The sequence below is a fragment of the Setaria viridis genome, chromosome 1, assembly GCF_005286985.2.
Source record: "Setaria viridis chromosome 1, Setaria_viridis_v4.0, whole genome shotgun sequence".
Taxonomy (NCBI): domain Eukaryota; kingdom Viridiplantae; phylum Streptophyta; class Magnoliopsida; order Poales; family Poaceae; genus Setaria; species Setaria viridis.
The window spans coordinates 33,917-259,771 of record NC_048263.2 but is presented as its reverse complement, the minus strand read 5'-3'; the positions used below and the strand labels follow the sequence as shown (position 1 = coordinate 259,771).

Below are 225,855 nucleotides of genomic sequence, written 5' to 3'. Positions count from 1 at the left end.
TTCTCGATGGGCCATAGACAGCAGTTAGTAGAAAGCTTATGGCAGAGTGTCATACAGTGACTATGGCAATGAGCAAGTATCTCCCAATGTGAACATCGCTAAGTTAAACTGTTCTATTGTTCCATAGCATTAAAATACCTCCCCTTGTGCCCTGTGAGGGTTTGTATGCAAAGCTATTCAGGCGATAACCCCCCAGGAAATTTGCAAGAGCACCGTCAATGTTCTTCAACTTTGTTTCTTGCAAGCAACCAATGTGGCATGTTGTTGATTTGAGTGTTTCGTGCACCGTCAGGCAACGTGCTGCTGCGTTAAGGCCTCGTACATTCCAGCTTAAGGTGTTGAAGTTGTCATGAATCAATTAATAGTTGTTGCGCTCGCATCGTGGTTGTGTTGTTTTTGTTGCCGCATTTGTGCGTATCGAAGGAATGAGAACCCCCGTAGCCGAGGTCGGGAGCGTGAACGTAACAGTAATCGCAATCGGCGCTCGTACAGTAGTCCGTTATGGCGCGAAAGAGCCCGAAGGTCAGTGCCAGCAGGGCTCATTGAAGATCAATCTCATCCCAAAGCAACCGACGTGCCACGCTCACATGCAAGTAAAAATAGGACTTCAAAGGACCAGAGAAGACTTGGAGACGAAGCAGGACGCGAGGGGCCAAAAGGAAGGCCCAGGATGATCGGCCTGAGGTTTCCTTCGTCCTCTTGCCTTCCAATTTTTTCCACGCACTCTGTGAACTATAAATACCCCAAAAAATCCACCGAGTCCCATATCCAAGACGACGTACTCGACGTGAAGCAGCAAAGAAGCAGAAGGATCTTGAGGGACACCTCTCCAAAGAGTCGAGGGCCGTGCAGTTGTCAGGGGTTAGCATAGGCAAATCTTTGCCGGCATGATCACCCTACGAGGAAGATCATGCTCGAATTCTGGAGCTAGAAGTCATCAAGATCAAGGTAGGATCCCAGTGGAGATCTTGTAATGTACAATCATTAATGGTGAATTAATAGATGTGTTTATGTTCTTAGCAATTTAAGTATCTCCTTTGATGGTTTTACGCTTTATTAGGTTTGTTTGCTTTTTAATCTATGAATCGATGATAGATTGCCTAGGGTGTTCTTGTGGTCGTGGTGACTGTTGGGATAGATCCTCAGTACCCGCAAGGAAGGAAGAATATGGACTCCTACTAGGATTCCCGTCTAATCCTACTAGGATTCATACCTTGTAATCCTACTAGGACTCCTCCTTGTAACTCACCAATAATCCCACACCCTGGAGTATATAAAGGAGGGTAGGGGTCCCTAAATTGGTAGGCCAAAACCTCATAGAACCACAATAGAGGACCAAATCCTCAACACCAAACAACACTCGAGCGCAGGTGAAGCGTCCCCACATAAGTAGAGACTAAATGTGATCCAATTATCAATCCCAGGAGGCTGATAACATATTTATTCAACAGATAGTTCAGAAACCGTACAACTCCTGAAGGAGCGGGCGGGCAAGCCACACCCAAAGCAAGACTAAAGCGATAACAATACAAATCCAAGTTGCAGTCCAGTCGGACTCCGGGCTGCAATCGGAACTAAGCGTCAGCGGAAGCATCCTGCAAAAGGGCTAACACCGCAGGCAGCGTTGGGTGCAGACGCAACCTCCTACTCGAAGTCCTCGGCGACGAAGTCTGGATCCTCCTCTGAAGCAACAACACAAGGGTGAGTACAAAAGTACTCAACAAGTCCAACCCCATCCGCAGAGGGGGATACGACAAGAATATGCATAAGATTCAACAAGGATATGGTTAAGGTTTTTTTGCAATAAAGCTAGATTTTTAACATATCCAGGGTTTCATTTCAAAGGATTTTCATAAAGCATTTTCCTTAATAAACGATATATCAAGTGGGGTTGATCCTACACAAAGGATCCAAGTTTTATCGCTACCGGACTCCTCGTCCGCCGTAGCGCACGGCACAACTGCCGGACACTTCCAAAATCCCACACACACACACCGTAAATACCAGTCATCTCCCAAAAGGTAGTTCTGTGCCCGAGCCGTAACTCGTCCAATGCCGTGGACACGGCTACCCGGATAGGTTTTTAACTCTGCAGAGGTTGTACACCTTTCCCACAAGTAGGGTACCGTATCACGATCACCTTAGTGATGGTACGGATCCTAACAAAGCCATTACCCACCTTAGCCAACACTGACTAGTCAACACGGAAGCACCCAAGGGATTAGCAACCCATCCATGGGGCCGAAACCGGGACCTAAGTCACCAAGAGCTTAGTCCTTGTCCAAGGGCTCCCGTTGCTCACCAGCACACCTGAAGCATAGCAGTTTAGCTAGTGGGGTTTATGCTAAGCCGTTGCCCATACAACGGTCGAGTGGTTGCACGATGATGGAATTAGGCAAGATGACACATCAACTCGGTCCTTAGCCATGACAAGATGGATATCTCCCAACTCTGCTCAACCACTAAGGTACGAGCTTAACAATCCGGCATTCCACACAAGAAACGCCCATCCATCTCATCCACCACCTCCCTTTGCACCCGAAAACCCAATTCCTCAGTTGAACACACTCACACATTTATTTTCCGAATAAACAGATGTAGTCATGATTGGATTTGGATAATGAGTCCCTAAGCATTCTAGCAGTATTTATCATCTAAACAGAGCAACTCATATTTAGAGATAAATATGGGACAACAAGGAATAATCATAACAATCAAGGGGTGGCTATCCAACCATGTCTTGCGATAAAACAACATGCATTTTATAAAACAGGCCAATAGGTTGTGTCTGAAAAACTGGGTATTAAATATGCATCAAGGGTGAGATTGGACTTGCCGTTCTCAAAGCCTTCCGGGAGCTCCTGCTCGCGGTACTGGTCCTCGGGCTCGGGCTCGCGGTCGAACTCCTCCTCGTGCTCCTCCTCGGGTACTCCGTGATCTACGTCACACACAAACGAGCACACAATAAATAAAAAGGAAAAAGATTTTACCCGTTGAGCCCCGAACATAAAATATGAACGAAAAATAGGTGGGAAGGGTATTTTCATGAAATTTGGATGTGCCTCGGCGGAAATATATGAGAGGAGGCCGTGGTCAAATTTGGGTTCGATTGGAGGAAATTTGGCGCATGAAATGACGGGTTAAAGGGAGGTTAGGGGCTTTAAAACAAGGTTTAGGACTGAATTGTGAAAACCGAGGACCTATTTGTAAATACTCTAAAAAGTGGAAGGGCTTATTTGTGGAATTCCCTGGAGAGAGGTGGAGGGATCGGGTTGCAAATAGGAGGAAACCGAGGGGCAGATCGAAAATCGATCCCCTTCTTCTTCCTTCTTTCCTGGGCTTCAGAACAGAGGAGGGGGGGGCGCACAGCCGGCGGTGGTCCGGCCGGCTTGGCTCGCCGGCGACGAGGCCGAGTGGTGCGGGAGGGAGAGGATGGTGTGGGGGCCCGTTTTGGCTCTCACCTTGGCCGGCAAATGGTGGGGGAAGGGGCGCCGGCGCCGGGCAAGGAGGTGGCGGCGGCGGTTACCGGCGGCGGCGGGCGGCGGTAGGGAGGAGGGAGCGAGCAGGGAGGCAGTGCCGGGGTGTGAGGGAGGCGGCGGGGGTTCGGGCCCCCTTTTATAGGCGGTGCAAGGGTGGGTAGAGACCGGAGGCAATAATGGTGACCGGACCTCCGGCCGGTGGCGTGCCGGGGAGGGCGTGCTCGTGGATGGCGTGGTGGCGCGGTCGTCGAGGAGGCACAGGGGCGGCGACCTTGTGGGGAGGCACGCTGGGATGGGACGGCGGAGGCTTGGATGGCGGGCGGACCGGCGCGGCCTGCGGCGCCGACGCGGCACGTGCAGCCCAGGCGCACGGGCGGGCAGGCGGCGAGCGGAACAGGGCGGCCGGGCGCGGCCGTGCGCGCGGCGCGCGGAGCGAGGCGGCCGGGCGCGTGCGGTGAGCGTCGGCCAGGCGCGGGCGGCTGGGCGCGGGCAGGCGCGTGCGGTCGGCCGGGAGCGCGCGGGCGCGAGCGGGCGGCCGAGCTCGCGCGGGTCAGCGCGGCGCTCGTGCCGGTGGGGCCGAACCGGCCGGCGCGGCCTGGGAGGTCAGGCGCCAGGCGCCAGAAGCCAGGCGCTAAGCGCCAGGGGGAAAAAGAAAGAGAGCGGCAGAAGAGAAAGGAAGGAGAGAGAGGAAGGAGGAGGAAGGAAGAAGAAGAGGAGGGAGAAAAAGAAAATGGGAAAAAAAGGAGAGGAAAAAGGAGAGGGGCAACTCGGCCAAAGTTGCGGTATTTAGACGGCTCGCGTGATGGATTGGAGGGCACGCGGCAAAAATTACGGGGAGCGGAAAAAGAGGGTTGACGAGTCGGGGCCGGGACGACGAGTCCGACGGAAGGGAAAGGATTTGCCGGGGCTCAGCAGTCGGAAAATTTTGGAATGCATTTTAACGGGTGATTTAATTTGGTAGATTTTTACGAGCGTTACAGCAGGGCATAATATACAATACCCCAAACAGGATGTAGGGTATTATGTTACTCTAGTAGCCTAAACTTGTATAAATCTGTGTCTTGTGTTCTTAATTTTACCTTCGAGTTCCAAGTCCGACAATACCCCACCAACCAATCTACAACCTTGAGATACCCCTCGGTAGGTTGCTGGGTATAAAACACTGACATTTGGTGCGTCAGGTTGGGAGTGATCGTCGAGATCATCGGGCGAGCTCGAAGGACCTCATCATCAAGATCAATCTACTCAACAAGAAGCAAGTCACCGAGTCGGACTTACAAGCAGACAAATCTACACCATGATAGAATCGATGCGCTTCGCGTTCCAGTCGAAGACTTAGTCGGTTTCCACTGCAGGCTGCTGCATGCGGCTCGTCGATATTCGAGTTGGGAGATCAGGCAGACCGAGGGATCCACACCATAATTCGCATGATAATAAAGATATGTTATACTCACGCACGGATTGAGGCAAATAATCATCTCCAGTTACTCACCATGAAAAGCAATTTTGAGGGATTTCTGCTACACGCACATGGAAGGCTACCACAAGACTTCAAAATCATAGCCTAACGTACATAGAAGATGTACGTGAGCACTACTACGCCGATGTCCAGCCACATCAAGTCAGTGACGACTACTCATCTCGAGAAAACTAGTCAACGATGGTCTACTTCGACTACTCTTCTCGACTAGAAAACTAGTCAAGGACAGTCTAATTTGACTACTTGTCTCCACTAAAAAACTAGTTGAGGGCGGGTTCCATGTGATCAACAACTAGTTGGAATCAACTCCGACTAGTTGGCTTCATCAACAATCGACACAGCTTTGTCGACAATCGTCCATGAATCAAGCTAAGACACTTTTTTAATTATTTTATATAATTTTTCCAACTTATTTTCTGCATGCAGGGCAACGTGTCAAGTACTTTTTTGTGTACGCTTCTCGACGGAAATTACCCTCCAGAGCTACACTTTGCCAATTATTCCTGAAGCATGTTAACCGAGAGCTATGGACTTGGTACACTAAATTACAGAGGCTATAGCCACAATTTGTTTGTGCACTAAGTTCCAGAAGCTCCGCCAACAGGCTTGGTACATCGAATTTCGGAGGCTATGGCCACGGGTTTGGTGCACTGAGTGCTGGAGGCTCGCACTGGCTACACCATAAGGAGGCACAAATCCTATGCGCAGCAATATGCGCTCTCCTCACCAAAAATGCAGAAAAGTCTTAATGACTACTTTACGCGCAATCGCGCAGTCTTTTTGCCGCAATGGCAACTACTTATTTTAAATATCTTCTCTTAGTGATTGTTAATCTACTCGAGTAGAATATGCCTCAATTCATGAAAGTCTCGAATCTTCTATCATGCCTAAACGCTAGGACGCTACACAAAGATCTCCGTAGCAGCAGTACCAGTACACATACACGAGACAAAGATCTTACATGCAGTGGCAATGGCTAAATAGAGACTGAGAGCCTAAACGTAATAGGCTAACTACTCGGAAAAAATATGACCAAAATAAGAGAATGACACACAACATTTACATTACATTCATCACTAATAAAATTTAGTAGTTTCAAAATTCTACAAATAGTCTACATAATGTATGCATCTCTTTTTGCAGGTTGAGCTTCAATGATGACTTTCTAGGACGCTCCAGTGGCTCCGATAGCTCCCAGGCTCGGCAATTAAGCACCAATTACTACTCAAAATATTTTCAATGGCTAAGCTAGCTTCCAAGCTTGAGGGCTAAGCGCCAAATAACTACTCGGCGTGGCTCCTACAGCTCACCTAGCACATAAGCTCGGGGGCTGGACACCGTAAAACTACTCAGATGTGGCGTGAAGACTAAAGTTTGCTAGACCCTTGAATTGATTATTCAATCATACCAAGGCTCGAGGGATGATAAGCTACACCGAACAGTTGATTTTTTCAAGTGAAGAAAGAAGATTCAAGATTTTATTGACCCTCAACCTGATACTTCGATTCAACCTAAGGCTCTGGGGCTACTCCATATGGAGTGCGACTTTCGCTACCCTCTATATCACATTCCAAAGATGAAGATTACAAAATCAAGATTATTAAGGACTTGAGCACACCATAGCCTCATGGCAGTTTTGAGGAACTTTGAAGATTCAGCTAGACAAAGTACTTGAGGAGCACTAAAACTACTCGACGAGGATCTAAAAAGTATTCGAAGACTGCTACATTCGACTATGAAGCACTCAGGGGCTTGTCAGGGATAGATCCCCAATACCCGCAAGGAAGGAAGAAGATGGACTTCTACTAGGATTACCCTATAATCCTACTATGATCCATACCTTTTAATCCTATTAGGACTCCTCCTTGTAACCGACTAGTAATTCTGCCCCCTGGAGTATATAAAGGAGGGCAGGGGTCCCAAGATCGGTACGCTAAGACCTCATAGAACCACAACAGAGGATCAAATCCTCAACACCAAATAACACCCAAGCACAGGGCGCAATATACAATACCCCAAAAAGGATGTAGGGTATTACGCTACTCTAGCGGCCCGAACCTGTATAAATCCGTGTCTTGTGTCCTCGCTTTTACCTTCGAGTTCCAAGTCTGACGATCCCCCACCAACCAATCTACTATCTCGGGATACCCCTCAGTAGGTTGCCGGGTATAAAATACCGACAGTGACCAGATTTGAATGCCTGATCTACTGACGAGTATGACATGTTCTTATGATCATGCCCTTAACCTTCTTGTGCTGATAGAGGTGATCGTGATAGGATCTTTTTTGTGTAAGGTGGGAGGTTTCGGGATCCGGACCAGATGTGTAGATTTATAGATACTTTTTACTAAGATTATATCTATGTTGCTTTGCTATCCATGCTCAGAATTACAACATATGCATAGTCTAGGTTGCTCTAGATAGGTTACCTTTGCTCTATCTATTATCTATTTATACATGCTTAGTAGATTGGATCTGCATCTTTCATAATCACCAAGTTAATACTAACAATGCTAGTTGAAATAGATCTTGTGCTATAAGTTCCACGGGTTCATAAACCTTGGGAGAATACTCTAAGGGAATAGCTACAATTGATCCGTATGCTTGCGGTTCACAAATTAGCGTGCTAACAGACGTCGGCAGAGGCCAGAGCGGAAGGGTCCTCTTGGACCGCGTTCGCCTGCTAGGCGCCGTCGGCTATAGGCTCCATCGCCGCCACCTGCGTTGCCGCGAGCTACAAGCGATTCAGCGCCCGGTTGACCTCCGCCACCGGGGAAGCTGCCGTCATTCCGGTAGTGTGGTCGTTCAGCGTCATGGTGATGTTGTCGAAGACATGCCTCACCGGTATCAGTCCGGCATTGTCAGGTGCTGGCGCCTTCTTGAGCGACTAGGATCCATTCCTAGCCCCAGTGCAGAAGGGGCTCACACCATCATCGATGCCGATGGACGCTGCCAGTGCATGCGCCTTCTGGACGCAGTCTACCGCTCCGTTCACCCAGAAGCTATGCTACGTCGTGGGAGTTGTTGGGGTGGCCTGCTTGCACATTGCTGATTCCAGTGCAGCCTGAAAACCGTGCTTGAGCGCATCTGCTTGGGCATTGAACAAGGTTTGCAGTGCCACTAGCGCTTTGCTCTTCAGTTCTTCAGTTCATCCCCTATCGGGAGCGCCAACGTGAACATGCTAAAGCAGGATCTGATGCAATTTCTTGTTGCGTTCAGGCCTGGCTGGCATGCTGAAGTAGGAGCTGATGTAGTGTCTTGTTGCGTTCAGGCCTGGCTGGTTGGCCGTCGTCACCGACGGGATCTCCTCGGAGCGTCGCTGGCCTCCTCGGAACTCCGCGGCGCGGCAGTGCGGGTAGCGGGTGTGCTCACGGTGCACGGGGTCTTAGTCGCATCGAGGCTGGCGTGCGCGCGGGTCCACGCCGTGCTCGGGGTGGTCATAGTCATAGTCGTCCCCGTCCTCGTTACACTGGTTAGGCCAGGTGAAGTTGCCCTCCTTGCAGGAACTTCTGCCCGTGTGGGCCTTGTCCTTGCTCCGTCTGTCACCGTGCTCGCGATTGTCATTGTACCCGCTGCGCTCCCGTCTTGGCTACCGCTCGCCACGGTCATCCCTGACGCGTGGCGATAGGGGAAGCCTGGAGGGTATCTGGCACGCGCGTCAGCTGGGGCGCCGTTGACGACGCCATAGTGCCACACATAGGGGTGACGAATTGGGGTGAAGGCCGCTGGATCCACCACCGCCCATTGCAGGTCACAAGTCACCGTTGAGTAGTCCTCAAGGAGTCCCATGTGGATGAAGACCTCATATTGCACTCTCTGTTGCCACCTCTCTGGCGGCATCTCCGAGACGAAGACCGTCGACGACTTGTCCGACGACTTGTGCATGAAGACGAGCCACACCTGCTTAGGGATGTCACTTAGGTTTGCCGTCCACGCCCACAAGTCGATGTACCTCGTGTTAGTTGGTTGCACAAGGTCCGAGTTGTTGCACTGCAGCGCACACTTGTTGCTGATGACGCGCTCCACGATCTTCGGCGTCCACGCGTGCCCCGTAATGCCACCAAGTAGAGGCACACCCTGAAGAAGATGCGCATGCCCAAGGCACTGCCAAGGCTGCGCCATGTCCTCATGCAGATGTCCAGACCATGGCCTTGGAAACAACCACAGCGGCGCGCTTCCACGTGCTATGCTCAAACTGGATCAGGAAGGGCTCCGGCTGGTGGACGGTGACGGAGAGGACGCCACGCTTCAGCTGGAGGTCCTCAAGCAGCAGCTCATCGATGTCCCAGGCTCCGGCGCTGCGCTGCAAGTGGATGGCCCATGGGACAAGGGTGGTGCTCTCCTAGTCACGCGCGTCCCGTTCTAGATCGAACGAGGTCGGAACAAACACCGTGGCCACGTCTGGGCGGGTGTCCGGGTCTTCAATCGCCATCAGTGACGCACCGGCGCGGCGTTCTGGCAGCGGCGGTGGAGGTGGTGGTGGTAGCGGTGGCGGTGGGGGTGGCGGAGGCGGGGGAGGTTGGGGGCAATGGTGCTGCGCGGTGTGGTGCAGAGTGGCGTTGTTGGGTGGGGCAGTAGTGTTCCCAGTGCCCCGAGCGGTGGCAACGGAAACAACGCACTGGATCTTTGTAGGCTGCAGCGCGATGGTCACGCGCCAGGCAATTGAACCACCTCCTAGCCATAGCACAGTTGAATGCCAGTAGTGCGGCGGTGGTTGGCTACCTTGAAGAGCTCCTGCGCGGCCATGAGGTCCAGTCATGTCGACCGTCGCATCGAGGGATGTTGGGCGGTGTGTGGTGTGTTGAATGCCGCTTTCGGATCTTGGTAGGGATCCACTCTTGCTGAGTTGTGGCCGCTGGCCTGCGTTGTGGCTCCCTGACAAGCTCTGACCGTGCCGTATGCCCGGAGTAAATGCGGCTCCTTCGCGGGGGGCGTTGTGGAGTTACCCTCGGTGGTGTGCCGTTGGGGGTAGGCCGCTGCGGCGCATTGAATCTGCCGGATCTGGCGACGTCCGCATAGGTAGGCAGCAGATCCGGTGTTGCAGATGGTGGATCTGGTGAAGCTGGGACCCAATCGACCTCGTCAGCTTGGGGGGCGTCGTGGCACGATGGGGCCGGCGACGAGTCGAGGAAGAACCGATCTCAAGAACTTTGGGCCGGCGGGGAGCGAGACCGGGTGTAGTTGGTTTGGGGATGGGTGCGAAGGTCTGCGGGTGCAGGTTGCGGCGGAGGATGCGGGGTGGGACGGCGGGATCTGGCCTCGCCAACTGGTGGTGTCGCTGCGGCGGCGGCCGGGGAGGGGGGAGGGTCGGGGGGCTGACCCCACCCGCAAAAGTAGATTGCTTACTTTAATGTTGAGCCAGTCAAGCTGACACAACAATTTGGGCTGCGCTTGGGCCATTTCTGACGCGTAAACCTTCCTGGACATCGAAAAATATATACATAAATGCCTTTTTTTTTTGCTTTTGTGTTGTAATATGGTGTGTTACAAAAATAACACACGGTAGGATGCCCACCAACTCGCCTTAGGGTTTTGTTGCGTGCAACCATTATCCGACTAAGCACAGGTACTCGTATTTTTTGTTAGTTATTCTTTTAGTGTTAAGAGACGCGTCTGTCGATAGCAAATTAAGTATGCAAAAACGTATATGAGTGTATGCATTTATACTGTCTTTATTAAAAAATCCCACAAAAAGAGTGGGGTTATATATATACATATTTTCATGCTTGGGAGCAGCACATACGGAGTACTCTTTTATATATATAGCTAATAGTCAATGTAAGATATATTTGGATGTCAAACTTTAGAAAATTTGAGCCATGGACGTTGCTCTGAAGCTGTTGAATAATCACCCAGCCATACATATGTGCGACTTGTGTCGATCTACTTACTTGTACATTGATGGATGGATGGGTTGGGTGGTTTCTTGTCCATTGGACTGTAGCTTATTATTTTGCGTACGTACTATTGTATGCATCGGTCGTTCCCTAGCCTAGCTACTAGCTTCCTTGCTTTTGGACTGCAGCTTTTCACAGAGATGCATGGATGTTATGATCATAAGCCCTGAGGCATGGCATGGCATTGCATTGCAACGGGGATGCATGGAGAGATGACACATGCATGACACCAGAGAGGAGGATCGGAGGAGGAAGAAGAAGATGCATGGGAAGAAAAGAGAAGCACTGGTGCATGCAGTGCTGTCACGGCGGTCTGGTCCGGCGCATGCACTGATGCACATGCAGACGCACGCCGGTCTTGTCGAGTGGACGTGATGAGCGAGCGATCGAGGTGACCCACGTAGGCAGGCATCCCGCCTTTCTCTATTCTTTTCTTTCTTTTCGAGTCCTTTTCTTTTCTTTTCTTTTCTTTTCTGCTCTCTCTCTCTCTCCCTCTGGACTCTGGAGTCTTTGGGCGAGTGACCGAGGCAGGACATGGCACTCAGAGCAAGAACAAGAACCAAGAAGCGTACTGGCTCAGCATCAGGTACCCTGGTCAACCTCTTTGTCCAATCAATGCAGGACACGTCACGCAACGGGCCCAATAGCAACGGGTCCGGCCCGTTTCCCATCCCTTCCCCGGACCGCTCGTAGTATACGAGTACTACTACAGTGCAGCACCCACCGGCTATTGCCTGCGACTCTTCTCTCTCTCTCTCTCTCCGTGTCGTCGATAAACGATAATGGATGGATGGACAGGGCTACTAGCTACACTACTACGTACGTACTAGCTAATAGGTAGATAGGGTAGGCCTATTTTTTACAGTTACAACCCCAGAGGACCCAAATATCCCACCGTTTTCTTTCCGACCTTTAGAAGCGCTACCTCTCTGCACTTCCACGTATATAAGCAAGCAGGTGAGCCACCAAATTGAAATGGCAATGTCATGCCATCACGACACCTCGGCCCACTGCTGGGGAATGCGACTTTAGTACCGGATTCAAACCACCTTTAGTATTACCGGTTATGCAACCTTTAGTACCAGGTCAAACAACTGCTACTAAAGGGGGACTTTAGTACCGGATGTTTATACCAACCGGTACTAATTTGGAGGTCCTCACCCGACCGCCCTTCCTCCTCGTCATCACCAGGCGGCCACCCTTCCTCCTCGTCGGTCGAGCCCGGTCCCAGCCCTCATCCCCGCCGCCTCGCCTCCCCAGCGACCCCCTTCCGGCACCCTCGCGCTTGGCCCCCTCACCCGGCCGGCCGCCCTCATGACGCAGTCCGCTGGCCCTCTCGCGCCGCTAGCCGCCCTCACCCAGAGAGAGAGGTGAGGCCACGCACCTCGTCCTGCCGCGTCGCCACCCCTCAGATCCCGCCACCCTGCCGCGCCTCTGCGCTCTCCAACCGCGCCGCCCTACAGATCCGCGTCGCACTGTGGATCTCGTTGCTCCACACGCCATCGCCCGCTGCAACTCCCCGCGCCGTCGCCCGCCACTCCACCTCTACGCTCCCCCACCGTTGTCCTGTCGCCTCACCTTGCCCCGCCGCCGCTCCTCACCGGTGTCGCAGTGAGGGGCGTACGGAGGGGAGGGGAGGGGCGCCTGGAATGGGATTCGGTGAGGAGCGGACCGGGGAAAGAGAAGGGATCGGGCCAGGGTAAGAGAAGGACCGGGGGATAAGGGAGAGAGAAGGAGGTCGTTTGGGAGAGGAGCGGATAAGACGGAGAGAGGAGCAGATGCGTGCGGACTTCAATCCAGTGAAGTCCAAATTTCGAGTCCCCACCCACCAATTAGTACCGGGTGGAGCCTCCACTCGGTACTAAAGGCCCTCAAGCACATTAGTACCGGTTATCGGGAGGGGGGGTCACGGGAGGCTCCTTGGTGACTAGCTGTTAGGCCTGATACTAATACTCATATTAGTTCCAAACCAATACACAACCGGTACTGAGCCTCAGGATGAATGATCAGTTTTCCCATAGTGACATGATGAGCGCGTCATGGCACACCACACACCTATCATTCGCTCGGTCAGATCACGGCGCATACACATTGATCATCTGCACCAGACCGGACCACCAATTGCATGCTAGTTCCATCATCCCTTGTTACTGCTAACAAAAACTTATTCAAACGCATAGATCGAGTCCATGGATGGGCATCATGTTCAAAAGTTATTGTTATAAAGGCCTAATTTCCCACTTACTTAGCACTCTCTGCTGAGTTAATTTCTTAGAGAAGTAAGATAAAAGTTAAAACATCCTACATTATTTTAAAATGGAGGGAGTTCCAAATTATAGGTCGTTTTGACTTTTCTAGCTAGATAGGGTATATCTAAATGCATAATAGAGTCTATGAATCTAATAAAATCAAAACGACCTATATAATTTGAGACGGGTTAAACCGCTGCTTAGCTTACACTAGCAGGGAACAATGCCGATGATAGTATGTATGACAGTGATGATGAGTCCTCCTCATTCTCTATGACAATGCTACATACCGCCTCTGCTTGGGTGTCAAGCAAGATTCAAGGATGGATATGATGTTCCTAAAAGACTGGTAAGTTGTCCTCATCTTGGTATTTTTAAGAATAGAGAGGGGAATACCACCTGGTATATACTATAAGCTAGGATCCAAACGAAGAGGAGACAAGGGATCAGCGATTATATTCTTCTCCAAGAACCAAAACTAATCCGGCCTCTTCCTCAGCAAACAATCAGTCACTAGTAATTTACTACTGATTAGCTGCACTTCCCGATGCACGATTTTGCTTCTCTCCACACGTGCAGGGCACGTGTGTGGCGACGGTGGCGGTGCCATGCCGGCCGGTAGCCCCACAGGCGAGCTGACGTCAGCGTCCCCTTTCCTTTTTCTATTTTCTTTTGCTCTTTTGCCTTTTCTGGACAGGTCCTTTTCACTTGCAATACCCCTTTGTTTACATCAACGAAGGATGCAATATATTCTTTGGGCCTTGTTTGGCCGGGCTGATGGTACTCCAGCTCGGCCATTGTAGTGCGCAGTGGTGTCAGAGGAGCTGGAGCTGGAGCCGAAGGAGACACAATTGTGACTCCTCCGGCTCCTCCGTCGGATGTGAGAGGGAGGGAGAAGAGAGAGAAAAGAGACTTCGTGCTACAGTACTGTTATAATGATGCAATACTGAAATGCCAGGGAGCCGAAGCCCCATGAAGCTGCACCAAAATGGAGTTTTTAGGTTTGTGTTGCTCTATTCAACTGCTTGAATCGTGCTATACTTTCTCTTTTCCTTTTGTAGCACAAGCTCTCTTATCCTTTTTCATGGGCAACAGAAACCTAGATTGTGATTATCCCTTGAAAGCATCGATTATGTCGAAACTTATGGCAATTGGATGATCGAATTCAAACAAGCCACGGGCAGTATGTATAGGAGTATCTTGCTGGACATATAGAAGCCAAAGATAAAGCCTCCAAACCTCACCATGTAAAGAGGACAAGGAGGAAGCACAAGTGAAGTTGAGGCCTTTATTTGTATTTGCCGGAAAGAGAAAGAGTCCATTCAATTCAAACCGGGACAATAAGGGCAGGGGCAGGGGTATCTAAATAAGGGCATGCCCGAGGGCTGCTTTCCAAAACTGCCAGAAGATAAAGCTGAGGCACCCAGAAGCAAAATGGAAACCAAACAGACCGAGCCCTCTACCCTCCCTCCATTAAGACAAGGCCATCCCCATCCTCCCCTTGTTCCTCCAATCCCCATCCCCATCTCCCCCCTCCCCCTCCTGCTGTGACTGTGCTGTGCATTCGCATTTCCAAATTGCAATTCAGGTTAATTTGCTACGCCACCAGCAACATGTAACCAAGCCAAGCCAAGCAAAGCAAAAGCTTCACCATCACCGCCGAGGTCGAGCAATGGTAGCAGTAATTCATCCCCACTGCCACTGGAGGTGAGTGGTAGCAGCTACCTAGGAATAGGATAGTAGTAGGGAGCTCCCCCCCCGCCGGCCGGAGGACTTCGCCATGCAGTCCGGCTATGGCGGCGTCTCCGAGTTCCAGCAGTTCATCATGGACGGCGGCTTCGCCATGTCCGCGCCGCCGCCGCCGCAGCAGCCGCCCCAGCCTGCCGCCGCCCCGGAGCTGGGCGGGCCCTTCAGGTACCAGCCGCTGCACCACCACGCCCTGCCGCCGCAGCACCACCACCACCACCACGCGCCCCACATGCCGCCGCACTTCGCCCACTTCGGCGCCGCCCCGCCGGCGCAGGCGCAGGCCGGGATACCCTTCACGCAGCAGCTGCTGCACCAGGCGGCCGCCGCGGGGCACCACCTCCAGCTCTTCCACGAGCAGCAGCAGCACCACCACAAGCCCCCGCCGCAGCAGCCGGCGCCCGCGAGATGGGCTCCGCAGCACCACCACCAGCAGCAGCACCACCACCAGCAGCACCACCTGGGATTCGACGTCGAGGCCGTGCCGGAGAGCTCAGGGGCGGGCGCCGGGAGCGCGGCATCCGGCGGCGCAGCCCCTCCGGGAGTCCCCCCGTTCCTGGCAGCTGCCATGAACTTCAAGCTGGCGGTCGACGCCGGCGGCGGCAGCGGCGCCACGGGGGGCACCGACGACGCCCTCAACGACGGGGGCGGCGGCGCGGGCGGCGGCATGATGCTCCATGTCGGTGGCGGCGACGACGAGGCGGCCACCGAGAGCCGGCTCCGGCGGTGGACCGGCGACGAGGAGACCTCCATCAAGGAACCCACCTGGTAGGACATCTGGATCTTCTTCAAATCTTCTCCCAATCGAAATGGATTCCTCGCCGATTTGCTTCCTCCACTGCTAGCCTAGTGGTTCTTGGCGCAAATTGAATGAATTGAAAAAAAAGACAAGAGGTTGCATTGCATCTTGTTTGGTTGCTCTGCTTGGGATGCTCGTGGGGAGGGAGCAGAGGACGACCAATAATAGTGGCATGATTGAGAGAGAGGCGCCGCTGGTGATGCTGATGGGCATGGCGATTCCTCCCGTCCTGCTCAGTGCTCAGCCTCCAGCGGACATTGTCACTCGAGCACCTACTTTTCAGCTCCTCCCCTTTTCTCCCATGGATGATTACCTCACCCAAAAGGTTCCGGCCGGTGACATGCAACGAGAAAGCAAAGGCCGCCGCCCGCATGCATCTTGCTCTTGCATGCAGCATTTCAATTCTTGTTCTCACTCTGCATTGTTCGTCTTGTTGGATGTGCAGGCGGCCGCTGGACATCGACTACTTGCACAGCACGAGCAGCAGCAAGAGGGCGCCGGGGAAGGAGAAGGTAGCCACTCCAGAGTCCCCCGCGCCGCCTGCTGCCGCTGCGGCCAACTACTTCAAGAAAGGCGACGACAATGCCGCTGCCGCCGCTGCGTCTGCCGCGTCCGCGGGTGGCGGCAACTACAAGCTGTTCAGCGAGCTGGAGGCCATCTACAAGCCGGGGAGCAGCGGCGCCCAGACGGGCTCCGGCTCCGGCCTCACCGGCGACGACAATGCCATCCTGGAGCCGGCCATGGCCGACCTCCCGGGCGTGGCGGCCGCGGACGCGCCGCATCTCAACGCATCGGAGACGTCGGCCGGGGAGGACGCGGCGGCGGTGGTGCAGCCCCCGCAGCCGCCGGCGGACGCGTCGCGGCGCAAGCGGAAGCGGCGGCGGCAGGAGCAGCTGAGCGCGTCGGCGTCCTTCTTCGAGCGGCTGGTGCAGCGGCTGATGGAGCACCAGGAGAGCCTCCACCGCCAGTTCCTGGACGCCATGGAGCGCCGCGAGCGGGAGCGCGCCGCCCGCGACGAGGCGTGGCGCCGGCAGGAGGCCGACAAGTTCGCCCGCGAGGCCACCGCGCGCGCGCAGGACCGCGCCAGCGCCGCCGCGCGCGAGGCCGCCATCATCAACTACCTCGAGAAGATCTCCGGCGAGACCATCGCCCTCCCGCCGGCGTCCGGGGACGACACGAGCATGAGCCAGGACGCGGCGGCCGGCAAGGAGCTGGTGCCCTACGAGGGTGGCGGCGGCGGTGGCGACACGCTGCATCTGATGAGCACGTCGCGGTGGCCGAAGCACGAGGTGGAGGCGCTGATCCGGGTGCGGACGGGGCTGGAGGGGCGGTTCCAGGAGCCGGGGCTCAAGGGCCCGCTGTGGGAGGAGGTGAGCTCGCGCATGGCTGCGGCGGGCTACGGCCGGAGCGCCAAGCGGTGCAAGGAGAAGTGGGAGAACATCAACAAGTACTTCCGCAAGGCCAAGGAGAGCGGCAAGAAGCGCCCGGCGCACGCCAAGACATGCCCCTACTTCGACGAGCTGGACCGCCTCTACTCGCGCACCGCCGGAGCCACCGGAGCCGGCGGCAGCAACAACAATGCCGGAGACGAGGCGGCCAAGGCGAGCTCGGAGCTGCTGGACGCCGTGGTCAAGTACCCCGACGCGCACGGCGGCCCGCCGGGGTTCATGTTCGACAGGGAGCGTCAGAACGAGGGCAATGGCAATGGCGGCGCTGAGGATGGGAACGACGACGACGACGATGGCATTGCCAAGCGAAGAGCCGGCGGCGACGATCAGGAGCAGGAGCAGGACGACGAGGTGGAGAGCCATGGGCATGAGGATGAGGATGAGTAGAGCTAGCTAGCTGAGGTGGATCGATGGATCTCTCTAACCCCGGCCGAGCAGCCGCATGCACGGCCATGGCAATGGCATTGTTAATTTGCTTATTAATCCGTTTCTTTGTTTCTACTTGTTATTAGCTCCTCTCCGGCCTGTTACTACTTATATGTTAGCAGCACTACTGTTACTACTACTACTACGGTACTTGTTATATAAGATGGTGATGATGATGCTGGCCATCTAGCTTATTAGCTACAAGTAAGAGAGATGGTTGCTTACTTAGTTTAAGGAATCATTTGCATGCATTATCAGTTTGTTTACTGGTCTGATAGTATGAGTCGTCGATTATCGTATACTACTATTATATATATAGCTGATATTGTATATACATATAGGTCCTAGATCATATCCTGGTTTTCAAATAGGCCTTGGAGTCAATGTCAGAAGATGTGTCGGCTGCGTCCCTGGCAATAGTTTATTTCTCCTCAAGTCTCACGAATGCGAATGCAAATGCTAGTGTTTTCAGCGAAACAGGAAGGAGAAATTTGCGCATTGCAGCAGCAGCAGCAGCAAATCGTGATATCCTCGATCATCACAAGTAATTAATAAGCAATTGAGTCACCATCATATATCTGTGTCGGTAGCGCGGCAGCAACAAACAAATTCATACAAGTATCAGCCGATGGAGCTACTAGGTTGAGGTGTATGCATGGATGGAATTGCAAATGGAGCATCTCTTTATATCCGGAGAAAGAGATACTGCGAATCTATACAAAATTATCTTTCAAAAATCTAGTAAATCCAAATACATCTTGTAATGTAATCTCAGCGCAATACTATTATAATGCTCAGCGGGGAAGTGCATTAATTGCTGGAGACAAGATGAGACCTAGCACAAGAAGCTAGTAAGTATATTATGGCCTACTACGTACGAATGCAGTATGATTTTCTTTTTTCCATCGAGGATGCACACATATGTATATATATAAAAAAGGCATTGCTATATTATAAGCTGGTCCTAACAAATTACTTACAAATTTAGGCATGCATGGGTAGTCTTGCCTGCTTGTCGACCGATGGTCAAATTTGGGTGCTCCTCCTCCTTTGACCATGCACATTATTTTTCCTGCAGAATGAAATCCTATTTTTCCTTTGCGTGGAAACTTGTGAACACGCACGTAGCTGTCAACCTTGTAGTAATTGTAATTGTAATTGTACTGCTAATCACACAGACAGAGGGAGAGGGAGATTAATGGATTAGAATTTCGTTCCTGCAGAGTCCGTATCAATCTGGCCTCATTATCTTATTCCTTCCCTGAAACACCGAATCTCGATGCATGCATGGATGTACTTGGAGTAGCGAGAATTCTAGAGGGCCGGCCGAGACTCTCTGATCCTGCGTCTTCAACTGTTCTACTTGGTGTTTAGACCAAACCAGCTGACTATTAGCTTAACGAGAAGGGGGAGAGAGAGAGAGACGCGTCGACAGAGGTCTGTACAGTACTAGCAGTACAGTCCAAAAGTGTGACGTCAGCGAAGGACGTTGTGGGCCCCCCATCACAAGGACCACCAGCAACCAGCAGGCAGGCGCAGCATCCCGTCGTTTTCCGTCCGGACCCCTCGTTTTCTTCCTTTCTTGCTCCTCTCCCTCCCATCTTTTTGTCAACCAAACGCCACTCCTTCCTCTTCTCTTTTCTCCTCCTTGCTCTCTCCTTTGCCCCTCCTAGGTCTCCGTCGGGCCGGGAAATTAACATATCTCTTTTCAACACAAAATTCATTAAAATCGCCCAACATTTGCATTAGGCTCCGTTTACTAAGTACTCCCTCCCTCCATCTTAAATTACTATTCGTTTTGGTTTTTCTAGATACATAGTTTTTGCTATGTATCTGCACATAATATATCTCTAGTTACATAAGCTACGTATCTAGAAAATCCAAAATGAATAGTAATTTGTGACAGAGGGAGAAGAACAAGGACAAGGTAGTAAAGGGAGATCGAGAAGCAACATGTTCTATTATAAATGCACAAATTCAATTTACTATGCTGAATTTTGGAAAGAGAAGAAGGCAGGTTCGCCTTAGCTCCTCGACCCATATCAACACGTACAAAAAGTTGAGTTCGTTCTCCGCATTTACATAAAGCGAAAATGTGGATGTTTCAGTGTTCTTGCCCTACCTCGATCGCCTTCGACGCTCGATCGATCCCTAGCTACGTGTCTATCGCTATCGCCCTATTCTCTCTCAATTGCCTATCCTTTTCAAACGAGGGGGATTGCAAGTCTTGCAGCGGTACCCATGGCCTCAGATCCTGTCATGTGTGATGCATGAGTATATAGAAGATGGATGGGTGAGGCACTTGAATTTTGGATGGGCCCACCGTACCCAATGTACGTATATGATACATGCCATCGGTGTTTCGTTGGTACGTACGTGTGAGTGAGTCCCATATGTTGTTGGAATGAATTGAAGGACCATTGCATGCATGCATCCTGCTATACACACACAATATGCTATATATCTTTTTGTGCAAATTTTGTGCATATTTTGCTGGATCTGTGTGGTTGGTCGGGAATGCATGCAGATCCAGCAGAACCTACCTCTAAGGAATTGAAATAATACGAGATAAAAGATTGATGAGATGGCGGGTCACGCACAAATTGCCAACGCATTCATGGACACCGTACCAAAGCAGATTTAAACATTCACTACAAGTCGCCACGCATTGGTCCACCACGCCCCCCGTGGGCCCCCTCTTAGCTAGCCTGGCCCATCTCTCATATATATGTATATATGCATATGTGGGCCCACCACATGTATCTGTAATCTGAGTGTGTGATCGATATGGTTTAATTTGTTCGCGTGTTTAGAGTGGATGTCATATGGATGATATATAGCATGCACGCATTACATATGCATGATCATTTGCATCAAAACGTACCGTCTAAACATTCTGATTTGCATCAAAACCGTCCATCATGCATGCTCACCTCCGATCCTTAATTATAATGCAAGGGCAAGGCCATGGAATCCATGGAATTGAATTGGGAGGGGTAGGTTTGGTTTGGCAGTGATGGTGGGCAGGCATGCATGCATGATGACACATGCTCAATATCTCTCGATAGATCCATCGGTGTCTCACTCTCCATCTATGGGGCCTGCTAGTCTCCCGACACGTGGGACCACACAAACGCAGAGTGAGAGACGAGAGGCCAAACTTGCATTGTCCGCACACGTACATGCCTGCCCATTCTCCTCTTGTCGCGCGCCTCCATCACCCATTCACCCTAGCTCATGCAATGGCCCCATCACCACCTAGCAATGCAATGCAATGCAACGCAAGCTTCTTGTCCTTTTGCTTGCTCGTTGCAGCCAGATTATTTTATATTGTATATGTCGTCGTTGGTATATACTATGTATACACACACACGCTCTCTTAATAATATCAAGTTGATGCATGCATATATCATCGCTTATAGGATATTCGTCGTGCTTTATATGCATGTATGGTCCTTGTTTATTGTTACGACGAATCGGAATCCATAACGACCGTCTACGTATATACGTAATGCATCAACTACTATACATACATATATAATTCATCGATACATCACAATAATTGACAAGGAGATGAGCAGCCACGACACGATACGACACACAGCACTGCACGCGTTGGCTTCACAGCACAATAGATCGGGGGAGTACGTAACTGCCGCGGATATTTCAGGACTGAGTTGCAGCTTTTTATAGTTTTTCCGAAAAACCGATGCTAGTTTTACAGTTTTATGTCAGGAAGCTCAAGCAAACGGACCCATAGATATAGATAGATCGATCAGTTTCAATCTCTATCCAGAAGATTATTTGATGTACTTTGTATAAACAGGCATACATTTCATATTCTCGCAAAGACTAGTAAGTCGATTACAAGTTAAGGGATCGAGCAAGAACAATTAAATTATTACTTCAACACTGCAAAAATGTGATTTAATTTTCAAGAGCATGTAGTACCGTTGTCTGTGCATGCAGCCGTGCAGGGTAGGGGACACACATTTCGATCCGGCCGGCCTGTCAGCACTCAGCCACTCAGCAGGTGTCGTCGGTGCAAACAGCAGCAGCCAGCACCTTTGCGCGTGCGTGTTTGGATACTTACTGAGAAAGTTTAGCTCTTATTACATCGAATATTTGATGCTAATTAAAAAGATTAAATATAAACTAATTATAAAATTAATTGTAGAAGTCCTGGACTAATTCACGAAGCGCATCTATTAATATCATATTTGGATACGGGGTGCTAAACTCACCCCACTTTTAGCACCTTTTAGCACTTGGGTATCCAAACATGTGTGCTAATTAAAAGGATTAAACATAAGCTAATTATAAAACTAATTGCAGAAATTCTAGACTAATTCACGAGGCGAATCTATTAAAGTCCTGTTTGGATACGGGGTGCTAAACTTTAGCACCCTTTTAGCACTTGGGTATCCAAACAGGTGTGCTAAAAGTGGTGTGCTAAAGTTTAGCACACTCTTTTTCATTGGCACACTTAAGGGGTGCTAAAGGGTGCTAATAGTGCTAAAAGTGGTCCCCCCCTCCACTTTTTCCCACCATTGCTCCCCTCTCTCTCTTCCGCTGCAATTTAAGAGGAGTAAATGAGGGGTAATGTTGTCATTTTCCACCAAATGTGCTAAACTTTAGCACAGTATCTAAACAGCTCAATGTGCTAAAGTTTAGCACTGCTATCCAAACAGGTCCTAAGCCTAATTAATCCATCATTAGTAAACGGTTACTGTAGCACCACATTGTCAAATCATGGACTAATTAGGCTTAATAGATTCATCTCGCAAATTAGCCTCCATCTGTATAATTAGTTTTGTAATTAGTTTATACTTAATACTCCTAATTAATCTCCTAATTAGTATCAAATATCCGATGTGACAGGGTTAAAGTTCAGCCCCAGCTATCCAAAAGGGTCCAATAAATATGCGATGGATGATATGCAATGATGTAATAATTAATTAACCATACATGTATATATGCATGGATCGCTGTTCCATGCATTATTGGCCTGGGGGAAAGGCTGGCCATCGATACGGCCGGATCCAACGGAGGAACCTCACTCATCTCTGACTGCTCATCGAGCTGACGGCAAGCATACAGCTAGCTAGCCTACTACAACAGTATAGTGGTGATGCGGGGCATGCCCTCCAGTAGTCATGCATGCAGTCCTGTCCTAGGAAGGAATACTGCTATTATTAAACAATCGAATACTTGTACTGATATTAACAATTATAAGCTTATTTAATAACGCATATAAATTATACAGTTAGTTTAATATTTCAAATTGCCTTACACACCACAATAAAATGTGCCATGTTTTTTCTTTGCAAGGGGGGATTCAGCAGTAGAGATGGCTTAGCTTACAATTACCCTATTGTTGTCGTTATTATGGATGTGTGTGTGTTTTCCTCTCTCTTTCAACCAACTCCATTGCATGTACAAAACGGGAGGGAGCATGCATGGATTGCTGAATGCTGCTAATGGGAAAAGAAAACCAATAATGCACCAGTCACTGTTCACAGGAGGGCCAATAATGCAGGAGCCTGCCCCATACATATATAGGCCAGGACCCTAGCTAGGCACTAGTCAGTTAGTCATAGCATGCAATTCTGACTTTGAGTCGAGAGAGATCACCGATGCATCCTCTGCAGTCAGCTGTCACCAACGTTTGCGAGCGGCCTCATCACACTCAATACTTGACAGGAAGAGGACAGGTAAATGCAGCATGCTACTCTGCAGCAGGTAGAAATAAGGAAACCGCAGCAAGAATGGCACAAGGGAAGAAGGATCATCATCATTCAAGGTCAAAATAGCAGAAGAGAAGGAGCTCAGGGGGACATCACCATTTCAACATCCACCTAGTACATGTACAAGGCTACAAGATAAAAGCTGACATGAGCTTGCTTCATTGCAAGCTCCCGGTACAGATGTAGAATGTGCAACTGCACTCGGGAAAACTTGCTATGCTTGGCAAGGAAATTCTTCAATCTGGACCAGAGCTTGGGTTTCCTGTTTGTCGCTCGCTGGACCGCCATCTCATCTCAGGGAGCAACTTCCTCTTCTCCTCCAAAAGTTGATCTGGTACTCCGATTCTCACAAATAAGCCACGATACAGCGATAGATAATTGGTACACAGGAATTTTTCACATATAGTAATAATTATCAGGCCCACAAATCTGCAGGCAATCTTTTGACAAGCCTGAAGCAATGTAACACCTAAATCTGCCTGCTCATATAACATACCCAAGATAAGCAATCAGCGAGAGTACTGAAGGATACAGCATACCAGAGAGAAAATATACAGCAGCAATCCAAGTCTCAACACTTTTTGCAAGATAAGCAACGGGAATCAAAACCATATACGTTCATTACAATACCAATGTTAACTGATACAAATTATCCTTTTAGACTCACAAAACAGCAAACAAGATGTTCTATCCATTCCTTTGGAAACCAGAAGACTATATATTGCAGGCAACGTAGTCAACACTTTCTGTTTGGTGACTATATACAATCCTATGACAAAGTGTATTTTTATATCTCTCTGTAAAGGTTGAGCCTGTTGGTGCCACCAAGCATCCTGTTAACTACAGTTGCAGCCGCTGCTCCTTGGCTTGGAGAGGTGATTTCTGACGAGTCTTCTCTGATCTTCAACGACGACACTGCTTGGGCTGCTATGAAACCAGGGCAGTTAACTGACTGATGGAATGTTCCTTGATAGTACGGACCTTGGAGGTCCCTCACTTCTCCCCAAGATGGCATTGGCTGGCCAATCCCCCAATCAGCCCACCTCCCTTTGGGAGCAAATGTGGCATGGCTGGCGCATATCAGTCCATCTGAAGGATAAATATCAGTGGCTTGTGCATCGACAGTGAATTCAAAGCCAGCCGAGGGATCCCAATGGTTGCACCTTCTGTGCTTGTTTAGCATCAAGTGGCAGGGTTCATCGGAGTCTTCACCTATGAGAACATGAAGAGCGACTGCTTCAGCTATCGCAGCACCTTCCTCGTCCAGCCTTTGCTGTTCTTCTTTCTTCTTCTGCTTCTTCTTTTCGAGCTCTGAGATAATGGCAGCCGAGTTTGCCAGCGCTTTCTCTAGCCTACGCCTCTTCTTCTCGGCCTGCTTCTGGCGATCCAGTTCATCCTTGGCCTGTTTCTTTTTTCCTTTCTTCAAGACTTTGCCTGCCTGATTGCTCATGATAGCCTTGTCCATGTCAACTGTGCCTGCTATTTACTATTCCCAGCTAAACTCCTCTACCAGCTACTATATATAATTAGGGAAAGACAAAACCTTCAAAGTTCATTGTTTTGGACTCCTTGCTAGGTGGTTTCCTAAGAGCCCCCACCCGTCTATTTATTTGCAAACCAGCTACTGCTAAAAGAGAGGGGGGTTGAGCGCGGGCAGGATGCTACACCCACTCAGGTCTGAATGAGTATCTTATCTTGCGGAAGATGCAATCCCAGAAGGAAACAACAGGGGAGAGCAGGAGCGAGAAATGGTAGGCGCCTGCTATTTCATCTACGGTTAGTCTTGTCCCAACTTTGTTGCTGAGCAGGTCCTGACCCATCTTAGTAGCACCAGAATTGGAGTAGAGCCCCAGCCAACCAGCTCATAAGGATCCTTCACTGTGGCAAGAGAGGAGAAATAAGCTTAATTTGGTTGAGATCATGAATTGTAAATTTTATTTACAGCAGAGACCCAATTGTTTGTAAAAAACGGTAGTATTGCGAATGAAGGAAATTGCTAAATCTAGTGAAATGCTAAAATTAGACCTTGCATCTGTGTGGTCGGTCTTGTGAGAATATTATTAAGAAGGTAATCGGGAATTTGCAAGTACCTGGACTAGAAATCACGGACCAGTGCAGCATATTAATCGAGTGGTCCTAAACTAAATTAAGGCAGTCAACATGAGATGAATTTTGTCCTGCAAAGGAAGCGATCTGAGACTGGTAACAGATTCAGCAGGGGGGATGTTTTCTAGGGCAAAGAGAGGTGAATTGCTAATCGTTCCTAGGGGCCAATTTGTCCTGATGACGGAATTGAGGCACAGGCCGCCTGCCTGCCGGATCAAATCAAGCAATTGGGCAGCAATTGACCAAAGCAATTGCACCGCAGAATTAAATTAAAGGAAACACGATTCGGGTAAGTAAAACTGTGGCACACGAGGCAACCCCCGCAGGGTGGAATTGCAGAGCTAGCCTCCGATCCGAATGGAGGTAGAAGCAGATCCGGGCGAAATTGAAAGAGGAAACGAGGCGGAATCAGTTAGGAGACGGTACCTGCTTGGAGGCCGGCGAGGGATGTGGATCGAGCAGCGACCGGTGGCTCCTTGGTGCAGGGAGCTGGGGATCTGGGCGGGCGATCCGTCGTCTCGGGGAGCACCAGACTCGGAGGGAGAGGAGATAGGAGAGATGGGGAAGAAGGAGACGGGGGTTGCTTGGCGTCGAGGAAATCGAGGCGGATTTTCCCTTTCCCTTGTGCCGCTGTCCCTGGCCAGTGGGCCATCCAAGGCACGTGGGGGGCGCGTGAGGGATGGCGGGATCGGGAAGCCACCGCAGCACGTGGCCAAACCAAATGGATGGCACACTCGCTGTTCCGTGGGCCCCGTATGCCTTGTGGGCCGCACTATCTTTGAGAGAGGGCCTTTCCCCGGCAGGCAGGCAGGCTGCCGCCACCACCGCACTGGGCCTTCATGTAATTCCATTCCACTTGAAAAATATGCTCTACTGGGTGGGAAACACCACCAAAGCTGCACATTAATATATAATTATCTATGCCCAGATAGAAATATAACTTAGCAGTAAAAGTTAATTAGCAAAAAGTTTCCTCTTGATGTTGGAGGCATGAACAAACAGCCAGCGTACGTAGGAGGTGATACCAAATAATTATTTGTAGGAGGTGTTTATAAACAAATGACTGCAACCAGAATATGTATGCATCCCCAGCATGCAAAATATGTTATTCATCGACCAGAGACCGTGTCCTCTTCTTTATCAACACGTATGTATATCTTAATCCAAGAGCACGGGGGCATACATGCATATATAAATACATCATCATCGATCATGCTAGTCATCATCATGCGCTAGCTCTCATGCATCGTCGCCAACACTAGTATTACTCGGCCGTCTCCTTCCGATTCCGATGGCCAACTCCGTCTCCACGTCCTCCATGCGCACATCATCCTCTTCTTCTTCGCCGCCACCAGCAGCAGCATCCACACGGCCCTTATCATTCAGCTCCAGCAGAGGCAGGGCTTTACACTGCTGGTACAACCACACGACGTATACGCAGTACATGGATCAGTCAATGACCTACTACTTTAATTTGCCACAAATTAATTACCTTCCTTTTTTCCCAATAAAGCACTTACAACATTCTGCACGCACATATAGTCGATGAATTAAACATCGATTATTTCATATTACTCTCGTTATATACGTACCTGATCGCGGAGCATCGCATTCTCCTTCGAGAGTTTCTGCTCCTGCGTATACAGAAACACTTTCTTATTAATTAGTTTTGTATATATCTCAAGGATTTGGTGCATGCACATGCTCAATAGCATACATACATACCTTCTCCCTCAACTCCAAAATCTGATCCATCAGCTTCTTTTGCTGCTCAGCATCCATAGATAAAGCAAATTTCAATAGACATCAGTAATGACTGTATGTATCATTAACTTAGATCATGCAATATGCAGCAACAAGCACTAGCTAGGAACAGCTAGCTAGCAAAATAACTTTGCTTTTCCTTGCCTTCCTTTGCCTGATGCTGCTTAGGCTCTTCTCCAACTGCAACTCCAGTTCTTGTAGCTCCTGAATTGAACAAGATCCAAGGCTCTCCCCAAGCAGCTTCCTGCACACATACAATGAATTGTATTGCTTACAATGATATTCCTAACATCAGCTTGATATGATTTTCCTTCTCATTTCTAAAAGCAAGAGCTGCCAGCTGTCATCACCTCCTGTATGCCTCAATTGCGTCTATCTTCTGTCCCAACGTTGTAACCTCATATTTCCACTTCTGTGTACATATAAACATCACACGCGAACAAATCAATTCAGGACTGAGAATTATGTGTGTGTGTGTGTGTATTGTCACGGAGAAGACAATGTGCATGCAGATTGCAATGACATGATACTACATGTTGTGCATACTTCTTACTCAGTCATCTATCTATACTTGCATTTTTGGATATTTATGCATTAGATGAAAAAAGTTTATTTATTTGATGCAACTGATAAAAGTAACCTAACAAACATATATATGAGATGTGACATGTGAACATAATTTAACGAGGGAGGGAAAGGATTGGATTGGGTGTACCTCTACACCTGGTTCATGAACTTTTTCATTTGTAGGTGTGCCTTTGGTGTGGTTCAGGTAGCGATCAATTGTATTCTGCAAGCTGAGAATTGTTCCAAGTGTTACTAGATATTCTCATTGGTTGGATCAATAAGAGAACTGCTCCATATACCACCACTTGCCTACAACTCAGTAACCATGCGCATTTAAATAAGAATAATCTAAGAGACACCATCCCAACGGTTTTAACCTTCCCGTCTTTGAGTTATACTTGAGTTGTAAGAAAATGTCTGTACGTATATATGACAGTGCTACAACTTCAGTAGATATGTTGACAGTAAACTAACACCATCTTCAAAGGGACCCAATCATATTTTCAGGTGAAAATGATCTTGTCATGTGCATGGATAAACATTTCAGCCGTGTAGGTATATATATGTTTCTGGTAAACCAAATAAATAAATAAAAACTTGACCAAACTAGAGGAACTAGGTGATTTGAAAAAATAGACTCAAGTTGAAGGTGAAATACGCTAGGTAGGGGTGTATGCCCATGCCTCACACCAAATAAATGTTTCGGATTTAAGATTCAAGATCCCACTGATTTTCTTGCTTTTTTATAATAACACAAAAAAGTTTTCAAACACAATTTGAGAGAATACATTATATGCACCTTTCATTCAGTCTCTTAAAATAATTATGTCAAATTTAGTCAACAGATGATATGAGATGTTGTTTCTAACTTCTGAGTTCATTCAAGAATGGTACACTCTTATCTATAGATATTGCACTCTATCCATACTACATGATAGAACCTCAATATAAAAATGCACAACACATATATTTATGGGGCAATATCAATATAATTCAGCTAAGTATCGTCCAACACTCTTATTGTGCAAAAGATATAATATAGCCAAGAGAGAATCAAATACATGATATATCACAAGGGTCAACAAAGTCATAATGACGCATGTGATTTTATAGAGATCCGTCTTGCCTAACATTAGTATCAGGTATCAATCTATGTACGGATTCTAAAAGTTCTATTTTAATAAAGAGATAATTAAACTTAGGAGTTAATTAAAATGGTATATAAAAGAAACCACTTGAGTATGTACATAATTTCACAAATGACCTCTGCATATGTTGGCCTAAGTTACTGGCTACTAAGCTAATCCTAACTGTAGCAGTTTTTTTATGAACACAGACAGACAATATGAGAGAACAATGCAAGTCACGCATAATGATCCTTAAGGATAGCTATTTTTATTTTTTTAGGTGTAAAACATATAGGTCATCTATATATATAGGTGAGTAGGATGGCCACAGCAAACAATTGTATACCAAAATCTCAACACAGTATGATTAACATTTTTCTTGTTCACCCGGTGCCGTGGAAGTATTTGATTTTATCTTTCTAAGATTATTAACTCGTATGTCTTAATATCCCCTAATCGAACAAAAATATATATATTTTTCCTGCTGGATCAAAACCCTTAATTAGAAGAGCTCTTTTAATTTCAAAACAAAGAACTGGGAAATAATTCTGATTGTGCATATTTTTGTAGAGGCTAAAACGCATGCATTATCATGCTTTTGTGCCTATATACAGTAGTCGGGTTACTAATGACTTGTGCACCATAGATAGTTAGATACGTTGGTCTCTGGCAGATCAACTCCTCGTGTACTTTCTGTCTTTCATGCATACATTGGCTGCCATGTGTAAACCAAAAAGAAAAATTAATCATGGATAAAGATCCACCTAGAGCTCCCCTTTTTCTCAAATAATCCACATTAGCACATTAATAGTGTTTGAAATATATAGTGAGTTCACCATAACATGATTGAAGGAAATCACCGTGTTCTCAAAAAATCCTGGAAAATATAATAAAAATATACTAATTGCTTATTTTTCTTTTTTTTTGCAAGAATACGTACATTAGCTAACTAGATTCCCTTAGCCCTTAGAATCTTTTTATTGAACTTGACTGAGATTCAGTTTTATTGCTGCTAATGGTCGTGCATATTGTCCATTATTGTTTTCATTGGTTTGGCTTTCATAAGACCACATATATGGTCACCGTTAGTCAATTACCATTGATCCTTCGTACCTTACATTTATCTAATTTGATACATTTGTGAACAGCATGTGGTTTGAAGAAATAGAACAAAATAGCATACGGTAAACCTTCATTATCTAATTAAGGGAAATGATACATTTACACATATTGATGAATTCTGCACTATTAGGGGAAAAAAATGCCAAAGTGCATATTATGGGAGTGAATAATTGATGGACACCGTCCTTGGCTATTCCTTTTGTTTTACATACATTCTTTTCCTCTTGAGAGGTGGAATTATTATGTGCTGCAGTTAAAGGATCTTTGCACAATGATGCAAAAGAGAGCAAGGACAGGAGAGAGAGAGAGAGACAGTGTTTCTTCACTGTATTTCATGTACTACTAGTGACCAGAAAAATAAGTTTTTCCATGCTTATATATGCATAGCAGTATATACAGTTAGATACATGCATGGATTGCCACTAATTAACGAAATGGAGGTTAACTAATCCAATTCATAAGGTTTTTCAGAGAATATATATATGTTGTACAGTTAACACAGGAAGAGGCCGGTGTGTTTCTTGGGACTGTATTGAGAGGCTTATATACCTTTTAAGCCTGCTTGAAAAATGGGGGAAATGAAAAATCAAGCGAGAAAATGAAAACAAATCTACAACTAGGTATTTTGGAGCTAGCATCATATTGTTCAAAGTCAGGATTCTCTTTTCCCGGTAGTCTGTGCAGTGCGTATGTATCTATATATCAGTGCTGTAATATATAATATCTAAAGTCCAAGAAATAATATGTATGTGGATCTACCGTACCGGAATGTAATAATATCTAAAGTACTTGGGAAAAGAAAAAGGAGAGAGAATATCCATGATAATTGATCAGTTCACAGTGTGTGCAGATGCATTTTATTTCATGTACTGTGCTTGGTCGATTAATCTTGGAATCAACCCAAGCTCATGTTAGCAATCTATATATTTATGGGGAAGCGGACGTACGGAACGGGTGATGATGCCATTAGGGCTAGGGCAGGCGAATAATGGAGCGAGCGAGGGAGGGAGGGCGTACTCGGTGGCGGAGGCGAACTGGTAGAGGCGGCCGCGCGGGGAGAAGACGATGAGCGCGACCTCGGCGTCGCACAGGACGGAGAGCTCGTACGCCTTCTTGAGGAGGCCGCTCCGGCGCTTGGAAAAGGTGACCTGGCGGCTGGTGGTGTCCTCGATCCGGCGCATCTCGCGTCGGCCGCGGCGGCCCTTCTTTTTGCTGGCTTCCGCCGGCAGGATCTGCTGCCGCTGGTCGACGTCTCCGTCGGGCGCCGCCGCCGTGGTCACCATCGGGTGGGATGGAAGGGTGATGGATCTGCCGTACGACGCAGGTAGCGGCGAATCGAGGGGAGTGCCAGCCGGCCGGGCTTAATCTGGTAGCGTTGGGGATTTTATTTGCAAGGAAGGGATGCGATTTGGAGAAAAAACTGGAGAAAGAAGGAAAGGGGCAGTTTTTATTACTTAGAAAGGAAAGGGTCGGAGGAACCACAAATGGCAACACCTGGCTGGCCAGCTCCGCACTACCACCACCACCAACCCATTTACAGTAGTATCTGCCTACCTGGCTAGAGTACTTGCCCAGCATCATTATATTCATTTGTTAATTTGATTCTCCTTCAATTCCTTGTTGCCCAGCCACACTTAATTCTTTTCAAGAAGCTCTTAATTCTTTTCAAGAAGCTCTTAATTTCAAGAAGCTAAGTGTGCATGCATATTGTACCCAAGGGATATCGAGTCAAGTAATTTGTAGATCGTTGTATAGCGTGGAGCTCTCCATTACTAGGCCACAAGCTATGCTTGCTAAGAAATAAAACCTTCTGTTTTTGTCGTTTAGACAAGTGAGCACCTAATGAGTAGTTCTCGATGAATAATCCCTAAACTCATTCTCATTCCTTTTTTTCTTTTTATTTTGAGATCTGAATTATTTGTGTGGATGAGTTCTCTGTCGACTCAGACGTCTACCTCGAGGAAATAAACTTGCATCCCAAACGGGAAAAAGGAAGAGCATGTGTGCTTGTAGCAAATTAAAAGATTCAGAGTACAGTGGGTATAAAAATAAGGGAACATCTGACGTATCCAATAACAGGCAGCTAATTAAACGAATCTGAAATAAAAAATTATAGAAACGGCTAGCTTCGGTCAAGAAAAACAAGGAAAACATCCGAGACATTAGGCTATTAGTCATTAGGCCATTGGTTGACGTGATGATAAGGATGGGACAGACGGGAGCGGCACTTGAGAACTGGGCTGCTGACGGGATTCCCTAACTAAAGTTGGCCTCGATCTCGAAATAGAAAAGGAAAGGAAAAAAAAACCGAACCCTGGCCATTGGCAGCATCCAAAAGGTGGGAGAGAGACTCCGTGGTAGGAGACCAACAGGGGAAAGCGTGCCCATGCCAGTATGCCACCAGGGCGCGCCGACGTGGCAGGAGGCTATTGCTTGCGTGCGGGACCCACAGGAGTACGGTGCGACGGGACCACCCAGCCAGATACCGACACGTGGATCGGCGGGCTCCCCGACGACCACGACAGCAGCGGAAACGAGGTGGGGACCGCCACGCGGCCGGGCCTGCAGTGCACGGCCCACAAGGAGGACCACCGACGGAACGGAAGCGTTTTATTTTTACAGGAGATGAATAAAGGTTGGAAATAGCATAAAACCCAAATAAAACTAGAAGTTGCATGCCGTCATCTCATTTTGGGATGAACACTGCTGCGCTTATAAAGCTAGCAACACATGAATACAATACAAGAGTACACAGCAAATTAAACTGAATAATGAGCAACAATAATGCACTACATTATTGGTTATAGCAGTATACAAAACAACATGCATGGCTTAATACAATAAAGATTCCCAACGAGAATGTGTGTCTGTATATATAAATCTATATGTATCATCATCAATAATATGATCCAATGGATGGGTAAGCTAGCTAGACGCATTCGTCGGCGGCGTTGTTAGCACAAGCAGTAGGGCCGGCCCGCAGGAGGGGGTTAGGGTGTAGTAACGGTAAGAGATAAGTCCAAATAGTATTAAGGGCCTGTTTGGTTTGAGTTGCTTATGCATAAGCAACTTAAAATAAGCAAATAAGTTGCTTATGAAACCAATCACTCTTGCTTATGGGGTTGCTTATTATAAGCAAATAAGCAACTCTTGGGTTGCTTATGGTTGCTTATGGGGACTAAAAGGTGTACTTTACACCTCCTACCCTCATTCAACGCACTCTACTCCTCTCTCTCTCTCTCTCTCCCCTCCCCCATCGCCGGATCCCCCGCTCCCATCGCCCGATCCCCCGCTCTCGCCACCGGCGGCCTCCGCCCGCCACTCCAGCCCCGTCCCGACGCGCCGCTCACGCCCCGGCCCGCCGCTCCCGTCCCGCCGCCGTCGGCGGCCTTCGCCCACCGCTCCCACCCCATCGCCGTCGCCGGCCACCTGCTACTGCTCCCTGCCCACCGCCGGCCCTGCGGATTTGGTCGTGTGCAGGAAAGAAGAAGGGTGGGAGACACTGACGATTTGGTCGTGTGCAGGAAAGAAGAAGGGTGGGAGGCAAAGAGGGGTAGCAACACAAGGGGCAAATATGACAATGTCCACCTCATTCAATGCTCATAAGCAAGGGTATCCAAACAGCTAGACTAAAAATAAGCAACTCCAAATAAGCAACTCAAACCAAACATGCCCTAAGGTGGGGGTCTAGAAAAAGATAGCCTTTGTTACTGATCCGCGCACAATGGTTCATAGTAAAAGGTGACATTAAGGTGGGCCCACTTCATGGTTAAAAAAAGAACCCAATTCATCTACCGCACCCCCTCATCCCTAATTCCCTATCGCCTCATCCTGCCTCTGGTCCTCTCTCCCGCTCGCATCGCACGCCCGCTGCCCCTCGGTGGAACGGCGGACGGGCGGAGATCAAATAGGAGATCGTCAATTCGCTTCTGTGATCAGGTGATTCGATTGCCAATTCCCCAATTCTCCATACCATTAATTATTAATTCACTGTCACAAGTTATTTAATCTCAACTGATTTACAACTATTGTGTATATATAATAATTTCAGCAATGTGGGATATCATGTTGTCTAGAAAATATGAATCAGGTAACGAGAAAAGGAAAAGGAAAAGACGTGTGGACTAGTTGATAGAATCACATAGAGGAGCTATGGATAAATTTTGCAAGAGTAATCAAGTTCCTGAGAGTAATACAGGCACTTTGACGAAACCAAATGAGTTGGCAGTAGTTGTTGTGGATGAACCAACTAATGGGAATCAGGAAGAAAATGTTAACATCAACGTCGATGCTAACATTGTTGGATGAGATTGACATCAACCCTATGGTAAGTGACTTTGCATCGAGAAATATTAGAAGAAACTTTTAAGATAATATGTATAAATAATTTGATATGAATATTACTTTTAGATACATTTAAATATTTCTTGATAACATTTCATATTTGTTATAATTTTCACCCTGGACCTTCCAAATCTAACTGGCCCCGAGTGGTGGTGGCGGGGCCATGGTCGTCGCCGGCGGCCGGCGGTTGCTGCTGCTGCTGCTGGTGTACCTCGGTGGCCTTTCCCCGGAGGAACACGTAGAGGCCGACGACGATAAGGAGTGTACCCAGCAGGCTGCCGACGGAGACGAGGGTGCCCAGCAGCAGCGAGTCCAGCACCGTGGTGGCCACCAGCGACAGCGAGTTAAACATGGACGGGTAGATGGGCCCCCGGCGCGCGATGGCCCAGGACATGAGGCAGAAGGTGGCGCCCGTGTTGAAGGCCCCCATGTACACGACGGCCGCGAGCTGCAGGTTCCAGCCCAACCGCCACGACGCCGCCGAGCCGCCGCCGGCCTGGAAGAAGGTGACGGCGGCGCCGATGAGCAGCGCCTGCAGGGTGCCGGAGACGCAGGCGAGCACGGTGGAGAGGTACTTGCAGGGGAACTCCCTGCCCACCCGGGCCTGCACGATGAACCACAGCGCGTAGGCCACGCAGCTGCCGCAGAGGTAGACGGTGCCCAGGCCCATGTTGTGGTGGGCCGCGGGCACGGTGGCGGCGGGGTGGTGCCGGAGCATGTGCGTGGGCCACGGCGGGCGCAGCAGGGGGCCCTTGTAGAGGCTGGCAACCATGGTGCCGCCCACGCAGATGGCCGTGCCCGCCATCTTCATCCGCCCCGCCAGCTTCTCCTGCCGGAGCACCACCGCCATGGTGAAGGTCACCATCGGGATGAGGTTGAGGAAGTTGACGGAGTAGGCGGCGGTGGTGGCGCGCAGGCCGTAGTAGTAAAGACCTATCCCCAGCACGATCCCCAGCAGCGCGCTGATCGACAGCCAGCCAAACACCCGCAGGTTCACCTTGCGCAACATCCCCCTGCATATGCAATATTGCTTTGTGTTATGTATTGATTTTTATTTATTACAATATAAAGCCAAGTTGTTTGTTAGAGGCAGGCAGGCAAGCAAGATTAGCATCTGGAACAGCATGCATCCTTGTCTGCCTGTAACAGCTATGGATTCAATTGTATTCTGTCTCCATCATATCGTCCGAATGAAGGAAGCAAATGCCACAACTGCCGCTACACCACAGCACCATGGCAGCACGGCACATCGGTCTGTCCCATGCCTTGTTGCCTTCAGATCGATATGAGCAGGCACATGCTGAAAGCCTGAAACTAGCTAGCTTCTTGCATTATATTGCATTGCTCACGTTCACGTAACGTAACCAAATCAGTTATTCTCCTCCCTCCGAAAATAGCTAAAAGTCATGGTAGCGTCTGGCATATTTTAGGCATTTGCACGTGAACCTATATGTGTATAGAGGATGTGTACGTGTTTCAGTTTCCATTTTGCTTCTCAAGACAAGGCATGCAGTGCGCTATGCATTTTCATAACAAAGCAGGCAGCAGACGCAAACGCAACTGCGCCGGCATAGCACAACGGTGATGCAACCCCTGGTCGGTTGGCCGATGCAATGCATCATGCATGTTATCATATATAGTATGCACACACATACTGTACTGGGAGTACAATACAAGGGTCCTCATAATCTTTTTTTTAGTGGCCGATAGTTTTCAAGTATTCATTTCTTGTTTTTACAACCAGTTTTAACAAATTGGCAGCAACATATATAGTATTATTACCAACAGTGATGGTAGTAGATAACTAACATAAGACTACAAACTACTGTCCATTTCAAAATAGAAACTTCTGTGCGTGGAAGATTGTAATTGCTCTTGCAGTGGTATGTTTGAAAAAACTATTAACATGAACTAGAGCAAACTTACACACATATATAAGCATAGGATCCAAAGCATAGTACTATGAGCATGCATGAATTGAAGTTAGTAATAATAAGTTGCACACAGTTGGAGCTAGCGTACCTGTCGAAGTAGAAGGCGAAGGGAGCGACGATGATGGCGCCGATGAGGTTGCGGTAGGCGAGGAGGACGAAGGGCTCCATGCCGACGTTGAGCGCGAGCTTGGAGAGGAGGAGGGCGCCCATGGTGAAGGCCTGCACCAGCACCATGCTCGCCGGCAGCATCACCGCCTCCATGGACCACGACGACGAAGCCATCGTCGGCGTCGGCGTCTTCTTCTCACCCTCCTCCACGGTGGCCATGCTGATCACCACCGCCTCCTCCTCCACCTCTGAAGAAGAAGAAGGTATGTATCCCTGCAGCCCAGGCGGCAGATGATCGATGCCCATATATATATAGCTAGCTCAACTGCCTATCGCGCATGGTGGATACATACGATGGACGCAATATAATGCAATGGCTACTAGTCCAATTCGATCAGTGACAGCTTGCCTAGCTAGTATACCTGAATAGCACTTGCGTAAGTGCAGGGCAGTCTTATTAAGCCATGTCTGTATACCCTATACTAGTAGGAGGAGGAGGAGGGAAAACTCTCTATCTGCTTTCCTCGTTGATAGCAAATCCGTCTATTATATATACGTATTATGAAACAGTTGGATTGTTGCCTGGCCAATCCGTGCCTATTATCATTCAAGCAGCAACAGGAGGAGGAGGAGGAGGAGGAGGGAAAACTCTCTATCTGCTTTCCTTTCTTGTCCGTTGTATCTTGAATCAATTTATATAAGTCGTTGCATCATATCATCTATGCAATGGGCAGGATGGGAGTGAGTTAGTGAGCACCGGCAGAGTTTGGTTAGGGTGGACAACATATACAGCAAGCAAAGCATGTCAAAAAGAGCTAGTATATAAGTCACCAGCTAGTCATTCAAAAAGCTATCCCTCCCAATAGCTGTTCCAGTATGGTGGACGCAAGTTAATTTCACAACAGATCGATTGATCGATCAAGACAACCGATGCATGTTAATAATTAGTATATATATATTTAGATAGGCAAGTACTTGTTGCATGATTTAATATATGATGAGAATACGCATGAAGGACCAAAGATTATATTATATCACGCACCTAGCTAGCTAGCTTGCATTGGTACTTTATTTACTACCTAGTGAGCTAGTTAGACAGTTCAAACACTACCAACGGAGAATGAACAACAACTAAGCGCATCCAGGCCTTAAATTTCAAACTTCAGTTAGGCTGCGCATCTTTTGTTAGCTAGGTCATATATGCACGCGGTCAAGAGCAAGAATTAAGTGGCGTATACATTGCTCAACCATCACCTAGATATTAACATGTACAAATCATGCATATAATGATGTTGACAAATCTTGCCTATGAGTGAACACACTCCACACAACATTATTTTATTTCAACTGCTAGTATGAATATTATTAACAGCACTTGCCTATTATTATCAGCCTTCTCACTGGATCCTGCATCCCAAGATCATTTTGTTATATATACTTACATGCATGCAATGCAAATGGGGAAAAGAGCGATTACATATGCACTTATGAATTGGATGCTTTTAGTATTTGATCCCCATGAATCTATTACCATGGATGTTGATGCTGCTGGCATTGTCCGCCTCAGATCGATGATCAACCACAACCAGTATAATCCAATACCTCACCACTCATCACCGCCTTGCCCAGTTCCTAGCTATCTCTATTGATTTACCTATATATGAATTAAATCCAGAAGCAATAAGTCCAGAAGCAGCTGGGAATGAATTAAATCAATCAAAAAATTTGACCAAACAATCTGAGGGAATTTACCTTACTGATGTTTAATTATCCCTCTGTGTTGGATCGAAGGCTGGTGTGGACTTGGAATTAACAATATGAAAACGGTTTGATGTAATTATTCATATCCATTTGCCACATGCATGTTTTAGGTAGCTGGGGAATCAACCAGGGGAAGAAGGAAAACCTTTTGCTTTTCGTAGTAAACATGATGACAAGCATAACACTATAACTAAGACGACGGAAGGGATTAATGAAACGCTACCAAGACGAAGAAGAAATGTATGTGTGGTTGACCATGCGCATGGATGCTAGTTGTTGGTTTGTTGGAGACGGAGAAACATGGTCGTCAGATATGGAGCAAATGGAAAATAATCTTATATGACTAGGTCTTGTGCATGTGGGGTTTGCATTTCGATCGTCAGAGTTCAGATTATATAGGATCTGAGTGGAACGTATGAATTTCAGCCTCTGCCTTTTTTTTTTTCAGTCGGAGTTCAGATTATATAGGATCTGAGTGGAACGTATGAATTTCAGCCTCTGCCTTTTTTTTTCAGTTATAAACTGGAGGAGACACGGAAAAGGTGGAGCTTAGCAAACATGTGACATGCATGTGAGACTGCCAAGAGCTATGTATTTTTTTAGGTGAGAGGTGCTATGTATTTTAGCTGTATGGAAAAATTTTCTTATTTTTATGTATTTGTTTTTTAAAAATGATTAAAAAATTCGGTGGCACAGATTCATTTGAAATCTTACCTCTAGGAGGTAACTTAAGTACCATGGGTCATAATAGAGAAGTCGTTTGCTCACCGTGAAAGCGCTTGCATTAGGAGTCATTCTTTACATACTACCGCTTGGTAGGGAGCAAATCTTTCGAAAATCTATCCGGAATAAAGCAATCGAGATAAAAAGGGGGTCTTTAATCCCGGGTCACTCAACCGGGACTAAAGATCCTCTTTAATCCCGGTTGGTAAAACTAATCGGGACTAAATGATTTTGCGCCAAAAAAATATTAGAAATTCCTGGGAGGCGTGGGATTCAAACCCACGACCTCATGCGTCGCGCGTAACTTTCTTGCCATCCCACCTACACAGCACATCTAACTATATAGTGGATGCAATCCTTTTGTATTAACTCGTGGGGAACCCTTTTATCCTGGTTGGAAATACCAACCGGGATTAAAGACCCCCTTTTATCCTAGTCGGGGATAAAAGGGGGATCTTTAATCCCAGTTAGTGTTATCAACCGGGATAAAAGGGTTAAGAGCTTTAGTCTCGGGTGGTAACAACAACCAAGATTAAAGGGGGGTCTTTAGTCCCGGTTGGTGTTTCCAACTGGGATAAAAGGTTGAGGGTATTTTTTTTTCCACTAGCGTTTACAATCGGGACTAAAGGAGGGGCTCTTTAGTCCCGGTTGGTGAGCCCCCCTGTGTTTGAGCTTTAGTTCTGATTGGTGAACCTTTAGTCACAGGCTAAATATTAACCGGGATAAAAAGGGCGCATGGAAGGTGTACAACAGATCCAATGGTTGTATGTTGTTCCGGACTACAGACCCAATGGATACTCAGGTCTTTTGGATTTTACTTGACAACAGACCTGTTTGTAGCACATACAAGCAGACCTTGACTTGTCTCTCTTCTCGAGAATAAAAGTAAACTGATTTCTCTTGTTTCCGGAAACGGAGTAAATCGAACAAAATAGTACTTTTTCTGAGATCTCTTGTATCCATTTCCATTATGCACGATTATCTATCATACATCCTCTGGTTGTTGTGTTGCTTGCTTGGATTTTTGTTCCGGCATCGGTACATTGCTGGATGGAGCAGCATCTGAATCTGATGCCTCTTTGGTCTTTGCCCAGAGGACGAAGTACAACCCGGCAATTACAAGAGCAGAGCCCAGGGCGCTGGAGAATCAAAGCACACCATATTATTTACTCTTTTTTTTTTAGCTTCAGAGGAATGAACAATCCAGCTGTGATGTTGAAATTGAAACAGATTTTAATTTGCAGATGGAGTAGATGAGGGTGATGTCTACCTTCCAACATGGAGCTGCTCATGCAGAGCGACGATGTTGATAGCACCTGCTATAAGTTGTATCAGAGGTGTGAATGCAGTCGTGAACACTGGACCTCTCTGCTCAATGCACCAAGACATGGCCAGAAAGCCAATTCCAGAGCCCATTATTCCCTAAGAGAACGCAATGGCAAATTTTTAACCAAGAAATGTAATTTCCCCCTTATATACTAAATAATAAAACCAATTATTACCACAAAGAGCACAGTGATGATCTGAAGCTTGGTTCTGAGGATCCAGACTGACAGGTCCCTCTCTGTAGCCAGCCCCACAGCAGCCATCTGAAGGAAGCTGAGCAAGAACATCAAGGCATTTCCAGAGTAGAGTGCTGGGTACTTCTTCCCCAGCCTTGACTGGAGGATGAACCAAAAGGACCAACATGCTGCGCCAGCAAGTAGGGCCACAGACCCAGTCACCCATGTATGTGCACCATGACCATGGCCCACACCCATAGTGGAGAGCTCCATTGGTTGCTGGGGTTTGGTGAGTGATGGGCCTTGGTACAGTGCAAGGATGATTGCCCCTGTGAACCCTACTGTTGTGCCAATCACCTTTGCTATGCCGGCTCCAGTCTTGAGGTCTAGTTTTTCCATCCTGCACTAGTCGTTAACTAGTTACAGCAACTAACATGCATGGTGTATAGTAGGAAGTAAAAAAAAAACTACTGTAGTAGTGAAGGATTACCCAAAAGGAAGTGCCACAAGGAAAGTGAACATGGGAGTCATGTTGATGAAGGCACATGCAAATGTTGCTGTAGTGTACCGTAGCCCCACGAAGAATAGCCATTGGGTAAGTGAGGCGCTATACATGCATAGAACAAGGAAGGCCGATCGATTAGCACAACACAGGAAGCATATATGAGCAGTGATGGGCCGGGAACTTTTACTTACCCAAGCACTGCACTGAAGAAGAGATACACAAAGACCTCCAGTGTCAGCTTAGGCCTTGTCTTCCTATCATCATCGATCATAATTCATAAATTGAAACAGCTAGCCAGCGATTAGTAATCAGATGCACAGAGGCATACCTCTCTCGGAAGTAGGCGATGGGGGCGAGGAAGAGGAAGGCAGTGAGCTGGCGAAGTGTGATGAGCACAGTGGTGTGCATCCCTTGGTTGAAGGCCATCTTTGTGAGCGTGTTGAGCACGGCGAAGACGACGACAACCGCCAGCATTGTTGCCGTGGGCTTACAATCACCCCAAGCATAACGGCCCATCTCGATCGATCTCTGCAGGGCCATGCGCAGGCAGGAGGCTATTTATATATTCAGCAAGTAAGCAGGCCGGCCAAATGGCTACTTTGCTTTATGCGCACTCAAGTCAAGAACAATACCATCGATTAAGATAATATATGTTTGCAGCTGACCTGACCCAGGGAGGGATATTTTTGTAGACCATTGAAACGGAAGGCAAAAGAATCAAATCGGAGAATTTTGTGCGTGTAACTTTATGCTAAAATTTAAGAGGACAAAGGGGATGCTTTGGAAAAGCTAAGCTTATTGCAATTTTCTTCTTTATATATACAATTTTCTTAATTAATAATCTTGCATTGTACTATTAAGTGTAATTTGGAACGGAGAGAGTAATAATACACACACACAAGAAACGACGTAGGAATCTATATCGGTATGAGATGAGATCTATCGGCATGGAGTCGTGTCGAGGCATCAGATGTTAAAGAAGAACATCACACAGCACCTCTCAGAACTAAAAGCGTGATCCAACAACAAAGTTAAAAAGCAAATCTGATGGAGGATATATTGTCAATGTAATGCAACGGTCGTTAGCGATAGCTTTTCGCGGGTGCCCTGCAAATCTGATGCTCTCCTCCATACACGCAACGCAACGACGCAAGCAGATACTATAATTCTATTATATTGTATTACTCGATCATGCATTTGGATATCCATCGGAAATTGGCTTTAGTTTTTCACGTTTGGTGCAAAGCCAAAAAGGGCAACAGGCCAAGAAGCTACACGCTGGAGCGTTCTTTGCTGACGTGGCTTCCTTTGCCCCCAGGTAACAGAGTACAGTTGACTGGCTTGACTGGAGGCAGAGAAGGCGAGAGGCGACGGGCACCACTTGCTCCTCACCTCGTGTCCTCGTCTCTCTTCCACTCATCTGCTTACCCGCAAAGCAAGCAATACAAACCCAATCCACTCCCCTCCTCTCGTCTTCCTCCATCCCATCCTATCTCTGCGGCCACGCCATGGCCGCCATGACCGCCGCGGCCGTCTCTCTGTCGTCCTCCCCTGCCAAGGCCAATGCCGCCGCCGCGCTGTCCCCGTCGTCATGCAGCCACTTCCTGGCGTACCCGCGGCGCAGCGCCGCCGGCCGGGCGATGCGGGTGCAGGTGTCGACGACGGAGACCGCGGAGGCGGCGGCGGCGCCGGTGAAGAAGGCCAAGATCTCCAAGAAGCAGGACGAGGGGGTGGTGACCAACAAGTACAAGCCCGTGGAGCCCTACGTGGGGAGGTGCCTGCTCAACACCAGGATCACCGGCGACAACGCGCCGGGGGAGACGTGGCACATGGTCTTCAGCACTGAAGGTGAGTTACCCTACAGGGAGGGGCAGTCCATCGGCGTCATCGCCGACGGCGTCGACAAGAACGGCAAGCCGCACAAGGTCAGGCTCTACTCCATCGCCAGCAGCGCTATCGGGGACTTTGGCGACTCCAAGACCGTGAGTTGTTTCAATTCCTTGTTGTTTCTTCTTCATTGCCAAAGGATCGGATCGGATCGGAGTTACAATATCAATATCTGCTATGTACTGTACGCAGGTGTCGCTGTGCGTCAAGAGGCTGGTGTACACCAACGATCAAGGGGAGATCGTCAAAGGAGTCTGCTCAAACTTCCTATGCGACCTGAAGCCCGGCTCTGAGGTGAAGATCACAGGGCCAGTCGGCAAGGAGATGCTCATGCCCAAAGACCCCAACGCAACGATCATCATGGTGATCGAAATTGCATTGGATCGGAAGAGAACTGATTTAATTAAACATGTCCTGATACTGATGCATATTGTCATTATAATTTGCAGCTCGCGACGGGTACCGGTATCGCTCCCTTCCGCTCCTTCTTGTGGAAGATGTTCTTCGAGGAGCACGACGACTACAAGGTTAGTTGGTGCTCCAACCATATGAACCAACCATATGTTCCAATGAATGAACATACTGATATCCGTATATGCAGTACACCGGGCTTGCTTGGCTGTTCTTGGGAGTTCCGACAAGCGACACCCTGCTGTACAAGGAGGAGCTGGAGAAGATGAAGGAGATTGCTCCGCACAACTTCCGGCTGGACTTTGCGGTGAGCCGGGAGCAGACGAACGCGGCCGGGGAGAAGATGTACATCCAGACGCGGATGGCGGAGTACAAGGAGGAGCTGTGGGAGCTTCTCAAGAAGGACAACACCTACGTCTACATGTGCGGGCTCAAGGGCATGGAGAAGGGCATCGACGAAATCATGACCGACCTCGCAGCGAAGGACGGGATCGACTGGTTTGAGTACAAGAAGAAGCTCAAGAAGGGCGAGCAATGGAACGTCGAAGTCTACTGATGATGGATCCATGCATCGAACGAATCCCATTCATACTAGCTACATACAGGCGTCATCATGTCAATACTACATCCATCATTTTGTTGTGCAAGCTAATTAATTAAGCTCCATGATCAATTTGCCTGCTGGCTTGTTGCATTGCATGCGTCTTGTATGTCTTGTATGTATGTATGTATGTATGCATGTATGTATGTATCCAGTAGCCGGTCAGTCTATTGATTGAGATGCACCCTGATGAGCTCAGGTGAACTCAACTTGCTGTACAGTGCCATTTCATTTTTTTTTCGAGAACGTGCTCAGGAGAGCATGGTTATCTTTTTTTGGACGAAAAACAAATGCATGCCTACTCTTTTGCCTTCCCCTGTTGCTCTGAATGTTGGGCCCGCTTAATAGTGGAAGGGCAGCAGATACATGAGAGCAGGAACAGCAATATATATGACTATTATATGAAAAAAACTACTATTCGTTATCCCCTCCTCTTCTCTTCTTCCCTTTCTTTGCTCTCAGCAGCAGGAGTTTACTCAGATGCTTTAGCTCTCCAATTTTTCATTTGTTTGTTTATTTATTATTGGTCACAAGATCATCCCGACTTGCTGCTAGCATTAGCATTAGCTTTTTTTGGGGATTAGCATTAGCATTAGCATTAGCTTGACCTGATTTTTGGATTTGGAGTTGATTTCCGTTCCTTTTTCTCCCTCCCCATGGCTTGCAACGACAGCCCATTTGGAGTTAAAAATGGGCTGTATCGCACGCATGTGAAACGATGGCCCACTTAAAATTAACATCAGCCCAGCCCAGCCCAGGATCCCATCCGATCAGCCCACCCCACCACCCTACTAGGGCACGCTGCCGCCCTCGGCCCTCCCATAAAAAACCGCGCTCGTCTCCCTCGCGACCTCCCCGCCGCCGCCGCCGAAGCCTCCATAGTCGCCGCCGCCGAAGCCTCCCGCGCAGCCGCAGCCACAGACCAAGATGAAGACCATCCTAGCCTCCGAGACGATGGACATCCCCGAGGAGGTCACCGTCAAGGTGGCGGCCAAGGTGGTCACGGTGGAGGGGCCGCGGGGCAAGCTCACCCGCAACTTCAAGCACCTCAACCTCGACTTCCAGCTGCAGGAGGGCGGCCGCAAGCTCAAGGTCGACGCCTGGTTCGGCACCCGACGCACCATGGCCGCCATCCGCACCGCCATCTCCCACGTCCAGAACCTCATCACCGGGGTCACCAAGGGATACCGCTACAAGATGAGGTTCGTCTACGCTCACTTCCCCATCAACGCATCCATCACCAACGCCAACACCGCCATCGAGATCAGGAACTTCCTCGGAGAGAAGAAGGTATGCCACCCATTTTTCTTTCATTTCACTGCTTATATTATTAAGACTTTACCTTTACAATCATACCTACCCATGAGTGAATTGACGATCTCAGTTTTGAGATGTGGATGGTTCCTTATGTAGTAATAATGCTATAGCTATAGCCTGTAATTCTCAAGGGTCTCGATTTACCCATGTCCAAATTAGGCTCAATCGAGTGGGGGATGGATCACTTGTATGATGCTGCTGTTATTTTAACATGATGTGAATCCTGCTCACTGCAGGTGAGGAAGGTTGACATGCTTGAAGGTGTGACCATCCTGCGTTCTGAGAAGGTCAAGGATGAGCTCATTCTTGATGGCAATGATATCGAGCTTGTCTCTCGCTCTGCTGCTCTGATAAATCAGGTTGGAGTCCTTGCATCTCTGATTTTACAGCATTGAATTGTGTAAATGTACACTAATTTAGCCCTTTGACCTGTTAACTTCAGCCACTCACTCTTTATCATATTGTTAACACCTTAAAATTATAGGATATTACTCAGTGATAGGTTCCAATGTTCTATGTTCGTTAATAAATCAAGCATGGTGCTGTCCCACTGAATATTGGTATTTCAGTCCAATATGATAACAAAGTGTATATTCAATCTAGTAGCTTGGCCTGATTCTCGGGACATTGCAATCTCGTTGCATTACAAACTGCAAGTGTGACCATGATCTTGTTAGTGAACCTGCATCCTACCAGTTCTCCTGATCTACCATCCTAAACTGAGTTGTTGTTTTGGTTGTAAACAGAAATGCCACGTGAAGAACAAGGATATCAGGAAGTTCTTGGATGGTATCTATGTGAGTGACAAGGGTCCCATCGCTGAGGAGTAAGGAGCTCTTTGTAGCTGCTAGGGAAAGCTGTGTTAGAGAGAGTTGGGGTCATCCTTTTTGTGCTGTGTTATTGGATCAGTCAGTTGCGAACTTCACAAGTTTTGGATCACTCAGTTGCAAACTTCACAAGTTCATCAGTTTGTACTGTTTTAGGATGCTATGTAATTGGAGGGGTGCTTCTATGCTATCGACATTGTTTGTGAGAGTATTTTTGTGTTCATTCATGTTCCCTGCATATCTCCTCCGTTCCTGGTTGATAAAGAGTTTGATGTTGGACCCTATTACCTGCCCATCTGATTTTCTTGTCCTCGTCCAATCTGTGTATGTGTCGCCCATCTTGTTGGATGCAAGCCTTTTATTTATGTTTAATATAATCTACCACGGTTAAGGTTGACAGCGATGCATGCATTCTGCTGGCTGGCTGTAGTGCTGAATAGAATTTGTACCTGATGGCTGGTAGATGGATGGACTGAATGTTTGTGAAGGAAACAGAAACAAAGATAATTCGAATCCAAGAAAAGAAAAGTGTGGGTGAGGAAACGGAGTTGACCAGACAATTCACTACCAGCTGATGGTGCAAAGAGCTTTCTTGGGAATTTTATATGCTGAGTGCATCCAGCTTTTCTGCACTTTATTGGCATCTTATTTGGGTCACTAAAAAAAGGGAAACGTCAGTGCTGAGGCTGAATCATGATTTTATAATCCACATTTGTGTTGCAATTTGATCTTGCGATTTGCAGATGAATATATGCATTTTCACTGTTAACTTTCAGCTGGAGAGCAGCAAGGAAGGTAGTATGCTCGCAGCACTTGCCCCTTTCTTTTGTCCCCCTCGTAATGAATGAGAGCCGTCGCATTTCCGGGACATCGGCTAGTGGAAGGGCAGCCCTATATATGGTCCCTGACTAGATCTTTGGCATATGAACCTAGCTAGAGCATCTTGGTACACATTCATTGACAGGGTCACAACAATGTGGGGAATGGCACACCTGGATGAGTGGAGGCCGGTGATGGCAATGCTGGTCTTCAACCTCATCTCTGCTGTGATGACAGCGTTGGTGAAGGAGGCGCTCCAACAAGGGCTCAACAGCCTGGTCCTCATCACTCTTCGGCAGTTGGTGGCAACCGTCTTCCTAGCTCCCATAGCCTACTTCAAAGAACGGTACCTGAAGATTCTGCATGGTGGATTGCAATGCATTGATTCAGGTACTAACTAACTGATCATGCTATATCTGCTAGTAATCTGCTTCGTCTTCTTTTTCATTCCAGGAACACAAGGCCGAAGCTCACGGCAGAGATCTTTGTGTACCACTTCTTCAGTGCAGCGCTTGGGTACGACACATGAACACACATCGGCTTTTTTCTTTTTCTTTCAACACATAAAACATACATTGACCTCACCTGGCACGTGTGTGCTTGATGTGCAGCGCTGCGCTCTCACAGTACACCTTCTTCTACGGGCTCAAGTTCACGACTGCGACGTTCGCCATAACATTCGCCAACTTGGCTCCAGTCCTCACCTTCTTGATCGCCATAGCTCTGCGGGTGGAATCACTCAACATGAAGAGCAAAGCAGGATCTGCAAAGATCATCGGGACGCTCATGTCGTTCGGAGGGGTGCTTCTACTAAGTCTCTACAAGGGTGTTGCCGTGACACAACAGAGCACCGCTGCTGCACTGAGCTCATCTCACCATGCAGCTTCCTCTCAAGTAGGTATTGACAAGAAGAGCTGGATGCTGGGAACTGTATCATTGCTGGCAAACTGCCTGTTCTTCTCCTTTTGGCTGCTGCTGCAAAGCCGGCTGACAAAGAAGTACCCGGCGCTCTACTCCAGCACCGCCATCATGTTCTTCATCAGCACACTGCAGGCCGGAGCACTGACGGTGACGATGGAGAGGCACTCATCAGTGTGGATTGTGACAAGGAGGCTGGAGATCCTCACAATCTTGTATTCAGTAAGATACCATTACCATCTCAACTTTACAGTTTACACTGCTTGCTTAGGCATGAAAAGGCTCCAGTTATTATCCCTAACTATTCATGGATGACACGATGGCCATGCAAGGAAAAAGTCCATACTAGCAACGCGTGTCAAAGTAGCTTTCGGAAAGCGGCAATTGCAGCAACGAAGAAATGATAGCATATTTAGTCTGAGCGCAGTTTGCCCAAAAGGAGAAAACACTAGTGAAACCTTTTGTCCTTAGTAACTTCCACTGACCATTTTTTTAAAAAAACAAAACTCGATATTGCAACCCAATAAGCTCAAAACTGTCCACCACTCGCTCCATATCCGCGCTTGTGTTAGGCATTATCCAATTTTCTGGCACAAATCTTCCATGCATGGCCAGATCGACTGTCAGATTATATTTCAAGGATAGATATATTGTAGAGAAATATACCTGGTACCTGGTATGGATTATGCAGGATGTTCACCAAAGAAATCAACCTCTCTTCGAAACACTACAGGTATATAATACTTGGTTGCATTTGGTGTTAGGGCATCGTGGCATCCGCAGCAGGCTTCCTGATAATGACCTGGTGTGTCCACAAGAGGGGTCCAGTTTTCACTGCAGCCTTCATCCCCATCATTCAGATCATGGTAGCCATCATCGATTTCTTCTTCCTCCACGAGCAGATCTATCTTGGCAGGTGACTAAGATACTCTTTTCCTGTTCAATAATCATTATATCTCAGTTGTATGTACCGATTATTCATATGGATATGTGACTGACATATAATTTGTGTTTTGGGTTCAAAAAACAGCATTCTAGGTTCGGTGCTGATGATATTTGGGCTTTACCTTTTGCTGTGGGGAAAGAAGAAGGATGCGTTGGCATGTTGTACAGATAACAAACAAGTGGATGAAGAAGAGGCCGACAAGGAGGAGCAACAAGCAGAGAAATCATAATTGGGAGGGATATCTATAGATATGTGTATACAGTATGCACCACTGTATCTCAGAATATTCATAGCTTTTCTCCTCATTTTTCCTAGTAGTATATGGATATACATAGAACACCATGTGCAGACTACTGCTCATTCCTATATATGAAGAAATAAGCCAAAATTTGGAGATTTCAAATCAAAATTGAACATAGCAATAACTTACAGTATCTTTCTTGGACTCTTGGTCCTTAATTAGGTTTATTATTATCAAATGAAATTCTATATATATATATAGCATTCTGGTCTTATTATTAGTATGTTCTTAAATGATCAAAATTGTCAAAGCAATAACTTACAGAGGATGCTGGTTCTCTTGGCACCTGTTAGCGGTGCTGATGAGCTCTCTTTAATCTGAGCATGGTCTGATATGATGGGTCCTGACAAGAAAAGGGAAATTCGATGAGCATATGCTGTTTTCCCAATTAATCGAGCACTAGCTAGGCTGCTAGCATCTAGCCGCTCGATCTACAGTACCTGCAGCTGCATACATGCTTAAAAAATGGTGGACTTGTAGATAGTGCAGGGAGGATCTATAGTTCTGTGGACTTTATTCCATGCCATAGTCCTTGCAATTCGATCTCTATTATTATGACTCATGAAAAAGTGATATTCTTTCCTACTGTGGCACCTGGTGGTTAATTATTTTTAGATTAAGGAAAAGGTCCGGCCTCAAGGTGGTTAATTATTTGATGATCATTTATCGAATTCGGCTGATTGATCATGCATGACGTACAGATATGCAATTCATCAGTGCATCTGACGGATGCCATGTGTTAATGGAAACCCAAAGAAAGAAAGGAAAAAGGAAGCACTCTTACTCTAGAAGACGACCTTGCACTGTACTAAAATAGCAGTGTCGTCTTAGGCGGCTAGCAGAGTAGCAGTGGTGGCGGTGGATCCATGGATAGATGCATGCGTGCATGCATGCTGAAGCATTCAACGATGGAGCTGAGGCCTCTCGATCGGCCTACCTGCTGCATGCTAATAGAGGCATCGATCCATGAGGCGGCGGGAGAAGAAGAAGAGGTCTCCGATCCATCTCCTCCGAGCGTCTTTCTTGGATAAATAGCGACCCTTCCTCCTCCCTTGCCTGCCGCCGATCCATCCATCCTTCCTTCCTTCCTCTGCGACGTACGTGTATATATAGTACAAGAAGAAGATCGAGACATCATTTAGTTGTTACTGATTAGCAGCGACAAGGATCGACAAGGCAAAAGGATACATAGCAATGGCGGAGATGATGAGTGGGTTCACATCGCCGCTCTGCCTGCTCCTCCTCCTCTTGGTGGTAAGCATTGCACCGGTGGCGCGGGCGGCGGAGATGGAGATGGAGTTGGTGCCAGCAGAGGAGGAGTCGTCGTCGTCGTCGTGCGCTGAGCCGGTGAGCGTGGAGGCGGCGTGCCGCGGTGCGTCGGAGACCCACGCCGGCGTGGCCTACGACCACTGCGTGGCGTCGCTGGGGGCGGACCCCCGGAGCAAGGAGGCGGAGGCCGGCAGCATGCACGGGCTGGCGGTGCTGGCGACGAGGATGGCCGTGGACCACGCCGCCAGCACGGAGTCGAAGATCGAGGACCTGTCGGAGCTGGAGGAGTCGCCGCACGCGCGCGCCCGCTACAACCACTGCCTGGAGCTGTACGGCGCCGCCGCCGACCTCCTCCGCGACGCGCTGGACAACCTCAAGGCGCAGATCTACGGCAAGGCCATGGAGCAGCTGTCCGCGGCGCTGGGCGCCTCCGAGAGCTGCGAGGACGCGTGGAAGGGCCAGGAGAACGCTGCAGGCATCCCCGTCGCGGAGCACGACAGGGAGTACGGGCGGATGGCGCACATCGCCCTCGGATTCACGCACGCCGCCGCATGATCGACCGACCATATTCAAATCTGCATCTGCTGTTTGTATTTCCATGTTTTGATTTGATTTCAGATGGCCTTGATCGGATGGATTTTTCTTTTACTATTTTCCGTGTGCGTGCGTGTGTTGATTAAATATGTGTTGTAGTTCATCTCATAGATGAGGGGAAAGGAGGAGGAGGAGGAGGAGGAATAAAAGGCTTTTTCATTAATTTCTTTTCTTCTTCTTCACAACAATATAATACAGCAAACTTGGCATTCAGTTGCCATCCGACTGATGATCGACTTGCTTACACGCTTGAGCCACCTGGGCTCGGACAAAAGAAAGCACCAGGCGCGTGAGCCATCCACCACTATATATGGACGTGGGTCTGCGCACTAAACAAGAGTAACAAGAGCAGCAGCAGCAATCAATATGGCAGCTTCATACATCACATACCATCCCTGCTGTATCATCTTGGTGTTGCTGCTGATCCTGATGCCCATGCCCTGCGAGTCGTTGGATATCGTAACCGATACCTGCGAGAGATGCAGCAAGAGCGACCCAAAGGTGAACTACACCCTCTGCGTCTCGTCTCTTTCAGAGAGCAGCAGCCAGGAAGACCTCCACGGGCTCGCCATGGTTTCAGCCAGGCTGGTGAGGTCGGGTGCGGTGACCATGGAGACCAGGATGGCCGAGCTGAGCAGGAAGGAGAGGCCATGGTCCCCAAGGAGGTCCTGCCTGGAGGCATGCGCTGGAGTGTACCATAACTCGCTCTACGACCTCGACACCTCCATCGCAGCCATAGACGAGAGAAGGTACGGCGATGCCAAGACATCCATGAGCGCCGCCACCGATGCGCCTGTCACCTGTGAGGATGAATTCAAGGAGCAGGGCTTAGAGCCACCCTTCAAGGCAGAGAGCAAACTCCTGTTCCAGCAGGCGGTCATCTCCCTAGCCATCATCTCCCTACTATGATGTGTTTCAGATCCAGTATCAGCATACTTGCAATTATTAATATGGAACTAAGATACTACTAGTACATGACATGATATACATGCGCTTGTTCCAACAGGCGGTCATCTCACTTTATATATATGGATAGTTAATAAACCAGACAAGCAGTCCCAGGGCCTTGCATGCTCTTGATAATAAGAGCACAAGGATGCATTGTGCAGCCTTCCTTGTTGCTGCGAAACCTTCCTTGTACACCGCAGCAATCCACTCCGCCAAGAAAATGGACATCAACCAAGCCTTTAACTATCCAGCTTGGCAACCAGCTCCATAAACCATCATCGATTCACAATCTCAAGCTATCCTTCGGTTAGCTTCAATCGTGGAACAACATTCATTGATTGCAATTCCTGGAACCAAATAAGAGGAGCACATGAGATCAACTGTAAATGGCATGTGGACCAATTATAATATAGCCTGTACTATTAACACAAAGCTTCGCTAGGATCCTGAGAAAGTTGGGTTCTACCTGGAATAAAAGCTTGCAGGCATATGGCAGCCTCATCTTGGCCATATTTTCCCCGTTCTTGCACATTGAACAGTACGAAGTCTTAAGTTTATAGTTGTAGTACCCCAGCAAGCCACATTTTCTGCAAACCTGCCCCAACATTCAAATCCATAAACAAGGTAAGCCCAAAGACATTTAAGTGCTTGATGTTGGCGCTGAAACTAAACTAAATATTGTACTATGTTGCCAAGGGATATGTTAACTCTTTTGAAATACTCAACCATTAACAGAAGAACACTTGATTTATCAGTTCATTTTCCTGAAGAGAGAAGCTTAAATGCTTAGCCACCCGATATAACATTTACTCTTTTTTACTGTATATGATTAAAAGCTATATAAAATACTACCAGCCTTAAGACCTGTTTACCCACTGAACAATGATTATCTACTGAGTAGCAAGAACAGGAAGGTTCCGTAATCTTACTGATCCTAATACAACAGCATGAGCAGTTATGCTCCTTGCACAATTCCAGTCTCTGCCAAAAAGAAATTCAGAAACTACTTGGAAATCACCTGGACTTGATATGGATCACTGGATAGAAGTAGACGTTCAAAGATCAGCATGCTTGCACCATATGCAATCAAACAGTCACGTTCCATTTCACCAAGACGCAGACCTATAGGAAAGGAATATATTAAACAAGGGAACCAACATAATAATAATAAAACTGCAGAGTATATAGTGTTGAAAAACCTCCATCGCGACTTCGCCCTTCAGTAGGCTGCCTGGTTAACAACACTCGTGGTCCACTAGCTCGAGCATGCATCTTATCAAGAACCTGGAGAATCATCAAGTTAGCAAAATTGTTTACAGATTCAACAAGTTCAACTGGAATCCAAAACAAGACGAAAATGCTGCAATAGGCACCCAATAGCTTGAGATATCCAGAAAACAAAAAATAAGAACGCAATATCAAATTCTAAAAATCTTATCTCAAGTTTTTCAACAATCTTTAGGCACTGCTAAAGTGCTAATGCCTTAAAAACTAATAAAATTACTTACATCATGCAAAATGGCATCAATAGGGTAGGTCATGAGTTAAGCTAAGCCTGCCCCTACATTACTTTTTATAAGCTAATTATAAACTACCTTTTCTGTATCTATAACCACTTCTCTCTACTGAACTACAAACCAGCTTAGTACATATCCATAAATAACGATTTTGTTACAACCAGTTGCACACGAAAGAAGGTTGTGCTCTCCCTTTCATATCCGCCTTTGACACCTCTATCAAGACCAACTCATTCCCCATTTACTCCCTAAGGTCACAAAAATTGTTGTTTTTGAAATCACCAGTTAACAGTCTCCAAAATGCAGCTCCGGCCACCAATTTCTCTTGTACTTTATCTGCAAACCTAGTAAACTATATTGTTACGGGAGTTCTCTCAGTGGGAATGTAAATTGACGTTTTCATATGTTAGGCCCTATTACTCAAGGACATATTGATAGCCAATGTTTAAAGAGTTAGACCAGACAAGTCCCAGAACAACACTATTGTGTGTACACTAAACAAGAGTACAGCGTGACACATGGCAGAATTAGAAAACACAGCCTCAATCCAGGTCAACCAAGAAGGAACAATATAGCTAAACTAACCGTACCATGTGCTTCAGTTTCTGATAGTAGATTGGTCCCATGAAGATGTATGCCTCCAGAGGATGACCTAGAATGCCTAAAATGGGGGCCAAAAATCAGCTCTGAGGATCCATGGCAGGCCCAAGCAGCAAAGATGAACACCATAAATAGAAAAAAAATCATTTGGTGCTTAAGAAATAGGAAATATAATGTTGTACCAAAGAAACTAGCATGATTAGAATAATGGAAAACAGCTATGAAGCTCCAGTTCCACCATATCTAGGTTTGCTAAGTCTCCCTCCCATATCTTCTTTTTTCTTGAACACGCAGAAGCGCTGCTTATCTTTATATTAAGAAGATGAAAAGATATGGGACTCTAAGTCCCATATCTTTTATAGCTTTATATATCGTGCATGTTTACAAAATATTCCCGGTAATTTCAAATTCTGCAGATCAATTTTTTTTAACTTTGATAATCAATATATGAAGAAATAAATAGTTTGGCAATATAAAATAGATGTTACTAGATTCATCATGAAAAGTGTTTTCAAAATATTTAATTATCTTCATTTGAAATGTCATATTTTCTAGAAATTGTTAGTGAAAGATTCCCCTTGTAGACTATCAATATCCTATAAGACATTGCAGGGAGTAACAATTAGCATTTGTAATTTTGTTCATTAAGTGATTGTACATTGGTCTAGCTTCAATCCGCATACTAGCCCAAGCAATACGGGGCACAACATGAAATTTCAAAGTGTGCTTACAGAAAGTAATTTTATAATTTAATATTAGAACACACCTGAGTACAAGAAATCTTTTCCATTATAGCTGAAGCCATGCTTGATTAGAGTATTGCTAAAATGAAAGAAAAAACAGTGTTAAAACAATCAATTAGACAAACTTGAGATGCTAGTAGGACAGAAGTATACCTTATGTCTTCCACTTTATCAGCATTACCACTTGGTTCACCAAATGCACTGCCATAATGGAATCGACCACAAGATACACCAGCCTTTCCACCAATAAGTTCAATCATTTTACCTATAGTCATACGACTGATGAGACAAAAAGAACAAGAAAAATGAGTCAAATGGGATGGAACGAAAATTTGTACACAAAAAAATAGACCAATTTAGGTAGATAACAAAAATTTAAATTCAAATTTCTGGGCACAAGTTTACTGAATTCAGATTCGATCTCTTTATTTTAGGTCAAGACTCAAGAGTTTCAAATTGTAAAAAACAGATACGATAGATGGTGGAATGAACTAGATACTAAAATGTATGAAATATAGACAAAACATGGAGTCTTTGAGAACCAAATTTTTGAATGTGAGCTAGATTAACTTAAAATCAAAGATTTATTTCCAGCTAAAGTTTACAGGACCAAATTCATTGTGCCAAAGTTATTTTATCCATTTCATAAAATATATAAAGGGCAACGTTCAGAGCATACCCAAAGCTTAAGTCAATGTACAGAGCATGCCAAACTGAGTATGATCTTAAGATGCCAGCAGTCCACTAAACATATCGTGTCAATATCTACAACTCTTACTACTTACTAAAATATCCAAAGTGGAACAAAAAAAAAAGAAATAACGCATGTTCAATTTCTAAACCATTTTCAAGCAAACAATCAACCACAGAGCTGACTAAGGGGGTGTTTGGATCCCATGGGCTGAACTTTAGCCCTCATATTTGGATGCCAAATAGAAGGATTAAATATGAGCTAATTGCTAATCTAATTGTACAGATAAGGGCTAATTGGTGGTTAGAGCCTATTGCACCTAATTAGCCCTTGATTAGTCCATGTTTAGCTCATCAACACATATAAGGGCTAAACTTTAGCCCTCCTGTTTTAGCCAATCCAAATACCCCCTAAGACATGGAAAAACATGTCCATAAATAAATGGTTGCACAAAATACGGACATTGTATTCAAAGACACATTAGCGTTCATGGGAGGAGGAACTTAGCCAGATTAAGAAAATGAATGAAGACAATTTTTTTCTCGAATAATGAAGAGATAAAACATGTACAAATATAACAAAGCCAATGTCAAACCTAGGGAATCCATGTGGATTCATAATTAAATCAGGGCATATTCCCCTCTCAGAGAAGGGGAAGTCCTCCTGCTGAACAATGGTGCCACAAACACCTTTCTGCCCATGTCTGCTACTAAATTTATCACCAACCTGGCTCACAAACAGGACAGACAAATTTAAACCCATCTTTCTACAGTTGAAACCAAGTGAATGCAGCAAATTAGCCATACCTCTGGCCTCCTTGTATGGCGGATAATGCATTTAATAGATAGCTTCTCATTTGTATCTGAACAAAGCATTACACGATCTACAACAGTAGTCTCACCATCAACACCTTTGTAAATGGCCGGTGAGTCCTTGTAGTCCCTAGGTGGTAAATTTTAAGACCATAAAGCACATATAACATACACATCATTCAACATGATCAGAACTTCTGAGCTATAAAATAGAAGATACAAATATAGAACAAAATAATGAAAGAAAACACAATAGAGGCGAATGTTCACCTGTCCATTAACGGTGCACCAGCACCTCTTCTATCTATAACTTTGGGAGATTGCTTGTTCACATAGACATCATGATTGCGAATTATTTGACCAGGTGCAGCAATGCCATCTTCATCCAGTGCCTGTAAATAAGTTATGTCGGACAATAGAAAGAGACGGAGACAGAGTAAACACCAAACATGCACACACAATAAGAAAATGGAAAAGGCTGTTGCCAGCAGTCTGTTAATTCCTTGGACACTTTCATCATTCATTATGTATAGTACTAAAAGTTGGAGCTCAAGATGCATGCTAATTTGAATTTACACTCAAGTTTATAGCAGAACAAGAATATTCTAGGATGACAATACATATAATATCATAGGAGAATACAGCTAAGGCCAAATTTACGTGGCTTCCAGAACAAAAGTCAAGAAAACAATGCAAAGGTTCTACGAAATTGAGCACATAACTACCAAGGAATAGGTTCCCTTTAAATTCAACTTCCTTTATGTACTTCTACAGAAGTCAATGAATTGGATTTTGTTCTATGAACCTTATGATCAATATAGTTAAAAAAAGGTTGAGAGCAATTACTTGGACCTTCACAATGTACAGAAGTTTCACAATCCCCCCCCCCCCCCCCCCCCCCCCCCCCCCCGCCTCCCCAAAAAAATAAATCATTTCATGTTAAATTATCAGTCCTATTCTTACCCGCATATTCTGCTTTACCAAAGCACCATCTTTATCTCTTTGTGGTTTAGCGATCCTATCAGACACACCTTCTCCATAGTACTCCTTTATAACTGTGTACCTGCAAGATGAGAACAAAATAGTCACTATGGAAACCAGTACAGTGGAATTTCAGACATGATCCCAAGCACTCCAAGTAAATGAAAGAGAAGTGTCGATTGAAGTATATAGAATTACTTTTTCATTGCTATGCAACGACCGAAACCTCGATCAAGCGATGATTTATTCATTACAATTGCATCTTCAATATCATATCCACTATAACCCATGACAGCAACAGTGGCATTCTGCCCAGCACCAAGCTTGTCGTATCCCACCTGAAAAGGAGTTCTAGTAAAATATCTGGTACATTAAGCTAAGACAGTCTGCGGGTCAGAGACAAACCAATTCAATTGTTTTGGTTGTTAGCAGTGGGCGTTGTGCATACACTAGTAAGTAGAGTAGTGAATCTGCTCTGAACAACTGCAGCACATTATAGAGAAACATTACTTTCACCTCATAAAGGAAAGAAGCTAAAATCAACATAGAACCAGAATATCACAAAGTCCAACACATCAGAAAGGAATTAATTACAGAGTAAATTGCACAAAACACCACCTTCAGGAACTGCATTGTCACAATTTTTCCATGAAAGGGACCATGCCAAAATTGCATTGCTCCAGGAAAGTAACAAAATTACAGTGACTCAAGTCCGTTAAATGTGTACTACACACCAACCATTTGTAAACGACAAGCGGCTAGGCATAGTCCTGGATAAACAAGGAGCACACAGGGCTCTCAGACCTGTGTACAGTATTTGCAGAAGCATCTCCGAGGGGGACACTAACCAAAAAACTCTCAAACTTCCCAACTATTGGAAGAGGAAAAAAGATAGCTAAGAACTCTGCTCCAAACAGCTTTGTTGGGGGTGGCACACTTTTTTCTCGAGCATTCCACATCCTAATTGTATTGTCACGGTTCATTGGAGGGAACTATATAAACAGGGGGCTGGGGGTTGGAGGCCATAGTGGTCATCAAGCATGACCAATCAACTCAAGCCAACACAAATATCTTATCCAAGGCTTGTATTGGGCAATTAGGAGTGCTCACAAGGATTAGGCTTAGATAATTCTGTAGTAGTAGATCTTGTATAGGGCAAAATCGAAGGGTCGAGTAGGGTTGTGCGAGTGACAATCACTTGTACTTTTTTGGAGTAACGTTTAAATAATTTGTGCTTAGCCAAAACCTTATCCTCCTGTCATAGTTGCTTCCACACTATCATCTAGGGTTCCTACGTATTTAACAAATCAAAAGAGAAACGAAGTGGTTCCTTGCCTGATTATATGCAATATTTCCCATCGCTTGCTTACCCATCGCACACTGAAAAGGAGAAATATCAATAGAAAGTAACCAAAGAATCAACAGGATATATCAGCAATAATTGGTATCCTTGCCTGATAAGTATTACGTGGAGATTGGTTATGGTGTGGATAAGGAATAAGTCCGGATACAACTCCTAAGATAGACAATGGCTCTATTTCAATGTGTGTGATGCTGCTTCTTTCAACATCATCTTGATCCACATGCTCATACAATGCAATCTGTTCAAATCAAATTAGAACACATTACATTACAAATAAACCAATAAATCACACAAGAAAAGGCAAACAGATCAGGATATACCAATGCATTGTTCTCTTCATTGACGTCAAGATATTCGATCAATCCATCACGCAGAAAATCATCGAAAGAACGAACACCATCCTAGAAGGTAATTTCTCATTTTTGTGAGACAGCTAATAAACCAATGAAATGGGTCAAGATATTATGAAACGCATATTGCTAACCCTCAGTTCTTTCATATGATGCTCTTTGACCCTTGATATCCCCTTATCAGCAATTATAAGTGGGCGACATACACGACCACCATCAGAGGCAATGTGAATGCAATGCTAGAAAATATAGTTACAAGGTTAGTACCTTCATCATATCTTGTAAAACAAAAACAGAGCAAGGAAATATATTATCTCAGAAAAATTGTAAAACAAAAACAGATGCAGATCACAAATAGTCAGTAAACAGAACTAAACTTTCTTAACTTGGAGAGCAAACCACACTCAAGGTATATCCTTTGAATTACTGTGGTACATTCATAGTACTGACTCGTGAGACTTAAATAACGAGAGCAAGAGAATATGGCCACTGCAAGCTTATGGAAGCAAACTCTGCCTATTTTGTTCCCAACACATGTAAAGAGGGTTGTGGTAGGTCTGGCTATCCAAAGCATAACCCTATCTGAACCTGGTATCAAACGAGCAAAGCTTGTGGAAGAACCAAATACAAGATTCATGGAAACCACCTCAATATCAGCTAGTAGTAGTTTTTTTCCCCTTTCCCTTTTGGAGACACGATTAACTCGGCAAGATGTGCCATTATGATATCAAAGAATTATCGGACTCAGAAGTATTATGATAACGAGGACATTGCTACGGATCTTGCAGGATTATTTGCATGACCGTAGTGGCACACGCCTGTAAGCAGTATGACTGGTTGGGCCCTCTGCTCCTTCGGGAGTGTTCTTTTTTTCTTTTTGCTCATGGGTGCATCATGTGGCCATCCATGTACTTTGGTTCACAAATTATTTCTTCTTAATATAATGGCAGGCAGCTCTCCTGCCGGTTTGAGAAAGAAATAATAAGGACATCAATTTTCAGATCTAAATTCAACTTCCCTTCCTAGAAAGTTCAACTTAGCCCTCTATCTTTCACTGTCATGAATTCAAATGGAGAGTAACCACAAGCGGACTTGCAATTATATGCCTCAAGGATTTAAACTATTCGTTGGCTTCAAATCATTACCGTCGATTATTGAAATTAAGCTTTCAATAGCAGTTCTTTCCAAGGTTGTATAAGTTAGCAGTAATAAGCTTTAACTATGGAACTTTATTAACTCCATTACCACCAAAGAGTTGAGTTTAGAGTTGTTAGGAGTCAAGGCACACATTTATTCATTATCAGTTATCAAGGACACAATCATCATTGCATGATGCTAAAATTATTTTTGCTAATAGCAATCAAGGGATGAAACGATACCTGTTTCTCATTTACAAAAATGCTTACAAACTCTCCAATTTTGCCTGATCGACGCAAGTTTCTCATAGCGTTAGCAAATGTCTGAAAACAACATGTTCAACTTGATGAAAATAATGAAAGACAAATAAGTTAAACACCAATTTACCAATTCAAATTCTATCAGACCTGAGGCTGCCTGTGTTTCCCCAGTATTAATCCATTGAACATCACCAAAAAAGAACCTGGTGCATGTATTTCTTCTCCAGACAGAAGCGATAAATCTTCCACACCAAGACTTTTACACTATCGTAAAAAAATGAAAATATTGCATGTAAATTAACTGGTACAAAGTGTTATAGTCGAAAGGCAAACAAAAAAAAACAAACCAGATTCATCAGCGGGCCTTCCTCTTGATCTGTTGTAACGTGAGTCAATAGAGCCAAATTTTTCGTCAATCCACAAGCTTCTCCTTCAGGAGTATCACATGGGCAAAGCATACCCCACTGTTACCAATAAAACAGTATATCAGCAAGCATTTTTTATATATGATGTAGAAATACTGCTACCATGTCTAACTCACCTGACTAGGTTGCAAAGCACGTGGCCCACTTGTTTTCCGTGTCTTCTCAAACTGTGGTGTTATCCGTGTCATGTAGCCTAATGATGCCATGTACGATAGCCTAGAAAGAACCTGCATAAAAGCAGAAGTTTGAAGAACCTAAAAAAAGGTAATAGTATAGAGGGGGGGACAAATATTAGTTTTCAAGAATTGGTACCTGTGACACACCTTTCCTATGCATCCTAAACCGTTTAATATCCCAATTTCCTGTAGAAATAGCCCTCTCCAAACCAGAGGTTATGGATTCATGCTTTATCAACTGCAAAAGGCGGAGGACTTTTTTAAGAAATAAGGTATCTGCACATCTCAAAGTGATTAACAATTACAATTAAAGATGTTGCATCATATTGAGGAGATGTTACAGTGTTTGGAAGGTCCCTCTAAAATATATGGACCATTGATCTTATAATGCCAATTTAAGAACATGAATTTGGTAAATGTGGGCAGTTTTATAATTGTTCTTTGAGTTAACTGTCCTCCTATCGTGTAAGAAACGGCCATCTCAGATTCCATCCCTCCAATGATGCCTCTCAAAATACCAACTAGCGAATGGCAATTGCGTCCTACACCGCCTCCCTTCACCGACAACCCTCCTCCTAACTCCCACTGCAGCCTTTGTTGCTGACTCCCTGTCCCTAGTACACTCAAAACTAAGTTCCCTGTTTGCATACTAAGGCCACACTAGTGGTGAGTCAAGAGAAATCTGATGGTTCCAAGTATTGAACTCAAAAAAGGATAAAGTTTGATTACAGATCTGCTAGTAGTAATTACCCTCCTCTCTAATTTGATGATAGAATAAAACTATCTTTCTACCGTTCGATTTAATATTCAAATTGGCACTTAATCCATTTTACAGTAACAGTTCACAGCCACAGCTTTAAGTACCTTTTAGTAGGTGTCTTCTACTTTCTGACCATTGGATTTGAACAACCAACATATATTGGAACTCTCAAGCATGGTAACATCTCTCAACAGTATTATATGCAGAGCAAGATGGATAAATGTGCAGCCAAAAAATTGTAGCCACCCTCAGTACCTCCCTTATCAAGTTCCCATAACTAACCGAATGAAGACTGCATTTCACGAACAGCCAAGTTGTTGTTTTTAAACGGTCAAGAAGATTATTTAGGTTCTAAGATTTGGGAAAGGAGCACTAAGTGATGAAGCTGATTAAGCTCTGTTCCATGCTGCGGAGTAGATGCAGCAAAGATACTTCTTTTTTTCATGCAAGTCTGCTCACCTAGGTAACATAAGCGAACAACAACTATCATATAAAACTGAATATAACACAGAAAAGGCACTCAAAAGCGCTATTAAGGTGAGCCTTCAATTGTGGGTTATCAAATGAATATCGAGATTACCTGGCTGAAATCTGAAGGACTAGAACGAGTCTTGTCGCTATTTTTGTTCATGAGCTCTACAGCTTGGGAATTCATTGTTTTGAACAAATCCTTCAAACAATAAACAGAATAAGAGGTACTAATATGATGTTTACTAAAATAATATGAGAGAAAAAAATACCTCAAAAAGCAGGGATATTAGTTGACCAGACAGCTCCAGCCTCTTATTCCCTACATAATCCTGAAATATGTTCAATAGAAGATGTCAATAGGGTGGTAAACATGTGATCCTAATAAATTTGTAAGTAGAAAACATTTCATCTTTGTTCAAGCAAAACTCTAGGAGAATTTCTTGCTGTTAAAAACTCTTGTTCAAGAAGAGAAGTTTCATATAAACAGCAATCCCACTACTAACTTCTAATGTATTTCATTCCATGAACATCTAATCGCTTGGACTACATATATCATAAAATAGACCCCATCACATTACATTACCCAAATTGAGGAATATTATTATTTTCTTCATTCTAGTACTGACAAGGAATTCTAATTGACTACAACCAAATGGAATATACAAATATTTTACAAAAATTATCTGAGACATCAAAGGAAAGAAAAAAAACAAAAAAAAGGAGTGGGTTTTGCATAAGCTGGCAAAGGATCAAGACACAAAGGTCAAAACAGAGTAGACATGAACTGTGTTGTCCTAGTCGCCATGCAGGGTCATGACTCATGATGACCAGAGCTGTGCTAGACTCTGCACAGCTTGGCAGACACTACATGCAGCCAATTATATTTCAGTACAGATGGAACATGTTTGGTTCTCCAAATTAAAAGGAGCATGTTAGATTTCTTGATTATCAGTAGATTGTCATCCTTGCCCCAGGTTGTGGATGATAGAGACACAGCATGTAGCTATAGTTGCGGATAACTTGCCTTATCATCAAAGGTGTTAGCATTCAAGATTGCGTCCATCATGCGCCTTAACATTACGCCAGTGTATATACATTTTTGTCGGAAGTTCCCGTTCTTGACCTATAGGAGATATTGACATGAATATAAGAACAGTAGATTGCAAGCAAAAGTTAGGTAAAAACAATTCTCTCACCGGCACATGTGCAATAAACACATCACGTAGGATTGATTTCGATCGACCCTCCTGAAAGTGACAAAAAAAAAGCATGTCAGACGCCAGAAGATTGCGCCGTTCTGAACGCATATTTTGGAACATGTGCGCCGTAGAAACTTAATATATAATGAGAAACAAGTTCACAGCTTGCCATTTGTTCCTACTCTGATAAATTTTTAGAATATACATACATGGAATTTTGTAGTTCGCACATATTTGATAGCCAAAAGTTCTTAAATGAAATGAAAATGATTGAGCTACAATTAGTTACCTTCTGGTTTCCTGCACCAGGATATGTGACCTGAAAAAAAAAACAGGATCATGACTAGCAAAGATGCCACACTTGATACATAGACGTGATTACAACAGAAAATTTAGAGTTGGGTTACATCATGTCAGTGAAAAAGTAAGAGGGCATGACTGCAAATCTCTAAAAGATAACTCTTTTGGGCTAATTGTTGCAAGCCGCTATGTAGAAATTTGAGAATCTACTACTCTAGTTTCTAAAATGGTGTCAACACTGAAGTACTTAAATTCTGGCCGTATGGAAAAATTTTCTTTGCACGACTTTTACCTAAAAATTTCTCATCGCATCCTTGAATACAAGAAAATCTCAAGTTCACTAGTTAAAAGGTTCCTCTCCTGGTTCAGTATTTTACTGGTTTTGATATTTCATATTACTTTCAACCACTATTGTTAATGCTTCCACAAGCACTTCAACCTTCAGTTGCAGCCTACCATCTTCGCCTAGTTTTGTATTTGAAAGATTCATAAAACATATACGGAAAAGTATGACAAGTAAACTTAATCAAAAGAACATTTCCCTCAGCTACGACGAAAACAAAATAATCAATAATGTAGATCCTAGTAACCCTGGAGTGAAAATGAAGCCTAAGAATGCACACCCTGGATCCCCCACCTTATCCAACCCACAGGGCGGGGGTAGAGAGAGATTGAGAGAAGGGGTAAGGAAGGGAGGGGCAGAAGCTGATATAATCGGTGTGACCTCCATAGAACATAAAGCCCCTCCAGAGTAGTAGAACCAGAGGCTGCCATTGCAAATGTAGTAAAAGAATCTACAAGCGAATGCTTCTGAAGACAGAATACATAACTCGGTAACAAAGGGATCTACTCTAGCAAAACTTAGAATGCTCATTGTGCAACATTTAGTGCATTGTGATCCATTCGGCATAATTAAAAACACAATATATGGTTTAATTGAGTGATGGTATTAAATTTTTTTTTAGTTTGAAAATCTTACCTTCTCATCCATGTACTGCAGGGCTTGCTGTTGCGTATATATTCTCTCTGAGGCACATTCCTGAGAAAGCAGAAAAACATGTAAATAGTATAAAATACAAAATATATGGAGAATGACAAGAAAAAAGGGTGCGAAACAAATATTTGAAACATAGCACAAATTCAAGATCCAATTATAAAGTTACCAAGAGGATGTCCATTTTATCGTTAAGAAAAAGTACCTGAATAGATGGGAATAGGAGGTCTCCATATCTTGGATCTCTTCCAACCATCTGTACAACCTCTTGATCACTTTCCATTCCCATAGCTTTCATGACCACTATTATTGGAATCTGTAAATTTTAAAGCTCAGGAGTCGGAAACAAAGGTATGAATTGCCAACTTACTCCTTCCATGTCATAATATAGGACCCAACAATCTAGTGAGCGTTCAATGTGCCAGGTGTGGAATTAAGGAAAAGGAAGGAAATTTAGATCATGGTGCTCCTGTTAAACAAGAAAACTATTAATTTAAATGTTGCAAGATTACCTCAGTGCATTACGAACCTGAGTAAGTTGGGAAAATAAAATCCACTTGAGACTAAAAACTGACAACTGTGATCACTTGGCAGTGACACATTGATGTTACTTTCCAACTTAAATTTCTCTCAGTAGGTATAAGCATGTAATTAGAGTTAGCATAGTTAGCTGTTACAAAATTCAAAAGTAAGGCTCTCAGAAACACTTCTAAGTAGATAGGATTTGCTAGTTTGATCTTAGAAGATAATTAGGTTCAATCATGCCAGAGTAAAGTAACTAGGCAAACAAAGAAGATGCCAGGCTATTTCAATGAATCAGGAGCTTTTACTTCTTAAAAAATTATTTCCTTCGGTACTTCCAAAAGAACAATGACATACACAAAACATCCTGAATCTACTGTACTAATGAACTACACCAACAATCACACCCAGTACCACGAAATTAATTTATTACACAAAGTAATAGAAAAGGAATGATATACAAGTGCAGAAAACCTCATTAAGTAAACATTTGGTTTTGATGTGTTCCCTGTCTCAAGATTTTTTAAAAAAAATGGTAGGGTCCCAAATGTACTGAAATGGAAGGAGTACTTAACAAGCTAACTGGATTTGTAATGCATACCGGTTTCGTGAATTGATTCAGCTGTAGATAGATCTTCTCCTTATCCAAAGTAATCACCGTCTTGCTTTTAATTTCATGTGTGCTGCTGGTAACAGATGCAATCACCCTAATTGACAGAAAATACAGGTGCTACCGTAAGATGTTGAATATTATCCCACTTCACAAGGGGTGCTAAAGCTATAGGACCAAAGGAGCTAGGAATGAAATGCCATGTGCAAGATCACACAGGAAGAAGTTATTTCAGCAATGAGTGACCAATGGAGCTCAATGCCCCATGTTGACCATGATGGTTGGAATTTGAGTTTCCTAGCAACTTCTAAACTAATCTGAATCGAACTGCGGTTAAGAGTTGGAAAGCTGCTTAGAAAGACGCTGACACATTACATGACAATAAGTTTATGAATAAATAGGTCCGTAATGAGTATGACCTTCCTTTACTATCGGTGTCTATAATAATACGATTCTTCGATAGCTGTTCTTGTATTAGAATGACCTGAAAATGAACAAATATTGCAAGATTGTTAACGCACAAAGCAAGCATTAGAAACTTGCACGACAAAACCAGAAGAAGTTACAGTTAGCCATGTAACTAAATTAGTGCTGTTACCTTCTCAGTTCCTTTGACTATGAAGTAGCCACCAGGATCAAGAGGGCATTCACCTAGGATCATGGTGGTGAAACCATGAGAACAATCAGTAAGATATGAAGATGCTTTGTATGATGAAGAATTCGAGAAATAGACCAACCGAGTCTTGCTAGTTCAGCTTCATCCTTTCCATGCAGAATACATGCATAACTTCTAAGCATAATGGGCATGTAGCCAATGAGAACGTTCCTCTGATGAGTAAGTAAGTAGATAAGGTGAGTAGTAGTTGTTGGTTTTCTTTTGTTTTTCCCATCAAGTGTGCAAAAAGGTACTTGGATCAGAGTAATGGGATTACCTTAAACTGCAGCTCATGCTGCTTCCCGACGGTATATTCGATATCAACTTTTATAGGAGCAGAATAACTGAATGAAGAGATGAAAAATGTTAAAATCTATCTGTAGAAAGTGCAAGAGATGGATGGATGGAGATGGGGGAGGCTTACGTGCGGTCAGTAAGGCGGCAAAAGTGCGGCGTGATTTCTTCGACTTTGTAATCAACTTGAACTGAGGGCGTGCCAACATGGACGTTTGTGTACCTAAGGTAGATGTTTGGGTCATTGCGGGCCTCAATCCGATTGTTTGCCTGGATGATGTTCCTGATTCCCCTGGTGATGAAGTAGTTGAAGGAGTCGATGTGCTCCTTGACGAGCCCTCGGACCTTGAGGAATGCGGGGAGGAGCGCGAACTTGTCGACGGGGTTGGCGACCGGCGCGGCCAGCGAGCGGTAGGACGGTGGAGGCACATCCTTGTCCTTTTTGGCCGCATCGTCGCCTGGGGGGGGAACCGTCATGGCGGCGGCGGCGGCGGCCGGGCGGTTTAAGAGGGGTTTAGGAGCTGAGCGAGGCGGCGGCGGGGGAGAGGAGCGCCGCCGGGGCCGGGATGGGAGGGAGCTCTTCCTGATTTCTACTATAAATAATAATAATAATAATAATAATAATAAAGGAAATAGCAAAAATAAAAAAAGGAAGTAAAATGAGGAAGAGGTCGGTTTCGCTTGGACCTTGGGCCGCTGGGTGTCAGCCCAAGCGGACGGACGCCCAGGCCCAGCGAGGACGTGGACCATGACCGGCCCATGTACATAAAAAAAATTCGCCGTTGCCGGGGATCGAACCCGGGTCGCCCGCGTGACAGGCGGGAATACTCACCACTATACTACAACGACCTTCTTGGTAAGCAAATCTAAACAGACACTGATCTTCGTTTAATCTCGGCCCAGTTAGGCCCGATGGTTAGGATGACACCGGAAGATAAACCAATTCCTGTGTGACATTCGAAATTTCAATCTTCTTTACATGACACCGGCTCTAAGTTTCGTACCTTCTATGATCTACTGGTGAATCAGATTCACCAGTGACACCGTTAAATTTGACGAGGAAAAGACCAAAATATCTATGTGTGCATTAACACAAGGTATAATTCCCTCCTATGACATTCTGTACGCAACCAACATTGAGTTGCATTATATAAGACACCCAAACATGTTTACGATGGATTAAAGGCAATATTAACCACATATATTAAATATTCACAAGGTGACATGTTGAAGCACACTCCACAGGTTCACAGGTTGTAAAATCAACATTGAGCATAAATAGTTGACAGCATACTTCACAAGTTCAAGTTCACAAATTCTAGCATAAGTTCTGGCACATCTAAGCCAACATAAAATCACCAACCCTTACAGAGGTTCTCATATGTTACCACAAGTTCACGTGAGAGCATCCATCACACATCATATTGTTACAAAAGCAACAGATCACTTGATCAAAGTGAGATCACATCAACTTCAAAGACTAAGTCTCCTCTTCCTGCAAGTGCCCATTGCAGGGCTTGCAGGATTGTTCTTCTTGCTTCTTGTGCCTATTGCAGGGCTATCAATTGGAAGCACAAGCTTCTTTGCATTATCTTTTGCTACCCTTCCCTTCATCCCAACCTGTTTCTTGCCTCTCACCTTTTTTCAACAGATGGAGCAACAATTATTTGCTCACTTGACACATGAGAACCATTTGAAATGGGATTTGGTTAGAGCCAGTTGCTGACCTGCATGTATGAATGTAGTTGGCACTAAGAATCAGATATAGTAATTGAGGAAAAAAAAGGCAGCACTAAGAATCAGATACAGTAATCTAGATGAAAATAGAGACCTTACTGATGTTTCAAAACCAGATGCACTTTCTCCTTTTTGTTTTTCTTAGTTGGAGGTTCCAAGCTGGTTGACTGAGGTGCGGGTTGGCGAATCTCCAATTGATGAAGTTTTGATCTTGGAGCAGATGGCCACAAGTGTCTTGATCTCCTCTTCTTTCAAAGATGACTGCTTCCAAGCGCAGGCAGGAGTTGGCGGCGTAGTCTGGTCCGTCTTCCCATACTTAGGCGCCGGCAACCGCGGCTCCTTCTTCTTATCAGACCTTTTCTTCTCTCCCTCCATGGCAGGCTTGACAACAACAGCTTTCCTCCCCATCCTAAATGTCACGAGCTTCTTTATCGCACACGCTCGGGGGCTGAGTGGTGGGGGACGACGGCACTAGCGCTCGGAGATCGGGCAGCAGCGACGCTAGGGCTACCTTATAGAAGTTGGAAAAGCAGATGGCAAAGGTAAAATGGAAGGGATTATTTCTTCCGTTATTTATAACCGCGGCGTGGTAACAGCAGCGTGAATACAAGGATTTTGGTTTAACGGATCCTCCAGATTTCGAGTACCTGATTAGCAGTTACCTCTATTTTTTTAAGAGATAAAATTTTCATTTAGAGATGGTCACGTTAACAAGAGATTGACCCTTATACCCACCAAATTAGTCGGATAAAGGCTCAGGGACTATGTGCCATGTGCCCATCGATAAAAAGTTTTTTCTCTAGATTTTTAAGGGAAAAGTGATGCAATTCTTCGATTCAACCTAAGGCTTGGAGACTACTCCATATGGAGTGCGACTTTCGTCACACTTTCATATAAAATTCAAGGTTGAAGATACCAGAATGAGTTAAATGAGGATTGAGCATGTTCTAGCCGCATGGCAGTTTTTGGATCCCTTTGAAGATTCAACCTGATGAAGAGTACCAAGAATTAGTGAGTGAAGTCTGCAAAAGTACTCGGAACTGCTACATTTAACTAAAAAGTACTCGAGGGCTTGTTGTAAGGTTTGGACAGTCCTAAATATAGGGCTGTACATCGAGTCGTATCTGACATAGAGATTATGGTGTAGGACGACGTAGTCTACGTGGCAAGACATGAACTAGTCGATGATTAGGAAAACTACTTGTAGCAATAAGAGTAGAACTCGTCTAGTCGAATCCGACTAGTATTCTTGTAACCAACCGACCTGTAGCTCTGCCCCCGACAATATAAGGAGAGGCAGGGACCCCTCTAAAACAATTCAATCCAACCAACACACAGGACGTAGGGTATTACCGGTCTGAACCTGTCTAAATCATGTGTCTGCGTTTATCTTCGAGTTTCTGATCTCAATGAGCCCTACTAACCAAAACACTACCTCGGACACCTCCTTCGATAGCTTGTCGGATCTTAACACCGACACTTAGTGCATAGTTTTATTGCACTGTTACCAGAACCTGGTAACCGAATCTAATGATTTCATGAGATGAAACTCCTCTCTCATAAAACTCCACATTCTCTCTCCTTATAATGACTGTGTCAGATCAATAAAATTATTGATGTGTTACAGAATTTAATGCTTATGAAACTCCCACGAAATCAACTATTGAGATTGGCTTTATTAACATCCAACAAAATACTTAATTGTTATGAGTACTACTGGTGATTGAGTGAAAATAATTACTAGATCTAATAAGAACCACGCTCCTCATGAATAGAGTGAATAGAGTGAGGTAATAATGAGTCGAACAAAATGGAAAGGAGGCAAAAAGTGAGAAAATAGCCATTCGGATTGAGCACTCTTAATACTGGCTGGGTGTTATCGGCTGGATGGATCGTCTTCCTCGTTTGGTTTCCTGCCGTCGCTTTCCTTCTCAGTCCAAAAAAGCAGCACAGGTCAGCCCCTCCCCTCCCTCGCCGTGCGGCTGCGGCGCCCTTGCAGCACTTTTTTTTTTCTTTTCTTTCGGCTTTCCTTCCTCCGCTCTGCAACCACATCCTAGTGCTACCTGCCTGTCCAGGATTCGATTCGTTCTCTCTTCCTGACCAGTCTGATCCAATTTCCAGAAGAGGTGGCCGAGATCTCCTTCCTTCGAGAAAGCTCAGTTTGGTGGTGGTGAAAAGATTGGACTTTGATTCCATCTCGTGCGGATTGGAGCGAGCCACGGTTCCTCGCGGTAAAAGATCTCTGCTTTCAGCGCTCGGTTCGGGGCGGAATTCGATCCAAGCACCCGCCGCTACTGCCTGCCTAGTGTAGTTGGTTGTTGACAGGATTCCCTTCAATTGGAGTTGGTTCGTTCCATTTCGGTGCTACAGAATAAGGAAGGAGTCAACTTCGTGGGTGGAGTTGAAAAGGGCAGGCTTCATCTCCACCAGTCAGCTCTGTGGGCGATGGCGACGTAGAAGGAAGGTGGTTGACAAGCAGCCAGGGCAGGTAGAGGAAGGCAAGCACGGAGATGGCGGAGGCCATGGATGGAAGCACCTGGGAGGACATGATGAGGAGGATCCTCCCCCCGGGCACTCCCATCCCTGAGGCGCCGCCCAACCTCGACTACTCCATCGCCCTCGAGTACGACGGCCCGCCGGTGCCATACGACCTTCCCAGGGTAGACCCCGTCGAGATCCCTGCAATCCCCACGGCGGAGCCAGTGTCCGGCCCCCAGGTGCCTGGAGGGCTCCCCGTGGCGCCCGTCGTTGAGCCCATCCGCCTCCCTGTCTCCAGGATCGCCCGCTGTGCAGATCCGGTGTCCATGCAGGTTGGTGGCAGCTCTGAGTCAGTCCTGCACAATGAGGAGTTCGACGACGACGACGACGACTCCCGCACACAGTCGCACGGTTCAGCGCAGAGCTCACCGGGGCCGCAGAATAGGCCTGAGATGCAGGAGGGCAGGAGAGCGCCCGTGGTCACCTTTGGCTTCTCGCCCAACAGCAAATACGAGAGCAAGGAGTTTGAGGAGATGTCTGAGCAGTACGTGGCCGTCACAAAGAAGGAGAAGAGGAGAAGGGCATGCTATCGCTGTGGGAAGAGGAAATGGGAGAGCAAGGAGTCGTGCATTGTTTGCGACGCAAGGTACTGCAGCTATTGTGTGCTTAGGATGATGGGATCGATGCCAGAAGGCCGCAAGTGCGTCACCTGCATCGGCCAGCCAATCGATGAGTCCAAGAGGGCGAAGCTAGGGAAGAACTCCAGGACACTTTCGCGGTTGCTCAGCCCGTTGGAAGTAAGGCAAATCTTGAAAGCTGAGAAGGAGTGCCAAGCAAATCAGCTGCGGCCTGAGCAGCTTATTGTGAACGGTTGCCCATTGAGGCCAGAAGAGCTGACAGACCTGCTAAGTTGCTCTCGGCCTCCTCAGAAGCTAAAGCCCGGAAAGTATTGGTATGACAAGGAGTCAGGCTTATGGGGAAAGGTAAATCTATTAAGAACAAAGCTTGTGTATTCCTGTTTCCTAAAAAAAAACTTGTGGATAAATTTATCTTGGTTTCTGCTAATGAAACTGCCTTTTTCTGATAGGAAGGAGAAAAACCAGACAGGATTATTAGCTCTAACCTCAATTTTACTGGGAAGCTTCAAGCCAATGCTAGTAATGGCAACACCCAGGTTTTTATTAATGGGAGGGAGATAACAAAGATTGAGCTGAAAATTCTGAAGGTAACCGTCTTGCCAATTATTTTGCTTTTACAAAATAGAATCCTATATTGCTTTTGGCCAAGCAGGCTTTACTCTTCTAGAGCTGCTTTTCTATGGTTCCTGGTGGTTATCGTGAGGGAGGCTAGCTGTTGAGTCCCTTTGGCCTAACCTCATTCATAAGGGGTATTCTTTTTTTTAGCAATTGGACAATACCTGGCAACTACATTTACTTTCTATTTTTGGTCCGAAGTTATCAATTTATCATTGCATTTGCATGTAGTCTGTTTGAATTTCACCAACTATAAGTGTTCCTTTGTCCTACTAAGTTCTCATTATTGTTTTAACTGCCCATCTATTAATGACTGTTAATAATAGGTCATCCTAAACCATTTAAGCCAAATAATGATATCTTATCCAATATATAATCAATGTTAGTTTTATACTTTAGTGAATTATAGCACCGTGTGATGTGAGCCATGTTGTCGTTTCTAGCAAAAACTTTCTCACCTATTCATCCTGTTAATTTGAGTTCCAGTACATTAGTTGACTTGAAATATGTTTTTTCTGCCTTTTTTAAATACTCAAATTATGTGCTCCACTCTTTGAATAGTGACCACTGCGAATTAAAAAGAATCAGATTCGTCCAATTTTATATGTTGATCGTTAAGACTTCTGGTGTAAGCGGATCATTATGGAATTTGATATATGCATAATAATGACTTAAAACTGTTGTCCTTTTTTTTTTGGGTTTTCCAGTTTCCTGCACATTAGGAAACTTTCCTAAATGCAACAGTTTTGCCGTTCTGGGTATCAAGATATTAATTCATCAAACAGAAGTTCCCTTTTGCATTCAGGATTAGCATATTGTAGCCAGCAGCCTAGTACGTCATGTTTCTGTCTTTTAGCTTGAAACTGAGACCTTCAGTTCACAGACAAGATCCAAGAGTCCTTATACCTACAAAGACACAAGGGTGCACTGTAAAAGAGATTATTCATTTGTCTCATCACTTGCACTGTGCTTGCAGGTTGCAAATGTTCAGTGTCCCCGTGATACTCATTTTTGGGTCTATGATGATGGTCGTTATGAGGAGGAAGGACAAAACAATATCAAAGGGAAAATATGGGAGTCTGTATGTATCTTGGTTAAAAGGAATGTGTAACACTGTTATTGCTTAGAAAGCTTAAGTCGGGTATGCTTATTGCTGATGATCTTTCTTTTCCTACCATGGCCAGGCTCTGACGCGTTTTGCATGTGCATTGTTTTCACTGCCGGTGCCTCCTGGGAATTCAAATGGAACCAGAGATGAAGTTCCCTATTCAGCAAGAACTGTCCCTGATTATTTGGACCAAAAAAGGATCCAAAAACTTCTTCTTCTTGGACCGCCTGGTGCTGGTACAAGCACTATTTTTAAGCAGGTATGATCTGATTCCATTTCTTGATGCCTTTGGCTCTATCACAATTGTTGCCATGTAACTCTCTGTAACTGGCCCTGCATGAGAGATTGCGCTAGCACTTTCACATAATCATAAGTATAAATCCTTTAAGCAGAAAACTTCACATCCGTGGTCTTCAAACTTTTTTTTTTTTTGCGGAGTCGTGGTCTTCAAACTTTGTATCCTGCATTTGTTCTTGTTTGTTTCATGCTGATCTTCTTTTAATGTGTCTTAGGCTAAGTACTTGTACGGGACTAGGTTCACCCAAGAAGAGCTTGAAGGTATCAAACTAATGATCCAAAGCAATATGTTCAAGTATCTTGGGATTTTGCTAGAGGGCCGCGAGCGCTTCGAGGAAGAGGCTTTGTCTAGATTGAATTGCACAACTTCAGAGGGTGATGAGACTCAGCATGGTAATATGGTCAAGTCATTTGATCTTTGCTTTTTTTAACCAGATGTGGACACAATATTACTGAGTTTTTTTTTTCTGGATGCAGATGACAGCAAAGCCAACGGTTCAAATTCTTGTGTATACTCCATAAATGCAAGGCTGAAGAAATTCTCAGATTGGCTTTTGGATATCATAGCAATGGGTGATCTAGATGCATTCTTCCCTGCCGCAACACGTGAATATGCTCCGTTTGTTGACGAGATGTGGAAGGATCCCGCCATACAAGCAACATTCAAAAGAAAGGAAGAGCTGCATTTTCTCCCTGATGTGGCTGAGCACTTCTTGAGCAGGGTATAAACCTTGATTTTTTTAAATTAATATATCTCTAGCCTTGATCAACCTAGTTTTTATTGTGCAGAGCTGAATCCCTTTTTTTTCAAAATTTTGAATGACTTTTTGGACTATTCTTGGCATACTGTTGCAGGCCATTGAGGTATCAAGCAATGAGTATGAACCTTCCGAGAAAGATGTTATCTTTGCTGAAGGAGTAACACAAGGAAATGGACTGGCCTTCATTGAGTTCACGCTTGATGATCGCAGCCCTATGTCTGAACCTTATATTGACAACCCTGAGGCACATTCCCAGCCTCTGACTAAGTAATCTCTTAACTTCATTCTTGCTGGTGTGAAGAAGAGCATTTGAATCATGTGCCAAATGCCTAAATCATGTATTCTTTTTCTTCATCAGATATCAGCTAATCAGAGTTAGTGCAAAGGGCATGAATGATGGCTGCAAATGGGTGGAAATGTTTGAAGATGTCCGCATGGTGATATTCTGCATAGCACTCAGTGATTATGACCAATTGGGTCCCCCTGTAAATGGCAGCGGTCGGCCTCTTGTGAACAAGATGATGCAAAGCAAAGAGTTATTCGAGGCTACAATTCGGTATGCTAGTCTTTTCCATCTGAATTTTTTTTTTGCCCTTTTCTAGGACAGAATAAACAAATATGGATAGAAATAGTAATTGCCCACTATCCTGTGGGAAGCAGATGTTTGATATCTTGTCAGGTCAGCAGAGTTATGAATTGTAATATTTGAATTTCTGTTTGAGCAGGCAACCGTGCTTTTGTGACACCCCATTTGTTCTGGTTCTGAACAAGTATGACCTTTTCGAGGAGAAGATCAACCGTGCCCCCCTCTCAAGCTGTGAGTGGTTCAATGACTTCTGCCCAGTTCGGACGCACCACAACAACCAGTCGCTGGCTCACCAGGCATACTACTACATCGCTATGAAGTTCAAGGACATGTACTTTGCGCACACGAACAGGAAGCTTTTCGTGTGGCAGGCTCGGGCGCGTGATCGTCAAACAGTGGACGAAGCGTTCAAGTACATACGGGAGGTTCTCAAGTGGGAAGAGGAGAAGGACGAGAACTACTACCAGGAGGAATCATTCTACAGCACCACTGAGATGAGCTCATCTCCGTTCATCAGAGCGGAATGAGACGATTTGAGCTGGTACATACAGGGATCATCATTAACGGTGTATACTAATTAATTGAATTGAATTGATTCTGCTACAGCTTATTCCGATCATAGTTGCTTGTGTATGTTGTTGGTATTGCTGCATTGTATTTATTATTATTTACTTACTAATTTTCCCCAGCCAGAAGAAAAATGTGTTTCCATACAAACTGCATATGCTTCCATCAGTAGTCAGATGATAGTTTATCAGCTTGGCGAATGAATTCTGCATTCGTCACCACCACATACCGAGGTCCTCAAAAAGACTCTAGAGCCACCATCTGTTCTGGCAACAATTACATCAAGTCCCCTTTTTTCAACATAGTATCATTAACGCGACGCATACCAACTACCAACTGCACGCAAGATTCATTGTTCAAACATCGATAGATCACCCGTAGCAGATCTGCTGCCGCTTTAACGCTATAATAACACCAAAATGAAATTCCTTCTCCAAAGTAACGTGCCATGCCGCAGGAAGGGTAGTGGAAGCTCATCTCCAGAATTTTTCTAGAACCCAAAACCTGAACACAAAACCGACGCAAATTATCAAGTCGATTCAGACTACTTAATAGGTAACCAACCGTTAGCACCACAATGTCCTCTTGTCCCCCATATTTACCTGAACCACCACCCATTGGATTTGCAGCAGGTGCTTGTTCGGGCACCTGGATGTCAACCACAACAGCATCGGAAGTGATGAAAGTTTTTGCAACCGAGGCAGCATGCTCCAAGCAACACCTCACAACCTGATTATGCAAAACCAATTTCCCATATGAGCTAACAGGAAAATAGGAATTTGTGGCTGCAACGAAAGCAATAGGAAATTACCTTGGTGGGATCAATAATACCAGCAGCCATCAAATCCTCGTAGTTCCCTGTAGCTGCATTATAACCATACCTAAAGTTCTTATTGGCAAGTACCTGAACGCCAGACATGTTAAACTTGCTTTACACACAAGCTGCAAACTGTTAAGTCATACAGGACAAAATTTTGAGTGCAAACCTTCTCGATAACCACACTGCCATTAACACCCGCATTCTTCGCAATCAATTTAAGTGGATAGCTCAAGGACTTCCTTACAATTTCAGCTCCAACCTTGGAAAGAAAAAAAGAAAGAAAGAAAAAGGACAAAAGGTTCATCATAGATGGTATGGTATACAAAAGAGCACCTTAACGGAAAGTAACATGAATAACAATTAAATTTTGGGACCTACCTTCTGTTCATCATTGTCAAGGGTTTCAATAATAGCATCAACTTTCGATGCAAGCCTTATAAGGGTGCAGCCACCACCAACAACAATACCTTCCTCAACTGCTGCCTGCCATAAAAAAAATTGTCAACTAACAAGTACTGATTACAAATAGGATTTCATGTAAAGGTGTGATCAACACGGAGAAGGAAACAAAATTGATTTAAGCAACAAGAATTAGCATTTACCTTTGTAGCATTAAGGGCATCTTCAACCCTCAGTTTCTTTTCCTTGAGCTCAGTTTCTGTCTGCGCTCCCACCTACAAAGCAAGACATATCATTTGGTAAAGGTTCTCTTACGATAGTTAATAAGCATCCTAATACACTAAGCACCCTAGTGCCATTGCTGCTCCAACTGCTACCTACAGTTCATTATCAGGGTTACCTGAATAACAGCAACACCACCGGACAGTTTAGCAATCCTCTCGTTGAGCTTTTCTTTCTCATATTCCTGATCAGTAGCCTGAAAATATTGGTTTTGGAAAAACTTAAGAATTTCCACCCAATCAAAAGTGACTACCGTAGAAATGCAAGGCAAGTGAATGCAACTATGTCTGGGAGAATCAGGGCTGCCAACAGCAACTTGAAAAACAGAACAGAACCACAACAAAAGAGAAAATAAAGATGCTTGACAAATAGCAGATCAACACATAATTTAAATTTTCCAGAATGCAAACCTCAATCTGGTTCTTGATTTGCATCACCCTTTTGTTGACTTCCTCCTGTGTAGTACCATCTCCAACTATTGTAGTTGAATCCTTAGTTACTACAACCTTGGCGGCCGTTCCTAAGACCTCTTTGTCTGCCTTGTCTAAGGACAAACCCACTTCATCTCTGATGACAGTACCTGTAAGGAGGATGGCCAATGTAAATGATAAGCAGGCACAAAAAGACATCAGATCATAACTGAAGATAAAATATACCTCCAGTGAGAGTAGCAATGTCATCCAGGTATTGACTCTTGCGCTCTCCAAAACCAGGGGCCTTGATAGCAGCAATCTTCAATGCACCTCTAAGCCTATTAACCACAAGGGTTGCAAGAGCTTCCTGCTCAATATCCTCTGCGACTATTAGAATTGGATATCCACCTCTAATAGCGTCCTCCAGAATAGTGATAAGATCTCTTGCATTGTTAATTTTCTTGTCCACAAGGAGCAGCTGGTAATAGAATTAAAATCAGCGTAAGACTAACAAAGTCATGAAGACTGCTATTACTAGATAATAGTTACTACACAATTTTCATCAGTTGAGTTCATGGGCATCAAACCTTGCAATTCTCGTACTCCACTGTCATTTTTTCACTGTCAGTCACAAAGTAGGGAGAAATATAACCACGGTCAAACTGCATTCCCTCAACAACATAGAGGTTATTTTCAGCACTCTTCCCTTCTTCAAGGGTGACCACCCCCTGCCGTCCAACCTTGGCCATAGCCTCAGCTATAATATTCCCAATTTCGTAGTTATTTCCAGCACTTACTGCAGCAACATCAGCAAGCTCACTATCCTCAACCTGCAGCCTCAAACGCGAATCCGGCATGTTCAGATTCCAAACAGGTAATGTTCTTGACAGTTGAAATGAGTAAGACATGGACGGGAATTTACACTCCCAACTATAACTGACTGTAGAAAGTATCAAAACAATAAGTTTGTAGCACTTGTGCGCATACACCATGCAATAACTACTCCGAGAGAAGGTTTTTTTTTTGTGTGTGCTGTGGGTGGGTTTGGGGGGGGGGGGGGGGCTATACAATGCATACAACATGTAGCTGAAAGGAAACCAAACTAGATGTGCTGGCGCAGCATATTTTACTGTGAATCATGGTCGCCTCGCACCAAAGTCCATTGATATGGCTTATGCACATATTCGACCAATGCATAAATTTACAATGGGCAAGCCATGTTTGACTTGAAGTCCACATTGAAAAAGGTTTATATAACAATAGATATTGTATGTATGGTAATCACAGTCAGCCAACCATCCGGTCTGTAGCTTGTAGCTGGTACAGTGTGCAAGGTCATTAGGTATCTAGATGCAAGATGTGATTCAATTGTAGTAACGTGATTGATCAGGGGTAAATAAAAAAAGAACAGCACTAAGTTCCAGAACATAATACAATGATAATAGGAAATTACCTCCTTGGACATCTTTTGGAGTTCATTGACTAGTGCTTTGGCTGTTTTCTCAATACCACGGGTGATCTGCACTGGATTAGCACCAGCAGCTACAATCTGGGAAAGTAGCGACATTTTTCACTATAGCTTTCATGAGTGTGCAAAACAGCTAGTATGACATAAGCACCGAGACATGAGGTTTTGAGTTGATGTACCTTTACACCCTCAGTAATCATCCCTTGAGCAAGGACGACTGAAGTGGTTGTCCCATCACCGGCCAAATCATTTGTTTTAGCAGCAGCTTGGCGGACCAATTTAGCTCCAATATTTTCAACAGGGTCTTCCAGCTCAACCTGGCCGAAAAAGTTGGTGGGCATGATAAGTTGAAGAGTGAACAAACGATGGTAATAAATCTGTAATGTGAGAGAGGCACACCTCCTTTGCGACAGTGACACCATCATTGACGATTTTAGGTGAGCCATACTTGCTCTCCAGGACTACATTTCGTCCTTTTGGTCCAAGAGTAACCCCGACGAGATCTGCAAGCTTATTGACGCCATTCTGAGAAAGAAAACCGTGTCAGCTGAAAAGAAGAAGAAAAAAAGTGATGAGATGAATAGCAGCAGCAGAGGTGTGATTATGTTAGTCAACTGAGTGACCTGAAGTTTCCTGATGGCGGAGCCGTCCTTGTTGAAGTGGATCTCCTTTGCTGCATTCACCGTGAAACGGCACTTCCTCTGGTGCCTCATTTTCATTTTCCGTGGGATGGAAACAACTGGTGGCGAAGGGAGGGGGGAAAGGTGCTTGTTGGTGGCAAAGGCAGCAGGTGCTGGCTTGTTGAGGCCACATGTCCCGAATGGCGAAGCCATTTTGAGTACCTGTAGCAGGGATGAAATTTGGATGAGCAGTAACAGAGCAGAGTAGGTTAAAAAGATTTGAAATTTTTAATATCTGTTGTGAGTTGAAATTTTTTTAGATTAAGACTAGCACAAGTCAGTCTCTGGTAGAAAGACCCAATGTCCTAGTAGAGTATATAAATAAATAAAATCACAAGCGATGCGCAGAATAGGAGGGTTGGGAGATTGGGATTGAAAACCACAAACAGAATTCACTAGTTAGAAGAACAAGGTTGGTGGATGCATCTGATTATTATCTTTCCCTAAAGAAAAACTATGGCTATTGAGCGATGAATCGACAACACAACAAGAGTGGAGATGGGTCGATTCATCATACGCACGTACCTGGCTGCTGCAAACGCGATTGATTGCTTGCTGGAGTCGTTGAATCACGCACAAGGGCAGAGCAGGGCAGGGGATCGCTTGATTTGGTGTCCGCCGGCTATCTATCTACTATGTATCTAGGGTTTCAGGATGGCGGCGGACGGATCGGGCTACCTGTTTTGTAGCAATTGAAAGAAAGTAATTAGCAGTAAAGAAGATGCAACCACCTAGACCCAACCAGCAAAGAGAGAGAAAGAGACACAGGCACGTGGGGCCGACCGGGCCCACCCCTTTGATCGGCGTTGACTGACTGGTGGAACTGGAATGGAAGCATCCAGAAGGAGGAGGAGGAAATGCCTTCCTTGAAGAGGCGGCAAAGCAAAACCAATTAAAGGAGGGAAAGGTGTTTGTTGTCTTTGCTTGTCGACAAATCAGCTAGAATCAATCCATTATCGCTCACAAATCATCCAAAACTAAGTAATAAAGCAGCGGATTAGATCGAAGAAAAGCAAGACGCCTCCTAAGGAAGAAGAGCAAGACGCCTCCTAAAGACATACAGAAACTACCAGTAGTCAGCAGGCACATCTTGAAAGAAGAATCACATATCTGACACGAAAGAAAAGAAAACACCCAGCTATCGACAAATCTATATCTATATAGCTACAAAAATAAATTCGAGTAAAAACGTCGTACGTCGTTTGCCGACCCCCCTCCCCCGTTTTTCTACCGCTCCGTTTTTTTTCTTCCCTTGTCTACCTCCCACGTCCCCGTTCCAAACCCTACGCCATATCGCGCCGCCGCCCTATCTCGCCGCCACCCCTCTTCCCTCCCCTGCGCCAAGCCGCCGCCGTGCGCTGCCCCTTCCCTGCGGCAAGCACGCCTCCCACCCCCGGCCTCCCCTCCACGCTGGCGTGCTGGTAGACGGACGCCTCTGGCTACTTCTGTGCCGGCCGGGCTGCCGCCAAGCTCGCCCCTACGACGTCGTCGAGCTTACCGAAAACGGTAACCTCTTCCGCCCATCTGCACATCTCCATGACAATCCGTTTTTATGCATCCTTATTGAGGCGGATCTGGTGGTTCGATTGCATAGAGGAGGATAATGATTAGTGGATTTGCTTGATTGGCAACATAGTCCATCATTTATTCTCCTGTTCTCCATTATCGGTATTGTGGAATTGCTTGACAGATGGCTGGTCACTTGTTTTTTTGAGTGATTCCAATGGTAATTATATCAAACCAGACCTAGATAGAATATAGTATGAGATGATGTTGCAGTCTGAGTCATCTGATTCTTGCAGTCCAATTCTAGGAGTTTTAGGTAGTGGCATGTGAATATTATCAATACTTCTGCTTCAGTTAACATATGCAACTTATGGGCACTCACATAGCAGGTTATTTTTCTGTTGTTTTAACTAACATGGCATGAGGTGATGTTTTTGGCTGTTTAATTTATATAATCTTTAAGCTTTGATTGGTACACTCAAACTTCATTATTGAGATTGGTCGACTGTTAGTATTGTGAAATTGCTCGACAGATGGGATATTGCTTGCATTAAAAGATTAGCTTCAGGATATTGCTTCGATTGTAGGGGATGATAAAGGTATGACTTTTCTCCTTGTTTTTTAGTCATTCATGCTTATTCTCTAGCAATGGTTAATTACAACACTGCAGGACTACTAGCTAGTGTATTTATCTAGGTTCTGATATAAAGCATATAACATTGGATCTTGGATAATATGCTGGCTATTTTGTGACTGGCCGGAAGCCCAGTGGTTGCTTTGCTATGCTACCTGCTTCTGCAACTCTCTTCTTTTCTGAGCTCATTCTTACACTTTAGCCTGCAGTCGAGTATATATGTTAGCTATTGAGCTGTTTGCTTTGCTTAATCAAATGCTATATTGCACCATGTTTTCAAATTTGTTCCCATAGTTATTTAGCTTAACCTCTATCTCTGAAATCAGGTACCTGATAGGATGAGTTTGACTGTGCATTCAGGGTCAACACTACCCACTATCCAGGGAGCAGTCCTCACCTGGAGGGTCCAGGGGTGAGGCCGATAGGGGGTATATTTGCAACCTTTCATGGAGTGTGAACAATTTAGCGCTTGCTAACCTGTTCAACAAGCAAGGGGAGGTCCTGGAAGCTAGGTTCATCTATGACAGGGAGAGTGGGAGGTCAAGGGGATTTAATCCTGTCACATATTCCTCTGATGAGGTGCTTGAGGATGCGATATCAAATCTTGATGGCTCTATGAGTTCTCAATCTCATTTGTTCTAACTGTTTTTTTCACACTCGTGTCTTTTAAGATTGATTTCTCACATTGCCAGAAATCCATTCATCTACTTGTATGCATTTTTTTTTGTGAGGTGCAAAGCTCCTGCTGGTTAGAGTTCTACGCATGTGTTTTCTTTGATGAAGCCGTACTGTATTCACGAAATAACTGAAGGGCTGCATGCTATGCTGTTGGCAGTATATCATGTTACGCCGGTAAGTGCACTCTGACCACTAAACTCCAGTGTCCAATTCCTTCCACTTGTCTCAGAACTGCAGCGTGAATTTTTTGCGCAATCACTGATATGATTCGATTGGTCCCACACCTTTGGATTTTCAAGGATAGAAAGAAGGAACAATCTGAATCTGTTATCCGAAAAATTCTCATTTTGACGTCTGAATCATCTTATGGTGGAAAAGGTATTGCAAGATGGTCATTTCTCTGCTTATCTTGTTCCAGTCAATGCTCGTAGCTGAAGTAAGAAATTGGACTGAATTTAACTTGCTTCATATTGTACTGGCTCTAAGTAAAAAAGGTTTGGTTGTTTAACTCAGTCTATCAGATAGGTTATCCTTGGCATATTGGGTGGTAAACATTTGTCCTGGTGGAGGTAATGCCAGGGAAGCTAATCCCAGTGCTCTGCTCAAATAGCTCAAGGAAAGCTGATCCCACTGCTTATGATCCTCTATTTCCATTTGGGTGTTATAAAACCTGTTTTGTGTCATTATGTCTTAATATAGTGCCCATCCAATACAAGTTGCTCTGGGTTACCCACATCTTGGTTATTTCATTTATTGGCATAGCAGTCATTTGATAAATTGGATCAATAATTTTTAGAACTCATCTGGAAATAGTTGTGATCCACACGGTGGCAGAGGTGATGGAGAGGGTCACTGGCGAGGTTGCCGACGCATTCCCTATCAATGAAAATCTCAAGGAGGCTGCCGAAGCCTCGAAGATTAAGGCGGTCACCGATGTGATGGAGGAAGATGCTGAGAAAGCCAAGGCTCTGATCCAGAAGGTTAGTTTAATTTCGCAGTACGTTAGGCTTCGATTGCGTACAGCAGCCTGCTGATGTTGCTATTACTTAAAGCTCATGGTACAGCCTTGCAAGTTATTACCACCTGCTGTTCTTTGCCGTCAGTAGTTGGAGATACGTGCTGATCTGTAGGTTGTAGTCTGCCTAGCAACTTGTGATAGTGACTTGCACCTTGCACAGTTTAAGCACCGGGTTTTTACAGTTCAAAATAGAAAAAAGGAAATGAGGCGTTGGGTTATGACTCGTGAAGGAAGTGGAAGATACAATAAGCTCATTTTGTTATTGCATTTTACTATTGCCCTGAAAAATCAGTCCTTTCTTAGGTAGAGATAGCATCACATTTAGGTTGAAACATAGCGTCATATTTAATTAGTCACTCTGAAATATAAATTAGCATGATAAGTAGCTAGGTGTGAGATCATAATTTTATTGAAACCATTGATATTATTTGATCATTGATATTATTTGATCATGTAGGTAAGAAAATGAATTGCCATTTCCTTTTATAAATAAAAAAGTTCTAGGTCTTGTATGAAAACTAAAATAAGTATATAATCTGTTTTGTGCCGTCCAATTACCAATATCGGTAGCATATTGTACTTGTTCATTGATAGGTTTTAATGAAGGTCTATAGTAATATGATGAGACCTTGTATCCTAACCTGTGATTTTATATTGACATCATTTTCTTTTCCTTGAACTGTTGCATTATTGACTAGTTGGATGGATGGTCAGTTGCCAGTGTGAGGGATGGTGGTCGTGCTGATGGAGACGATGACGGGAAGTGGCAGCAAAGGAGGTTGCCGCTAGCTGCTAGCAGCACGCCAGCATGGAGCTTGCTCTGCCAGCATCTGGGTGGTGGAAGTAGGATGATAGTTGTGCGACAGAAAGATTACGTGAAACTGGCAATGGAAAGAATCTGTTACCAAGTGTTCAAATAGCTAGGTAGGCATTCTATTTTTTGACAATTATTTGTACTTCTGTTTAAAACAAAGTGAATGCTTCTATTATACATGTTACAAAAAATTATACAATGAAAATTAACGTTTATGGAAAGGATTTGTTTCGCCCGTAGCAACGCACGGACATTATCCTAGTTACCATTGTCAAAACCAAAACTCTGGGCTTCATCTTCTCTTCTGCACAATAATTTCAGTAACTACAGGTCAACCACACTATCACCATCACTAGTAATCTGCTATCTTGATAACCAGATTTGATACGAAGGCAATAAATTTGAACATCAATTCGTTTTCTTGGACAAATCCTCCTCCGAGGAAGCATTGTTGTTGTTGCCGCTGTCGTCATTCTCAGCTGCTGTGCTGTCCAGGTCAGGAACCACTGCCGTGGCCGGTTCCACGTGTGCCAGCCGAGCTGCACCGATCACCTGCTCCGGGAGCTCCTCGTACGTGTTGGCCTAAATATACAATAGATCATCACTCCTTTGCTCAGCAGGTAAGAAATTAAAGAGGTAAGTAATTAAAGAGTTTCTAACTAGTACCTGTATTAGGAAGGCCATGTCAACTACTAATGTTGTGACCACACCAAAGACAAGGCCCAGAACTCCATTTGCTACCGCCGAAGATCCAATGTCAACGTCCACCTGATAAAAAAAACACCATCAATATAGAGTAGATGAAAATGAGACAAGAAAAGGTTCCAATTACTACCTCCAGGTATCCAGGACCGCGAACATAGCTACAATCTACAGCTTTTCCCAACAAACAAGGGGTGCTTCCGACACTCTGCCGCACTATCCAAGAGCCCTGAACAACTTATTTTCATTATTATCCTGTTATCAAATATGAATCACCGGGAATAAATATTCTCTGGGACCGAGAGTTACTACCAGACCTTGGGAACGGAAGGTATAAGCTTCAGTCTGCTATTGCGGAACTCATCATCGCCGTCAAAGAAACGCTGGAGCAACGATCCCTTCTTCAAGGAACTCGCTACAAAATACATGACCAAGCTGTACTGGGTCGATCCAGGAATCTACAGTGCAACATGACAGTATCAAACTTCACACCAAATTTGCTTCAAATACATCAATAATAAATGAGATATATATTCCCTACAATTTACCTGTATGTTTACAACAAATGTATGCATCCCTTTCTCAGCAGCAACCTAATTAACAAAGTGCCAAAAGTAAAGTACTCCACATTGTATATATTGGACCTATTTCGATGAGGCCGTGTAACTAATAGTGGACAAGAAACCACAAATTTCTTTCACATTCAAAAGGATTGCTTACCTGAGCAACACAACCTTTCTGCCTGGCAACGTTATCCATACGCTTTGTGTCCTTAAACCAATCGATGGCTGCGAGCTCCATCAAATAACTCGCTGCAGGTATCTGTGACTTGGATGATACCAGAGTGTTAATGTTCTTTATGCTATCTCTCCTTTTTTTTAGAAAAAGAAACCCGGTTCTGGACACCATCTAGAATGCATGCTTCAATCAAAAGCAATAAAGCAAAAGCTGGAAGATTTAGACCTTTGATTTGTCCTGTGGGAAGTTCTTGCTACGAACTTTAAAGATCTTGCTATCGGGTACTGTCCAACAGTTGCGGCTTTTCTCATCAGCATCACGGTGAAGAATCCCGGAAAAGCAAGATAAATCAATTTTTTCTGGAGGATCATCTGCAGTAATGATTACACTGTCACAGTTATGGCAATTAACAATAACGAAACCTGTCCTGGGAACTTCATAGCAGATATGACAATACAAGCATGTAGAGCAACATGGGGAACCATACCTGTGCGCTTAGCATCACTGTCAGATTTGTTCGGATCTTCCTGTACATTGGTTTTGATCAAGGTTTAGTATGATGATAGAAAACATTTGTAAGCTTGTAGGGTTTGCTTCAGGGTGAATTGCCACTCTATTGAGTGTTACATACTGAATTATCCCAACTTGTACTAAGTAAAGCAATCATAGAAGTTTGCTTGTAGTGGGGTCTAGTAGAGTAAACACCTCTAGATCAGCTTCAGGAACTTGATACTCATCATCCTCATCCGACTCTTCGTCAATCATTCCCATGCTTCTATTACCAGCTTGCCCTTGGTCTACTGGTTTAGTCTTGGAGTCTGCATCTTGAAACTTGTGAGTTTTTGGCCCTGAATCCGCATCAACCATGGTTTCCATTACAGGAATCCTTGGGGTTATATGGATTTCATCTGTTTGGGAAAAATATTCGCGCAATCCTGGAAGTTGGTGAAGAACATAAGAGACAAATGAATCGGTGGTAAAACAGCATTATGTTGTTAATTTGACAAATTAAGTTTCTAATTTTCCTTTTAAGATGGATTGGTCACTGTTGTTGGTATTAAAAAATAGCAGTATTTTCAATACCTGCAACACAGTTTAGTATCTGCAGCAAGGAATGATACTGAAAGGAGAGAGAATAGTTCAGGAACCATCCCTTCAGGTCAATCTGCATAAGGTGTTGAACCTGAGTACGGGGTCTTCCGTTGCGACACTTGAGGGGAGAAATCTTGAAACCCCCACCTGTACTAGCAGAAATTCAGGAAAAAGAAACGGAGGACCAGAAGTTGACATTTTTGTTCTTCTTATATTTGGAGTGCCTCATACTCTAAGGTAGATGAAGGTTTAATATGTGCCAATGGAAAATTACTTTCAATGAAAGCCCTCACGAATCCTCGCTGCCGACCACAGTTCGGATGTTCTATGGATCGGAACAGCACAACTGCATCGTACACACACTATCAAACAGAAGGGATTGCAGACATTAAAGGCAATAGGAAAAATGAAGAATCAAAAAATTACCGTAGCTTCCGTCATCATTACGGCGCCAATACCGAGCATAACAAAGATCCCGAGGCCAAACTAACCTGCATAGTTAATGTGGATCGAAGATCCATTGGCAACAATCAGAAGAAAAGGCAAATGGTAAGGACTTGTCGATCTGTGAGAACTTACATTGGGCACCAGTGCAGCTGCAACCTATGATATAGTATGGCGGTGTGACCATCAACCTCTTCAACTAAACTACCATGACGAAAGCTACAGTCCCACCTGTAATGGAAAATAAACATTAAGAGATCAATGCTACTAGGAGGGAAAACAGGAAGTTAGAAAGCCATATGCTTACTCATATCTTGTTACATCCATGCTCATCACCAGACCAAAAATGGCTTCACATGTAGCATCCACTACACCAACAGCCCTCATAGCTCGGCTGCAGCTTCGTGCCTATATAGCACATCAAAGTATTATGTTGTCATATGTTTCAGGTCTTTAGACACTTGTACAGACCAACAAAAAAAAAAACAACATAGCAGTTGGAACCTACAAGATAATCAACTTCCAGAAGTTCTTCAAAGATGCGCAGCCCTGCCAATACCAAAACAGTGAGCAAATTCAAATTTAATCCTATGAGGAAGGAGAGGAATGCAGACTTGCCATTTTGGCATCTAAGTAGTCGCCAATTCTTCTTGGAGTGAACTTGATTGGGATCGTTCTGATTGGACGCACCAATATCAGGCTCTTTGGTCCAGTCATGTATTGAATCAGGGGGACCTAGCAGCAGAAATGGCATGGTGAATTTGTGGCTAAAACGTGCAAAAGTGGAAATAAATGTTGCTTAAGATCAGTAATCCACTTCACTTGTGATAGTTAATGCAACTGTTTACCGTTCCCTATAGTTGTCCTACGAGTCAAAGTAGGCCGTTCCTCGTCATCTTCAGCTCTACAATTGCAATAAAGATTCTCTAGCTAATTCAGCAAAAGATCTAGCAGAGGATAACCTGACAGATGGAATGCTACTTACGCGCTGTCATGATCTGAAAACGAAAACTGCCCTCCAAATTCCATGTCAAAGTCCATTGAAGCGAAGGCCTTACGGTTTTTAGCTGTCATAGAGTCCTGCTGCTGCAAGAATGAAGAAAAATGGTAAGACTACATTCCAACTCTCTTGTATCTTGACATGTTTGGAGCGATTGTGGTGTGGCGTATTTGTAAAAACTGGCTGAAGCACGGACTTAATTACCACACCTGATCAATGATGAGTTCTATCTTCTTTTTCCATGCCATTGCATCCTCGATATCATACGCGCCCATCTGTGAATCAAATATATTGGTGATGTGAGGCCAGAACAGATAGGGAGAAATGCAGCAAAGTTCGTTGAATGGTTGCTCTACATATACTGGATTCTATGACGAACCGTTATTTGGTGCTCCTTTTCTTTCTTGTTATAAATGCACAGGACATAAATCATCTGAAATTAAAGGGGGGGAAATATGAAAGAGGGATGAGAATTTTCAGATTGTGATCAAGCAAAGAAAGAAAGAAATTAAAGGAGCAAATAAACTCACTCACTTGGCCATGATGTGTTTTGAGCCCTCTATCTTCCACCCTACAATTCCCGTCTATTAGCAGCGACTTGAGCGGAACCTGGATGCACATATACACGCACACCATATGTTGCATCATTCGTTAATTAATGTTGTCGATCTATCAGACACCAGCCATTAATTAATAATAATAGGAAGATTCGAAATCGAAAATGATTGTGTAGAGGTCCAGTGAGTGTATACATACCATGTTGTCCTTTGGTTTCTTCTTGTAGTAGGCGAGGAGCTTGCTGTCGAGCACGAAGTAGCGCGTGTGGAAGAAGGACCTGCCTATCTTCCTGCGGCCGTAGCGCACCATCCAGCCCTCGTGGCGCACGGCGGCGGCGGCGGCCTCCCTGACGACGGCGGCCATGCTGTTGGACGCCGCCTGCTTGTTGGGATTGGGCGCCTCGATGATCTTGGTGGCGGCCTCCCGGAGGGAGACGGTGGCGGCGGCCTTGGGGAGCTCGCCGCTTCTGGCCTCCCGCCTCGACGCCGACGAGCCGAGCATGTTGGGCATGCGCGATCTACTGTGTTGCGATTGGGACTGCGACTGCGATGGATCAAGTGATCTTCAACAACAGGAACGATTAATCTGATCTCTAGCTAATCCATCGAGGAGGAGGAATGCGAATGCATGATTGGATGGATGGTACGGGGTGGCGATAGATACGGGAGGGGAGGATTGGAGGAGGAGAAGCAACCCGGCATGCATGGGCATGGCTACGGCGGGCGAAGGAGGAGGGGTGGCGGGGCGAGAGGCGCGCGCGCATGCTCCGCCGCCATGCTCTCCTCCCCCATCCTATTTTCTTCATCTCTCTAGCGCTGCTCCCCGCCCGACCACCTATACTTTGCTGATAAAAAGGAAGTAATATTTTCGTATGCTTGTGCACGTACTGCGAGTCTGCGATGCCATGCATGCTGGCTGTCACATAGGCTAGTGGTATCTCATACTACCGAGCGTGTTATCGAAATATGAACGACCATGCATGCATGACAGTATTTGCTTGCCATATGCATATAATTAAGTACACGGAACTTAACTTGCTAGCTTGTCCCCTTTTTTTCTTCTTACTAGCTTCTTTTCCTTTTTCTTGGACAACACATATGTATACTACTGAGTATACTATCGGCACAGCCACAGGCGAGCCTCGCGCCAACAGAACTGGAGCAGCAGCAAGAGAGGTTAGAGAGAAGAGAAAGAGGAACCGGCACAGTGGAAGAGGATCGGAGGAAAAGGATGTCACGTCCGGTTTTAATAGCAAAACTAGATAAATAAAGTACATGTACATCAGGATCAAGTTTCACACATGCAACGACTTAATGTAAAGAGAATATTAAATTTATTACGTGACTGAAAGTCTTTAATTCGAATAGCAAAACGAGCCTTTATTCTAGCAGTGGAACTCCAATGATGACGATAACTCCACAGGCAGTTGGCTGGTGGGACACGTACGCCTAGAACTCCTCAAAGTCTTCAGGAACCTCCTCAAAGTAGACTTGGTTTGAGCAATAATTTTAGCAAAGATGACTACACTTATGGTTGGTACTCAGCAAGCATGAGGAATGTGTAGTGTAAGGCTATGCAAGGATAGGCTAAGGTTTAACAGCATTTCAGCAATTTTAATTGGTTGGTCAAATTTTATTAGTAATTACTAAGCATAAGTTTATACCACCCACGTTAAGCATGAATATAAATAAATAGAACAGAAATAAATAACAACAATTTAATTCAACTTCCGACAGATTAATCATGTGAGGGTCCAGGCCGTTCTTGACCGTGAGCTTATACTCCACATATGTTGTACACTTTCACCACAAGTCGCGTAAAAGTTCAAAATAACTTTAGATCCAACCATGCTATGCCGACCAAGCACTTATCACACTATCGAGGTGTGACTGCATAGGGACGCTACGAGGCCTTTACAAAAATTCCCTAGTAAGAAGTAGCCCGCTAAGGCTTCCGGATCAGTAGCAAAGCATAAACCTCTCTCAAGACTACGAAGCTACCATAGAGTAGATCAGTCTAAGGGTTGGGTTATACCCTATCTGCCGCCGCCCCTCTTGCCCTTTCGGTAAGACCGCTTCAAACTAGAGTCTCTAGTTAATTAGCCAAGACCAGAGCCATGTAGTTCTTGTGGTTGTACTGTTTCCTGGGTGGTCGCTCCATGTTCCAATTAAGCATGATGATTTTGTATTAATGGAAGTTATAGTATAAATAAAATAAGTTTAATCATTGGTTCACCATACCCAATTAGAACAACTAACAAAAACTACCCAACATGATATAAACTCAGGTTGATCGAGGTATAGGGGTAAAACTAGGCAAACCTTAAATAGAACCCATCATGTTTATAAATATAAAGTGCATAGCATATGTGTATTGAACATAAAAATAAAGGTTGCATAGGATCAAATTGTGATCAAGGATGTAACTTGCCTTCCTGAACTTGCTCTTGCTGCTCAAAGTCTTCAAAGCCTTGCTCTTCGAATCCCTCGAACTGTGATCCTTCTATGCGCATCAAATAAGTACATACAAGCAAATAAAGGACTAAAATAATAAAATAATACACCAAATAGTAGCAACAAAGAAAACAGAATCATGAAACTAATCTATGCGTTAACACGAACTCGTAGGCGCAAGAATCACTTAAACGGATTTAAAACACTAAAGATATGAGCTAAACAAGGTTCAGGAGCTTAACTGCGAGAAAACTAAGCTTCTAGGGGGCTAAACTTAAAGAAACCAAGGGCTAAGATCTAATTAAACATATAAATAGAAGGTCTAATGCGTAAAAGAACCGATCTAGGATGGGGGGTGGGATTTTATAAAAGAGCAGGGGTCTAAACAGAATAAAAAGACCTAATTACTTTTGAACTGCAGCAGGACTAGACGCAGAAACTAGCAAAGGCAGGGGCTCTTAAGCAAAGGCGGCGCGGCTGGCCAGGATTGACCCGGGTTGACCATATCTGACTTCGGTCAGATTAGATCGGAGTCGCTAGGCTCAGATCGGACAGCTGCGGCAGGCCGGGGAGAAAGCGGGTGGTGCGGGGGCGGTGGAGATGGCGGTGGAGCAGGGTTGGTTCGCCAGAAGCAGCCCATATTCGAGCGTACGGCCACCAGAAGCGATGTGATCTAGGCCCTAGAGGTTGCTAAGGAGCTAAGGAGCCTGCAAATGCATCTAGGGTGTCGAGGATCTCGATTGTGCGGCGAGGGTGAGGTGTGGCTCGGCGGTGAAACAGCGACTCCGGCGAGCTTGTGCACACGAAAGAAGGCATGGGAGTGCACGGGATCCTCACGGGTGGCTTCCTTACCACGACGCGAAGCTCCGAGCGATGATCTTGTCGACAGAAAGGCGGCGGCGGAAGAGATCGAGAGTGGCGGGCGTGAGCTAGGGTTGTGGGCGTGCAGTGGCGGCGCTGAAGCTTGGGTGCGAGGTTTAGGGTTTGGTGATGGGGCTTTGGAGGCGGCAGGTTTTATTGGGCTAGGGGTCGGCCTTGGCGTGTGGGCCAAGCCTCGCAGGTAGATGCGGGAGCGGCAGGGACTCGAGCTCAAGTTCGGCTCGGGTGTGGCGCGGCGGAAGGGATGACGGGTGGGGACTACCCACCAGCGAGCAGCGGCGGAGGCTGGCGCTAGAGCGGGCTGGCGCGGAGGAAGCAGGCCGCTGCTGAGTAGGCCTGCTAGAGCGAGCCGAGTCGACAGCCCAACGCTGCTGCTAGGCGCTGGCTTGCTGTTGCTGCTGCGGGTCAAGGTGAAAGAAGGAGCGGGCCAAAAGGAGGATAAAAGAGAAAGAAAGAAGAAAGGGTTTTCTATTATTTTAAAAGGGATTCAAACGATAATTCAAACATGAGTTAAAACACAAATTCGAACTCAACACTCAAAGAGAAATGCACCAGCATGAATGCAACAATGAAAGCCTATAATTCATTAAGTTATTTTAGAAAAGATTTAAATACCAAATAAATTAGATGTACCCTTAGAAAATCCTTGTCTTTAAACACAAGCAATTAAATTCTAGAAAAGTCTAACAAATTTTATTAAGTTGCAAAAGTTTGAAAATTAGGGTGGAGAGGAAGGAGAAGATGACAGGTGGGTCTAAGGGTAAAGTGGTCCTTTTACCCCTTCTCCAAACAGAAAATGGTTAGTTTATTCAGCGCTGTGTGTTGCAGACTAAAATGCGCACGATGCGGTGGAGACTAAATCAACTTTCACGACGTGTGCCGCACAAAACCACGTTTTTCAGACAAATTTCCCTTCTAAACATGGTACCACCGTACCATACATAGTGTAAGAGGCCGAAAATTGAATTTGGGCTTCACTAAATCAAATCAAGAAGACATTTCCGGTGGGCTGTGCAAGATAGATAGATAGATAGATGAGCCCAATGAGCCCAGCCCAAGAAAAGCAAGCTGAGTTGGAGGCGGAGCGGAAGGCAAACCCTCCCCGCTGCCGCGCCGCCCCGCCGCCTCCTTTCCTCTTCTACCTCCGTTCCGTCCGGCTTCTCCCGCTCGCTGCTCCCCCAGACACCGCCGCGTACGAGCCCCAGCACCTCCCCTTCGAGGATGAGCCGCAGCCTCGGGATCCCGGTGAAGCTGCTTCACGAGGCGGCGGGCCACGTCGTCACGGTCGAGCTCAAGACCGGCGAGGTCTACCGCGGCGCCATGGTCGAGTGCGAGGACAACTGGAACTGCCAGCTCGACAACATCACCTTCACGGCAAAGGTTCCTTCCTTAGCTATCAACTTCACTAAGCTCTCCCTTCCCCATGCCTGATCTAACCCTGAATAATTGATGGATTCCAGGACGGCAAGGTGTCGCAGCTGGAGCACGTCTTCATCAGGGGGAGCAGGGTCAGGTTCATGATCATACCCGACATGCTCAAGAACGCCCCCATGTTCAAGCGCCTCGAGGCCAGGATTAGGGTCAGCTTTTACTCTCCTTTTTTCCTCATCTTGCCGTATTACAGTAAAAAATAGCAAGTGATTGATTGATTGCTAACCAACGCTCATCTTCCTGCAGGGTAAAGGCTCAGCTGTTGGTGTTGGCCGTGGCCGCGCGGTCGCCATGCGTGCTCGGGTAATCACCTCTTGCTTTCCAACCACAAGCTTCACTTGTTAATCTGGAAGATTTTGATTCCTTCAGTAGCTGAATAAATTTCAAATGCACGAGGTTCATAGCTACTGCGAATAATCCTCAGCTGCTATAGCTTAATCCAGTCCAAAATACATGCTGCAATATCGATAGATCCTAGTCCCTGTTGGGACTGAGGGGATTGGGATCCAAATTCTTAAGATTTAGTACGAATTTTAACTAGAATGCAGAAAATCCTACTGCAGTCTTTCCTATCTAGACAGGTCTTTGATGGCTTTCCTCAAGCCCCATTCCGTTGTAATGCCACAATGTTCACATGTCAGAACTCACAACATTGGGCGGCCTATAATTTTTTTAATTTTTTATTTGACTCTTTGCATTAGCATTACACCAAAGCCTGCAGCTTGAGATATGTTTTTGCTAGAAAGTCAATTGCGCCTGCACACAAGAATTTCCACATCCTGTTATCGCAGCCATGTTAATTTCAGGATGTTTCTACATTTCATCTCCAATTACTGTCCAATGCCCTCCTTGCTAGTTACATATCCGTTTGTCTCAAGATGGGCAGTAGTCTTCAATTTGTACTTTCTCCGAGCTTTTGGATTTATACTAGAAAAGAATAAATTCCATTCAAAGTCACCCTTTTATTTGCATCATTTGATCTCAAAATCTTCCTCTCCAGAAGTAAAATGCGAGAGTATATAATGATGCACTGTGAAATTTAGAACTACTCTTTTTTTAGAACAATTCTGCTACATCACAATGTTATACCTACCTAAGTTTGCACAAGAGAGAATATAAACTGTTCCAACTTACATCTTACACTCCCAAGTCATACACCACATTTCCTATGTTTCTCCGTACCAGTTGACACCCAATTATATGGGAATTTGAAGTATCTTGAGAGTGTAGTGTAGGCTTTAGAATGTTGGAACTGGAACATTAAAACGTGCAAACCATCTGCAGTGAAATTATGTGTGTACCTTTGATATATGCATGCACACATTTCGATCTATGTGTTGTGTTATTATTTGTACTTTGTAACCTTTTGCCTATCACTTGGTGTAGGCTGCTGCTGGTCGTGGTGGTGGTCCTGTAGGACGGGGTGGCGCACCCCCTGTGAGGAGGTAGATTTGTCTGAAAGTTGATGGTGCACACTGTTGTGTTTGCACCTTAGTTATGAAATTGCTTGTAAGGTAGCTTATGTGTAATCTCTACAGGACGATGGTTTGTGTTTACTGAGAGAATGGGTGAATGACTCTGGTACCTTTGACCCGTGGTGTATTGCTCTATTCTCTTGACTTGGGTGATGAGAAGACTTTAAATAGTAGGGATGCAGGTTTTGTTTTCACTGCGTCATTCCCAGCTGCCCCCTGCTGACTGTCCGGGAATGCCGTGGGTGCGTGAGAATGGCCCAGACGTTGGTATGAACTCACGAGGGCTTGTTTGGATGCAGCCCTGAGAAAGCTGCCTGAGCTAGGCAACAGCATCTGACCCAGTTGCTCAGAATCGGACTCCTGAGATTGCTGCCTTCGCCAGACAGCAGCTCTCTCAGGGTCTGAACCAAACAAACCCTGTTCTCAGGCAGCAGCAGCAGCCTAGCTCCCCTTTTAAGCTAGGGAACACTACTATTCCCTAAGCTGTGAGGGAGGCATAGCGGTCGACTGAGATCAATTGAAATTACAATGGAGCCAAGAACAATGTGTGTTAAACTACTGGATTGAATTACTAAGAATCACATGAACAGGTTTGTCTCGAAAGCATAATCTTTGCTTTATGGTTTATTAGTTAAAAGATTTCTAACATGGTACTGTACTATAGTAGAAAACTAGCCATCTTTTACATTCTATTGCTGAGGCACGCCGGCGAGTGCAAAAGTGGGCCCACATGTCAGTGCTTCCAACGCACGCTGCTGCTGCAGCTTCATCAGCTTTGCTGTTCCCAGATGAAAAAAAAAATTATGATTACCCAGATGGCCAAATCAGATGTTAAAACACGTATCCCAAGATATGATACCGGTACAAATGCACAAGAATACAGTGCAATAACAAAGTACCCAGGACACTTGCAGCAGAGTACGTATCCGACACCAATCACTCAAAACACCAGACTACATGCATAGTACGTGCCAACTCCTGGACACCAAGCAGCGCAATGATGATGCGCATACAATTCTAGAATAACCACACAACCTGATGTAACTTGTCCGTCTTTGTTTTCTGAAAGTAACTTGTCCGCCTTCTCAAACTGCATCCTCTTCGCAGTGCACCTGCTTGCTTTCCCTCTAGCTGTCTGAGCTCAAGGAAGTCTCGCCAGGTGAGTCGCTCTCGTCTTGCATGCGCTTCATCTCATACGCCCATTCTAATCCAGAGCAGTAGTGGAGGGGAGGATTGAACCTGTGGTCATTCATCTCAGGAGGCAGGAATGCGCCATTCTCAATCAGGAATCTCACCGCTTTCTTGTTCCTTTCCTTGGCAGCAATGTGTAGAGGGGTCCCTGGGTTCAACCAAGAAAAGAGAAGTAAGCATATTGTTATTCAGTAAGCATGTTACAATAAATTTTCACACACTACCACAAGAGAAGTAGGAGCATAGAATTCAATGAAGAAATGGTGTCTTCCATACAAGACTCTTGCCACGGTATCTTTTTTTACTTTTAAGGTTTAGTTCAGGTTTCTAAGCAGATGCATTACAGCAGCAAGCCAGACAATATGTACTGGGAAGTATGTGCATGAAATTGCATCAACTCCAGCAAAAACACGATGAGTGACAGCAGAAAATAGCATACTAAAAACTCTACTCCCTAACAGAGCAGGCAGTGAGTCAATTGGGAGCGCGAACTTACAGCCGCAGGCTCCTTTTGTTCGAGCATCAATATTTGCACCACGCTCCAGCAGTTCATCCATGATTTTAACATGCCCGCCCTGAGCAGCCAGATGGAGTGCTGTAGCACCAGGAGATTTAGGTCCCCATGCAGGTGCATTGACATCCATCCCCTCATCCAGGAGACGTCGGACCTAGGCATCATTTTACAAAAACAGTTAGCACTAGGTAACAACAGGAAATGAGAGGAATACAAAGAGAACATCAAAAGTTAACAGATAGCCTAGGATAAAGGTTGGCAAAACACTTAGGACCTAAGTCTGAGAATCAGACCGATCAGCAGGTGACACAGGAAGGCATGCATTGTGCAAAATTTTGACACAAATAATTGCCAACAAAACCCAACTCTAGAAGTTGTTTGTCTGCATTCATGGATTGAGACTAACTTGTTAGCTTGAGGGCAACAAAAGAAATCCTTGTTACCTTGACTGGCACACAATTTTATCCTTTTTGGTGTTTCTGTGCGATGTGCAAGCATGATTTACGTTAGCCAATGCATGCTGAATCTGTATGTGCTAGGCTGCCCACATGTGTAACTGATTACAGCCTATTTGTCATGTATCACGCTTCGAGTCAGACACTTGCTTTCCTTTTGGAATGATAAAGCAATACAACAGCAGGAGAATCCCAATGTTTTTTTGGCAGAAAGCAAGAAGTAGCAACAGCCATGGGCATTCTAGTTTGGTATTATATAGCATTGCATGTAACGAATGACAAGGGGAGATTGGATCCGTACCTCCTTGAGGTCTCCCTTGCGAGCGGCAACATGGAGCTGATTCCAGCCACGGTCATCAGCGGCGGGGCAGCTCCGGGGGCGGCTCATGCTGAGCGACCTGCGCACCTGCAGCACCATGCTAGTCTTGTAGGGCTGGCTCTCAGATCCAAACCGATGGAGCAAGGAAGCGGACGGGAGGAAGGATGGTTGCGGCTTCGCGAGCGAGGAAGCAGCCGGGATCGAATTTACCAGCAGCAGCAGCAGCAGCAATCGGGAGAGAGATCGGAAGCGGAGGAGAGGATTCGAGGAGAGGATTAGCGGGAGGAGGAAGCGAGGGAGTAGTTGCCCATGCCGAAAGGAGCGAAGGGATTCAAGCCGGGGCCGAGCGCGCGGAGGTTCTTGTGGAGCATCGGCGAGGAGGACGACGGCGGTGGCGATGGGCGGCGGCGGGCGTGAACCATAGTATGTCGGCGCGCGGCGGGTGTGGTAGATTGGCTCCCCCAATCGAATCCAAATTCGATCGCGAAGCAGATTCAGAGGACGACGAGGATGGGAGGTTTGGGGATCATAGCTTAGCAAAACCTAGCCGGCCGATGGGGAGGAGGCGATGTCGAGGAGCAAGCAAACCCTAGAAATCGGAATCGAATTCTCCTCCCCCCTCTCTCTCTCTTCTTCCTCCTGCTTCGACACGGAACCAATCCACTTCCACTGCTAATACTTATGGACGGAATTGCCCCAGACTGACACGACCAGGCAGGCAGGATAGTGGGATAGCTGTTGGGCCCATGAAACGCACGAGAGCTAGCTAGCCCATGGGCTCAATTCAGTAGTAAAGGCCCATCTAGACCTCATTCCGCCCACGGTAGCAGGGGGGGCCGGGCGATCACTCAAAAACCCTCTCTCCTCCACCTTCTTTCTGCTCGCCTCTCCCCCCGCCGCCATGGCCGCCGCCGCAGCACGCTCCCGCGCCGCCGCGGCGTGGGCCCGACTCCTCTCCCTGCGGTCGCACCACCACGCGGGCTCCACCACACTTCCCCGCCACCACCACCTAGGCTCGCGGATAGCGCCCCCGCGCCGCCACCTGGCCTTCTCCGCCTCCGCGGGGGGCGCCAGGCCTCAGATCCAGAGCGAGCGGGCCGTCCACGAGCTGCTCGCCGAGGTCGAGCGCGAGCGCCAGCGGGAGCGCCAGGACCGCCGCGCCAGGGACGGCGACCAGGAGGGAAAGCCAGAGGAGGAGGAGGAAGAGGAGGACTACCTGGGCGTCAAGCCGCTCATCGAGAAGCTCGAGCGCCGCAAGGCCAAGGAGGCCGCCGCCGCCGACGAAGGCTACTGGGAGCCCACCGACTCCGACAGCGACGAGGACGACGAGCGCTACACGCCCGACGCCATCAAGCGCCGCGTCGACGAGTTCGAGCGCAAGTGCAAGCGACACGGGGAGCTCCTGCGATCATTCGCGGAGGCCGGTAATCATCCTATCCCTACCATTTCCACCATGCCAGCTTTTGTCACATTCCGATCTTCTACCCCTTGCCATCATGCAACCTGACAGAGACCCTCGACGAGGCTCACAAATGGATGACCAAAATCGACAAGTTCGAGGAGCGCCACCTCAAGCTGCCACTCGAGTACAGGGTCATCGGCGACATGATGAACCGCCTCAAGGACGCCACCGGCAAAGAGCGCTTCGTTCTCCTCCAGAAGCTCAACAGAGCGGTTAGGATCATGGAGTGCAAGGAGGCCTTCGACCCCAGTAACCCTGCAAACTTTGGGCTCATTCAGCACCAGCAGGTTGGCTCTCCAGAGGATCTGGTGCTCAATGCAGGCTTTGACAAGGAGAAGCAGATGATCCAGGGGGAGCAACTTGAGGATGACGACGACGAGGAATTCAATGAAGCAAAGGAGAGGGATGACATGCTCATAGAGAAACTCAATGCTATCGAGAAGAAGATTGAGGACAAGTTGGCAGAGTTGGATCACACCTTCGGTAAGAAAGGCAGAGTTTTGGAGGAGGAAATCAAGGATTTGGTGGAGGAGCGCAATTCCCTCTCCGAGAAAAAGAGGAGGCCTATGTACAGAAAAGTAAGTGAAAGCATCAGTTGGAAATGGTTCAATTGGCCTAGCAATCTTTTGCCCCTGGGTGTGTCTTCCACCGTTAGTCTTTCATGTTGCCTTATGTATACTAACTGACAGATATGACCATGATACACTTGACAGGGTTTTGACATCAAAGTTATCGATGTTAACAGGACATGCAAGGTCACAAAGGTCCGTTTTCTTTGCTTCAGTGGTTTCAACTGCTACTTATAGCCTTTTCACCAATGCCGCTGGCTAATTTTACATTTTGTGTACCAGGGAGGCCAAATAGCAAAATTCACAGCATTATTGGCCACTGGAAACTACCATGGTGTTGTAGGCTTCGCAAAAGCTAAAGGGCCAACAGCCAAGATTGCAATACAGAGGGTATGCACGATTTGCCTTTCCAAACAAATTACTGAACTTATCTATGGCCCTATGGCTAATTTGAATGCTGCATCTTCATTTTGTCTGCTTTATTTCTTATTGTATTCTGCTTGATGCGTGATGAGGTTATTGTGTATACAGGATTCTGTTCCTGTTAAGACAAATTTGGTTAGCCAGTATTGACTTCTAAAATATAATCATAAATAAAGAATCCTTGGCCTTGGAAATAACTGATTAATTATAATTTCTCTCATATGCTTTAGTTCACAGACTGCTTTCATGCTTCATTTGGAGTTAGATGAGTCAACTGAGGCATCTAGGTCTTACCTTACAGGAGTTCTCTTTTGTTTTCATCAGGCATATGAGAAATGCTTCCAGAATCTCCACTACATGGAGCGATATGAGGATCACACAATTGCTCATGCTATCCAGGCCAAATATGAGAAAACAAAGGTGAACACACGGAAATAATAAGCCACTCTTGTATTTACCAATCGTGTTGTGGTAACTTTGATGAACCTGATGGCTGCTTGTGTATCTTAAGATATACCTCTGGCCCGGACCAATGAGGAGTGGAATGTCTGCTGCTGGTAGGACTGTTGAAACTGTGCTGTACTTGGCTGGTTTCAGCAATGTCAAGTCAAAGGTGCGTTTCTTCTATCAAAAAGCGTATCATTCCATTTGCATTTGGAAGAACTGACTTTTATTGTTTATAAAACTTTCAGATTATTGGATCAAGGAACCCGCTTAATGTGATTAAAGCTCTCTTCATAGCTTTGAATGCTGTATGTGCCCATTTGTTTCTCAAAATTTACCTACCCATTCCAATATTCTCATTCTCGACACCTTATCTGATTTTGCCATCAACTTGTTTGCAGATTGAGACTCCAAAGGATGTCCAGCAGAAGTTTGGGCGGACTGTGGTTGAGTCTTACTTATTGTAACCTTGTTATTTGTTTGGAGGAGGTGAGGCCAAGCAGAGCCGCCTCTGTTGGCTTTGGCGTGGGAAGACCAAGGAGGCAATGCCAGGTCCGGCCATGAGAGACCTCCTTTATTTGTTTTGGCGATTCTGTGAGCAAGCAGTAAGGCCCAGCACACGTGTGATGGGAGGGAGGGAGCTTGTTGATTGAAGTGGTAAAAGATCAGTGGCAACAGTAAGCAGATAAACAGACGGTATTTCCCTGGTCCTATCTGTGTTTAGAACTGAATGAAGTTGGGGACACATTTGAGGGTTGTTGTATAAATGAAGATCAAAATTGCCTCCTGCCGTCGTCTTGTTTTTGTTAGCATATAGTTTGTTGTCACTGCATACTGTTGCGGGTGGATGACAAATCAGTCAATTGAAGACTAATTTCAAATTTTAGTGTAGGATAATAAGTCATCTTTCTCATATGTGGAACATTCATTAGCTTGGTGTTGGCCTCCCTGCAGCATGCTGCATTTTCTTGTTTGGTGTCAGATAGGGGAGGGAAACCTACAGTAACTGGTTGGTTGTGTGATTTAATCACCGTACGTTTTATTAGCACTGCATGGAAACATACAGTTGGGGAATCATATCCCGTGACAATGATAATACAAGTACAGAATAGCAAGAGCAATAAGGCAGTACTAGCTTATTTCATTTTATTTTGGTAGCGAGGACAACAAGTGGAGCCTTGGATGCTTGAGCTGCTGGTTGGTGAGGCTAGGCTAGGCTAGGCCGTGCGTGGTGGGTGGTGGACGGGGAAGCCATGGTCGATCCAGGCGAGGTAGCCGCCGCCCATGTTCTTGACGTTCTTGAATCCCTGCATATATTGTTTGCAGGCACGGTGGTCAGCATATGTTTATATTTTATATATGTATATATAAACATATATAGGTATAATATGGTAATAATACGTACTGCTGCTTGGAGATCAAGGCATGCTAGCTCCGATCTCTTGCCGCTTTGGCACCCCTGCAGTGCAGTGCAGTGCAGATTGCTTATTTGGATAACATTTTAGTTGTTGTTGCAGGAAATGAATGAAATAGATAGCACGAATCTTCTTGGCCAAAAAACAAAAACAAAAAACAGCGCACCACTAGGACGTGCTCGTCTTTGGTGAAGAGCGAGGCCACCTGCTCCAGAAAGTGAGCATTCTTCTCGCGGCCTCCCTGCGGGGTGGTGAACATGTAGGGCACGTTCAGGGACCTGTCCAGCTCCACCAGATGCCCCAGCCTGCTGAGCTCCTCCTCCGTCCTCACGTCCAGGTAGCGGTGGCCGCCGGCCGGCGCCATCAGCTCCCTCGCCGCCGTCACGTCCACCGTCACCACCGACGGCTCAGCAGACCTGCAACCAACCATGAAGAATTCAATCCATCCATCCGCAGCTCTGGGTATGGAAACAGCATCCATCCTTGCTGCTGGGTGTTTACATATGCACATACCTGCCGCAGGTCTCCGGCGCCATGATCGATCAACAAGCTGAGCTTCCTCTGCCTCTGGCCTGCGGCTCTCCGCTGCCCCTGCCCCTGCTCACTACTAGTCAGTGTAGTACTCCACCGTCCGGACAGGAGGATGCTTTGGCTAGTTATAGCTTGTCCCATCCAATCCATCCACCAATATGATACATGGTGCCCACCGCACCACTTTGGTTAGGTTTCCGATTGTTGGCACAACATTTAATAATAATGATCCGGCAAACTTCTTTGCGTGCTCCAATAAATGAATTACAAGTAGTAAAATTATGTGACAAGACAACTCTTTATATCATGTAGGAGCGACCAGTTGCATCGTGGGACCATTCTTAGTGAAGGAATTAGGATTCGACCTGTACCTGTTCCAATTGCCTTACAATTACGCAAACCTTTTTTTTAGATAGAGAGAGAAATAAAGGGGAGGGCCCCATTTCTTCATCTCTATATCAAGCACCCGCCGCGTGGCTTATTATATGCTTCACTAATGGCTCCAATTTCATCTTTCGTTGTTCGTTTTCATGTTTCAAAATTGATATATGGACATGCTTTCCAAACTAATTAAACTTGCTTAACGGTACCGAAATGGTTCCATGCATGGCTCGAGGGTTGCCAAACATGAAAGAAACTCTAGGTTTAATTTTCACGGTCTTAAAAGATGTGAGACAAGGAATAAAAGAGTTTTTGTAGTAGCTAGGGATGGAACAATAATCAAGTGATATATACAGTTATAACTGCTCGTTGTAAGATGGATCATATCGGAGAAGCTTGAAATTCATTGTATTTCCTTCAATGTTCACCTAAACGCTAAACGGTAGTCTTTAGGTCACCCCTCGAGTAGCGAGTAGGACGTGCCTACAGCGTGTACACACGGACTACACATTTGAAAGATTGCAATAAAATTCATACTTATGCAAATGAAAAATTAGAAATTTTGATATTTCATCATCCAAATATAAAAAGTTAGAAAGCTTAAAAGTCAATTTGACTAAAGATCTAATCATAGGTTGGGTGTTACTAGTTGAAGGTTCTCAAATAAAATAATAAAGAGAGAATTTCCTATTTGACACTCATATAATGAGTGGTTCCTTTCTTGACCCTCAAAATTTTTTCCTTCCTTATTTGACACTGACTTAAACTTTGGTTCCTCATTTGACACTCCCGTTCGTTCTGTCAGCTAACTTGGGTGAACAGTAACCCTATTTTACTAAACAAAACGACGTTCAAATCACCTATAAAATTCATGAAATTTTTTATAGTTATATAAAAGATAGAGATGAACTCATTTTATAGTTATAAATTATAAATTACTTCATCATGTTGTAGTGATATTGGGTATTTTTACATCATTTTTTGAAAGTATTTTTATGCACTAAAAATTCACATATTCTTTAAAAGTAGTGTATTTTGATGAATTTTAGTTTTAAGATTTAAAATGATATATGTGTGTGTTTTTGAGTAAAATAAGTTCATCTCTATCTTTTATATCACTAAAAAAATTTCATGAATTTTAGAAGTGATTTGAATGTCGTTTTGTTTAGTAAAATAGGGTGGAAGTATCAACGGGTTACTGTTCACCCGAGTTAACTGACGGAATGACCGGGAGTGTCAAATGAGGAACCCAAGTTAGTGTCAAATAAGGAAGGAAAAAAATTTGAAGGCCAAGAAAGGAACCACTCATTATATGAGTGTCAAATAGGGAATTCTCTCGATAACAAATGCCATATTGATTCACAATTAGTTGTAGTTCATACTTTCCTATCGCCTAAACGTTGTTTTAAAACGGTCTACTCGCCGTGTAAAACTGTGTAATCACCATTTCATGTACACCGTTTAAGTCGTGTAGGACTTTTTTTACCGTGTAAACGGTTGAACTGTGTGATCACTATTTAGGCCCTAAACTGCACGGTAGGCCATCAAGTAACATTTACACGGCGTGTAGGCGAACACTGATTTCATTATTGCATTCCTCTTTAATTTAGTGCATATACATACCGATCGATGATGGTCTATGGTGGTAGCTAGCAATCAAGAGGAAATAATTAGATAGAATATATGGTCGACCATCATATAGCAGTAGCCAATTGCAGTAATTAAGCAGGTGATGGGCGGTTGTGGTGATGCTGATTTGTGGTGGTTCGGAGCAAGGAGAGGTATCCGCCGTCAAGGTTCCTCACATTCTTGAAGCCCGCGGCGAGGAGGTCTGCAGTGGCGAGCTTGGACCGGATGCCGGAGCGGCAGCCCTGCATGCATGCGGGAGTGTGTTTTTTTTTTCATTAGATCATCTATAACTTGATCATCAGAAACATCATCTATCTATCACTTGATCATCAGAAACATAAGATAAGATCGATAAGATGCATGCTTACCACAATCAAGTGCTGGTCATTGGGATAGAGCGCAGAGACCTGCTCTACAAAGTGGGGATTCTTCTCCTTCCCTGCTTGGAATTATTAATTACAGACTGATTAATCATAGGAATTATTGATTGATTGATTGATTGATGTGGAGCACTACTGTACCATGTGGAGTGACGGAGAGGTAGTAGGGAACATTTCGAGCACCGGCGACATGGCCCTTGTCAAAGTCCTCCCACATCCTGCAGGCAGCTAGCTAGCCCATTAGCTACATGCATGCTACAAGGAAGGCCAGACAATTCATTCAACAGATGAGCAGGCAGAACGAAGCCGAATACCTGACATCGAGGTACTGGTGCGTGGCCGCGCTGAGGAGGGCGCATGCCTCGTCCGCGTCCACCATCGGGATCGCTGCTGCTTCCTCCATGCCTCCTCCTCCTCCTCTCAGGGAGCCCATGTACGTGTGGATCTCTCTGTCTCTCTGTCTTGTGTTTTTGGATACCCTAGCTAATTGGATTGGATGAGCGGATAGATGCTAGATAGCTCTCAAATGAGATGAGATGAGATCAGAGGTGAGCAGAGCCTTTGATTTTTCTTCGGCTTATCAGGTCGCCCAGCATCTAGCGTTATTTATAGCAGGGCAGCAAGCAGGTGCAGAGGAGGAAGAAGAGGAACGTACTCATCCATCCCTCCATCAACTGGCAGCTGGACCGAATGGATAACAATACTAGAATATTATTAGGTATTGGCATCCATGCGATGGGGACGAGTGCCATCGCCGGCCGGCCAGTGGGAACGCGCGTCACCCTCTTTTCTTTTCTTTTCTTTCCCCCTACATATGCACGATTAGCCGCGTCCTTGTTCCAGTTTCCTTTCCTTTGTCATCTATAGGCAGGTACATATGTGTAAATATTTAACAGTCATCATCCCCTACTTTTCATCTTCCTCTTATAAAAATAATATTTGACCTCTCTTTTTTCGTTTTTCTCTATCCCAAATTATAAGTCTATTTTGACTTTTCCAAATTCATAGTTTTTTTTATAAATCTAGATATAGTGTATATTTAAGTAAATAACAAACTATAGAATCTAGAAAAGTTAAAACAATGTATAATTTGGAATGTGTGGAGTAGTATATAAACGAACATATCTCACACACGCAGACTCGCACTACCCATGTCATGGATCTTCAAATATTAATGTGCTAGGCACATTGCTTGCCACCGGAAAAAATGAGCCGTGTTAGTACGTAGGGATGACTATATCTGTTGCTATTATTTTATAAAATCTAGGAACCATTAATTTTTCAAGATAAATTAACGATATGCGCATATGAATTCTTTTAGTGCTTCCAAGAACAATATATAATTTTGAAAGAGAGGCATATCGATTTCAAACACTCCAACATATATAGAAACCTTTTTTGTACGAAAACATTAGGCAATCATGACTGAAGGAGAGTTAATTATATAAATCAAATCAATTAGGAGATTTAATTTTAATTTTAGCCATCAATACATATTTGAACGCTTGAAATTAACTTTTGAAAATGGATTATGGCTAAATCATTCTTCAATATAATAGTACTCCCTCTGTCCTGAAAAGGATGCAACTATGGTATGTGTGCCAGTTAAAATGCTTCACGTTTGACCAGGTTTGTAGTAAATAGTATTCACATTTATAGCTCCAAATTAATTTATTATGAAAATACATTTCGTAATTAATCTAATGATGTTTATTTGATATTATATATATTTATACTTTTTCATCTATAATAGGTCAAACTTGATACAGTAAATCATGACACTGTTCCAGAATTGCATTCTTTTTTGGACGGAGGGAGTAGTTCCTAAATATCACATATAGCTTAAATGTGTTTACTACTACTACTCTAATCAAAGGTTAAAGTAGTGGTCCGGTGACTCCGTCCCTCAAAAGTGCTCGTATGTTTCTGTACATGCGTGTTGGGGAGCGCATGCATTTGTACTATATTTGAAAAAAAAAAGTAGCCATGTAGAGCCTGATCGGAGGAAGACAATAATGCAGATGGATATACAGTAAGTAGGTAGAGGATGTGGATAGTGGATGGGATGGAATAATTTTGGTTGAAGTGGGTGGTGGATAGCCATGCTGATGTGGCGACACATGGATGGACGATTAGATTCGTCGCCGTCCTACGAGGCAGACAGCTTCTCAAATGTAAACAAATATCATCATGCAAGCATAGCATGCATGAGTCATTGCACACTGACATTATAATGGTTTAATTTTTTTAATCAAAGGCATCCGCCCGGCTTAACGAGGATACAAATGATCGAGATACTGGTTACCGGCTTACAATTTGAGCACTCTCTCTCTCTCCTGAGCTAACTCTACTAAACAAACTAACTCTACTAATTGATTCTCACAAACCTCTACTAACGAGCTTAGCTAACTCTACTAAACAAACTAACTCTACTGATTGATTCTCACCTTGTGACGGGTTCAGGAAAGGAGTTTAATGCAACTAGGCACCAAAGGGCCAAAGGACCAACAGCTAGAAGCATGCTGGAAACGACCCAGAAGATGTAGCGGCTACCGCCCGACCTTTCTTGATCGGAAGCCAAGAGCCATGACTCGCCAGCTCAACAAGCTTGGGTGGGGCCGCCTCATCCACTCCTTGACTCAGGAAGGCCTACACTGTACGAGAGACAATAAATGCACGGCATGACCCCCTTGACCGCCCCACGCTGGAGACATGATCGGGCGAGAGGAGCCGACCTTTAACTGGAAGGGGAGGCAAGGGTGAGGCTACTCCCTTCGGACCGCTAGGACGGCTTGCAGAATGAGGCCACACGCGACCGTACGCGCCCCGGCGTCATCATCGCCTTCACCGTCAAGGAGACCCGTCAGATCAAGGCCATGTCACCGTGCTAGGCCCGGTACGGTCCCGCAGGCGAGGTAGGACCCAGCGATAGAAGTTTTGGCGAGGAGCAACCGTGAGCGTACTAAAGAGGTCGGGGAAAGCCGGGACGAGCGGCACGCCCTGTCCAGGCCACTAATCGCAGCCCGCCCATTCATCACCAGAACAGACGACAGTAACATCACCCATCCCGTTCACTGCCACGGAGTTGGCAGACGGGATGGGAGCACGCCATGGAGCAGGCTGGGCCGTGAGTAAGCAGCCCATGCCGCACAGGCCGTACAAGACGTGCGAGGCCCACGACTAGCCAAGGGGATAGGATAAGGAAGCCTCTTGGTGCAAGGAAGACCCAACCACGCCGCAACCCCCGAATTTCTCAACGTTGTTGCCCGATCCCTGACCTATATAAAGGGAACCGGACCTCCATTCACTCTCTCCCGCATTCAACACATACACCCACATATTGCACGAACGCTTGCTTGCAAGCACCCCATTGTAAGCCCAGTGCACTTGATCCAAGGAACACGACTCCTGCCGAAACGGCAGGATGTAGGGATCTTCCTGAACCAGTATAACTCCTTGTCTCTTGTATGTTAGCCATTTGAAGTAAGGAAAGCGCGGCGTATAAGCACTAGTCGGCGATACAAAGCACCGACACATTGCTAACAAGCTTGAGCTAAATCTACTAAAACAAACTAACTCTACTAATTGATTTTCATAAAACTCTACTAACCAGTTTGCCATGGCTGCGACCCCCGCCGGTGCCTACCGAACCGCCACACTGCGTAGGTGCATCTCGGGTGAAGTAGATGGAAGCTCGATGATCGAAGCCTGCAGCTCCCACTCCGCGAGCCGCCTTACCCGTGCGGTCGCTGCATTAGGCTACCGCTCTCATGCGGCCATTGCCAACACCGTCGCAGGCCACCTTGCCCCCCTGCTGCCGCTGCCGGCCACACACCCACGCGCGGCCTCCGTTGATGCCGCCGCGGGCAACTCGCCCTCACCCAACTCAACCCAGATTTGGGCTAGAGCAGCCTGAATCGGAGGATTCCGCCGTCACCGCACCCTCCTAGCTGTCGCACGAGCATCCGGCGGGCCAGCTCCGGCAACATCGAGATGGGAGGGGAAGGGAGAAGGGGTGGTGGTGCTAGGGTTTCCAATGGGGAATGATGGTTCGGGAGGGAGGGAAGATGCGCGGGAGGAGGCCTTGCTGCCGCTTTACAGTGGGTTGAATCGATTCATGAGTTAGTTATATCCTAGCTTGGAGCACGCTTTATGCCTAGTTTGGTTACTCTTGCTTATTTTTAGCACATGTCACATCGAATGTTTAGATACTAATTAGGAGTATTAAATGTGGACTATTTACAAAACTCATTACATAAGTGGAGGCTAAATGGCATAATTAGTCCATGATTTGACAATGTGTTGCTACAGTAAACATTTATTAATGATGGATTAATTAGGCTTAATAGATTCATCTTGTCGTTTAGCCTCCACTTATATAATGAGTTTTGTAAATAGTCTACGTTTAATACTCCTAATTAGTATCTAAATATTCGATGTGACACGTGCTAAAAATAAACAAAGAACAAAACGCCTCCTTAGTCAATTTTCAGGAAGGGGCTATGGATGGATGGATAACGTGGAGTGCTGTTATAGCGACGACTCAGCATGTCTCTCTCAGCGACCGTCTCCTTGTCATGGTACGGGACGGCCAATCATGGCAGGCCGTATATATGATGATGAAAAGGATCGGTGATCTATCCCTCCTGCACCAGCTGCATCAATCATGCATCCGCAGATCTCTTCTTGGGTCTCGCGCGCTGGCTTATCCGATCATCTCTTCTTGCTCTTCCCCTCGGTTAAGGATTCCTAGGGCATGTTTGGATACCTCTTGCTAAACTTTCACCTGCTACAACGGATATTTGATACTAATTAGGAGTATTAAGCATAATCTAATTACAAACTAATTGCACAGATAGTGTCTACTTCGCAAGACGAATCTATTAAGCCTAATTAGTCCATGATTTGACAATGTGGTGCTACAGTAACCATTGCTAATGATGGATTAATTAGTCTTAATAGATTCGTCTTGCGAATCAGACTCCATCTATGCAATTAGTTTTATAATTAGCTCATATTTAGTCCTCCTAATTAGCATTCGAACATCCGATGTGATCCTGCTAAAATTTAGCACTCGTATCCAAACACCCCCTGGTCACTTGTTTCAGCTCAGCTCAGCTAACGCCCCGCATCGCCTGGAGCGATATATTCAACTAATGAGTAAGCCGTTATTAAAACTTAATATTTTGTTCAAAAAATAATATCCCAAGAATATTGTGCTATTGTCATGACAAAACTTCAATCGAAATTCGCAAGAGTTAATTGCACCATGTATACAAACATATCAACTAGCTTAGCGATCAAAATTGAATATTTTAAGTTTTTATTTCTATTTTGCTGCCATCTATAACATTTTCCAGGCCCTTTTACTTCATAGAGGCCCCTTCATATATTTTAAAATATTTTGCTAGACTTTGTTCTTTCTTTGCTTACAGAATGATTAATATTATTGTTCTCGTACTGCTTCATGAAGATATGTTGCATGCTTCTTATGCAAATGAATTGTTTTTTCCCACCCGTAGCAATGCACGATCATAGACCTAATATTTGATTAAGCATTATTTTTTAAATTTTTTTATTCCATTCAAACTGAAATTAAAAACTAATAATAAATACACACAGGTCGATAGCCAAGGGTACATTGACATTAAACCTCTTCCATCCATTCATGAAAATAGGGAGGAGTTGTTCTGCCAAATATTTTTTAAAACAACTTCAGCTCCATTGAAAGACGGAGCTATTTTTTAAGGAGTCTGAGTCCTGACAAAGAGAGCCTTAATTTTCTCAAGATGAAACAAACTTTGTTTTGGACTCTATAACTAGCGGTAATATTGAAGGAAAATGAGGCTGCACACGACTACTGTTCGTTTCATGGTTTGTGCCTTAATTTGTGAAGGCTGGTTGTGTCAAGTGTGCCTTAATTCTGCTGGATGGTGAAGAAGAGGAAGAAAGCCCATATATGGAAGCCCAGCTAGTCCAGTCCACCACCTCCACCTGACTGACGACGCTGCTGGACTGGTGGGGGCCGGGCCATTCAATTGACTTTGACTCGTTCCAATCGAGGCTGCCGGCTTCCCTTTTTCGAAACAGAAGAGAGGAGGATTGAAATGCCCAGGATACCCCTCTCCTTCCTTAGAGCGTTTCGAGCCAGCAGCATTTGAAATTTTGAATCCCCATTTCTTCCTCCCCCCTCCGTCCCCTTGTTCCATCCACCATTATATTCATTCCCTTCCCTTCCCTTCCATAGAAGGGGGAGGATGGGGTGCGTGTCCTCGGCGTTGCTGGAGGAAGGCGGCGAGGACGACCGCCGCCGCATCATCTCCCACCACCACATCGTCTCCCTCACATCCTCCACCTACGGCATCCTCACCTACAACTCCTCCTCCTCCTCCTCCTCTCCCACCTCCGCTGCTGCTGCGCCTCCGCCGCCTCCTCCTCCTCCTCCCCCTCCTCCCCAAACGAAGCCGGATGAGGTCATCAACTCCTGGGAGCTCATGGCCGGCCTCCACGACCCCTCCACCCCGGCAAGGCCTCCCTTGCCTCCCAGTCCATCTAGTTCCTCGTGCAAGCCCGACCGCCGCCGCCGCATCCGCTTCCCCCTCCGCCCAATCGACGGCAACGCTCCCAGCGGAAAGCCTCCATCCGCGTCCGTGCTGCTCTACACCACCTCCCTCCGCGGGGTCCGCGCCACCTTCGAGGCCTGCAACGCCGTCCGCGCCGCGCTCCAGGCCCACGGCGTCGCCTTCCGGGAGCGCGACGTCTCCATGGACCGCGGCTTCAGGGAGGAGCTCAGGGACCACCTCTGCGCTGGCGGTGGCGAAGCGGCGCCGTCGCTCCCCAGGCTCTTCGTGCGGGGCCGCCACGTGGGCGGCGCGGAGGAGGTGCTGCGCCTGGACGAGCAGGGCCTCCTGGCGCCGCTGCTGGAGGGCCTGCCCAGGGCGCGCGGGGGCGCCTACTGCTGCGACGGCTGCGGCGGCATGCGGTTCCTCCCCTGCTTCGACTGCTCGGGGAGCCGCAAGGTCGCTGTGGCCGTGCCCACTGTTCCCCAACCAACAACCAAGGGGAGCAACTGCAGGCGCCGGACGACCACCGTGGTGGTGCGCTGCGGGGAGTGCAACGAGAACGGCCTCGTGCTCTGCCCAATCTGCTCCTGATCTCATCTTCAGGTTTCCAGCCACCCACCCAGCTTGAATTCTTGTCCAGTACTAGTGTAGTAGTAGTGCAAGTTTCTCCCGACTTGGTGGGAGATGAGTGTGCTTGTAATCAATCAAGCCAATCCTGGTGCATTCAAATTAAATGCTATATGCTCCCTGCTACTAATAATCCTGTTTTTTCTTTTGTTTACTGGGGGCTAAAGTCACTTTAGCCCATGTCACATTGGATGTTTGTATACTAATTAGAAGTATTAAATATAGACTAATTACAAAGCTAATTGCACAGATGAAGGCTAATTCGCGAAACGAATCTATTAAACCTAATTAATCCATGATTTGATAATGTGTTGCTGCAGTAACCATTTGCTAATGATGGATTAATTAGACCTAATAGATTCATCTTGCGAATTAGCCCAGGGTTTCTACAATTAGTTTTATAATTAGCTCATGTTTAGTCCTCCTAATTAGCATCCGAAATATTCAATGTGACAACGGCTAAACTTTAAATTAAGGACCCAAACACGCTCTAAACTGAAAATTGAAATTAGAATTGGACCTATCTGGGAGTATTAATCGATAGCCTCACTAATATAAATCGGTGCTTCCTTTTCATGCTACTAAGAGGGTGTTTGGATCCCCGGGCTAAACTTTAATTCCGGTCACATCGAATGTTTAGGTACTAATTAGGATATTAAACATAGACTATTTACAAAACCCATTGCATAGATGGAGGCTAAATAGCGAGACGAATCTATTAAGCCTAATTAGGTCATGATTTGACAATGTGCTGCTACGGTAACCATTTGTTGATGGATTAATTAGGCTTAATAGATTCGTCTCGCCATTTAGCCTCCATCTGTGTAATTAGTTTTATAATTAACTCATATTTAGTCCTTCTAATTAGCCTCTGAATATTCGATGCGACACGGATTAAACTTTAGCTTCGGGATGATCTAGTATGTGATATATGACGTTCTTGGGTCGGCAAACATACTAGGGGGGTGTTTGGATACACCCCACTAAAATTTAGCACCTGTCACATCGGATGTTTGGATGCTAATTAGGAGTATTAAATATAGGCTAATTATAAAACTAATTGCACAGATGGAGTCTAATTCGCGAGACGAATCTATTAAGCCTAATTAGTCCATAATTTGACAATGTGGTGCTATAGGAACCATTTGCTAATGACGGAATAATTAGACTTAATAGATTCATCTCGCGAATTAGCACAGGGTTCTGCAATTAGTTTTATAATTAGCTCATGTTTAGTCCTCCTAATTAGCATCCGAATATTTGATGTGACACTGCTAAAGTTTAGCACCTAGTATCCAAACACTCCTGGATCATCCGAACATCTGATGTGATACTGTTAGAGTGTAGCACCTAGTATCAAACATCCCTGGATCAAAAGTAAGGATCTGCTGTAACCTTTTCAAATATATTAATGATCCGACAAGAGCAACAAGTCAGTCAGTGCATACAATACAAGTAGTAATTGTATCGCTTTGGTTGGTTGGTCCTATGCATGCATTGCATTGGTGGTGGTACGGTAATGAATGAGTATGTATGTGTGGATCTTGGATACCATCAACTGGTAGCAAGGAGATAGCTAGCGGGGAGGCTGCGCTGCGCAGGGCGCCAAGTCGCACGGCAGCCTTGTCCGTCCGGCCGGTCCTCCGCCGCCGGCGTTGGCCCTGCGGAAGCGCGCGCCCTCGATGAGGACCCTCTGCGCGGAGCTGAGCAGCGCGCCGTTCATGTGGTCGATGACGCTGGCGGTGGTCGGGTACAGGAAGGGCCCGCCGGGTGCGTTGTAGTAGGCGTTGAGCAGCGCCGCCGTGGCCTCCCGGAGCAGCGTCCGGTACATGTCACCGCGGCCCTCCAGCGCGTCCCGCAGCGTCAGCTCCGACCCGTAGCGCTGCGCCGCCAGGGGGCCGAACGCCATGGCCACCGTCGTGTTGGGGGTCACCACCTTCCAGTAGCACCGGTGATCCGGCGAGGCCCACTGGCTGCACGCATGGATCGATCGCTTATTATACAATCTCGTGTGCATACATACGTTTCCATGGATCTATATATGGGATCGGATCATCAAGATATACAAGGACGTACTCGTAGGTGCATGCCGAGCCCTGCGCTGGCGCCGGAGGAGACGGAGGCGGAGGCGGAGGCGGCGGCAGCACCTGCGGTGGCGGCTGCGGCTGGTCCTGTGGCATCGTTGGCGGCTTGCGCCAGATAGGCGGCAGGCGGCGACGCCAGAAGGGAGAAGCTGGTGCCGGCGGTGACTGCGGTTGCGATGAGGGCGCCGGGGCAACAACAGGCCAGCGCGGTGACCTGCGCCGGGTGTCGTAGCCGGGGCAGAAGTCCATGGCCTCCTCCGGCTGCGAGAGCAGCGGCGGCACGGTGTAGAGCGCGAGGCCGAGCATGCGGAAGGCGAGGGTGAGCTCGCGCGGGGGGGCGCCGGATGCACCGCAGTGGCCGGTGCCCTGGACGACGCGGGCGGTGCAGCGGTTCATGTCCGGCGAGCCCTCCATGCGGATGGAGAAGCCGCCGAACCAGTTGGTGTTGCTCTCGCGCACCGTCAGCGGGGTGTCGCCGCCGCCGCACTGGATGGCCACGCGGGCGCCTGCTTTCGATCGTGTGATGGTGTGGGTTAGGTGGGCAGAGGCAACAGCGTGGGTGCAGATGATCCATCCAGCACCAAGAGTAGTTGACCGATAGTACCGTAGAGCGGGTAGTCGAAGAGCCCGCGCACGCCGTCCTTGCACTGGTCGCAGAAGACCATGCCGGCGACCACCGTGCTGGCCGGCCCGGTCGCCACCGCCGACGCCGCCGACGTAGCGAACGCGCTGAAGATGATGATGGCCTGCAGCAGCTGCTTCATGATCATATCCAACAACTACCGATGTGTGGCTGACTAGCTGTGTTACTTATGCTGCTGGGGTGGTGTTGGTGATCTGCATCATCCTTGGCCTTCCCAACCAGGCCAATGCTAGCTGGTATATATACAAGTAGAAACCAATACCACACCTGCTGCTGCTGCTGCTTTGTGTGACGCGGACGGCACGCCCCCATGTATATATATGTATTCGTTTAAGCCCACACCCATCCTCTTCATGCCAAGGGACACACAGTTACATATTCTATCTCACAAAACAATGCATGGATATAACTGGAAAAAAAGAGTCGAAGATTCCATTCCATGCCTTGCGGCCAAGAACCACTCATGTTTGAGCTCTCATTTCCACGCCTTCCGGCGGCATCCTCTTCTTGTGTTGCAGCCGCAAAACAATAATGAATGAGCCAACGAGTTCAATCTAGCTTGTATGTCATTTTAGGCCATGTTTAGTTCACTCCAAAATCTTAACTTTGGCACTATGCAAAAAGAAGATTCCTCATCACATCAAACTTGCGGTACATGCATGAAGTACTGAATGTAGACGAAATCAAAAACTAATTGCACAGATTTGTTGTACTTTGCGAGACGAATCTTTTGAGCCTAATTACTCAATATTTGGACAATAATTCACAAATAAAAACGAAACGCTACAGTATTGCTACAGTAATTTTGGCACCCCAAAGTTGGGCAACTAAACAAGTCCTATCTACATCGTTACGGTGTGCCACATGTATTTCGCTGAACCCATCAAAACCAAACATCATATATCTACCTCTCATTTTATTGGGCCTGCGTTTCGTCTAACTTGACCCTCAGGTGAAAGTTGAGGGGCGAAATCATCTATTTTATCGTGTGCTAAATCATAAGGCGGCGTTTGGCTTTGGCCCGTGCGATACAAAGGTGGGAGCGGATTGGATTTGCGATATGATGGCCTCACATCCGGCCTCACATCCCACCAAACGTCCAAATTAGGAGGGTGGATTATATGTTTTTAAAAATTTAAAATATAAAGGATAAAAAAAATTTAGTATAAAAGTCGAAAAACTCAAACGGTATGTTTGAAAAGAAAAGCACTTCCCGAAATTGGAAGGATGAGCCGTGGGACTTGGGATCTGGCATTTGGGTCCGTTGGCGGCCCCGCGCCTTCCGCCCTTCCCGTTTTCAAGTTCCGTAATACAGAGGAAGAGGAGGGAGGGAGGGGAAGGGAATTGCCGCCGCCGCCCTGCCGGCCATCGGTCGATCGATCAGTGATGGAGCCAGCCACCGCGCCGTCGGAGCAGGCCTCTCCGCCTCCTCCCACCACCGTCCGCCGGAACCCACCCCGCCGCGCGAGGCCTCCCCCCACACCGCTCGCCTCCGCCAAACCCAATCCCTCCTCCCTCTCCCGCCTGCTCGAAGACGAAGCAGCAGCCTCCATTCCCCCTCCGCCCGCTTCTTCCTCCTCTCCCCGACAGGAGGAGCGCCTCAAGGTGTACCTCCGCATCCGCCCCGTCCCGGACCGGGACCACTGCAAGGCCGTGCCCCGCCCGATGCTCGGCAAGGACCCGCGCCGGAAGCCCAAGCAGGCCGGGAGCGGGGAGCTTTGCCTCGTGCCCACCGGACCCAACTCCGTCGCGCTCACCGTCCCGCAGTCCAAGCTAGTCGACCCCAGGCGAGGCCGCACCGAGGTCTTCGACGGCTTCTCCGCCGTTTTCTCGCCCGACTCCACCCAGGTGCCTGCCACCCCCGTTACTTTCCCAATTTATCCGTTTTCTCCCCGATGCATTTTCATAACCCATCAACTGTCAATAGCCTCCACACTGCATCTGCATTTGTGATACAAAGGCACATTCCTGTGTAAGTTCTACTCCTTGTCTGGTAGACTGGTACCTCTGCACGATTAACCCCTTTCCTCCTCCTCACAGCTTGATATCTTCGCACAAGTGATGAACCCACTGGTGGATGACTTTTTGGGAGGAAAGAGCGGCCTTCTGGTTGCTATGGGTCCCACAGGCTCTGGAAAGACGCATACCATCTTCGGTTCTCCGAGGAATCCTGGTATACTACCGCTCATGCTACGGCAAATCTTCAATGCACAAGATGAAAACAAGGTTGCTAGCCAACCGTCAAGGTAAAATGTGCTTCTTCGCATGGAATCCCTAGACAGATTTGTGACCTAAAACCCAGCTCATATCTTGTCATTTTTCACTCTATGATTACAGATCATTTTCCTTGTCAATGTTCGAGATACTTTCTGAGGGAAAAGGAGAACGCATTCTTGACCTACTGTCCGATGCTGCAGAGTGTGTTCTTCAGCAGTCAGTGATTAAAGGTCTTCAAGAGGTAGCTCCGAACCAAACACCCTTTAATACTCTTGAATCTTGATAGTTGATAGGAATGGTTATTCGTTGACTGTCTGATTACAGTTCAAATGGCATGGTTGTGTCTTGTTGAGAATTCCAATTGGATAGTCAGGATGGACATGGGTGGGATGGTCCTGTACCAGCCTTGATTTCTGATCACAATGGATGCCTTGGAAGTTGGAAACGCACATGCTATTTGAATCGCATTGAGGATGAAAGTGAAACTAATATGCTTGGGAGCACGCACTAAGTTGTTATCTTTAATTTGATCTGCAGGTGCCACTTTCAAATTTCGCAGATGCTGAGAGCTTAGTTTCACGTGGTATGCTGAAGCGCAGCACTGCTGCAACAAGTGCCAACAGCAAGTCAAGGCATGCTTTCTTACAATTATCTTCCCATGGTCTTTAGTAAACGAAATTTTATCCAGAATATATCTGCGTACCTTGAACGAATGCCCTGAATCATAATAGATGTAGTGTTTCTCTTCTGAGCACCACTATTTTCTTGCTTCGATTCTAGGTTTTTTTAAAGAACCTTTTTAATCATGGTTATCATGTGATGTTAAAAGTGAACTTCACTTTGTATTACAGCCGATCACAGTGCATCATAACGATACGTGGTCATAAAAGCAGTGATGTGGACAGTGGAAATTCACTTAGCAGTGCTGTTCTGACCATAGCAGACCTTGCTGGGGCAGAGCGGGAAAGGAAAACTGGAAACCAAGTCTGTTTTTCAATCAATGTTACTTTGTAATATATTACAACTAGTTTCTCAAAACTGATTAACTATTCATCTGCAGGGTTCCAGGCTGTTAGAAAGTAATTTCATCAACAATACATCCATGGTTTTCGGTCTCTGTTTGAGGGTACTGCCAAGTAGCTTTTCTCTTGTAGATCTTCTTCTACAGCAGTCTACTTGCAAAAAATATGTCATCATTTGCGCCTGTGAATCAATGGAAGATATGCCTGCTTGCTTATGCTCTCTTTCATTTTGTTTTGGAATTGCAGTCTTTGCTAGAACATCAGAAAAATCAGAAGAAACCCTTGGAAAAGCATTTCAAGAACTCAATGGTGAGTTTCAGATGTCATCTCGTTTTTTCTTTTGTGGTGGCTGTGGCCTGTGGGCAACTCCAAAGTCCGAATCATGTCCAACATTTGTTCCCTAACCATAGTCGTTAATGCATGTTCGACGCAGTCTCCCTTTGCGGTGATGATATGTAGATCAATAAGCATTGAAGTATATAGTAATTGAAAAGTCTAGCAGCCCAATATTCTGATGGATACCCCCCTCTCCAACTAATCTACTCCCTCTGATTCCAAGTGTAGGTCATTTTAGACTTGTGCATGGGAATTAAGAAAGTAGATCAAATGACCTTTGTGCCTTCATTTATACTGCAATTGGAAAGATGACTCATTCATCTGTGAGAGTGGTAGCATTTTTAACCAGGGGCAAGGAGGGGAAAAGGGTGAAAGCTGCATAAAAGTTCTAGGATGACCTACATTTAAAGAAAAGTTGAGAAGGCTAAAATGGCCTACATCTAGAATTGGAGGGAGTACTGATTTTCTATGTTTTCTATGTTAACTTGTGAAACTTGGATATAAGAATTGAAATATCTTATTGTTAGCTCCCTAATCTTTTGTCATTTTGATAGTTAACAAGGTACTTAAGGGATTACCTAGAAGGAAGGAAGAAAATGACTCTGGTATGCTACTCTGACCTCAAATGATCATTTTTTCTATCAATAGTCCCTGAAATGAATTGTTTATCTCTGAATGCGCCGATGTGGTTAATGCTATTTTGAGGGAAATGGTAAATATTACTTAGAAGTTAGCAGTACAGGGGAAACCCAAAAGGTGTAACATAACATTGATGTAAACACTTTGCGTGATTAGTCTTGATGACCTGGGCAGGAATGATGGCTACATTGCTGATGGCATGTAGGCACATTCTCGAATGAGTTGCCCAAGCAAGTAATGCTTTTCTTTAAGATGTCCCTATGTGCTAACCGCTAGACCTCACATTGTAGTTAGATTGTTGCCAGTGCCCAATGCCACTAGTGTCACAGGAGCAAGAGGCACTATAAACATTGGGTGCCTTCGACTGTTAGGCTATTGGATTCGAGCAAGTGTATTAAACTATTGATTTTTGTAGATCTAAGAATTTTCTTCTCGAAGTTTCAATTAGTGCTCCGAGAGCCAGAGCTATCAATTCCTATTATTGCTAATCAATGAGAAGTCTTCCTTTTCTTTCTTTTGAAACTTGAGTTATTCAAAATGTCGAAATTCCTTAATGATTTAAGGACTTTTCCTATTGGCTTTGTGAATAATTTTCAATCTGATATTTTTTTAATGCTGCATGACACTGGTGCTATTATTATGGTCACTGATTACTGCACAAATTAATCTTTATTTTAATTATTTCCCCTTAATTTTCAGATTCTGACTGTGAAGCCAGCAGTTGATGATTATAATGATACATCATTTTTGCTCAGACAAGCATCTCCTTACATGAAAATAAAGTACTATTACTCTCCTTTCTATTTCACTGACAAATTTTGTTTGCTTTCCTCTCTTTTGCTATTATTGGGAAGAACATAATGTAACTAATGATTACGCTGACAATATCACTATTTAGATGGTTGATAGTTGGTAATCACTATTTAGACGGTTGATAGTTGGTATCTATATTAATAGATGTAGCTAATATGGAAAGATCATAGGATGTAGCTCCAGAAAAAGAAATGCGGTGAGGAAAGCAGCAACAGTGATCTTATGGCTCACATGTCCATGTTTACCTTTTTTTATTCATTTCGTTTCATGTTATTATCTTTTCAGGTACACCAGCCTTGAGGATTCTTCTGACTTGGTTTCACTTTCACAGAAGAGAAGCAATGCTTCCTTGATTTGCCAAGAGAACAAGAAAAAGAGGAAGGTTCAGAAGCCTGGAGTCCTTCTGGTACAAATTGCTGTTTAGCTTGCAATGTTTCTAGTCCGTTTAGCTTTAAGACTGTAGACAGCTTTCATGTACTGCCATCTTTTTTTTGAAAACTCATGTACTGCCATCTTCTGAGTTGAAAGGTGCTGGAGCATGTTGATCTCACAGTTTCATTTCACACGCATATCATAATTCATATGTCTTGGACTGTTGCACCTATGGACTTAATGGCTATATCTTGCTGTCTTAAATCATATGGTTGACTAGTAAATTCTCCCATCTTATTATAAGCACAACCCTTGTTTGGAATCTAGGATTCTGCTGTTTGGTACACCTTTGTCGTCCTTGTATCTATTGAATGATCAGTGTAGTGTTTTGTCATTTGTGCTCACCAATACAATCCAATATGTTGCAGGTGCTAAGCTTGACACATTTTCTTGTCTGCTCCCATATCATGTGTTCCATTATTTTGCAGTGTACAACAAACATATCTTATAAGATGTTTGTTAGGAAATTTATTTTGTTTCTTAGTGGGGATGTGTAGTCATATGTTTTATGTTTATGCAGGTTGACCGAAAGGAAAAAATAGATACAGATAATATTACCAAAGTTTCCGAAGAAGGTTCTACTTACTTGCACTAATATTTGATTTATTTCAATTCACATGCTTTATTTTTGTCACAAGTTATCTGTGGTACTGATGAATATTCGATTAACTTTCAATATTGCAATAATATTTGAAATGTGTATAGATGAGGCGCAGCACAAGTTTCTGAACTCAGAGTTGCGAAGGGTATCGAGAAGTGAAGCAATAATGACGAACTTTGCCAGGGCTTTATGGACTGTATTAAAGCAGTATAAACACAAAGTTTTGGTAATTCTCAGTGCATGTTTTTTTCTTCTGAGTATGATTCTATGATTTGTGGGACATCTCTTTAATTGGACAACTTTTCTGGATGGCTAATATTGTGAAAGACTAAATTATGCAATAAAACGTTCCTCTAACTTTTCATGGTGAATGTAGTGACTTCGAATGCTTTTATATGTTACTTGTTGTTAAAGAAAGTACCCCTATTTCCTCTTTAATTATTTTCCTTTTATGCTGCCGTAATCAACGTGTTTGCTTATAGGAGTCCGAGAATGCTGCTGAGAGCATGAAAAAATTGATTAGAGATCAAGATATCCAAATTATGGAGTTGAAAAAGGAGCTGGATGTTCAAAACTCTCGTTGTTCATGCAAGAACGTTCCAATCACTGAAGACACCTCTGTTGACCAAGATGATTCTGTATTGTCTGGTCCAGCTGGTCGAAGCTTTGTTTCTCAATCAAATAAACCTGACCTGGGATCTTATGATGCTCCAGTAGATAATTTCCATGTAAGCAAAAGAAACTTTAATACACAAAACCTGCTTTATCTATCACTCCCTTTATCTTGGTTCTTCTTTTGGGAGAATCAGGATGGGAATACATGCTAAAGCTCACCCTGCTTTCTACAGTCAATGAAACTTTGAAAGGATAGTTATCGTTATTTTGGAACTTGGTGGGCATCATCAGTTCATGTTTTGTTGTTCCTCTCTTTCCCTTTTTCAGTGTCTTCTACTTTCCGCTATCTACTGTTTACTACTTGTGTCCAAGTGAGAAGCAGCATGCGTCCTTTGTTACTCCTATGTTGGCATCTTAATATTGTATAAAATCTGTCAGTTGTATTTTTTAAGCCATATCATGGCAGAAGTATATACACATGATATTGGAGCTTCCTATGATATGATTTAGTTTGTTATACACAAAAATCACTAATAACTTCGTTCCCCCCCTGCAGTTAGTAGAAGATATCTCAAAAGAACTCAGATGCCATGGTCCTGAAAATTCTTCCACTGCTTGTAGCCTGAAAGGTTAAATATGTCCAAAATAGATATATCAGATGCGGCATCTTTAAAATGTTGTTTTTCAGTGCTGAATCCTTTTTTTTTTTTATAACAGGGGAATCTGTCAGCTGTGATACTTCGTCTATATCTTTGCTAGATGAACAAGAACTGAGTTCCAGAGGTCTTAAGGTTTGATGCTTACCCTGCGTATTTTGTGCACCCTCATGAGAAAAATCTTGGGAATTTCACATATTAACTTATAGTGATACCACCTAATATTGAGGAATGTTGCTGCATTTTACACTGATATACAGCATCATCCTTTTTTAGCCAGAGAAATCATGTTGTCCTTATGCTTTTGGTCCCAAATCTCACACAGGAAAAGGAAATAACAATGTGAATATTCCATTCTCTAGTTGCACGTTTACAGGTGTTTTCTTTTTCTTTTTTTATTTTTAAAAACCTGTAGTACTTGTAGCCTACCCCAACTTGCTTGGAACTAATAGTCTTCGTCGTTGTTGTTAGTAGCACTTCTGGCAAGATTTTCAAGTAGTGTTCACTTGACCAAATAGGCAAAAGAACTAAATATTTTGACCAGAAGAAAAGAACTAAATATTATCCTGGAAGTAGGAGTAACAAATCTTTTTTACTCTTGTGTTCTTTTAGGTACAGGTACAAGCGATTCATAAGAAATTGGATTCATCTGAAAGTTTTACTCAGCAAACATCTCCACACACTGGTGGTGTAACGCCTTCGTCCAGTCATTCAGATAATCAATCAGATCAGAACACTGAAAGGGTCAGCCTGTCCCCACAGTTCACTAGCTGTAGCAAGAAAGCTACCATAGAGCATGTTCGAGAAAAAAAAGCTACCATAGAGCAAAGTGAAGAAGAAACAGGAGAGTTAAACAAGATAACAGTAGAGGATATTCAACATGATATCAATACAAGAGGTCAGTTTTCTATTTGTATCAATTGTTTCCTTGCTATGATACAGATCTTTCACAGTGTTATTGGATCTTTGAACAGAAGTGGAGCATCTTGATTGTCTGAGCTCTTCTCAGAAAGTGAACTCTGACACAGAAGATGTCAGCTCCAGCCAATCTTCCTTAGAGTTGCCGGTAATGGTCCGTACTGAATTATTCATTTCATTACCAAATTTACTTAAGAGTAATTCACATCGATATTTCTGTTATTCTTAGCTGAATTTTGTGGTTGCACCAATCAAATTTTCAGTTGTGGTTTAGATTTTTCCTTCATTCTTTTTTTTTTATAAAAAAAAATACCTGCCCTGCCATCCTGCCTACTTGACTGGGAGCACATATTGGTGGTAGAGTTTTGCAACTTTGATTTGCCCTTTTGGGGTTTGGCAGCATGGAAGCTGTTTGAGAGTGGTGAGGAGTGCCATTTGGTGCCCAGTTTTGTTTCTTTAGCCACATCAGCTGTGTCCTGGGTGTTGTTCTAAGGAAACATGACAAAACTGGTTGCGCTTGTGTCTTGTTTAGGTTGCTACTCAAAAGAAACTTGAGGAACTGGACCCGGAACCTGAAAGACGTGAACCTGGAGTAGGAAAGGTGACTGTGGAATATGGTATAGGTAATATCTTTTGCTTGCTATTGAAGTAGGCAAGTTGTTTCTGCAGGACTGTCCGGATCCTAGATATTTGTTACCTAATGCTTGCATAGCATTTGTATAGGCTACAGCGAAGCTCCGGAGCAAATGATTGATTGTGGAGGTGTGGTTCCATGTTTGCTGAAGGAAATAACTTCCCCAGCGAAGGCTTCAAAGGTAAGATGTTTGTTTTGGCTGCAGTATTGATTGCTAAAACTAGACGCAGCTCAGAAGCCGTGCTGAGTAATTTCTCTTGCAGTGTTGCCTTGTTTTCTGATACTGTGGTGTGTTCCCCCCTAGGCTCCAAGTAAGGTCAGTCAGGCAGAGGGAGCTGCTGATAAAAAGAAAGAAGGTTCTGCATCTAGGCCTGGTGATGCAAAGAAAACTAAGAGGTGAGTGCAGGATTATGTTGCTGTGCGTGTAGACTGTAGAAGTGGAGGTATATTGACAGTGATTTTGCAACAACTGATTGGGCTCTGGTTTTGTTGAGCAGGAGGCTGCAGCCAGCTGCTGGTATGATGCTCAAGGAATTCACTGGTGCCGCGGACCTTGATGTGGATACGAAAAGGGTGTGTATGATGGAGACGCTACCAGTAGTTTTGTTGGAATGCAGTGATACGGTAGCTGACTTGCGGGCTGTTGGTTGTTGCAGGAAGGAAGAGGCAAATCATCATCCAGCGTGGCATCCGGGAGATCAGATGAGCTGATTCGACTTCTGAAAACCCGTCCAGTCCGTAGAGCATAATCCGGGATGCTTCATTTGTCGCAGCAGCTCGTTGCGTTGACAGTTGAAGAAACGCCATGAATCTGTTTAGTTTACTACTACTAGTAGTAGTAGTAGCATGACGTGAATGGAGTAATGGACATGGCAGTTCGGTTCTCATTGTATCTATCGATCAATCTACCTGCTTTGCTTTGCGTGTCGATTTCTATCATCATTGATTCGTGCAGTATTTTTTTTTTGAGGAGCAGTATTGATTCGTGCAGTATTGCCATGGCGAGCCCGTCGAGCAAATGATTTCGTTGGGTTGGGGGTTGGAAGCAAACCAAGCTAGGTGGGCTTAGAGACGGCCTAGTAGGTCGGCCCATGAAGCGTCCCGACCGCGCGGCGGTGACACGTTGTCTGGGTGGCTGGCTGTGTGTCACTCGAGGTCGCGGGCGTCTTCTTCCTCCTCTCTCTCTCTCTCTCCTCTCTCTCTCTCGCCCCCTCTTCTCCCCAAATCGGCAAGGCAACGGCAACCGGCATCGAATCCAGCAGCAGTCGACTCGATTCGCCTGGTTGCCTCCGTCTATCACCCAGTCTCCACACCAAGGAAGGAAGGGTAGGGTTGGGGAACCAGCCAAATCCTGAAATCCTCAAGGAATCCCTTCCATTCCCCTCCGATCCCCAATTTCCTCCTCTTGAGAAGAGAGGAGAAGAGGAGGCTCCAATTTAAGGAATCCCGCATCCAGTTGGGTCGAATCGAACCATCGCACCCGCAGATCGATTCGACCCCGCTGCCGCCGCCGCTGGCCGCCGCCTAGTCACGGCCGGCCGGCCGGCCGCCGCCCCCATCTCCTCGCGCGCCTTGCCTTGTATGGAAACACGCAGCAGCAGCCGCAAGCGCGCAGCCGCAGCAGCAGCAGCCGCCGCCGCCTCCTCCTCCTCATCAGCCTCCAAGCGCTCCCGCCCCAACACCCGCCGCAACTCCTCCACCTCCTCCCCCGCCGCCGCCCCTGTCCCCGCGATGGAACCCTCGCCGTCCTCCCGCCGCCGCTCCCGCGCCGCCGCCGACAAGGGCAAGGACCCCGACCCCTCCTCCTCCTCCGACCCCCCTCCCCCCGCCCCCGACGATGACTCCGACGCCCCCTTCCCCCAGTCCTTCACCTCCGCCAGCACCGCCCTCCAGGGCCTCCTCCGCAGGCTCGGCGCCGGCCTCGACGACCTCCTCCCCTCCTCCTCCTCCGCCCCCTCCTCCGCCACCTCCGCGCACCTCAAGAGGATCCTCGCCGGCCTCCAGGCCCACGGCGACGAGTCGCGCCAGCTCCAGTCCCTCATGCAGCTCTGCGAGATGCTCTCCATCGGCACCGAGGACTCCCTCGCCGCCTTCCCAGTCGACGCCTTCGTCCCCATCCTCGTCGGCATGCTCGGCCGCGAGGACGAGCCTGCCACCGCCGGCGCCAGCCCTGACGTCATGCTGCTCGCCGCGCGGGCCCTTGCCAACCTCGTCGACGTGCTCCCCTCCTCCTGCTCCGCGGTCGTGCACTACGGGGCCATACAGTGTTTCTGTGCTCGCCTGCTAACCATCGAGTACATGGACCTCGCCGAGCAGGTACCTTTCTTGTCTCCCATTTTTTTTCCTAACCAGTACATGCTGCTAACCACTAACTAACGATCAACCATCGAGTATATGCTGCTAACACTTAATCCACCCACCTTCTTAGTCTCTACAAGCTCTTAAGAAGATCTCTCTGGAGCACCCAACCGCGTGTCTGCGTGCTGGGGCGCTAATGGCTGTCCTATCGTATCTCGACTTCTTCTCCACTGGTGTTCAGGTACTCGGACATTCCATTTCTCTCGAGCCCTCTCATATTCCGACCGCCCTTTATGTGTTGTGCACTGTTTGCTTCCACTTACACCTGTTCCCATGGTGGGCATGTTTGTGCTGTAGAGAGTAGCATTGTCTACCGCTGCAAATATCTGCAGGAAGCTGCCGTCCGATGCTTCCGAGTTTGTCATGGAAGCTGTCCCTCTGCTCACGAATCTCCTGAACCACCATGATTCCAAGGTGATTTTCAGATTACGACCTCTGACTTATGATTTTACCTATCCATCCTGTTCAGGTATAGCAAGCAATTCCAACTCTTTATTATGGCATTCCAGGTACTGGAGCATGCTTCTGTTTGTTTGACACGCATTGCTGAAGCTTTCGCCCATTACCCGGAAAAGCTTGATGAGCTCTGCAATCACGGATTGGTTGCTCAAGCTGCTAGCTTGATATCTGTTGGCAACTCCTCAGGCCAGGCATCACTGAGTACATCCACATACACAGTATGCACCATTTTTTTTCTGACATCCTTTCTTAGGGTTTGCCATGCTCCCTCTCTCACACTTGTGCTAAGATTAGGCTGTACTTTTTTTCAGGGCTTAATCCGTCTTCTCTCAATATGTGCAAGTGGATCACTGCTGGCAGTTAAAACACTACTTCTTCTTGGGATCAGCGGCACTCTTAAAGACATCCTTTCTGGCTCTGGTTTGATTTCTGGAACGTCAGTGGCCCCTGCTCTAACAAGGCCCGCTGATCAGGTGAATATTTGTATCGCTGACTTATGAGTTATGACTGTGCCACTAGTGCTAGCCTTTTGACCAATTTAGCCATCTTTTCTGTCTATGTAGCGCACGGCACAACCATATCCAGTCAGATTCTGATTTATCACTGAAAATTTATTAGTCTTAGGCATTTCATGTTTCCTAAAATTACATCTATCACATCCACCTGGACAACTTTTGAGGACTTTAAAGGTCACATCAAATGTTCATATGAATGCATCACCGAGCAATTACTTGGTTAACCTTCTTGAGCATTGAACATAGTTGTTGAATGTAGCGAGCAAGTCTGCGCATGTCTTCATAAACTATGCAAACGATCATTCAAAAGAGAACTGTCTGTTGAAAGACTTGCATCCTTTTTATTGTGCTGTTTTGAGCAACTAAGATTTCTTCCTTGTCCAGAACCAAGTATCAAAGCCATGCTTTCTTGATTAATATGGTTCTCATCCCTGAGTGAATCTTTTGAGATGCTTTCGTAAACTATACAAACGATCATTCAAAAGATGAGTGTCTGTTGAAAGGCTTGCATCCTTTTTATCGTGTTGTTTTGAGCAACTAAGATTTCTTCCTTGTCCAGAACCAAGTATCAAAACCATGCGTTCCTGATTAATATGGTTGTCATCCCTGAGTTAGTCTTTTGAGATGTTTTAATGAGGCAGGAGGTGTTGATTTAAGGCACATGGTAACACAAATCTTGTTTGTAACACGCTGATCATGAATGTATAATGTCATTTGCAGCTGCTTCTTGCTGCTCTCTTAGCAGCTGAAATCATATGTTGTACATATACAAAATAGTCTGGCATTTGATGGGTATGAACATGCAGTGTTGTCTGCAGTTGCTGCTTGCTGTTTTCCCATTTAACTGCTGAAACATTAATTATTGAAAACCGCACTGTTTGACCCGTGGGTTTCACAAACTTGTATGCTTCTTTGCCCAAATGATTTTCATTGGTTTACTTCTAATTCTGCAGATGTTTGAGATAGTGAGCCTTGCTGATGATTTGCTTCCACATATGCCTGCGAGAATCATCAATTTACCAACATACTACCATGCTTATAAAAGCTCTTCAACAAAGAAATCTGCTTCCATCAAACAAGATGGGGCTGGTTCAAGTTCAACAGAAAACGAGAGGTCTGGCCGTGAGAGGCTATTGCGTGAGCACCCTGAACTTCTACAGCAGTTTGGTATGGATTTGTTACCGACGATGACACAGGTTAGTGCCGAAATTCTTCTCCTGATGAGCAACTTCAATTGCTGTTAGTGTTTTCTCTTGGGTACTTAATAGCCTGTGTGTTCATTCAGGTGTATGGTTCTAGTGTAAATGCACCGATACGTCACAAGTGCTTATCGATTATTGGGAAGTTAATGTACTACAGCTCCGCTGAAACAATCCAATCTCTCCTTGGCACAACAAACATATCCAGGTTTCATACAAGTTCTTTCAAAGCCTAATTCCTTTGCCTAAGTAATAGTTTCGGAACATTGGATGCTAAAACTTGTTGCACTCTCTCAATGGACGTACTTATTTGCTGATCCTTCTAAGGTATGTCATTTCCATCTGCAGCTTCCTCGCAGGCATTCTTGCATGGAAAGATCCCCAAGTGTTGATTCCTGCTCTTCAGATAGCAGAAATAATGATGGAAAAGCTTCCAGAGACATTTTCTAAGCTGTTTGTGAGGGAAGGTGTTGTTCATGCTGTGGAGTCACTTATATGTGCAGAATCCTCCAATGCACTGCCTTCTCAGGTACCACCGCAGGATAAAGATAATGATTCTCCCATGCCGTCACGTTCTAGGCGTCAACGCAGGCGTGGGGGTGCTGTGCCAGCAGAAAACAGTTCATTAGATGAATCAAACAGTTCCAATCTTGGGGTTACCTGCTCAACAACAAGCACTTCCGAAGTTCCAAACACCAGCCTGCGATTTGCAGTTAGCGATCATGCAAAGTCTTTCAAAGATAAATACTTCCCGACGGACACTGATTCAAGTGATATTGGAGTTACTGATGACCTTCTTAAACTGAGAGCACTCTGCACAAAGTTCAATACTGCAATTGAGAATGCCAAAACAAAAGCCAAAGGGAAATCAAAAGCTGTAAGTGCCGATTGTTTTGACATCTCATTTGATGTGGAAGAACAATTAGACGAAGTGATATCTGAAATGCTCGGTGAGCTTAGCAAAGTTAATGGTGTCTCCACATTTGAGTTCATTAGAAGTGGAGTTGTCACATCATTGCTTGACTATTTGTCCTGTGGGACGTTTGGGAAGGAAAAGGTATCTGAAGGAAACCTACCACAGCTTCGTCAGCAGGCCCTTAGGCGATACAAGTCCTTCATATCTGTTGCCCTTTCTATTGATCATGAAAGGGATGGAACTCCCATGGCACTGTTGGTTCAAAAACTACAAAGTGCATTGTCTTCGTTGGAACGTTTCCCCGTTGTGCTTAGCCAGTCTAGCAGGATTGGTATTGGAGGCTCCCGTCTGACCTCAGGTCTTAGTGCTCTGGCTCAGCCCTTCAAGTTGCGTCTGTCACGAGCTCAAGGTGAAAAATCACTTCGGGATTATTCATCAAATATTGTGCTTATTGACCCATTTGCCAGTCTAGCAGCTGTTGAAGACTTCCTTTGGCCCAGAGTTCAGCGCAGTGAGGTTGCTTCGAAGCCTATAGTTCCATCTGGAAATAATTCTGAATCAGGGGTTCCTGGCACCACAGCTGGTGCATCATTAACAGCTGCAACAGCTCATTCTGGTCGGCGTCCAACAACAAGATCAAAATCATCTGCTGCAAGTAGTGGTACATCTAAAAAGGATGCTCATGATGAAAGCACTAGTACTGCCAAAGGAAAAGGCAAAGCTATAGTAAAACCGAACTCAGATGAATCAAAGGGACCTAATACCAGGAACGCTGCCCGCCAAAAATCTGCTTCAGAGAAGGATTCAGAAATGAAGCGAGCGCATGGTCACAGTAGCTCTGAGGTATTATTCTTTTACATGCCTGGTTTGTTTGATTTGCAGTTAGACAATCTTTGTTCCCAATTCTAGCTGTCTAGCAGATTTACTCAATGATTCTTCTACTTCTCTGGGATCATTAGTGTAACCTATAGCTCATGGCTCGGGCACCAAATATACATGAGAATTTCGGACGCGGAGTTAGGTCTTAAATTTAGACTACTCTTACAAGATGCATGCATGGATTTTGAATGGTCAAACTGACCGTATGACATTTTAAAAAATCTTAAGATAATATTCCAGAAATCATGTTCTTGTGTTCTCATTTTTTAGTTGGGAGTGGAAGTATGGTAACTGATAAGTAATACATTCTACGATGGTATATGCAGGATGAAGAGCTTGACACATCTCTCGTTGAGATTGATGATGCTTTAATGATCGATGATGATGACATTTCAGAGGATGACGATGATGATCATGAGGTAACTGTTTGTAAATGGAAAATGCCCCTTTAATTTTACTTTGTTGCAATCACTGGTTGTTGGTTAGTCATATTTGTTTGTGATTAGGATAAATGAGCCTTTTGTGGGTCCAGAATGAAGATCATTTGTTTTATTTCTGACTAATTAAACCTCTTCAAATTCTTAGGTTCTCCAAGAAGGGTCTCTTCCTATCTGTTCTCAAGATGGTGTGCATGACGTGAAATTGGGTGATGCTGATGAGAACATTGGGTCAGCCAGTTTTAGCCAGGCGCAGCCGTCATCTGGCTCCATTGCTAGAAACACATCTAGCAGGGGACCAGATTCTTCTGAATTTCGAAGTGCAAGCACATTTGGTTCACGAGGTGCAATGTCATTTGTTGCTGCAACGATGGCTGGGCTGGCTTCTGTCGGTGGTCGCAGTGTTAGAGGTAGCCGAGATCGGCGTGGTCTGTCACTTGGAGGTAGCATGAGTGATCACAATAAACTCGTATTCACTGCTGGTGGGAAGCAGCTCAGCAAACATTTGACAGTGTATCAAGCTATCCAACGTCAATTGATGCTTGATGAGGATGATGAAGAAAGGTTCAATGGATCTGATCTATCCAATGATGGAAACCGCTTCTGGGGTGATGTGTTCACAATAACGTACCAGAAGGCTGATAACCAAGCTGAGAAGGGATCCCAGGGGGGTTCCACCTCATTAAACTCAAAATCAGATTCTTGCAGATCTATCTCGGAAATGCAGGGTGTTTCTCTTCTTGATAGCATCTTACAAGGAGAACTCCCTTGTGATCTTGAGAGAACAAACTCAACATACAACATTTTAGCACTGTTACGTGTACTGGATGGGCTTAATCAGTTATCCTCTCGTTTAAGAGCACAAGGAGCATCTGATGATTTTGCTGAGGGAAAAATCAGGACCCTTGATGAGCTATATAGAACTGGAGCCAAGGTACCTTCCGAGGAGTTTGTCAATAGTAAGTTGACGCCAAAGCTTGCTCGGCAAATGCAGGATGTTCTTGCACTCTGTAGTGGCAGTTTACCTTCTTGGTGCTATCAAATGACCAAGGCCTGCCCATTTCTGTTTCCTTTTGAGACAAGGAGGCAGTACTTCTACTCCACAGCCTTTGGGTTGTCACGAGCATTGAATCGACTCCAGCAACAGCAGAGTGACAATCACAGCTCTGGTGGTGAAAGAGAGGTCCGGTTTGGCAGGTTACAACGCCAGAAAGTTCGTGTTTCCCGTAACCGTATTCTGGATTCTGCTGCTAAAGTTATGGAGATGTTCTCCAGTCAGAGGGCTGTTCTTGAGGTGGAATACTTTGGTGAAGTTGGGACCGGGCTGGGGCCTACTTTGGAGTTTTATACTCTTTTAAGCCATGAACTACAAAGTTCTCAGCTGGGGTTATGGAGATCTACTTCTCCATATGATTCAGGATTGCAAATTGATAGGAGCGATGCAATTAATTTAGACCCTGAAGATGGCTTATCAGGAAAAGAACTCAACTCAGACTTAACTGGTGATGGCAGGCATTTGATACAAGCTCCTCTCGGATTGTTTCCTCGGCCTTGGCCACCTAAAGCGGATGCTTCAGAAGGTACCAGATTCTTCAAAGTTTTGGAGTATTTCCGCTTAATCGGTCAAGTGATGGCAAAAGTCTTGCAAGATGGCAGACTTTTAGATTTGCCTTTATCAACTGCGTTTTATAAGCTGATCCTTGGACAGGTATGTACAGAGAAGCTATATTCCCAGATACCGTGTATTTGTTTTCATTTTGATTTGCATTGGTTAATTTGTTAATGCTGTGTTGTATTCTATTTCATGCCTTAACGTATTTCCATTGGACAGGAGCTTGATTTGTTTGACATAGTCTCATTTGATTCTGAGTTTGGGAAGACATTGCAAGAACTGCGAGTTCTTGTTGAACGAAAGAAGTTCCTTGAGTCCACTCCTGGCGAGAATCAGCTTGAAGTTGCAGACTTGCGTTTCCGTGGTGCTGCTATTGAAGATTTGTGTTTAGATTTTACTCTTCCGGGTTATCCTGATTATGTTCTTAAAGAGGGTGAAGGAAGCACAATTGTAAGAGATGAAGTCTATCTTTGTTTTTTACTTGTTTTGGTGATTACGTTTTGTATTTCTTTCATGTATTAATAAGTGCAATTGCCATTCGCAGGTCAACATTTACAACTTAGAAGAGTATATTAGTTTGCTAGTGGATGCTACAGTTAAGTCAGGGATAAAGCGACAGATTGAGGCATTTAGATCAGGGTTTAATCAGGTACAGCCTCATTGGCATTGCTTTAAGATTTTATAATCGTTTCATTAGTCATTCTGATATTGATTTAGCTTAATCCAATGGTTCTTGTTTATTTTGATATTTTAGGTTTTTGACATCTCATCCCTCCAAATATTTTCACCTCAAGAACTTGACTATCTAATATGTGGCCGACAAGAAATTTGGGAGGTAATGTTCTGTTCTCTTTATCCAAGTTATAATATGTTAAGTATTCCACTGAAGAAATCTCGGTTTCTGCAGCCGGAATCCCTGGTGGATAACATAAAATTTGATCATGGGTATACTGCTAAAAGTCCTGCGATCGTGAATGTAAGTGCATCCGTTCTTACGTGTTACATCTCTTGCATCCAATTGTTGTGTTGAAGAAGTGCGGCTCCTTGATTCTTTGCTCCTGTTTGTAGCTGCTTGAGATTATGGTGGAATTCACCCCTGAGCAGCAGCATGCGTTCTGCCAGTTTGTAACTGGTGCTCCTCGCCTTCCACCTGGTGGTTTGGCGGCCCTTAGTCCCAAGCTTACAATTGTTAGGAAGGTACTTTCCATGATCTATCATGACATTTGCTATTGGAACATGTGTATAGTTATTCTGTCCAATGCTGTTCTTTGGGGGTAACTTGGTGTCACTTTTGATTATCACCAGCATCCTTCAAGTGTGGTAAATACTTCAAATTCAACTGGGGTGACAGAGCCTGCGGATGATGATTTGCCTAGTGTGATGACGTGCGCTAATTATCTGAAGCTGCCTCCGTACTCCACAAAAGTATGTGGTGTCTGGTCCTTGCTGTTCTTTTCTCTAAGAAAAGATTGGACATTCTGTATGTTTCAAAAAAAAAAAGATTGGACATTCTGATGGTTCCTGCTGACTGGTGCTGCTGCTGTTTGGACAGGAAATCATGCGCAAGAAGCTGCTTTATGCAATCCTGGAAGGCCGAGGATCATTTGATCTTTCATAAATGATATTATGTCCGAACTAACATACAGGGGTCAATTTATGTAGCAGAATTAGTTTCTTGGTTGGTCCCTCTAACATAGGTTGAGGTTACTAGCCGCCCAGCAGACTGCTTCAAGGGTGAGAACCAGGTCCTCAATCTGATGCAGGTGCTGCTTTTTTTATATGTATTGTTGTTTCATCTATATATTCCCCATGGATTCCTTGGTATCATTGAAGAAGTTTAATGTGTTTCGGTTTCTGTTTGATTTGTTTCCAGAGGGCAGGCTAGGCTGTAGCCGCTTGAGGAGTGCACCAACAAGAACAGAAATCTCTCTCGTTTTCGGTACATGTAAATAAAAAAGGAATTTTTGTTCCAGAATTTGTACCTGGTTGTGTCGATCCAGAATTTCAATCTTTGTAAACAAAAAGCAACCTGTACATGTGTGATAACTGACTGATAATAAATGTGGTGCGGACGTGCCCTTCTGTGAGAGTTGTCAGGTTAGCAGATGGAGGAACACAAGCACAGCAGATAGTATCATTACCGCGAACACAATGTTCGGATTGGAAGGGATTAAGCGAATAAGGGCTAAATGATTCTCAATCCCCCTTCTGCATGTACATACACAAGAAAAAGGTCCCAAAGCACGCCAATAAATTGGTGGATGATATAACGCAAGATATAAATTTCACTTTGCAGCAATATAAAGAAATGACTGGTGCAGCAAATACGAACTTATATTTCACTTTGCAGCAATATAAAGAAATGACTGGTGCAACAAATACGAAATTATTGCATTGGTAATACGCCAAGGTCACTGCATCCAGAGCTTATGATGGATGGCTGCACGGCGTAGGTTCCCTGTCCTTGCGTATACAAATATGTATGTATTTTATTTAAGGAAAAAAAACCCGGAAGATGACTCTTTTTCTTCCATACCTTGCAAACATATAGGAGTACAAATAGAATACAGTATTAAAAAAGCATATACTATAGAATTATTATTATTGTAGATACAGTATGTAGTCGTAGTACATTAGGAGAGGAGAATCTCATGTTATGATTGGATAGAGTTTTTTTTTTCTTTTGATAAAGATGATTAGATAGTATCGGACGGGTGGGTCCGGTCTAAGGTTAAGGGGACGGTTTGGGTGCCTTTATAAAGAAGCCGAGGGGTCAGGTCACGGGAAAGCAACAACAAGCCAAGCCAAGCCACGGCCGCCCCCCAAATCCCCATATCCATCCCCTTGGATCCGATCCGCAGCCGCATCTAGGGTTTCGATTTGATGGCGTCCGCCGAGGCCGAGAAGAAGATGATCACGCTCAGGAGCTCCGACGGCGAGGAGTTCGAGGTCGAGGAGGCGGTCGCGATGGAGTCGCAGACCATCCGCCACATGATCGAGGACGATTGCGCCGACAACGGCATCCCTCTCCCCAACGTCAACGCCAAGATCCTCTCCAAGGTCATCGAGTACTGCAACAAGCACGTCCACGCCGCCAAGCCCGCAGATGACGCCGCACCCGCTGCCGCCGACGCCTCCGCCGGCGCAGAGGACCTCAAGAACTGGGACGCCGAGTTCGTCAAGGTCGACCAGGCCACGCTCTTCGACCTCATCCTGGTACACCTACCCCGTTCTCATCCCCCAACTTAAGTCCCCTCTACGAATCATGTACCCTTGCCTACTAATTAGATCTATCTGTCATAGGTTGCGCTCAGATTAATTGATTGATTATGCCCTAGATTATACCCTAGATTGATTGATAAGTATGCCCCCATGCTTTTCTGGATTATACCCTAGATTGGTTGATTATGCGGTGTAAGATTGATTGATTGATTATGAGGTTCAATTCTGTCGATCTATCTATGCCCGTGCTCATGCTTCTCTGGATTATACCCTAGATTGATTGATTATGCGGTATTGATTGATTGTAAGTTGCAATTCTATCTATCTTTCTAGCCCTTGTACTAGCGCCCGTTTCTATTTTTTTTAATCTATTGAGTACTAATAGATTAGTGCAGTAACAACTCTTTTACACCTGTATCAAGTTGCTTCTTTGGCTGTCTGTTAGCTACATGATAGTGCTCACGCTGAGATTATGTCTGTTATCCACATAGCCCTTGTGCTTCAGACTTGTACGCACATCCCTGTGACCATGTAGCTGTTTGTTAGTGCTTATTATTTTGGTTACCACAACACATTGGATTAGCCATGATGTGACTGCATGGTACTGGCTAGCAAATCAGCAATGAAGTATGTGCACAACACCAGATCACTCTTATTCTGCCGTATGCAATGAACTGTAGCTAGCAGACAGATAATTTGAATGCAGCATTGCACAGTTATTTATTGCCTATGTCATCTGAATATAGTCTTAACATATAATAGTTGACATATTGTCTGAGATGTGGCTAACATTTATGTACTTTACTGACATATATATGGTGATTGTGTTTCAGGCTGCCAACTACCTGAACATCAAGGGATTGCTGGACCTGACCTGCCAGACGGTTGCTGACATGATCAAGGGCAAGACTCCGGAGGAGATCCGCAAGACATTCAACATCAAGAACGACTTCACCCCTGAGGAGGAGGAGGAGATCCGCAGGGAGAACCAGTGGGCTTTCGAGTGATTGAAATCTTTGGTGGTGGCCGTGTTGCTTGGAAGAAACAAGTGTGCACTGCAATGCTACTTACTAGTGCTAGTTGTACTATTATCGGGTCATAATGGTTGTAATTACTTTTGGTGAACCTACTAGGTGGTTATTATGGTTTAGATGGAGGTTAAACTGAGTGGTACGTACGTTTGAAGCTGTTATCTGCAGCTAGTTAGTTAATATAATACTATGTGTCGAGTGGATTATGAATTGCCTCCTGTATATGCTCTGCTCGTTTTATTTTGGTGCTCTGCTCTCTTTGATGGTCGTACCTGTTGATGAGGAGTTTGCTCGCTTCTTGTTATGTGGTTGTGAAAAAGATAAGGAGGCGGCCAGCCAGTGTTGATGCTGATGGCCTGCAGCCTTGGATGGCCTCTGCTTGCTTATCCATCCATTAGGCGAGGCAGAGGCCCAAGCAAGCAAGCAGCCTCGGCCTTCCGTCCATCCATCCGATAACGCAAGAGGCTACCGAGACCAAAGAAGGAACGGAAGAAAGAGCAGCCATGGCGACGAAGCCCATCTCCATCGAGGTGTGGAACCCTAGCGGCAAGTACCGCGTGGTGAGCACCAAGTCCATGCCGGGCACGCGATGGATCCGCCTGCTCACCGACAACGACTGCCGCCTCGAGGTACTTCTTCCTTTTCTTGCTCTGCTCTTCTCTTGCTGTCGTGCTCACTGTCTGTCAAAACATAACACAACTAGATATGCACCGAGGCCAAGACCATCCTCTCCGTCGACGACATCCTGGCGCTCATCGGCGACCGCTGCGACGGCGTCATCGGCCAGCTCACCGAGGACTGGGGGGAGGTGCTCTTCTCGGCCCTCAAGCGCGCCGGAGGGACTGCCTTCAGCAACATGGCTGTCGGCTACAACAACGTCGACGTCGCGGCGGCCAACAAGAATGGCATCGCCGTCGGCAACACGCCGGTAAGATCGATCGATAGCTATTTGTGTTCCCCTGTTTCAATCAATCAATCAATCAACGTCCCCTGTTTCAATTCAATCAATCAATCAACTAACTAACAACATATTCAGGGTGTTCTGACCGAGACGACGGCTGAGCTCGCCGCCTCCCTCACGCTGGCGGCAGCCAGGAGGATCGTCGAGGCGGACCAGTTCATGAGGGCTGGCCTCTACGACGGATGGCTCCCGCACCTGTCAGTAGATATCTGCTTGCTCTTGTACTTATTCAGACATAATACGCAACTGCTTAGCCCTCGATCAACGCGCGTTAACAATGCTTGCCTGCAGCTTCGTTGGCAACCTGCTCAAGGGGCAGACTGTTGGAGTCATCGGAGCTGGTCGCATTGGCTCTGCTTATGCACGCATGATGATCGAGGGCTTCAAGATGAACCTCATCTACTACGACCTCTATCAGGCCACACGCCTTGAGAAGTTCGTCACAGGCAAGGATACCACCACCTATAGCTGCTAGCTAGTCACACTGAAACCTGCCATTGCATTGCACTGCATGTTTATTTAGTCTGCTTATATGTATCAATTGCCTTGTGCATTCCAGCATATGGGCAGTTCCTCAAAGCAAACGGTGAGCAGCCTGTCACCTGGAAGAGGGCCGCCACCATGGAGGATGTCCTCAGGGAGGCTGATGTGGTCAGATTCATTATCCCTTGCAATTTACACACAAGAAGAGGTGATCGAATTGTAGCTACCATACATGACATTATATTCTTCGTTTGCATTTGCTGTGTGTTTGTGGCAGATAAGCCTGCATCCGGTGCTGGACAAGACCACTTACCATCTCATAAACCCTGAAAGGCTGGCCATCATGAAGAAGGAGGCGATTCTTGTGAACGCGAGCCGAGGGCCCGTGATCGATGAAGCTGCCCTGGTGGAGCACCTCAAGGCCAATCCCATGTTCCGCGTTGGGCTCGACGTCTTTGAGGTATGACCAATGCTTAATTGATTAATTAAAATGTTGCTGATTAGTATCTATCAGTTGGTTCGATGGGGTCATCCATCAGCATGCCACAATGCTATATATGTACTATTCAACAGGATGAGCCTTACATGAAACCTGGACTGGCTGACATGAAGAACGCGGTCCTTGTACCACACATTGCATCAGCCTCCAAGGTATGATACAAGGATGTCAACCAATCAAATTGTAGCGCCTTTGTTTGAGTCTTTTTTATTTGCGACAGACACAATTACACAACTGAAAGAATATAATATTCTTTGTTTCTTGGTTCAGTGGACACGTGAAGGAATGTCAACGCTGGCTGCTCTCAACGTTCTTGTAAGTCTGCCCGCTGCACTCTGCAGTGTCCATTTATATAGACATTTGCTGCTAATTTACTGATGGAAACAAATTAAACAGGGTGGGATCAAGGGTTACCCTGTGTGGGGAAACCCCAATCAGGTGGAGCCCTTCCTGAACGAGAAGATGACACCACCGCCTGCTTGCCCAAGCATCGTTAATGCGAAACAACTTGGTTGGTGACCCTCCATCTACTTTACATGGCAAATCAATACCAGTCTATCTCTATCACGCATTCTGCATTCATGTGGTGTGCTGTCATCCATCTTGTCGATCCTGCTGCTTGGACAAGTACATAGGATGCACATGGATCTTAATTATATTGTTGCCTCTTCAATTATACGCATATATTTCCCATATATATATGCAAATTTTAATTGTTTGAATGTGTATTTCAGGTCTGCCATCTTCAAAGCTTTAGGGGCTAACAACAAGGGCGCTGCTAGCTAGCTACAAGTGAAGATGCTGTATACATGGAGGGATGGCACGGCAATAATATAGCATCAGATCGATCGAGCAGCTGCACTGTAGATGTCTTCTGTCAGAGCTTCTTCCATATATCATCACCCTCGAGTTTATCAATTAATTAGCATTTGTATATATATATAGATGCAGCTGCTTGCATGAATTGGGTTCCCGTAACAATAAGCAGCAGCTATATGTAGCATGTTACGTATATACATACATGCAACTTAATTAGTTTTTGATCCATCTATCAGCTGGAGCCACACTCTACGTTGCATATCATCATGTATTCATCTACATGTATGTATGTATGTATGTATATGGCATGCATATGTATTTTTCTGCGCTGAACGTACAATAACTTATTTGTTACACCATATATGTACCGTGTACACCGACAAGAGTATTGGTTGTGTTGCGAGCATTGTGATGAGTAGAAATTGTATGCGGTAGGTTACTTTCCATTCTATAGATGGTTGCTATTACAGTAGTGACACAAGAAAACAGTTGAATGAGCAAACAAAGTTCAGAGGTGGTGGAATAAAGGAGATAGCGGCTATATAATATGACAGTATGTAGCAAATAAACACGAAGCTAAGAGGCAGGGAAGCTCCCTATATATAAGTAGTAAGTAAATAAAGAAAAAGAAAAAAAAAGAAATGCATGATCAATAATGCAATCACCAGAGAGAAGCTATCTAAGGGGAAATACATACAGAATAATAATAATAATAATAAATCATGCATCATCAGATGAGATGAGATCAGATGATGAGCTTGACGTAGTTTTCGTAGACGAAGTCTGCGAGGATCTTGTATGCCTTCTCCGTGGGGTGGTAGCTGTCCCAGAAGAGGTAGTCGCCGACGGGGTCGCAGACGGCGGAGGTGACGCGGTTGCAGAGCACGGAGACCTCTAGGAGGCCGGTGCCGCAGCAGCCCTTGGTGGACTGCTTGAAGCCGTAGCTGCGAGGGTGCATCATCATGTCGTACAGGAAGCCGTAGATGTCCATGAACACCAGCAGCGTGCCGGGGTACTTGGCCCGGAGCGCCGCCAGCTCCCTCACCATGCCGGCGTTGTAGGCGACGGCCACCTCGTTGTGGCCCTGGGAGCAGCCGCGCTCCAGGCCGCCGGACATGGTGCGCTGCGACGGCACGCAGCCGATGGGCGGGATGCCGATGAAGGCCACCCGCCGGGCGCCGGCGCGGATGAGGTCCTCGACGAAGGAGGATGCGTGCTGCACCAGGAGGCGCGCGTACGAGGCGTGGTCGTACTCGCTGCGCGCGCGCATGGTGAAGTAGGTGTTGGCTATGTCGTCGCTGCCGGCGCAGATGGCGAAGACGCCCCGGGACAGGATCTCGGAGGCCTTGGCGTCCCCGGCGGCGGCGCGCACCTTGCCCAGGTACTCGTGGAACATGGTCAGCTGGTCGGGCAGCGAGATCACGGAGGCCAGCTTGGGTGTCAGCGGGTCGAAGCCGGTGCCGCCGGAGGCGAAGCTGACGCCGGTGATGAGGTCGTGCGTGTCCAGCGGCTGAGGGGAGAGGTACGGAGGCAGGTAATCCTTGAGCCCCAGACGGGACGCTGCATGCAAATGATTGAGGTCATGTTTCCCTTGTTTACTTGGGAAGTTGGGAGGTGCCAAATTGGCATTTTACCATAAATGTGACACTGTAGCGTTTCGTTTGTATTTGTGAATTATTGTCTAAATATTGACTAATTAGGCTCAAAAGATTCGTCTCGCAAAGTACAACAAAACTGTGCAATTAGTTTTTGATTTCGTCTACATTTAGTACTCCATGCATGTACCGCAAGTTTGATGTGATGGGGAATCTTCTTTTTGCATAGTGTCAAAGTTGGGAGTTTTGTGGGAAGTAAACAAGGGAGTTCACTTCAAGATCCCAACTTTGACACTATGCAAAAAGAAGATTCCCCATCACATCAAACTTGCGATACATGCATGGAGTACCGAATGTAGACGAAATCAAAAACTAATTGTACAGTTTTGTTGTACTTTGCGCGACGAATCTTTTGAGCATAATTAGTCAATATTTGGACAATAATTCACAAATACAAACGAAACACTACAGTATTGCTACAGTAATTTTGACACCTCAAAGTTGAGCAACTAAACAAGGCCTGAATTAACATGTTTGTTTCCTTCCTTCCTGATATGTCTGTATGTATATACGTGTGTGAGTGTGTACACACACACAAACATATGGAGTACAAGTTATTACCGATGAAGTCTGTGGGTATCCTTCCGTTGCAGAACCTCCCGGTGGGTCGGTGGTTGAGGAAGTCGTCGCCGTAGGGCGGGAAGTCTGCCTTGATGATGGTGTTGATGCCGTTGTTGTTGCCGGGGTCCACGATGGAGTCGCCGAAGACGATGAGGGCAGCCGCCTGATGAGGCTTGTCGTCGGCGTTGGGCCTGTGCTGCTGCTGCTGCTGCTTGGCTGATGTCGTGGCGTTGGCAGCTGCAGCACAAGTGCTAGCAGGGGCCAACAAGATGAGCAGGAGCAACAAGAGCAGCTGGGAGCTGCGACTGATGATCATTTTGTACTTAGCTACTATATATTGTAGTATATATGTATAGTATATATGCAGATATGTGGAAGGGAATAATGGGAAGAAAAGGAGGATGCAGCAGCTATAGCAGTGGACTCCAGATTGGTGGTGGTGCTGCCTGATCGAGCAGAGCTGCATCTGCATAGCATAGCCCATATATATATATCGAGTGGAGTAGGTAGGGTCGGGAGCTTAGCCTTGCTGGTGGAGACGGTGGATTTGATTTATGGTCGTAAATGCCCTGCTTCAATTCATTCGGCTGGCTGGGCTGACTGCCTGGGCCTGGGGACCCCGGCTGTGCCGCCGCCGGACTTGCATCCGCCGATCTCCCAGCAAGCGCGGTAACACACAAGAGACTAGCTAGATGCACTGATGGTCATGTCATCACACATGGCCGAGTAAATGCAATGCCGGCCACCCATGGATTGGATGGACGCTGGCTAGATCATCAGACCCTCTCCAACGGTATAAACCAGCAGCGGGTAGCATTGGCAGACATGTCGTAAGAGAGAAATGTATTGAAAATTGTGCGAGATCATCTCTTATTGTAGCGCTAGCGCTAGCTCTTCACTTTAATTTTGTCACCGTGTTCATCGAATAAAAATCTCTATGAGCTGCCCGTTGGAGAGGCCTTCATATCATAGATGAGATGGATCATGGATGGTCGCTAGATTTCCTGGATCCTCTCTGCCTCTGCCTGCAATGCGCATAGTAGTAGTAGATACTAGTACGATCCACGCACGCGCCTGCCTTCAATGCAGAGCCATGCCATGTTGATGCAGATATATAGTAAATGCATGGGCAGGCAGGCAGAGGTAGCTGTGTACTGGACTGGACTACACTCCACTGCCACTGGGAAGAAGACTAGCAAGCAGCAGCATGTCCATCCAGGCCATGCATCTTGTAGAACGCAGCTGAGCTGCACTGCACGCATCTTCTACTGCTGCTGGATACTCCTGCTACTGGCAAGGCATACAACAGGGCTGTTTGGGTGTTAAAATTTAATAATTAGGCTTCATAGATTCGTCTCGCGAATTAGCACAGGGTTCTGCAATTAGTTTTATAATTAGTTCATGTTTAGTTCTCATAATTAGTATCCGAACATCCGATGTGACACTGTTAAAGGTTAGCACCTCATATCCAAACACCCCGATTTCATTCTGCTCGGATCCAACGAATTCTATACCTGTATACTATCGCAGTATGTAGATATACAATATCCACTTGATTCAGTTTACTCAACTCCAAGCAATAATTAAAGGATGCATATATGTGAGGGCACAGGCCACAGGCTAGGCAAGCCCTTGTTTACTTCCCAATTTGGGAGGTGCCAAATTGGCATTTTGCCATAAATGCGACACTGTAGCGTTTCGTTTGTATTTATGAATTATTGTCCAAATATTGACTAATTATGCTCAAAAGATTCGTCTCGCAAAGTACAACAAAACTGTGCAATTAGTTTTTAATTTCGTCTCATTTAGTACTCCATGCATGTACCGCAAGTTTGATGTGATGGGGAATCTTCTTTTTTATAGTGTCAAAGTTGGGAGTTTGGAGGGAAGTAAACAAGGGGTTAATATATAGTATGCATTCGAGAAACAGTAACTAGATTTTTGCAGGGCCAGACCAGATCATCAGCAGCAGTGGACTGAGTACATTTTCTCCAATTGAAATGGCATGCAGTACCAATGCAAAAATACCTAGCTAGGGCAGTAACTGCGGCAGCCGTATCATTGTGCACTGCACTGCACTGCACGTTAATTCATTACTGGAGGGGATGTACCAATGACCGCTGCTCGATCTGCTCGTTACGACGTTGCCAGTGTCCAATGCAATAATCCACACACTTTGCAAAGGCAGCTAGCCTAGTCAGATAAGTAGCCAGCGGCTGCCCGGCCGGGAGTAAATGCAATGCAATGCATTACTGTATATATAATAATGCGACCAATGGCACATCTGTACTACCAGCTAGCTTGGTTGGCCACGCTATAGCCTCTCGCTCAAACTGACGGGGTGCACCCTCCTACATGTCGCATCGAATATTTAGATAGTATTAAATATAGTGTAATTGCAAAACTAATTGTACAGATGGAGTCTAATTCGCGAGACGAATCTATTAAGCCTAATTAGTCCATAATTTGATAATGTGGTGCTACAGTAACCATTTGCTAATGATGAGTTAATTAATTAGGCTTAATAGATTCGTCTCGCGAATTAGCATAGGGGTTCTGCAGTTAGTTTTATAATTAGCTCATATTTAGTTCTCCTAATTAGCGTCCGAACATCTGATGTGACACTCCTAAAGTTTAGCACCTTGTATCCAAACACCCCGAATAAGACCACGAGGTTTCGTACGAGTGCCATGAGCATTAAATTTGTTATCACATCAGCAAAATTATTGACTTGGCAAAGTCATTATGAGGGGAGTTTCATCAGAAGAGAGAGAATTTTCACCCAATGACACTAAGGGGATGTTTGGTTCTTTAGACCCTCCTAAAATTCCTGTCACATCGAAGTTTAGATACTAATTAGGAGTATTAAATATAGATTAATTACAAAACCAATTGCACAGATGAAGGCTAATTTGCGAGACAAATCTATTAAGCCTAATTACTTCATGATTTGATAATGTGATGCTACAGTGAACATGCGCTAATGATGGATTAATTAGGCTTAATAGATTCGTCTCGCGAATTAGCTCCCGTATGTGTAATTAGTTTTATAATTAGCTCATATATAATTTTCCTAATTAGTCTCCGAATATTCGATGTGAGATGAATTTTAATCCGGACTAGAGATCCATCCACCCCTAAGGCTGGCCTAATTGATCCATCCATATCCATCTGTCTATTCTCTTCCTTCTCAAGCCAAAGCATGCATCGTATGCCGACTACTGTGCCAATAATTAGTATTTCCATTAAAGCCCAGGGAGGTTAGCTAGCTGGATTTCACTATTCTTTGTCCCTACATTTGTGCAAAGACTGTATATAAATTAAACATTCATCTACCCCAGCTATATACAAATATTTTTTCTTCAAAAATACAACTCAGGTATTTTTTTCATATTATTTTAAAGAAAATAAAAGGAGAAATAAATAAAAAGCAATTGAATTTTTTAAGTGTGGTCTGCAATTTTCATTAATTTTTTATTTCGATCAATTGTTTAGAAAAGTAGCACCCCCCACAATGAAAAGAAGGACGAATTCGTAGCTTCGCCCTGCTTTTCCCCGACCCCCTCAATCATCTTCTCTGGGAGCTATATTCTCAGCTGACTCTGCGCTTCTCTCTCCTCTGCTTTCCCCCATTCTCATCCGAGCTCGGCACCACGATGTTCACACACCTGATGCTCACGCACCAATCTCTCCGTCACTGGAGGCACCACCTCCCCATCACGAGAGCCAGCATGGGCTAGCACTGCATCGTCCTTCTTCTTCTTCCCTGGCGGCCGGCAATGCATCTCCAGCCAAGCTAAACGCAAGCCTAGCTGGCTCATGGAGACTCACTTGTGCTTCGAATCCTCAAGGAGAATTCCCAATGCAAGGAAATAAAATGATTTGGGCTGCGGTCTAGTTGGGAAAAATCCGGCCCAATACTTAGAGTTGGGCCCAGGCCCAACGCATGCACCGTATGTATGATGGATTTGTTTGTTGCTGCTGAATGCCGCCATGTGCAGCAGCATATTGCCAAGCCAAGGGGGAAAAAATAGCCAGGGGAAGCAAGAAAGACAAATTTCTACTCCTTCTTCCTTGCCACTAATTTTATAATCTACTACGGCTGGCTACAAGAAGAAGCAGCAAATCTGAATCTGACATGCGTGCCAACCTTTCAGATCCAGCCCAGCCGGATCCAAATTTTGTGCAGCGATGGATGGGTTGGAATCAGATCAGGATACTATTACTAGCAGATGCATGATGGGATGAGATATTATTTGAGATCAGATCGCAATGGCCAAGTGGGGTGGTGAGGTGGCCTCTTATTTTAACCTCCGGAGCTGGAGCTGGAGCTGGAGTGGAGTGGAGTGGTGCCCACGCAGACGCAGACGCAGACGCAGACGCAGCAGAGCCCGGAAGAGAAGGAGGGAGGAGTAAGATGAGGAGCTCGGTGTCGGAGCGCAGCCTCATCATCGAGAGCGACGACGACGACGACCATCCCCAATCCCAACCGCCATCCGCAGCCGCCGCCAGGAGAAGACGCCACCACGACCAGGGCTCCGGCTCCGACTCCGACTCCGGCTCGGGCTCCGACTCGTCCTCCCCCTGCGCCACCCCGCGCGCCGAGCCCACCGCCTCCTCCTACACCCAGCAATGGCCGCAGAGCTACAGGTCCTCCTCAATCTTTCCTCCCTTCTTTACATCACATACAGCAATCAACTAACCAACCTGTCTCTGTCTGCAAATAATATTAATTCTCCTTTTTAACTGCGCGCAGGCAATCCATCGACATCCTTAGTAGCGTGCAGTCACCAAATCTCAGCTTCTTAGGGACCCCAACTCTAAGCAGGCTCTCCAACTCCTTCACCAACTCTTTCCGTGGTAAAACCCCTGAAATCATCTCTAATCTCGTCAAGCCACTCCTGCGCCCCACCACAAGTGATGAGCAGCAACGTGAAGAAGCGCGAAAGAGCTCCCAGTACCTTCTGCCCTCGAGAAAACCCTCTTTGCAACAAATCCCTGAGGATCAGAAGCCACTGCTAGTTGCTCATGAGGTGTCTCCTCATCAGAAATGCTCTTACACCCAGGCAGTGGTCAATGGTAACTAACCACCTACACCTCGTTCTTATTTATCCTCCTGAATGCTGTGATACATAAGGCCTCCATTATGCTTTTATGCAGGAATAAATGTTCTATGTGGTGTGGGAATCCTATCAACACCTTATGCCATCAAACAAGGTGGTTGGCTTGGACTGGCCATACTCTGTTTATTTGCTATTCTTGCATGGTATACTGGTGTGCTCCTGCGCCGTTGCCTAGACAGCAAGGAGGGCCTTGAGACATACCCAGATATTGGCCATGCCGCCTTTGGCACCACCGGTCGTATAGCCATCTCGGTATAATATCATTCAGATTATAAACAATGGCTGTGATTCAGTTTCTGCGCATTTTCAATATGATGTGTAGTTGAGGAATACCTTTGTGCTAACTTGAGTTTTTTCTTGTTTGTGGCTTCCCTGTTGCAGATAATCCTGTATGTGGAACTGTATGTAAGTGCTTATTGCCAACCATCTATCTCAATCAGAATTAGCCTATGCAAGTAGTGCAGTGAAACAACTTGCACCAACAACTTGCATATCCTGTACCAAAAAAAAAAAGACAAAAAAAATCAAAGCTATGAACACTATTAAGTCTACCACAAAACGAGCACAACTATAATGCTATCTTTCAAAGAAAAAAAAAGGAATTTCCCTCACAAGAAAAAAAAAAGATCAACCCTGGTTCAACATGAGGATGAGGTCATATGCATACTAGTTCATATGCTGTGATAATTAAATTTGAAATTGCTAGGGTTAGACAAGAATCAAAATAATGCCAACCTCTTAGGCATTTGTTTAGAGTTCCAGGGACATACCTCACACTTGTAAGACCATGGAATGTGGAAGTGACATGAGTTGGGGCCAGTGTCTGGAAGGCACAACGGACTTGACACACCTGAAACTTTTCATTCTTTCAGTAAAATAGAAAATAGAATACAGAGAGCAGGTTTAAGGTTTTATGGAGGTTGCAATTAAACCACAGTATTTCTTGCTTTCTGAAGAGTAACAGTCTCTAATATGTTGTGCAGGCCTGTTGCATCGAGTATCTGATACTGGAGAGCGACAATTTATCAAAATTATTCCCCAATGCACACCTAACCATTGGGAGCTTGACATTGAACTCCCATGTATTTTTCGCAATCTTGACTACCATCATTGTCATGCCCACCACTTGGCTCCGTGACCTTAGCTGCCTGAGCTACCTTTCAGGTATCCATTTGCATGTTGCTTTGCATTTTGTTTGACTATTGTGTGCCACAGAGTCTGTGTGCATGCGCTGCATTTAGTTCATATATATGCACTCTGCCCTCTCTATGTATCACATATTGCTTCTCATAACGTTGATGTGTCTGTAGCTGGAGGTGTCATTGCATCTATCCTTGGAGTCATCTGCCTGTTCTGGGCAGGTGCCGTTGACAATGTTGGCTTTGAGAACGAAGGAACTGTGCTGAACCTCCCTGGAATCCCTATTGCGATTGGATTGTATGGTTATTGCTACTCAGGGCATGGGGTGTTTCCGAACATCTATTCTTCTCTGAAGAATCGCAACCAGTTCCCTTCAATTCTCTTTACTTGGTAATTAGCTTATCTATATTCCCTATCTTTTTTCTGGAATCTAGCACTCATATTTTGATTTATTTTCTTGTCAGTATTGCGCTGTCTACCATTTTGTATGCTGGTGCCGCGGTGATGGGATACAAAATGTTTGGTGAAGCCACAAAGTCTCAGTTCACACTCAACTTACCAGAGAATTTAGTAGTTTCAAAGGTTGCAGTTTGGACCACGGTAATTAGTACTGCCCAAACCATTTAAGTTTCCTTTATAAAAAGTCAAAAGGCCTTAACCCTTTGGTGTATGGGATAATCTGTTTCCATGGTAAATGGAGTGTGCTTCTATGTGTTTCCAAGTAAAGCACAAGTTTTCATCTTCTGCAACCTACAGTTATGCAATGATAAAACTTTGCCTAAACCGGTCTTATTAGGACCTTTTACCTCTTTTTCTGGCGAGGATATTGTCCTTGATTTGAGCCGTTTCATCTACAATTACTTTTGATGCCATCATGCTGAACCCTAACAATAATATCACCTCTTATATTGCAGGTGGCAAATCCAATAACCAAATATCCTTGGTGTGTCAATTATTTTGTCGAAAGTGGTGTAGTCTCAAAGTGGAGCAGAGAAAGTCTGTTTCTATAACTGTTTGCTCAGTAGATTTCAGAGCATTCTTTTATGCAGCTATATTTAGCTAATTTAAAACATGGATTCTCCAAAATACGTGCTGGTTCTTTATATTTTTGGGATTTTATTACATTCTCAAACTATATAGATGTCCTTAACGAATAATCACATATGCATTAACCATAATCCCACTGTCTATGAGTTTGGAGGAGTTGCTGCCGCCAAATCAACAGAAGTACTCAAACATAATGATGCTTAGATCAGCCCTTGTGGTGTCAACCCTCCTCATTGCTCTATCTGTACCCTTCTTTGGTAAGTTGTAGACATATTTGGTAAGGCTCAATCGTTACACCATCCACAATCTAACCTCTATTTTTGAGCTTTGACAGGACTTGTGATGGCCTTGGTTGGTTCTTTGCTCACGATGCTTGTGGTAAGGGATCTGTATACGCGCGTTCACCTCAAGAGATGTTTTCTTGTTCATCAGTTGGTGAGGCTAAAATACGTGCGTTTTCACTGTAGACCTATATTCTACCTTGCGCGTGCTTTCTGGCAATCCTTAAGACAAAGGTGACTTGGCACCAGGTACGATCATATGCGAATACTACCCACAATTATATGAGCAGAATTGTTGGCCTCCTTAGTGAAATAGCATAAAAACAAGAAGAAGACATGAATATGATTTGCTTTGAAACAGGGGTAGAACTGTAATCCAGGCCCCTCAGTTATTAGGTATATGTATAATCATCGGATCTGTTTTGATTGACAGGTCGCAGCTTGCTCATTCATCATGGTGGTCGGGGTTTGCTGCGCGTGTGTGGGGACATACTCGTCCCTGTCCAGGATAATCCAGAGCTACACCTGATCAGTGTACATGTTGCAGTTATTCCAGTCACCCACCGTATACACGAAAAGCATATACAAGACAAATTTTTACCCAGTAATTTAGCGAGTCTGATGCATAATAAATTTACGACATGTATGTGAAATGCTTGCATGTTAGTGTACCAAGAAATATGTAGCAAGGCTTTTAGTAGGTTGTATCATGCATAAATAACAAGCTAGAAATATGATTTGTATTCTGTTGATCTGTTTTCGGTGGAATATGATTTGTATTCGGTTGATTTGTATCATGTATTCTGTTGCATAAATAACAAGCTAGAAATAACAAGAGAGAGAGAGAGAGAGAGAGAGAGAGAGAGAGAGAGAGAGAGAGAGAGAGAGAGAGAGAGAGAGAGAGAGAGAGTAGCCATTCTCGCAACAGGACATATGTACAGTATATGAGGTTGTGCATGCAGTTGAAGGATAGATGACGATCCCTGCTCGATCGATCGCACATCACGCCTATATATCGATCAGATGTTTTGCGGTCTCGGGATGTACTTGCGGAGCCAGATCTGGCGTTGGGCAATGGTGATCTTGACGAGGGGCTCGCCGTTGAGCACCAGGCTCACGAACGCCTCGCTCTTGAAGATGATCCTGCCGTACATGGGCGGCGCGCCCCCCGTCGTCTTCTCCATCAGAACGCGGACGATGCAGTCGCCCCACTTCCTGCCCAATAAGTTTACTAAGTAAGTAAGTAAGTAAGTATGTATGTATGTATGTATGTATGTATGTATGTATGTATGTACGTACGTACGTACGTACGTACTTACTGATCGAGAATCAATGAATAGTGAACAAACTTACTGCCTGAAGTAGTCGAATATCTCTTGGCGCTCGATGGGTTGCCCCTTGGAGAAGGTGACGAACATGGAGCGGCAGTCCTCCGGCACGGTGACCGGGCGCCACGTGTAGGGCACCTCCAGCTCCGGCAGGCGGCCGACGAGGCCCGTCTGGTAGCGGCGCAGCAGGCGGTAGAGGCGGTCGTCGAAGATGAGGGCGCCGGCGCCGTCGAGGATGTCAGCGACGCCGCGCACGACGAGGTCCTGGTTGAAGGCCAAGAAGGCGGCGTCGATCTCGCCGATGCCGCCCTCCTGGCAGAGCGCGGAGATGAAGGGGATGGGCGGGAGCATTTGCGTCTGCTGCTGGCGCAGGCAGTCGAGGATGATGTTGGCCTCGCCGGCGACGATGCCGATGGCGGCGGGGTTGAGGCTCAGCAAGTGGCGGATGGCCTGGTGATCGGCCGGGTCCAGCCAGAGCAGGAGGGCAACGGCGTTGCGGGCCTGCTCCGGGTGGCTGCCGATGGCCACGAAGCGCTCGTACACGTTGCGAGCGTCGCAGTAAAAGTAGAGCATGTTGCGGACGGTCGCCATTGGTGATGGAATAATGACGATCGATGAAGCAAATCTAGCAAGCAAGCAAGATGGAATGGCGAATTGCCGATGGATGGAGGGGGAGGGCGGGCGGGGTATTTGTAGGCCGCCGCCGCTGCCGACGGCGACGACGCGGCTCTCGAACTGGAGCTATATATTTGGTTATTCTGTTGCATCGACCGGTTTCTCACTCTCGCAACGCATTGGTTATTTGGTTTCCGTCCGTTACTGATGATCGACAGCGCGGCGCAGCCAAGCAAAATAAGGAAAGGAGAGGCGCGCGCGGGAAGAAACAGGTTTCAAACGGACCGGACGCCATGGCTGGGCCAATCGCGCCGCGCCACGTCCTACAACCCGGCCCTTTCATACCAAGCTGCCTCCTGATTACTGGTAGTTTTGCGTCCGCATACCCATATTATACACCATATTAATTAAACATCATCTTTACAACAAATTCAAATCTCAAATTGGATGGCGCCTTACTACAACTAGATCGGACCGTGCAATGGTCATACATACATACATACATACTTTTGAATGATCATAGGCCATCCCGCTATTGAAGGGGAGCAGGTTTTTTTTGCCAGGCAAGCTCGAGCTCTGAGAATATTGGTGGTGGGGGGGGGGGGGGGGGGGGGGGGGGGAGAGGGCCGGTCGTGAGATTTTGGGAGGCCCGAGGCGAAAGTAAAACTTGGGACCCTTTAATATAGACATTATAACAAATATATATGAAAAATTACCAATAAATACAATAAATACTTAAATGTATCTAAAAGCAATATTCATATCAAATTATTTATACATATTATCTTAAAAGTTTATTCTAACATTCCTCGATGCAAAGTCACTTATGATAGGGTTGATGTCAATCTCATCCAACAATTTCTTCTTGATGCATAATGTTGCCAAATCATTTAACCTCTCCTGAGTCATTGTTGACCTCAAATAGTTCTTCAATAACTTCAACTTTGAAAAGCTTCTTTCAACCGATGCGATAGTCACAAGCACAGTAAATAAGGTCATGTTTGTTTGAGCTTTTGCTTTTCGAAAGCTGGCTTTTGGCTTCTTGTCCTGGAATGCTGGCTTTTTGAAAGCTAGCTTTCTGAAAGCTGGGGTCCGTTTGGCAACCCAGCTTCTCTGAGGATGAGAGTGTTTGGAAGAGATGTACAATGTCTCTATTACCCCTATGTGTACATACTGATTGGTTTCGTGTACAATTATTCATAGACTTTGTTGGCAATATAATTATGTTGACGCCAGATTTTGACACGTGTAAAATCGGCATTGGAAGTGGAAGGAATTAGGAGATGCGGCGAGATACAAGGGCGACGATTGGAAATCGGCCGATTAGTGCTACAGTCAAGGATCGACCAATTAATGCTACAGTCAAGGATCGGCCGATTGATCCTTGGAGTTTCGCCTCGCCCGACCCCTGAGGCTTGGGATCGGACGCGCCCGACCCTCCAAGGGAGGATCTCCGCCTCGCTCGACCCCTGAGGCTTGGGATCGGACGCGCCTGATCCTCCAAGGGAGGATCTCCGCCTCGCCCGACCCCTGAGGTTTGGGATCGGACGCGCCCGACCCTCCAAGGGAGGATCTCCGCCTCATCCGACCTTAGTCTCCAGGGTCGAAATGAGTCTGAGCCCTCGACATGTGGGTCCTGATCGGTTACCCCTTGCCGATGAGGTGATTGGCCGATTAGAAGGTTGGAATAGTTGGGCCGGTGTGGGCTTAAAAAGGATTATGAAGATGAAGAAGGAATCAGCCCATGAAGCGTGTGATAATCAACCTAGTACGAATCGTACTTGTAAATATTCGTTTTCTGTTTAAATTTAGGGATAGAGTTCTAGTCGGATAAGAAGTCGTTTGTACGGGGCTATAAATAGCCACCCTTATAGATCTGTAAACATCATCAACTCAATACAACAAACTACTATTTCCTCATACTTACTTTCAAGCAGGCCACTTCGCCAATACTTTTTCTCCTTTTCCACGAGTTCGTACGGGTTGGCGGGGCTGCATCAACTTGACCTCCGGCCGATCTTGTAAGTTCCGCTTATCGAGTAAATTCTAAGCTTTAACTTCGGGCGTATCGCTGTCGTTTCGTTTAGATTTATTCATCAGTTATCGATATTTACTAGAACTCTAGGTTTTACTTGTTGTTCTAGTTTTATCACCAGTTATCCAGCTAGGAATCAGTAATTTCGGCTTTTCTTGTACTTCGCTGTTTAATCTGCTTATTTCATGCATAGCCGATCAGATCTGTTCCTAGTGTTGCTACTGTAGCGTTGTTTAGATTACTGTAGCAGTTTTCTTTATAAACGTTGCCTGGTAGTCGGCTGCATTATAGCCGATTTCCTTATTACTGCAAATCGGCCGATTCGCTGATAAGCTTTCTCAAGATCGGAACCTTAGCCGATCGCAACCTCTGGGAACTGACACGTTTCTTTCCTTGCCAATCAACAGGTCAGATTGGCTGGCACGCCGCACGAACCGCACCAGGGCAATCACCCGAACAGGAGCTAAGCAGATTCTCCCGGGTCGTGTGTCCGATGTTGGGAATTCGATCAGCTGATTTCTAGCGCCAACACACTTTTGGCACGCCCGGTGGGACCAATACAACCGCCACCATGTCGAAAGCTGCTGAAGTCTCCGAAGATAACGTCATCGAAGTGACAGAGGCAGATCTCAGGGACGACCAGAAGGAAGAACTAGAGAGGCAGATGGCATACTACCGGAAGACATGTCTGCAGTCCTTCAGTCGCACCAGGAGCGGGGAGACTATCAAAAAGGCTCCGTTTCCAACTCCCCGCCAGATCACAATCACCGAGGACTCGGACAAGATGTCCGAGATGGTCCAGCAATCCGTCTATCAAGCTTTCATTGATCAATCCCCGGTGCTTTCTAATACGGTATACAATGCCGTCATTAGCTCCTTGGCTAGCGGTGTATCTCAAGGGTACCAGGGGTCGGCATATGCTCCACCGATTACGGCTCCAAGCAAGAATATACCTTATTCGGCTTCTCAGCCGATCCAATTTCCAGTTGGGGGTTCTGGCGCTTCCTCATCATCGATCCCTATGGGGTTTAATGGCACGCAACACCTCCAGCCACGTCCCATTCAGTTGTCCTCTGCGCAGTTTCCTCCGGTTAATCCAGCACCTTGGGGGGCATCATCAGTGACGGCCGTCCAGGATCAGCCGGCCAACCATGGAAGTCCCCAATTCCAGGCGTCTTTCCAGGCGGCCGCTCGACCAACCATGCCGCAGTACCAGTCTGTCGCACCGGAGATGAGCAGAGCAGCAGAATCAACGGAAGTATTCCAGGCGGCTACTAGACCACTCATACTATATGACGAAGCGGTGGGCTCATTCAAACAGCCGGTCCTGACTACGCAGCCGGCTGTGACACATCAAACGCCACACGCTTTCACTCAACATCAAGTCATCCCGCCGGCAATATACCAGCACGTACCAGTTCCTCAGCCGACGGTTTACCAGCAACAGCCGGACTGGTCGGCACGTATAGCAGAGGTGATTCAGGAACAATTCGGCTTGAAGCCGAAGGTGCAGACCTACACATACAGGACACCATACCCGCCTACATACGATTTACTGCCGTTTCCTCATCGGTATAAAGTTCCTGATTTCACCAAGTTTTCGGGGCTGGACGACACCTCAACCGTAGAACACGTGAACAGATTCATCATCCAATGCGGAGAAGCAGCGGCGCAGGATGCTCTACGGGTGCGACTTTTCTCGTCATCCCTGTCTGGGTCGGCCTTCCAATGGTTCACAACCTTACCGCCCAACTCGATAATTACATGGGCCGATCTGGAAAGGCAATTTCATAAATACTTCTACGTCGGGGTACATGAGATGAAGCTGTCCGATCTGACCAGCCTTAGGCAGAGAAGCGACGAGCCGATATCCTCATATATACAGAGGTTCAGGGAAATCAGAAATAAGTGCTACTCCCTGGCCCTGACTAATGCACAGTTGGCCGATATAGCTTTCCAAGGTCTCCTACCTCACATCAAAGAAAAATACGCCTCACAGGAGTTTGAGAGCTTGAGTCAAATCGTCCACCGATTGTCCGGTCAAGAAGTGCGTTCTTTCGATCCACGGAGGAACTTCCAGAAGAAGGTGGCATACTTAGAAGAGGTTGAAACCGAAGAAGACACTGAAATCGGCCTTGCGGAATGGGTTAAAGGGAAGAAGCCGATATCATGTCCGTTCGGCAAAAAGGAGCCGGAAACGTTCGGATTTGACATATCAAAGGCCGATAAAATCTTCGACCTCCTCCTCCAGGAAGGACAGATCAAGCTCTCACCATACTATACGATCCCTTCTGCCGAACAGCTGAAGAAGATGAAATATTGCAAGTGGCACAACGCTACCTCCCATGACACTAATGAGTGCAAAATCTTCCGGCAGCAGATACAGACGGCCATTGAGCAGGGCAGGCTCAAATTTGAAGTGCCAACAAAACCAGCCAAGCCAATGAAGATCGACCAGCACCCCTTCCCCACTAACATGGTTGACACAGGAAAGAATGCGCTCCAAACCAAGGTGCTGACATCCGAATCGGCTAAAAAGAGCGGCGCAGTAGACCCCAGAAATCAAGCGGCGCCTGAAGACGTTAAAGGGAAACGGCGGATGGAAGACGATGTCGGCGGATCTGGAGAACCACGCCGACCCATTACTTCCCAATTCCTGCTCGACAAATATCAACGGCAACATGAACGATCAAGGTCCTGGGAAGACGCGATGCGGCGACATGAAGATCATTGGCGATGCCCGTTCTTCTTCCACTGCTGGGAAAGCAACCTCAGGTTGCCATCGGTCGATAATTGCCCTGAGTGCAACAGTCCGTATCGTCACAATCGGCCCTTCAGAAGGTCTCGCTCCAGAGATGGGAGATCAGAGCCGATCAGCAGGAACTGGCGCGACCAAGAAGACCGGCGCCCTCCAGTACGTGATCGGCTGGGGGGCAGAAGTGACCGGTATGACCGGTCGGAAGGCAGGCGCAATGATGGGCCGGGGGGCAGATTTGATCGACATGACCGGCCAGAAAATGGGGTCAGCGTCCACAGTCGACTCGAAGAGATGGCCGATGCTCGGGTGTCAGACGAGAACCCTTTAGGACGCGAACCAGAATGGGAATGCGCCAGGCCACGAACCAAACCGGTGAACCCTAGGTGGTGCCCCGATGGATTGACCAAGTCTCAAAAACGAAGAATCCAACGTCTCCGCCAGTGGGAACAGCAGAAGGAAGAGCAACAGTACACGACAGACGAGAAGAAAAGCAGGTCTCAGGTATGGCGCCCCAAAAGAAACGACAGAAGAGGCGACGAATCGGCAGGCGACGAATCGGCAGCCGACATCGACATGGTCTTCATACTGCCGATGGAATTCATGACTCCTGCCGACCGATAGGACATGTCGGCAATGGAAGAGCAGATGGCGCAATTGGCTTTAGAGCCAATGACAGCCACATTCGAGAAGCCCGAAGAAGACAAACGGCAACACCTGAAAGCGTTGTTTCTTAAAGGACATGTCAACGGCCGACCCATCACCAGATTACTGGTAGACGGAGGGGCTGCAGTCAACATCATGCCGTACGCCATGTTCCGGAAGCTAGGGAAGAGCGATGATGACCTGACCAAGACAGACATGATGCTTAAGGACTTCGAGGGCAACGTATCCCCCGCTCGCGGCGCTCTCTGCGTCGACCTCACCATCGGCAGTAAGACCCTTCCTACTACTTTCTTTATTATTAATGGCAAGGGGTCCTACAACATGCTACTCGGCCGAGACTGGATACATGCAAATTGCTGTATCCCATCTACAATGCATCAATACCTCGTACAGTGGGTCGGCGACAACATCGAAGTGGTCACCGCCGATTCCGCATACAACATCGCGGCAGCCGACACGCAGCAGTGGAGCTGCGAAACTGTCAAGTGCATATCCGGGAGAGTATGGGATACTGACTTCTTGAAGGTGTCCGATTTTGGCCTACAGCCGATCCGAGCAGTCGGCTCCGAGGACTTAGATTAAATGGATCAGTTCGCCCGAGAAGATGGGAAGCTGGGACATGGGTTCACGTCGGCCGATTCATTAGAAATGATAGACTTAGGCGATGGCACCATACCAAGGCCGACATATATTAGTGCAAATTTAGATCCGGAATACAAATGTAAACTGACAAGTTTGTTAAGAGAATTTAAGGATTGCTTTGCTTGGGAATATCATGAGATGCCCGGATTAGACCGATCTATCATTGAACATCGGTTACCCATAAAGCTAGGGTATCGGCCGTATCAACAGCCTGCACGGCGGTGCAATCCTAAAATCCTACTGGACATAAAGGCCGAAATAACGCGGCTAATCGAAGCAAAATTTATTCGGCAATGCCGTTATGCCGAATGGATCTCCAACATTGTACCAGTATATAAGAAGAACGGAAAGTTACGCGTATGCGTCAATTTCAGGAACCTCAATCAGGCCACACCAATGGACGGATACCCCATGCCGACGGCCGATGTGCTGATAGATGCCGCCGCGGGACACAAGGTTATTAGTTTCATGGATGGAAACGCTGGGTACAATCAGATACTTATGGCCGAAGAAGACATATCTAAAACGGCCTTCAGATGCCCGGGTCACCTTGGTTTATTCGAGTGGGTGGTAATGACTTTCGGCTTGAAAAACGCCGGCGCCACATATCAGAGAGCCATGAACTACATATTTCACAACCTCATCGGCATACTAGTAGAAATGTACATCGACGACGTCGTAGTCAAGTCAAAAGGACACCTGGAGCATCTGGCCGATTTACGACAAGTATTGGAATGCACTAAGAAACACGGGCTGAAGATGAACCCGAATAAGTACGCCTTCGGCGTATCCGCCGGACAATTCTTAGGATTCATGGTGCACGAGCGGGGAATAGAGATCAATCGGAAGACCATAGCGGCCATCAACAAAGTCATGGCCCCGCAGAATAAAACTGAGCTGCAATCTCTAATCGGCAAGGTGAATTTCATCAGAAGATTCATATCTAATCTGTCTAGGCGAATTCAAGCCTTCACACCATTATTAAAGTTGAAGCCCGACCAGGAGTTCATATGGGGGGAAGAGCAACGCAAGCCATTGGAAGATATCAAGCAGTACTTGGTCTCACCACCGGTATTGGTCCCTCCTCAAACTGGTAAGCCGTTTAAACTATATTTATCAGCCGATGAACGAGCTATTGGGTCGGCTCTGGTCCAGGAGTTTGAGGGAAAGGAACGGGTAATTTATTATGTCAGTAGAAGACTTCTGGAAGTTGAAACAAGGTATCCTCCAGTGGAGCGGTTGTGCCTATGCCTTTACTTCTCATGTACCAAACTCAGGCACTATTTGCTATCGGCGGAATGTGTGGTCGTATGCTAGGACGATGTGGTAAAATACATGCTGTCACTGCCGATTTTGAAAGGATGAATCGGCAAGTGGATCTTGGCTTTGTCAGAGTTTGACCTTCGATATGAATCGGCAAAAGCCGTTAAGGGTCAGGTTATGGACGATTTCGTTGCCCAACACTGCGGGCCAGAGGCTACCTTCGTAGAACCAGTACCTTGGACCTTATACTTTGATGGATCGTCATGTGGAGCAGGATTAGGAATCGGCATCGTCCTCATATCGCCTCGGGGGGCAAGCTATGATTTCTCTCTGCCGATAGAAGCATCCGCCACTAACAATCAAGCGGAGTACCGAACTGTACTGAAGGGATTACAATTGCTAAGGGAAGTCAAAGCTGATTCCGTCGAAATTTTTGGGGATTCCATGCTTATCGTGGATCAGTTAACAGGGAAGTCAGAGTGCAAGGATGATGTGTTGAGGATTTATTACGAAGATTGCCTGCTGCTTCTGAAAGAATTCAAGTCGGCAGTTATCGAGCACATCCCAAGGAATCACAACGAGGATGCCAACAAGCTCGCCCAACACGCATCTGGGTATCGGCCGATTCAAGGCGCCTTGGCTCTAGAGCTCGCGGCCAATGACTGGCGAAAGGAGATTGCCGATTACCTGAAAGATCCGTCTAAGAAAGTGGATCGGCGTGTACGGTTTCATGCTACCAAATACGTGTTACTGGAAGACGACTTGTTCTACCGAACAATTGATGGTGTCCTACTCAAGTGTCTGGGAACGGAGGAGGCTAAGACTCTGATGGGAGAAATCCATGAAGGAGTGTGTGGAGCCCACCAGTCGGCACATAAGATGAAATGGATGATCAGGAATAATGGGTATTACTGGCCGACGATCCTCGAAGATTGTTTCAAATATTATAAAGGATGCCAGGATTGTCAGAAATTCGGGAATGTCCAACGTGCGCCCGCATCGGTCATGAATCCCATTATCAAATCATGGCCGTTCAGAGGTTGGGGAATAGACCTCATCGGCCAAATTTATCCTCCGTCAAGCAAAGGGCACAAGTTCATTCTGGTGGCCACTGATTATTTCACCAAATGGGTAGAGGCAATTCCGTTAAGGGTCGTAACATCGGCTGCTATGGTTGACTTCGTAAGAGACCACATCGTCTACCGTTTCGGCATCCCCCAGACTATCACAACCGATCAAGGGATGATGTTTACATCAGGAGAGTTCGAGGAGTTCACAGCCGACATGGGGATCAAATTGTTAAACTCCTCTCCGTATTATGCCCAAGCTAATGGCCAAGCCGAATCTTCCAACAAGGGGATAATTAAGATAATCAAGAGGAAGATAGAGGAGCAGCTGAAAAAATGGCATTTATGTCTGACCGAAGCTCTATGGGCATACAGGATGGCTTGTCATGGGGCCACCAAGATGTCCCCTTATCAGTTGGTGTACGGTCACAAGGCTGTACTACCATGGGAACTGAGAGCAGGGTCGAGACGCACTTCGCTCCAGGACCGGTTAGCGGCCGACGACTACTCCTCACTCATGAAAAGGAAACTTGATGACTTGGCTGGCCAACGATTGAGAGTTTTGATAAGCATCGAAGAAAACAAGAAGAAAGTAGCCAGGTGGTATGATAAGAAGGTCAAAGTCAAACAATTCTCTTCGGGGGACCTGGTATGGAAGTTAGTGTTGCCGATCGGGTCGAAAGATCCTAAATTCGGTAAGTGGTCCCCTACGTGGGAAGGGTCGTATAAAATCGGCAGATGTGCTCCAGGAAATGCTTATATTCTGGAAACAATCGAAGGAGAAGAGTTTACTAGGGCTCTGAACGGAAGATACTTGAAAAGGTACCACCCTAGTATATGGGTCGGAGCATAAGGATCGACCACAACGAACAACACACAACTGATACAAAAGGATTCGTCTAGAGAAAAAACATAATCATCCAAACCGGCCGATATATTTCATTCGGTACGGACGGTGGGTTACACGGCCGACAAGGTACAAGTCGCCCTTAGAACAAAAAATAATTAATCACGCTTTTTCTTAAGCGCTCTCTCAGTCCGACCTAGTTCTATTAGAAGACGGATGTACTGTTCTTCTATCTCTTTCACCGCAGCCTCCGCTTCGACTTGACGGGGGAGAGGGTGGCTCCGGTCCATTGCCGGGCGTGATGTTCCTGCTGCTGCATCTTCAAGGACGATTTGTTGAGGAAGCAGATGACTTCTGTCGGCTTGAGGTCGCTGGTGGTCGTTGCCGTCCAGAAAATCCCAGATCCATCGGATGTCAGCAGGGATGTGCTCTTGGAGTTCGTCACGATGAGCCCTGATTAAGTCCTTGTCTTCTTGCGACAACGGTTCGTCGGAGTGCATGAGTTCGATGGGTCGTTCGAGTTTAGGGCTAAGGCGGCGTGACTGTGGAAAGCAACGATATACATATAACCATCAAAAAGATGATTCCCTTCAGAAGATCTAAACTAAGAAAAAGGATGAAGGCAAAACTTTCACCTGATTAACAGTGGAAGAGGAAGAGGATGAAGAAGACATGACTGAAAGGCGCACCGATGAAAACAGGGCCGAGCTAAGCAGGTACTCTCGGAAAGGGGACCTAAGCCGGCGTTTATAAGAAAGGAAGGCGTGGATGTTTGGTAAGACGCGTCCCATTGGAAGTGAAAAAGGTAATAAATAAAGGGGGCGCCGCGAAGGACGGTCAAAGGGGTCATTAAATGTTCGTACAAGAACGGCCAGTACTTTTACAGGTCACCCAGAAGGGCATCGATAGCTGCGACCGCTCGGCGCCTGATCTGATCGGCAGAGTCAAGGACCCGTTGGTCATCCTCTGCCGATCCGGGGACTTCTGACATATGGCGGTGGAGTTTGAGGGCTTCGTGAGCCAGATGTTGCCTCTCCCATTTCAGATCAGCGATGACAGAAGGGAGTTCCTGAAGCCTCTTCTCTTCGGCGTCTATTGCTTTGGTCACCTGTTCCATCTCCTTGGCAAACTCTGCCCTTCGACGTTTGAGGCGATCTATCGTGCCGACGATCCCCGGGCAAGAGTCCTCCAGAAAGTGAATCCGTTGATGCACCTCTTGAGCTTGACGCTTGTACGTGTCTTCTTCTTCGCGAGTCTTGGTCAACTTGGCGCGATCGGCCATGTGGCGCAGGGCCCTAAAGACCGGAATCCTCATTGACTCGATATATGCGGCCGGCGCCAAGGCCTCTTCCGCTTCTTCTGGTACTCGCCCGCTGACGTCACCAAAAAGTTGCCGAATTGGCGAGGCTTCTTCTACCAATCGGTCGATGTCCTCTTGAAGAAGGGATCGGATGCTTGCGAGTTTGGCACGGACGTCATCAGGAATGGAGCTCAAAGTGACCTGGCGAGAGGCGACTTCCTCGTCATCGGAGAGTGCGACCGCAAACGAGAAAAGGCTGTTGTTGGGGGTGTCCTGTTCCTGAAAAATAGTGAGTCAAGAAGAAGAGCAAATCAGCCAATGATGATAGCAAATCGGCCGAGTAAGGGTGAGAAATCTCTTACCTTCTTGAAACGGATTTCTTCAAGCTGCGTTTGGGAGGCCGTTATCCTCGATTCAGGGGCTGGTACCATTGGTTCGTCAGAAGTAGAAGACTCCACCGTGACTGGTGCTTTGCTCGGGCCAGCTTCCCGAAAGATGACCATTGGTTGGTTAGGTGGGGCGCTAAGCGTACCGGTGACCTATGTCAAAAGATTGAATAAGAATATTATCCAAATACTAGGAAAATCGGTTGAAGAGTAGTATACCTCGGCAGATGGAGGCGTGGGCATGTTGATGACCGATTGGGTTGCTGCCAATTGTTGTGAGTCCATAGAAGTGATTTGTGCGGTCTAAAATAAGATAAGTCAGTATAGGGATGGCAATCGGTAAGGATCAGACAACAAGTTTACCTGCATAGCCTCCACCAGTAATGATGCAGCGACCGCCCCAGCTTGCGTGACGACTTGAGTATCCACTTCTCTAGCAGCTGGAAGGGGTAATGCGGCCAAAGTTTCTGCCGATGTGATCAAAGGAGGGTCGGCCGGTTCTATACGAGTCCGTACTCGGCGACTGGTCTTCTTGATAACCTTTTTCCGCGCCTGCTTCGATCGGCCGGCAATCACATCCACGGAAGGAGCATCATAGCCGATAAGGGGGAAGATGGTGTATGGGTGATGACCCTCTATCGGCCGGCCACTCCGACTGTGTGTTGGGGGAACGCGGTTTTCAGATTGAAGTAACAGCAAGATGTTAGTGTACATATTTAACCGCATTAATAAAGGAATGAAGATCGGCTAAGGGAAAAATACCTCGGTGTTCGGATCGATGTTGGCTGGATCCAAGAGATTGCAGTATGTCGATACGGAGGCGCAGAACAGGAACTGTTTCCATTCGGCCCGCCATAGCTTGAATTGTTGGACAGCAAAGGGGGCTACTATCCAGTCATTCAAGTCTATGGTACTGGAGTCTGGTATCCGATCTCGCAGCCGACTATAGTCAAGACCCTTGGTGAGCTCGTCTCTGAACTTTGCTCGGCCGACGAAGTATGCCTGAATCGGCAGTTGACCCATGCCGAATTGCCGTGCTGCAACAGAGGGGTTGTAGAATTCATATGTAGGGGCATCCTTTCCTGAGAAGAAGTTGGCTGGTAAGATCCCCGGTTTAATTAGTTCATCTGTGAGATCTTCGTCGAATCGGCCGGTGGTTGAGTCGAAGCAAGAAGGGAGTTCAAAAATTGGGTCATCTCTCCGATAAGGGAACCAGACGGTTGCATCTTCATTGAAGCCGTTATAAAAACACCGGAAGTATTCGGCCACCTTGGTCGCAGAGTACGAGCAACCAGAGAAGGGCGATGCCGCTTCACCGAAAGACGTACACCGGCGTCGGACAGTGAGGTTCTCTTCCGATTCGACGCTAGGGAATGTCATATTTTCCACTCGCTGCTGAGAGATCTCGCCCATATACAAGTTCAGCCATAAGTTAATGAACCACCAAGGTCGACCTGGGTTTCCAATCGGCTCCCCTTGGGATAGCTTGATGCCGATTTGGTGAAGCATCTGGTAGACTGCTCCCAGTAAGTGCTTTCCAAGAGGAACAGAAGTCCCTATTGATAGTGCTTCGGCCAGAGCTTGGGTATTGGTAGATGGACCAGCTGCTCTCCCACAGAAGAAGTGCTTCTCTAGCCACATCATCAGGAAGGCCGTATGCTCTCTGTTCTCGACAGATCCGGCCCTTTTGTTGCATCTGATGAAGCCTTTCCACCCGCCGATTCCCCTTGTGTCCAGCCGATGTGATGTTGCGGCTATAAGGCGGAAAGGGGTGTCCGGGGAAGAAATGTCCAGGCCGGTCAGCAAGACTACATCGGCCAATGTGGGGGTCATGGGTTCATGTCCAAACAGGAATGCGTTGAGAGCATTGGACCAGAAGTAAGAAGCTGCCACCACTAACGGCTCATTCCGTTCCATTTGGGACAAAGATAGATCGATGCATTGGCCAATTTTGAGCTCGTCCCATTGGACCTTCTTGGAGGCAGCTATCCGCTGGTACCATTCCCTCCAACCGGGAGTTTCGTTCGGCCAAGACCTAAAGGTACCCGACTAGTGATCTAGGTCCATAGTTGATTGTTTGAAGGGGATCCTATGGTTTTCCAAATTGATTAAGTTGGTTGGGTCTGGGTTTCCCATGGGCCCAAGACAGATAAGGCCGAGGTTTTCTGTAAGGCGAATGGTGATGCGATGCCTAACCGCCTAAGAAGGAAAAGGGGGTGCGAGGGTAAGAAATAGATCTAAAGTAAATGCATTACTGATAAGGGAAAGTTTCGGTAATGACCTCCGGGATGAAGCTCCTCGTAATCGGCGGAGTCGCCGGTGCAACTGCAGATGATGAAGCTGCCAATGGGATCTCGGATGAAGCTTCAGCTTTCGCCGATGGAGCTCCTTCTTCCATCGATGGAGCCGCCGCTGTCGCTACTGGAATCTCCGCCGAAGGCGCCATTTCTGGAGCTTCGCGCATTGGTGAGGAGCCTGAAGGTGCCGCCATTGGAAAAGTAGGAGGGAATGCAAAAGGAAGGGGGCGCTGGAGAATTGGAGGACTGAGGAAAGTGTTGGAGGGAGAAGAAAGCCTGTGTGCTGAAGAAGAAGGACGTGAGCTCGTAAGGAGTACGGGATGTGCTGATATTTAAAGAAGGTCTGAGAAGGGGTAAAAGCGGAATTTTTACCGCGCCGGCGTTTCGAGTTTTTCGGGAGTAGTGGTTGTCGTGGGCGCCCGTTTCGAAAAGATTGCAATCATCAGGTTGGAGACCGCGAAACGGAAGGATGTTTTCGTTGCGCATGTTTCGGATGAGAAGTTGAAAAGAATTTTGAAGTAAAGTCTATGTTTTACTCCGAAACTGGGGGGCATGTGTTGACGCCAGATTTTGACACGTGTAAAATCGGCGTTGGAAGTGGAAGGAATTAGGAGATGCGGCGAGATACAAGGGCGATGATTGGAAATCGGCCGATTAGTGCTACAGTCAAGGATCGGCCAATTAATGCTACAGTCGAGGATCGGCCGATTGATCCTTGGAGTTCCGCCTCGCCCGACCCCTGAGGCTTGGGATCGGACGCGCCCGACCCTCCAAGGGAGGATCTCCGCCTCGCCCGACCCCTGAGGTTTGGGATCGGACGCGCCCGACCCTCCAAGGGAGGTTCTCCGCCTCGCCCGACCCCTGAGGTTTGGGATCGGACGCGCCCGACCCTCCAAGGGAGGATCTCCGCCTCGTCCGGCCTTAGTCTCCAGGGTCGAAATGAGTCTGAGCCCTCGACATGTGGGTCCTGATCGGTTACCCCTTGCCGATGAGGTGATTGGCCGATTAGAAGGTTGGAATAGTTGGGCCGGTGTGGGCTTAAAAAGGATTCTGAAGATGAAGAAGGAATCAGCCCATGAAGCGCGTGATAATCAACCTAGTACGAATCGTACTTGTAAATATTCGTTTTCTGTTTAAATTTAGGGATAGAGTTCTAGTTGGATAAGAAGTCGTTTGTACGGGGCTATAAATAGCCACCCTTATAGATCTGTAAACATCATCAACTCAATACAACAAACTACTATTTCCTCGTACTTACTTTCAAGCAGGCGACTTCGCCAATACTTTTTCTCCTTTTCCTCGAGTTCGTACGGGTTGGCGGGGTTGCATCAACTTGACCTCCGGCCGATCTTGTAAGTTCCGCTTATCGAGTAAATTCTAAGCTTTAACTTCAGGCGTATCGCTGTCGTTTCGTTTAGATTTATTCATCAGTTATCGATATTTACTAGAACTCTAGGTTTTACCTGTTGTTCTAGTTTTATCACCAGTTATCCAGCTAGGAATCAGTAATTTCGGCTTTTCTTGTACTTCGCTGTTTAATCTGCTTATTTCATGCATAGCCGATCAGATCTGTTCCTAGTGTTGCTATTGTAGCGTTGTTTAGATTACTCTAGCAGTTTTCTTTATAAACGTTGCCTGGTAGTCGGCTGCATTATAGCCGATTTCCTTATTACTGCAAATCAGCCGATTCGCTGATAAGCTTTCTCAAGATCAGAACCTTAGCCGATCGCAACCTCTGGGAACTGACACGTTTCTTTCCTTGCCAATCAACAGGTCAGATTGGCTGGCACGCCGCACGAACCGCACCAGGGCAATCACCCGAACAGGAGCTAAGCAGATTCTCCCGGGTCGTGTGTCCGACGTTGGGAATTCGGTTAGCTGATTTCTAGCGCCAACAAATTATAATAAATTGCATGCATTTATAAGTCTGAGTTCTAGCGACATTACAGTACTCTCTCATGGCCATCAAAGCATCGGCAATACTATCACGGAAAGCATTCATGTCACTCTCTTCATGTCCATGTGCTTGCGACTGAGATGATGTTGTTTGACCAACACTTGGAACTTCATTTTGATCACATATGTCATGAATTGGATCATCATCCCCCTCTTTTTCATTGGGAATGCTGTCCCCACCACCTTCTTCACTAGGAATGCATGTAGAGTGGCTTGAGACATGACTCTTCTCAAACATAATTTTCCATTGTTTCAAACATGGTGGAGGAGCATAACAGAATGCCTTCTTCTCCCTCTTGAGGTGTCACTGTATAAAAAAACAGAGAAAATACAAAGTGATTAGTCAATTGCATATAGTACAAAAAATTCCAATGAACATACACATGACAGATTGCTAACCTTTGTGTTTGTCTCCCACCATTGATCACTTGTTGTAGGTATCTCCAAAAAAGGATGCCTTCCAAGGCCAGAATTGCTCCAAAGTGATTTCCAAAACCCATACAAGGTTTTCAAGTTATCCCAACAGTTTTTCAGCTGCTTCTGGGTATAATTTTTTCCTGTTTGAGTAAAAAACTTGTCCCGTAAGTTTTTATAGCTTCTTGCATTCAGTGTACCTAGAGGTCTATTCCTAGCTTGAATCTCCTCAACAACAATGTTACAAAAAATTGTAGTTATTTCAAGATTTTCCCAATCTTCTTGGCATACAATCTTTTCAGTTTCGTTGCTCTTTCCCTTGCCCTTTCCTTTGTTCTCCATCTAGACAGAGAGTTATTTGTTCATGATTGCATACAAATATTTCATTTAACAAATTGGTGATTCCAAATCCTAATCCATGATTCAAAGCTCCTAAACCATGATTCTAGGCTACAATAGTTCATTTAACCATGACTGCATAATCTAGATTCTAGGCTACCATGATTCTAGGGGATGTGGTGCTCACCTTGCTGGAGATCTTGCGTAGGGAAGAGGATAGGAGCCGGGCGACGAGGACGAGCAGGGGTCGAGCGACGAGGATGAGGTGGGGCCGGGTGATGAGCTGGGGCTGGGCAATGATGATGTGCAGGGGTGAAGGGAGGAGGGTGTGGCAGAACCACCTCGGATTAACTCAACTAAAGCACGGTTAAGTCGCTTAAGATGCGATACTCATGCCTTAATCGTGCTAACTCGAGGTGCCGTCGGATTTTATACGATTTAACCACTTGACAGGACCGAATTTAGCATAACCCGCACGAAGGTGAGTGGTTCCAGAGAATACAACAGGCCCAACAGTAGATTACAAGTTGTTACACACTTGGTTGAAAATCAGGGTTTTACAAGTTCCGAAGAAAACGACAGAAGGTAAACACAAGCGGAAACTAGCGCCGGGGTCGGATGTCCTTGATGAGGCCGATCAGGACATCAGTGATCCCTTTCCTCGCCGTCCGAGGAGGGATCCCACTCGACCGTCCAACCCGGAGGGAGTTGGGGCGGCCAAGTGCCAACAGGAGCAGACTCGGGAGCTGCGACATCACCTGAAAGGAAAGCCACAAACAAGGCTGAGCTACTAAGCTCAACAAGACTTAACCGACCCGGAGTAAAACTACTCCACCACTTCTAGACATGCGAGGCTCTTTGGCTGAGGGGTTTGTTTGCCAAAAGCACTAAGTAGATCCTTATTTTCAAAGTTTTAGCTCAGATTCTAGGTTCATTAACCGGTCTAAGTCGGCAACTTACTCTAAGCAACATAGATCCAACCAAAAGGGTATATAAACATCATGAAGACCATGTCATCATCAGATTCCTTTATTACTCAGTGTAGCATAGCGATCAAGCAGTCTCAAACTGTGAGAGGCAGACGAATCGATTCGAGTTCCTTAACCATGCATGGTGAACCTAACCTCACGACATCCGCGCACCACCGAGGGTCGCTTCCTGTGTCGGCCTTCCCCATCAATTCCCTAACCCGTGTTGAGCCCATTTCCTTTGGAGCAAGGTTCCACAGACCCAGCCTCTGCTGTTCTGTGACCACACTTGCCACCATGTGCGGCCGCAGGGGAACTCCGTTCCAAGGACAATGGGGTGACCGCTCACGTCTAGGTTCAATCAGGTACTAGGCTTCCCCATCCCATACTGAGTATGAGGTTAGTACTTTCAAACACTTGATCACGAACACCACCACTGTCGGGCCTTAACAGATTTCATAGACAGACGGGGCGATCAGCCGACCACCAAAAGTTAACCAGAACCCTGCCCCGTCCATCGTCCTTATAGTTGTAACAGAAGGAGAAACAACCAACTCCTACAACTCGCTCGAGTGACAGGAAATCACTCGACTTTTACCGATCCCTATTTAAGCATAGCAACTACTCGGTCCAGCAACTAGTGTTCAGATCAAAGGAACTACGCCAGGCCTCTACGGTTGCAAACAACTCCTATACGTAAATGCACAAACATGAAGAAGAAGGCATGAGCAAGTTTAGGAATTTGGGGTTCATGCTCCGGGGCTTGCCTTCAAGCGAGGAGGAAGGGAACTGGTCTTCTGCTGGGGCGGCTTCGGCTTCTGGAAGCGGTAGCTCAGCTACAGCTCCGTCTTCGGGCGCCGGGTACAGCTCGTAGACGCCGTCAGCGAGATGCAACTCTACACGAATGCAATGCAGGAGTTAGTGTTTTAGACGGTCAATTCAACAACACTTACAGTTAAAGCTCGGACACTGGTAGCAAAGCTACAGAATACGTGAGGAAGTTTGCTTGAGTTGGTGGAGAGCAAGATAAAAGGGTCGGATGGGAAGAAACTTATGATCTGACCCTTAGACTAGAGGAATAGCTGTGCTGGGGGTCCTCAGACTTAGCGCAAAGAAGTCCCTGATTTTTACACATATACCCTCGGGTCAAGGAAAAGGATACAGCCAAGTCCTCGGGCAAGGCGGAAAAAGGGGTCCGACGAACAGACAGGGTCGGGCGAGGCGAAAAAGGGGTCGGGCGGACAAACAGGGTCGGGCGAGGCGGAAAAGGGGTCGGGCGGACAGACAGGGTCGGGCGAGGCGGAAAAGGGGTCAGCAGCTTACCTTCGGTTTATAGGTGAAGCTTTGGGATCGGGAAGGAGCATACTGGGGCGGAAGGACTGAAGCACTAAGACTTGGGCAGCGGCGATGTCCGGCAGTGCTCCGGCGGCGGCGGTGCTTCTTGTGTACAACAAGCAAGCTCTAGCACAGCGCGGAGGAGCAAGCGGCTGGGTGGAGTGGGAAAGGTGGGTGTTGAGCGGAGAGGAGAGTTCCTCAGGAACTTAGGTGGCAGCGCTCGAGCATGAAACAGAGGAACGGCGGTAAGGCAGCGATGGCGAAGGGAACTCCGGTAGGACTCTGGCATTCCCTTTTATAGCTGCGCGGAAGAGAGAGGGTTGGAGCAGCACGAAGACCGGGAAGAAAAGAGATGAAGTGCGCTGCCATGGCGGCGATTGAGCAGCGATGGGCGGTGGAACAGGACTTCGGGGATGACACCTTCGGCCATTGGGCACTGGAGACAGGGCGGCGCAGGCGCGGTTTTGCTGGTGGTTGCGGTTTGGCGGAGGCGGGCGTCGTCGTGCGGCGGATCTGATGGGTGTGACAGGGGGAACGGCGCTATAAGCGAGGTTGCACAGGTGATAAGACAGGCGGGTTGCGGCTGCGCGGACGAGCGCGAAGCAGCGGTTTGCCGGGGCGCAGCTCTAGCAAGGCGGAAAAGGAGCTATCGCGGCCAGGGTCGGGGTTGGCGAAGGAGGAATCGTCGCGTAGCGCATTCGGGGCGGCGCGACTGTGGAGGGGCGGCGGAAAAGCCGGGAGGCATCGGGCCTTGCAGCCGGGGGGTCCGGTGAAGTGATGATGGGCGCGAGCTGCGAGGCAGCTTGGATGCAGCAGGCGGTAAAGCTCTACCATAGCGGCGTCGGGGCACCAAGGCGCGGCCAGCGAGGGCGCGAGCGAGACGAGGCGCTGCAGAAAGGTTTGCAGAGGGGCTTCCGCTGCGATTGGGGAAGAGGGCGCGGGAATCCATCCGATCGCGGCCGGCGACGGAGCGGAGTGACGGAGGTCGGAGGAATTGAGCCACGCGGCGGAGAATCTGGAGCGGGCATGCTACTCGAGTGCGTCTGCCTCGGGAGATCCAGGGAAAAGATTGCGGGTCCACCGATCAGTTTCGGTTTGTCCTCTACTCAAGATTGAGAAGGGCACTGCCTTGTGGAACTCAGAAGGGACCAACGGAAAGGGGTCGGGTTCTCAGGGGTCGGGACCGGAACTGGAGGGTGAGCACTTAGGCTTAGGGGGAGCTGAGATAGGGGGATCAGGGACTCGGATTAAGATTAACTCGAAAGATTTGGGTTTGGTCATCACAGAGGGCGGTGGCTCGATGCAGATGGAGGAGAGTGGCGGCTCGAGTCGGGGGTGGACGACAAGCACAAGCAAGGGCGGAGGGAGGAGGGCGCCGGCCCGAGGCGTGGCTGGGCGATAAGGACGAGCAGGGGTGGAGGAAGGGGGGGGCGGCCTGATATGGAGGGAGGACGGCAGTGGCCCGACGTGGGATGCGGAGGGAGGTGGAAGAGGATAGGGTTTAACGGGGAAGAAGGGTATCGAGAGGAAAAAGAAACGTACCGATTCGTAACACTACTGATGGCAGACAGGTAAATAACGCCAGAAGCTCATTTTTCTCTCCTTTCGAGCTTTCCATTGGACCGTGGCTTTCCAGAGATTTTGGCCTACGAAAAGCTAGGCTCGAAAGCTTGCCGTTTGTTTGGGCTTTCGGCTTCTGGGGGGTGAGAAGCTGGCTAAAAGTCCAAACTAACAGGGCCTAAGAGTCGGTAAGCAATGGAGACATTAGGATAACAATCCACATCTCTGACATGCTCGAAAATCTCCATAGCAGACATTACGCCATCCGGCAAAGTGAATTTCATAATCTTTAATTCATAAATAAGGTCATATACCTCAACATCAGATGAACCATCAAAAGAAAAAGTTTCTACAAATTTAGTGCAACATTCTTCAAGTTCATTATCATTTAATGACTTCAAAGTGCGTGATCCGAGCGGGAGAGAGGACCAGCGGCAGGATAAGGCGATGTGGATGAGGGGGTGCAGTAGATGAATTGGGCCCTTTTTTAACCATGAAGTGGGCCCACCTTAATGTCACCTTTTACTGTGAACCATTGTGGGCGAGGCAGTAACAAAGGCTACCTTTTTTTTGAGCCCCCACCTTAATGCTATTTGGAACATAAGCATTGCCTTTGCCTTAAGAATTTTGTTACCGTTACTATGCCCCTGGGATTTGGGGGCCCGGGGTGGCCGCACACCCTGCCCCCCTCCCCCCGGGGCCATCCCTGGATGCGGATACGACGGTGGCCCTATTCTCCTATTGCAGTCACGAGCCTCATTGATGTGTTGTCAGCCCTATTGCAATCACGCGCCTGTGACTGCAATAGGGCTGGCAACACATCAACGAGCACCCCGCGGCCACTGGAGAGCATCAATGCTAATTGAGCCCACCATCGCCAATGAGGCCTACAGCTGTCACTAGTAGAGAAGAGACTTTCCATCCAGTGTTTTTAGTTCCGGTCGTTTTTTGACCTGGGACTAAAGGGCCTTTTGTCCCGGATCAAACGACCACCAACGATGGGAGGTTTAGTCCTGGTTGATAGTATCAATCGGGACTAAAGAGACCCTTTAGTCCCGGTTGTAACCACTAGTGGGATGAGAAAATCTGGTGAGGCGTTTAGTTCAGGTTGAAAACATCAACCGGGACTAAAGGCGTTTAATGGGAATTACCAACCGGGACTACGGGACTAGTTAGTTCTGGTTGGTAATTCCAACCGGGACTAAAGTGGGGGGAAGGGGAGGGGGGCTTTAGTCCCGGTTGGTGTTTTGAACCGAGACTAAATGCCTCACCTCACCAACCGGGGGCCTTTAGTCCCCCCCTCTCTCCACCTTATCCTCTCCCCTCCCTTATCTCGCGCAGGCAGTTTTTCTCTTCTTCCTTATTTCTCTCCTCCTTCTCTCCCTCTCTTCCAAGCGGAGTGGGCGGCACGCGAGCGGGCCCATTTTATTTTTTGGAAACTTTTTAGTCCAGGTTGGTAACACCAACCGGGACTAAAGACCTCCTTTAGTCCCGGGTGAAATACCTGGGACTAAAGAGAGGGCCTTTAGTCTCGACAGATTAATCCCGGTTGGATTTTTGAGACCTGTGCGTCTTTGACCAGGACTAATGCTCACTTTTCCACCAGTGTGTAATGGGCGGACAGGGCCAACAACACATCAACGAGCACCCCATCAAAGTGCTATGTGTCATGCCAGAGCCCACAAGGAGGTGGTGGCACTGTCATGAGCACCATAGTGGTGATGTCATGGTAATCCGGCATGAGTCGCTGCAAGGAGCCATTGGTCAGTAGTTTGTGGAGGTTGAGCATGAGGCACTTCTTGTGTGTGGTGAGATAATCTTGATGCTAAGAGCCCGAGACCACTGTCATCGCGCAGGACTAGCAGGCAACCACCCATGCAACTTGGTAGTCCCGTGCCCGTGCATTTCGGGGCGCCCTTCCAAAACATCCTTTTGTGGGAATAGACCAATCTACCATAGATGGGGGGCTGTCTTTGTCCCACTCAAGCATAATAATCCCCTCCCACACTCGAATTTACTAATCATTCGATCTAAAGCGAACGATCCAGATCCAACCATCCTCCAACCTTATCTTCTCTACCTCGAACAGCCACAACCTTTCCCTATCCACTCACCCGTCGCTTCATCCTCAAGAGGCTGAGACCCTGACGCCGCCTCTACCCTGTTGCCTCGCCGGCATCGTCACCGACACCGGTAAGGCTTGACCTCCCCCACCGCCCCTCCCTCCTCCCACCTCCCTCCACCCTCCGTTGTCGCTTCGGTTGTCCAAGCTCGCCTCCACCATTCGCCCTCACCTCCACCACCTCTCACCGACAGATCCGCAACTGCTGTCTCGACTGCTCCCCTCGTCAGCGGTGCTCACCCTCACCTCCACCGCCTCTCACCGGCAAATCTGCAACTGTCATCTCGACTGCTCCCCTCATTGGCGGTGCTCACCCCCGCCACCATCACCGCCCAACCAGGGGTCCACTGCCGCCTAGCTCCAGTGGCGCCTCGTCGCTTTCGCTAGGTGCCACTCTGCTCCCTTGCTGTCTCAGCCACCACCATCGTCGGCTAATGACCACCCCGAAGCTCCCTCTACATCCAGAGGCCACATGTAACCCCCACTTTGAACCCAACCTCAAAACCTAACTTGGCCGGAGCTCAAGAAGAAGGTGTTACAAGAGCTCAAGAAGAAGCTGTTGTGGCATTGAAGGATCGGGCAGCTAAATTCGAGTGCAGGGAGCAGTAAAAATGCTCGAGTGTAGTATAGCTTTCTCCTAGATGGGCATAGCCTGTAAAAAATATTGCCCAAACAAAGGGGAAAAAAAGGGTTTGACTTGATCACATTTGGGCAGAGAAAGATGTACCCTTCTTTCAGGAGGCCTCATAAAATATGATGGAGTCACTGAGGAAATCCTGGAAGCTTAAAACCCTAATTGGACGCTACATTGAGAACCGCCAAAGACCGCTGATGTTACCATCTAAAGAGATTGAGGGGTGACAGGTGTGGGAACCCGAGTTGTCTGTTAGAGCCTTCAAGGGAGGGAACAAAATGAGGATACTTCAGGTCTTTATAACTGCAATAGCATTTTTATATAGTCTTATTTGTATATCTAGTTAAAACCAATACATGTTACATGCCATCCTTATTAACCTAGAGAAAAATCTAGGAGGAGAAAACACCGCGACAAAAATACAGTTAAATCCTGCAAGCTGCTAGTTGTTTGTACACTTATTTATATCGGATTTCCCTCGAAGTGAATTATTACTTTTCTTCAAAACCCTAATCGAATGCCAGTAACAGATAATTAATTTTCATCAGACAACTCGAAATCTCCAAAATAATAGCTAGCTACATGGAGCTAGAAGCCCATGACCGAGAGCTGGTCATGATCGATTTTAAGTCCAGCAACCACTACATGTGAGCACTGACTGACACTTATTTGAACCAGCAATATAATCTATGTATCGGATACACACATATATTTTGGGTGCAAGGTTGTCCCATACCCCCAGAGCCAGGATTGTGTTGCAGTGGCTTTGGCTCCCGGACGTCACGTCGGCCGGCGACCTAGAGGAAAGAAAAAGCCTGCCTCTGCACGCGTTGCTCCGTCCTATACGTCTATCAGGAATTGCCGACAATGGGTGATCCTGCCCTCATAGAATCTTGGCTGTGCCATCAATATATTGATGCATATATGTATCTTTTTATTCTGATCGTTCTGATCGACCACAAGACGTACTACTGGGCATCATATAGCAGTGCATGCATGGTTTGACTGGATCCTCAGTTCCATGCATTCGGGAATTGCATTGGGATGAGTCATTGCATTGCATGGCATGCTGGTCGGTCTCTCTAGCATGCTGCACGCCCTGCAGTTTCCTATCCAGCAGGGAAAGTTTTTCACTGCTCACCTTTGACAAACGAGACACGAGCTATTTCAGTATGTAGCCTCATCACATGCATGAGAGTCCAGCACATACAAAACAGTGAAATGCAACTGCTACATGAATGAATGCATGATCTACAGTGCCGTCGTCTGCTCGATCCCGGCCCGAGAGAGAGAGAGAGAGAGAGAGAGAGAGAGAGAGAGAGAGAGAGAGAGAGAGAGAGAGAGAGAGAGTCCAGTCAATGCAAGTCGAACGCCATGATAGCACTGCTGCTTGATCAGTACGTGTAGTCATGAAACCACCAACAGATATAAGCAGATCGATCACCTAGCAGCTAGCTAGCTTGAGTGCATGCAGTACAAATAGGTACCACTACCACTTGGCTCTTCTCACTCTGTCACTCACCACACTACACCGGCCAAGCTCAAGCTGCATGCCTAGGTACCATGGAGAGGGAGAGCAAGCAGCAGCAGCAGCCATGGAGGACCTGCGGCTTCACTTGGCCGCCGAGATCCTACCCCTGCAGCTTCTGCAAGAGGGAGTTCAGGTCGGCGCAGGCCCTCGGCGGCCACATGAACGTCCACAGGAGGGACAGGGCCAGGCTCAGGCACGGCTTGTCTCCTCCTCCGGCCGCCCCTAGCAGGGCGGCGGCGGCGGTGATTCCCAACCTCAACTATCCGCCACCGCAGTCCCATCGTCATCGCCCCACCACCACCTCATCGTCAATAATGGCGGCGGTGAGCTTGGAGTTGGGGGTTGGAGTGGTGTGCAGCTGCGGCAGCACTAGTGCTGCAGCCACCACTAGTGCTACTCCAGTAGCTCCAGCCGGCCCCGAGGAGGATGACGGCGGTCTCGACCTTGAGCTTAGGCTCGGCGTCTCTTCTTCTTGATCGATCTTTCCTATATACTATTCCATCATCGGCTGCGTATATGCATTGTTAGTTCATCCTAGTTTAATTAGCTAGTAGTTTCCTTCCTTCATTCTCCTAGCTCCTTAATCACTTAATTAGCACCTCTCTAGCTAGTCCTGCATGCTATATATATAGGAGTGCAATAATGCAAGCCTAATAAGGTTATTAATTATTAGTCCAAGGAGCTAGTAGAACGTCTCTGCTGCTGCAGCCATGCCATGTGTACTGAACTACTGTATGTCTGTATGCATCTCTCTCTCTCTCTCTGTTGATGTACAAAACTTTATATATATATATATATATATATATATATATATATATTATATCAGGGATGCTATTAATTGCAGATTTTGGCTTGCTATGTTTGTCTACAGACCTGATTCTATCTACAATAATAAATAGTCACCACGCATCCGGACTAAATTTGCCATCCATATGTATGAACAATTGTGCCAAAATTAACTTGCTCGACTAGGAGAATCATGCGTGTAGGATAACGATAGCAGCGCAACAAAACTAGAACAGGTTCGGTCTCCATGGCAAATAACGCACCAAATTCTTGAAAAAGGAAAACTCTTAATTTGGCTATATCACTTACTCCCCTTCTCCAAATTGTAGGTCGTTTTGGCTTTTCTAGGTGCATAGTTTTTGCTATTGCACTTAGATATATATAGTGTATGTCCAGATGCATAATAATATCTATAAGCTTAGAAAAGATAAAATAACCTATAATTTGGAATGGAGGGAGTATTAGTTAAGGTGTACAGGAAAGCTGAACTCTCTGGTATAAGATTGCCCCTGTGTCAGCCGTTGTTTTCAAGTCCACAGAAATAGACACACACACAAGCTTGCCATGCAGCTCAAGTACGTAAAACCGGTCGCAAATAATGAGCTGCTAGAGGTTGAGATAATTCATTGTACATGTTAGGGATCAAAATATGGAAGCACATTGTTTAGCTAGTGCTTCGTGTTCCGAGTTGTCATCCACAGTTTGGGTCGGACATGCATGCACCATCCTCTTTAATGCTCAGCCTTCCTCCCCACAAGAAAAAGGCCCATCTATATAAAACCTACCAGTGGCAAGAAAGTGGTTTGTATGTGATTATTTAAAAACAACCTAGTTTGCACATGGGTTTTTGCAATTTGTATTTATAACAAAATTTAAAAAATCTCGAATAAATGGCAATCATCATGCAACAACATGTATGATTGTATCAACATATATATTTGCCACATGGACGATAGTATTAGATCTATAGGAGTCAGAGCGAAAAAAAAAGGAAGCAGCAGACTTGCATTCTTTTTGTCGATGGTTGTTCGCATTAGACTAGCGTGCAATCGTTGTTTTGTATTTGCCTAGCAATATGAAGTGTGACTATCAACTGAAAAAAAAAATACAAAATGTATGCTATATGAAATTTGGTACAGAATGTCAATGTCGAATCCAAACTAAAATTGATCTCTGCTATCACTACCGGAAAACTGATCATTCGTCCAACGCGTTAGTACCGGTCGTCACGCACAGTACCACCGAAGCCCCTATAGTACCAGTTTGGAACCTCAACCGGTACTAAATGGCAGCACGTGGACCGCGTGGCTGACAGCTAGATTCCTCAGGAAGCTATTTAGTACCGGCTGGTGGCTTCAGCCAGTACTAAATTGTGAGAATGCAATTTAGTACCGGCTCGTAGCTTCAACTAGTACTAAATGAAACCATTTAGTACCGGTACTAATGACAACCATTTGCTCTATATATAAATGAGCTGCTTCCTTAGCTTCCTTCCTGAGCAAGCTCAACCATTGGCTCAGCTTCGTTTTTCTTCGCTAGACCGGTTAGCAACTTTATTCTTCCTCCTCTGGTCATGTATTCTAGTCTTTTTTTTCGAATGAGCTAGTTTTATGTTACAAATGGAGTACTTGTTGCTTTGTTAAAGTGAGGAGAATGGAGAGTTTTTTAAATAAATTTTATGTTACAAATGGAGTACTTGTTGCTTTATTAGAGTGAGGAGAATGGAGAGTTTTTTAAATAAATTTTACATTACAAATGAAGTACTTGTTGATCTTTTAGAAAGAGGAGAATGGAGAGTTTTTTAGAGTGAGGTGAATGGAGAGTTTTTTAGAATAAGTTTTATGTTACAAATGGAGTACTAGCTTATGGATCTTTTAGAACAAGGAGAATGGAGAGTTTTTAGAATGAGTTTTATGTTACAAATGGAGACTTGTTGATCTTTTAGAACAAGGATAATTGAGAGTTTTTTTAGAGTGAGGACTACTATAAACACATATACTCTATCTTTCCCCTACCTAATATTGATCAAGTTCTTTATCTAATATGAAGCTCTATGTCCAATTTTCACGTAATACGATGCAGATGGACCGGCAATTGATGTAACACCTCCTCTCCTCCAATACCAGAGAATAGAAGAACTTCGAGTCCACAAACTCTGGTTAAACATCGTAAAAGAATCTTGAAATAGTTTTCCAAACACCTTTTGGAGCCAGATTTTCATAATAGAAGTATGGTGACCAATAGCCAATTCAGGCAGAGATTTGTTCACTTACCTTGACCCATCGACTTATGGTTAGTTTTGGATTGCCAAAATGGGCTCAGCGAGCAGGTCTTTTGCATGGACAGGCTATTGGGCCACCATACTTCTATTATGAAAATGTGGCACTTGCTTCAAAAGATGTTTGGAAAAATTATTTCAAGATTCCTTTATGATATTCAGCCAGAGTAGGTGGACTCGTAGATCTCATGCTGTACCATTATTTTAGAATTGGTGTATCTTTTTGTTTTCCAAATTAATGGTCATGATGTGGACGATCCTATGTTCTAAATATCTCATTTATGTAAGACTTAATATATGCGCTAGATTACGTCGATAGGTTCTTAGGAATCGACATTATCAATATAAATTATAGTTTGTATGTTGTGATGATTAACAGTCATGATGTGGACAATCCTAGGTTCTAAGTATCTCATTTATGTAAGATTTAATATGTACGGTGAATTTCATATGTAATCTCATTTATGTAAGATTTAATATGTACAATGAATTTCATATGTAATGTACTCTAGTTAATATTTGCGATGAATTTTTATCTCTACTATTTCATATATATACATATATACATGTGACAAGTAATGATTGAAATATTTTATTAAAATTAAGACAGTGTGTGTGGGAAAGAAAACTGCCGAAGGCGGACAGTTTCAGCTCCCGCCAATTTGGCAACTTTAGTACTGGTTGTAAGCATGTCCGGTACTAAATGGACGAATTTAGTACCAGGCAAAGGCTGGAACCAGTACTAAACATCTTTAATTTCAGATGCTACCATTTAGCAACTTTAATACCAGTTGGGAGTCTGCCTAGTACTAAATAGAGGAATTTAGTACTGGGCAAAGGCTAGCACCGGTTCTAAAGTATCCACCTACAAATACTTCGTCTTCTCCAAACACTTAGCAGTTTCCAAAAATTAGCAGTTCCTCCCTCTACGCCACGTCGGCCCCGTCCCCGTCGCTCTCGCCCACAGCTGCCACCCGATCCCCGTCACTGTCGCCATCGCCATCACCATCGCTTGTTGCCGCGCCGGTCCTGTCCCTGTCCCCGTCTCCATCGCCGTCGCCGCCACCCCGTCCTTTCCCCGTCCCCATCTCCGTCACCATCGCCCGTCGCCCCGTCCCCATCGCCGTCGCCCCATCCCCGACCACCGCCAGCCCATCCGCAGCCGCCGTCCCCACCGCCGCACCACTCCCTTCCCCGCCTCCCCCGCGGGCCACCGCCGCGCCTCTCCCTCCCCACTTCCCCCGTAGTCCCTCCCCAGTTAGGTTTTATTTTTTCAATAATTTTGATTTTGATGCATTAAAATGATTTTGCTACATGTATTGGATTAAAATGGCTATGATTTTTCTTCAATTGGATACCAGTTTGTATTGGATGCTAAGTAATTATTTTTTGTGATACAATTACGGCATAAGGCTATATCTCTTAGAGGATATGTTCATATTCACATGTAGCATTGTGATAGAATTGTGGATGGCTATGAAAATGATGGTCTAGATTTATTTTTTCAATGTATATGATGTGCGTATATGACAATGTACCTTATCATAATTTTATTTGGACAGTTTGGGCTAACTATGGCAAGTGGAAGTTCTTCTCGCCATGGTGGCGGCGGCTGTGGACACTACATTTTCGAGGAGCCACCGTTGGCTCGTCCTCCCGGAATCCACTTCCCTAATCTTTTCATTGACTTGCCAAAAGGCGATCAAAGCAGAGGAACAATTCCCAACATAGTAATATTCTTTCCTTCTTGTAATTGGTTTTTTACTACACATGAATAATTCCTAAATTTACTTACATACAATGTAGCTTATCGGCAATATAGATGGCTGAAAGATGTTGTTGAAGCTCTAGGTGGTACTTCTCCTTTAGTGCAATCCGAGATAGTTGGTCCACGAAATTTTAGAAGAGTAAAAATATCTTTTCAGGTACCTGTTCGAGAAACAGAGACCAACCGGATGAGAGTACCAGGACAGCTCATCTTGATGGTTTCAATTGCTGCATGGGGTCAATTAGCACCAAGTAGGGTAACTTTTGAAAGGACCGTCGTGGAGGCATGCTCATAACAGCTTAAGGATCATAGGTACTTTGTGCCAGACTTCTCATATTTTTGAATAAAGGAGCGCGAGGAGAGAGAAAGCAATGTGACTAGGACTACTGCGAGGCTATGTCAACTGAATCAACATGACATGGTATGAAACATATCTCATCATTTTATCTTTAATTATGTTACATCTTTCAAATTTCATCATGTTATTCTCTTCTTTTAGGATATCTTTGGTCAAACCTTGGCAGCAATGAGCTTTCATGCGATTCTGACTCAAGTCTTGGATGTGTTGAATTATAGTTACGCCAATGGAAACCCGATACGCACTAGAGATTTCAAGCTCTAGGCTGATCCCACTTTCTACAGGCTATTTTAGTTGACGTCGTCTCCATTGTTCGAGATTTATGGTAGTGGATGTGACCATCCTTGTGAAGCGCTAGAGAGTGCACTAATTCATGCTCTAGCTTATATTGATGAAGTTCTAGGCTTTACGATTGGAGGCTTAAGCTAGGTGGTATATCTACGTAAGCGAAGAGAATTATTAAATATGTAGCATGCATGGATGTACTCCTACCGTACCCTTTTCTTATGGATCTAAAGTTGTTGTCTCTAAGACCTTAAGTATTGATGTACGAACTATTGAGTGTTAATGATTTGAATGGGTTGATACTTGTGATACTTGGATTTGAATGGGTTGATATATTAACATAACATTATTAGTAAAAGCTCTGTTGAATACGAATACGAATTAAAACGAAAGGGTAAATAAAAAAAGAGGAATAAACTTTTGTATCGGTTACTGCCGTTCGCAACAGCGCGAAGTGGCTCGTAGTTTAGTACCGGTTGGTGTTACCGACCGGTACTAAATGACGCATTTAGTGCCGGTTGGGCTAGCTAGTACTAAATGGTGTAGCATTTAGTATCGACCAAACGATACCGATCGAGCGCCCGGTATTAAGGGGGTTACTGACCGGTATCAGAAGTTGATCCTCCAGTAGTGTATGTATAATGGCATTACATGATCCTACCAACACGCATCATCTTCTATTGATCCTTGCTCGCCATCATCTGTTGCTCTATTTATGCTCTAGAAACACGACTCCAGAACTCTCATGGTGCTAGGGGTCGGTTCTTTGATCGGCGACCTATGCCTTGTGGCTGGATGGATAGCACATAGCAGGATCCTGCACTTCATCCATTGTAAGGAATCAGTGCTCGTAACCTAAGAGAGGGAGAGGGTGAATTAGGAAACTTAAAACCTTAACCTATGACTTTCACTACTTTCCATGTAAACATAAACTAGATAGCATGTGCATTCTATGGTTGATCTAGTGTGAAACCCTCATTCCAAAATAAGTTTTGCAACCTATAACCAATTCTATCAAGATACTACTCTAAGAAAGTAAATGCACACAAGTTGCAAGTATGAAATGCGAAAACATAAGAAGGGGATGAGGGGAAGCAAACTCTTGACACAGAGATTTATCCTGTGGTATCGGTAGACACTAAGCCACCACTAGTCCACGTTGTTGAAACACTCACACAAGAGTAATGCTTCCCGATCACCAAGTCTCTCCTAAGATGTTCTTTGACTTGCCACAAAGGCTCGGCCACAAAGGCTCACACCAAGTCTCTTGATCACCTTGATGCTGTCTTCACTAAGGAGCTTCTCCATGAAGGAAAGGGGTATCCACGTCCCCCGCACAAGGTCATAGACGCCGCTCCACACCAAGCTGGAGGGTCGAACACTTGCCGGCGAGCCACCAAGGCTCCAAGGTGCCGGCACACCTCTTATACAGTTGTGGTTCACTCTAGAACTTGATCACAAGGTAGGCACACCTTCCACTCACTTCTCTCTAGGCCTATCCTAGCACTAATGACTCTCCTAAGCTTGTGCTAAGCCTTTGATGGATCACTTAAGCACTTTTGGTGGCATGGATGTGTTCTTGATGAGTCTTGGTCGTCAATGCATCCCTAGATACTCCAGCAACCCTAAATGGACAAGTGGTGGAGGTATAAATAGTCCCAAGGGCTCAAAGTGTTGTTGCTCCAACGGCTAGTGAAAAAGTATACCATCGGATACTGTGAAATGGAAGAAGTTTTTGCCTGCATTGGAACATCCGGTGCAACTAACCGTTGGACTCCAAGAAAGTTATGAAGAGAGAGATGGAAGAAGTTTTATCAGGATGAAACTGTGTATGTACTGTTTTCAAAACTATGAAACCTGTTGAAACTTACATTAGACTATAAAATTTCATTTCATCATATTGTGTTCAATCATATGTCTTACAAATTAATTGCTATATTGTTAGCCTATGAAATTGTGAAATGAAATTTTGTATTGAGAGATTTTGTTTCGTTATAAACTCAAATATACATAGACGACGTGGCATTTTTAGAAACCGCGAAACCAAATAGCTTATCGGCTGACAGTAAAGTGCGGCAAACCATGAGAGCAAATGGTTTTTCTGCGAATTCCAAACATGCTTTGTGGGTCCACATGGCAGCGTGACATCCATCCATGTATCGAGATCCAACGGAGGAGCGGAGCAAACCCAGCCCAACGGCTACCTCTTCGTCTTCTTCCTCGTGCCGCGGCCGTTCGTTCCCCCACACCCCACCTCTGGCCTCTCCCGACCAGATCGGCGGTCAAAACCCTAGGCTTCCCCGGTCAAACCCCGCCGCTTGGTCCCCGGGCAGCTTGGGATCTCCGAATCGAGCCTCCAATTCACATTCGAGCTACTCCAGGAACCCAATCCGTTCCCCATCCGGATGGGCGATGGCGATGCTGCGTCCGGGAGGAGGTGCCCCAAGCACCCGTCGGAGCCTCCCTTCACCGGCTTCTGCTCCGCCTGCCTCCTCGACAGGCTCCACGCTACCAATCTGATTGGTGTGGCCTCCCCATCCCAGCCTCCCGCTCCTCCTCCTCCTCCCCTTCCCCTCCACCAGGACCCGGAGGAGCCGCCGCCTCCCTGCTCCACGGACGCAGCGGGGAGGAGGGAAGGGGCGGAGCGGACCACGCTCCTCCACCTCTTCCAGCTAGAGGACCAAGGGGAGGACACCAACGCCGCCGCGCCCTCCACCTCCACCAGTGGCGGCGGCGACGGCCAAGATCCGCCGCCTCTCCTGCAGCGCAAGCGATCCCTTACTCACTCCTGCAGCGAATGGATGGCCTGCTGCGACGCCAACCACTCCTCCTGCCTACCCTCCCGGCAGTCCCTCGACGCCTCCTCCTCCACCACATCCGCTGCAGCTGCTGCTGCCAATCCCCACCACCCAAACGACGCCGCTGCTTCTGCAAGGAGCAATGGCGTCGCCATGGTCGAGAGGAGGACGGGGAGCCTCAGGTGGAACCAATTGTGGGCAATCAAGGGCCTCCTCGGCAAGCCTGCGGGCCATCTGCTCAGCAGGTCCTTCTCCGAGTCCTCCAGGTCAAGGTACGCCCTCCACCCCGGCGGTGGCGCCATTGCGAGGTCGTCCTCGTCACAGTCCCAAGGCAATCGCCTCAATGGCAGCCGCTCCGTGTCCTCAGCTGGGAATGGCTTGGACTCTTCTGAGATATCACTGCCCGGTGATTCTGTTGGACGTGCTCATGTCCACCATTGCCGGCCTCGGCTCAAGGACAGGCTCCACTGGCTTCGCCGCAGCCGCAGCGTTCACTATTCTTCACCTACCAGCATTGCAGATGCCGGTTTCACTCCTTTCAGAAGCAGAAGCAGCAGCACCAGGAGCGTGACACACAAGAACCAGCGCAGGTTTACTGCTGGTTTCTTTGCTGCTCAAAGACATCGACACTAGCATCTTACAGCTTGGCTACGCAGTTTGTAGTTGAATCAGTAACTAATAATTATAAAGGACCTCAAGATTGTAAACTAGTAGCATGGTAAGCTGATACGTACTCCCTCCATCCCAAATTACTATTCGTTTTGGCTTTTCTAGATACATAACTTTTGATATGCATCTAGATATATACCATGTTTAGATACATAGAAAAAGTTATGTATCTAAAGAAGTTAAAACGAATTGTAATTTGGAACGGAGGAGTAGTATTTCCCCATTCTTTTTGTACTGTGTATGTTGAAGGCAGAATAAATTGCTCGACTCAGGTAGTACCACTACCATGTTCATCCCTTGCTGCGTGTCAATCTGGCATGGCTAATGAGGTACTCCCTCTGTCCCAAATTACTATTCATTTTGAGCTTTTATAGATACATAAATTTTGCTATGTATCTGGACATAATATATATCTAGAGTAAAAACGAATAGTAATTTGGGACGGAGGGAGTAGCTCTGTGCTGTAGTTGAACAATTAATAGCAACTGATTCCATACTTGCATTGGCTGCTTGCAACTGACTGTCGATGGAGTCTTCAAGCTGAGATTCATGCTGTGAACTTGACATGTTATACAGGTAAAGACCATACGAATCTGTATGGATTCTAGTAACTGCTGGCTATCTTCTTGCGAATTGCAACCTGTCGCTGTTTGTTGGCTGCTGCTTCTGTTTTGTGCCTGCGACTTGCTCTTTTTGATTGGCCGGTCCTGAATTTATGGGGTTATATATGTGTGCTCACCACCAATCTACTGTGCTTCAGTTTTGTGGGTTGGATCATTGTATTTCAGTATTCAGGAAAGTTTGGTTTCCTTATTTGAATATATATATTATATGAAGTTTAACCACATCATTTTGCATTTTCACTGTATGAGCTGCTTAAATGTTCTAGCTCATTGCATTGACCAGTACAGCAGGACTTACCAAGCTTCCTGATTCCACGGGGGCATGGCCCAGTCTTTAGTACTACTTTGTTTTGTATGTGTTCTTCAACAAGCTCTGAAATTTCGACATTTTGGTTCTGTCAGCGTAAGAATGTGAGCACAGATTGTGGATAAGTAAGTTCATAAAAATGAGGTTTTTTTTTTTGAGGAAAGGTTGGTTTGTCATATGCAAATATGAAGTTTGTGCGTCTGGAGTGGAGTCAGTCCTCTGCTTTCTTGCAGCATCTCTTTATTCAGGTTCGTTTATCAGAGAAAAGCTACCAAACAAGTGTAGTGCGAGTGCCGGCCATGAACGCACTACATTACAACGTGACCGATCATCGTATTCATGCACACAAAATATATGATTTTTTTTATTTGCGAGAACTAAATATATGTGCGTGGGCGGATGATGCAGTAGTAGTACAACATGCATATACTGATATACTACTATATATGATCAATAATTTATTTGGAGATCAACTTTGTTCAGTTGGTCTGCTCATCATCATCAGTAACTGGAAGCTGCTGGTGCTTCTTGAAGAGCTTGCTGTCGATGTGCTGCTTGAAGGTTCGCGGCGTGAACCTGGCGGGGTTGTCCGGCGTGACGAGCTCCGGCATCGGGCGCAGCAGCACGAGGTCCGGTGGCGGCTCGCAGAAGACGACCCAGGAGACGCGCACGGCGTCGCGGTTGACGAGGCCGCGGTGCAGCACGCTGGTGTAGCGGCCGTTGCTGAGGATCTCGAGGGCGTCGCCGACGTGCACGATGATGGTGCCCGGCTCGTCGCGCGCCGTCACCCAGCGGCCGCCGTGGCGCACCTGCAGCCCTGGCACGCCGTTGTGGATGATGAAGGACAGCGCGCTCACGTCCGTGTGGGCCTCCACGCCCACGGCCAGCTCCGGCTGCGGGCACCGCGGGTAGTAGTTGATCTTCAGCTGCAGCCGGAGGTCGTCGTCGTGTTCGTGCTCGCCGGCGCGGGTGATGAGTGCCTTCTCGAGGGCCTCCCGGCGGCCTGGGCCGAGGAGCCCCACGGAGAGGACGGCGAGCAGCGCGGAGGCCAGGTCGCGGATGCGGCGGCCGAAGTCGCGCGTGGCGGCGACGTAGTCGGGCGGGTGCGCGGGCCAGAGGGCGTGTTCGGCGAGGCCGTCGGGGTGGAGGAGGTGGAAGAGGTAGTCCTCCCACTCGCGCTGCCCGCTGGCGTTGGTGGCCAGCCGGCTGCCGTACCCCTGCAGCCGCCCGGCGGCGGGGTCGTTGGCGTAGGCCTCCTTGGCCTCGATGGGGAGCGCGAAGAAGGCGGCGCCGGCGGCGCGCAGGCGGTCCATGACCTCGCCGGGGATGCCGTGGCCGGAGATGTGCATCACGCCCCACTCGGCGGCGGCGGCGCAAACGGCCTCCACGCACTCCGACAGCTGCTCATTCTGCTGCTTGGCATCGTCGTCCTTGCTGCAGGCGAGCAGGAACGGGGAGATGTCGACGACGGGGATCCGCGGCGCCGTGTGGTCGCCGGCGTGGGTGCGCGCCAGCTCCAAGGCGTCTCCGAGGTCGGCTCGCTCGTCGGCGGGGCGTACGTACTCGGCCGGGATGGCGGACAGGCCGCTGAGAGCCTCCACGCGCGCGGGCAGCTGCTTCTGCTGCGGCGGCGCCGGCACCGGCACCGGGGATGAACAAGGCTCCATCTCCATCGATCAGCAGACGCACGGACTGATATATAGGTTTGTTTCAGATTATTGCTGCTTGCTGGTATTGCTGAGATCGATCGATGGATGGCCACCACCACTAGGAGCGAATTTATATTGAATTCACAGAGACAGAGACCGGAGTTGCTGCAGCTAACTGGAGCGCATGCTTTGCTCACTTGCTCGTCTGACAGTCTTGACCGTGACTGGTGGTTGCAACGGTGGATTCCGGTTGCACGTTGCAGCACCAACCAACCATTTCGAAAAGTGGAGAGGCAGTGTCAGCCTCACCCGATGGGTTGGGCCCTGCTTCATTCTGTTGGGACGGCCCGGCCCAGAAATGCACCCACGAATGATGATGTGCCCTTGGATGGAGCTGGGCCGACCGACCATCACGCAGAGATGGGATTGATTAGTTACTTGAAGGTGTACATACATACGGTAGCCGGAGATGATGGATTGAGTGCATTATACTCCCACCCGTGTAGTTCGAGGCTCTCCGTCATCTGATTTTGTGCGCGTAGGATGTGTGTTGGTGGCTGATCTGCTCTGTCCGTTCGACCCTCAGGCATCTCTCCCTATAGTAAAAGGAGGACTGTTTCTGTAGTAAAGTTAACTTTGGTGCGTTTTGTCTCAATGACAGGTGGGCCAAACGTTCAATGACAGGAGCGAAATATTGTAACACCTAAATTTTGAAAGAAAGTAACACTTGGAATTAGAAGTTTAGAACTACAATTTAGCATGCTTTAAGTAAATAACTAATAAGCAATGGATTGAGCCATTGAGGGACTCAATGTGTGAAGGCACGCCTGGTGAGCTAATCATTTCCTAGTGACTAGCGACATAAATTGTGCATCAATTACTGAACAAGTCCTAAGAACCAATGTTTAAATCATTAGACTTCACTTTAGCCTGCTAGTCACCTACTTCATTTGTGTATAAACTCCTGGGCCCCCTCCTGGCTTGGGCCCCCGGCCGTCGCCCCTCTGGCCTAGCCCCAGAACCGGCCCTGGCCAGGCCATCTACACCGGCCTCGAGGCGACGATGTGCCACTGCACGCCTCGGTGCAGACTACGGGTGTGCCGACGACAGCAGCACGCCTCCGCTCTGCTGCACGAGGCGCTCAACTGCCGGGCTGCCATGCTTCTGTTGCCTACTACCAGGCCGACGAGGCGACGAGCACTGGAGCACAACGCAGCGGCGAGTAGTTGCTGATTTGGTTGCTGGATGCCGAGGGATTTGATGGTGCTTGTGTGCTGCCGCGACCTGAAGAAGAGGAGAAAGGTGCTGACTTTGCTGTCGCCGTGAAATCGAGCACTGTCGATGTGAATCAAGCTGCAGCCACCGCCGAATCGACGCCACCACGACAAAGCTCCAGCAGCCGCCACGGACCTGCAGCTTGTGCCACCGCCCCTAAACAACTCCGCCTCCCTGCCTTCTACGCTCCATCCGGACCTTTGCTAAATCTTGAAAAAGATCCTAGCTTTCTCGGTATTTCTATGTGTTATGTGCAACACATAATATTTATATATCATTGTTTTGTCAGATCAATTAAAATCTAGCGCTAGATAAACGGTATAGAGTTATACAATAACAATATTTATACAAATATATAGTTACTAGCAAAATGCCCGTGCGTTGCTACAGTAAAAAGATCAATTGTGTTTTTCAAACTAATGATATTTTTATTTTTATCACTAAATTTTTATTTTCATCACTAACTTACCGTGCTCCAAAGTTGTCAAGACCCTCATTTGTTCGAAAGAACTGTGTAATGGATGAATAAATTTCTTGGAATTTCTAGCAGTGTAGAAAATGGCCAATAACCCCAACAAAAAGTATAGTAGCAGACATACCACAGTTTTACAACCATCCCACGTTCCCACCTTTACAAACCCACTAATCTTTAACATAGGTAGTATCATAATATCCTTCACATTTTCATATTACCAGCAGGACCATTACAAGTCCTAAAAATTGACAAATCATAATTCAAGCAAAGCTGTACCTGGAGTGTGGAAGCTCATAAAGGGAACAACGCCACGGATGCCATTGAAATAGCATGCCGCCTCACATACATTCCTCACCTGGCCAGACTTTAAATTAAAACTGAATAGCCCATCACCTGTACCCACGGGTACAAAAATGACGCTGACACCATGTGCAAAGCCAAGAAAATCAGAACAAATGGAGTTTGCATCGACAGAGAGTAACTTCGGGAGGTCAATGACTGATTTGTGCCCATCCCATGCCTTCATCAGGACTTGCCTCCATTGACCACAGGGAGAGTCTGGGCCCTTCCATTCTTGCGACTCCCAGACCGCCATCTTCCACTGTCATGATTGTGGTACAGGTCCTATAGGACCCAGGAGGTTGGTGATGCACATTGATTTCCCGTGTGGCCAAATCATACTTGAGAATTCTCCTGCTTGAGTCAATCACGAAGTAGAGTGCATTCCCAACAATAGCAGAGGGCGGTTCATCAACATGGTACTTGGGGAACTGAACAACAGAGGTCGGCTCACTCCAGGTTCCAGCCTCTGACGAGTAGACCCGCAATGTCATGAGTGTCCGCGGTGGCAGTCGATGTGGTCACAGGCGCCGCCAGTGCCACAGGCCGCGCAGAGCACAGCCGCGTTCCAGTAGTCGGCAAGCAGTGGCCCTGTGGGCAGCTGGCTCCACTCGTCAGTCACAGGGTCCCAGATGACGAGGTGGCGAGGCCCCCAGCTCCTGACACGGAGGAGGACGCGGCCGTGGCGGGCATCGAGCGCGCGCCACTCGCGGCGGTTGGCGTGGGGTGGACGGAAGGAGTAGGTGGGGACGAAGCGGGCCAGGTAGATGTTGTAGAAATTCTCGTTGACACAGTTGCAGATGAGGTCGAGCATGGGGGGCGCGTGGTGGAACTCATGGAATCGGCGGCGGAAGCCGCGACCGGACATGAGGCGGCACCAGGGCGGCGCGGACGAGGCTATCGGGCTCGGCCGGAGGGAGGCGGAGGAGGATCTCCTCGACGAGCTCTTCCAACAGAGTCGGGACCGGCGCCGCTGCAGCCCTGCTGACTTGGTTGGATTCGGCCGTTGGCGGCGGCGGCCGCAGGTCGCGGAATCTCCCTCCTTCGTTATTTGAATAGTTTATTTTAAATTTTATATTTTTCTCCCGCAATAAGGTATGGGTATAGTTAAAACGACCTAAAAAAATTGGACACCTACAATTTGGAAGGGAGAGAGTATTATTGGTAATAATAATGATGTGATGTACGTCCACTATAATAATAAAGGCAATTAAGTTACTCGATCAGCGTATCATAGGACGTGGGTGGCGCACTGGGACGAGGGTGATGATGACGACCCCTGCTGCTGCAGCTGACCTGCGGACGACGGCACCATGGCGGCGACGCAGTCGACGGTGAGCCCATGCCTGGCGGACACCCAGGCCGCCACCTTCCAGCGGAGCCGCCCCTCGACGCGCATCCTCAGCAGCGCCCGACCACCGCCACCGCCAGGCAGGCGACCTCCAGCTCCAGACGTGAGCAGGGCCGACAGCACCGCGTCGCCCTGGTCCGGCTGCTCCAGCGGCGGCAGCGGCGCGCCGGCGCCGAGGGCCACGCCGCCGTAGGACGCACTCGCCTGCAGCTGGTCGTAGAGGGCGGTGGCGTGGGCGTTGGGGTTGTGGGCGCTCAGGGCGGCGTCCACCACCACGACCACCGTGGTGGCGTTGCCGGCTACCGTGGCCGTGGCGGCGAGCAGGGAAAAGCGTGGCCCCGAAGGCCGGAGGGTGAGCCACAGGATCAGGGCCAGCGACACAAGGGATGCGACGGTCGACGACACGGCGATGAGCGCCGCCCGTCGTCGTCGATGGCGGTGCTTCCCGGGCGAGGATGACCTGAACCTGGAGCAGTCCCTGGGGGAGTGCTCAGGATCTTCCGTGATCAGGGACATGGATTCCCTTTGCTATATTGCAGTTATGCTGCAGATGAGTGAACCAAGGCAGCTAAATGAACTGGCACTAGCAGGCAGTGAGATACTGAGATGGATGTGTATATATATATCAGTCATGATGATGATGGATAGTTCGATAATCAAGAAAGATTACATTGTTAGAAGCTAACAATTAACACATACGGAAAGAGATCGAATCTTGCTTTCAAAAAGGAAAGGAAAGCAGCTGGGGATAATATGCATGGGATGCACGCCACAAGACAAAGATAAAAGAAAAAGGGCAAAGCACAGAGACATTCCAACCACAAAAGGCTTGTGGAATCCATACGGAACATTCACCCGCTTTACTCCGTTTCGCATCTATCCCCTGTATTATTGATACCCCTACCCTTTGGATCATCCATCCATCAACTAAATTTCTGTCCAACTAATTAAATTTTCTTTCTACTGTGTAGTACTTCTTTGCTGCTTTCTTCTTCAATGGGGACGGGAAACTGCTACTTGCTACTCCCTCCATTCAAATTGCAGATCATTTCTAGATTCATATTTTTTTACTATAAATCTATCTTTATGAACCTAAAAATGACTTACAATTCGGATAGGAACAGAGGAAGTGGCTAGGCAGTTCAGTTGAAACTATGCTCAACGATTCATAATTTTTTTTACTATAAATCTACCTAGATGCATAACAAAATTATGAACCTAAAAATGCTAAAACTACTTACGACTCGGAACAAAGCCTAAAAATGCTAAAACTACCTTACAATTCAGAACAAAGCCTAAAATACTAAAACTACTTATAATTCGGAACAAAGGAAGTATAACAAAGCCTAAAAATGCTCAAACTACTTGCAATTCGGAACAAAGGAAATAGCTAGGCAGTTCAGTTGAAGCTATGCTCCATCGCATTCAGAGTCCTCATCTGTGCCAAAGGAAAAAGGATGGCAACAGCTTTCTGGATCCATCATTAGTGAGGGTAGGCACTTTTCGCCAGCCGACTTTGCATCATGCATCTCTCACTATCCAATGCCTAAAGAAACCCTAATAAATGGCTTAATACCAACTCTCAAAGAGTTCCAAGCATCAGACTCACGCACCATGCGCACACAAACACAAACAACCAGCCGCCTTCTTAACCACCAGGCACCAGCACATAATAAGCATTTCGTAATTCAGGACAACGAGACAGGTTGAAGAACAAAACCAAACTGTCTTGCCACCGGTGAATCATTTACTCCAAGTTTGCTAGTCGTAGGCACCAACACAAGTGAATGAGTATTCCTACCCAACCCATTAGTGTTTTTCATCACAAGCGAGTACCCCCACCAAGCCTATTACTCTTTTTCATCACAAGCTCAGCGCACCTCCAGATGCACAAAAAAAAGAAAATTCACTCATGTTCTTCATCACAAGCTAAGCGCACCCTGGATGCACAAAAAGAGAACACCTGTTGACTGTCCAACGAGCCTTTGCTTGCTGCCCACAAAACCTTCACTGGGACCCACTGAACTTGGCCATCATCTTTGCTATGATAGGGCCCACCTTTGGATTCGCTTGGTGCCTGGCGAAGTTGGCAGGATTGTTCATCACTGCAACCGAGGATTAAAGCATCCAGTCAAATCACTGAACATGCCTAAACAGGTGCCTGCGAATTCTATAACCAAGGTAAACAGGTGCCTGCGAATTCTATAACCAAGGTAAACAGGTGCCTCGTCACAGCTTATGTCTTAGGGCGTGTTTGGATCCTTGGGCTAAAGTTTAGCCCTTGTCACATCGAATGTTCGGATGCTAATTAGGAGGACTAAACATGAGCTAATTATAAAACTAATTGTAGAAGCCCTAGGCTAATTCGCAAGATGAATCTATTAAGCCTAATTAATCCATCATTAGCAAATGGTTACTGTAGCACATTGTCAAACCATGGATTAATTAGGCTTAATAGATTCGTCTCGCGAATTAGCCTCCATCTGTGCAATTAGTTTTGTAATTAGCCTATATTTAATACTCCTAATTAGTATCCAAACATCCAATGTGACAGGGGCTAAAGTTTAGCCCCTAGGAAACAAACACCCCCTTAACACACTACCGCTAGCTTGATGTCATCCGGACATGCTTCGCTAGCTACATCTACTTGCACTGGAATGGGAGCCATTATCCTAATGTTCAGATTGTGCAAACCACCGTAGACCATCAAGAATTACTATTGATTGAACAAGTCGCTGAACCTAACTAGCACTGTTTACAAATAGAGGAAGACCATCGGTAACAAATTCTTCTCAAGTCACAACCAAACCCATCATTGGATTGCACTACCAATAACCCTAACAAACACTATCTATTCTGATGCCATATAGCTAAAAATCAGTATAGATAACATTAGGCTGAACTCTGTAGCACCAGAATTGACCAAGACAACTAATCCTATTTGCACACCACAGCAATTAGGAAGCCAAACTTGAACAGCAAACTAGCATCACAAGATTTGTGTGGGAAACCAGAAACGTACCATCTTGCAGAGCTGCCATGACCTCTGGGTCACTGAATGCCGCCATCAGGTCAGGGTCCTGGTATAAAAAGAAATCAGATCATTGTACAAAGAAGGTTCATGTGCGACCAAAACTGGAACAACAATGAACATAAGAGAGGAAGTCAGCAAGCTGTTAAGCACTTACATTCAGGATTTTACTCATATCGACATTACCAGGACCACCCCCAGGGAAACCCCCCGGCATGGCACCTCCAGGGAAACCCCCCGGCATCCCTCCAGGGAAACCTCCCCCGGGCATCCCTCCAGGAAAACCTCCACCAGGCATCCCTCCAGGAAAACCTCCACCAGGCATCCCTCCAGGAAAGCCTCTGGGAGATGCACCTCCTGATGAGCGGCTTGACGATTGCTCCTGCCTCTTGGCCTTTTCATAAGCAGCCTGGTTAAGGAATATACAAGGCATTAGTTCAGATGCAGGTAGTATCCTTCAGAAGTAAATGCATGAAGGCCTGCCTTAGTGTGAATTACCTGTGCCTCTGCGCGTCGACGAAGCCGATCACGCTCAGCTCTCTTTTCCTCCCTCTCTTTTTTCAGCCTGTCATACTTCCTGCGATGCTCCACTATCTTGTGTGCATTGGGTTCCACCTTCAAAATTACAAAGAACAAGACACTGAGCTTGCCATGTAAATAAAGAACCTAGTTACCAAAAGAAGTCAATTTTTGGCAACCCAACTAACAATACTGTCAGGCTCATGCCACGTCAAGGACTAGGCGACAAAAAATGCCAATTTGGAGGGAAACATGATTAGGGGTCAAAATTGAGTGGTATTGGTACCTACCATACTAAACAGTTTCGAAAGTTGGGGTTAACATTACACAAACTGAAGAGTTGAGGGCCCAAGCATGGACTATATTCCAAAAAGAGAAACAATCACCTTCTTGAGCACAGCATTGATCTCCTCATCATAATCCATGTTAGATGCTGTGTGCAGGTCACGAGCAGCTTCCTCCCATTTGCCAAGCATGGCGTAAGCCATTCCACGAGTTTTATAGCCTTTTGCGGAGTCTGGGTTAATCTGAGGGGCACAAATAAAATGGCATGTTAGGTGCATCATGTCCAGTATCTTTAACAGCATTAATTCTGCCTCTTGAAATAAGCATGTGTTACATAGCATTTGCTTGAGATAAAAAATTGAAATACACAGATGAGATAAGGTCATCACCTCTAGAGCAGCATTTGCATCACGGATGGCAGCAGCTGGTTTCTTCATTTTTATAAACACAGATGCTGGATAAACATAAGAATTCCGCAAACAGGATTAGTACTTGTTACATGAGTAAGTCATCAGCATAGGCGCTAACATTTGATAGGTATGGAGCATAAATGTCTGCCGCTTACCTCTAGTACCATACATGATTGCTGAGAGCGGATTCAGCACTATTGCATTGGTAAGATGTTCAATAGCATCGTCGAGTTTTCCTGTGATGGCAAAGCCCAGCAATGATACAGATTGGAGAATCAAGAATGATTCAGGCGGTAAGACAAGACAAGAGTACCTTCTGACATAGCTTCCATAGCCTTGCCTTTTGCTTCTTGAGAGGCATCACGATTTTCCTCAGTCACCTCAATTGAAGGATCTCCCATCTGCCACAGCACACACGGAATGAACACATCTCGTTTGTGGCCGAGGATCCAGCAAAGGTAAAGAGAAGGTGTTGGTGGCAAGAGAATGGCTACCTTCTGTGGTGGGTCATCATGGTCAGATTGTACAATGTCTCCTTCAAGCTCAAGATCAGACTCAACAATCTCTTCATCGAGCTCATCTGGCTCAGGTGTGGCATCCCTCATATCCAGATCTTCTTCTTCGTCGTCGTCATCATCATCATCAATGTCATCCATGGAAGATTTCTGCAGTGCATGATTGCATATTAATAACCAACAAACTCTAAAGATGGGACCTTGGGCCAGGAGCACAAGACAATCAAGGGCATGAACGAGCCATATGGCATGGAGAGGGAAAAGCAACTCGTACGTCACTAAGCGCCCTAATAATAATTTCACTTGAAGTGCCATCCAGAAAAAAAACCACTTGCTTTGCAAAGAAGAAAATTCTTTACTTTTACCTTGATTGAAAAACTCAACCAAGAGGAGAGGCTGCAGATTTTATCTATATTTCCTTTTCGAAGGAAAAAAAAACAAGGATCGGAATGGAAATAGGAAGGGGATGATAGAGGTCGCAGAGATGGATGGATCCCATAATATTATTACCTTGGGCTTGTCGAAGGAGGTGGCCTTGGCGGTGGCGGCGGTGGGGATCTTGGCACCCAAACTGCAGAAAAGGGGGCCTCAGCCTCAGATGAGAAGGACGCGGGGGCATACAAGAGATGGAAGGAAACGGAGGTGACCTCTCGAGGTAATCCCTGAAGAAGGCGAGGTTGGGGTCGGCGAGGAGGGAAGGGTCCTTCTTGCACGCCTCGACGAACTCCCGGAGCTCGCGGGCCTTGGAGGCATCCATCGTCTTCCTCCTCCTACCTTGTTGGATTGGATTGGGTTTTCGCTCGCTCGCTAGGGTTTGGAGGGAGGGGAGGGGAGGGGTGGCCCAGCTCTGCTCGACTGCTCGTCTTCTCGTGCTCGTCTGCCCCACCTCCTCTTCTTCTAGTGCCTTCTTCACCCGCCCACCAGTCAGTTCAGTGACTGACTGACTCGGCAGTCCGTGGGCCGGCCATGGGCTTCCTTGGGCCGGCAGCTCTCTTGGGCCGTCGAGCGAGGGAGGGGGAAGGTCGGGCACGTGACAGGCATGGGTAGTTGACTGATGACGCGCCGGCGACGGAGACGGAGCAGAGCAGTGGTGGATCCAGTTCGAATCGAATCCATCTGCCTGGCGAGATCTCTCCTCTCCTCCCCTCCTCTGTAGCTGCTGCTGGAGAGGGAGAGGAAGAGGAAGAGCCAGGCAGCCATGTCCCCTCGATCTCTCGCCGCCGTCCTCCTGCTCCTCCTCTTCGCCGCCGCCGCCGCCTCCCCCTCCGCCCCTGCCACCACCACCACCACCACCACCACCGGTGGCAAGGATGAGGAGGAGGACCTCCAGTACCTCATCGACAACGCCGGCGACACCCCCGCCAGCGACCCCGACGGATGGCTCCCGGACCCTGAGGGCGAAGACGACTACGGCGACGACCTCTTCCAGGACCAAGACCAGGACCTCGACCTCCCAGCCCACCACCAGCAGATCGACGAGACCCACGTCGTCGTCCTCACCGCCGCCAACTTCTCCTCCTTCCTCGCCGCCACCCGCCACGTCATGGTCGAGTTCTACGCCCCCTGGTGCGGCCACTGCCAGGCGCTCGCCCCGGACTACGCCGCAGCCGCGTCCCACCTCGCCGCCCAACACGCCCAGGCCGACGTCGCCCTCGCCAAGGTCGACGCCACCGAGGACACCGACCTCGCCCAGAAGTACGACGTCCAGGGATTCCCCACCATCCTCTTCTTCATCGACGGCGTCCCCAAGGACTACAACGGCGCAAGGACCAAGGACGCCATCGTCGAATGGATCAACAAGAAGCTCGGCCCGGGGGTGCAAAACATCACCACCGTCGACGACGCCCAGAGGATACTCACAGGGGATGACAAGGCCGTCCTGGCCTTCCTCGACTCGCTATCTGTACGGAAATCAAGCAGCCTGTTCAGTTCATTTCTAGACTAATTTCTGCCCAATCCAACCTGGCCAACCTTTGGCCCTGTTTTAACTCTCCTGTCAAATTCTATAGGGTGCTGACAGCGATGAGCTTGCTGCTGCATCAAGGCTGGAAGATACGGTCAACTTTTATCAGACTTCAAGTCCTGATGTTGCTAAGCTTTTCCACATCGACCCAGCAGCAAAGCGCCCATCCGTAGTATTGCTCAAGAAAGAGGAGGAGAAGTTGACCTTCTTTGGTAGGTGTCTTCATCATCTCTAAGTTGTTCTAGGTTTCAGTCCCAGCCTTCTCTTCCATTTTTTTTTTGTACAGGTGTTAACAGTTATAATCCAATGCTTTCATGCAGATGGGGAGTTTAAAGCATCAGCTATTGCCGATTTTGTATCTGCAAACAAGCTTCCTTTGGTTACTACACTAACTCAAGAAACTTCCGCTTCTATTTTTGGCAATCCAATCAAGAAGCAGGCATGTCATGTTGACTACAACCTGATCTCTTTTCTGCATTCTAACATATATATTTTTTTAATCCATGTGCTATTCCTTTGCTGAGGCTCTGTATTATTTTGCAAATCAGATTTTACTATTTGCTGTTGCAAATAAGTCTTCGAAATTTCTGCCCATCTTTAAGGAAGCAGCAAAGTCATTCAAGGGAAAGGTAATTCCTTCTGTTGACCCATCCAATTTGTTTGAACTTCCTATCCTTTACTTTGTTCCATGTTCTATGCTCAAATTGGTATCCTACTCATCAGTTGTTTTCCTTGTGCTTGTTCTTTTTGGCTCTTGTTACTTCTTGGTGTTTGTGTGTTTCACTAAACTGATGAGGTGTGTTCACTTGTTTGCAGCTATTATTTGTCTTTGTGGAGCGAGACAATGAGGAAGTTGGTGAACCAGTTGCCAACTACTTTGGTATTACTGGACTAGAGACCACTGTAATGCCTTGTGATTTTTGGCACCATTGACTTTGTTTTCATGAGTTTGTGTTATTATTTTGTAAATTCCGAGTGCATGTCTCTGCAGGTTCTTGCTTACACTGGGAATGAAGATGCTAGGAAATTTTTCCTTGATGGTGAGTTGTCACTGGATGCCATTAAGGTAAATGCTGAAATATGCCCATAAATTCTGCACCGTATGAGAAATAAGAATTCATGGTAGTATCGCTAATGGTTAACAGAGAATGTTCGTCATGTTACTAATGTTTTTCTTTCCACATGTTTTTCCATTGATTAAAATGCATCAACGATCCTTAAGTTGGTCCCATGTTGTCATCCAGAGGGAGGGAGTAGTGAGTAGGTAGTCTATAGTGCACTTTAAGAAGCACATGTCATTTAATACCCCTATTACATGTGGATCCACATTAATTTTGAAGAGTGCGGCAGTCCATTGAAGAGTGAAGGGTGTGGCGGTGTGCTTACCGACTGAGCTAGTAACATGGACAAGGCTACAGCTAGTAACTATCTAAGCATGTATTTGCCTGTGTCCCCCCCTCCTTCCCCCTCTCTCTGATAGGCTGCTACATATTTAAGAGTGCTGCATTTTTGTACACTTTTCTTTTAGTGTTGTATTATACATAATGCTTTAATTAACATATGAATACTCATAAACAGATTGCAATATGCATCTTTTGTCAAAATTAGCACTCCACTGTATTTTTCAGTCATGGTGACATTTCAGTACCTTGCGATTGCTGATGTGGAATTCTGCTAGTGCTAGGGAGAAGGGACTAGGGAGTTGGCAATATTTCTTTGAGAAATCTCATCTATTTAGTACCTCCAATATTATTTTTTTTGGGTTCTTGCACAGGACTTTGCTGAAAGTTTCTTGGAAGACAAGCTCACACCATTCTACAAGTCTGAACCAGTACCTGAATCTGTGAGTCTTGAGAATTTTCTGATATCCCCTTTCTACACTCAGTTTACTTCACTTAGACATTGTACATTGTGCTCCCATACAGAATGATGGGGATGTCAAAATTGTTGTTGGGAAGAATCTTGATCTAATAGTTTTGGATGAATCGAAAGATGTCCTTCTGGAGGTATGTTCTTGGCAGACATTTAAGAAAAGGCATTTGCATGGTTGCTGCCCCCAGTTTAAGGGCTAATTATGAAATTTTCCCTCCTTTTTTTTCACTTTGCACCATTCCCCCATACTTTGGTTATGAATCAGGGGCAATGGTGCTACATGGAAAAAAGAAGGGCAAACTCATAGTCAGGCCTCGAGGGGGAACACCATGCAATTATCTCTTTAAGAAAGTAGACTTATTTGTTGTCCATATTGATGTGCCGTTCCGGATGCAGATATATGCACCTTGGTGTGGGCACTGTCAATCACTGGAGCCTATTTACAACAAACTAGCTAAGCATCTACGTGGCATTGGCTCCCTTGTGATAGCCAAAATGGATGGCACTACCAATGAGCATCCACGTGCAAAGGTCTGTATTACTGCCTTTGATGGTTGATTTTGGCTGACCATCAATTTTCTTAAAATGGCTATTGCCTCCTTTATATTCAGCGTTTTTAAAACCGTATATGTGGCTTTGACCTGTACATTTTTGTAGCTTATGTTACTAGGATTGGTTTTGTTGTAATACTGGGAACATTTTTAATGAAAATATCCATAGCCAACTTAAACATTCTGAACATATTGATTCACAGGTTGTAATGTTGTACTGTGTAAATTCATTTTCATGCAATAAAAAAGAACAGGGGAAGCATTGAGTTTGGGAGGTGCTGCAGTATACAAACTTTATCAGCTATGCCATCAGTAGTCATGAAAACTGTGCCTGTACAATGGAGCTGTCAGACACATGAAAGTTATATTTGCTATTCTTTTTTGCTCAAAGTTGCTCTCTCTTATGATCCACAAAAAGAATATGCATCTGAACTTGGTCTGCTGCTGTATGCATGTCAGAGTGTATTTACTGTTTACTTCCCACATATGCGAATTCTTGCTTCAGTATTTTTGTTAACATCCAAGCAACGACTGGGGAAGCTCATGCACTTTGATTTCTGATTCAGTGCTTGTGAGAGAAACTTGTTGCCATGTTGGTACTAAGCATTAAGACCTGTGATGCAACATATTTGCTTCACTGGCCACTCCATACATGGTGAAGCTTTTAAGAAAGGCTCTTATTGTAGGCATAATTTGCTATAGTTTCATTAGGTTGTGTTCTTGAATCTCAGCGCATGGCAATGTGATTAACTGTTTGCCCATATGCATTATTTTGCATGATACAGTATTGACACGTGCTTCCTGTTACAGCCTGACGGATACCCCACGATTCTCTTCTATCCAGCTGGGAAGAAAAGCTTTGAGCCTGTAAGTGCTTAGCTCTATTGCTTCACTTGTTTCTATGTGGTATCTGTTAGTGTTAGGCATTAACCACATTATTCCCAGCAGTGCTAAATGCTTTGTTGGGACTGTGCCAAACTGCTTATACTCTGCTAGAACTGAAACACCTGTCTTTGGTGGAGTTAAAGATGGCTCCTTGCTAACATGATTCCTGCATTTACAATCCTGCATACTGTAAACATTTCATGATTTGTTGTAGAGATTATTGTGATTTATGCCCTACAGGACTCACTGTGAGGTCCAAAATTAAGTTCACTGTTAGTAGTTTGACTTTTTGTTTGAGGGCATGTTAGTAGTTTGACTTGAGGAATGGCAGATGCACTAGATTGCCGGTTAAGATCAAAGGAGGAGCTGGAAATGGCCCATAGTCAGTAAAAGAGATCATTGTTTGTCTCGGTAGTCCTGAGCTTCTCAGATATTGTGGTTTCTGGAGAAGCTTAGGTCTCTTGAACTGCGTATTAATTGACCAGGCAACATGAAAATGTGCGGTGTCGTGTCTCCTAAGATATGATCATTGACTGATTCCATGTGTTGGTTTGTTTTTGTTATACCTTTCAGATCACCTTTGAGGGGGACCGAACCGTCGTAGAGATGTACAAATTCATCAAGAAACATGCTAGCATCCCTTTCAAGTTGAAGCGCCAAGACTCATCAACAGCGAGAACTGGGAGCACTCAGACAGAGGGTGTGAAGAGCTCTGGTACAAATATGAAGGACGAATTGTAGGGCATTGAACTACCGCATAGCTTAGTGCTGGCTGTTAGTTTTGGGGTGGTTCCTCTTCTGCAACCTTCCCTTTCTGGAGAAGGGAGGAGGAGAAATCAATACTACTAGTTGTCGATCGAGTAGAAGAGTGGTCAGGTTGAGGACTTGACCAGTCAGATGGGAACTGATCGGGATATAATCGAATAAAAAGCTAATCCTTTCCTTTATATGTTTGTTTTCCTGCCAGCACTTTTCTTTTCAGTTTTGGAGAAAGTGGGATGTGGTGGTCACTGTCTCGGATTAAGCACGGTTCATTTCATACAACAAGATCTCAGAAAACAAAAGGATGGAGCTATATACAAACACAGGAAGCTCTAGCTGGAGGGGGAGCTGGAGTTGGAATGAGCTGAACTGAACTGAACTAAAGAGGATTGGATGGTAGTGAAGTGAGCTACGGAGGAGGCAAAGCAGTCTCAAGGTCCGCTGCTGGTGGCTCCCTGGAACCATGACCGTCTTCACCAGTTGTGGTTGTGGTCGATGATGCCACATGCCTGGCCCTCCATTTGAGAATCTGGAGGAGGACGGAGTTGGTGCAGATGGCCACGCTGAATCCGGCGAAGGTGGACAGGATGATGGCGATCACAGCTTGCATCCGCACCTGGAGAAGAATTGAAGGTCAGGGTGCAGATGGCCATCACAGATTGCTACAGAGAGGATCTTACATATCTGTAGAAGAGGTGGGTGAAGAGCACAATGAAGAGGAACTGCACGGCAGAGTAGATCCATACATATCTCCTGGACACCATCTTTGTTGTGGTTAGAGAGGAGAATAGGCCGAGGACGCAGGCGAAGGGCAAGGAGATGGCCAGAGCTGCGGTGCCATGGTCGCCGACCTGCATGCAGTTGGGAGTTTCATGAGTTGGATCGATCTGGTAAGCAGCATATCAGCTGTTCCAGGTAAACGGAGAGAAGGGCAACCAGCAGTTGTTCCAGGAAGCAGAAGTAGGCGAGCATGCTGATGATCACGAGGATCGGCGTGCCGTGCCACACTCTGTATCTGCTGGCGGTGGTGGCGGCCGTACGATCGGCATTGGCTTGCTGCTGAGCACCCTGAGCCTGATGAATAATGGATGGAGGATGGTCATGGAGGCGGCGCAGGGTGACGGGAAGGTTGAGCACCTCCTTGCTGCAGACGTCGCAGGTGCCGTTGCCCTTGATGCTGAACCACTTGATGGCGCAGCCCCTGTGTGCCAGGGCCAGCTCCCCCTTGCAGCAGCACTCCAGCTTCAGCACCGCCTCCTCCGACAGCGCCACCATGCAGATGCGGCACACCGCCTCCTCCGCCGCAATGTCTTCGGCCGCGGCTGCTTCCTCTCTGGCAGCGGTGACGCTCGCCTCCGGAGGAACAAGTGGAACCACTCTGAGCCGGAACACTCGGATGTTTTCTTCCGCCGCCACTCTCCTCAACCCCTTTGTGAGCTTGAACCGGCTGACGCTTGCAGGCACAGACTGCGAGCGGCATACCTGCTTCAGCTTCTCCTCCTCCCTCTCCTGTTTGGTGCTGTTACCCTTTGCGGCGGTGACATGATGATCAAGTTGATCAATATAGTTGTCTGAGTTGGTGGACAGCGATGAGGGCGCCCTGGCCATTCTGAAGCTCAAGATCTTTGAGAAGGACAGCGACCGGATGCCGAGATCGCCGTCGGCCTGGCTTTGAGCTTGAGCAGCAGGGGCAACGGCTGCTGTTGATCTCAGGCTGCGTGCTGGCAGCAGGCAGCTCGTCACCGTCAGTGGCTTCTTTTGGTCCTCTGCACATAATGTGCCGCCATGCGCGTGTTCCATGGGCAAAGTAGAGCTGCTTCTGCTAATGCCCGCCCCCTGCACAGGCAGAGGAGAAGGAAGTTGATGTTGCAGAGAAGGAAGGAAGGAGTTGATGTTGCAGAGAAACAAGGAAGTTGTGTTGGATTGCTGCTGCTTGCTTTCTGCAGCTTCCATGGTTGGTTAACTGTGAGGTGTCGCGCACGCGTTGCTGTTTGGTAGCGACGGATCAGACGCTAATAATTACTGAAGCTGATTGGAAGGTGAGGGGCTGAATGGTGAGGTGGGAACGGGAGAAACAACTAGCCACTACTGCTCATCAGTTCAGAGGCAGTGTTTATTTTGACAGCGAGTTGGCACGCGACTGATGCGATGATTGACCTGCTAACTGCAACTACCACCTCACAGTTCGAATTGCTGCCTGCCTTGGGAAATTCATTTGCAATACAAGTCTTGATCGAGATACAACCATTCATAAGAGTAACAGCGAAAGAAACCAAGTTTCCTGGAAGCATTAATTTTCCTTGGTATTTTTTTTCCGCGCTACTGCTGGTCATTTGGAGTCACGTTGCTGTTGCTTCGTGTCTATCTATCTGACTTCCGCTCCACACAGCAGATCTATATGATATTCATTTTTTTTTCCTGTCGGTCGGATTTCACTTGTCACAAATTAAAGAGCGTGCTTCATCAGCCAGAGATGATGCCGATATCCAACAAAGGCAACTCCTGTCTTTGCAAATTTCTCCGGTACGTAAACAAAGCACGCCCCGGCCACGTGGAGAATGATCAGCCGTTAGCATACAGTTAGATAAAATAACGGAGCTAATAAGGCCTAACTTTAGAGGCCTCCCTCATCCTTGCGAGCCAAACCAAAATTTGGCAGTGACAAAATCAGGACAATCCTAAAAATTGTTGTGAAACACGATTAATAACCCTCTACTTATAAAACCCAGTGAAAACAACTCCATACGATTTAAAAATTGTCCTAGTATTTATACAAATGCATATGCCGTCAAAAACTCCATATGAAAACCCAGTGGAAAAAAAAGGTCACGTAGAAAAGAGTACATACCAACCTCTATTGTATTGCATATTTTCCTCAGCCAAAATCTTATTATGTGAAATTTTTTTAGGTAAAATCTCATAAAGGAAAAAAGAACAATATTGACCCTTCTTGATTATATAGTATTCTATATTTGATAGTCTTCATGGTCAATATTCAAGATTTATGCATGAACTTCTTGCAACAAAAGTCTATATGATTTTAAATAATCAAGTGGCACACCTTCATAATAAATTATTAATCATAAAGAGTCTAGGTAACACAACATAAGATTTCTAATCTAAACATGATGAAAGATGTGTACCCGACATCCTTTGAACTCCCGGTGTTTAAAATGCTTTCATCACATTCTTCATAAATATGTAAAATGCTTTCGTCACATTCTTCATAAATATGCATACGTAATGATATTTAATTATCATAATATTTAGTCATTCAATGACTTAATTTATAATTTTTCTAGATTATGATTAGGAGCAATGTTCCAAGAACTAAGTAACCACTTATTATTTAACTGTACAACACAAATGAAATTTTATCCTTTCTAAATTCCAAATAGCAGCCCTGTCCGTATAAAAGCCATAACTTTGGTCTCGGAATCCAAAATCGGGCGTTCTTAGTCTTGTTGGAAAGGGGAGATAGAATCCTACACCCCAGGAACAAAATCTCAAGTACATGACCCCCTATTTATTTTTCCACATAAACAAAAAGCACTGCTACAGCCAAAAATGAAGTAGTAGCTCGTTCACGGTATCTAGGTACCCTTTCACCCGCCCCGTCAAACTAACCATAACATCCCCAAATTTAAAACCATTTAAAAATGAGGACCTTTTAATATTTTTCCTAAATAATCATAAAAGATAACCCTCTCTTCTTTTTAAAATTAAAAATCATCTTGAATAATGATGCTCAAACAAAATGAACATAAAAACTTTGGGTGATCTTGGAAAATTAGAAATAATAATACTCCAAACCAAAATCCAAATTTGAAATACATTCAAATTTGAACTCAAAAACCAAACCAAAACCCATCCAAACCAACTATAAAAGCCCCCATTTTTACTTTTAATATTAAGTCATTTCAATGCCCACAAGAATGCATTTGAGTGCCTTAGAATTCTAGAAGCAATTCAAAACCCCAAATTTGAATTCTATTCAAATTTGATTCAAATCAAACTAAAACCTGTTGATGGTCCTTAAATGACAAATCCGGCCGTCAATATACTCAATGAATAAAGTTAAACTAATATTTCTAACTCGCATACCTAGTTATAATAACTTAATTCCACATGTATTAGCCAATCAGTGTTTTCAGGAACACAAGTCTACATAAGGAGAGAAACGTGCTCAAACGCCAGAGAAACACACCGAAGAACACTCTACACGAAGCATGAAGATCAAAGGGCCCACATGCCAGGGCAAATTAGCCTAGTCCAGCAGGAATCCACAAGGATAAGCACCTAGGCCCACCAGGCAGCCCATCCACACAAAGGCGGTGGAGAGGGGGCCTAGCCTGGATAGGCCCCTCTCGTCCTCATACTCCAAGTGGCGGTCCTTGGCTGACTCCCTATGGCGGTGGAGGAAGATTCCCCGAAGACGCCTCCTGGGAACCGCCCCTACACACCCATTCACCCTTCCCGCCAACCTAACCGCTGTGAAACCTCATGCTCCCTGATCAAACGCGTTACAGATGACCGTGAGCACCATTCCGCGATGAACCGGCCGTGTGCTCTTTGCTTGGGGCGGAATAAAACATCCTAAAACCCCATATAGCAGCCCTGTCTCGTATTAAAGTCATAACTTTGGCCTCGGGATCCAGAATTGGGCGTTCTCGGTCTTGTTGGAAAGGGGAGACAGAATCCTGCACCCAGGAACAAAATCTCAAGTATATGACCCCAATTTATTTTCCCACATAAATAAAAAGTATTGCCACGGCCAAAAAACCCCACACTGCAGGACAAAATTTGCAAATATATGATCCGAGTTTATTTTCCCACATAAACAAAAGCCCTTGGAAACCTAAGGCACATCGATCAAACTCGTTTTGCTATGGCCCCGTTTTATTTTCCCACCTGTATCGGGGTGCCCATTCACCCTTCCCACCAACCTACCTGCCAAGAAACCTCATGCTCCCTGATCAAACGCGTTATGGATGACCGTGAGCATCATTCCACGATGAACCGGCCGCGTGCTCTGTGATTGGGGCAGAATAAAACATCCTGGAACCCCACACCCGCATTAAAGCCATAATTTTGACCGCGGCATTACAATGACGTTGCTACCCTCGTTGGTTTCTCTACCCTTTTACGTGACTTGGAAAAGATGGTGCCACATGTCGCAACAGGATACGCTTAGCCAACCTTTACGGGACTTTATGCCGATCGCACTAAAGAAAGCCTCATGAGCTACAGGTCATGGTTGGGTCTATGTATCTTCTGGAGAAAAAAAATATTCTAGAACTACTCCGGCTACCACAAAGTGATGAGGATGGCCGACCATCATGAGCTACAGGTCATGGTGGGGTTTGTATATCCTATGGAAAGTGAAAAAAAATCCTGAACAACTTTGGTAACCCAGAACCGACAAGGAAGGCCAACAATCATGAGCTACAGATCATGGTTGGGTCCATGTAGCTTTTGGAGAAACAAAAAATCCCGGAACTACTCTGGAAATCACACAACAACTAGGAGGGCTGACCATTGTGAGCTATAGGGTATAGTGGGATCTATATATCCTTTGGAAACACAAAAGAATCTTTGAAGTACTCCACTAACTCGGAGCGACTAGGAATGTCGACCGTCATGAGTTATAAGTCATGGTTGGGTCCATTTGTCCTTTGGAAATGCAAAACAAATCCCGAACTATTTCGGTAACCATGGAGTGACTAGGAAGGCCAACAATCATGACCTACATGTCATGGTTGGGTCCATATATCTTATGTAGAAAGAATTCCTCAAAGTGCTGCGACAACCCTGAAGCAACTAGAAAAATTGACCGTCATGAGTTTTCATTCATTATTGGGTCCATATATGCTCTAGAGAAACTAAAAATTCCCCAACTAGTCCGGTTACCCTAGAGTGGTTAGGAAACCCGACCACCATGAGCTACAGTTTATTGATGGGTCCATAAATCGTCTCGAGAAACCAAAAAAATTGTCAAACCACTTCGGTAACCCTGGAGTGACTAGGAAGGCCATTCGTCGTAAGCTATAAGTCATGGTTGGGTCCGTATATCCTATGGAAATAGAAACAAAGTCCTGAACTACTTTGGTAACCTAGTGCCGACAAGGAAGGCCAACAATCATGAGCTACAGGTCATGGTTGGGTCTATGCATCTTCTGGAGAAACAAAAAATTCAAGAACTACTCCGGCTACCACAAAGTGATGAGGATGGCCGACCATCATGAGCTATAGGTCATGGTGCGGTCCATATATCCTATGGAAATCAAAAATTGTTTTTGAACTACTTTGGTAACCCAGAACTGACAAGGAAGGTCAACAATCATGAGGTACAGGTTAGGGTTGGGACCATGTATCTTTTGGAGAAACAAAAAATCCCGGAACTACTCTATAAACCACACAACAACTAGGAAGGCTCACCATCGTAAGCTATAGGTCATAGTTGGATCTATATATCCTTTGGAAACACAAAATAATCTTTGAAGTACTCCACTAACTCGGAGCGACTAGGAATGCCGACAGTCGTGAGCTATAGGTCATTGTTGGGTCCACTTGTGCTTTGGAAATGCAAAAAAAATCCTGAACTGCTCTGTTTACCCTAGAGTGTTAGGAAACCCGACCGCCATGAGCTACAGTTTATTGATGGGCCCATATATTGTCTTAAGAAACAAAAAAAATTTCCAAACCACTTTGGTAACCCTAGAGTTACTAGGAAGGCCAACCGTCGTGAGCTATAGGTCATGGTTGGGTCCGTATATCCTATGGAAATAGAAATAAATTCCTAAACTACTTTGGTAACCTCATGCCAACAAGGAAGGCCAACAATCATGAGCTACAGTCATGGTTGGGTCTATGTGTTTTCTGGAGAAAGAAAAAAATTCTGGAACTACTCTAGCTACGACAAAGTGATGAGGATGCTCGACCACCCTAAACCCTATAGGTCATGGTGGGGTCCGTATATCCTATGGAAATCGAATAAAATTGTGAACTACTTTGGCAAACCAGAACCTACAAGGAAGGCCAACAATCATGAGCTACAAGTTAGGGTTGGGACCATGTATCTTTTGGAGGAAGAAAAAATCCCAGAACTACTCTGGAAACCACACAACAACTAGGAAGGCTGACCATCATAAGCTATAGGTCATAGTTGGATCTATATATCCTTTGGAAACACAAAAAAAAGGTATTTGATGTACTCCACTAACTCGGAGCGACTAGGAATGCCGACCGTTGTGAGCTATAGGTCATGGTTGGGTCCATTTGTCCTTTGGAAATACAAAAAAAATCCCGAACTATTTTGGTTACCATGGAGCGACTAGGAAGGCCAACAATCATGAGCTACACGTCATGGTTAGGTCCACATATCATGTGGAGAAAAAATTTCTCAAACCACTGTAACAACCCTGAAGCAACTAGAAAAATTGACCGTCATGAGTTTTGCATTCATGGTTGGGTCCATATATGCTCTAGAGGAACTAAAAGTTCCCGAACTACTCCGGTCACCCTAGAGTGGTTAGGAAACCCGACCGCCATGAGCTACAATTTATTGATGGGTTCATATATCGTCTCGAGAAACCAAAAAAAATTGCGAAACCACTTCAGTAACCCTGGAGTGACTAGGAAGGCCAACCGTCGTGAGCTATCAGTCATGGTTGGTTCCGTATATCCTATGCAAATAGAAACAAATTCCAGAACTACTTTGGTAACCTAGTGCCAAAAGGAAGGCTAACAATCATGAGCTACAAGTCATGGTTGGGTCTATGTATCTTCTAGAGAAGAAAAAAAATCCGGAACTACTCCAGCTACCACAAAGTGCCGAGGATGGTTGACCACCATAAACCCTATAGGTCATGGGGGGGTCTGGATATAAAAAAAACTTGTGAACTACTTTGGTAACCTAGAACTGACAAGGAAGGCCAACAATCATGAGCTACATGTCAGGGTTGGGACCATGTATCTTTTGGAGAAACAAAAAAAATCCTAGAACAACTCTGTAAACCACACAACAACTAGGAAGGCTGCCCATCATAAGCTATAGGTCATAGTTGGATCTATATATCCTTTGGAAACACAAAATAATCTTCGAAGTACTCCACTAACTAGGAGCGACTAGGAATGCCGATCTTTGTGAACTATAGGTCATGGTTGGGTCCATTTGTCCTTTGGAAATGCAAAAAAGATCCCAAACTTTACCCTAGAGTGGTTCAGGAACCTGACCGCCATGAGCTACAGTATATTGATGGGCTCATATATCATCTCGAGAAACCAAAAGCATTCCCAAACCACTTCGGTAACCCTAGAGTGACTAGGAAGGCCAACCGTCATGAGCTATAGGTCATGGTGGGGTCCGTATATCCTATGGAAATTAAAAAAATCCTAAACAACTTTGGTAACCTAGAGCTAACAAGGAAGGCCAACAATCATGGGCTAAAGGTCATGGTTGCATCCATGTATCTTCTAGAGAAACAAAAATCTCGAAACTACTCTAGAAACCACACAACAACTAGGAAGGATGACCATCTTGAGATATACGTCATAATGGGATCTATATATCCATTGGAAACAAAAAAAAATCTTTTAGGTACTCCACTAACTCGTAGCGACTAGGAATGCCGACCGCTGTGAGCTATAGGTCATGGTTGGGTGCATTTGTCCTTTGGAAACAAAAAAAATCCTGAACTACTTCAGTAACCATGGAGCGACTCGGAAGGCCAAGAATCATGAGCTACACATCGTGGCTGGGTCCACATAACCTGTGGAGAAAACATTTCTCAAACCACTGCGACAACCCTAAATCGAATCGAAAAATCGACCTTCATGGGTTTTCAGTCATGGTTGGGTCCATATTTCCTCCAGAGAAACCAAAAATTCCCGAACTACTCCGGCTACCACAAAGTGATGAGGATGGTCGACCATCCTAAACCCTATAGGTCATGGTGGGGTACGTATATCCTGTGGAAATCAAAATAAAATTGTGAACTACTTTGGTAACCCAGAACCGACAAGGAAGGCCAACACTCATGAGCTATAGATCAGGGTTGGGACCATGTATCTTTTGGAGAAACAAAAAATCCCAGAACTACTCTGGAAACCACACAACAACTAGGAAGGCTGACCATCATAAGCTATAGGTCATAGTTGGATCTATATATCCATTGGAAACACAAAATAATCTTTGAAGTACTCCACTAACTTGGAGTGACTATGATGGCCAACCGTCATGAGCTATAGGTCATGGTCGAGTCCGTATATCCGATGGAAATAGAAACAAATTCCTGAACTACTTTGGTAACCTAGTGCCAACAAGGAAGGCCAACAATTATGAGCTACAGGTCATGGTTGGGTCTATGCATCTTCTGGAGAAGAAAAAATTCACGAACTACTCCGGCTACCACAAAGTGACGAGGATGGTTGACCACCATAAACCCTATAGGTCATGGTGGGTCCATATATCTAGTGGAAATAAAAAAAACTTGTGAACTACTTTGGTAACCTAGACCTAACAAGGAAGGCCAATAATCATGAACTACAGGTCAGGGTTGGGACCATGTATCTTTTGAAGAAACAAAAAATCCCGGAACAACTCTGTAAACCACGCAACAACTAGGAAGGCTGACCATCATAAGCTATAGGTCATAGTTGGATCTATATCTCCTTTGGAAACACAAAATAATCTTTGAAGTACTCCACTAACTAGGAGAGACTAGGAATGCCGACCGTCGTGAGCTATAGGTCATGGTTGGGTCCATTTGTCCTTTGGAAATGCAAAAAAAAATCCCGAACTACCCCACTTACCCTAGAGTGGTTCACAAACATGACCGCCATGAGCTACAGTATATTGATGGGCCCATATATCATCTCGAGAAACCAAAAAAATTCCCAAACCACTTCGGTAACCCTAGAGTGACTAGGAAGGCCAACCGTCATGAGCTATAGGTCATGGTCGGGTCCGTATTGTCGGTGTTTTAGACCGGCAACCTGCCTAGGGGGTACCCTAGGTGGTCTTTTGTGCGGTAAGGGTCGTCGAGAATCAAGGAATCAATGGTGACGCAAGGAACACGATTTAGACAGGTTCCGGACGCTAGATGTATGTTGTGTGTTGGTTTGTATTGATGTATGTTGAGATGATGTCTCTCTGTTCAGGTTTGTTTGAGGGGGGTCTCTGCCCGGCCTTATATACACGGGAGGGCAGGGTTACAAGTCTGAGTCCTAGTCGGGTACTATTACAGAGTTCTACTCAGTAATGGCCCGAGTAGTTTTCCATAAACATACAAGACTAATCCGAGTAGGATACGCCCATCCTTGTTCTGATCTTGTCCGAGTACGTCCCTTGGTGGGCCGTTCAAGGCCTACTTGTGGACCTAGGGTGTATGCCCGACAAGCCCCCGAGTACTTTGTAGTCGTGCGCCACAGTCTTGGACACTGCAAGCACTATTCGAGTAGCTTAGTCATAGAGGTCACGGATTGAAGTGCTCGAGTACTGTCGCGTGGCTGGAAGGTACTCTTTTTCCTCCTTCGAGTTGTTTCTGTCCTGAGTAATTTATATGGTAGTGCGATGTCAATCGCACTCCATATGGAGTAGCCCCCAAGCCTTAGGTTGAGTCGAAGAGTCAGGCTTAGGGTCCAACCAGCTTTTGTCCATTTTACCCTTGGAGATCTTTGGAAAAAGAAAAAACTGACCAACGGGTACGGTACCCGCAGCCCCCAAGCACTTAGGCGATCTTTGTCGTTGAAGTGGTCAGCAGTCCGTTGAATAGAGTAGCTGTTGGATGTTTAAGGTGATTAATATGCAATTAATCTGTCCGTTGCGCAACCAACGCGTGGAAACCGGGGCTGGCGGAGATAAAACTGGAATGCCCCCTTTCAGTTGCTGTTACGCCGTACGGCAATTAGATCTTCTTTTTCTTCCTCCTCTGTGCCTCCGTTCTGCATTTCGCCACCGCCAGTGCCGCCGCCACCACTATTGCCACCTTTTGAGAAAGATCCGAGTGTCGAGCCCCTTCTACCTTGAGGTTGAGTCCGTCGAATGCGCACCAAGAAGATGGGCAAGAAACCCGAGAAGATTCAGGGCAAGGCTCCGGCGACGGGCAAGGTGAAATCCAAGAAAGGGAAGGAGTTGGTGCTGCCAGCGCCGAAGGTGGGGCCGACGAACCAAACTGCGCCGCCACCGCCTGGGGCAACCTGGCAACACTCGGTGATGAAGGAGGAAGCGGTCCAGGCGCTAGTCGAGGCAAAGCTCCTTCAACCGAAGGAGATTCTTGAGTGGCACCCCGCGTTTCCCAATGCGTGGCAGTTTGAGGAGCATCCAAGCGAGACGGTGATGCTCGCGCATTTTGTGGAAAGGGGGTTGGTGGTGCCTAGCTCCGACTTCTTCAGAGGTATTCTCGAGTACTACAAGCTTCAGCTCGTCCACTTGAATACCAATGGTGTACTACACATGTCTATTTTCGTACACCTTTGTGAAGTTTACCTGGGAGTTCCTCCAAGCCTCGAGTTGTTTAGGAAACTGTTCCGTTGTAAGCCTCAGCCGAGTGCCCAACGGACAGAGGTCTTTGGAGGTGCCGGGTTCCAACTCAGGAACTCAGGCGCGTATATTGAGTATAACCTGACCGACTCCCACGGGGAGTGGAAGAAAATGTGGTTCTACATCGGGAACCATGACCCTCGTTTGCCTGTGATGACTGGTCACGCGCCCAAGTATGCGGAAAACTAGGTGAGCGAGCCCGAGGACACCCCTGAGCTCGATCACCTGATGCAGCAGATCACCGAGTTGAAGGCACTTGGTTTGACTGGGATCAACGTGGCGGCCAGCTTCCTGAAGAGAAGGGTCCAGCCACTTCAACAACGTGCTCACTCGGGAAGTGAGTACATAGGTCTGAAGGATCCATCGCGTATGTCCGATGAGGACATATCCGATGATGATGTAGAGGCGCTGCTGGCTAAGTTTTTTAGGAACTATCAGGGAGTACCAGTAATCCCTGCAGCCCTTCGTCAGTATGACGCCTGGTACGAGCCAGAAGTGGTATGTCTTTTGCTCCTAACTTGTTCTCTTTTGACTTATGTGATACTTGTTGCTGATGCCAACTTGTTGTTTGTAGTCTCGAGTTCTTGCCGGCTACTTGGCGCAGTCGGAAGAAAAGTCGGAAGCTGTTGTCACGGAGTCGGAGGACGAGCCTTCTCCTCCTGTTAAGAGACGCAGAGTAGTCCGCAAGATGTCTGCGGCTAAGTCTGCTTCAACCCCTGAGAAGTCTCGGGGTACCAAGGTATGTAGTCGTGAACTTGTCTGTTACTGATGAATTTGAACTCATTATTGATGTGGCGAATTTTGTTTTTGTTCGTAAAGGCTGTAGATACGGCGCTTGGTGAAGATGAGGCTGTTTCTGAAGAAATGGTCGTGACCGACCTAGAAGTCGGTAATGTGTCTGTTGACATGGTGCTGGAGGCGCCATCAACAGAGACTGGAGTAGCCCCCAAGCTACCCGCGCCTGCTCCATCGTCTGCCATGCTGCGCATTGCTGACCAAGTAGTCTTGGGGCTGCCTGCTGGAGTAGCGGGCGTTGCAAAGGAGGTGTCGCCAGTACTTGCTACTGGTACTTTGCTGTCCAATGTGATCGCCAGTGGTAAGCATTGTCCCTTCCGATTGTATTCATTTGAGTAGTACTATAGTCTTGACTTCGGTTTTGTAGGCCTTGGCGAGAAGACAGCACCGGTGGCTATTCCTGCGGCTCCTAGTACTCGACCGCCTGTCGCCGAGAAGAAGCGTGTGCGACTACCGCCACGTTCAACCCGGTGAGCTTTCTTGTCTGTTTGAATGATGTCGGGTTGTCTTAGAATCATGTAGTGACATTTTTTGGTGCAGAGATGCAGAGGAGACTATCCCTGTAGAGACAGGGGTAGTGCCGGATCTCTCGACCACAATGTCTGTTCCATTTGGGGGACTTGACTGTTGAAGAGGTACCCGAGGTTGACGCCGGTCGTCTTGGAGCTACTATGTCGATGCTTCAAGACGTAATTCGCTCGGTGGAGGTTCCTGCCGCTGCATCGGGCTCGGAAAGTGCTACCCTATCATCATCTTCTGGCGGATCGCTGGCCATAGTTGAAAAAGCCAAACAAGCGACTGCTCCAGGTATGTCTCTGTAGTCTTTTTATTGTAGTCGTAGCCGGTAGCTGACATGATAAATGTTGTAGGTGCTACTCTGGGTACGATTCCTCATCTTGTGGAGAGTACCCAAAGGCCAGTACTTAGCCTGCCTTCTGACTTGGAGTTCCAGAGGGCCATCGATGTTTTCCGGGGCTTCCAGGTAGATGTCCTTATTGAGTTTGTTGTATGACCCGAGTAGTTGTGAGGCTTGAAACTCACCACACCATACTTGGATTTTTTCAGGAAAGAAGCCATCAGCTGGAGCAGGAATGTGCTCGACTGACAGAAGATTTGCAGGTTCATGAAGTTGGGGCGAAGTCCTTTGCCGTGGAACGCACGGATCACGCGGTTCTGCAGGAAAAATTGGAGAGCCGCTACAAGTCCTTGAACAAGAAGTATCAAGGTAAGCGTTTCGACTACTCTGGGTGTGTCCAACTATAGTTGGCTGTGGCCTGAGTTCTTTGTTTTGTAGAGCTCAAGAAGTAGGAAGCGGCTGCAAGGAGCCAAGTTATTTACTGGAGAAACGCTCATGACCGAGTGGCAGATGAAGCCGAACATCTTCGGGCCACGCTGACGGAAGCACAAGTTGCTTGCGAGCATCAGCGGGACCGAAAGATGCAAAATGGCGTGATGCTTTCCATGGCCATGGTGGCATGCAGAGACCATGCCCAGACCCTGGGAAGGCTTCGGGGCGAACTCCAAGAGTTGTCTAGAGCGGCCGAAGACTTGGTGAACGCCATAGCCCCCGTGGAGGAAGGCGCAGGGCCGCAATCGCTAGTCGAGCGACTAAAAGCTGCCCCGAGTAAAGTGGCGAGACTTTGCAAGACTGTTTGCAAACAGGTTCTTGCAGTTGTGAAGTCCTACTACCCGGCAGCTGGTGATGGCGTGGCTCGCAACTGCACAGAGGAAGCATATGCGCAGTACCTCGAGGAGGCGGAGCCTATTGCATCCAAGATGTCGGAATTTGTCTCCTTAGAAGAGCTTTGAGCTTTTGTATGTACTTTTGTATGTACTTTTGTATTTGTGTCGAGTACTTTGATACTTTTGAATATCAAGCCTTTTGGATTTGTTTGAAGTTAGTTGTCTTGCGAAGAGTAGTTTTACTCTATTTTGTCCAACCCAAAGTGCTGAAGTCGGCTGGGCCTGACCTTCTAGGGGAGAAGCTTCATCTCGCCCGACCTTGAGTCTTGGGGTCGGCTGAGCCTGACCCCTTCGAGGGTAAAAAACTCTGCCTCGCTCGACCCTGGGTCCTGGGGTCGGAGTAATCCAAGCCCCCGAGATGTAGGCCATGCTTGGCTTGTAGTAGTCCCGAGTATCGAGTAGTCGCAATGCTATCGAGTACTCATCGTTTGAGGGACACGGGTGTACTATACTCCTTTGTCCTTTGTGGATGCACGGGTGTACTGCACTCTTTTGTCCGTTGTGGCATGAGTGCTGTCACGTGGGCAGAGTCAGGAGTCGTCAGACTCATTGATCACGGGTGCATAGTAACTCTTGGGCAGGTGGTAGTTGTGTCTTTCGGTTATAAATAGGGCCATCTGGTGAGCGAACCAACTCAAGTTCTTGAGTAGCGATGGATTACCTTCGGTTGCTTCTATTTGACTGTAGAGAGCCATCAAAGAGTGCACCGGTGCTAGAAGAATCCTCGTAGATTGAGGCCACCTTCCCTCCACAGACTCCTGCGCTCGTAGGGATAGCCGCGATGCTAGAAGAATCCTCGTAGGAGGTTTCGTCGCACGCCTCATCTTGCAGCTCGTGATCCAGTGGGGTACGCGCTTGAACTCGTGAGTGATGGGTGATGAGTGCCGCAGTCTTTATCCCGCTCTGAGAGAGGTGGAAGTGCGGCCGTAGAGTAGATGGGCTCCGCAAGGCTAGCAAAAGAGCAGCCTTGGTTCCCTCTAGGCGCGTCGTGCCGGATTTGTCGTTGTCGCTGTCAAGGCAGTGGCGATGCTGGAGTTCTTGGCATTGCCTTGGGTAGGGTACCTGGGCATGGCTGCGTTTTGCGCAGCTTCCTTGTGTGTGGGCCCTCCTTCTTGTGGTCGGCAGACCTGAGTGGCCTTGTGATATAGTAAAAGCCTGAGGCTTAAATACAGCCCGCCAGTAGGCAGTTGCTTGTAGTCTTCGTGTATTCCAAGTACTTGTACTCGTATGTAACCTAATGTACTCTTGTTACAGTAAAGAAATATTGATACGGAGATTTTGTACCAGGGCAATGATCCTTGTTGAGCTGAAAGTTCTTGTCGAAGCTGAGATATTTTGAAGTCGGTAGTCGGGCAGTTGGCCCGAGTATGAGTTATTGCTTTGAAGCGACTACTCGGGTGCTGCTATGGGTAATAGCGACATAGATGTTCTATATTCTAGGAGTTTGGCACTTGTTCTCCTGAGAGCTCTTAGAGTCTGTAAGATCCGGGTCCCGTAACCTTTGATACGATGTAAGGACCTTCCCACGGTGAATTGAGTTTATGCAATCCTGACGTGTCTTGGATACGCTTAAGGACCATATCGCCCTGAGTTGAAAGATCTTTCCTTGACGTTGCGGTCGTGGTAATGCCTTAAACCGTCAAGGTATCTGGCGGATTGCACTAGTGCTGCGCATCTTGTTTCTTCTAGAATGTCTATATCTGTTCGCCGTGTTTCTGTTGCAAGTTCTTCGTCATATTGTTCAACGGATGGTGATTGCCACATGATGTCGGCGGGTAGTATGGCTTTTGAGCCATATACCAGAAAATAGGGTGATAGCCCCGTAGTCCTGCACGGTTGGGTACGTAGGCCCCACAAGGCATTGGGTAACTCTTTGAACCATCTGCCACCTTTGGTGTTGCCAACATCATGTAGTCGTTTCTTCAGAGCGTCGAGTATCATGCCATTAGCACGCTCGACTTGTCCGTTGGCTCGCGGGTGAGCAACCGAGACATAGCGGACGTCGATGCCGCTGTTCTCGCAATATTCCCAAAAGTCGTGATTATTGAAGTTTGACCCTAGATATGTGATAATCCTGTTGGGAAAACCGTAGCGATGTACGATTTCGTCCAAGAAGTCGAGGACCCGGTCTGCCTTGGGGCAAGTGACTGGTTTGACCTCGATCCATTTGGTGAACTTGTCGATTGCCACGAGTACTCTGTTGAATCCTCCTGGCGCAGTTGGTAATGGACCTATCATGTCGAGCCCCCAGCAGGCAAATGGCCATGTTGGAGGTATTGTGACTAGCTTGTAGGCCGGTACATGTTGCTGTTTTGTGAAGAATTGACAACCTTTGCATTTCTGAACTAGTTGTTTGGCGTCGGCCAGAGCCATTGGCCAGTAGAAGCCTGCTCTGAAAGCCTTGCCAACTAGTGTCCTCGAAGAGGTGTGGTTGCCGCAGATTCCTCTATGAATCTCCTCTAGTATTTCTTGGCCAGCTTCTCTGGTGACGCACTTCATGAGTACTCCAGATGACGCACCTTTCCTGTAGAGCTTATCTCCGACTAGAACGTAATTTTTTACTCGCCGGAAGATTTGCTCAGCTTTATTCTTGTCGGATGGTAACTAGTGATCTTTGATGTAGTCGATGAAGGGTGTCCTTCAGTCGACTTCTATCATCATGATTTCTGGAGAGACGTCAGTAGCCGAGACTACTGGTGGTGTGACTTGTTCAGGTGTGGACGGCTTGTGCAGTTCATGTACGAAAATTCCTGCTGGAACTTCTGCACGAGTTGAGCCCATTTTGGATAAAGCGTCGGCGGCAACGTTGTTGTCGCGGACGATGTGATGAAACTCCAAGCTGGAGAATTTGTTTTCCAGTTTACGGACTTCTTTGCAATAAGCGTCCATGTTGTCCTTGTTTCGGTCCCACTCGTCATTGACTTGGTTTATAACGACTAGAGAGTCGCCGTATACCAGTAGTCGTTTGATGCCGAGGGAGATTGCGAGGCGAAGGCTGTGTAGGAGTGCTTCATACTCGGCTTCATTATTAGATGCTTCCCAGAATATCTACAGCACGTACTTGAGTTGGTCTCCCTTGGGAGAGATGAGTAAGACGCCTGCGCCGGCTCCTTCAAGTTTGAGGCATCTGTCAAATTACATTACCCAATGTTCTGGTCGTTCGACCCAGTGTTGGAACTTGATTTTCAGTCCACTCAGCTATGAAGTCGACCAAAGCCTGAGACTTGATGGCTGTCCTTGGCTTGAAGTTCAAAGTGAGAGCTCCGAGTTCAACCGCCCATTTGGAGATTCTACCCGTGGCATCTCTGTTATGGAGAATTTCGCCGAGCGGGAAATCGGAGATGACTGTGATGTTGTGCTCTTGGAAGTAATGGCGCAGCTTCCGGGAGGTGAGCAGAATAGCATATAAGAGCTTTTGTATCGGTGAATACCGAGTTTTGGAGTCCGAGAGTACTTCGCTGACGAAGTAGACAGGTCGTTGGACCTTGTAAGCGTGGCCCGGTTCAGACCGTTTGACTACTATTGCCGTGCTGACGACATGAGTAGTAGCAGAGATGTATAGGAGCAAGTCTTCGTTCGGAGAGGGAGCGGTGAGTACAGGAGGCTTTGACAAAAAGTCTTTGAGTTGTACTAGTGCCTCATCTGCCTCTTCCATCCATTTGAACTTGTCCTGGCGTTTGAGAAGCTTGAAGAAGGGTAGTCCCCGTTCTCCAAGTCTCGAGATGAACCGGTTGAGAGCGGCCATGCAGCCTGTGAGTTTCTGCATATCCTTAATGCTGGCTGGTGCTTGCATGTTTGTGATGGCAGATATTTTTTCCGGGTTGGCCTCAATGCCGTGATGGCTAATGATGAACCCGAGTAGTTTACCGGAAGGTACTCCAAAGACGCACTTAGTAGGATTGAGTTTCCATCGGAAAGCGCGAAGACTAGAGAAAGTTTCCTCCAAGTCAGCAATGAGTTCCTCCCGGTTTCTTGTTTTGACGACGACGTCGTCGACATAAGCTTCGATATTGCGGTGAAGTTGCCTTTCGAAGCACATCTGTATAGCCCTTTGATAAGTTGCTCCTGCATTTTTTAGTCCGAAGGACATTGTTTTGTAGCAGAAAGCTCCGAAGGGCGTAATGAACGCTGTTTTGGCTTGATCTTCTTCTTTGAGGCTTATCTGGTGATAGCCGGAGTAGCAGTCGAGAAAGCATAGCAAAGCGCACTCAGCGGTGGAGTCAACCACTTGATCGATCCTGGGTAGCCCGAAAGGATCTTTCAGGCAGTGTTTGTTGAGGTCGGTGTAGTCAACACACATTCTCCATTCGTTGTTTTTCTTATGAACAAGCACGGGATTGGCGAGCCAGTCAGGATGAAAGACTTCCTTGATGAACCCTGCCGCTAGTAGCTTGACTAACTCTTTTTGGATTGCTTCTCGTCGGTCCTGAGCGAACCGGCACAATCGTTGCCATTTTGGAGTAGCTTTGGGATCGACATTGAGAGAATGCTCGATCAGTTCCTTGGGCACACCTGGCATGTCAGCCGGTTTCCAAGCGAAGATATCATGGTTAGCCCGAAGGAAACTGACGAGCGCGAATTCCTATTTAGGATCTAGCCCTGTTCCGATCAGGGCTGTCTTGGAAGGATCACCGGTCTGGAGGTCGACTGATTTGAAGTCTTGCTTACTGGCGGGTTTCACCTTTGTGGACCCTGACTTGTTTTCCGGGATCTCCAGTTCGGTTGGATGGAGCTTCTTTGAAGCTGTGAAGACTTGCTGCATGGGACTAGGAGATTGAGTAGTCGCAGCAATTTCCACGGCTTCGGTGTCGCTTGCATAGGATCTTCGGAGATCTCCTCGTAGCGTAAGCTCCCCCTTGGGGCATGGCATTTTGAGTACCAGGTAGACATAATGTGGTATGGCCATGAACTTGGCGAGTGTTGGCCGTCCGAGTATAGCATGATAAGATGTCTCGAAGTCGGCAACCTCGAATCTGATGTACTCGGTGCGGTAATATTCTTTAGTTCTGAAGGTGACTGGAAGGACAACTTGTCCTAGTGGTATAGCCACGTTTCCGGGCACGATGCCGTAGAAAGGTGAATCCGTTGGGGTAAGCATTTCAGTAACGTCGAGGCACATCTTCCTTAATGGCTTGGCGAAGATAACGCTGAGGCCGCTTCCACCGTCGATGAGTACTTTGGTTAGCTTTGATCCTGCCACAACTGGATCCAGGACTAGTGGGAAACGGCCTGGTTCTGAAAATTTGGTCCATTGATCTTTTCTACTGAAAGAAATTGGAACTTCTGACCATTTTAACGGTGTGGGGTCCGTTGGCTCAATGGCCATGATCTCCCTAAGTACGAGTTTGTTGGCTCGCTTGGATGCAGTGCCTGGGATACCGCCGAAATTGACGTTGACGGTTTTGGAAGCTATTTGGAAGTCGCCTTCCTCATCTTCGTCGTTGCGGGCTTTATTTTTACCCTTATCTTTGTTCTTGGTGTACTCTTCAGGGGGTGGTGGTGCGGGTAAGTCTTGCATGACTCGGCGCATGCTGTAGCAGTCTATCGCCGAGTGCTTGCTAGTCAGGTGCCATGGGCACTGCTTTTTGAGTAGCTCTGTGAAGGTTGGCCCTTCGTCGTTTCTGCGGTGTCCCTTTTTTCCGGAGCTGGTCATGGCAGCAACGGTGTTGTCGGGCTTCATTTTGCGACTGTGGTTACTCGGATAGGAGTTCCGAGCGTCGTTATGCCGAGTTCTATCTGGTTTGTTGTTGTGGTTGTTGTTGCGTCCGCGGTTACGGTGGGAACTAAAACGTTCTCGCTCTTTGTCTTCTTCGTTAGCCCACTGTTGCACCATGACTTTGAGTTCTTTGACATCAGCTAGTCGTCGGCGACCGAAGTCTTGGTATGTTCATCAGTCATAGAGTCCATTTTGGAAGCACTCAATGACGTCTGTTTCGGAGATGTCAACTATGGTAACCTTTTTTTCGAAGAACCGTCGCAGATAGTCGCGTAAGGTATCGCCTTCTTTTTGCTTAATTTGTCTTAAGTCGATCTTGTTGCCTGGTCGAGCCATGGAGCCGGCGAAGTTGTTGGTGAAAGCCTTTGTCAAGTCTGCCCAAGAATCAATGGACTTGGGTTTGAGTGACTCGAGTCAGGTCAGTGGTGCGTTTTCCATGCATATGGGGAAATGGATAACTTTGGTGTCGTTATTGCCCCCGGCTGCTTGGACGGCTAGGGAGTAACAACGTAGCCATTGAATTGGGTCTTGCTTGCCGTCGTACTTGGTGATTCCGGTTGGCTTGAACTTATCGGGTAATTTTGTTTTTATTACCCGGTTTGTGAAAGCAGGAAAGTGGTTGTAGCTGTCAACTTCTCGTTCGCGCCGACTGTTGAGAATTTCTCATAGATCACTGAAGTTGGACATTTCGCGGATCTTCCGAGTAGGGCGGATGCTTTTAACCGAGTTGGTGCAGCTGACCTCACCAACATCCTTATGTCGAGTAGGAGCTTTATGCTTGCTTGGACCTTGGCTGTGTTTCCGAGGTTGGTTGACTGCATCATCATTTCGTGGGGCGGCGTTTCTGTCTGTAGCTCCCCTGCTACCTTCTTGAGGAGATGTGATACAAGGAACAGACGGGATTGGTGATTCTTTGTCGAGTAGCTTGTAAGCTTGCTCCGCGAGTTGTGCGATCAGGCCGTTGCCGCGCTGCATGAGTTGAGCTGTGGCTGCGTTGTCCCTATCCTGAGGCATCAACGTAGTTAAAAGGTTGATTGAGGCGATGGCCGCGAGTGGAGTATTGTGCTCCTGAGCCTGAACTGCGTTGAAAGCCCTTTCAAGATTCGTAATGGGGATATCTGTAGCCATCAACTGTCGTCGCTCGGCTCGAGTAGCATTGCGCGCCCTTTGTTGGTTGTGCTGCTCGGAGGTTTCACCGTGAGGGGCGTCAGCAGTAGATTCATCTTCGGAGATGTTGTCGACTTGTGCTAATCGCCTGGGGGTTCTATTCTGGCTAGCACCCGGGTTGTTATTCTGAGTAATAACAAGTATCTCCCTGTCCGGGTAGTAGCTTCCGAAGCTTGATGTTGCAATCTCTGTGTAACTTTCCTCGCGGTTGAGTGGAACGCCTTCTTGATATGGTAGGTTGTCTATATGGGCGACGAGGCGCGAGTCGTAGTCACGGTCGAGAAGAGGTGGTCGCAATCCCGGCCAGTGGACGAATCGGCCTTGTGATGTCGAAGTTATTACCAACCCTTGGGCTGGACCAGATAATGGTATCTCTGGTGAATAGGACGAGTCGGAGTCGACGTCTTCGTCATGCCCGAGTTCGACTCGGGTTCGAGCAAGAAAACCTTGGTGGACTTTGGTTGCGTTGCGGAGTCAGTGCTTGAACCACTTTGAAGTCGAAACCGACTTGGATGCTGACTGGGATCGACGAGTCCAAAGCGAGTCCGACCCTGAGTTCTGGGGTCGGCTGAGCCCGACCCTTTGTGTGTGAAACTCCGCCTCGCCCGACCCTGAGTCCCGGGGTCGGATGTGTTGGAGGTATGCCCTAGAGGCAATCATAGAGATGATGATATTCCAATTTTTATCCATGATTTGTATATTGTGTTCATTGAATATCCATTAAAGGCTACTTGAATTGATTTGCAATTATGTGAATTGTATGTGAAACTCTTTACTTGTATGGTTATTCTAAAGTTGTCCCTAGTCGGAGTTCATGTGAGGACACACATGAATATTAGACTAGCACATGTATTAGTTGATGACTATGTTTCACAAGTCATGGACATGGAGATGTTGAACTAATAATGTGGACACATGTGGAGACATGTGCTAGGATTGACCCAACACGAGAAGTAGTTCTCTCTTTAAACAACATACGCTTTGTCCTTAGACATGAGATTGTCGCATGTATTCAAGATGTGGATCGACCTACTTAGGGGCTATCAAACGCTACGCCGTAACAGGGTAGTTATAAAGGTAGCTTTCGGGTTTGTCAAGAAGCATGCTATGAGACATGGTCAATCAAGATGGGATTTGCCCCTCTCTGATTGAGAGTGATATCTCTGGCCCCCTCGAGTGATCGGATCCGAAAATGCATGGCCATGCTACGTACGGTTAATCGTTAACCTACAAAGGGATTCCGAATCACAGGATCGAGAAAGAGCGGTCGGCTTGAAGCTAGACCAAATATCGTGAGGCAAAGGGAATAGCATGTATATTATGTTGTGATGGTTCGTCTAATATGATCTTCGTGTGCGTATAGGAGTTGGCACGTCTTGCTAGAGGCTGCTACCGACTATTGGGCCGAGTAGGAGTACTCGGGCCATGTCTATACGTATCCGAACCCATAGGGTCACACACTTAAGGGGCTGGATGTAACAACTCTACCTAAATTAAGTACTTTTAACTCTAAACCAGTGATAAATCCTTAATTTAAAGAAGTGAAATGACCTTTATAAACCTAAGAAGCTCTTTTTGGAGTTAGAATTAAAGCTCGAATTTTTTTTTATACAAACTTAAGTTTCTGCCCCAAAAAAAAAAGAGTTGTAAAACTTTTAAATTCCAACAACTTTTGTTAAAGGCACCTTGACTAATTCGGAGTGGAAGGGAGTCAAAAACAGCAACCAAAGCCGGCTTTCCTAAAAGGACCCTGAAATCTCTTAAGTCCTGGAATTCGAGTTTTTCTCCATCTTTGCAAGCTTTCATCTCCCGTTTTCCTATCTAAACTCGAGTCAGAGCCTTAATAGAAGTTGTAGTACCTCGAGAGTGTTCCAACTTTCTTACACTGACCCAGATCCAAATCGGACCCGAACTTGTTCAAAACCCCGGTCAAAATGAGGTAAACCAGTCAACTCACCCCGGATGCCTTAAATCCTAAGTCTGGAATTCCAGATTTTGGCTAGCTTTGGCCGGAAATATCTTTGAATCCTTTCACAATCTGAACTAACACCTTAAACAAAGTTTGAAGAACGATCAGAGTTGAACAAGTTTGTTTAAAGGAGTTTTGGGAGTTGTGTTGAAAGATTCGGAGAAAGATCGCTCCAAAGCTGGTTGGGCTTGCTGCCCGAAGGGAGCCTCGACGCCCGCGCGCCCGAGCATGTTCGCTCGCGCGCCGCGCGCCGCGTGGCCGCCAGCCACCGGCAGCTCGCCGGCGCCCTATCACCAGCGCGACAGCGATAGGACGAGAGCCACGGCGCCAACCCGCGCCCGCGACAGGACGGAGCGAGCACAAGGCTAGCCAATTGCCGGCCGCGCGCAGGTCGCCTTCCACCTGCCACGGCTCTGCTCCACCAACCCTGTTCCGCCCGTTCGCCAAGAAAGCTGAGACGCCCCCGACGTCCCGCGCCTCCGCCCGCTCGCCCAACCCCCACGGTAGCCTTTCTGCCTCGCCCGCCCGACAAACCGGAAGCCCCAGACGCGCGCCGCCTAAGGCCAATCGCCGCCGAAGACCACCCGAAGTTCCGCCTCCCCTGCCCAATGGCGTCGTCGGCCAATGGCCGCCTCGCCTGAGCACTCGCCGCTCCCGGCCCTATCCTTTCCCCACCGGAGCCTCGCCTCGACCCTCCGCGCCACCCCGGCCTATAAAAGGGAACCCCCTCACCGGCAACGCCACCCCTTTGCCACCGCCGCATCTGAGCCGCTTTCTCCCCGTGCCGCCGCTGAGCTTCCGTGGAGCTCACCCTTGCGCCACCCCCACACTCCGGCGACTTCGTCGCCACCCTCAAGCCGTTTCCCCAACAGACCAGCCGCCCGCTCCTCCGCGCGGTACTCGAGCTTGCTGTTGCCGCAAGAAGCACCGCCGCCGCCGGACCACCGTCGAAGTCTCGCCACTGCCCAAGCGTTAGCGCGTACGACTTTCCGCCCCAGCCCACTCCTGTTCGGCCCCAAGGCTTCACCGGTAGACCTAGAGGTAAGCTACTTAACCTCCTTGTCCTTTCCGTCTCGCCCGACCCCTGTCCTTTTCGTTTCGCCCGACCCCTGTCCTTTTCGTTTCAGCCGACCCCTTTGTTCCGGTTCGCCCGACCCATTTTCTTTTCGTCTCGCTCGACCTTTTCCCGTTCGCCTCGCCCGACCCTGCCAAGTTTCGCCGACCCTTTCTCCGCCTCGCCCGAGGGCTCGGTTGTAACTTTTTCTTTTACCCAAGGGTATCGGTGAAATATTTTCGGGGATTCCTCTGTGTTGAGTCTGAGGACATCGGTACGGTTTTCCTTAAACCTGAGGGTCAGACCCTAAGTTTTCCCCAATCCGACCCTCTCATCCTGCTCTCCACCAACAGAAGTTGAACTCCCCCACCTTTCTTGTAGCTTTGCTACAAGTGTCCGTGTTAAAACATGAGTATGTTGAAATAACCATCTAAAATGTTTAATCCTGCATTGCATTTCCGTGTAGAGTTGAATCTCGCCGACGGAACGTACGAGCTTCACCCGGCGCCAAAAGAAGACCCCGCCAAGGAACTGCACCCCTTCGAAGGAGAGCCCGACCCGGAGCAAGACCCTGAGGACCCGCAAGCTTTTCCTGAAGTCAAGCCCCGGAGCATAAATTCCTATCTTGAGTTCATGCAATATTATTGAGTACTTGATTGCGCATTTACGTTTCGAGGAGTTGTAATGGAACCTTAGATGCATAACCTAGTACCTTGTTTTTGAATACTAGTTGCTAAGACCGAGTAGTTGCATTGCTTAATAGGTTTCGGTAAAAGTCGAGTGATCTCCTGTCACTCGCGAGTTATAGGAGTTGAATGTTTCAGATTTGTCGCAACCATAAGGATGACGGACGGGGTCAGGCTTGTGTTCGATACTTGGTGGATTGCCCCGTCTGTCTAAATGAAAATGAACTAAGGTCGAAACGTGTCGGCGTTCGTGATCAAGTGTTTGAAAGTACTAATCTCATACCTAGTATGGGATGGGGAAGCCTAGTACCTGATTGAACTGGGGCGTGGCATACCCTCCGACTGTCCTTGGAACGTCGTTCCCATGGAGCATCATGTGGGTGCAAGTGCGGTCACAGTGCAGCAATAGGCCGGGACTGTGGAGCATTGCATGCCAAAGGAAGTTGGCCCTGACACGTGCCTAAGGGATCGATGGGGACGGCTGACAAATGAAGCGACCCTTCGTGGTGCGCGGATGTCGCAAGATTAGGTTTACCATGCATGGTTAATAAATTCGAATCGATTCGTCTGCCTCTCACAGATTGGGACTACTTGATCGCTATTCTGCACTGAGTAAAGATGGAACATGATGATGATTTTAAATCTTGATGCTTGTTCAGTAATTGCTTGGAAACCATGTTTGTTTAGTATAAGTTGCTAATCTAGATTGGATAAAGAACATAGAACATGAGCTAAAATGTTGAAAGTAAGGACTGACTTAGGCGCTTTTGGCAAAGAAAACCCCAGAGCCAGAAAGCCTTGCATGTCTAGGTCTCGGTCGTGTCTTTCCAACGGGTCAGTCTTGCTGAGTACTAGT

At 46.4% G+C, this 225,855-nt stretch overlaps 33 protein-coding genes and 1 non-coding gene across 47 annotated transcripts; 17 read left to right on the top strand and 17 right to left on the bottom strand.

Annotated features, from left to right (window-relative positions):
- Window positions 1-14,446: 14,446 nt before the first annotated feature.
- Window positions 14,447-17,775, top strand: LOC117865211 (uncharacterized). The gene is made up of 2 exons (XM_034749365.2): window positions 14,447-15,619; window positions 16,096-17,775. Exons 1-2 carry the CDS (start codon window positions 14,886-14,888, stop codon window positions 17,483-17,485), a joined length of 2,124 nt encoding a protein of 707 aa, XP_034605256.1. The 5' UTR covers window positions 14,447-14,885; the 3' UTR covers window positions 17,486-17,775.
- A 6,048-nt stretch (window positions 17,776-23,823) lies between these two features.
- Window positions 23,824-25,983, bottom strand: LOC117862189 (uncharacterized). 2 transcript variants are annotated; one of them, XM_034745724.2, is made up of 2 exons: window positions 25,804-25,983; window positions 23,824-25,149 (listed from the first exon to the last, which is right to left on the bottom strand). In XM_034745724.2, the coding sequence occupies exon 2, from the start codon at window positions 24,734-24,736 to the stop codon at window positions 24,059-24,061; it is 678 nt and encodes a 225-aa protein (XP_034601615.1). In that variant the 5' UTR covers window positions 24,737-25,149; window positions 25,804-25,983; the 3' UTR covers window positions 23,824-24,058. The 2 variants fall into 2 exon arrangements, with proteins under 2 accessions (XP_034601615.1, XP_034601622.1); XM_034745731.2 differs by having other exon boundaries at window positions 23,824-25,144.
- A 458-nt stretch (window positions 25,984-26,441) lies between these two features.
- On the bottom strand, window positions 26,442-31,426 carry LOC117866282 (MADS-box protein SOC1). 4 transcript variants are annotated; one of them, XM_034750490.2, is made up of 7 exons: window positions 30,975-31,415; window positions 27,857-27,938; window positions 27,492-27,553; window positions 27,286-27,385; window positions 27,103-27,144; window positions 26,970-27,011; window positions 26,442-26,790 (listed from the first exon to the last, which is right to left on the bottom strand). In XM_034750490.2, the coding sequence occupies exons 1-7, from the start codon at window positions 31,238-31,240 to the stop codon at window positions 26,617-26,619; spliced, it is 768 nt and encodes a 255-aa protein (XP_034606381.1). In that variant the 5' UTR covers window positions 31,241-31,415; the 3' UTR covers window positions 26,442-26,616. The 4 variants fall into 4 exon arrangements, with proteins under 4 accessions (XP_034606381.1, XP_034606450.1, XP_034606516.1 ...); XM_034750559.2 differs by having other exon boundaries at window positions 26,442-26,787; window positions 30,975-31,402; XM_034750625.2 differs by having other exon boundaries at window positions 26,511-26,790; window positions 26,970-27,028; window positions 30,975-31,426.
- Window positions 31,427-34,403: 2,977 nt separating this feature from the next.
- Window positions 34,404-36,986, bottom strand: LOC117849863 (WAT1-related protein At5g64700). The gene is made up of 2 exons (XM_034731581.2): window positions 36,324-36,986; window positions 34,404-35,314 (listed from the first exon to the last, which is right to left on the bottom strand). The coding sequence occupies exons 1-2, from the start codon at window positions 36,647-36,649 to the stop codon at window positions 34,414-34,416; spliced, it is 1,227 nt and encodes a 408-aa protein (XP_034587472.1). The 5' UTR covers window positions 36,650-36,986; the 3' UTR covers window positions 34,404-34,413.
- Window positions 36,987-39,570: 2,584 nt separating this feature from the next.
- LOC117849897 (WAT1-related protein At3g30340) lies at window positions 39,571-41,430 on the bottom strand. The gene is made up of 6 exons (XM_034731635.2): window positions 41,163-41,430; window positions 41,026-41,088; window positions 40,820-40,936; window positions 40,330-40,729; window positions 40,098-40,249; window positions 39,571-39,966 (listed from the first exon to the last, which is right to left on the bottom strand). Exons 1-6 carry the CDS (start codon window positions 41,372-41,374, stop codon window positions 39,813-39,815), a joined length of 1,098 nt encoding a protein of 365 aa, XP_034587526.2. The 5' UTR covers window positions 41,375-41,430; the 3' UTR covers window positions 39,571-39,812.
- Window positions 41,431-42,269: 839 nt separating this feature from the next.
- On the top strand, window positions 42,270-43,942 carry LOC117849888 (ferredoxin--NADP reductase, leaf isozyme 1, chloroplastic). Its single transcript, XM_034731625.2, has 4 exons — window positions 42,270-42,816; window positions 42,914-43,084; window positions 43,171-43,248; window positions 43,323-43,942. Exons 1-4 carry the CDS (start codon window positions 42,343-42,345, stop codon window positions 43,686-43,688), a joined length of 1,089 nt encoding a protein of 362 aa, XP_034587516.1. The 5' UTR covers window positions 42,270-42,342; the 3' UTR covers window positions 43,689-43,942.
- Window positions 43,943-44,559: 617 nt separating this feature from the next.
- On the top strand, window positions 44,560-46,161 carry LOC117849916 (large ribosomal subunit protein uL6). Its single transcript, XM_034731658.2, has 3 exons — window positions 44,560-45,023; window positions 45,287-45,409; window positions 45,797-46,161. The coding sequence occupies exons 1-3, from the start codon at window positions 44,661-44,663 to the stop codon at window positions 45,878-45,880; spliced, it is 570 nt and encodes a 189-aa protein (XP_034587549.1). The 5' UTR covers window positions 44,560-44,660; the 3' UTR covers window positions 45,881-46,161.
- Window positions 46,162-46,294: 133 nt separating this feature from the next.
- Window positions 46,295-49,057, top strand: LOC117849879 (WAT1-related protein At3g30340). The gene is made up of 5 exons (XM_034731613.2): window positions 46,295-47,042; window positions 47,150-47,212; window positions 47,308-47,836; window positions 48,379-48,530; window positions 48,645-49,057. Exons 1-5 carry the CDS (start codon window positions 46,801-46,803, stop codon window positions 48,787-48,789), a joined length of 1,131 nt encoding a protein of 376 aa, XP_034587504.1. The 5' UTR covers window positions 46,295-46,800; the 3' UTR covers window positions 48,790-49,057.
- A 481-nt stretch (window positions 49,058-49,538) lies between these two features.
- On the top strand, window positions 49,539-50,887 carry LOC117849907 (putative invertase inhibitor). The gene has a single exon (XM_034731646.2). The coding sequence runs from the start codon at window positions 50,056-50,058 to the stop codon at window positions 50,683-50,685; it is 630 nt and encodes a 209-aa protein (XP_034587537.1). The 5' UTR covers window positions 49,539-50,055; the 3' UTR covers window positions 50,686-50,887.
- A 21-nt stretch (window positions 50,888-50,908) lies between these two features.
- On the top strand, window positions 50,909-51,704 carry LOC117849924 (putative invertase inhibitor). Its single transcript, XM_034731668.2, has one exon. It carries the CDS (start codon window positions 51,091-51,093, stop codon window positions 51,631-51,633), a length of 543 nt encoding a protein of 180 aa, XP_034587559.1. The 5' UTR covers window positions 50,909-51,090; the 3' UTR covers window positions 51,634-51,704.
- On the bottom strand, window positions 51,652-67,116 carry LOC117849852 (DNA-directed RNA polymerase III subunit 2). The gene is made up of 35 exons (XM_034731567.2): window positions 66,663-67,116; window positions 66,516-66,582; window positions 66,321-66,411; window positions 66,182-66,234; window positions 66,003-66,067; window positions 65,575-65,680; window positions 64,657-64,767; window positions 64,437-64,496; window positions 63,447-63,476; window positions 63,155-63,205; window positions 62,983-63,081; window positions 62,228-62,287; window positions 62,068-62,157; window positions 60,864-60,965; window positions 60,668-60,778; window positions 60,474-60,590; window positions 60,274-60,390; window positions 60,109-60,189; window positions 58,864-58,968; window positions 58,700-58,780; window positions 58,471-58,617; window positions 58,352-58,396; window positions 57,422-57,499; window positions 57,215-57,354; window positions 56,999-57,098; window positions 56,306-56,427; window positions 56,030-56,165; window positions 55,819-55,949; window positions 54,686-54,811; window positions 54,556-54,611; window positions 53,780-53,850; window positions 52,872-52,956; window positions 52,691-52,794; window positions 52,139-52,267; window positions 51,652-52,019 (listed from the first exon to the last, which is right to left on the bottom strand). Exons 1-35 carry the CDS (start codon window positions 67,007-67,009, stop codon window positions 51,969-51,971), a joined length of 3,465 nt encoding a protein of 1,154 aa, XP_034587458.1. The 5' UTR covers window positions 67,010-67,116; the 3' UTR covers window positions 51,652-51,968.
- A 193-nt stretch (window positions 67,117-67,309) lies between these two features.
- On the bottom strand, window positions 67,310-67,381 carry TRNAD-GUC (transfer RNA aspartic acid (anticodon GUC)). Its single transcript has one exon. It is a non-coding gene; the product is annotated as a tRNA-Asp (tRNA).
- A 2,685-nt stretch (window positions 67,382-70,066) lies between these two features.
- On the top strand, window positions 70,067-75,396 carry LOC117842514 (extra-large guanine nucleotide-binding protein 3). The gene is made up of 10 exons (XM_034722997.2): window positions 70,067-70,222; window positions 70,391-71,730; window positions 71,835-71,972; window positions 72,977-73,081; window positions 73,185-73,367; window positions 73,621-73,798; window positions 73,883-74,127; window positions 74,261-74,433; window positions 74,525-74,722; window positions 74,892-75,396. Exons 2-10 carry the CDS (start codon window positions 70,780-70,782, stop codon window positions 75,277-75,279), a joined length of 2,559 nt encoding a protein of 852 aa, XP_034578888.1. The 5' UTR covers window positions 70,067-70,222; window positions 70,391-70,779; the 3' UTR covers window positions 75,280-75,396.
- Window positions 75,397-75,457: 61 nt separating this feature from the next.
- LOC117842530 (ruBisCO large subunit-binding protein subunit beta, chloroplastic) lies at window positions 75,458-80,261 on the bottom strand. 2 transcript variants are annotated; one of them, XM_034723014.2, is made up of 16 exons: window positions 80,146-80,261; window positions 79,907-80,059; window positions 79,325-79,543; window positions 79,101-79,226; window positions 78,881-79,018; window positions 78,687-78,782; window positions 77,821-78,063; window positions 77,477-77,711; window positions 77,231-77,400; window positions 76,939-77,016; window positions 76,742-76,813; window positions 76,518-76,622; window positions 76,306-76,398; window positions 76,131-76,223; window positions 75,922-76,048; window positions 75,458-75,823 (listed from the first exon to the last, which is right to left on the bottom strand). In XM_034723014.2, the coding sequence occupies exons 3-16, from the start codon at window positions 79,532-79,534 to the stop codon at window positions 75,810-75,812; spliced, it is 1,800 nt and encodes a 599-aa protein (XP_034578905.1). In that variant the 5' UTR covers window positions 79,535-79,543; window positions 79,907-80,059; window positions 80,146-80,261; the 3' UTR covers window positions 75,458-75,809. The 2 variants fall into 2 exon arrangements, with proteins under 2 accessions (XP_034578905.1, XP_034578897.1); XM_034723006.2 differs by lacking the exon at window positions 80,146-80,261 and having other exon boundaries at window positions 79,907-80,100.
- A 4,001-nt stretch (window positions 80,262-84,262) lies between these two features.
- On the bottom strand, window positions 84,263-89,066 carry LOC117864883 (protein ENHANCED DISEASE RESISTANCE 2). 5 transcript variants are annotated; one of them, XM_072290766.1, is made up of 22 exons: window positions 88,764-89,066; window positions 88,542-88,616; window positions 88,387-88,440; window positions 88,217-88,282; window positions 87,993-88,093; window positions 87,856-87,911; window positions 87,626-87,742; window positions 87,516-87,556; window positions 87,315-87,415; window positions 87,143-87,238; window positions 86,990-87,054; window positions 86,838-86,909; window positions 86,555-86,710; window positions 86,177-86,406; window positions 85,959-85,998; window positions 85,697-85,842; window positions 85,454-85,555; window positions 85,282-85,326; window positions 85,051-85,191; window positions 84,867-84,962; window positions 84,698-84,799; window positions 84,263-84,613 (listed from the first exon to the last, which is right to left on the bottom strand). In XM_072290766.1, exons 1-22 carry the CDS (start codon window positions 89,064-89,066, stop codon window positions 84,440-84,442), a joined length of 2,379 nt encoding a protein of 792 aa, XP_072146867.1. In that variant the 3' UTR covers window positions 84,263-84,439. The 5 variants fall into 5 exon arrangements, with proteins under 5 accessions (XP_072146867.1, XP_072146869.1, XP_072146870.1 ...); XM_072290768.1 differs by having other exon boundaries at window positions 85,697-85,830; XM_072290769.1 differs by having other exon boundaries at window positions 87,993-88,090; window positions 88,764-88,874.
- A 3,896-nt stretch (window positions 89,067-92,962) lies between these two features.
- Window positions 92,963-94,997, top strand: LOC117850326 (small nuclear ribonucleoprotein SmD3b). Its single transcript, XM_034732155.1, has 4 exons — window positions 92,963-93,277; window positions 93,358-93,477; window positions 93,575-93,631; window positions 94,715-94,997. Exons 1-4 carry the CDS (start codon window positions 93,119-93,121, stop codon window positions 94,775-94,777), a joined length of 399 nt encoding a protein of 132 aa, XP_034588046.1. The 5' UTR covers window positions 92,963-93,118; the 3' UTR covers window positions 94,778-94,997.
- Window positions 94,998-95,592: 595 nt separating this feature from the next.
- Window positions 95,593-97,962, bottom strand: LOC117850295 (phytochrome-interacting ankyrin-repeat protein 2). The gene is made up of 3 exons (XM_034732125.2): window positions 97,265-97,962; window positions 96,491-96,662; window positions 95,593-96,142 (listed from the first exon to the last, which is right to left on the bottom strand). Exons 1-3 carry the CDS (start codon window positions 97,379-97,381, stop codon window positions 95,931-95,933), a joined length of 501 nt encoding a protein of 166 aa, XP_034588016.1. The 5' UTR covers window positions 97,382-97,962; the 3' UTR covers window positions 95,593-95,930.
- Window positions 97,963-98,147: 185 nt separating this feature from the next.
- Window positions 98,148-101,108, top strand: LOC117850286 (uncharacterized). The gene is made up of 8 exons (XM_034732115.2): window positions 98,148-98,706; window positions 98,793-99,322; window positions 99,458-99,508; window positions 99,596-99,703; window positions 100,061-100,156; window positions 100,248-100,349; window positions 100,429-100,488; window positions 100,582-101,108. Exons 1-8 carry the CDS (start codon window positions 98,184-98,186, stop codon window positions 100,645-100,647), a joined length of 1,536 nt encoding a protein of 511 aa, XP_034588006.1. The 5' UTR covers window positions 98,148-98,183; the 3' UTR covers window positions 100,648-101,108.
- Window positions 101,109-101,190: 82 nt separating this feature from the next.
- LOC117850316 (thiosulfate sulfurtransferase 18) lies at window positions 101,191-103,923 on the bottom strand. Its single transcript, XM_034732147.2, has 4 exons — window positions 102,109-103,923; window positions 101,762-102,011; window positions 101,586-101,639; window positions 101,191-101,487 (listed from the first exon to the last, which is right to left on the bottom strand). Exons 1-4 carry the CDS (start codon window positions 102,129-102,131, stop codon window positions 101,398-101,400), a joined length of 417 nt encoding a protein of 138 aa, XP_034588038.1. The 5' UTR covers window positions 102,132-103,923; the 3' UTR covers window positions 101,191-101,397.
- A 151-nt stretch (window positions 103,924-104,074) lies between these two features.
- Window positions 104,075-105,174, bottom strand: LOC117850307 (thiosulfate sulfurtransferase 16, chloroplastic). The gene is made up of 4 exons (XM_034732136.2): window positions 104,831-105,174; window positions 104,658-104,734; window positions 104,505-104,575; window positions 104,075-104,378 (listed from the first exon to the last, which is right to left on the bottom strand). Exons 1-4 carry the CDS (start codon window positions 104,947-104,949, stop codon window positions 104,229-104,231), a joined length of 417 nt encoding a protein of 138 aa, XP_034588027.1. The 5' UTR covers window positions 104,950-105,174; the 3' UTR covers window positions 104,075-104,228.
- A 4,262-nt stretch (window positions 105,175-109,436) lies between these two features.
- On the top strand, window positions 109,437-111,860 carry LOC117843850 (uncharacterized protein At3g28850). The gene has a single exon (XM_034724585.2). The coding sequence runs from the start codon at window positions 110,774-110,776 to the stop codon at window positions 111,668-111,670; it is 897 nt and encodes a 298-aa protein (XP_034580476.1). The 5' UTR covers window positions 109,437-110,773; the 3' UTR covers window positions 111,671-111,860.
- A 1,232-nt stretch (window positions 111,861-113,092) lies between these two features.
- On the bottom strand, window positions 113,093-114,707 carry LOC117865129 (uncharacterized). Its single transcript, XM_034749250.2, has 3 exons — window positions 114,395-114,707; window positions 113,783-114,296; window positions 113,093-113,679 (listed from the first exon to the last, which is right to left on the bottom strand). The coding sequence occupies exons 1-3, from the start codon at window positions 114,558-114,560 to the stop codon at window positions 113,283-113,285; spliced, it is 1,077 nt and encodes a 358-aa protein (XP_034605141.1). The 5' UTR covers window positions 114,561-114,707; the 3' UTR covers window positions 113,093-113,282.
- A 1,021-nt stretch (window positions 114,708-115,728) lies between these two features.
- LOC117837713 (kinesin-like protein KIN-6) lies at window positions 115,729-124,258 on the top strand. 3 transcript variants are annotated; one of them, XM_034717453.2, is made up of 22 exons: window positions 115,733-116,281; window positions 116,474-116,679; window positions 116,771-116,891; window positions 117,188-117,282; window positions 117,502-117,634; window positions 117,711-117,776; window positions 117,919-117,981; window positions 118,563-118,613; window positions 119,347-119,429; window positions 119,746-119,866; window positions 120,413-120,467; window positions 120,598-120,719; window positions 120,976-121,221; window positions 121,665-121,737; window positions 121,826-121,899; window positions 122,377-122,662; window positions 122,739-122,836; window positions 123,215-123,305; window positions 123,406-123,497; window positions 123,621-123,712; window positions 123,814-123,889; window positions 123,973-124,258. In XM_034717453.2, the coding sequence occupies exons 1-22, from the start codon at window positions 115,820-115,822 to the stop codon at window positions 124,063-124,065; spliced, it is 2,799 nt and encodes a 932-aa protein (XP_034573344.1). In that variant the 5' UTR covers window positions 115,733-115,819; the 3' UTR covers window positions 124,066-124,258. The 3 variants fall into 3 exon arrangements, with proteins under 3 accessions (XP_034573359.1, XP_034573344.1, XP_034573353.1); XM_034717462.2 differs by having other exon boundaries at window positions 115,736-116,281; window positions 122,739-122,830; XM_034717468.2 differs by lacking the exons at window positions 123,814-123,889; window positions 123,973-124,258 and having other exon boundaries at window positions 115,729-116,281; window positions 123,580-123,713.
- A 200-nt stretch (window positions 124,259-124,458) lies between these two features.
- Window positions 124,459-133,778, top strand: LOC117837703 (E3 ubiquitin-protein ligase UPL3). The gene is made up of 18 exons (XM_034717440.2): window positions 124,459-125,632; window positions 125,745-125,855; window positions 125,972-126,088; window positions 126,184-126,351; window positions 126,445-126,606; window positions 127,602-127,844; window positions 127,934-128,055; window positions 128,196-129,606; window positions 129,969-130,061; window positions 130,228-131,787; window positions 131,911-132,141; window positions 132,236-132,340; window positions 132,446-132,526; window positions 132,599-132,667; window positions 132,760-132,888; window positions 132,997-133,116; window positions 133,244-133,454; window positions 133,565-133,778. Exons 1-17 carry the CDS (start codon window positions 124,898-124,900, stop codon window positions 133,307-133,309), a joined length of 5,523 nt encoding a protein of 1,840 aa, XP_034573331.1. The 5' UTR covers window positions 124,459-124,897; the 3' UTR covers window positions 133,310-133,454; window positions 133,565-133,778.
- A 685-nt stretch (window positions 133,779-134,463) lies between these two features.
- LOC117837745 (SKP1-like protein 1) lies at window positions 134,464-136,154 on the top strand. The gene is made up of 2 exons (XM_034717506.2): window positions 134,464-134,907; window positions 135,747-136,154. The coding sequence occupies exons 1-2, from the start codon at window positions 134,575-134,577 to the stop codon at window positions 135,918-135,920; spliced, it is 507 nt and encodes a 168-aa protein (XP_034573397.1). The 5' UTR covers window positions 134,464-134,574; the 3' UTR covers window positions 135,921-136,154.
- Window positions 136,155-136,297: 143 nt separating this feature from the next.
- On the top strand, window positions 136,298-139,067 carry LOC117837738 (glycerate dehydrogenase). The gene is made up of 10 exons (XM_034717493.2): window positions 136,298-136,573; window positions 136,648-136,872; window positions 136,981-137,102; window positions 137,197-137,351; window positions 137,465-137,556; window positions 137,666-137,848; window positions 137,962-138,039; window positions 138,158-138,202; window positions 138,284-138,398; window positions 138,622-139,067. Exons 1-10 carry the CDS (start codon window positions 136,448-136,450, stop codon window positions 138,642-138,644), a joined length of 1,164 nt encoding a protein of 387 aa, XP_034573384.1. The 5' UTR covers window positions 136,298-136,447; the 3' UTR covers window positions 138,645-139,067.
- Window positions 139,068-139,221: 154 nt separating this feature from the next.
- On the bottom strand, window positions 139,222-141,397 carry LOC117837730 (GDSL esterase/lipase EXL3). Its single transcript, XM_034717482.2, has 2 exons — window positions 140,923-141,397; window positions 139,222-140,266 (listed from the first exon to the last, which is right to left on the bottom strand). The coding sequence occupies exons 1-2, from the start codon at window positions 141,392-141,394 to the stop codon at window positions 139,452-139,454; spliced, it is 1,287 nt and encodes a 428-aa protein (XP_034573373.1). The 5' UTR covers window positions 141,395-141,397; the 3' UTR covers window positions 139,222-139,451.
- Window positions 141,398-145,237: 3,840 nt separating this feature from the next.
- Window positions 145,238-199,738, top strand: LOC117861705 (amino acid transporter AVT1C). Of its 2 annotated transcripts, XM_072291373.1 has the most exons (12): window positions 145,243-145,572; window positions 145,679-146,001; window positions 146,083-146,297; window positions 146,427-146,450; window positions 147,029-147,209; window positions 147,356-147,575; window positions 147,650-147,785; window positions 148,100-148,123; window positions 148,351-148,489; window positions 148,567-148,610; window positions 148,700-148,762; window positions 148,947-149,310. In XM_072291373.1, exons 1-12 carry the CDS (start codon window positions 145,340-145,342, stop codon window positions 149,040-149,042), a joined length of 1,698 nt encoding a protein of 565 aa, XP_072147474.1. In that variant the 5' UTR covers window positions 145,243-145,339; the 3' UTR covers window positions 149,043-149,310. The 2 variants fall into 2 exon arrangements, with proteins under 2 accessions (XP_072146800.1, XP_072147474.1); XM_072290699.1 differs by lacking the exons at window positions 148,351-148,489; window positions 148,567-148,610; window positions 148,700-148,762; window positions 148,947-149,310 and adding an exon at window positions 199,604-199,738 and having other exon boundaries at window positions 145,238-145,572.
- On the top strand, window positions 182,151-184,328 carry LOC117850101 (uncharacterized). The gene has a single exon (XM_034731893.2). The coding sequence runs from the start codon at window positions 182,454-182,456 to the stop codon at window positions 183,477-183,479; it is 1,026 nt and encodes a 341-aa protein (XP_034587784.1). The 5' UTR covers window positions 182,151-182,453; the 3' UTR covers window positions 183,480-184,328.
- On the bottom strand, window positions 184,666-189,010 carry LOC117850090 (leucoanthocyanidin dioxygenase). The gene has a single exon (XM_034731885.2). The coding sequence runs from the start codon at window positions 186,116-186,118 to the stop codon at window positions 184,925-184,927; it is 1,194 nt and encodes a 397-aa protein (XP_034587776.1). The 5' UTR covers window positions 186,119-189,010; the 3' UTR covers window positions 184,666-184,924.
- LOC117850112 (NDR1/HIN1-like protein 26) lies at window positions 189,176-191,103 on the bottom strand. Its single transcript, XM_034731905.2, has 2 exons — window positions 189,403-191,103; window positions 189,176-189,317 (listed from the first exon to the last, which is right to left on the bottom strand). Exon 1 carries the CDS (start codon window positions 190,048-190,050, stop codon window positions 189,415-189,417), a length of 636 nt encoding a protein of 211 aa, XP_034587796.1. The 5' UTR covers window positions 190,051-191,103; the 3' UTR covers window positions 189,176-189,317; window positions 189,403-189,414.
- On the bottom strand, window positions 191,241-195,171 carry LOC117850059 (FAM10 family protein At4g22670). The gene is made up of 11 exons (XM_034731842.2): window positions 194,942-195,171; window positions 194,805-194,865; window positions 194,274-194,444; window positions 194,093-194,180; window positions 193,935-194,015; window positions 193,759-193,823; window positions 193,471-193,611; window positions 193,064-193,180; window positions 192,723-192,974; window positions 192,557-192,614; window positions 191,241-191,639 (listed from the first exon to the last, which is right to left on the bottom strand). Exons 1-11 carry the CDS (start codon window positions 195,049-195,051, stop codon window positions 191,542-191,544), a joined length of 1,242 nt encoding a protein of 413 aa, XP_034587733.1. The 5' UTR covers window positions 195,052-195,171; the 3' UTR covers window positions 191,241-191,541.
- Window positions 195,358-200,512, top strand: LOC117850069 (protein disulfide isomerase-like 1-4). The gene is made up of 11 exons (XM_034731853.2): window positions 195,358-196,197; window positions 196,304-196,469; window positions 196,578-196,696; window positions 196,806-196,886; window positions 197,074-197,160; window positions 197,249-197,323; window positions 198,032-198,100; window positions 198,183-198,263; window positions 198,526-198,660; window positions 199,491-199,547; window positions 200,139-200,512. The coding sequence occupies exons 1-11, from the start codon at window positions 195,493-195,495 to the stop codon at window positions 200,304-200,306; spliced, it is 1,743 nt and encodes a 580-aa protein (XP_034587744.1). The 5' UTR covers window positions 195,358-195,492; the 3' UTR covers window positions 200,307-200,512.
- A 54-nt stretch (window positions 200,513-200,566) lies between these two features.
- On the bottom strand, window positions 200,567-202,407 carry LOC117850076 (uncharacterized). 2 transcript variants are annotated; one of them, XM_034731872.2, is made up of 3 exons: window positions 201,264-202,407; window positions 201,074-201,178; window positions 200,567-200,943 (listed from the first exon to the last, which is right to left on the bottom strand). In XM_034731872.2, exons 1-3 carry the CDS (start codon window positions 202,278-202,280, stop codon window positions 200,737-200,739), a joined length of 1,329 nt encoding a protein of 442 aa, XP_034587763.1. In that variant the 5' UTR covers window positions 202,281-202,407; the 3' UTR covers window positions 200,567-200,736. The 2 variants fall into 2 exon arrangements, with proteins under 2 accessions (XP_034587763.1, XP_034587756.1); XM_034731865.2 differs by having other exon boundaries at window positions 201,008-201,178; window positions 201,264-202,400.
- Between the last annotated feature and the right edge of the window lie 23,448 nt (window positions 202,408-225,855).

What these genes read in the sequence shown, in the direction of transcription:
- LOC117865211 (XM_034749365.2), top strand. Translation starts at nt 14,886, where the DNA reads ATGCAGTCCGGCTATGGCGGCGTCTCCGAGTTCCAGCAGTTCATCATG. An exon ending in TCCATCAAGGAACCCACCTG is followed by an intron (nt 15,620 to 16,095) that starts GTAGGACATCTG and finishes TTGGATGTGCAG; the next exon opens with GCGGCCGCTGGACATCGACT.
- LOC117862189 (XM_034745724.2), bottom strand. Translation starts at nt 24,736, where the DNA reads ATGGACAAGGCTATCATGAGCAATCAGGCAGGCAAAGTCTTGAAGAAA.
- LOC117866282 (XM_034750490.2), bottom strand. Translation starts at nt 31,240, where the DNA reads ATGGTGACCACGGCGGCGGCGCCCGACGGAGACGTCGACCAGCGGCAG. An exon ending in CAGTTCGCCTCCGCCACCGA is followed by an intron (nt 27,939 to 30,974) that starts GTACGCCCTCCC and finishes AACAATTCTCAG; the next exon opens with CTTGCAGAATACAATTGATC. An exon ending in TTTTGGAGTTGAGGGAGAAG is followed by an intron (nt 27,012 to 27,102) that starts GTATGTATGTAT and finishes CTGTATACGCAG; the next exon opens with GAGCAGAAACTCTCGAAGGA.
- LOC117849863 (XM_034731581.2), bottom strand. Translation starts at nt 36,649, where the DNA reads ATGGGCATCGATCATCTGCCGCCTGGGCTGCAGGGATACATACCTTCT. An exon ending in TTCGCCTTCTACTTCGACAG is followed by an intron (nt 35,315 to 36,323) that starts GTACGCTAGCTC and finishes TTGCATATGCAG; the next exon opens with GGGGATGTTGCGCAAGGTGA.
- LOC117849897 (XM_034731635.2), bottom strand. Translation starts at nt 41,374, where the DNA reads ATGGCCCTGCAGAGATCGATCGAGATGGGCCGTTATGCTTGGGGTGAT. An exon ending in TCATCACTGTGCTCTTTGTG is followed by an intron (nt 40,250 to 40,329) that starts GTAATAATTGGT and finishes GCGTTCTCTTAG; the next exon opens with GGAATAATGGGCTCTGGAAT. An exon ending in GAGCAGCTCCATGTTGGAAG is followed by an intron (nt 39,967 to 40,097) that starts GTAGACATCACC and finishes TTGATTCTCCAG; the next exon opens with CGCCCTGGGCTCTGCTCTTG.
- LOC117849888 (XM_034731625.2), top strand. Translation starts at nt 42,343, where the DNA reads ATGGCCGCCATGACCGCCGCGGCCGTCTCTCTGTCGTCCTCCCCTGCC. An exon ending in CCAACGCAACGATCATCATG is followed by an intron (nt 43,085 to 43,170) that starts GTGATCGAAATT and finishes TATAATTTGCAG; the next exon opens with CTCGCGACGGGTACCGGTAT. An exon ending in AGGAGCACGACGACTACAAG is followed by an intron (nt 43,249 to 43,322) that starts GTTAGTTGGTGC and finishes CCGTATATGCAG; the next exon opens with TACACCGGGCTTGCTTGGCT.
- LOC117849916 (XM_034731658.2), top strand. Translation starts at nt 44,661, where the DNA reads ATGAAGACCATCCTAGCCTCCGAGACGATGGACATCCCCGAGGAGGTC. An exon ending in ACTTCCTCGGAGAGAAGAAG is followed by an intron (nt 45,024 to 45,286) that starts GTATGCCACCCA and finishes TGCTCACTGCAG; the next exon opens with GTGAGGAAGGTTGACATGCT. An exon ending in CTGCTGCTCTGATAAATCAG is followed by an intron (nt 45,410 to 45,796) that starts GTTGGAGTCCTT and finishes GGTTGTAAACAG; the next exon opens with AAATGCCACGTGAAGAACAA.
- LOC117849879 (XM_034731613.2), top strand. Translation starts at nt 46,801, where the DNA reads ATGAACCTAGCTAGAGCATCTTGGTACACATTCATTGACAGGGTCACA. An exon ending in TCCTCACAATCTTGTATTCA is followed by an intron (nt 47,837 to 48,378) that starts GTAAGATACCAT and finishes ATTTGGTGTTAG; the next exon opens with GGCATCGTGGCATCCGCAGC. An exon ending in GAGCAGATCTATCTTGGCAG is followed by an intron (nt 48,531 to 48,644) that starts GTGACTAAGATA and finishes TTCAAAAAACAG; the next exon opens with CATTCTAGGTTCGGTGCTGA.
- LOC117849907 (XM_034731646.2), top strand. Translation starts at nt 50,056, where the DNA reads ATGGCGGAGATGATGAGTGGGTTCACATCGCCGCTCTGCCTGCTCCTC.
- LOC117849924 (XM_034731668.2), top strand. Translation starts at nt 51,091, where the DNA reads ATGGCAGCTTCATACATCACATACCATCCCTGCTGTATCATCTTGGTG.
- LOC117849852 (XM_034731567.2), bottom strand. Translation starts at nt 67,009, where the DNA reads ATGACGGTTCCCCCCCCAGGCGACGATGCGGCCAAAAAGGACAAGGAT. An exon ending in TGGTAAAGCAGAATATGCGG is followed by an intron (nt 56,428 to 56,998) that starts GTAAGAATAGGA and finishes ACTTATTTACAG; the next exon opens with GCACTGGATGAAGATGGCAT. An exon ending in GATAAAGTGGAAGACATAAG is followed by an intron (nt 54,612 to 54,685) that starts GTATACTTCTGT and finishes CTTTCATTTTAG; the next exon opens with CAATACTCTAATCAAGCATG.
- LOC117842514 (XM_034722997.2), top strand. Translation starts at nt 70,780, where the DNA reads ATGGCGGAGGCCATGGATGGAAGCACCTGGGAGGACATGATGAGGAGG. An exon ending in CAAGCACTATTTTTAAGCAG is followed by an intron (nt 73,368 to 73,620) that starts GTATGATCTGAT and finishes AATGTGTCTTAG; the next exon opens with GCTAAGTACTTGTACGGGAC. An exon ending in CTGAGCACTTCTTGAGCAGG is followed by an intron (nt 74,128 to 74,260) that starts GTATAAACCTTG and finishes ATACTGTTGCAG; the next exon opens with GCCATTGAGGTATCAAGCAA.
- LOC117842530 (XM_034723014.2), bottom strand. Translation starts at nt 79,534, where the DNA reads ATGGCTTCGCCATTCGGGACATGTGGCCTCAACAAGCCAGCACCTGCT. An exon ending in ATGCCCTTAATGCTACAAAG is followed by an intron (nt 76,623 to 76,741) that starts GTAAATGCTAAT and finishes TTTTTATGGCAG; the next exon opens with GCAGCAGTTGAGGAAGGTAT. An exon ending in GTATTATTGATCCCACCAAG is followed by an intron (nt 76,049 to 76,130) that starts GTAATTTCCTAT and finishes TTGCATAATCAG; the next exon opens with GTTGTGAGGTGTTGCTTGGA.
- LOC117864883 (XM_072290766.1), bottom strand. Translation starts at nt 89,066, where the DNA reads ATGCTCGGCTCGTCGGCGTCGAGGCGGGAGGCCAGAAGCGGCGAGCTC. An exon ending in ATGGATGTAACAAGATATGA is followed by an intron (nt 87,239 to 87,314) that starts GTAAGCATATGG and finishes TTTCCATTACAG; the next exon opens with GTGGGACTGTAGCTTTCGTC. An exon ending in TTATACCTTCCGTTCCCAAG is followed by an intron (nt 84,963 to 85,050) that starts GTCTGGTAGTAA and finishes TAAGTTGTTCAG; the next exon opens with GGCTCTTGGATAGTGCGGCA.
- LOC117850326 (XM_034732155.1), top strand. Translation starts at nt 93,119, where the DNA reads ATGAGCCGCAGCCTCGGGATCCCGGTGAAGCTGCTTCACGAGGCGGCG. An exon ending in ACATCACCTTCACGGCAAAG is followed by an intron (nt 93,278 to 93,357) that starts GTTCCTTCCTTA and finishes GATGGATTCCAG; the next exon opens with GACGGCAAGGTGTCGCAGCT. An exon ending in GCCTCGAGGCCAGGATTAGG is followed by an intron (nt 93,478 to 93,574) that starts GTCAGCTTTTAC and finishes ATCTTCCTGCAG; the next exon opens with GGTAAAGGCTCAGCTGTTGG.
- LOC117850295 (XM_034732125.2), bottom strand. Translation starts at nt 97,381, where the DNA reads ATGGTGCTGCAGGTGCGCAGGTCGCTCAGCATGAGCCGCCCCCGGAGC. An exon ending in GCAAGGGAGACCTCAAGGAG is followed by an intron (nt 96,663 to 97,264) that starts GTACGGATCCAA and finishes AATGATGCCTAG; the next exon opens with GTCCGACGTCTCCTGGATGA. An exon ending in AACAAAAGGAGCCTGCGGCT is followed by an intron (nt 96,143 to 96,490) that starts GTAAGTTCGCGC and finishes GGTTGAACCCAG; the next exon opens with GGACCCCTCTACACATTGCT.
- LOC117850286 (XM_034732115.2), top strand. Translation starts at nt 98,184, where the DNA reads ATGGCCGCCGCCGCAGCACGCTCCCGCGCCGCCGCGGCGTGGGCCCGA. An exon ending in GCGATCATTCGCGGAGGCCG is followed by an intron (nt 98,707 to 98,792) that starts GTAATCATCCTA and finishes GCAACCTGACAG; the next exon opens with AGACCCTCGACGAGGCTCAC. An exon ending in GGACATGCAAGGTCACAAAG is followed by an intron (nt 99,509 to 99,595) that starts GTCCGTTTTCTT and finishes TTTGTGTACCAG; the next exon opens with GGAGGCCAAATAGCAAAATT.
- LOC117850316 (XM_034732147.2), bottom strand. Translation starts at nt 102,131, where the DNA reads ATGGCGCCGGAGACCTGCGGCAG. An exon ending in GCGCCGGAGACCTGCGGCAG is followed by an intron (nt 102,012 to 102,108) that starts GTATGTGCATAT and finishes GGTTGGTTGCAG; the next exon opens with GTCTGCTGAGCCGTCGGTGG. An exon ending in AAGACGAGCACGTCCTAGTG is followed by an intron (nt 101,640 to 101,761) that starts GTGCGCTGTTTT and finishes ACTGCACTGCAG; the next exon opens with GGGTGCCAAAGCGGCAAGAG.
- LOC117850307 (XM_034732136.2), bottom strand. Translation starts at nt 104,949, where the DNA reads ATGGGCTCCCTGAGAGGAGGAGGAGGAGGCATGGAGGAAGCAGCAGCG. An exon ending in CCTCTCCGTCACTCCACATG is followed by an intron (nt 104,576 to 104,657) that starts GTACAGTAGTGC and finishes AATTCCAAGCAG; the next exon opens with GGAAGGAGAAGAATCCCCAC. An exon ending in ATGACCAGCACTTGATTGTG is followed by an intron (nt 104,379 to 104,504) that starts GTAAGCATGCAT and finishes GCATGCATGCAG; the next exon opens with GGCTGCCGCTCCGGCATCCG.
- LOC117843850 (XM_034724585.2), top strand. Translation starts at nt 110,774, where the DNA reads ATGGGGTGCGTGTCCTCGGCGTTGCTGGAGGAAGGCGGCGAGGACGAC.
- LOC117865129 (XM_034749250.2), bottom strand. Translation starts at nt 114,560, where the DNA reads ATGATCATGAAGCAGCTGCTGCAGGCCATCATCATCTTCAGCGCGTTC. An exon ending in CTTCGACTACCCGCTCTACG is followed by an intron (nt 114,297 to 114,394) that starts GTACTATCGGTC and finishes GATCGAAAGCAG; the next exon opens with GCGCCCGCGTGGCCATCCAG. An exon ending in GGCTCGGCATGCACCTACGA is followed by an intron (nt 113,680 to 113,782) that starts GTACGTCCTTGT and finishes CCATGCGTGCAG; the next exon opens with CCAGTGGGCCTCGCCGGATC.
- LOC117837713 (XM_034717453.2), top strand. Translation starts at nt 115,820, where the DNA reads ATGGAGCCAGCCACCGCGCCGTCGGAGCAGGCCTCTCCGCCTCCTCCC. An exon ending in GTTGCTAGCCAACCGTCAAG is followed by an intron (nt 116,680 to 116,770) that starts GTAAAATGTGCT and finishes CTATGATTACAG; the next exon opens with ATCATTTTCCTTGTCAATGT. An exon ending in AAAGGAAAACTGGAAACCAA is followed by an intron (nt 117,635 to 117,710) that starts GTCTGTTTTTCA and finishes ATTCATCTGCAG; the next exon opens with GGTTCCAGGCTGTTAGAAAG.
- LOC117837703 (XM_034717440.2), top strand. Translation starts at nt 124,898, where the DNA reads ATGGAAACACGCAGCAGCAGCCGCAAGCGCGCAGCCGCAGCAGCAGCA. An exon ending in GGCACAACAAACATATCCAG is followed by an intron (nt 128,056 to 128,195) that starts GTTTCATACAAG and finishes TTCCATCTGCAG; the next exon opens with CTTCCTCGCAGGCATTCTTG. An exon ending in AGCTTACAATTGTTAGGAAG is followed by an intron (nt 132,889 to 132,996) that starts GTACTTTCCATG and finishes GATTATCACCAG; the next exon opens with CATCCTTCAAGTGTGGTAAA.
- LOC117837745 (XM_034717506.2), top strand. Translation starts at nt 134,575, where the DNA reads ATGGCGTCCGCCGAGGCCGAGAAGAAGATGATCACGCTCAGGAGCTCC. An exon ending in CGCTCTTCGACCTCATCCTG is followed by an intron (nt 134,908 to 135,746) that starts GTACACCTACCC and finishes ATTGTGTTTCAG; the next exon opens with GCTGCCAACTACCTGAACAT.
- LOC117837738 (XM_034717493.2), top strand. Translation starts at nt 136,448, where the DNA reads ATGGCGACGAAGCCCATCTCCATCGAGGTGTGGAACCCTAGCGGCAAG. An exon ending in ACAACGACTGCCGCCTCGAG is followed by an intron (nt 136,574 to 136,647) that starts GTACTTCTTCCT and finishes TAACACAACTAG; the next exon opens with ATATGCACCGAGGCCAAGAC. An exon ending in TCGCCGTCGGCAACACGCCG is followed by an intron (nt 136,873 to 136,980) that starts GTAAGATCGATC and finishes CAACATATTCAG; the next exon opens with GGTGTTCTGACCGAGACGAC.
- LOC117837730 (XM_034717482.2), bottom strand. Translation starts at nt 141,394, where the DNA reads ATGCAGATGCAGCTCTGCTCGATCAGGCAGCACCACCACCAATCTGGA. An exon ending in GATACCCACAGACTTCATCG is followed by an intron (nt 140,267 to 140,922) that starts GTAATAACTTGT and finishes ATTTGCATGCAG; the next exon opens with CGTCCCGTCTGGGGCTCAAG.
- LOC117861705 (XM_072291373.1), top strand. Translation starts at nt 145,340, where the DNA reads ATGAGGAGCTCGGTGTCGGAGCGCAGCCTCATCATCGAGAGCGACGAC. An exon ending in CTTTGCTCACGATGCTTGTG is followed by an intron (nt 148,611 to 148,699) that starts GTAAGGGATCTG and finishes TTTTCACTGTAG; the next exon opens with ACCTATATTCTACCTTGCGC. An exon ending in CAAAGGTGACTTGGCACCAG is followed by an intron (nt 148,763 to 148,946) that starts GTACGATCATAT and finishes TTTGATTGACAG; the next exon opens with GTCGCAGCTTGCTCATTCAT.
- LOC117850101 (XM_034731893.2), top strand. Translation starts at nt 182,454, where the DNA reads ATGGGCGATGGCGATGCTGCGTCCGGGAGGAGGTGCCCCAAGCACCCG.
- LOC117850090 (XM_034731885.2), bottom strand. Translation starts at nt 186,118, where the DNA reads ATGGAGATGGAGCCTTGTTCATCCCCGGTGCCGGTGCCGGCGCCGCCG.
- LOC117850112 (XM_034731905.2), bottom strand. Translation starts at nt 190,050, where the DNA reads ATGTCCCTGATCACGGAAGATCCTGAGCACTCCCCCAGGGACTGCTCC.
- LOC117850059 (XM_034731842.2), bottom strand. Translation starts at nt 195,051, where the DNA reads ATGGATGCCTCCAAGGCCCGCGAGCTCCGGGAGTTCGTCGAGGCGTGC. An exon ending in TATGGAAGCTATGTCAGAAG is followed by an intron (nt 194,016 to 194,092) that starts GTACTCTTGTCT and finishes TTGCCATCACAG; the next exon opens with GAAAACTCGACGATGCTATT. An exon ending in GTCGACGCGCAGAGGCACAG is followed by an intron (nt 192,975 to 193,063) that starts GTAATTCACACT and finishes TTCCTTAACCAG; the next exon opens with GCTGCTTATGAAAAGGCCAA.
- LOC117850069 (XM_034731853.2), top strand. Translation starts at nt 195,493, where the DNA reads ATGTCCCCTCGATCTCTCGCCGCCGTCCTCCTGCTCCTCCTCTTCGCC. An exon ending in GCAATCCAATCAAGAAGCAG is followed by an intron (nt 196,697 to 196,805) that starts GCATGTCATGTT and finishes TTTGCAAATCAG; the next exon opens with ATTTTACTATTTGCTGTTGC. An exon ending in CTGAACCAGTACCTGAATCT is followed by an intron (nt 198,101 to 198,182) that starts GTGAGTCTTGAG and finishes GCTCCCATACAG; the next exon opens with AATGATGGGGATGTCAAAAT.
- LOC117850076 (XM_034731865.2), bottom strand. Translation starts at nt 202,280, where the DNA reads ATGGAAGCTGCAGAAAGCAAGCAGCAGCAATCCAACACAACTTCCTTG. An exon ending in GCTTCCTGGAACAACTGCTG is followed by an intron (nt 201,179 to 201,263) that starts GTTGCCCTTCTC and finishes AACTGCATGCAG; the next exon opens with GTCGGCGACCATGGCACCGC. An exon ending in CCCACCTCTTCTACAGATAT is followed by an intron (nt 200,944 to 201,007) that starts GTAAGATCCTCT and finishes ATTCTTCTCCAG; the next exon opens with GTGCGGATGCAAGCTGTGAT.